This window comes from Bradysia coprophila, chromosome X (genome assembly GCF_014529535.1).
Source record: "Bradysia coprophila strain Holo2 chromosome X, BU_Bcop_v1, whole genome shotgun sequence".
NCBI classification, from domain to species: Eukaryota; Metazoa; Arthropoda; class Insecta; order Diptera; family Sciaridae; genus Bradysia; species Bradysia coprophila.
This window is the reverse complement of record NC_050737.1, coordinates 4904684-5160861: the sequence shown is the minus strand read 5'-3', so window position 1 is coordinate 5160861 and position 256178 is coordinate 4904684. Positions and strand designations below refer to the sequence as shown.

At 33.5% G+C, this 256178-nt stretch overlaps 5 protein-coding genes and 2 non-coding genes across 16 annotated transcripts; 5 read left to right on the top strand and 2 right to left on the bottom strand.

The window, feature by feature from the left end:
• Window positions 1-19295: 19295 nt before the first annotated feature.
• On the top strand, window positions 19296-39287 carry LOC119084984 (cytochrome P450 4c3). The gene is made up of 9 exons (XM_037195143.1): window positions 19296-20335; window positions 34984-35099; window positions 35164-35280; window positions 35347-35506; window positions 36453-36522; window positions 38041-38389; window positions 38447-38687; window positions 38755-38916; window positions 38978-39287. Exons 1-9 carry the CDS (start codon window positions 20095-20097, stop codon window positions 39154-39156), a joined length of 1635 nt encoding a protein of 544 aa, XP_037051038.1. The 5' UTR covers window positions 19296-20094; the 3' UTR covers window positions 39157-39287.
• A 13488-nt stretch (window positions 39288-52775) lies between these two features.
• LOC119084970 (pituitary homeobox homolog Ptx1) lies at window positions 52776-99927 on the top strand. 2 transcript variants are annotated; one of them, XM_037195130.1, is made up of 6 exons: window positions 52776-53840; window positions 66212-66635; window positions 81102-81233; window positions 83468-83715; window positions 96267-96681; window positions 96749-96878. In XM_037195130.1, exons 2-6 carry the CDS (start codon window positions 66320-66322, stop codon window positions 96751-96753), a joined length of 1116 nt encoding a protein of 371 aa, XP_037051025.1. In that variant the 5' UTR covers window positions 52776-53840; window positions 66212-66319; the 3' UTR covers window positions 96754-96878. The 2 variants fall into 2 exon arrangements, with proteins under 2 accessions (XP_037051025.1, XP_037051019.1); XM_037195124.1 differs by having other exon boundaries at window positions 52777-53840; window positions 96267-99927.
• Window positions 99928-133586: 33659 nt separating this feature from the next.
• Window positions 133587-154924, bottom strand: LOC119084939 (progestin and adipoQ receptor family member 3). 5 transcript variants are annotated; one of them, XM_037195106.1, is made up of 9 exons: window positions 149445-150025; window positions 143894-144087; window positions 137111-137281; window positions 136934-137038; window positions 136743-136874; window positions 136520-136672; window positions 135325-135513; window positions 135087-135258; window positions 133587-133767 (listed from the first exon to the last, which is right to left on the bottom strand). In XM_037195106.1, the coding sequence occupies exons 2-9, from the start codon at window positions 143978-143980 to the stop codon at window positions 133697-133699; spliced, it is 1080 nt and encodes a 359-aa protein (XP_037051001.1). In that variant the 5' UTR covers window positions 143981-144087; window positions 149445-150025; the 3' UTR covers window positions 133587-133696. The 5 variants fall into 5 exon arrangements, with proteins under 5 accessions (XP_037051001.1, XP_037050993.1, XP_037051010.1 ...); XM_037195098.1 differs by having other exon boundaries at window positions 149552-150025; XM_037195115.1 differs by having other exon boundaries at window positions 149794-150025.
• Trnat-ugu lies at window positions 150855-150926 on the top strand. The gene has a single exon. It is a non-coding gene; the product is annotated as a tRNA-Thr (tRNA).
• Trnat-ugu lies at window positions 152709-152780 on the top strand. The gene has a single exon. It is a non-coding gene; the product is annotated as a tRNA-Thr (tRNA).
• A 4898-nt stretch (window positions 154925-159822) lies between the features above and the next one.
• On the bottom strand, window positions 159823-170285 carry LOC119084917 (ubiquitin-conjugating enzyme E2-17 kDa). Its single transcript, XM_037195069.1, has 5 exons — window positions 169918-170285; window positions 169076-169139; window positions 164466-164497; window positions 164203-164386; window positions 159823-162536 (listed from the first exon to the last, which is right to left on the bottom strand). Exons 1-5 carry the CDS (start codon window positions 169939-169941, stop codon window positions 162397-162399), a joined length of 444 nt encoding a protein of 147 aa, XP_037050964.1. The 5' UTR covers window positions 169942-170285; the 3' UTR covers window positions 159823-162396.
• A 2550-nt stretch (window positions 170286-172835) lies between these two features.
• On the top strand, window positions 172836-254700 carry LOC119084883 (DEP domain-containing protein DDB_G0279099). Of its 5 annotated transcripts, none has more exons than XM_037195032.1 (9): window positions 172836-173395; window positions 211347-211352; window positions 238103-238210; window positions 241305-241444; window positions 242335-243006; window positions 243105-243525; window positions 246107-246205; window positions 246266-247117; window positions 252680-254700. In XM_037195032.1, exons 1-9 carry the CDS (start codon window positions 173273-173275, stop codon window positions 253502-253504), a joined length of 3246 nt encoding a protein of 1081 aa, XP_037050927.1. In that variant the 5' UTR covers window positions 172836-173272; the 3' UTR covers window positions 253505-254700. The 5 variants fall into 5 exon arrangements, with proteins under 5 accessions (XP_037050927.1, XP_037050935.1, XP_037050945.1 ...); XM_037195050.1 differs by lacking the exon at window positions 172836-173395 and adding an exon at window positions 195255-195958; XM_037195064.1 differs by lacking the exon at window positions 172836-173395 and adding an exon at window positions 195378-195923.
• The last annotated feature ends 1478 nt before the right edge of the window (window positions 254701-256178 follow it).

The window sequence follows — 256178 nt, the reverse complement described above, 5'->3', positions numbered from 1 at the left end:
GTCATAAACGATGAAAGTTGATTGAAATAACAACATCTCGCACACGGGGGATGGGTTGTTCGTTTAGTACAGCGAAATGTTTGCATCAATATAATATTAGTGATGAATTGTTTAATTGAAGCGATATGATGAAATTCTTTCTATTGCTAGGTTTTTTTTTGTATTGCTGGTCAAAAAAAGTCAGAATTGTAATATTTTGACACACACAAAAAATCCACACCCGCGAAACTTCTCGACCCGTGTGAACAATTTGTATCTCCTTACGAGGTACTTATTGTTGCCCTACAAGATTTTCTATTAATACAATATTCAGGGTCGGACTGACTACCAAAAGGCGCTCGTGTGAAATGTAGTAGAAGGCGCTTAAAAGTGAAGAAACGGCTCTAAAAAGCTCTATGGAAAGGCGACAATATAGCAAATTCAATAAAATTACTGATTGTGATTTTCCAAGTCGCCTCATATGGCCAGTGCAGGCCTAGCCATATTGATGATGACAAGCATTAGATAGAGTATTGAAACTGGACAGTGTTAGAACTTTCAGGATCCGTGGAAGGGATTAAGTCAGACCGAAATAATAAGACGTCTGTTTTAGAGTAATGACCAAGAGACAATGTTTATTCAAGTATAAAAGGTGGCTCTATATAATGCTATGATATTGATACCACCACTGGTAACGGATGGGCATGACGTTGTTAACGTTAAACTACGATGATAATTCACAATGACAACAGACAGTGTATCATGTCATACAAACATTTTCATGTAAAATAGAGTACTTTCTGCAGCTGACCATCATGATCACTCATGCTTGAAGTGCGTTGGAAGAACCCTAATATCAATTAATTATTTATTTATTTATTTGTTGGTTTTGAGACCGTTCTAACAGCCTTTTACAGCCAATTACAAGTTCAGTCTGGACCACCGGCTTTACGTGACTTCCGAACCACGCCTCGAAGTATGTAATTACTCTCTGAGGAAAGTTAGGTGCGAAATTGATATCTCGCCTTAATGTAGGCTAGACATATGTACACAAATTCATCGTATCCATTTAGGGAATCGAACTCGGATCATTTTGGTGGAAGGCTAGTACGTAACCACTGAGCCATCCCGTCACTTACTAATTATTACTAATTATTTACTGAAATTACTGATAAATTGACGAATTTTACCTAAATTTATCTAAATTTACCAAAAAAACCCGTATGTCAACCAAATTAATTAAATAAATGTTTAAAAAAATATTCTAGGTAGAGTTTTTGGGAGGCTTGTTCAATTGAGAAGGAAGACAGATCAAAGATCCTGTGTTCCCTGACCTCAACTGCACTAATTCTATCAGGGAAATTTCCCTGTTTTCGATAAGAGGTCGTTAAGACACTTGCCATCTAATGATGGAGTTCTTGGAGTTCATATTATCTGAAGGTGCGAAACCTGAGATTTCTGTATGGAGTGGACAGTTCCATGATCGTGAAGTCTTATAAGTAAATTCAGCAAATTTTTGGTAGATGGGCCCAGGTTTTGGGTAATCTATGACCGCTACTATGCCCGCGATGAGTCGGGTCGCAAGCTTGGCTTGACATATGTGTGTCATTTTAATCCCAAAGCAATATTTCATAGATGCAACGTAGCCATATACGATCTGATTATAACAGTGTGTTAGCCAATGCCGAAACTAGAATCCCTTATTCAACCAGCCGAGTTTCATATAAATCCTCACTCGAAAAAAACACTTTAGCTACGGTGCTGAATGAGAAAAAACGGCATGGAATGCAATTGTATATCCTTATATAACCAAGTTGACCTAGATTAAAACTTTATATACGCACCCTTGAATGTGTCTATACTATTTTAGTCTGATGTCTCTTCGCAACATTATATCTTTGTTGATGAGGAAGAGTCGCACACAGCCCTGAATCAGTAAAAATATCGAACAATTTTGAAACACGGTGGTGTTGAACAAAACTTAAATAGAGCACAACCTCTGATTTTTTTAATGTTCTTATTGAGGGACTCGAGTACTATAAGGAACCGCATTCAGTTTGCGGATCAATCCAGCCGTTTCGGAGAACCGGCACTCATGGCCGTTCGGGACCGATGAGTCTATTTGAATACGGATTATTATCGCAACGGATAGAGAGACTAATTCTAAGCTAATTCGCGTTAAAATGGCTTCTCTCGACAACCTGACAACTTAGCCACAGCCAGCTAACGTCGAAATTTCGACATTTTTAAATCGTGATATGTCCAAGATGAAGGGAGTTTTAAAACTCTTTGTTGGTAGAGGATTTAATGCTCTATTAAACGCCGAGCATGGTTTTTACAAAATTTCTCTGAATTTTTGAAATTTTTTATTTTCACCATCCGCGGCGAAACTTGGACTCATCTGTAATACACAGGTTGACCCTGTCTGCAACAAAATAATAATGCCTGATCAGCCTGCAGTCTAAGCTTTACAACGATACCACACTTGCCATACCAGCCTCACAACAAGTATCTGTTACGACATTTTGTTTGCAGCAAGACGAAATTTTCAATTTATTATCTATCTTCAAGCTCCCGTTCCTTTTGGATGAGTGGAATTGTTATCCATTCTTCATACTGCACTGGCATGTTGATTTTACTTTAATTACTCGGAGAATCGTTACGAAATGCCAGAGTATATTACTTCCGAGGTTCCAAGTTGTGTATTTGATAAGTGAAGTGTTACGCATTTGTCAAATAACAACTTGGAACCTCGTAAGTACAATGCTTTAGGTGATTAGGTAAATGTAAATGAAAATGAAACATGCCGTAACACGTAAAGGTAATTAAACCCATTTATACAATGTGAGAATCGAAATAATGTTTTTCTCTAGCGTAGTGAAAATGTCAAAGTAAAGTTCAGTAATAAAAGTTATTTATACAATTTGAGAATCGAAATGATGTTTTTCTCTAGCGCAGCGCATCCACTATAAAGTCGAATCTGTTGCATCGGCAAATTAAGCACTAAGGTTTCGCTATAGAACTGCATATAATATCCGCTACCTTCTTTATCCCAGTTCTATGATCCCTAAAAACTTTATTGTCTTGGGAAATCGACAACGAATTTTCAAAAAAAAAATCCTCTGAGAATTTTCAATGATTTTTCTGGATTTCGAAGGATTTTTAAGAATTTCTTTTGATTTTAAGAATTTTCCGCCATCATCGAAATTGTACACTCGAACAAAATACTCCACCTGACGCAATGTGAAGTCTGAGTGTGTGAGTATATTATAAAGCTACAATATTTCACATACAGCAGATCTAAGAAAATAGGGAAAAACTGATTTGAGATTATTTGTCCGGCTGCTGTATGATTTAAATATATAATGTGAAAATGAGCCTAATCAACGTTTGCTTATGTTGGCTTGATGGACACGGACACGGATAATTTTTTTTGATTGGTTTCAAGTTTTACAAGTCCTTGAAATTGCCAGCAACTGAAGCAGAAACATTTTGCTATTGTTTAATATCTCACGAATTCGTAAGTGCTTTTGAACATCATTATTCGACATAGATGCAACTATCAATCGATTATATTCACACGATTACATTTAATTACACTTCTAGTTTCTCCACTAGTAAAATGAATCGGAAACGAGCCAACGATTAGTTTTTTATTTGTTTTTGTCGTATTACATAAAAATCAATTTTACCACGATTTAATTCTCTCTCTATTCAAGTGATTGCAATAAAAAACAATTTTTTTTTTCGATCGAATATCTGAAATGTTTATTAGATGATACCAGATGAATGATTCATCTATTTGTAAAGTAAAACATTTTCAATGAAATGAATGACTTGCAGATAGCTCACCTTGTCAATGAACTTCGATCAACGATGTATTATGTTTTATATTCGCTGAATTGGATCCGTTGATTGCAGGGTATTTGATAAATTAGAGATCGTTATGATTTTGTGTGCTACGAACTAACTATACAGAAAAATTTGGGCTTTTGTTTTGAACTTTGAACTAGTACACAGATGGTGAAAAAGGTCTAAACGAAATTTGATCTAAGTAATTTCAATAGTTTGACTTTAAAGTACACATCGAAAATGTGTTTACAGTGTTGTACGTTTCGATGATACACTGTCCAGTTTTAGTACTCTATTTAGAGTACCACTCATACTTGAAGTGCGCTGAACTGTTTCATTATCAAAGCTTAACTTTGGTCAGTAATAGATGAAAATAGCGTAGAATTGCGTATTTATGGTTTTCATTTACATGTGATCGAATTTCGATATTACAAAACTTGTGCATTCTATCAGGGTGTCGCTTATGGACCTCCCCAAAGTATACAGCCTTGGTCCTTTATCGCCTTTCTTAAATTTCGTTACTCTTCAGACATTTTTTTGATTTTTTATACCCAAAGTCTAACTGGACTACCCTGTAGTAAAACATACGCTAGGTATGTGTATACACACAGTTTAGTGTACACAACAGCAAATTAGTTCGCAATTATAACTCGAATTGAATTCGGCAAAAAATTACCCAGACAATCTGTATCGATCAAATTATTGACCTTGGTAGTTTTATTATTAATTTCAAATGAAAATAATTGCCGATTTTGCTATACAAAGTAATAGTATGAATCAAATATGCCATCCTTTGGGAAACTTTGTTGTTGATGAGATAATGATTGGTTTTGAAATCAGGGCCTATTTTACGTAACACGGCAGAGTAAAATAAACCAGGCAGGAGCGGTTCATTTTCGAAACGTCAAATAAGTGACCTAATACAATGGATGAAAATGAACTCAAATGAACACTGGCATAAATTGAAAAATTTTATTCGCAAAAAATGCAGGGCTACAAGATTATTCAGGTCCCTAGTCAAATCAGCGCTACTGCCTGGTGAACTTTACTCTGTCGTGTACGTAAACTTACTATTAAATGCAAAATTTTAAGTTTTGCAATTTTTTTTTGAATTAAAGTCTAAAAAATTTAAAAATTCCTGAAATTCCCAAAATTCTTCAATGTAAAGTCGGACCATTATAATTTGATCGATTCTACTAATTTAATTTATTTTTAAATTATTGTAGTTTTCGAAGAAATCATTTCGAAAACATTACAGTATAAAAGCACGTGCATTTGAACGGATTACCCGCAGGTATACCGCGAGTACAGCTCTAATGCGCATGTGTAAGCCTTTATACTGTAATGTTTTTGAAATGATTTCTTTAAAAACTACAATTATTAAAAAATAAATAGAATCGATCAAATTATAATGCTTCGACTTTATTAATGAAAATTCTTAAAAGGTAATAAAAATTCATAAAGTTCTTCAAAATTCCCAAATTCTTTACAGTAGAGACCGTAAAATTGCAGCATGCAACGTCTTTATACGGTTTTACCGCTACCACGCGCGTGCGTAATAGCAGCTTCAAACGTATAAACTGTTTTGATTGTATGTGTGGATCAGCAGGAAAACAGCTGAAATTTCAATACCTCTGACTGTAAGAAAATATAAATTTAATTGCTAGTGCAAACTGAACCGTTGGCACCATCAGCAAAAATTATTTCACTTCAGATTTCTGTGTCTAGTATTACATTTGGATAAAATTACTTCCTTTAAAATTTAAAAAAAAAACTTTCTGTTAAGGGCCTTAAGAAAATAAGCATTGTTCGTCATACGTTACCAAAAGGTGTTGAGAGATGAAAAATGTATTTCAATTGAATAGTTTGTTAATTTGCAAAAAAAAAAAATTTCTGCCGCAAATAATCTACTTAAAATCTATGAAGCCAATGAAGGCAGAAGTACTGCAGGTTCGCAATTGTTCCATTATTCAGAGTCAATAAACAAAAAGAAATACATGAAAAAGGTGTGATCTTTATTCTTTTCCGCAGCCAAAATGAGCCCTGAGTTCTACTTATTTATTTAACAACTAGAGGTTCGTTATTCTTTTGTTGCATTTTTTTTGTATCGTTTTTTGTTTTGTTTGTTAAAACAATATGTAATTTTGCCGAAACCATTCTTATTATACCCATTTAGCACACATCTCTCTTAAAGTAGATTAAAACATTATATTTTTCCTGCATTCAAAATGCAACCAAATAGAATAAATAAAGTTACAGTCGAACAATAAAAGGGTGGACGGGTAGTTCGAATCGAAACACGTGACCTCGACAGAAAATTGTCAGAAATATTTTCCACCTAAAATGAAAATATTTAACTTTAACTTGTGGTGCACGTGTGAACCGAGGGTGTGATCAATGTGTGCACAAATATATTTTCAGTACACGTGACATAATCCAATATCGTTTTAATTAGCCTAAGCAAATAAATGACCCATTTTATATTATTTGGAATTTAGAGACGAAAATCAAAGCAAATTAAAAATGCAAACACACAAAAGGAAGAATGAAAGCAAAAAAAAAAAGAGATTTATTCACATCGAATGGTGTGTCTTGAATGTATGATATTCAAATTTCAATTTAAGAATTTTCACTTTCGCTTTTCAATTGAAATCGTTTCGTCGCATGTTGATATACTTTCGTATTAGAAATGTGATGCTCTGAATATCTTGTCCTATTTTTTCCCTATAGCTAAACTCAATTACAAATTATTTTTTTATGTGTACTATACATGTCCGCATGTTCAAATAAAATCAATCTTTGTTGTCATAATTTATCAATAAAAAAAAAAATTGAATAAAAATTCAATGACAAAATTAAAAAATAAAATAAAAATAATCTTTTTAAAAGGTTTTTAAATCCTCCGTACCCATCTACATGCATAATGATTTTTTAATCTCTTTCCTTTTAGCGCTAATACCAATTCACACTCACTCTCTTCGGTTAGTATATGATACCATCTACTTTGTACGTTCTTATTTAGACTATTTTTTTCTCTGTTTTATTTTACATTGCTCAATAAAGCGTCCGACGAAGTTGATGTTATAATAATATTACTCTGCATAGCGGTGCAACAGCTCGATCGAACAGACATATGATAATTTGCCGTAGCTTGTGGTTCGAATCGGAAATTACGTTTATGTAATTCATTTAACCTAGGTTTCTAAATAAATAGATTTTTCCGCATGGTTTTGTTAATGCGTTTAAGTAACCCAAAGGGTTCCGAAAAAAGCTGTCTAGAAAAGTGAGTTGAACTCGATCAATTTTAGTGGAAGAACAACTAAAGTAATAAACATGTTACATCTGAAATTATAGAGTCAACTGGTAACGAAAACAACCTCAAAAAGAAGCGACAAGCAGTGGCTTTTTTGTCTTATACATCGAAATGTTGAATTCACCTTTTGAAGTAAAAGATTTGTAATTAATCAGTTGAAAGTGGTTGAAAGAAGTAATAGATTCTATATTTTTGAGTGAAATACGGTAAATGTTGGTTTTTGTGTTAGTTTTAATGTCTAATTTATAGCAATGTCTTATTAGGTATTAGGTATAAAAGTATGTACAAATGCAAAGATTTTTGTCAATATATGGAAAGGTCGTGCGTAGAAAGATGGTTTTTTTATAGTAACGCTCTGTGCTAATCGGATGTCGGCCCGACATATAAACGTGAGCGAATCAACAAATGAATCGAAGCCTTAGCTCGAAATTTTATCGAACTTCGTGTACATCTGTTGTATTCGAGTGTCATTTTTTTCACTTTCATTTTTTGAAAATGATTCTTTGTTGCCTATGAAGGGTGCAATTTTAACAATTGAAAATATAGAAAATTAATCACAACAACAACAAAATATTAATTTAATTTCTATGAAAATCTTCCTACTGAATATAATAATTTGGTTTGTGTTAAACGGCCGTAATGAATTCAAAATTTTATTATTTAAATTGTATCCACAATAAATTCTGTCAACATTGAAGTCGTTAACAAAATTTCACACTAAATTGATTCCAGTTAAACATGCATATGGTAGTGGTACCTACATACTCTTTATTGCTCGGTTGTATTATGGTTTACTTTATGGTATCGAACATTAGTGTTTACTGTAAAACCGAAATTAAATGAATTGAATTCATGTTCGATTGTTCAATCAAATTAAAATTTACAGAAAAAAAAACATTTTGCATCACATCCATTTTACATGCACCACGTTTGTCGTAATGCGAAAATGGAGATTTTCGTGACTAGCATTGACATATACTTGTGTGAACGAAACATTTAACAAAAAATCTTTAAAACAAAAACAACATCACGTGTCCCCATACATAAGCGGATTTAAAATCAAAACGAACATCTAACCAGATATATGTCTTACGCAACCCTTTTTCGGTTATAACCCATCGAATGAATCGTAACTGTTTATTTAAAACCAACTACTTGCACTTGAATTTTTTTATTTTTAAATCAAACAGTCGATTTTGTTATTTTAGTTCTAAAAAATATTTGAGGAACATAAATCGAGACAATGAGAACAAAAAATTGAACGGAAGCATATTGAAAAATTTTGTGTTGTTTTTATAGTTATAGTTATATAATAGGGACAAAGATTTTCTCACAATTGTGCATTGTTTACGAAGTTCGTAATACGAACGATTCAAAAACAACCAATTGATGTGACGGTTTATATATATTATGATGTCATTCATGGTAAGGAAATGTTTGCGTTGACGTTGCAATATTTTTTTTTTTTAAATAATTTTTTATCAAACATCATCCCACATATCCTACAATTTATCTCATACGAAATTTCAAATACGCAGGAAACTCTGATCCAGGATTTTGTTGAACAGACTCAGCTAATTGCAACTTTATAAACTTGTTCACATGAATTTCTTTTCCGGAAGACGACAAAAATATTCGATTACCTCCAGGGCCTCTATTGAGAATTAAATTTACTGAAATCACAGTGGACGTCAGTGAAATTTAGACATGTAGCAGTTTTTCAGTTGGTCCACTTATACAAACAAAATTACTTTTACGTAAAAAAGACGTATGAGCAGTTTGGTTTGTATGTCTGTAGCTGAAAAACAGTTGAATAAAATAGATGTCTAAATTTAACCGACATTTACTGTAGAGACAATTGCCGAAATTTACTGAAATTTTCCGAATTTACTTTTCAATAATTATTTGCAATACATTTTGTATGGAACGTTTATTCATAATTTTCAGGTTTTACGTCGACTTATAATCTCAAGTCAAAATCGCAATCTCCCTAATAGCGATAGGCTTTCTCGTATCCGTATTATTAACTAACAATGACGATGAGCTGGTGTTGCCTCAACACAATCTCTGTTAAGATTAATGAAGAAACAGATTTGGTTTCACATACTAAAATTAGTACTAGATCAATGGTTAAAAGAACATAATCTAATGATTGATACGCCCCGTCATCTAAAAAATTCAAAATCAGCAGAAACAACATAATAAGTGGACGATGATGAACTGCTGATCTTTTAATCTTGTAATGAGTAGAATCTAAAAATAAAGTTGGGGTTGGTCAGTAAAGTTAATAACATTCTCTCCATAAAATATCACCGACAGAAAAAAATATCCATCGTTTAACCGTAAAAGGTATACTGATTAAAACTGAAAGAAAGTTACAAATCTGGTTGTAAAAAGTATCTGAAAAAAAAACCATTAAAAATTTAATTATGCTAATTTGACCTTGAAAATTACACATTTTGCGTAAAATAAAATCTCGAAAAGTTTTTTTGGTAAATAATTTTTCGGCTAAGCGGCAACAAAATAATTTTTTTTCTATGTCTTAATTATTTAATCTTTTGTCTTGAGTTATATTATATTGACCTTGTAAACATTCAATGATTATTTGAAATTAATATTCTTATATCTGGTGCAAGTTGTGTGTTGTAATTCGTTTCTCTCGAATCGGTTGAATAAGTTTATGCACTTATTGGAAATCGTGTTGGCAAAGTGCGATTTTCGAATAATTTCTGAAGAAATCGCAAGAAGTCGGCTTGTATTTACAAGGTTTCCACACCGCTGGGATCTAGACTCAATTTTTCTTTACGCTAGTTCAAATTTTACATTTTATTTCGTTGAAGCTTCGTTGAAGAACATGAAAAATTAATAGTCTGCAGATAACGTATGACGTACAGTGGGTGACCCGCAAAATCGACCCGTCCAATATCGTACACAGTGTACAATTTAGTCCCAGTCCAATTTCGTTCTGTATATTTTCGTCCAGACCAATATCGTTAACTGCTACAGTCCAATATCTTTTTGTCCAATATCGTTCTGTCCAATATCGTCAACCGTCCAATATTGTTCTATCCAATATCTTTCTTTCCAATATCTTTCTGCACAACATCGTCAACCGTCCAATTTCATTCTGTCCATTATCTTTCTTTCCAACATCTTTCTGTCCAATATCGTTCGCGGTCCAATTTCATTTTGTCCAATATCGTTCTGTCTACTATCTTACAGTTCAATATTGTCAACCGTCCAATTTCATTCAGCACAATATCGTTCTGTCCAATATCTTCCAGTCCAATATCTCTCAGTCCAATTTCATTCTGTCCAATATCTTTCTGCCCAATGTAATCGCTGTGTTCACTACAGAATGATATTGGACAGAATGCAATTGGACATTAAGATATTGGACAGATGGGCCGCACGGTAGTAAGTAATCTCAACTTAATTCGTAATTTTCTTCTCGCCATAAAGGCGTTTTGTTTGTTCCTAGGGAAATTATCCTTTTACGAAATGTAACGTAAAGTAGTTTAGCTTAATTTATTTTTTACGAAATGAATACAAATATTCATTGCACATAAAAAGCGTTTTAACACGCCGAGCGATCCGGCCCATTGCCCCGGAGCGAAGCGGAGGGCCGCAATGCGAGCCGGGCGCCGGGACGGTGTCGGTAACTTAGGAGTTAATTTTTTTTTCTCGCATCGTCTAAGCATTAGATAGATAGAATAAGTGGGTGGAATATAACCTGCACCTAAGCCTCAGATGGGCCTGTTGTGCTTCACCACAGTTACTTAAATTCTTTTGGTTTTATTATTTCGTCTAAGCATTAGTCTGTGTCATTTGTTTTATATAAAATTTAAATTTACAGACAGCAAAAATAGACAGATAAAATTACAAAGACTCATTATTAGACGATGCGAGAGAAAAAAAAAATTAACTCCTAAGTTACCGGTTCGTGTAGATGGAGAAATTTTTGTAAGAAAAGTGCAAGTTTTAGTTTTTTGATCACCTTTCACCAGCTACACAAACTTCGAAGAATTTTTTTGAAAGTGGTTTTGGCTTCTAGGGTCAAATACCTTTCTTGTCACATAACAAAAAATCCCCTATTTGCACATAAATAGCCAAAAGTATGTAAAGACTTACAAACCTTAATATCTTTCTGTCAATATCGTCAACCGTCCAATTTGAATCAGCACAATATTGTTCTGTCCAATATCTTTCAGTCCAATATCTTTTCGTTCAATATCATTCAGTCCAATATTATTCAGTCCAACAAAATGCGACTTGACGATTTTGGACTGAGAGAAATTGGACAGAATGAATTTGGACAGAAAGATATTCGACAGAACTATATTGGACTGAATGAAATTGGACCGTGAACGATATTGGACATAAATATATTGGACACAAAGACAATGGACAGAATGAAATTGGATCATGAACAATATTGGATAGAACGATGTTGGACAGAAAGATATTGGACAGAATGAAATTGGACGGTTGACGATATTGGACAGAAAGATGTTGGACATAAAGATAATGGACAGAATGAAATTAGACCGTGAACAATATTGGACAGAACGATATTGGAAAGAACGATATTGGAAGAAATGATATTGGATTGGACGATTTTGTAACAGATGAAATTGCACGGGTCGATTTTTCATAGTGCCCGTACAGTGAGAGTTTAAATACCAATGTGCTATTTATATTTCACGTAAGATACGAACGCCGCCATGATTCATCGATTAGGTTTTCATTTTTAATGCCTCGGCAAATTTTTACTGATTCCTTAAATGTTGAAGACTTTGATTGGTTAGCCATGGGTACTTTTGTGAATGTTATTATTAATGTAATGATTCCTGCTGAGCTGTTTCCTGTCAGCACGGTCTACGCAGCGCATTGTTTTTACTAGAAGTTGAATTTCAATTTCATCCACAGTACCAGTACTAATTGTAAACATTTTTCAATAGGAAAAATCTGTGTACATGAAATGTATCGTGTCGTATCTTCCGAATAACTGTCTGAATAGAAAGGTTTTGAAGCGATGCACATGCAATATACCTAACATTCTACCATGAGAAACCCAATGTCACCTCCAGTTTATCATTTTTGATTTGCAGATAAACGACACAACTTTTTGTTATATCAAAAGACATCATCGGCTATAGGCACTCTCCATACCATGTCAATATACAATGGTAATAAAAGTATAATCTCCCGAATATCCGGGTTCTGTGGCTATTATGACGAATTTATAGTTCATTAATAATCACGGAAAGGAAACAATAGCCTGTTCTGAATACACAAAACTTAGAAATTGTTACTATAGAAATTGAATGTCTGAAGGACATTGAGAAACCGCAAATGTAAATTGATTTTGATTTGATTTTTTTTTCACAAATTTTAATTAATTCACAGCAAGATCGATAATCTGTTATTTACATATATATGGAAGAGAGTGGAAAATCACACACAAAAATGGGTTTATTTGAAAAATTTAAATTTTGATGATATTTTTAGCATGCATATTTTAGGGTGTTTTGAGAATGATGAGAGCATATTCGATGAAATATGAGAAGTTTCTTGAAACTTCGAAGCATCAAAAACCTCGATTACGCATGAGATAACAACATTACCGAATATTTTATCGGTAAAAATTTAAGTAATTTTGCTCCATAAAAACACGCTTTTCGCAACAAGTGACGAAAAAGTGACTTTCTGTTGCCTTTATTGCGAAAAATGTTGTATACAACTCGATGATAATTGCCTTTTTAGGCACACGATGTGTTTTGTCACACTCGGCCTACGGCCTCGAGTGACAATCTTCACATCTAGTGCAAGTGCATAAAGAAGCATTTATCACTCGGTTGCATAAATAACTATCATACAAAAAACCTAGCATAGTAGCATATTGCTAAAGTCAAAAAGTGTAACATTTGACTAACCTTTTGAAACAGTATGAAAAGTAAAAATGACAGTGTACCATTGTCGTTTTTTATGACTTTATTTGGCTTTATTCTACTACTATTTTAGGTGATTTGCTCTTGTATACGACTTCATTATTTTACTTCAGTTCAGTCAGAGGCAGTGAAATTTCAGCATGAATGTGGATCAGCTATTTTTCAGCTGATCCACACATAAAAACACGTGCGTCATAGTGGTAAAACTGTGTGGATCAGCGAAAAACTCAATGCCCCTAACTGTAGTAAGATCGGCACAACAAAGTTTAATTAAAATTGGTTGACTTAGACTATACAAATACCAATTGATGCTTACTTGAAGTTCATTGTGTGGATTTCAATTCATTTCAATAAAGTTAACTGTTTCTATCGACTGTTGTGATAAGGCCTATAGCATTTGCCTCTGTACGATGAGATACTTTGCACCAATGATAGAGAGACATTACTGAACTAACAGGCTTTCTTATGTCCTAAGAACTGAAATGAACTGATCTAGGAATTGATGTAATCATCCAAGTTTTTAATTGAAACCAATTCGTAAACTCGTTCGTATCAGGTTGAACCTTTTTCGAAGCGAACATTCAATCGTTAAATCTTTTACTTTCTTTGTTTATTAATGTTTGAATGGAAAATTTCTTACTTCAATTGTTCAAAAACATTGACACAACGCAGTCGAGAAAATAGTCATTTTCTCACCTCAGCTGAAACTTCGGGAGCCTTTGGTTGTGAAAAAACGTTGTGTTGATCTCGGCAAAAAGGAGGAAATTTAATTTTCAAATGTGACTTGAGGCCATAGCTGCGCTCTGGCTACAAATAACACCCTCGAAATGAAATTTTCAACTTTCCTTCGGTGAACAAATAACTGTTGTATAAATAAAAAATCAACCCTTCGTCGCCGATAACAGATAACATTTTATAAACTTAAACAGTCTACATCTCTTGGAGACGTGATGACTATTGGTGTGTCTTTTTAAGTGTTAATCTGATATCACAGTATTAACCACTTATGTCATCCTTCAAATAACAGAATTAACAACTGGTTTAAAGAGTGTACCTACATCATCTACTACTAACACTTTTTCCGTTGCCTGGCTCAAAAGTCGTCTGTCTGTTTACTCTGTTTGTTAGCATGTAACGACGAAGAGTATATGAAAACGTTCAATATTTAGGAATTGCAAAACGTTGATTGTAGAAGCTATGAATTTGGTATGTAAATATCAAGCTAATATTAGTGATAAAGTAGAAAATTTTGATGTTGCCCATGTTTGCTAATTTACGGCATTTATATCTTTGCCATTTATATTATTAATAAGTCTGTGTTGACATAATTCGAAATTCAGCGATCATTATTCAGAAATCATTCATCTGATTGTTATTCTGAGAGTTCTAATTTGTACAGCTAACAAAACAGAATTTGCGATCTACAACATTACAGATATATATACGGAAACTCAATAAGAAAAAGCTTGCCGAATCAGACAAAAGTTCATTGAAGATAAATTGGATAACTGTTTAGGCCTTGTGTATGCTACGAGTCATTGATCGGGCTCGTGCATTAATGGATCCTTTCATTTAAGTATTTAAACTTTGAAACTAGGATTTGTCATAATCCATTGGTACATCTACCGAAACTTTACAATTTTTTTTTAATTGGGCACCACTTTTGATATACTGGGCTTAGATTTAGGTACGTGACCGTGATCGGAACAATATTCTTAACATGTTACAGATGGCAAGCATATGACCAGTATTATTATCGGGTATAATACTTCAATCGATCAAAGTATTTTGAATCTGTTGATTTCAAATCTTGTACTTCAAACCGTATTACCATATTACCCAGAGCTTGTCATTATTGTTAATCGAATATTTTAATTTTTTTTTCAATTTTAATTAATAAAAACTGAACAAAATCATCATTTGATAAAACTCCTATTGTGATTGTCATCCAGTTTAATGACTTCTTTGAAAATTAAACAAAATTGAGCATGGGTCACTAACTTATGATACGAAAATTGTTTTGCGAATCAATTGTTATTCAATAAAGACTCAAACAGATTCCCACATGCACAGTGCGTTGTGTGTGGTGTGTGATGACAAATATTTGATTCAGACACACAATTAAAATAGATTCGACATAATTCCTCTTTGAACATTTCAAATTTACTCTTTACGTTTTCTTATGCAAATATAATCAATGGCTTTAAAGAGAATGAATGTTTTTCGAACGTTAATACTTCTTGCCATGTGCCTCAATGCAGAAAACAATGTAAACTATATCAATAAAAAATGTGGTACGAAATACCTTCTCCTCCGAACGGCAACAGAATTTGGTTTCAAGCCACTCATAAATAACTAGAGGGGCAGGGAATTCGGCGTTCTGAATCTAGTGTAAAAAAGATTATTTTCTTTCTTTTAAGCTAGCGCTACCACAGTGTCCTACTTTCCTACTTTGTCCTACTTTTTCGAAAATTGTCCTACATGTCCTATGTAGGACACATTTTTGTTGCAAAAGTATAATTTATCCTACAAATAAATCATTTATAATCTGAAGATTTAACAGGTTTATTTTTACCAGGCAATGTGATTATAATTTCTTCCTCCTTCCCTTTCGGTGCATAGGAGAATTTTTTTTCTGGGAAAGATGTAGTATTAGAAGTAGTAACTCTGTTAGTTAATGTGGGCTGAATTCGAGATGGCAAGAATAGCTGAATTTTTAGCCCCGTACGAAGTACTGGGGGCTTATAAGATTAATATGCCGTTTGTAACACGTCGAATTGGAAGCAGACAGTAAGGGCAAAGCATTTGGTTATGTTCATAGATGACGAATCCGCAATAAAAAAAATGTCCGTCCGTCCGTCCGTCCGTGACCCCTCTAGCTTGAGTAAATCACAACCTTTTTTCAAAATTCTTTTTTTTTCCCGATTGGTATCGACAAAAGCAAGGTCAAGTTCGAAAATGGGCATGGTAGGGTCGGTCACTCCAGAGCTAGGGCCCTATAGGTGTTTTTCAGTCTTTCGACGATATCTACCGAAATGCGCACGCAATAGCTGCTTGTGATACATCAAATGAAAGGTATTGACGAGTACAACAAAGTTGCTGAACATTGTTTTTGGGTAAGATGCAACGTGGGCTTGTTGGGAGGGCTCAAAGGTCGTTACTCGGCCCTAAGTGTTTTTTGCACATAAATCGAGTAAATCTCATCCGATTTTGCTAGATTTAGTTTTTTATGGAAGGTAATTGAATACCGAAAAGAACGTGGCGAAAAAAGTTTCAAATTTGGGCCCTTGGACTAAGGCCGCTACTCGGCCCTAGGTGTTTTTTGCACATAAATCGAGTAAATCTCATCCGATTTTGCTAGATTTAGTTTTTTATGGAAGGTAATTGAATACCGAAAATAACGTGGCGAAAAAAGTTTCAAATTTGGGCCCTTGGACTAAGGCCGCTACTCGGCCCTAGGTGTTTTTTGCACATAAATCGAGTAAATCTCATCCGATTTTGCTAGATTTAGTTTTTTATGGAAGGTAATTGAATACCGAAAAGAACGTGGCGAAAAAAGTTTCAAATTTGGGCCCTTGGACTGAGGCCGCTACTCGGCCCTAAGTGTTTTTTGCACATAAATCGAGTAAATCTCATCCGATTTTGCTAGATTTAGTTTTTTATGGAAGGTAATTGAATACCGAAAATAACGTGGCGAAAAAAGTTTCAAATTTGGGCCCTTGGACTAAGGCCGCTACTCGGCCCTAGGTGTTTTTTGCACATAAATCGAGTAAATCTCATCCGATTTTGCTAGATTTAGTTTTTTATGGAAGGTAATTGAATACCGAAAAGAACGTGGCGAAAAAAGTTTCAAATTTGGGCCCTTGGACTGAGGCCGCTACTCGGCCCTAAGTGTTTTTTGCACATAAATCGAGTAAATCTCATCCGATTTTGCTAGATTTAGTTTTTTATGGAAGGTAATTGAATACCGAAAAGAACGTGGCGAAAAAAGTTTCAAATTTGGGCCCTTGGACTAAGGCCGCTACTCGGCCCTAAGTGTTTTTTGCACATAAATCGAGTAAATATCATCCGATTTTGCTAGTTTTTGTTTCATTTGAGAAGTAATTGAATACCCAATGGAAAGTTGGCAAAAAATTTTGGGTTTCTAAAGTAATGTCGTAAATTGTTGGTTTTATTTGAAAGGTACTTCGTACGGGCTTTCGTAATTGCGCTATGCGCAATTTTAAAAGTGAACAGTTTCAGTAAATTTGACAATGCCCAACTTGACTTGCATTTTGGTAACAGACGCATTAGAGGGTTGTAGACGTATTAGGGTTCCGGGCTTATTAGGGCTACGGACGTATTATGGTTGCGGACGAAATAGGATTACGGGTTGTACGGGGCTAAGTCGCAGCAAACGCTCCGACTGTTCTGATGCCTTGTTTTATTTATATTTTGTTGGTCGTACCACTAGTAAGTATAAACGGACTATCTGAAGAACTCAACCGATTTCGATTATTTTTTATTTCCCTAAGTCTAACATTATTCGTTAAACTGAAGGGCCGCCTTGGCGGTTCGAAAGACATGGTCAAAAATTGCTTAGTCACGACTACCCTGATCGCTCTCTGAAATTTTTATAGCTCTTCCACGAGTCCAGATCACCATTTTTGTAATGCTTATATTTGATGGTCCCACTTTCTTTTTGGTGTCCTCAAAATTTTATCGTGCTTTCGACCATATTGATTAGTTAACTAGACTGAGATAAAGTAAACAATGTAGAGTTGACTGTTCCAAAAATGAATTTTGAGTTGACTGTAAATTTGTATAAAGAAAAAATCAACAGGCAACCCACGATACAATAAACCGTGACATGTCCTATGATATTTGTACATATGGGACAATTCTTGATTAAATGAAGTTATATGAAATTGTGGCACGTAAGTTCTCAAGGGTCAGCTCTGAATTTTTAATAATTATTTAACTTTGTTAGACGAAATCGCCAGTAATAAAATTTATGTTAACTAAGTAAACGAAAGATAAATCTTTAAAAAAAAAGGTGATTTCTTACAATAATAGCTCGAAAATCGCGGAGAAATTTAAGATTGAAGTGGAGATTTGTCAAAATATACCTTAGCACAATTCCACCCGTAGGTGATAGAGTCGACGATACTGACATAAATTAATAAATTACAAATTCTGGGGTTGAATAATTAATAATTGTATCTTTCAAAATAAATCGGGAAAAAATAGGCAAAAAAAAGAAAAAGTCAAAAAATTTCTCAAATGCTAAATCTTTCGTCTTTCGTCAACCGATAAAATACTTCAGAAGCAATCAAATACGTTGAAAAGGTGCTCTTAAAAAACATAGAAAATCATCAGCCAAAGAAATCTTCTGCGGTTTAAACTGTTTTTTCGTTGGGATAATATTAACTGGAGGTCAATGTTGTCAAAATTTTTCTATTTGATGGGTTGTAAGCCTGCGAATACTGTCCAATTGTAATATTAAATGGTTTTAGTTTCAGAGTCGCATATAAGATCATGCAATCAGACTTTCTCAGATACGATTATCTTTAGCGATCGTGGCTATGAAATAACATAGTGAAATAGTGGGACTTTCAGTTGCCTTTATTGCGAAAAACCCTATATCCCTACGGTTTCGATTGACAATCTTCACTTCTATTGCCTAAAATAGCATTTATCACTCGGTTGTAACAATCTCATTCTTTTTGTCTATTTATTTAGCATAAGAACAATCTCTCGAAGATGATTGCAAAAATAATTCACAATTTTTGTCGATTCTTCGGGAGATTGTCTTTTTAAAATCTGATTTTTAGAGATTATTTTTTAAGAAGTTTCATAAAAACATTTATTTTTCGTTCAAATTATGGCAGAAAAGTCAAAAGTCTTTCGTTAAAATATATTTTCGGCTTCAAGGGTTATCAATTCAACCATTTTGATTTCGATTATTTTAGCGCTTGTGTACAAATTTTAATTTCATTTAAAAAAAAGTGACGATCCTCCTTACAATGACAAATCCACAACATATGTAACGTTAAATTTACCCATAATGTGCATAAACAAGATTTCCATCCAACTAGTTTCCCATAAGTACGTGTACGTGACGGAAACTGCATTAACATTTTCGAACAGTCATAATTACATATGTCTATTCCTTTATGTAATAATTAATAGAAAAATGTAACGAGTTAACATGCCGATAGCAATACCGAGTATTAATATCTGTTCGGTGCATGAAAATTCACACGATCAATATTTTTGGTCGATAACCGGTAAGCGTACGGTATTGTTACATTTCCATTGGGAATTTCTTCCGTGCTGTACAGGTTTTATATTCACGGTATTGAATCGAATCAGGCAGTCAATTATTCAATCAATTAATTGCAGCAGAAAAAGACAAAAACATTGTTAAAATACGACGAAGATATATAATTAAGTTGTCTGCTCCTGTAATAGTGCAGATTATAGTGACCAACCGCATAATAATACATCTATACATCTAGTTCACCATAAACATACAGTCACATAATAATGCAATGAAATAAATCTTAAAAATTAACAACTTTGAACTTGAAAATCGGATACACGAAAACTCGCTTTCGGTAGTATAACAATGCTGTCCAAACAGTCTCAGTTCACATACACAATAAAAGCCAACATTCAAATATTATGATGAATTTTGAGTAGAAGGAAATTTGAATGGTTAAATAATCGTTTGAATACTCACACAAACACTTACAGGTGATGGTTTAATGTTCGGTCGAAGAAAAAAAAAACTTTAATCATAACAGAAATTTGGCTTTTAAGTTTTGGTCCGCAGTCAAGTACTTTTAGTTCTTCGGCAGCTTTAGAATGATGATTATGTTGAGACAAAAGTTCGCTCTATAGTCTCTAGAATTAGATATATTTGATCTGGTGTTCAATCGGGAGTGACATAAAAAATTGAAAATTGAAAATTAAAAGAAGAAAATTTTAACAAAAAAAACAAAAACAAAAATTAAAATGCAAAATCATACCTACTTTTTTGAGGATATAATTATCCAAAGTGTTGTGTCTTCGAAATCAGTGAATTTTCTATCATACTTTTCGCCCGTCACAATTTTATTCAGTTTAATTTTCTCGGGCATGATTCTTGTATATAACGCTAAACGATCGCGGATGGTGAAATTAATAAATAAAATACCGGGGCCACCAGCCTTGCCGTTTATTGGGAATACAGTGGAATGCAATGTCGATCATGATGGTGAGCATAGATTAATATTGTTATGATTTTGAATTATTGACCGTCAAACGGAACAGTGAATAATGCAATTGATGTGATTGATTTATGAATGATATTTCAAACGGCTTTTTGACTATGTTAACCTTTGTGGATATTCAATTACGTTTGGGATTTACGCCGATCTCTTACTGGAGCTTCGGAGAGCTTCAATACACAAAATTTCTTTTGTTTTGATAATAAGTTAGTGTGTTCAGTAGACTACTATTACTGACCTGAATGCGTGTAAAAGTTCGTGATGACTAAAAAAGGTCAAACTATGTGTTTGAACAAAGCACTTCAAGCATGAGAAATACTATAAATAGGGTAGTGAGACTGGACAGTGTATCGAACAAATTTTGGCACAGAAAAAAATCTGTAAAATTGTTCCATACAAATTAGTACTCTATTTGGCAGCTGTCATTAATAGCACTTTTGCTGGAAGTGCGTTGGTTTGAAGAAAACAATTGACCGACTGATCTTTACGGGCTTACCCTTATTGTAAAACGTGGATGGTTAAAATATGTTTTTGGTCTTCTGCAGTAATTTGCATGGCGGACTCAGTGAAAGATTTAAACAAAATGAATTCGCAAAAGAAGTTTCACTAATCTTATTATGCAAATTACGGCAGTCTCGGTTTACCATAGAATACATTTTGTTGGGTATTACTTTGCAATTTGAACATTGCACACAGGACTTTGACATTGCAGTTAGCACAGCTCTGCTCCTATTATACCTTATTCGGAAATATTCGTAGGCTTATGCAATCAAAATAGACTTTCCATTTCTTTCGTAAAGATAAGAGTCATGATTTCGTGGTGCGAATAAAAACACACAACACGTACACATGATTGAAATTTCGGATGTTTTATGACGTTGAAAAAATGAGTTTGTGCTAGGAGCAGTGCTATGCCGCTAGCAAAAAATATTTGACCAAATTTGTATTTTGATGTTTCGTTAGATTTCAAGTGAATAGTCAGTCACCATATTAAGGTGCAATCGGAAGTAAAAATCAAATGCTTCAAATGGTCATCTGTCAATGTTCTCAGATAGTGCTGTCCGGAAGTACATAGTCCAACTCGTCGAAGTAAAAATTTTGTTAGAGAACCATTCGTAATTCTATGTATCGATGCAAAGTCAATCCAATTTTTCCTCAAACGAGCTAATAAAAGGAGGCATAAAAACTCTGTTACTTCCGTTATTCATCCAAATTTTCAAAATCCTTTTCTTCTTTGAGATCCAACAAACATTATGACAGAACACTCGACTGAGGTCATCGATAACGATATCGATATCGATAACAGAAATTGTTTTTTTTTTCTAAAATAGTGATATTTTTGGTTTGGAAGAATATGGGTTACATGATTTTACCTGAGTCGCTTGAAAACTCAATGCAGTAATGAAACGTTTTTGAATTTGAGGCTGCGCGTACAAGTTGTTTAAATGCAGTCTTCCAGTTCGTTATAACACATATGTGATCCGCATCCTAAACTGTTCGAAAAGTGTGCTAACTGTTCGAAATGGAACACTGTATATGAATTTAGAACAGCTTACGAACAGTTTAGACTGCGGACCTAAATTGTGTTGTAACGAACTGGAACTCTCTATAGATCAGTATCAAAACTTAAAGTCATTCCATTGACTCCATTCAAAATAATGTTCCGTTTCTTAAACAATTAAAGTTACTTGTCTGCGATAATCGAACGGTTAATTTTAAGTTTTAAGTATCCGTTTTAGTGTTTATATTGACCATTAGCAAGTCAGTCACTTTAAGTTGTTATTGTTTTTACAAAGTGTTTAATTCCCATTTTTTTTCGGTCTTCAACCGATCACAAACTAATATCGAAAATCATTTCGTTAATTATATTTACGCTTTTTTTTAAATAATATTTTCTATGCTAATTTGCTGTGCGTATTTACGAAAAAAGATAATCAATGCCATGACGTCTTTCCTCATAACAAGAGCAAGAACTTCTATAGATTTATCTATATTAGGTGTAATGCATAAAAAACCTCCTTTTTGCCGAACATCGAGTGTGAAAGAATTTGATAATAAGAGAATTTTATCAGTAAAAGATATAGAAAGCTTGAAATCATTGAGAATTTGGGGCATTATTAGCATTGAATCCTACGAATTGTTTTGTCACTTTACTCAATTCTTTTTCAATAAATTTTTAATTAGGGACAAATAAAACATAAGCGATTTTGCAGCATCTCTATTCGTATCAGGATTAGATTAACTGAGAGCTATGGTTACAAGCCTTGGATCTCAATTCTCTTTTGTTCAGACATGTCTCTGACGTTTCCTATACGTAGCACTTAATCAACTAACTTTATTTGCCATAATTTTTAAGCTTTTAGCGTCTGATATTTCATGGTTTGTGAGACCTTAGTAACTTCAAATTAACAGACAACCAGAGCTAACAACCATTTATCACTTTACAGACAAAGAAAAGAACAAACCAATTCTTGGAATACACCAATTAGACCCGAAACCTGGCCTAACTTAACAAATCTGACCTAACAGTTTTGTTGAAAGATTTGTGTAAACATTTTCAGTCTAACCGAATTCTTACTTGCCGACATTCAATAAAACCAGTTTAAGGACATGTATTAAATCTGTTACTTCTATTGTTTAAAGTGTACCCAATAACACCTTTTATTTCATTAGTTTTCATCTTTCATTATGATTTTGTTATATAAAACAGCATTGACCGGAGAACAACATTTGCAAAATTTAAAAACTTCCACAAAATTCACGGAAATGATCTGGAACTGAGACTGTTATGTAACATAATACATTTCTTCTCATTTCTCCGCGCACCGTTTATTTTTGTTGTTGTTGTCGTCGAATCACGTATAACTATAAAAAATTATACCAAAATTGACGAAACTTGCATTATCTTCGGATCCAACCTTACCTCTCGTAGATAACCAAATATTCATGCAGATGCATTAGTAATATTATTCGAGTACTAATTTCCATTTTCTAGAGCCTAAATGCTGCTCTGATTACTGAACAACAATTCAAAAATTATTTATGAAAACCAAGTGTAGGATTTGCCGTTTTACAACTACTGTCATTGCAATCTTCAAAAAAACAAGGCATCAGAACAGTCGGAGCGTTTGCTGCGACTTAGCCCCGTACGACCCGTAATCCTATTTCGTCCGTAACCATAATACGTCCGTAGCCGTAATACGCCCGGAACCCTAATACGTCTACAACCCTCTAATGCGTCTGTTACCAAAATGCAAGTCCAGTTGGGCATGGTCAAATTTACTGAAAGTGTTCATTTTTAAAATTGCGCATAGTGCAATTACGAAAGCCCGTACGAAGTACCTCTCAAATAAAACCAACAATTTACGACATTATTTTAGAAACCCAAAATGTTTTGCCAACTTTCTATTGGGTATTCAATTATCTCTCAAATGGAACAAAAACTAGCAAAATCGGATGAGATTTACTCGATTTATGTGCAAAAAACACTTAGGGCCGAGTAGCGGCCTTAGTCCAAGGGCCCAAATTTGAAACTTTTTTTGCCATTATTCTATTCGGCATTCAATTATCTCTCAAATGAAACAAAATCTAATAAAATCGAATGAGATTTACTCGATTTATGTGCAAAAAACACTTAGGGCCGAGTAGCGGCCTTAGTCGAAGGGCCCAAATTTGAAACTTTTTTCGCCACGTTATTTTCGGTATTCAATTACCTTCCATAAAAAACTAAATCTAGCAAAATCGGATGAGATTTACTCGATTTATGTGGAAAAAAACACTTAGGGCCGAGTAACGACCTTTGAGCCCTCCCAACAAGCTCGCGTTGCATCCTACACAAAAACAATGTTCAGCAACTTTGTTCTACTCGTTAATACCTTTCATTTAATATACCACAAGCAGCTATTGCGTGCGTATTTCGGTAGATATCGTCGAAAGACTGAAAAACACCTATAGGGCCCTAGCTCTGGAAGGGCCGACCCTACCATGCCCATTTTCGAACTTGACCTTACTTTTGTCGATACCAATCGGGGAAAAAAAGAATTTTGAAAAAAGGTTGTGATTTGCTCAAGCTAGAGGGGTCACAGACGGACGGACGGACGGACGGACGGACATTTTTTTTATTGCGGATTCGTCATCTATGAACATAACCAAATGCTTTGCCCTTACTGTCTGCTTCCAATTCGACGTGTTACAAACGGCATATTAATCTTATAAGCCCCCAGTACTTCGTACGGGGCTAAAAATTGTTGTAGAAGCTCCTTAGTCACCTAATTAATAAATAAATAAACGAACACTTCCAAGGTGGGTAAAACTATTTTACCAAAACAAAAATCATAAAACGACTATATAATGACCAACTGACCCAACAAGTTGCATGCATTAATTTTGGTTTTTAAATCATTCAATAGAATTTATGATCAACCAGCAAATGTCTATTTTTACCAAAAAAAACAGTTCTGGTCAATTAATTTCTGTAAAATTAAGTCTTTCACATTTAATTGTGTTTAACATATGAAATGACCTCACGCTTAAAGAGGAAACACTTCAAATGTAAATATTAATTTTGCTGAAGATATAAATCCATTTGAAAATTTTTGTTACAAAGTTTTACATTGTTTCCGAATTTATAAAAACTAGTTTCACACAAATATACCATTTCCTATACCAGCGAACACCGATTTCGTTTGTTTAAAAATCACATTAGAATTTTCTTGAATAAAACTTTTTTTTTATTATTTTTATGATTTTGTTAATCGCCTTTATAATTTCAATTGCAAATCCGGACACCTTTCAAATCATTTTTTTTTCTCGATTGAAGACATTGTGTCCACAAAGGAATTGTTCAGTAACAGCATGAAAAATGAGCTCAAAGTTTTATAGATCACAAAACTTTACAACTTTGCAAAAAGCTTCCGGTAATAACTTTGTGTATGGTCTTTTGAAGAAACAAAAACATGTAAGAGGGCAAGGTTACGGCAATGTTACTTTATTGTCTGGCATAAATATTTACAGTGAATCAATAACATCGACGAAAAAGTTCGAAAAAACCATAATTCTAATTTAGAATGTTTCGATCACGATCGACCGATCGCTCGAAAAAATATATTAATAAAATTGCATACATCAAAAAAAAAAAAGAAAGAAAAAACCAATTTGGTGAACAATAAAATTTTTATGATTTGTTTACAGTATTACTATTGTATAACATTGAAGTACTTCGCCATGAGATTTCTTATTGTAAAAATAAAACTTAAAATTTCAATTAGACATGATTTAGAATGCAAATGATTTCGTAAAATAAATAATCTTAAAATGTAATTAGTTCACCGGAAAATTCTTCTTTGTAATTTTTTTTTCTTCCAAATTATTGACCTTCTTTGGAATTATAGAAAAACATTAAAATGAAATTACAAATTTACACACATTAGACGAGCTATTACTGTAGTACTATTTTGCTGCATAGATTTATTTTTAAACTAGACCATTTTGTTTATTTCAACGTTTAAAGTTAACAATTGATAAAAGAAGATTGGGGTACCGAACGGTTTTATGTTATTTGTGTAATAATTGTGTATACGCATTATTGTTATTAAATGGTTCTATGTTGATATCAGGTGTCAAGAGTTCAGAACCTCTCATTGCTTTGTGAAAAGCTCTAAAGTAAATAATAAACTCTTTTTGAAATGCAAAAACCTGAGAGAATTGCAATCTGTTCCCTCTATTATTTAAAGGTTTGTTACCTTATAGACAAGCAACAAGATACCATGACATCAATTAAAACTGACGTTCATACACTGGACTGATCCATTATCAAGTTAATGAAATGATTGCATCCCGAATTCCGGTTGGTGGATTACGAAAAAGTTTCAATTAGCAGAAGACTGCATTTTATTCAGTTGCACCTAAAGTCAAAAATATTTTCTGTTAATGTGAGAGTAGTATGTTAATTCCCGACGTAGAACTAGTTGGTTTCCTCTTATTCTAAAACCGGGAATCGAGAGCAATCCTTGCACCAAAGATCTGTCATTACGATGTGGATATAGGATAACCCCTTCCGATTTATGATTTTGACACCAACCTATGAGTATCTCTAAAAAAAAAGTCTAGATGTCAGCAGCAGCCTGACTCCACTAGCCACTTTTTACTCAAATCTGTTGTCTAAAGTCTAAAAAGGTGTTTTCTAAAGATCAACACACTGTATTGTCATTTCTGGTTACGTATTTGATTAATGTCTGTCAACTATACCTAGGACGAATTTTGTGACTTATAATCGAAATGAACTTAATCAGAAAATATATCTGCCCATGAATAGAAAGTACGAGCAGAATTCAAATTAGTGACAAAGTGGCACATTCTTCAGATACTTGATCACATCTCCAAGCATGTTAGTGTACGCACCTTGCTACTCAATTTTATCGGATTTTTTTTTTAAATTGGCTGAGCAAAAATGTTTAGTGCGGCCAAAATACAGAATAAATTTCTTCTCACACTACTAAAGCACGACAAAAAAAAAATAATTTCATTGGATCGTCGTAATTAAGCCTGAGACGTCGAAGTAGCATAAGGTATTACTTACGTACATCGTGTATACATTATTTTTTTTTGGAAATTCCAATATCAGACATCAGCACACGTTTTTCACTTTTTATGCCGATACAATTTGTAATTATAGCGTGAATTTACAGTTGTAGACTATTTAAAATTGGTTATTTTGGCGGGTTATTTTGGACAAATTAAACCAAACCAAATCAATATCAAGGCCAAATATTATTCAACTGGAGAGTAACAATAGCACCGTCTTGTACCAAAACACTGTTTCGTTCTTAATATAATTGCGATGTTAGAAACAAATTCAAAGGTCAAGATGATACACATTATACGAACACACTAGTGGTAAATGCCAAATTTTGAAAGTACTCTGAAAACCACTGAGAATTGTGTTTTTTTTTACCAGACAACAATAGCATTTTCAATGTAATACCCAAAGGAGAGTAAATCAAAATCTAAGTTGTTTATGAAGAAGGTCGCAAAGTCGTGTAAATTTACATCCGGGAGTAGAAAAGACCGATAATTAAGACCTCCAAACGGCGACATACTCAATTGGGAGTCGCTGGGAACCGACATAATTCAGACCGAAAACACACGAGCAATTTTGCGTTGATGGGAACGACAATTATGCACCACAGGTTGTAAAATGGAAAACGCAAAAATCGTGTGTTTTCGGACTCGAAGTGTAAGACCTAAGGGTATGTACAATCACACAAAGTGTCTCCGACGCACATCAATATGAATTGTTCATCTCTAGTCCTATAGTCCTCTAGCTACTTCTTGATTTTCGTACACCAACGAACAAAATCATATGCGGAACACATCGATATGTGTACGTACCTGCTTGATGGATTTAATTTAAAATTTAATTTAAACAAAGTGAATTAACTTAGCACATGTAACATTTCATTGATGAAACCTTCACTGGCTAGTTAATAACAAAATAAATATTGAGATTCACACGTCCACAGAAAATGTTTTTTTTTTGTCGAAAATAAATTTGGTAAATTTGGACATTAAATTGCGATAGATTTTCACAAGTCGACTGCTAAAATTTACTCACACATGCCTTCCACAGAATTCTTGTGTTCACCAGTAAAATGTTGAATATCGCACCCAAAAAAATATCCATCGAACGCAAACAAATGGTATGAATCGTTGTAAATTCAAATTGTCGAAAATATTGCCGCATATTAATACACTCTGCATTTTTGTTAATCATTTCCATATAATGGATTATCTATCCACTATCAGTCGTTTATTTCTTAATTTGCAATTTTTCGATTCATTCATAAATCTATCAGCCGAGACAAACATCTAACCAATTACAGTTATATAACCATCGTATGATGAATCACTATATTTATTTATTTTTATTTCAAACCGCAACAATTCACTTTCAACTTTTTATTGGCAGACTTTGCGGCAACGTTTGAAGTTCGGCAATTTCTGTGCAATGAATAACTCAATTCGATGACACTTATATGGCTGATACTGATAAAGATTACCATTTTATGGCGTTGATATGACCATTTTTAGCTACCGATTCACACGTAAAATGTTTAATAATATTTAGCACCCGTAGATAGTTTTAACGTGTCAACATTGAGAGTGAGAGCATCTCAATCATTTTGATTTAGAGTGTTCATGGATGTAATGTGGAACAGGAAAGCGAAATCGGTTCTCTTGAACATTAAACATTGATTAATTCACATAATTCACTAGGCAACACAGGTAATGTACACGGATAGTGGCATAGTGCGTTAGATAGGTCTCGGTGCCCTGAATATGAAATAGAAAAATTTTTGCCCACACAGTAAAAAAAATCTGGTCTGTACTACAGATAGGTGATCGAAACCAATGGAGTTGTTATTTGAACTCAGGAGGTCCGAACACGTTACCACACCAACCGCAATCTGGATTGGTGCACTTTCACTTTCGTATATTCAAGTGGGTTACCTTTCTACACAGACATACGTGACTAGGTATGGCGGAGGTGTGTTCCATGTTTACGGCGCCTAGATATATCCAATGCACTATGTCACCATCCATGTACATTACCTGTGTTGCCTAGTAATAGAATATCATCGGTGTTAACCAAGATCAATAAATTCAGGAACGAAAGGTAAGGAACGAAAATCATGCGTTTTATCACTTCAAAGGCGTGTAAAAAATGTACCGGTCATATCCAAAAGTGCATAGTAACAAATGGTCGCAGTTCCATGTAGTCAAACTTTCTTAAACACCTCGTTCTTAACGTTTTATTAAAGCATAGAAAACAATCTCCCACCTAGCGTAAATGGCAAAAAAGGAGATAAAGGAGATCTGCTAAAAACACCGGATCTGGGCCGCAACTTAAGAAGGACTAGAGTTGACCAAATTCCGTATGATGATAAAATTTTCACACGAAAGTCTATCATTTCCTGAATGATTACGCTGCCCATTGTGTTTTACAGACGAACATAAAAAACAAATTCTTAAATTGTACTATAATTGCATCCGTCTGGCTCTGTATTGTAATAGAATTTTGCTTCTCAAAAAATTGTACAAAGTTATTGGAACAGTGAACTTACAGTTTGCAAGTCAGTAACGTACACACGTCGAAAGATCAACAAATTATCAAATTAGTGGTCTACCCACACATCAGGTTAATGAATGGTGTATACATTCAAATTTAATATAATACCACCGGGCAAACAATTTTTAGCAACTTCATTGATTGACAGATTTTGTGGTCACCACACACCTTTCAACAATAATAAGTATGGTCTGAGTCGTTTAGAAAAAAAGCGCTATCAACTACAGACACTGCATTGATTGAAAGATTAATATTTTTTGTGTTTGTATCATCTCCGACTCCAATACAATAGGTGTCAAGTCTGAGTCTAGCCGAATAAAGAAGAAAAAAATCGGTTCAACGTTCACACGATTAATAAGCTCTTGAGCGTGCTGAAGGTGTTAAAAAAAGACAGCAACCGTAATTGTAACCCGTAGGGTAGCGTAGATCAAACATTTGATATTATTGATCATAAATAAATTACGTTCGAACCATTTAAACGGTTATACGCTTATCTGACATTTCAATTCACCTAAGAAACTGTTCGAAATGATTTATTTGTTAATTATACAAATAAATTGGTTCATGTACTGTTTCCGCTGTTGAAAGTCGATAGTTTGGGTGCAAAAACAACTCACAACACAATTATACCATTTAATCGTTCAACGAAATCGCTCTTGAAGGTAGTGGTCAGAAATTCGGAACGAGAACGATCCGCGAGATACATCTGAATTTGAGTTGTATACCTCCGAAAATTAGATCAGTTTTTTTTTTGCTTTGCTTTAGGATTAGCATAGTTACCAATATTGGAGGTGAAACACTGTATCACGAGTATGACACTTTAAAATGTATAAAATAGTTATTTACATAACAAGGGATAAAAAGTTAAAAAGTAAATTTTTCGTGTGAATTTTGTTGATCCGAGGCGAGGCTGAGGTCAATCAACACACGAACACGCGACTTTTCATTTTTATCCCGAGTTATGTTATGGATTTTACATGCTGATGGCATCGAAAGAAGTGCTTGAAACATGAAAAGTACGGTTTTCGACGCATGTAGCATGTAAAATACTATTACATGCTTTTGAAACCTAAACAAATTTTCTTGTTTTCCCTAGGTGTGTAATAAGTGACTTTAGACCCTAGGGAAAACAAAATCATGTAAATGAATACTATTCACCATTGATGAATTCTATGCAAACGATGCCGAAGTTTGGCGAAGACATATAACAGAAAGCGTTGTTGCCGAAAACTATAACATTCAGAAAATTAAAAAACGGTTCCTATAAAAGTGAAAAATTTGGGATGAACTAAAAAATCGTAAAAAATTGGTAGATTCTATGAAAACATTTTATAGGAAGTGTCACAACCGTGCACTGTATCTGTGACTGAATAGAAATTACTCATGAAAACGGACTCATCGAGTATTTTTAACATCGAATCTAACCGAAAGAGTCGTAAACTTACTCGAAAACTCAATCATAAACGTTATGCATCGTACGCTAAACAACATCTTGTATATTCACAGCAGCCTTGACCGTCAAATCATTCCGACCATTTATATATACGTGTATACCTATATTGGAACTCCAATTTATTTATAATATTTTTATTCATTATGAATGTATAGCCCAGCGAATGCATAAACATGAATTTAATTTAAATAAAAATAAAATAAAAGAGTTTTGAGTGACCTCAAATTATATGGGGAAAATGAGGAAGTTTTTTTTCTGCACTAAATGTTTGGTCATTTTTGGTGTATTCTATTTTGTTGTGGCAGGTTATTTCGGATTAATTTTTGATGTGATTGACGTGAATGTGCTTATGTAACGTTGTCGTCTATATTTTGAATAATATTATTAATTGAATATAATAGATATTTTAGTCCGTATAGGAACTGGTTTTTGTGGTATCATCATTTCATTAGCTATGTATACCCAGAAAAAGCGATACATTTGTAAAGTGGTATAAATTGTGAATGACTGAATGACGAAGAGATTTGTTAGCGCTTGCATATAGTAATAGTTTTGCTTTTCCCATAAATTGATACCAATACGAGTATAATTTAACGAATAGGTATGGGTCACCGCTTTATTCAGAAAACTATTGATCTGTGCAACACTAGCCACATGTGTTCTTATAATTATTAAAAAATTGTTTTGGTCCGACGTTGATCAATCATGTATTAAGGAGGCATATGTGAGACAGTAATTTTTCGGCATTTTGTTAATTCTGTAAACATTTTTACTCTGCAATATTTTACCATCAATAGAGATGTCTATGTAAATCCGCATTTGACTTTTTCGTTAGTTAATCAACAATTAGGGTAAATCTTTCTCCTAAAATCTAGGGCTTGATTATGAGCAGTGTTCATTGAACAGAAGCACCTTGGCGAAACTAACAAACCGATTTCACTATAATTTAAGGAATGAAAAAAAAAATGGATGTTGCTGCTATGTTAATGAAAAAGGTCAATATTTTAGTCTGTCATTGTGTCGAAATAGTATGTTGTGTTACAAGTATTGTAATGTTGATTTTTTCAGCATTAGAGAAAGTTTACGAGCGGAGCGAGTAAGTAAAATTGGGTCGTGTGCTGAAAAAATGTCATTGCAATCCGTATAACATATCATGCTTTGTGCCAACTGAGAATTGAAATAGACAAAAGCGCAAAAAATCGTAATTTTCGTTGTAAACAATCTCTCTTCAAATTTGACCAATCATATTGCATTGCATTTTCTAAAACGAACGCTGTAATAACTCATACAAATTCCATGTCCACACTGTTTTGAGTGTTGAAATATCCCATTAAACTGGAAATTTTGGACATTTCAATCTAGTTGACGATATGGAAATCCGTCGTATTTCAATTCTCGATGGCACAAAAGACCTAGCCCGCCTATGTAACGATTATATCATCTGTTAACGACAACGACGACAAAAATATGCAATGAGCCAACGGAAAATGTGGTATTTTATAGCAAAATAAATGTTGATAGAAGTGAAGTAAAAGATTTTGAATTAGGTCTGTTAAAAATGTTTTGACCAATTGAAGTAATAGACTCGAAATTGATATTTATTACACTTGGTGAATATGCTCGAAATGCTCGGAAATGTCATTTTTATCTGTTTAATCAACCTCGTAAAGATATTCAAGAGACCTTCATTTTATCGTGATCTGAGAGTGTTATCTTTAACTATGTAGAACAAGGATCCGTAACTTTCATACCTCTCAAGTATTTGTAATTCTCAAGAGTTCAAATTTCCCGAAAATGAATAGTTAGCGAGAGGGTTGGCTTTGCTCTGAAGAATTTGTTACTGTCAAGTTCTCGAAAAGTGGTAGCTCGTGGGATTGCAACAGCTGAAGAAATTGTTGTAAGAGAAAAAGTTTCCCATGGAAAATGACAACCATGTACAGATAGGCAAGCAGGCCCCACATAAAGCAGTTAACGCTATTTAACATCTGAGTTTGTTAAAACAAGAAAAATAAATTCTATAAACGAGTAATGTCAAAGAACCGTCGTTATTGAACAAACGAATAATTAACTTTTTGCATATATACAAGAACAAAACAACAACAAACAACGACTTTTACTTTCAGAACTTGCAACTTTTTACCAACTTGATTTTTTGTTTAAAAAAAAGTGTGAACAATATTATGGTGTAATGTGCTCATCGTTTCAAGTGAGACATATGACATTCGTGTCATATTTACATTTTTCAATAAAAAAAGTGTAATAACACATTAATCACATCTTGCGTATCTCCTCCAAAAACACGCACCTCTCGTCGGAGAGTGTATGAAATAGTCTTCGTTATACGAAATTATCATCCAAAAAATTAGGTCGGAAATCACCAAATTCGGTGAATATATTTTTCCTTGAGTCGAAATTAAATTCACACATTTTAATGTTTAACAAATTGCAAGATCTCTGTGACTCGCTCGTATTAATACGTACAATAAACAGATTAGGTAAGAGAGGGCATGAGTATATTTACATTTCTGCAAATTAACTTAATTAAATTCCAATGAGGTATGAAAAAAGGTTGAATTGTGCAATGTGATATTTTGTACATTTCCATTTTATTTACACTCTTTTTTTCGGTAAAAATATGTTAAAATTATGTTTCTATGACCTTTAATTTGTGTAGCTTATTATACCATTTCATGTGACAATAATTAGTTTGTAATAGACACAGCGTTGTTAGAAGTAAGTCTATTTATTTTGATTTGAATATACCATTAAAACTTACTGCACGGTGAGTAGAAATGTGGTGGGTTATTTCTCTGTCGTTACAAGTTTTTAATTAGATTAGACGAACATTCAAACCCAGATTGAACGACCACCAAGGTGAAGTTGTAACACAAAAAATTTGTGAGTCAATCCACATTCGAACTTCTGCTGCTGGAGAAGCACTTATAAGAAAGCGCTTGCAGTGTATCGAACTTTTACGATTTAGATCAATTACAATCACATACATTGAGATTGATTCCATGTCTTGGTGATCTGAAAATTTTGTTCCTATCATTATAGCTTAATTTTGTCAATTTGAAGTCCAAACCGAGATCAAAACCAACCTGATCAAGCTATGGAGCACGTTTGAAAACTATTGATCCATAGTTATCACAAGATTATTGGTTTGCTTGATTTCCAAGGTAAATTTTGTTGATTTTTTCTGGGCACGCAGACTACCTGATCAACTAAAGTCAAACACTCTGGAGGGTTCTTGTTCGAACAGTTTGCACAGTTTTCAAACAGTTGAGACTTCGGGTACAAATTCTGTTATAACGACGTTAAACACGCTTCATTTTATTTGTCGCACCATGTATGTATGTACAGATGGATACGCTAGCAAAAATCATTTTGTTTATTGTTGTCGTCGTTGTCGATAACAGATGATGCTGGCTTTGCCATCCTACATGATGAATTAGCGTATGGTAATGCTGAATAAATTAATCTTCCCAGTTAAGCATTATGTTGGGATTTTTCCTCGATTTTTTATTGGTCTTGACGAACATAAACAAATTTTATGCGAGACGTTTCGCAGCTTAGTGCTGCATCATCAGTCTTTATTATCTAAAAGCTTACAAAGCATCCATACAAGGCTCAGTCTTCAAATTATCAGTCAAAAACTTACAAAAATGTGTATTTAACCGGTCCACCGACTGTTTTTATATATCTCTGACACCTATAAACAAAAGCTAGTTGCCTGATCAAAACAAAAACGACTTGCAAAATTTTTAACTGAAAGCTTTCTAATGAAGTGAGAGAAGCCTTTGAAAAACATCGATTTAAATTTTTTCAAAATGTCGGTAGTTTCAGGGGTAACACTGTAACTGAATCTTGTCTGTTGGTCTTATTCTTTCCTTTTGAGTTCGATGATAAAATCAAGACAAAAACGGAACAGTAAACTTCGGCAGCAAGTTTTGAAAAATTGACCTATCTTAGGAATTACTTACCAAATTTGGAGTTTCTGTTTTTGACGTCGTACACCATGGCAATTATAAATTTTTTGTTAATTTTTTTTCCAGAAATTTTTGCCCGAATCATGGGAATTCGTTATCTTTGGGGAAGACGATCGGGAGTATGTAAAGCTTGGTTCGGTACCCTTCCGTACGTCTTTGTGTCGGAGGCTTCTAAAGTTGAGGTAACACTTCGGGAAATAATGTCTTACGTACATCGAGGTACAGTTAAGTTTGATTAATTTGTAGACAATAATGGGCAGTCCAAAACACATCGACAAGAGCAGAGATTACGATTTTTTGCATCCATGGCTGGGAACAGGTTTACTTACTAGTCACGGACAAAAATGGCACAGCCGTCGGAAGGTAATTGGTCTCAAAGCAGTTGTAAGAAAATATTGTTCTTTGTGTTTTTCAATTTGTTTCCCCTAGATTTTAACTCCAGCATTTCATTTCAAAATTTTGGAAGATTTCATCGACGTGTTTCGCGAACAAAGTGTTATGATGGTATCGAAATTGGAGACTGAAGTCAACAAAGATTCGTTTAACATATTTCCATACGTTACGTTGTGCACCTTGGATATTATTTGTGGTATTGATTGAAGTTTTGTTCTTTTATTTATGTCGTCGCGGTTTAGGTCACTAATCAATGTGATAATCACATCAGGACTAACTAAAATTCACACCTGGGTTCCTAGGCTGGTATATTTGTGGATGTTAACATGACGAAGGAAAACTCTTGTACATAAAGTTCGTACACGTCCATTAAACTCAGTCACTTCTTCAAGAATTTTAGTGTCTGATTTGTATTTTTGCTATTGATTAAAGTACTTCTGGACACACTTCTACAACGGTTCTACGATAATAGTCAGACAATCCACAGACCGAGTTCAATCGGTCTTCTACTTTATTGCCACTAGTGCTTTGGAATAACCGAATTTTAGCTATCTATAAAATTGATTTTTGGGAACAGTGTAGTGCGACGTGCGAGTAATCGGACACCCTAATTTTGGGTAATTTTGACAGAATCCCAGCATAAAATATGTCAAATTTCAATTACAGTTTTTAGAAATGGCTTATCATCTGTTATCGACAACAACTACAAATTACTCCATGAGGCGGGTGTTCCATTTTATAGCAATGTGCATGTCAAAACGAACGAAGTAGTAGATTTGTTCAAATGTTCAAAGATAGTTTCAGCAAAGGATGTAACAGATTTAGCGAATATTCGTCATTTTGCCTGTTGTTTTTAAAACGTTTTTTTTTCATAGTAATTTTAAATTGCGAATCCAACGACTTTTTGACCTATCTAATTAAAAAAGAATTCCTCAAAAAATTGGAATCATTCCAATTTATTCCCAAAAGTAATTAACCTCTTGTGTGAATGGAGTCATAGAAAGGCAGATTCAGTGAAGACAATTAAAACGAGAAAAAAAAAACGGTTGGCTGATCCGCTAATCTATTCTGGTTTTCTTTCGATCATTCATTTGTTAATATTGCGTCAGTTAAAATCTCTATTTTATTATCCTCTCATACAGAAACAGCGATGGGCAGAAGTATAAACGCACAAGAGAACAGTGATTCAGATTACGTCAAGGCGGTGTATCAGTAAGTATTTCTAACGATAATTTTCTTTTGTTTAATAATTCACTAATATTCGATTCGCTAAGAATATCCGAAAGGTTGCAGCAATGGAATATTATTAAAAAGAATCAAGAAAAAAAAAATCCAAAATATCTACGAAACCAATTTATTATCGACCTTATCATGCGTAACTTTGCAACACTTGAATTTTGATTGTCACAATTTTTTGGTACATTAACTATCGTACCCTTCGGTTAATATATATAAATTTTCCAATAAACGTTTCCTACATTACATGTGCATGTCAACGTTTGTTGACAGGCAATATCAAAATTCCGCTCAGGCGGAAAATAGACTTGACGCCTTTAATGATACACTCGCTGGTTCAGTCTTCTGTTCATTATTCTTTTGTTGTATTTCCTTCCATATATTTTTTTTTTGGTGGCAATTGATAAGATGGTCTGATAACTAAGCTCCAATAAAGATATTGTCGAGTAAAATTTACACTTTTCGCACATGAAGTAAAAGCCATTTTACCGTAGAATAAATAAATGTAATTGAAGTGGTGTAATATTTTCCCTTTTGATTTTATTTTAATTGACCGCGCCGTATACACAGACACAATGTCGAGAAAAGAAAAATTGGTGAAATTCAAAACCTACCCTTGATAAGCTTGAGAATTTACGGTGAAAATGGGAAATTCGACAAATTTGAAGATTTTAAAACAATTGGAATTTTCTCAGTTGATTTGATATTCTAATGCAGGCATTAATTTTACATAACCCAAGTAGCGGTTCCATTCAATGCAAGTTTAAATGGAATAAATTAAAAGCAAAACAAATGTATTAAAAGCAAGATGACAATGTTATCATTATGGATTTTATAGGGAAGAAAATTTCTTTGTCGCGATTCTAAACGTAAATCTCTATATAAAAATCAGGCTTTAAGATATAGGAACGTTCTCTTAGTCAACACGACGAGTGTTATATTTCGCTCTCTTCAAATTTCAATTTATTTCATTCAGTAGAAATTAAGAAATTTCATGTGAGGTTTTGTAAGCACAGCCGTCACTGCAGTCTTATTCACGACTGAAACTTTGTAAGAGGTTGAGACTGAGGTGGTGTTTTTTTTAAAACTCCATTGAGAACACTAGGTTTACATTTCTGTAGAAATACTATTTAGAACCCCCGCTGATTATGCAGTAAAGGTCAAGTCACAAATAAAACATTCGAAAAGAAATATTTTGAAAATATCAATAAAAAGAGAATAGAATAAGAAGTGGGAAGCCTGAACACAATAACAGACAACTTACTGCTATTTTGATTGCCAATTGTAACAGACAACTTACTGCTATTTTGATTGCCAATTGTATAAGGAACACACATGGTGTAGAATTATTATTTTGAATTTAGTCCTGGCCCGATACCTTTATATAAAACCGCCTTCGGGAAGATAGTGCTTATTTTTAGCTGGTCGAACTTCAACAAAATCCCTCGCAGTATTCCATTCAAAATAATTGTCTTCATTTCCACTTATTTATAGAATTGGCGAAATTGTTCAGTCACGACAGTCCAAGATTTGGCTTCAACCCGATTTCATATTTAAACACACTGAACTCTACAAATCACATCAACGATGTATTGAAATTCTGCATGGTTTCTCGTACCGTGTAATACGCGAACGGAAAGAAGAGATTACGAAGGCGAAATTAAACAATAATAATTTAACCGACCACAACGATAATGCGACACCGGAGACACGGGACGATGATGTGGTATTTGGTAAAAAGAAACGTTTAGCATTTTTGGATTTATTGATCGAGGCATCACAAAACGGAACCGTCCTGTCCAACGATGATATTCGTGAGGAAGTGGACACATTCATGTTTGAGGTACTGATTCACTATTCGCTATCCTTGTCGAGAAATAAATCAAATTATTTACATCAGGGCCATGACACTACTTCCGCTGCTATATCGTGGACGTTATTCCTACTAGGATCCAGTCCTGAAATTCAGGATAGAGTTATCCAGGAAATCGATTATATTATGGATGGTGATAGAACGCGAGCACCCACCATGAAGGAATTAATGGACATGAAGTACTTGGAATGTGTGATCAAGGAAGCACTACGATTATATCCGAGTGTACCATTGATAGCACGACGAATAAAGGAAGACATTTTACTGGGTAATAACAAGATTTTATAATATCCGATCTTGTTTCATTTTCGATTAATTTTTTTTTTTTAATCCAGGCGAGTACACAATTCCAGCTGGTACCACTGCTATCATTGTTACATATCTTCTCCAGCGCGACGCCAATGTATTCCCCAATCCAGAACAATTCAATCCCGACAATTTCTTACCGGAAAATTGTTATGGTCGTCACCCCTATGCATACATTCCGTTTAGTGCAGGTAATTGTACTTAAAAAATCGAAATAAATGATGTCATTCTCATCAACACATTCTTCAACAGGGCCACGCAATTGCATCGGTCAGAAATTTGCAATTTTAGAAGAAAAATCTGTGATATCTGCAGTGTTGCGAAAGTATAAAGTTGAAGCGATCGACCGAAGGGAGGATTTAACGTTGTTAGGTGAACTAATTTTGCGACCCAAAGATGGACTTAGAGTAAAAATTACAAATAGAGACTAGTACGTAGAATATGAGTTGAATATTTAAAACAAAAAAATATTTTTAATGTTAGCTTTAAGTGACCATGGATTTTATTCGTTTGTAAGCCATTTTTTTATGAATACAAGTGCAGTCGTTGCATATTATTATTACATTATCTTCTATTAGCAACCCCTCATCGACTTCAATCACTGCATTGGTATGCACTGTCGAAAAAATTATCACCAGATAAGGTTTAACATTTAGAAACGACTTGATAACTGTCAAATCTGTTATTTCTTTTGTTCAGAATCGTCTTTTGTTTGATAGAGAATCCTTTAATAAAGGACCTTCATTTAAAATACATTTCACTATAAGACCGTATTAACTGAAGGACAATGCGTATTTTTGTCGTTCCTGTCGATAACAGCTGTTTAGTTGAACATCCTTTTTTTACAAGTTGGTGGACAACCAAGAAGAAAACGTTTATTCGAGCATAAAAAAATACAAAAATAAAGGTGCTGCCCTGATATCCAAGGTTGCTATGTCACACAGCGTACCGATCTATCCTAAGACAATCATACTACTAACATCACGTTGTTTTTACTAACTAATTTTATGTCAAAATTTATGACTAGGTCAATTATATATATGATTATTGATGATGAAAATCGTCTTAATTAGCACCATTTCAGAAATGTCTTTAATTTTATCAAAGTTGAGTTTAAATTCTTTGAAGAAATTTATCACACTTTTTCCAATTCCACCTCTGCTACCAAACCATAGACCGCGCACTGTCCAATTTCTATCACCAAATGAGTCTCTGTAACGTTCTGCATAGAACGGAATACATTTTTCGTATATCTCTCGCTTTTCGTTGCTAATTATTTCATCTTGATTGATATCGTTGGTTTCGTAACGTATGGTAGGATCAATGATGAAGGCGTTTTTCGATTTCGAGTCAAAAGCGATGATGTCGCTGAAGCGAGTTTTTCCGTCGGTTACAGTGACCTCATTTAGTTAAATGGGATGTTCTAGTTTAGTTCGGATGAATCAAATGTCCCGCGATAAGTTCCGACAGCCATGGCTACACACAGCAAGGAGAAAATTGTCGGTATCATTTGCGGCAAAAGTACGGCAAAAGTGGTCATTACCAAAACCATATATGAACGACCACGAAATGACTGTACGTATTGTAATAATCAAATCATTATCATTATACGGAGTCAAGATCGACGTCATAGTGCCAATCAAGTTCAATATGTTGGGGAGGATGACGATGATGTCGATTTATACAAACAAACTGCCTATCAGTTTTAGTATTACCATAGATGTGTGTGTAACTATTTAACTCTTATGAGAATTTAAAAAAGAAAAAACAGAAGATGATTTACATCTAAATATCGATGATGTCCACCGTAAATTTTTACAACGACGTTCAGCGAGAATCGGATATGCGCGCAACATTCTCAAGTATACAGCCTTTGGCCTGCAGGCATTAGGCTTCACAAGTTAAGATCATGAGATTTGAATGAGGGGTAAATCACTACATAATCCAAGAGTGATTTATCCCTCAAATTTGAATAAAAGCTACAATCAATGGACAATCATCTGCATGTGTGATGAGCTCAACGTCGAGCTCATCGTATTGATCTTATAACAAAGTAAATGATAAAACTGATGAAGTAATAGATTTTATATAAATCACATATCGATTCTATTCTATAATAGTAATTTATGCAATTAGTTGCATCACGATGTGGTTATCAAACTCGCTTCGCTCGTTTATAAACATCACATCTAGTGACAAAAACTACCGCTTTCGCAACGTGTTGCATGCAACGTTTTCTGCAACAAGCTGCGAAAAATGAATTTTTGAAATACAAAACATAACTATATCAACACATTGAAATTAATTGCGGCTTGCCAACTTTCGGCACCCTGCACTATACTTAAATAGTCGAGGAATGTCTCCAAATAAATTTCTAAAAATCCAAAGCTAAATTCTAGATTTTTAGAAATTTATTTGGAGGCATTCCACGACTATTTAAGTAAAGTCCAGGGTGCCGAAAGTTGACAAGCCACAATTATTTTGAACGTAACACTCATGTATCAACGAAATACAGGTTTGTTTAAAGGCCATATGAATTGTCAAATTTCATCCACAGAACCATAACCTCAATAATATTTCTGTGTAAATCGCGTAGGCGACGTTGCTCGATTTGTGTGAAATATCACGTAAGAGACGTTGCTGTGGATGAAATTGTCGTTGTTCGGGTTGTCAAAGTTCGTGTTTACACTTACTTGGAACAAACCTATTGTATGAACGATCAAGTAAGACTGCATTTATGTACGCTTCAAAAAATTGGTTCACTGCGATTATATTTATCAATAGCCGAATGGTTAGAGGTGTTGCTCAATAAGCATTGGGTTTTGGTGTCGGTGGTTCGAAATTTGGTCAGGGCAGAATTTTTATTTACGTTTAATGGTTCAGATGTTCAGAAGGAGTCGTGAAAAGTAAATCCGTTTCACCACTAGTGACGAAAAGCATATATGAAAATCCATTTCACAACTAGTGGTGAAAAGTAAAACATAGAAAACCAAAGAAAAAAAGAACCTTCGATCGCCACCCAAATCACGCATGAAAAAGTTCAGTTTTCGCAGTTGCAGAAACAACATAAGTAGTAGATTTAAGTATTAAATAGAGGATCATCAGCGTTTGTAAAAGATTAATTGACTCACATTTAACGAGTCCGACCAACAGACTTGTTCAGATACATATTATGATGAGTCGTTTATGGCCTCGAAGTAAAAACGAACACCGACAGCAATTAAAACAAAATACTTTCTTCATCAATTAACATAATCATACTAACACAAGCCTGGTGTTAGTCCTTACCATGCAGCAGAATAAAAACGTATGAAATTTGTTTGGAAACCCAACACATCTGGTTGAATTTTAATGATTTTATTATTAGAGATGCTAAATGTTTCGTGCTGTATAGACATATCGTTTTGAAAGATGATGACGATGATGTGAAATTAAATTGCGAATAAAAAAAAAGTAGCAAACCTTTTGTGCCAAAGAAATGGAAAAAGCAACATAATATTTTGGCAACAAATTTTCGCAACGTAATTAATCAAAATAAAAATATTTTTCCATATATCTTGGTATAGACAGGGCATATAGCAAACATTTTTATTTAGATTTTTTTTGAGTTTTTATTTTCCTCATTCACGCCCTGTGTGCAACGTTTGAAAAGCATTTTCATTGTCTATTTTTTATATTTTTTTTTTATTTTGTTGCGTATATTCTGTGTAAACATCGATTCATTCATCTTTTTCAATAAAAAAACACAACTGCCAAAAACCTAGTATACTCTCCTGCCCTCCTGCGGTTATGAATTCATCATTACGTCAATTTTGTTATTTTGGGGTTAACGCCGCACTCTTTTATACTGGATTCCTTTTTTTTTCTTCCTGCCTCCTCTCTTTCTCTATATCGGGTTATATTCATGATATGATGCTGGCCTGGCTTGTATACAGACTCTGCTTTTGTGAATTTAAATTTCTTTTATTATTAACGATTCGTGGATGTGAGTTATTTGATGGTGCTTTTAAAAATTTCACCCTCTGAATTTGTTAAATTAATGTACCGTATAATATTGGATAAATTATGGAAGGAAGAAAAAAAAAAAGTTTCACTTGTTTATTATTCCAATTTGATACAATGAATGGATGAATATAACATCTACCTCACACATGTAAAATAGGAGGCATAATTAATAAAAAAAATCTTAACTTATGTCACTTTTTGTGGAGCATATTTTTTGTGCCTAATTTCATGGTGGTGTTAAGCGTTTCCAGCATTTTTGTACGGCAAAAAGCATGGTTACTCATTGTAACCTCGGTAGCAACAAGATTTTGTTGCCATTTATATGTTCAATCAATCCTTTGTTTCAGTGATGTGAGTTCGCCGATGACAACAATTTTTTAATAATTATAAATAATTTTCAGACGCGAAGGGAAACTTCGTTAATGCACCACGAAGGGATCGAATGATAAATGAAATTAAAAGGTTCGCTACGGCTATAAAAATTCTAGAAGCGACTTCTACAGAGGAATGCCTCATCCGTTATATACAAATATTACAAACTAAACAATAAGCTATGACTCGAATAATCATTTATAGCATTTGTACAACAAATCTAAGGAAGTAAAAGATTTCGATCAATGTCAATTCAAAGTACTTTAATCAAAAGAAGTAGTAGACTACTAGTAGATATGGCTGCCGACGCTGACAGTGAAAGGTTAAAAGTCTGGTAACATTATCGTATGTAGTCGTTCAATTCCATTCTGAGATTTTTAAGACATGCACCTTCATTTTGTTGTATAACTTTGTCAGGTAACACCTAAATGAAAACGGGAGATATATAAAAGTTGTGAAACAAAATCCGAATCTCTAAATTAAACCTATGCACCAAAATCATTTCATTTGGACAAATTAATTGTTTTACCAGCATGTCATTAAAATTACCACTTTTGGTTATGTTTACTTACAGGAGTTATACAAGGGCAATTATATGTCAGCCTAAGTTTGCTTCAGCTGATTTTCATCCGTATAAACGAGCATATCCATTTTTTTTTGTATAAGTGAATCAGCTGAAGCAATTTTCCCCTAAAATTTGATTGTCCTTTCCGGCAATAACTTTCAACAAGTAGTTCGATTTCAGACTTGTGCTACACCATTAACCTTTCACAAACTGCAAGCGCTTAGCCCATTGCCGTTTATAACTATTAAATCTGTTACTTCTTTTGCTTTTTGCGAGCATCGCTTAGTTATTTATAGTAATGCATGCTGTTAAATCAATCAAAGAGTTTTTTCTTCGTTAAGCTTCAATTTTGTGTCGATTTAACCTGTTACAGACGGCTGTCATCTGTTATCGACAACGACAGCAATAATAAACGACAATCTCTTACTAATTAGGTCTTATATAGTAAAAAAAAAAAACATGTTCAAAACGGATGAAGTAAAAGATTCCTGAAATCAATTTCTGAAAATCTTCGATCAAATGAAGTAATAGTTTGAACAATAAAACTGGTAATATGCTTGCTGTCTGTGACAGGCTAACATTTGGTTCAAGGTGAAATACTGGAGTGTTTATTAAGATCTTCCTTGTAATTTTCGACCTTGCATGCTAAGGAGTACACTACCGTATTACATATATTTGGCTTCTTAATTAATTTAGTTGCAAAAGAATTCTGTTGGCTTAATATTTATTGATTTATTAAGTCAGTTAAAAGTTTAAAGATAATAATACAAATTACCACTGACCATATTTTGGAAACGAATTTGAAAATAATAAAAAAAAAAATCACTTCTAAGTCAATGAATGAAGAAGTTAATTGTAATTTGCGTTCCATCAATTTTTCAAAATATCAATCCTTATTGCCATTGTTATTCATATACGTAATCGTATATAGACATCGATAGGAACTGATAAAGAATTTTGAAAGTGTATCACTTATCATCTATCAAAGAATACCGAAATGATATCGACGACGCCACATTTATCTTTGGGCCACAATTGGTAATCCTCAAAGCTTTTTCTAATAATCAAAAAAATGTCACTTTTAAGACTCCGCTATGTGGTATATTTATCATTATTTTCACATTAAATTGTGGCACGTAATTGATTTTTTTTTCGGGGAGACTATAAGCAATATGCAAACACTGCTATTGGCGTCGATTTGGTGCTTGGTTTTTTATTTAACTTTTTTTTCGCTGCAATTATCTACGGGTGGGATTAGATATTTGGCAGATATTTTCCCAAAATGTGTGATTTTAATCAAATTACAATTTTATGTTGGTTAATTAAATATTTAAACATTTTAATGCATCATCGAACGTAATGTTGGTTTTTTTTTGGTCTGTATATCGTCATGATTCAGCCTTGATGATTCAAATGATTCGGTAGATTTACACACATCTTCACTCACTTGCGATTTATACTTTCTGGTCTATTTCTTAATTAATCTTATAGAGAAACTAAAAAAAATGAAGTACTGCACAAAGGCCACCGGCTAAGAACTGTGGAAATTTTCCTAATAGATGGTGGTTTTGACAGGACTAAAATTGGCAATTGTTGTGTGACACAGCCTGTGTCATTAGAGAACTTTAGCAAATCACACAATAATGACAAAACCAATAATTTCCAACAATAACGAAAACGATATTGACACGGAAAAATTTTATCATTGTGAATGAGGCCAGTTGTTCACAAATCATGGTGTGTTACGTAGTGGTAGAATTCCAACTTTCTTGTGAAAGTACTTTAACAAAAATTAAATTCAAATAGAAAAATATAATCTTTCGGGTTGAACTTTTCTATACACTGCCGTATGGGATACCGGTAACTCTGATACGAAAATGCGTGTATCTTGGTTGGGATACCGGCATCAGTGATAAAAAATGCGTGTATCTCAGTTGGGATACCGGTCTCCCGGTATAACTAAAAGGAAAATCCACATTTTCTAGGTCGGGATACCGGTATCTCTGATACGAAAATGCGTGTATCTCAGTTGGGATACCGGCATCAGTGATACAAAATGCGTGTATCTCAATTGGGATACCGGCATCTGTGATACAAAATGCGTGTATCTCAATTGGGATACCGGTATCCCGGTATAAGTCAAAGGAAAATCCACATTTTCTAGGTCGGGATATCGGTATCTCCGATACAAAGTGCGTGTATCTCAGTTGGGATACCGGCATCTGTGATACAAAATGCGTGTATCTCAATTGGGATACCGGTATAAATAAAAGGAAAATCCACACTTTCTAGTTCGGGATACCGGTATCACTGATACAAAGTGCGTGTATCTCAGTTGGGATACCGGCATCTGTGATACAAAATGCGTGTATCTCAATTGGGATACCGGTATCCCGGTATAAGTCAAAGGAAAATCCACATTTTCTAGGTCGGGATATCGGTATCTCCGATACAAAATACGTGTATCTCAGTTGGGATACCGGCATCCGTGATACAAAATGTGTGTAACTCAATTGGGATACCGGTAATAAAAGGAAAATCGACATTTTCCAGTTCGGGATACCGGTATCACTGATACAAAATGCGTGTATCTCAGTTGGGAGACCGGCATCTGTGATATACGAAATGCGTGTATCTTAGTTGGGATACCAGCATTTGTGATACAAAAATTACTAGCTATCGCATTGACACAGTTTATATAGACACCCAAAAAAATATTTTTTCTTTTTGAATTTAATTTTTGTTAAAGTCTGAATTCTACCACCACATAACACACCATGATTTGTGAACATATTTATCCATCCCGCCTCATTCACAATGATAAAATTTTTCCGTGTCAATATCGTTTTCGTTATTGTTGGAAATTATTGGTTTTGTCATTATTGTGTGATTTGCTAAAGTTCTCTATTACTCAAATTAATAAAACTTTATCGCGGATCACAGAAAGATTTTACGAAAAAATCAAAACAAACTTTATAAAAGAATAATTTTAAGTTCGAAATTTGAGTTTAAAAGATAGTGTCCCATAAATTGATACGAAATCTGCCACAGCTTGTCTGTTGACCGTGGGTATTAATCTTTCTAATTTTGCTTCTTCAATAAATTTTTTTATAAAAACCGAGGAATAACTGAGAGTAAATCGAAATTCTGTTTCAAAGTTTCTAGTCATAAATCCGATAGACCTTACCTCAGTAGCTAGCGACCCTGATCTCCAATCTTAGAAGTTCGCTCACAATTTAGGATCATCTCTGAAGAAATTAAAATCAAAGATTTTCTAGAACTTCCTTATGTCGCCTGTCATTCAACTGCTAGTAAAACCAATGTAAGTGTTATTCAAAATTATATCTAAAATTTACGAATACCGATCGTAACATAGCGATAATCTTAGTAAAGTCCATGGAACATGACAACACACGATTTCACAAATGCCCTCCAAAAAATAGAATTTCCGCAACATCAACGAGAAAACTATGCGATGATTTGGCATCATCCGTTAGGAAGTAAGAGGCTTTAAACAAAAGAAGTGTGAAATTTAATGAATAAAGGTGGGATTTTTTTCTCTCGTTTGAACGGAGCTTCAAATGCACTGAGACACTTCAGGCCAGGTTGAATTGATACATTTCAGGTTGCAGATTCGTTCAAGTATTGCATGAAAACTTCATTTTTGTAATATTCAAATTTGTTATTTCGTTTCTTTGAAATGGTTGCATTTTGCTATTAACAGCGACAATAGGTGACCTTTAATTGACAATCGTTTCTGCGTCAATTGTTGTTTTATATTTATACCGAATTCTGCATCGTTTCTGAGTTTTAATTTTGAAATTCTGGTCTGAACATTTTAATTAAATCTTTGTTCTTTCTGTGATGTTTTGTTTTCTTCACTTAACTAGGTGACTTAGCCCCATCGATATTGCGGAAGATTTTTTGGTTACAGTTGGGAAAATTATTTAATTTACCACCAAACAGGACTTCCAAAGTCATACTCTGGACTCCAGAGTCTGGAGCTCTCATTGGATATATATACTTAAAGTCTACATAAAATGGAATAAATGGAAAAATGGAAGTGGTTATGATTCTATTATCATTAAAAATTTTCTCTTGTTGTTCTTAGAATATTATATAAAAATTATTATAAATCAGTAGAGTCTGGAGCCGTAGTACATTTTTACAGGCCTCTCACTCTAATTTAGGACTCCTTATTAAGTAATTAAGGAGGTTTTAGCACAAAAATAAGGAGAAATAAGGAAATCGTCTTTTGAAATTAAGGAAAAATAAGGAGTAAAGTTCAAATTTTTCAACTTAAAACTTTCGAAATTTTACAAATTTAACGATTGTTCATGAACTGAAAGTGTCTGTTCGAAAAGTACAAAAGTACAAAAAAAAAATTTCATGTATTTTGGAGTTGGCCGAGTTTACTCGACTTCGAGCAACGAAAATTGATATTTACCGAACCGAATAGGGTGCTTTATCCTTCAAAAGTTGGGCAGTCTATAGACTATAGACTAAAGATTGCAAATAGTAATTTGACTAGCAGAGGTTTTAGGCTCGAACTGTTTCACGGGGGTGCATAAAATTCATATTATTTTTCCCTATTTTTTCCGACACCTTCTGATGGAATCAATCAGTCATCTTTACAGAAAACTCTCAGCGGATTTTTTTCTAAGGAATCCTGGTGAAAGCTTTCTTGAGTCATTTATTGTAATTTAAAATTATAGTGCCTACTGAATTTTGAAATAGAACAGTCATGGGGTTTTATTTTCATAGGATGTTATTGTCCACTTTTGTCATGGGTAAGTTTCGCAGAGCTCTTTTATTGCAAGCCTCCAATTCCGATTGAAAATCGACCTTATTTTCGAATATAACTTCCTAAGATCAATCGGAACTACCCGGTGACCATAACCAAAATTTGTGTCTATTCATGCCCCACTTTCTAACCTAATAACAACTTAATTCATTGCCTCTTGCTTCAGTTATATCGAAAAAACCGTTTTGCGGGAATACCATTCACTTTGACCTCTATAAGTCCGAAAATAAGCAATTTAAAAAAATGTGAAATATACGTGTCTTTTAGAATTGAAAGGCAAATAAAATGAGCCATAAGTCATTCCATTAAAAAAAAAACCTTTGTCTTCCAACGTGCTAATTTTTTCGCGATATCGCTCTTAAAGGTGATGTTAATGGTAAATAAAATAGTTCTACTCGAGAGGTGCCACCTCTTAGGTGGTGCTAACTATCGAGGGAAACCACAAAAATATATGGTAAGACCAGTAAATCAATCATATTGGAACGACAATGCGCCCACTTCACTTTTCTATTAGAGTTCTTTGTGTTGCATAATAAAAGTAATTTGGAAACGCCGCGCAACGAATTTTTTTAAAATGAATTTTTAAGTTTTTTGTCGGTGAAATTTTCGAAAAATAAGGAAAATAGGGCGTTTTTAAGAAAATAAGGAGTAGTAAGAAGGCTTTCATAAAAATGAGGAAAAATAAGGAAATCAGGTGTGAGATGCCTGATTTTTACCAAATTTTTTACAGTCATCTACGGTCAAGTGTTTATAGTGTAACGCCAAAGATGCGATAGTAAAATGAATGATGCAAACAATAGAAAATAGTAAAATTGGAAAATAATTGTGTACAAACTGTAATCACTGCTTGAGTGTTCAAAAAACTAACTTGAGTGGCAAAAACAACAAAATAAAAATTGTACAGAATAGTCCGTTGGCATTGGATGATTATGATTATGCCCATATTGCGGTTCGCAGATAGAAGGTGGAAAACTAAGATTAACAAGATGAACTTTCGATGAGTTAGTTACATTGTTGTTCGTTATTCTAATGATCTTATATCGCTCCATATGAAATATGCATTTATATTGGACTAATCACGTAAAGAAGGAACGCAATGCATCGACAAAAATAAAAATAAACAATTAGCCGTTTATTATGGTTTCACATAGAAAAATGTAAGTTTAAAGAAATGAAGTACAAGATTCTGCTTTAATCTGTGTTAAATATTTGGATGTAAAAAAGTAATAGACTCGATGCCTACATTAGTTCACAGACGGCAAATGAAATACTGAACCAATTAAAAAGAATTTTGAAAGTTTAATTGATGTAGAATGATCGCAATGGATAAAGACGAAACGTAACGCTTGATTCAAGAACTGTAAAAATTTAAACTTTCATTGTCAATAAACCAAAACTATCAAATGATTCCCTTCCAATCGTCCAAATTCTAATCGATAACTACTTCGGAAATAAACGAAAACGTCCTGCTAATGTTGTCTTATAAAGCAAAAATTAGTGTGCAGAAAATGAAGTACAAGATTTGAAATTAATATCTTTAAGACTCAGATCAATGAAGTAATTAATTTAAGTAATTAATTTAGTGCTCTCATTTGTTAGTTCTCTCATTTAATAGTCAGCGTAAACATTTTAGTGTCACTTAACTCTAATTCATTTAAATAAAGAATCAAAGAAGCTACTACTTCGAAAGAGCGAAAAATTCAGTAGAAAATTCGAACTGAATCGAACCAGCTAAAAAAAATCACAACAAAAAGCCAAGCACGGCCGGAACAAATAAACTTCAAAGTGAAAACACATAAAATTAAATCCTCGCACAAAATAACAAAACAACAAGGTGAAAGGAACAAAGATGGAAAAGGAAAATAATATTCGAAAAAGAAAAACTTCATAGGAGAAACACTCTCTCAGATAGAACAAACTGGTTGTTGCAGTAATTTTAGACTCAAAAACTAAAAATTAGCAATAGGCCCGATAGTAAAACTACTGATATCCATGCCGTCTTTGGGAGGTTGAAATGGAATTGTAAATTTGGTATTTCTAGTCATTGCGAGTGATGCAAACGAATTTATTACTCAGTATTTTGTATAGGCTCAAAATACAAAAGACAAATAAGTTTCCAGGGTGAATGGCGAATGAGAATCTTTTCAGTTCTTATGAGTTACAAAGCTAAACGTTAACGGTTTACCTCACCAATTTCGACTTCACAGATTCATCGAAATTGATATCGTCACTATATTAAAGAATTGTCGTAAAGGATACGATGCATCCCGTGATCTGAAAATGTTCTCCAAAACAGACTGAAAATTCTTTACTCCAGAACATAAGCAAGACTTAAATCAAAAGGAAAAAAAATTGTTACAGACGCACTCACATACACATTCACACACATCCACATACACAATGTACCCACTCACGCATTCGTAGCTAGGTAACTATAGGAACGTGAATATGAAATAAATGATAACATAATAGACCGCCTCCCCGCACAGTGTTTGTGTGTTAATGCATGTGTATGGGTTAGAATCCGATTGAATGTATGTAACAATTTAGGGCGGAGAATGAATTATGGTGAAAATGATTATGCTCCTATTTATAGGATTTGAAAAATTTGTCCTTTGATGGTACATGGGATTTTCGAGGTAAGTTTCATGATTATTTTCTTCTTTTATTTTTTTTTTCTTCCTTATGCTCGGCGTCGTAACTGGTTTGTGTTAATAAATAATAGATGAATGTGGATTTTGATTTTTTGATTCCAGAAGACGAAGAAGTTAAAATTGAATATATTTCGTTTGATTTTTGTGTTGTTGTACATTTTTGTATTGTCGGGAGTTCTTTTAAAGATGTGGAAAATGACTGACAGAATCTGATGCACGTAATATGTTGATGTGCCGACTGGGGATACGTTTGATAAGTAAAAAAATTTGAATTTTACTCGTATACTGACGTAATACATGCCTGTATATGTAAGCAGTATTACAATCTATGTACGACAGTATAACTAATTTTCCCGAGGATATATCCATAATAATCCAAATTCATAATCTCAACCATCATCATCATCATCCAAAAATTAACTTCTAATTGTTTTAAAACGCTAAGAATTGACAAATCACATCAAACCACATAGTAAAATTAAATAAATCAAATCGAGTAAAGAGGCAGAGATTTAGTTAATTTAGATAAAATAGACTACAGGCTTTACATCCAGTAAAAGTGAATTTCTAAATATTGTGAGTTATATTTTTCCTTCTAAATAACCACCCATATTATGCCCGCCCATATCAACAAACAGGATGGGAAATGTATAGCTGCCTTTTTCTTTATATTGCATATTTTGAGTATAAATTAAATGTTACAGTGTGAGTGTGAGTGCGTGGAAAATATATATAAAAAAAAAAATTTAAGAGAAGAAAAAAAAACCACCAACTTTCGGAAGAACAAAGTGGCTTTCTAGTTTCAAAGACTGGAAAACAAAATGGTAGTATGGACTTCTTTTCGAACGACAAACCGACGACACGGGACTCCGATTTAACATAATTTATAATTAAACACCGCACTCATGTGTTCCAAGCGTATAGGACTTTAAACTGAAATAAATACGAAACAAAAACCACTAATCGTCAACTGATCGATAAATATAAAATTTATCATCAACAAAAATCTCAAATCTACCGAAAAAATGGTTGCAATATTTTATGACATCTTCATTAAAAATAAATTATTTGATAAAAAAAAATTATTCTGTTTTTCTTTGATTTTTTTCTCTTATCAGCACACTCTTATCAACGTTTCAGTGAGATAACGGAGCCTCTGATGAAGTATATGAACTGAATAACTGAATACCTTTACCGAATTATTATAGCGCTTGTCTTCGGATTTCTGTATATGTTTCGAAAAATGCGTGCTACAATAAAAATTGTCTGTTTTTTTTTCTTCTTTCGACACGCACACACCATCTCAAAAATTACAGCAGGAACGATAGCGCACACAATTGTCTCTATTTCACATTTGCGTAAAATTTCCCATTCACCGGCACTCTTTACTCGAACCGAATTTTCCACCGAATCGAAATTGATTCTGTCCCCCTCCAACCGAACACCAGCAGAACGGCATTGTGTGCGGAAAATTTCAATAGGGTCGATTGACTTTTTCTCATGCATTTCTCGTATACGGATCTCACACACATTCAAATGGAACATTATACCGTATGCACACAAATACATTGACATTCCAACCTGTGGGTATACACACAGCATGGCCCTCGTAGTATAACCGAAAATTTCACTAACTTGACATTACGACGATATTACACACAGTAGCTGATGGTTGTTTTTTTTTCGTTCGAAATAGTGAACAGTTTGAATTCGTCGGAATAGTATCATCGGTTCGCAGTGTTCTTACACTTCATAATTGTACCATCACATATACAGTCACACACTATCAAAAAGCTCTTCGGAAAATCTTGGTTAAAACCAACCAGATGATAAATAGAGCCCCGAGGTTTAAATTGAATTTGTATTTTGTACCATCAAGTACTTGTTCCTTGTAACAGTCGATCGAACGAAGGAAGAAAAAAAAATACGGAATCGAATAACAAGAATTTTGTTTTTTTTTGTGTATTCTGCCGTTTCGGTGTTATTAATTCGTTTGTCGTGGCTATCGGTATTAAGGGTAATCTTTGTGGGTCAACTAAGATTTTTTTTTTGCTTGACCAAACTGTGCGTCGCGTGAAGTTATAATATTCGGATACTTTGCAGAGACTATAATCAAAACTCGACTATGCAATTCATACGTACGTGAATTCGTAGTATTTGTAACACTTCTAGTGTTAAGTCGTGGTAGTTTTTCGTACACGAAATTGATGTGCGGTGTGTAAACAAAAAATTTACTCAAAAGATTAATTAATATTAAAAAAGAAAAGAAAATTAAAAGAACGCTGAGCAAACTACAAACGATTATTAGCTTGAACTTTGATGATGTCAAACTGTGTTAATCCTTAAAATAAAAAAACAAGAGAAAATAAATTGCTTGGTTTCAGCGACTAAACAGCAGATTACACTGTTGAGTGGTCAAGAGGGATTTACGAAAATATTTTATATTTTTTTTGAAATATTTTAAGTTTCAAATAAATTAGTTTTCACGTGCCGGGCTGTGATTGACACAATAAATATAATTTAACGACAACAACAACAACATCCAAATGCTATCTAGTGAGTCTGGTTAAAGATGCGTACATAATAATCAGGCGAACGAAATATTATCAAGTTTCTTGATGAATGGTTACAACGGAACATAAAGTGAATACACACAATTTTCGGAATTTAAAATTTTTCTGTTGGATTGAAACCAAAAATAGGAGATTTTTTTTGGTAAGTTAAACAAGCACTTATTCTGTGTGCAACTCGAACACATTATATTGTTGGTCGTTTTTATTACCTTCCTGATAATGCTTACGCAGTGATAATATTTATTATTACAATAATTTTTACTGTAAAACCGCTTCGCTTTAGAGTCGACGAAAAAAACGTGTCATAAAATTTGAATATTTACCAACTCTTTTTTGTGTAAACGAAAATGTTTTGGTGGTTCAATTTGTCTGTTACATTTTGTGATTGTAAAGAGTATACTATCGCGTATCAGCCGGTGTGTGGCAAAGTACTCCGTTTTGGAGGAAACGGTAAATTCAACTGAAAAGAATTGCGAACCTTGCGAAGCTGGCAACTTCGCCGTCGGCTATTTCATTTGCGATTCCATTCACATTTGCATATTTTATCAGAGTTTGCCAATCGAACTGTTCATTTAGGTGGAACATTGTTGAATGAATTCTTCTAGGAATCGGTCTTGGTATTCTTCTCGCTTCTTGTAATCTTGTTATCAACAACAATTACATTCCAATCGACGTTTTTCATTCCACATGCGATATACATTCGTAAATGTCGAAACGTTGGTAATGCATGTGGAGTTGTTACTTCTTAAATTACGAGACTGCAGTAAAATTAATGACAAATAGAATGGGGTTACATTTTTTGCATCGAAACCATCAAAACCCTACCGTTTGCAAAGGGTTATACCGACAAAATAGAAACAAGGGGGGAGGCTGTCTTTATCCACAGATAGACAATATTTCCTATTAAAGATATTTCACTTTTTCACAATTTTGTTACAAAATTTGCAAACGAGGAACACATACTTTGCTATCAGTTTTGCAATTTAAATTGCCGTCGGCTTCGAATTAAATAGCTTTACGATTCTGATAATTATGTTGCATAGCCAATATTCAGTTATATACCTTTGTACAGTTAGTAGTAAAGGGATTGATTTTTAATATAATTTTATAATTGTCATACGTTTCATAAATTGAAACCTGCCTTAAATAACTTAGAACAATTGAAAGGGTATGTTTCTGGTGTTTCTTGACTCGGTTTCGCCTCTCTGATAGCACTGTCAGTACGTTGCCTTTGTTCAATAACATTCACACCGAAACAGATATTTCAAACTTTTTATCCCTAGTTACTCTCTCGTTTCAAGGTTTAGTGGTTTTTTGTGAATTTTGCATGAAAGTGTGTCGGTTTTCAAAATTCCGTGTGTGTATGCAATAGTCATTCATATAATTCGTATAGCTCTTTTAATTGATTTCATCAAACTAGAGATACGCAGATGTTTTTTGTAATAACTTTTTAAAAACTTCCCAAACTTCTACATCTATATATCTGATCTGAGGCAAGGATGATTTATGTTAAGGTGTCATACAAGCTGATATGAGTGTATTGGAAATGTGCTTAAATTATGTAAAGTCGTCGTATGTATTCCATGTAAATGACAATTTATTTTTGAAAACATTTCGTTGTTGAATGCAATTGTTGCTTTTAATCCTCAATACAGTTTTCGACCAATATTTGTTTCCTTAAAGTTTTTGAAATTTCCGACCATTTGCAAATACTGCAGGGACTATTCTTGCCAATATAAAATTCTCAAATTTGCTTCATGAGAAATTAATAACTCCTAAAGGGTGTGTGTGTATAACAGACTTTCTAGCAGAAGTACAATAAATCAACGGGATACTGGTGCTACTATCTCCATCTTCAGGAAATAATTGCCGAGGTAATGGGTATTGATCCTAAAATTCCCGGTGTTTTGTAAACATATTAGGCAGATATTGAGCTGAAAAGCATTGTCAGTGTGACATTCATCTTTCCAAATAACAATAAGAAGAGAGCGGGGTCTTTCTATAAGAGCACAAAGTCTTTAAAAACACGTTAGTTTTGATAAATTTTTGCTACCAGTCACCATTATTTGCGTAGCAGCAGCCGAAGCGCGAATCATTTGATATCGAAAACGAAAACATGTGTGTCTGACAAAGTCAAAAATTTGGTTGTAATCTGTTTGAAATATACAGATCAACGAAGTAGTAGATTTTCCGATTATAGGTTTTCCGTTTATAAGAAGCTATAGCAACATTCAATTTGCGATGAGTTTTCTCATTTTACAAATTGTCACTACACATTTAGCATAGCGGATTTGTTTTCACTTCAAATCATCAAATTAACAGAAGGTGATCGATAACAAATCCTCGACCTATTTACCTCCTATTTGATCGAATGGATGGAAATTGATTGTGTAAATCCATTTCTTCAGTTTTTAAAGTAGAGACATTAACACAAAGAAGCAAATTCCGTAGGAGATTCGTTAGTATTCCGGTTGCAGTATGTTGGTTTATGTTGTCATTATGATTGTCCTTTGTTCTAGTTACTTTTGACTGATAATTGTAACGCTCGGATAGTTCGTTGGCACTTGTCTTTTTAGCAAGATTTCATTCGTTTGCTTTCTTCTTTAGATTCAGATTTATCGGGAAACTTGAGTTCAATATTTTAGAAACATCGGCATCAATTGGTAAAAGTAATCGTTGGCATCCAGTTAATGTGGTATCATATATTGAAATGTATGTTAAAGCGAATGAAGTAGAACATTTTGTAGCAAACACAGTGAAACACAACTGAAGTAACAGATACGCGAACAATTTCTGAATGGGTGAGAAACGTTGCCCCGTAGAAATAAGAGTAATTTTCCTAAAGTCAAATTCGATTAACATTACTGACGATTCGGTCAAACAATTCTTTAATTTGATGACATACTCGACATATTCGAATAAATGAAAATAGATTTATGTCCAACCATATGACCTAGTTGCTAGCCCCTTACTTTCTCAAGTAGAATTGTTCCATTTCGAATTGCAAGTGTGGCATTACCATAATATAGTATATGTATATGCCACACTGCTCTTCAAACTATTTTTTTCCTTTTTTTTGTGATACGACATAAAACAAATAAGATTTTCTTTTATGACTGTTGCTCTTCTCAGTGCGTTGATGATATATACGAAAAGGTAAAAAGATTAAAGTTGTGGTGTAAATTCTAATAAAAAGCAATAATAATTACAATTAAAGTCGCAGTCAGTAAACAAAAACGTAATTTACTGCTGCACAAATAGAATGTTCGCACAGAGATTGAGAATGAATGATAACTTAAGGTAAATTCTGACTAATTAGTGATGATAATGATGACAATCGTGATAAAAAAAAAGTTATCATGATAACGGGTGGTGTGTAGTTGATTGCCTCAATAAAATCAAATAAATAGTTTTGAGACGGTTGAGGTTTGTATATAGAAAAAAAGGTTCTTTAGAGTTCTTAACAACTTGCAATTGTACCATGGCTCCGTCATTGGAACAAAACTTTTTTTTTGATAAATAATTACCTTCACTTATAGCCGTTCATACGCAGTACAAAAACCCATAACAGAAACGAATACAGGGACCAAAAATAAAATAATATTTTGTTGTAGCACAATTATGTTTACATAAATTTGTAATCTTTATGATTCGAATATGCAATGCATACATAATAACGTAACGATAGTAACACAAAAAATGTAGTCCGTATAAAACTACACATTGATTTTACCAACTGCTTAAATTAAGTATTGACTTATCAAATCGGTCTAATTTTACTATGTCAATATTAATAATGAAAAGCGAGTGCTGTTAACATTCATAATTAAGTAAGCACTTCAGACTAGTCACTACAATATTCAACAACTTCTACATTATAATCAACAATTACAGATATTGAACGAACAAAGTGATAAAAATATTCAACTTTTGGATTTAGGAACTTGCAAATCAATGATTGATTTGGATTTAGACAAGGAAAGTTATTTTCTTTTTCTTGTTAGCCTGCAGACATTAGACGTTTCTATTATTTTGATAAAAGAGAATTTAAGACGTTAAAGTGCGTTAACAAAGAAAATTTACGTTTGGTTTCTCAGATCGCACTTTACAATATAGAACCGATTGAGTATCTTTCCGAAAGCACGGTCAATCACATTTCCAATTGGAGTCAATTATTTCCCCAAAGAAATTGAATGATGAAGGACTGGGGCATTCATAAAGAATAAAAGTCTGCATAAAAGGGGAAAGGATGTATTCAAATGTCATTTCGCCTAACAAACAAACAAACAAAATATTTCAAATCCATCCGCGAGTATCCTCAACAACAAATATGTCAGTAATTTGTATATGCCAAAGATGCTCACAAAATCAATAATGAACAGTTACCCTATGTCTACTGTAAACAACAGTGTTGTATTTATTTTGTTAGCTCTAGTGTTGTGCACAGTTGTTTATTTAAAACAACACGGGAGCATAGGTTTTTTCACAAAGAAAGTGTTTAATCTGTTAGAAAAATAAAACAACACTTTCCAAAAGTAATGGCGGTATGGAATTCCCCTATAAGAAAGTAGAGACCACCTTAGCCTCAAGTGTTTTTCTTTATAACTAAATTGGATCGTTGTGAAGATAATAAAAAATAGAAATAAGCTCGCAATCACTCAGTTGAATTATTATTTGCTGCGGGTCAGGTCAAAACAAAGAAGTAAAACTTTCAACTATTACAATCCAATTCATTCTCCATGCGATATCCACGTCCACGTAATAATACATAGACGGACGTACATGTCGTAACATTGGTAATACATGTGGATGTGGAATGAAGAAAGAGAATTGGATTGTAATAGTGACTTCTTATTTTCCTCCGTATGTATTGCCAGATGAATATATCGACGTAAAGTTGAGCTGCACTGTAGAGTTTCTATGAAAAAAATATCTATTTTTCTGTGAACTAACTTCACTGTAATTACATTTCATGGAAATTTACCAGAGTGAAGTTATTTCACCTGAAAATAGAGCGCAAAGGATGAGGTACTGAAAAAAATTGTGGCGCCTCTACAGGCCAACCTCCTTTATCTCTCATTTTACATATATTTTTGACGTACCGTGTTGCCAGCTACTAAATGGTGTTGCCAGCTTGTACCTTAAGTGCCAATTTCGTGTTAATATTGTCAATTTCAATGCAATGTAATGTATCCAGGCAGCTTAAAATAAGCGGTTGGTGTAATAAATAAAACATAAAAAATTTAAAAAATTTAAAAAACTTACCTTTAAAGTTCTTTCCAATCTCGAATTCTCACTCTGCAGTTTCATTTTGTTGATTTATTTTAGATGTAAGAAGTCAGTAGATAATCTTGTCATACTTCCCTTTGTATATATTTCGTCTAGAATTTGATGCAATGCTTTTTGCTCCACAAAACACTTATTTTACTACATACGACTATAAAAATATTACGCAGAATCAAAGCTGCTCTCAAGACACCTATTGTAACAAAATTAGGAGGCACCAAATGGGACAGTATCCGCTTGCAAATTTCATAACACTTCCAATAAAACGAATGCTTGGCAGAACGCATCGCTTACTTCAATTACTCGGCAGCGCAACGATAAAAATACCGAAAAATTCTAATTGTACCTCTGGCGACCGTTTCAGTATGTTGGAGTTGCTTCTGAAGAGTAAATAAGCGGATACTAAGGCATTGATCAAAATATGACCGATGAATGTTCCTCAGTTACTCATTTATATGAAAATATAAATTTAAAAGAAAAACTAAGAATTCAAAGATGGATGCAACAGTCACACACTGTAATCCAGTATTTCTTTTTCAAATTCTAAGGGTATACTAAAATAGCACAAAACGGTGCACAAGAGAAAGTCCAAAATACACTCTTCTGTGCTATTCATTACTCTTTTATTTATACCAAATAGAATTCAACCCAAGCTTCCTGAGGACATCTTTATTCACACTGTTGAAAATTTATTCGCTGCCTTCTGCTTGATTTGGTTAAAAACACAGAAAATTTATATTTTTAACTTAATTAATCAATATTTTCCACCTCAAAGAAAATAAAACAAGTCAACCGCTTGTTGTAGTAAATTCATTAAGTTGGACTTAATTAATCGACTTAAGTCTGCCATTTTATTTATATTCGAAAAACCAAATAATACGAAAACAAACACAGATTTCCACCAAAAGGAAAAGACCGTAACAACAAAAACAGCAAAAAAACAAACATAAAATGAAACAAAAAGAAAAACACGAACAAAATTTCACATTCAAAACAACAATTCAAAAATCTAAAAAATAAAATTTTATTGTTGCTGTTTTCAGTGTGACACCTTTTCTTAAATAAATTTAAATACGAAATTCTAATTGTCAGATTTAAAAGATTTTCGCATAATCTCGACTAATGACACAGAGCTTATTAAATGATTATCATTAATAATAATTTCGAGAACCATTTAACCGCAATTTAAAGTGCAATGTATATAAAACGTATATACGTTTTCGTATATATAGAATAATATGGCAATACCAATACGAACGGAAAACCAACGCTTATACCAAAGTGAATCCTTGTTTATCCTCAGTTGATCTCTAGGATATTATATTTTAATCACTTAGCTTAGTCAGATTGGCTGATGAACAAAAATGTTGACCAATGTTTTGATGTGTATAAATATAAAATGTTTAAAATTTTTGCGTAATTTATAAATCATTTATAATAAATTATTGTTTTGTTTAGAAAATATCTGAGATAATTAATTTGCAAATGATTTATAGTTTCGCTAGTTTTTTTTTTAAATCCAAAAGTCGTTTTATGGGTACGAATTTTGACAGGTTTTTGGTTATCTTTCGTTAAACATTTTGTCAATGGGATTGTTGTAAGTTATGCAAGTGCACTTATCATAACTGCATTCGCTTATAAAAATTAAAAAGAAAATAATAATCTTAGGATTACATCAAATCAAATATGCTGTTTCGACAATAATGGTCGTTCCTTTTTTTCCACTGCAACAGTTACTAGTGTCTAATTCAAGCCGTAAGTGTGTCTAAAATTTGAATTTCAAGTAAACGATTCAATGAAAAAGTGAACCGAAAATGAAGCTGCGTCAGAAAGTATTACGCACTTTCCATTTTGAATTTCAACCGTACTTACAGCCTCAATTGTTATGCTCTATTCAATAGAGTCTATTTGGCTTATACTCGCGTCAAATCGCAAAGGTCAACTTTGCAGTTTTATTGTAAAAGAGTTTTTCATTGTGCAGTAGCAATGGCTTTTCTAATTATTTTGGGCTTTCTCTCTGAGTAAGATGAATTGTACATTTTGTCCGTGATAAAAAGAAGAATGTTTGAGAAGCCTGTCCTAATTTGCGACCATTTACACATAAAAGTATCGGGAAATTTATCAAAGATGTCAACAAAATTTGGCATATACCTTCTTCATCGGGTTGTATTTGTTATGTACACAAAATCAGCTTTATAAAAATTCTAAAAATTATGGTTTAGAACTCATTTAAACGGTTACTTCATTTGTTATTGACTGCAACGACAAAAAAAGCAGTGAACTATTAGCCAAATCAACCATATAGCAAAATAAGTGGTAGACTAATGAAGTACAAGATTTGCTATTATTCCGTTGAGAATATAAAACCAAGTGAAGTAAAAGATTCAAGAATTTAAAGATCAATGAAATTTTTCTCAAATTTTAAATAAATTGAAGAATTTATACCGAACATCCATGAATTTTATGAAATTTATAGGAATAAAGCTCAAAAAACGACCCAGCAAATATCTAGTCTGATATAATGCGATGGCTGTTGAGTTGAGGATGGTTTTCTAATAACTTCGGTTTTTCAAAGCTTATAGATCTTATGTGTAAAAGTCTGACCTATCAATAAGAGGAACTAATAAAATTAGTGGTTGGGTTTCCCTTGTAGACAGTCATCACATCTTTTTCTCGATGTTTATTCAATAATTTCTTTGTTCTATTCTTCGACCGAGTGTCGCAAGTGTTAATTGACAACGGAAGCGGCTTCCGAACCTAACCGACTCAAACCAGAAATCACCTACTTGCAAAATCCCTTTCTTGCTGACGAACTGAAATATGAATACAAATTACATTTCGTTTGAAGTTACCCTTGAGCATCGAATCGAATAATTGAAAAGTAATTTCGGACTTAATAGCTACCTACACACAGGGCATTTTGAAAACCGACACATTTTTTGTTTCTGTGTTTTACTTGAGTTTCGGATTCCTCCATTACACAAAATTCAATAAAAACCCCGGTGAACCCATCCACGAAACAGAAAATGTTCTGGTTTTTAAAATTCTGCGAGTTTAATTGCAATTTAGTAGTTTTAAAAACTGAAAATACAATTGTTCTAATAATTCACGTTGAATATTTGAAATCATGTCTAATATTCGATTTATGACACAGTGACACTCTCAACGTGAGAGATTTTTTTTTTTATGATCGATGAAAGTTTCAAGTGCTTTTTTGATTCATAAAATATCAAAATTTCGTTTGTATAATCAAGAAAGCAGAGATTAGTTTTTTTCGTTAGTCATGGCATATTTGTGCTGAATGACAGAACCATGACTAATGATTACTTTCGCATTTTTTTTCGGTTTGAAATTGATAATAAATTGTATTCTCGTCACCATCCTGACGTATTAATACACATACCGTGAGCGTTTATCTCATCACGTACACTTCCACTTTCATCATATCGACTGATGTAAACCACCTCTGACGATACCGATTACACAATATATCTATACATTTATTGAAATGATTCAACTAGGCATCATTTAGACATTTTCGATTTTTGTAAAATTATGCACAAAAAATTCAAACGTTATTCACAACTGCATCTTTTATATTCAACAATTTTAACATATTTTTTACCATAAGAGCGACACAATCCAGAGATTATTTCTCACTTTGATCGCTGTTGTCAATAACAGATGATTAGCCATTTCTAAATAAAGTCAATCGGTTGTAAGTTCCATGCAATGGTGAATGGTCCAATGAAACATTCTCTTCATTTTGTGATGCAGATAAAATTTGACGAAACTGTAGCTACCTTGAAGGTACTCTCCTTAAAGTTACCACCCAAATCAGTTTGGTCTTACTTGAGACACATCAAACTACATTGCAATTGTTGTAATTTTTCGTCAAACAATTTGCGTTGTTTTTCTAAGAGACTGAGTTATGATAACGAATACTTAAACAAGCACTTCAGTTCTTTACACTCACAGCATTACAACCAACACATTGTTTCGAGTTTGGGCTTAGTTTAATAAACATTTTTCAAATTTATTGGAGCTTTATGACGGGATTTGTTGATTGTATTGAATTAGGAGAGAAAGCCGTCTTAAATGTGACAAAATTTTATCTGCAATTTTATACAAGAATATTAAACCCACATTCTCTATTGCATTACTCCGATGATCTCTATAGAACCAAGTAAACGTACAATGATCGAAAGAAAACTAACTGAATGTTTTCTCAACCACAAACAAATTGATCTCCTCGCCATACCAATACCAACCAGTTAATGAAAAACCACGGCATTTTTAGCGTTCCTAACGTTTAAAATTATGTATCCTGGACTCAATGAAAATTTACTTTATTACACTACGACATCATCATTCATTATGTGAAATAAGTACCCGAAAGTCGCTGTAAAACACCTCATTAATAAATTTTCATTCTGCGCTATAGCTAGAATGTCGTTGCACTTAATTATAAATAATAGTCCACCGGAGTACTATAAATCTGCTACATAGATTACGCAAAACAACGGCTTTTCGGAGGAGACTTTACATCATCCTAAAGCCCGTCGGGTTAAGTATATAAATAAACACACCTCTTGCATGTCCTATATAATATAGAGAGAAAATAATACATCTCCACTCTTATACGTTGTACATTACCTAAGTAAAATGTATCCCTACACTCATATATCCACTTTTGGTACACATATTTTATTCTCCACTTTACAATGGCCGTTTGGTGTTCACATTTTCACAGCGACCCAACATATTATATCCCCAAATGTACTCTACATAAAATAAAGCTTCAGACGTATAACACTCATATATTAAACTCACTTCTTTTACTTTTCAGTTACGTAGATATATACCAATACCTACTTAAATGTGTACGAAAATGGTTTCGTACATTTATTTTAAATGAGAGGAAGAAAAAGAATCAACAGAAGAACAGAGTAGAAAACCCTTTAGTGACCAGTTGTTTTTAAATCTGCGAAGATGGCCATATATAGAGTCAGGTCCCCAAACAAAGTCAACAAAGTCCATGCCAAGCAACAGATCAATCGATTTAAGGAGCTTAACTGAGCTTGAGAGTAACTTTGTTCTCTCCAAAATGAACATTTATGTAACCGTTGAAGATAACCCCAGAAAATGTTTGCTGAAGTTTTTTTTTTGTGTGTGAGTGTGTGTGTCTGTCTACGTTTTTATTTAAAGATTTTTCACTTTCGGAAGCTTTTGTGCGATGAAACTTTTTGACTTTCTGGGTCAATAAAATTGGAATATACTAATTACACATTTCTGCGAATATATCCGCCCTATGATTTCGTCACGTGCTATCGACACGATTCAATGGACGATAATGTTGTCCACTATAATACCCGGAATCGGAATTCCATGGAATGAATTTGAAATAAGTCAACGTAAAAATATATAATTCACTAAATGAAACAGCTTTAAGCTTCACGTTGCAACAAAATGTTTTATTGCTGAGAATATGGTAGGCAATCAATTTATTTCGCAAATCGGATTATTTCATCGGTGCCTTCGGCTGTTTGCCATAAATGTATTGAATCCAAGTGGATTTGTGTATTTTGTGTTTTGTTTGTTGTGAACAACCATCTTGTCTATAATTTCGGATAACATGCAGTGGGAACATGTAAATTTATGCCATTTTGTGTGTGATAACGTACACACTTCGGACATTTTCGAAAATATTTTATTGGAATTTGTGAGTTTGACTAGATGGCTAAAGACATTTTTTTTATCAGGCTTAGCGTAAATGATGTAATTTTATTTGCATTTAAGCTTAAAGTCAGTGAATGATTAGCTTTGAGTGATGAAAAAAACTGAAGAAGTAAACGTAAATATACGTTCAATAGATGCACTTATTATTTAAAAAATAATTCTTTTGATAACTTATCGCTGATTTCAATTATTAAGCTACTAAGAAGAGCTTTAAAATCTAGTTCAAGGCAATCTATTTCCCACATTTCCTGAAAAGGTAACATGCTATGTCTCAAAACATTCATGAATATTCTGTACATTGGACCTCTTTTACAGACAACAATGACCAAATAAATGGATGATTTCTAAATAGCAAAATGTTTGTTAAAACAAATGAAGTAAAAGATTCAAATCGTTTGTTTGCAAAAAGGAATTTGAGGAGTTTGACAATTCTTCAGATTCCACCCTTGCTAGTCTGACGATTTTTTTTGGAGACAACAGAAATTAGCGACTTAAAGTCGTTTTGTTAATTTGTTTTATGTCTGCAATTCATTTCCGAAAATCTGCAATGGATATACTGCTCAGCTTGACGATCGAATTATATATCGATTTGTAACATCCAATTTATAAGTCGACATTTAAGCTACAATGTACCTAACATTAATGACCAGTACATGATTACAATTATGTCTGACAAACTTCAACCAGCATTAATATATACAGTTCGTCGAGCCTCGAAACTTATTTTATGAGTCTTGCTGCGTTAGTCGATGACTCGTAATTCTCGAACGAGAGTACTACAAAATAAAATGTTTTCATTCAGCTGTAGTTAATTACATCCCGCAAGCTTTATTTACATACCAATTACAGTTGTCGCTGCGTACACTTATATGCACTTGCAATTTCTTGTTCGTGTATATTTGTTCATTAAAATTTATTAAAACGACAACCCAGCTACCACTGTGTACACGTATGGAATGTACATATACAGACTGTCGTCATTTGTGCAATTTCTGTTATACAGCACATTATTGTACATTGTTGAAAATATGAGTATATTATTAGTATGCGAGGGCGGAGCATAATCAACCCCAACATGAGGTAGACATAAAATAAAATAAAGCATGTAATGCTCCGTCGTACACATATATATATCCAATGTGTACTTTCTACTCAGAGAATTTGTGTAATTTCGAAAATCTTTTGGATTCCTCAAATTAGCTCGAGTGAATAAATGGGTTATTTATCTATGGGATACCTCGTAAGAAAGGCGTTTCATTTCAGATTTTATTTTCTTTATTAACTTCATTAATCTGAAGGATTTTATTGATAATAAAATAAAAACCATTGTTGGTGGTAAGAAATTTATTATGACGACATTTGAGAGTGGTGGACAACGTGTAGTATGTTCTGCTTGCATGTTTATATCAAAATACATAAATGTGAATAGCTCAACCCTCATGACATTATTCTAATAGATTTTCCATTTTTCTTTTTTCTACTTTCCAGAGAACGTGAGAAATAAAAAAAGGCAAAACGATTCATTTACGGGCATATAAGGACGCCCTCACTTACGGAGGCCACAATCAATTTTCCACCATATTTCCATCATCAATCATGGAACGTGGTGGACTGGAAAATATGTCCGACTCGGCCGGACTCTGCCTGCAGGACCTGGTCGGTGGCAGTAATAACGGCAGTGGTTCCGGATCGAATAACAACAATCCAGATCACTTGCACAATCATCACAGTTTGCATGATTCGGTTGCGGCTGCGGTTAGTGTGTCATCTGCCATAACCGGATTAATGTCGTCGGGTGGTAGTGGACTTAGTCACTTACATCACAATTCACATGATGTGTCGAATCATCATCATCATCACAGCGTAGTGCCTCATACACCTGCGTTACATGAACCATTAGAGAAACTAAAATGTAAGTGATTGTATTGATGTTTTGTTAGAGAAAATTGTTTTTCTAAGCATAAAAATCTTATGTCGATTACGACTCTGATAAGCGTTTAGTCCTAATTTAGTCTGTTTAGGCTAATTTGTTCTTATATAGAAAAAAGTTCGCTATGAAACAAATGAAGTAATAGATTACGATTTTTGTGTAACTTTTTATTTTGCCAAGTATGTGGGAGTGTCGAAGGGCTTTAATTACACGAAGTAAAATACAAATGTCCAAACAAATACGAATCATGTATTACGTCCTTGGTTGTAAGTTTGCTGTTTTGACAAGTGTGAGCTTGTCACAAGCCAAAACAATAAGCAATTACGTAAGATATAATACACACATGTGTACGTCACAAACAATGACCGTAAGTGCACTTTACCGTGCATAAGCCATCAAGTGAACTTAGTTTACTCACTAACCACCGGGAAATAAGTTTTAGCACCCAAGTCGAAGAAATAATGACTCATTTTCCGGGGATGCAGTGAGTAAAAGATTCTCTTTTGGTAAGTTGAAAATATTCATATCTTATGAATATGAATAAATGATACTTGAGAGATGCTGGCTGTCCGGCCTATATTCTAGTTATTCTAGACAAGCTTGAGGAAGAAGGATCTCTTACAGTTTATAGCCTCTAACATTTTTTTGGCCTACAAATACCTTGTGAACCGATCAAATATCGCTGTCAGTCGCATTGATGAGTGCCATAACCTGATCTTTTAGAACGTTGATTGTGGAGTGCGGTGTAGGGAGATGATATGTCGATTGGAAAAAGTTATGGGGGCGACAGTCTTAATAAAAAGTCTAAAACTATCCATTACATCCGACCAGCAAATTTGTTTTGCGTCACTTGTCTGGCGCAATTCAAAAGGCTACCAGATTAAAAGTTGTAACTTTTCCCTATTTTTTTTTCTAACGCAATAATAATCGAAAAATCCGTCATCATGACACCACACGAAACTACACACGGACAGAAAGGGAATCTAATTTATCTTATTTTTCCATATCAAAAAACATTATTGAATGTAATTTGATCTAATTCATCAGTTTACACATAATAGCATCATAATTATTAAAGGAAATATTTGAATTGAATTGTCAACCCTCGTGTAACATTGATGCCATATTATACAAAGTATCCTGTGTGCAAAACTCCCAAAGGGTGTTTAATTAGCCGTAACCATTTTCTCTTTCTATCTACATAATTTGTTATTTATTGTGGATGCGGAAACGAGTGTTGAATATGATATGCATATCACAGAAATGTACTAAACTGTGTATAGGTTGAGTGATGTTTGCATAAACGATGAAATTTTTTTTTTACTGTGTGTTGTGTGTACCCTCATCGCGCTTCGCTTGAATTGAAAAGGATTTAGTTGTTCTGTGTGAAAATGTGCACATAAAGGACACACTTGCTACTGTATGTTATTGTACACATAATGTTAGGTAAAGTGTTGTTTGGTGGATGTAGAGAGACGTATATTAAAAACGCTTGCATAAATATCATCATGTTGTGTTTCATGTGTGTTCGAATTACGATTTTGTTTAGTGTGTAGAGAAATGACTTGATGGGAATAACGTACACTTGTACACTTGTTGCCATATAGAATCAATGAAATTGGAAATTTTAATGTTCTTTTTTATGATTTTTGGACTTGTCGTAAGCAGTAGCACATTTATTATAGCATTTCTGCATATTGTAGCATCAATATAAACTCTGAACGTTTCACAGTCTACAAGAATATCATTAGTTAGTGAGTCTACTGCTTCATTTCGTCTAAGTATTTTTTACATGTTGAAACAAAATCTTTTACTTCATTTGTTTAACATGATCTATAGGATCCAAAATCTCCACAAGATGCTAAGATGTATTGAAGGTCTAGCTATAAATCCACTTCTACCTTCCATGTTTTACGGCATCCATATAAACCGTAAAAACTTCACAGTCTACAAGCATATCACAAAATTAGTTGGCGAGTCTGCTACTTCATTTGGTCTAAGTATTTTTAACAGATTTAAACAACTTCATTTGCTTTATTATGCTCTTTTGGTATAAAAAATCGAGTAGGCTCTTGGCTTATTTTCAAATTACATTTTTTTGTCGCCGCTGTCGATAACAGATGTCTGTAAACTAGACATATTTATGCCAGACTTACTATATACCCTCTTTTCATTGACGATTGCATTCCTATTTGGAATAAATATTGCGACCTAAATTTCGTACCGATAGTACTATGTAGATCTACATTCAATTTGATTCTGGCATGTCTTAAACACTTGATTTAATCAAAATGTGCTGTCACTGGTCAATTTCAATAATATTTTAAGCAACAACAATCCGTTTTGATAGAATCGACTTTCTTTAATCTCTGTGCTAGTAGTCATGCCTCTGAACAGGAATTTGTATTATCCATGGAAATCCACCAGGTACGCTGGATACTTTTTTGTTTTTAGAAGCACCACTAAAATTTAATCCTTCAAGAGACTAGATAAATCCCACAACATTTTTTTCATTGAATCAGCACGCCGAGTAATCTTTCTTTCGTTACAGTCAGTACCATAGCAGAATGTGAGTTTAAAAAGAAGAAAGAGACAAAAGAATAGGTTTTTCCTCTCTTCAACTCACACAGTCGATTGTGCAAAAAGTAAAATTGCCGCCGTACACCAATATAATGACCGACTTAACGTGTCGGATTTTTCGCCATGCATTAAAAGCATCGTAAAGATTAGAAGTCGACCTATCTCTCAGACATTGCGCCATCATTACCGCTAATGAAAAATTAATTATAAACAGTGAATCAAGTCAATTCGCCTTTTTCTTACTGAATTGACGAGACTCCATTATTCATTCATTGAATTAAAAAAATATTTAAATTATGATGAAAACAACCGCATATCCCGTGTAGTATACATATAACATTCCGTACATCCATATAATACACTGTAAACGTTTATATGCGCATACAAGATATTAGAATGTGTGTAACGTACATCATAAACAAATAAGTCGTCACGACACCGTAATTAATTATTTTATTAACTTCATCTTAATTATGTTCCATATATTTTATTACTATTATAGAAACATAAACACTTAATTGCATGCTCCATTTACACACAAACTACAAAATATAAAGAAGATTTCTTCGTCTATTTTTTTTTAACATTGGGTAAATTAATTTGAGACTGAAGAATAATGTCGTCGACAGCTGTATGGAAAATTATCGTATATTTGATGGAAAAAAGTCGAAATAAAAACTTATAGCTAAGTCAATGCGATATTCTGAAAATAGTTGGTCCTAAATGTCACGGTATTCTTGAAGTGGGATTTATTGTTTTATAAGTTGTTCGTTCACATGTATTTCTTCTTTCTTCATCGCTGCTCATGGAAATGGAGAGCATAGCAGAATAACATGCAGAACAACAAAAAAAAACATTTTTTTTTGTATTTTTTATCGTCAATTCCATGTTTCTGGTATGTTTTTCTTTGAACGAAAATAATCGTCGACTCATTGGAAATGATCGCTTAAAAAAATAACGGGAGGAGAGGATAGCATATTAAAAAATAACATCACACCAAGAACACCAAGAACTGTTCAAATCATTCCTCCCAAAACTGAAATGAGAAACTGTTTTCTTTCCGACGATGATTAAAATGAATCAGAAAATGATTAAATGGAAATTATGAGTTTTGATAATATCCGGATATAAATGTTAAGTCGACCGGATTTGCGTCTAGCTTCTGTTTAGTGTAATAAAACTTCCAGTATTTGATTTCAAAAATTCGGAATTAACATATTATATTACCAACCGCACTTGAGTGGTTAACATTGGACTAATTTTCAAACCGGGTAGCGCCGTTCATACAAATATATTTTCTCGTCTTGATATTATTCTTCTGTTCTATTTAGATGAATGTGAAATTTTGCTGTTTAGTTTGCCGAACGAAAATATAACATTCCATACACCAACGAGGAGAGTGCTTCATTTGCTGTTATCTTTTTTTATATATATACAATTTTGCCATCTTTTTCTCGCACTCGGTGTGCTATGCTGTCGATGTCAAATAATCTGCGCGTGTACATATTCACACACACCGCAGACAGACTGAGAGCGAGAGTTTTCTATATTTTCTATATGAAATATCTATATATTTATCTTGAAAAAGCTTCTGTGATTCATTAAGTCCTTTGGCTTATAGTTAAGACCGGTTGAGCCTGGAATGTTATTGGATCAGTTTTATGCGGTTAAGAGTTAACCACCTTATTTATATCACCTTATATCGTATATGTCGCTGAGTATATTTTATTACATAATTTTATTATTTACTGTGTATTACCTGAGATTTAAAATAACAAATGATGGAAAATGTGTTTTTCTTTCGGATTCGCTCGTTTCCACGTAGATTCATTTTGTCAACAAGTAAATATTTTGTCAGCCTTTAACCACAGCTCGAAAAACCTAACAATGTTATTCAAATAAATTTGTTTACATTTTTAGAATAATATATTCCGTTACAACCAGTACACCATCGGTGTGATCTTGTAGTATGCACAACACAACAAAATACGTAACTGCATTTGAAGAGAAATTTTCATTACACAAAAGATATGCAGAGCTAGTGCAGATGAAAGGAAACGATCCCATTAATAACATGGATTTAAAGATTAACATCAAGAATTCATAATTTATTTACGGAATGGTCTCGTCAATTCGCGTCTTCTGTTTCCGCTCAAGTTCAAGTTCGGCTAGTTTATTTTTCCGACGAAATTGTTCCGAGCGTCAGTTTGTGATATAACTTCTTTTCCATTGAATAAAAACGCTGCTGTGTCACAGAAACCTTCAATTTATAAAAAAATGTCGTTGTGTTGACCGTATACGATTCGTGTGACTGAACCTAAACACTCTTCCGTCATACTATCCTACTATCATTTGAGTTGAGAGCAACGATTTATGATAGCCACAGATAATGTTTCCGGTGTCGTGACATCGTTATTTGGTATAGATTACTTATAAGTGATGATACATAAGGCTGCTCAACAATTACAAAATTTGAGACGAATGGCCGATGCTTGAAACAAAAGAAGTACCAGATTTAATGATACTTTCCGTTTATGAAAATTTAAAAATAAGGGCTACACAATAGTTGTTTGTGGTATTATCGATGTTTCTACTAAATGTAATTTGTGTGACTTTTAAATTTTCATGTAAGACCAAATACGCTCCGCATGGTGTTTCGTGAAAGTAAGAAATTAAAGAATAGAAAAATTCAAGATTTCATTATCTAAACATTTTTACTGTGCCAAACATAATAAATTATCAGTAAATTCATCAAATCTGTTACTTCTTTTGATCTAAGACATTTTGAAGAGATTATCGCAAAATCTTCTACTTCATTATTTTCAACATTCAGTCTGCTATAAAGCCTCGCATTTGTCAGAGCTTAAAGTTTATTTTTGTTGTCGGTACCCTGCTATAAATTTTAAAAAGGGTGGCGGATTTTGAATTTAAAATTTTATTGGTACTGAATGATCTTTTTAGAGGGATGCCCAAATGACCATTTTTTCAAATTATCAAAAAGTTAAATTTGCGTCACATAGGTGCCTAATGTTGAAAATACACACTAGTCAGTTGTAGTCTTTAGTTTTTAAGTTAAGTATTAGAAAAGGTTTTTGTCTAGTTTTCTTTTCGCCCTCTCGCTCGTCAGTCGCCATTTAAATAAATAACGAACACACTAACGCAGAATTAAGTTGAAAAGCCGTCCTTAGGCTAAACACTTGCTGCAAGTGAATTATTATTATTATATTCGTAATTTGTATTTTTTTGAATAATAAAGTTCGATAAGTTAAGTTGAAAATACACAATGTAAGATCCTTAGATCATCTTTATGTGAGAAGAGAAAATGCATAGAATTTACAACTAAGTGCAAAAATGATCTCATAAAATTTAACCAGCGCCGAAAAATCAAATTGAAAAGTACAGTATCTACGATAGTCTACCTCTATGGTATCTACCAATTCGTTATACAATGAACGTACACAAACCATAACAAAGACAAAAACAAACCCCTTCATTCCACTTTTACTCAATAATAATCAGTGTAACCCAGAGCGCAAAAAAGGTTTCTTATTTCTTGGCCACAAAAAGATTATTAAATCGGTATTACACGACAATACGAAAAAGCCAAACAAACATTGAATAATATGCACATATGCTACATGAAATCTGAAGTCATAACCAGTAATACACAATCATACAATATGGAGAAGATTCGAGCATGAAAATAGATAATTTTTTTTTCTGCCAGCCCTTCTTCGTTTTTCTTATAATACACATTTCCACTCGACATATATTATACTATTGTAGCTCCATTTGGCCAGAAAATTGGTCCCATATGGCTTATATGTACATTATACTATAATATGTACGACTATGAACGAAGAGAGTTAAATTCGTATATGATACCCCCGCAACATATTCCAATTTTGGTTTGTATATATTATTATTATTATCTGATGGTCTTGTTATACGAGGGAGGATATCTTTTCATCAGACAAAACTACCCTCTTATTGTATTATAGTTTGTATACCATTTCACTTACATAAACAAGTCCTTCTTGTTCTCGTTGTGTACGAAAGCAATTTAGAAATGCACACACAACAACACAACACCACCAACAACAACAACAAAAAGTAAACGATTAGAGAACAAATTGACATTGGGTGACAAAATCTTTATTTGATTATAATTGATAAGTTTCTGGTTGTTAATCCATTGTGATAAATTAAAAATGAAAAATAAAACAAGTTTCGGTAATGGGATGAGATTGTTTGAAGCGGAACGCATTAGGTTATACGTTCTGCTTTGATTGGAAAGTGTGTACAATTTTTGTAGAAAAAAATAATTTTGAGAGTTGATTTTCAGGAGCACACATTACACATGTGAACAAATAAAATAGGATGCTGTGAGCCTGTGTCATACAGCAATTCCCTTTAATTTTTTCGTATCGTTTTCTTGAAACTTTAGATATGTGTAACATAAATTACAATTTTATGATAATAGGTTTAACACGCCTTTTACAAAAATAAATATTACACAACCGCAACCTTCCCATAAGCGACATTCCTCCCTTAAAATTTGTTTTTCATTTTTTTTGTACATTTCGTTCACACCGATTTTAAGTCTTCCTTGAATTCCGTGTGCAAAATATTTTCGTTAATTTATGAGATATTTTAGAAGCGTAGAAATATAAAAGAAAAATTTGTCATTTGAGGTTTAATATCGGGTATTATGAACAGATGTTTGCACCCAACATATAAATCATTTTGGTAGAGAAATCTATAATATTCAAACACAACACTCGATGTGTACAAACGGTCAACACAAATAAAATATTACAAATTTTTGAATTTTTATGGAAAATGGATATATGTTTGGTTGTCGATAAATCTTTATGGAAAAGGGAGACGTTTCGATTAACTGACTCAGCGCTTTTAGTTATTATCTATTTGGTCGATGTCAATTTGTCAATTAATTGGTAGATTGTATGAAAAATCATGTTCACCAAAGAACTAAAAGTATAAAACGAAATTTACAATATTAAATCGGTCTACCCTTGCAACGTCGATTACATCCTCTACTCTATTAATTTTACAAATCCAACTGTTCATCCTTAGTAACCGACGTACTTTATCTTTACCACTTTAGAAACGGCAACGTATTGCCATAAGTCAACGCACTGCTCCTAGCATGAACATAAGAAATATTTGGAGGCTGATGAAGTCACAGTAGGCACAGCCTTTCTTTCGTAAAGATAGATGACTTGTTTTCGTTGTATGAGTTAAAACACACAATACAATCAATCTTAAGCGGTAGCTCTCATCACAAAAGCCTCCAAATTGGACATTTGTCAAAGGAGTGTTCATGCTAGGAGCAGTGCGTTGCATAAGTTGAATCTGTTCAAAATATTGTATGGTGTTTGATACAAAATCTATTACTTCAATCGTTGTTACATACATTTCATTATATAATACCACGTTAATCGGTGGTGATTTTTTATTGCTGTCGACAGCAGATGATGAACCGTTTATGAATGAAAATATTTCTGTGATTCTTCTTGTTCAAGTTAAAAAGGTTTTCTCGGATCACAGAATTTCAATTTCTGCAGTGAATTCAAATCTACAAGGAGCAAATTGATAATGAATTCATTTTGGATTCCAAACTTTTGCCCAATTATTATGTTGTTGGTACAAGTTGTAAAAATAATAAAGAAAAAAATGGTTCGAGTTCGATTGAACGATTTTCATTGAAACCGTTGAAAGACTAGGATTCACGTTTAGTTTGTCTTTTCTGCGTCTGTGGCAAGAGGAGTAATCTCTTAACGTTGTTAAGGAGTGGATTGAGGAACGTAGACTAAATGAAACACGTTCGTTGGGCTTTTTATACAAATACCAGTTACTGGATCTAGAAGTTACTGAAATTTTTGTGACGCTAAATTAATTTGTGTGTACAAGGAGGTATGTACGTACATTATATCACTTTATACTTCTACCACACATATTCAGCAGAAGAGTCTCGACAAGATCTATGTATATTCATAGGATAATCCTGTCTTATCATGCTTGTAAAAAAAATATTTATTTAAAAATAAATCCGACTAAAGTAACTTTTTTTCGTTGTTGCTCTTATTTTTATTACATATATGTGTTTTGTTACATTTCAATTCAATTCCATAGTACAGTGTTTCAGTGTTCATATTACCCTTAGTTACAGAGAAGAAAAAAAAACCGAAATGTATATATCCGAAAAATAAACTACACTCCATGTGCTTCTGTTCGTATTTTTCCCATTTTTCCCGGTCTGCCTTAAGTCAACAAAATCCTACTTTAATCCAGTCTCCATTTGACAGTTTACTGCACCTGACTTTTAAAAAGTCTTTACAAAGACTAGAAAGCACGTTCTAATAATTTTTATATTGAAATTGTGTTTGTTGGAATACTCTTGTTACGCTGTAAATGTACAGCAAACATTTTGTATTTACTTTTTTTTATGTGAAATATACAGAGATGTTGTTGTCATTTTTTTTTCTCTTTTTTGTTAGATGGATATAATCTAAGTATATACCTTGTTGTATATACCAATCACAAAAAAAAAAAAGTTTTATTTTCAATATGAAGTGCAAAGACAAAAATTTCATAATTTTTAAAATACAAACACAATGAACTGTACCACGAATTCAAATTGACCTTTTTTGGTGTCCTGTTTTATGAATATATTAAGTTTGAACTAGAATATCAATTTCAGACACATTCAAAGTAGCGTACGATTAGTCCAAGGTTGACTACTCACGACCTACCGTAAGTTTCGACTTACTTCAGTAATTTGTTGGTATATAGTGCGTGGTACGCTACGAGAAATCTTAAAAATTAAACTCATTTGGATAACTAGTCGTTCTGTTAGCCTTATACCGGTCTAACTTATACTGTAAATATTTTTTTTTCATTTTTATGTTGATGATACCTTGATTTTGGTCAGATATCTATTTTCTTAAAATTTCAAACTTTCTAGAAATTATTGCGAAATAATTGAGAAGAAATTGTACCCGTACACAGACAAACATTAGTTGAAGTTTCATACGAAGATTTAATAGTTAAAAAGTGCATGCAAAATTTGTATTAACTACAGCTCGGGTGGATTTATTTTTTGTGTCTTCAGTGAAGACTCTTCACACAAGTTTCTATTACCACAAGTCGCCCCAACAAAAATCAAAATAATCGTAGAGCAAAATTAGGTTTTCTTGGCTTCGAATTCACTCCGTAAGTGTGCCTAAAATTTGAATTTTAAGTGAACGATTCAATGAAAAAGTGAACCGAAAAATACATTTTAACGCTTCATTGTATGAAAATGACGCTACGTTAGAAAGACCAGCGCACTTTCCATTTTGAATTTCGACCGCACTTACGGCGTAAATTGTCTTATAAAATGGTTGAAACCTTAATGGGAGATAGACGTAGGTACTTAGTGATTGATTAAAGTTTAACCTTTCACAGACGGCTTTCTATGTAACACCTACTCGTATATTTTTCCAATTCACAACGTTAAAAATATCGAATGTCGTATTTTTATAAATCTAAAAACTAATTAGAATACACTTAACAAAATTAACGAATTATCACATTTTCGTTTTCAACAGATTCTACATAATTTACACAAATTTGACTATCTTGATATTGAATGGTTTTTTGGTTTTTATCCCAGTAAACTGGTCGTTATAGGTCTCTTCCAAGGCCGTTCAAAATGTCAATCGTCATCCACAGAGAAGCCAACACAACCTCACTTTGAATTTTTAACGAACAAATTTGTTTAAGTTGCGGTTATGTTTCCTTCTGTGGATGACGGTCGGTTGTTTTCGGCCTGTCAAAATTCGTTTTTACCGTACGATGGAAGAAACCTATACATGTGCGACAAAAATTTCGACTGGGAAAAAATTCAGAAATTGCATTCAATATAACAGCTGTCAGAATCTGTGGGACTAGTAATATCAGGTCCCACATAAAACAAAAATGTGATAATTCGTAATTTTTCATAATTGTAATTTCATTGTAAAAAATGTTTTTAATAAAAAATGGTTTCAAAGACGGCCAACATTATGACCAATGTAATTATTGAATCTGTTACTTCATTTGATCGAAAATATCGATTTTCTTCGGCGTTTAACTGAAAATTCCCGTTGAAGTTACGTGATGCGGAGGTAGATATCATAAATTGATAAGGAAACACGCGGTACGCGATTTCCTAATAGAGTAAATCATATAAAAATCGGAAATTGTTTGAATTATTTTGGACAACATTTTTTCCTCAAGCAATAAAATACGACACGATGGCCTCGTCACCAACAAATAGACAAATAGACAGAAGAAGAAGAAGAAGAAGAAGAATAAAAAAGGATCAAATCGAAAATGTTTATCTTCCAAAAGAGAAGTCATTTATTTTTCAATTTACCTCATTATAATTGCACTGTCATTATATTTTATACAGACAGATGTCCGAAATATTCATTTAATTGAGAAAAAGGGTTGTTTTTATATCATTTTCGCATTCGCTACCCGAAATTGCTATAAAAGACCATTTCATATCTCGTCAATCGTGCACATTTATAGCTGTACGGAAAAAATTGTTTTTGTTTATGTTTACAAATGAAAATCCACAAATAATTTTACACCCCGTTTAGCACAGATTCTTCATCAGGCTAAATCATATAAAAATTACATTTCTGTCGAAACAAATGTGTGCTTTTATTGCTCTCTTGATTGTAATAAGGGTTGTGAGGTGATGGTGTTTTTGTGGTTGTGTTGTTGTGCGGTTTTTTTTTGCATTTTTTTAGATTTCATTTTGCTGTTGTGCCATTTGTTTTTATTGGTTTATCTGATGATATTGTGTGCGGATATGTATGTAAGTCGTATATGGTCGTATGGCTAATATAGTTTCAGCGTTATAGCTTTCGGATCATTGAAAAATTATTTTAATTGATTTCGAACATGTTGTTACTGCTTATTTCAATTTTAAAATTGAATTCACTCGATTCAATGTTATGAATTTGAACCATTGATGCCTTTGTGTGTTGAACGAAGATAGAAAAGTGTCATAATAAAGTGCTGGATAAGAAATATTGGAAACATTATTACATTTTATTCAAGAAGTCATCGGTGTAAATAGACAAGTCATTCATCAATTGTTTACGTAGGAGGGACTTTCCCAGGAACGAAAATGATTACAATTTTTCGTCCATTCCTTTTTAATTCAGAAATATCACAAACTATCTTCACATTCTATCTCTAGTTGAAAAACCCTTTTCGGTTAATCCTGGGTTAGTCCTGGGTTCGAAATATTCAGGACGAATAAGCAAACATGAAAAATTTGAATTCTTCTTGAACAGTATATAACGATACACTTTTACTATTAGAAAGGATAAGTGGATCGACTCCTACGCACACACAACCAGCTGTAGGCAGTGTAGGCTGTCTCATGTCTCAATGTGAACAGAGCCTAACGTGAATGGTTGATTATAACTATAGGGCTCATTTTTAGGAATTTAATTCCATAAAAATCTAAAAACATCCTAAAAATTCTTCCATTTGTAAATCCAGAAATTTAAGAATTTTAAGAAATTTTTTAAACATTTTTATGGAATAATTAAGAATTAAATTCTAAAAAATAGGACCTGAAAGGAGGATGACCTTACTTTCCACTAAGACGCCGATCTCATGATGTAAAGGACATGTCTAATGTCCAACCTAACCTATTTCAGTCAGAGCAACAACGTGAAATATTCATTCTAAAAAAAACCTGTGTCTTCAATAATAGGTAACGCAGTTCTCGTGATTTAGTCAGCTTAAAGACACATTGAGGCAAACACTTGCGTCGCCGCTCGGTCTGTGACCTCTGCGACGATAATTGAATGAAAGCTGTAATGTAATGTAAGTACAGTCGGTACAGTTGCATTTACACTCTAAAACTTTAAATCGACTGAAAAGTTTTTTTTCCCTCGAAAGAAAGTAAACTTTATCGTACGTGATCGACCTTTTTCTTCCATCCGAGCTGCAACGATCATTGGTCGATTTTAATTTTTAATAAATAAAATTGTCTAAATTGTACGAAAGATATCGAATTTTAATAAAGCTCTTTGTAAGCTCTTGAAAAACCTGAATTACATTTTCTTATTAAGTTTTCCATCAACTTTAGATTTTTTTTTTTCATCGAAATAGTTTTACATTGAAATTTTCTCCATTTGTTCGATATCCGACAGCATACACATACACAAACAATCTTACCGTAAAGAAAATAATAATAAAAAAAACGCACGAACAAAACGAAGATTTATTACGCGCCGTTTAAAAAGTTACTTTTATTGCTATAAAGAAAGTAAACTTTAAAGCAGCAAAACTTTCACAATTTATTAAAGTAATGGCCAAATGTGCTTAATGGATGGATTTTTTTTTTCTTCGTTCACTCCATACTTGGTTCGTTGGGAAATTTTTTCTATTTAATGGTATATTAAAAGGGTGCTTACGTGTGTTTTACAAGCCAACTCGACTTTATGGGTTGCATACATTGGTATATAGTTATGATATAAAAAAGAAGATTTTCAATGTTCTTAAGAATGCATCGATGAATGCAATACTAATCTTTCTTTATATAGTTTTAATAGGATAGCAGTTTTTTTCTCTTCGAAATTATAGCCCGAAGAAGAGGGAACAAGAGGAAAAAAATAAAATAATACGAAGAAGAGCTATAAATAAAGTTTTGAAGAAGAAAATTATTATATCAGACAGATGATGGGATTAAGATCATTCAGACAGTGAGATATATGATAAATATATGAATTCATTTACGTACTCTGTGTATAGTCAGTATAAGTGAACCGCAGATGCATAATACGAGTAAAGATATAATTTTTTATGTGAGTATATATGCCGAGACAAACACACATCGGTTTCTAAAAAGGAAATGATATATGGGATTTTGTGTGTTGTTTGGAATTAATTGTTAATTCGTTTACGAATTTATTAACGAAAACAGAAAATAGATTAACAAAATTACGACACATCGAAAATTATTAATTGTGATTAACTAGGAGTCGTTAAAATGGATATGGCCCTATATAATGGGAGGAAAAATTAGAATAACTTTTATGCTTTACAAAAAAAAATCGAATGCTCCCCGTTTTCCTATCACACAATGTACAATGGTACGACTACTTGAACGACTAACATATGCTCACACAACATTTTCTTCCATTCCCAAACAACGATTTACTAAATATACAGAAAAAAAAATTGACGAAAAGGCGCACCGAAAAAGATATAAATTCTAGTGACAGAATTGTTAGTAAAACGTGTAATCGATGCCTGTTAAAAATTTTGTTTTAAGTCGTTTAACACTTGTCAAGTGTGTGGAATTTCTAAAAGATTTATTAGTTTGTTGCCCGAAAATGAGAGCAATATATTTACTTTTAGGTTAATTTTGGTTGAACTAATTTGTTACACGCATTTCATGTTAAATGAATGGGAGAACAACAAGAAGATGACGACAAAAAAAAAAACCAATAGAAAATAATAAAATACGAAAAAAACGTTCAGTTTTCCTTTTATTAATAAATGGTTCATTCATGAATGACTGGATGGAATTCGAAAGCAATTCGATTTTCTGTCTGCACGAATGTAACACGTTAACATATTTAATTGGATCGTTTACACAATTCTTACACGTTGACGGGAAAATAATTCGTCTTTAATGGGCTAATTTTGAAATTTATTGTAAATTTGTTTTGATGTTAGAATAGAAACACCACTTGGTGTGATACGGCTAGTAGAAACTGATTTTGATTTTAAGAAAATATTGCAAAACGACTCGAAACGAAAATTTATTTTTCATTTTTTTATTTTCAGTATGGGCAGAAACAGGTGATTTTCGAGAAAGTAGTCATTCATCAATGACCGCCGTTGCCAGCAGTATTGATCATACACAATTAAATTTTCAAACGACATCCAGAAATCGGAATCGGGATCGAAAGAATGATGGTAAGTAACATTTTCGATGTAGAAGAGTTTTCAGCACAATAATTGACTGAGTTCGCTTGTGTTGCTGCAATGAATAAAGTAAAGAGAAAAATTAAAAACGTAGAAAATTTGAGAAGACAAACTCAAACCGGACTTCACAAAGTTATCCCATCTTCAACTAGGCATTTTTACCTTCTATGTGTAATGCGTCTAATGACTCGTGTACACATTATGCTAAACTAATCTAGCATCTAGCTACGTTATGGGTATTCGTAGCTGTACGATGGATATTTGTATTCGTAGCAGACTTTTAAATGGTTGTTTCTTCTCGTGAAAAACACCTGAATTTGTCTCATTCTCCAAAGTTTTGCAAAAATTCAATTCGATATGGATGACTGCGATAAATGTGTCGAATTCAGGACCCATGAAATACGCTTTCAACCATGCATAGGTTCCGCTTTTCGGTTCTGTATAGAACTTTTTCTTTTGAATTTTTTAATCCAATCCCCATTGTAAGACAAGCACATTAGAGAACGTTAGACGTTAGAACGCGTCTTGCACTGTTCCATAAACTATCTGTTGACGCGTTAGGGTTTGCCGAATTAATAGAAAAAAAATCTTCTATTGAAAACATATGATTTCACACAATGACTTTCCCATTTTAGTCGCTGATTTATTCGAAAAGGAAATGATTTATTATCAATAAATTGCTTCCTCTGTATAATACAAACAGAGACATAATAAAAGTCTCCCTGCATTTTATTTACTTCCGAAGAACGTTTGTGTCTCTATTGATATTGTCTAGACTTTTGTATATACGAAGAAGAGTCTCCAGGAATTTTTCATTTTATTTTTTTCTTCAAACAACCATGCTTTGCGACTCTTATCAAAATTAATAACTGTGTATCATATATCAATCTACGGTATTGATTGATCACATTGACCTATTGCGCTGGAATGCATTTTATTTATTCACTAACTGGGGAAGTATAAAATATATTCCACACGAAGTATATATGGTTCGTCAGATCCATAACTGCATGTTATTGTTTAATGTGCAAGAGAAGATGTGTCATTAAGAAAACTCGGAGGAAAAAATGAAAAAGATATTTTTGGTAATTTATAATATCTTGAAAATCTTAAACACTCTCTTAACGACAAGATAATTTCATGTAAACTGTCAAAGAATAAACAATATCATGTGTGAATGGGTGTAGGTAGAACACTCTTTTTTTTCGTTATCCGCATTTTATTTATAATTTCTTGTCAGGGAAGAGTATGTGTTGTTTGTACTATTGTTTGCATAACATATGTTTATTTGTTTTTGAGTTTCTGAAGTGTGATAAGGAATCTTGTATTTACATAAGTGTAGATAGGCCGAGATAGGCGCATACGACAATATAGAATTACGTTTTTTCCCTCTTGTACAAGAATGAAATTCTGTATTTTTACAAAAAGCATCACAGTGCCTAATGTATAATGGGTGAAATGTTTGTAATGTTTGCGAATTGAAACACTTTATCCTGAATCACTTATCGAACGATTTAAGAATTTTGCGTTAACATGACATTTCCATCATCTATTTCAACGAGAAGATACTTTGTAATGTTACTGGGGTTCATATGGATTCACTAGGTTTTTTGTTGAAAGAAGAAGGAAATCGACTAACGTGAATCGAATTTATTTTAATATTTCATAAACAACAATACCAAATTGTTAAATCTTGTACTTCTCTTGGTAAATGTATCGGGCAGCGCCAGCTGAAAGCGAGGTCTTGAATCGATTTCGCTGAAAAACATTTAAGCATTCAAGTTAGGAACAAAGTTTTTCATAAGCGACGTCGAAAATACGTCGCGATATTTTCTCACTAGTTAAGAAGAATCTTTTACTTCAATAACTTTTACATGCAATTAAGATAGCAGCATCTATTTTGATCATAGGTGTCAATAACAGATGATTATTCTTGAATAATTGCAATCGGGCCTATTTTAAGGGATAAAATTTCCAAAAATTGCTTAGTTTTGGTTAAACACCATCCGAATGTAATTGAAGGCACCTTTATCTGTTGTTATTTGAGTGAAACAGATAAAACGTGATTTCTGAGGGCAAATTTTGTAAGTGACCCCGTCCCGTTACATAAATTACTTTTTATTAACAGTGTCACCCAAAATAGGCGCTTGCATTAGAAATTCTTTTCGCCATGAACAGTTCAATTAAACACATTAATAAACCGAAAATTTTTCAAACTTTTCCAGTAAATCGATCCATAAACGAAACAGCCGTAAAAACAGAAAATACCTCTGGGATACACGACGATCCCATTGTAACAACTGAAGAAACTAAAAACGACAAGAAAAACAAACGACAACGACGGCAACGGACACATTTCACATCGCAACAATTACAAGAATTGGAGCATACGTTCAGCAGAAATCGATATCCGGATATGTCAACCCGAGAAGAAATTGCAATGTGGACAAATTTAACGGAGGCAAGAGTTCGGGTAAGTGATTTTCTTTTATCGATTTGTAAATTCAGTTAAATTTAGATTCGTCGCGTCTCGAATGAAGAACGCTATCAATAAATTTGGAATTTTATATAAATTTCATCATCCGACTTCGTCACGTTCATTGAAATATTTTCGTTTTTCTATCACTGCCGGAAAAATGGGGTATCACTCTGTACACTATGCACACGGGGTGGCATAATACACTCACACATAAAATTTCCCAAAATCTATTTAACATATAAATCCAATTTCATCGCAGTAATAAACTGCAAAACAAACATTGAAATTGCAATGATCCTTTGTGCACACTAATCTATTTTAATGCAACCTCGTTTGTGTATTGTGTTTTGTGTGTTTAATGTTAATTACGATAAACATCATGATATAATGGTTTTAATTTACAATTTAATTCATTTAGAAAATAAAATAAATGAGTTACAGCTACCAGGCTACTGATGATGATCCATTAGGTGGTTGGCTTTTTATTTTAATTTGGCGTACACTGATCAAATGTTTAATCAGCATAATTTATCCGTTGTGTGTAGATTCATTTTAATTTAGAACTTAAAAGAAAAATGTCGTCTTGACATAGATAAAATTCTCTCACTTTCCATTGGAAATCATTTTATTTTCCATCCTTCTTTCTTATCATTTTACTCGAGCTAAACAAATTCTGAAAAATATCACAAACTACCTAACTCATTGAATTGAAAAAAAGAAAAAAAAAAATTCTTCGATATTGAAGTCATATTTATGTAATAGGTTTTTTATCAGTCAGACTATGATGAGTAATTATGCGATCAATCAGTCGGTTTCGTACATTTTGGTTATGTGATTTGGCGCCAACGGCATAATTAAACGATTTTTTCCCCGGTTAAATCAATAATGAAATAAACGGTTTTGTGGACATTAGAATGCGTATAGATATCTGTCTATGCATTTTAACACAAAAATAGATTTGTAATGCCATGACTAGCTATTTATCAAGTTGTTGTTGTTTTTTCATTGTACGATGTTCCGTTATTTGACTTTCTTTATTAGCAATTTGAAATGATCGCTTAATTTTACGATCTTCTGTCTTCATATCTAAAACTTAGTTTTGGGCCTACAAACAGAAAGAATCGATTTACGATTTTCTACAAAAAAAGGCCACCTCCACGAACCGTTTACTTCACTCGGTCTTGACTCGACTTGATTCGACTCGATTCGATTCGATTAAAGGTTCATCCATATTTCAATTTTCCATAAAATACTTGACCAAAACCGAATCCAGCCATTGAGAATCCTATGGAAAGGTTCGATGCACACTAGAAACAGGGAGGGACCATAATCACATCTGCTGAACAATGCCCAGATGCGGTTATCGAGAAAATCTGCGGAAAGGTTCAATGTTTCATCGGGAGGAACGGGAGGTCCTCTACAAATGTTCGAAAATTCACAGTTGATGTTGTAGTTGATGTTGTCGTGTCCCAAAATGTCATGATCGATCTTTTCGATGCGTCCACTGGGAGATCCATGAATGGATAGGTTCGATGACTTGGTGATGGCTTAGTTATATTTTCTAGAAAGAAAATTCGTGGTTATATCATGACTTTGCACAATGCACGCACATGTAAACCGTATAAATTGGAAATTCATCTGTTATCAATAACAATGTCAAAAGTAATGAATTCACTATGTATAATCTTATCCTATAGGAAAGTAAGTGCGACAACTGTTGAAGTAATAGATTTTATATTAAACACTCCTTCCAGACATTGCGACATAAAATATATGTGAATTGCATGAAAAGTGTCACACCCGTGATTAAACACTAGACTATACTTCAGACAAGAGAAGTAATAGATTTTAAGATGTTAATGTCTAACCAACATTCTCCACATCTAAAACATCTAAAGTGAAGCTTTATCATTCGTTGGAAAAGATTGATCTTTAAGTATCCTTCGGCAGCAATAAAGTAGATTTATGGCAAGATCAATGAAACACATAAAGAATCGAACACACGTTTTTCTGCAATATATTATTCTTTGCAACATTTTTTTTTAAATAGCGCAACGGCTATAGAAACCTACATATTACACAATTTAAACCAGCTCCAACAAAAAAAAAAAAGTAAATCAATTCGCAACAAGAACAACAACAACGAAAGTGCACTCTGGAACCAGCTAGATGAGATATTCACAAACATCGCAAAACACATTCCCAAATACGAGCTAAAGAGAAAAATTATTGTTCAAAATGTGTAGAGCCATAACATATACGCCTAATACATTTTGCATTTAATCCCTTTTCGACGTATTTATGGTCAGCACTGCCCGATTGTAAATAAAATAGTGAAATGAATTATGGGCAATTCCTACTTTATCCACCAAAATGTCTGGTCGTTTTCGACTTTCAAACACGTTCGTATTGTGGTAATGTAAATTATTAGACCGACATGTAAATTTCGGTCGGAGATAATTTAAATAATGCTTTTGCCATGCAGGAAAAACCTTGAACTGATAGTGTGAATATTTTTGTTTAAGATGTTTTTTAACAATAAATTAATCATCTGATTTGGCTGCCTTTAGGAAGCTAAAGCTTGAAACTGATAGTGTGAATATTTTTGTTTTATAAATTTTCATCAGATTTCCACTCGCAGAATGTTGTTGTTGCAAGAAATATTCCAGCGTAACACGAACGTATATATGCTGCACCCATAAATGATGCATTGTTGATTTTCATTAAAATGAAATGAACAGAAAAAAAAATTATTTCACTTAAAATTTCCCTTTAGTTCAGGTGGCCATATTTAATGTTTGAACACGGCTGAAAATGCACATGCGTATGATTGTAATATTAAATTTTCGTTGACAAGAATAACCCCCATTTGGAAAATTAATGTTAGCAGCACAAAGCGTAATCCTTTTGAAAGCGAACATCTCACTGAATATTGCATTTTCTATGTGTGTTAAACAACACAATGTTTTACTCCTTGTTACAGACCTCACAGTTTACCGAAAGGTAAATCATACAACTAAATGCATAAAAGGTGTATCTGATGCATATATGAGTATAATGGGGGGATATATATGTATGTTAAACGTCCAAATATAATGTTATGTCTGGTGTGATAGCATAAGACCAATGTCTCTCTCATCTAATTCATATTTACATTTTGTAATATCTATATACGTACCTACGTTGGTGCATTAATTAATAATATTGTAATTTCACTTTGGCGTTTATGTCTTAAATGTTTTGATAAACTGCTTGCTTTAGGCTTAATTACAAGCAATAACTAAGCGTCAGGTAATAATAAGGTGTTATTAACAATGTCATCTGTACCATATGCTCAGTGTATATGTATATAGGTGTACACGTACTTACCGTTGTGTCTAATCAGTAATTCAAAATTAACATGACGTTACGATGGATCAAAATACTTAGGAAAATGGGAAAATAAAGTGCAGCAGCTATAGTTGACACATTTGGCGACAAATCTTGGCTAGAATTTAGATGGTTGCGTTGGAAATGGAATCCAACGATATGTAAACCATTCAACATTTCTGAAATACAAATCCATGCTTATGTTGATTAGTATTCGAAAAGTCAAACTAATAGGTGTGAGATTGGTTTGCAAGGGGTACAACAACAACTGAAATAATAGAAATCAATTTGAGTCATTCTTCAGAATCTTAATACGAATCAACGAGACATATTTTTAGAAAATTGATTTTCCATAATATAATTTGCTAAAATTTCTCAGATGTTGCTTAGACTTGTCAAAATAGGGCCTGACTTATAACAAGTAGGGTTTGTTGTTTCGAGGCGAAATCCGAGGTTCATTCACACACAACAATGCGAATTTCCTTTTTTATTCCTGAGTTCTGTAAAGGATTTGCCATGCATCGTGAAGACGTCGAAAGAAGTCTCTAACTTTTACAAGTTCCGAAGTCTCATTAATTAACCTTTCAAAAAAGGCAAGTGCATCGCCACATTACACTTAAATCTGCTACTTCTTTGTTTGATACAAAATCTTTTACTTCTTTAATTTTACTATATGTCTTGTTATGTAGGAGAACACTAGCCAGAGCTCACTTTTATTGTTGTTGCCGTTGTCGATAACAGATGACTAGTTTCTGGAAGACTACTAGGGATTGTGTAGATGGATCGAATTCATTGTAGCCTTCTGACGGAATAACATGTTCCACCATCTCAGACATCAGATAAACGAAATAAAAACGTTGACAAATGTAAACTCTGTTGTCAATATTCCAAGTTATCGAACTCTCTCAATTTGGCCATGATCCCATGATTCAGAGCAGTAAGAAACGTTTTACTGTCTTTGTGAACCTCTACACGTATTCAATTTGCGGTCTCGTGAAATAAATCGCATTATACAAATAGGTATTTGCTCTTTGATTTGAAATATATAAGATCATTGTAAGGCATAATGAAATCGATGTTTAATTTGTGTCACCTTGAACACCAATAGTTGGACCACCAAATACACGGCTATAAGAATAACCATTCATCAAGACCACTTTTGTTTGTTTATTCAACAAACACCAAGCATTGATTTAATGTATCCTCTCTATTTCCTGCCCATTGTCGTTGCACTCCTCCGGTTTGTACATTGAATTGAAAAATTAAAATGGGCAAAATGTTGATCAAATATTCAATAAAAGTAAAGCGTCATACAGTGTGTAAATGACAATAACCTCAACCAGCTACAACTAGCATTTATTAGAACAACAAAACGAGAACAGAGGAGAAAAACCCATTTAATGTTGGCACGTGCCTTTTTTGTGGGTTGTATGTTGTCAGAATGGAAAGTTTTTTTTTGATTTATGACCATTGCAACACATATTTTACTCTATGTATTCCGCATTCATTATTTTGAATGATGATGTTGATGGTTTTTATTTGCCGTAATATATATGTGAGTATTAGCCCGGGCATGTGTATACCAAACGTCTAGATGATACATATTTGCAATCAAGAAGTTAATAAAAATCTCACGAACCGACCATAAATCTATTTGACTTTTAATTAAAATCTCATTTATTATTATTATTATTTTCGGGAAATTGAAGTAACGTTACGCAGGTCAACCGTATTAAATGAACGAAAACCGCCACCGCACAACGAATAAATAAGACGTAGACATTTTGAACAATCGCTTCATTATGAACAATTTGTTGATGCATTGCCCATAAAATTCAATTTTCAAGCAATAAAAATGTAACGAATTGCTGTCGTGAAATTTTTCTTATTTTAATTAATGTCTCCATTCTGACGCTGTTTAAGAGCATAAAACATTTTGTACCGTTTATTATGTTCGCCGCTTCATCATAATAAAAATCACATTCTCAAGGAAAGCACACACTGACTTCGCAAAAACGAATATACGCTTACACACATACACTCGTTACTTTTTACACTAAAATATGGTTAAACTTCCATAATAATATAGACCACTTCATTAAAATAAATTCCATTTAAGTCACTGCACTTCCTTTTACCCATATATTTGAGCCCATGGATTTCGCAAGCCTTGAGCATATAACTGTATTATATCCGAAAGGTAGTTACCAAAATCCTTCATATCTTTTACAACAATCTTGAGTCGCACGAGTGAGATCATTTGTAGCGATATGAAAAGAGATATGTGTGGTGAGTGGTGTAGAGTGTAGACATGTTGTATGGTATGTTTCGTACGAATGGTGAGTCTTACATTTTTCGTGTTATATAAAACGATTTGTAAATGTACACGGCTATCAACACACATAATGGTAGTTATATACGTAACGTGTCTATGGGCGAAAATTACACATTTCGTATTTCGAAAACATTTTTTTTTGGTTTGGTTTCTAAATAAAAATTGATTTTCTTTCCACGAAAAGATTGAGTCCAAACCGGGAATTTTTCGTAGTTTTCACTATCGTAATGGAGTGGGAGTACCAGATTTTTTCAATTTTAATTAGTTATCGTTTAGCAGGGATGATTACCGATCAAATGGTACCAAATTCGCCGAGGGCTGGGCCATAGAACTACATCCGCATCAAACTTCTTACTCTAACAAACCGTCACATTGAAGAGAATACTAGCAAATCTTTGGCGCAAATACTCAATGAAACATTTGAACTTGCTGCAAACGATCAGGGCATAGCAACCAAAGAAGCATAGAGAGACCATTTAGTTCGTGCAATACCTGCCGCTATGTTGATTTAAGCATTTGATCGTAAATCTGACGGTAGATTGAAGAAAATTCCGATAACAATTGTTACATTAAATGCCTGCGTAGTTTATTCGGTCGATAACTCGTTGATATCGAAAGGGAACTTGTGCTCGCCGAAATCGTTAGGTGTAGAGAGGAATCGATGATTAATACTATCCTTACTCTATGGAGAATTGATACTAAGACGTGTTTGCCTCCAACGAAAAGGCATCCAAACGAAAGAGTGCCACGTGTGCCGATTTGAATTTTTTTTCTGTTTACCTTAGTCTTATGATAAGGTTGACCCTCATTACAAATTCATGGTATAACTAAGTTGCTGAGAAAAACACTTCATTCAAACCGTTGATACTCTATAATGGCAATCAGGGTCTGTTTCGAGAAAAGATTTCATTATGGCGTCTACAGATGTTCCCACAAGTATTTTCAATTTTTGAATTTTAATTCGAAAGCTTTTTTAGAGCTTTTTAACAACTATACGTTCTACTCCTTCGGATGGTAGCAAAGGATGGGTGAGACAAAGAACTCAAGCCAGAAAAAAAATCTTGTTGAAAAGCCGTAGAGCATCAAATTTTACAAATTACAATTTCTTACGAAGAAGTCGTAATCGTGACACCATATACTTTTCGAGAAAGGGCTATGTACTGCTAACGTTGGAATAGTTTTTTACGTCGCACCATGATCATATTATTTCGAGATTATGTTAGTATAATGGTTATTACAAATGTGGAACCAGACCAACCAACCAACTCACTACGGTCTGTAACTGCTCACTATACCGATGACAAACATAATGTACTTATACCAAATATGTGAAGCTATCATTCTACAGTCTCAAAATGTCTCTCTCACAACTAAATTCCAACCCTGCGTCATATTTTCGTAATTCCAAGCAATCTAATTTTCTTTTCAGACATTTTTCTTATAAGAGAAAATTTCAAGAAATTTCACAAGCCCCCCTCTTATATAAAAACATTTTCTTTTGCATTAGATGTTACATTATGTATCTACGGATATATATACCCATTTATGTGTACCGTTTATATGTATCCCTCGACATCAAAATAAGCATATACAATGTTATTTTTGCTTAAGTCGAAACGTATTGCAACCCTCGTTTATCTTCATTGCCCCTTACAATTAAATGGATGGTTGCTTCTAAACGGAAACATTTATATAACTTTATATGTTGTACAGTATTGTATCCGTGAGATTGGTGGTTTCCTTTTTCCTTATACTTTTACTGGAGGACGTGTGATGTGGGAGAGCAGAGCACAAGATGGCTATAGATACGATACATAAAATACATTCCAAGATGCACTACATCAGTTTCGTTTCGTTTAAATATTGAATTGGAATCGGAATATTTGATAATCATCTCGTGGTCGTCAAGTTTGAAATAAAGTTGGTTATGTAGGCGTATTTGTGGGGGCGATCGGATGAAATCAATGACAATGGAACTGACTGAGAACGGTTCGAAAATTTGTGAATATTAAATTGTTTCTGTCTTATGGGTGGCTTAAAATTATAATCTTCTGTGAGAATATTGCAGGCTTCTCAAATGACGAATGGAAATTGGTGCAAAAATTTAGTGAACATCGTTCTTCATCTCCAAAACTGATTTCGTATTTGCAATCATCGTCTTGACTAGTCTTCGTATAATTCTTATTCCTTATTCGTATTCTCCAGATTGTTGGGTTTTGGGTTTTCTTTCACACGAATTTAACGAAGGTAATGAATCTCTCGTATTGTCTATTGCGCAGTCCTTGGCCGTCATAGCGATTCAGTCATTTTTGCGGTATGGCGGTACTCATTTCTTAAGACAGTCTTCTTGGGGCAGTGCAGTTATTTCTGATTATCGTCTGTTGCGTACCCTTCCCCTCTAAGGCCGATCTATTAATTCACATCACAGCACATTTCTGTACTCACTCATCCTGAGTTAAACTTTTTCACAAAAATTGTTGAAAATCGGCATTCACATCTCACATTCATTTTATTGACTTATTTATCTCAACTTACCGTCCAAGCTGCGATACTCCCACGAACACTGATAAACGCTTTTTCTTAAATGAAATGCATTTTGATCCACAAATTCATATTGTACACCAGACGAAACAGCAAAAAGCAACGTCCCATGCCCATAAAAATGTTAGATTCGCTTAATTATATAAACATTACACCATCGACGTGTGTATCTTTTGTGTACAAATGTTCATTCAACAAAACTATGCCACTAGTTCGCTCGTTTTGTGTATTGAACTAATAACAAACACCCATCATGCCATAAACATGGGAATCAACGCGTAACATTGAATGCGCGTGCAGGTAATTATTGAAATTGGTGTAAATCGAGGATTAAGTTTATAATCCGTAACATTGCATGCCCGTGTCCTTAAATCAGCATATCGAAACGATTGAAATTTATGTTTATGATTTTCTGTTTATTAAAATGTGAAATTGGTGAACTAGCGTTTCGCCTGATTTTTTTTTTGTTTGTTCATGTTTTGCGATGCAATGGCACTGTATTATACGGCATAATGTCGTAGAGAAAAATACGTCTCTGCGGCAGACGCATCGAATTATTTTGATTTTATGCCAACAACCCAACAACTACATTACGTACACAGAGCCAGCAAATTACATTTTTCATATTACAACTAATGCCATCACATAATAATAAGAGCTTAGATCGTCAATTACTCCATTTCCTTCGGTCTACATTTTCCGATATTGTGCCATTTTTCCAATAACAATCTTCCATACGGATATCACTCACAATATATTTTTCATGCTAGCGATGCGAAAATCCTTATTTTGTCCACTATGAAGCGTTCTGAAAATGACGTATTGTTGTCGTTGGGCGCCATTTTAGGTCAGAAAATAATAATTTACTCGCCTAAAATAGCGGATTCAGCCATGTTGGATGAGAAAATGATTCCAAAGTGGAAAATTTTTTTCGCAAAACGCAAGCATGAAAAACGTTGTGCTCACCTCGGGGAGAAAGAAGAAATTGCACCTTGTGCGAACTTTCGCTCTTGACGAAATTTCCTATTTTGTCCCCTTGGTTAACAAATAACTATACCTTCTTACGTGCGATAATATGCATTCTATATCTATATACACGACACCACTTCCTATTCATAGTTATTATTCCAGTAATTTACTACGGTTTTATTAGACGTTTTCCATCTTTCTTTCAACTAAACATTTTTCTTCACAGCAGATAACTCATTTTCCGATCCAAAACACGTATCAAGGAGTTTTACTTTTATATTGACAGAAGAACAGAAAATTGGAAAAAATATAACTTTATCGAATGCAATACAAGAAATTGTATTCAATTCATGTTCGAAATGATATATGAAGGGAATGTGATTTTAATGTAAATATGGTAAAAGCGTACACACGTGGTGGAGTGGAGAGAGATAGAGTTTATTATGTTCGAAATTGATGTGAAATTTCTTTTCTTTTTCTTTTTTTTGATTCGATGTAATATTTTTTTAATTTGCTCGACAGAGGTATCGTGTTTGTGATCATGATCCTTTTACCAACGCTAGTGATCTGTTGTCGAAAGCAATGATAAAACTAAGCAATTAGCTCTTGTTGGTGTTCTATTATATAGAGAGAAGTAATGGTTGAACGAAAGAAGTAAACATTTGACATAAAACATTATGTGTTACAAACAAAAGAAGTAGCAGATTTAAGCGTTCTGTGGTGATACGTTTGCCTTTTATAAATGGTTATTTACAATGTGAAGTCTCTTATGTAGAAAATAAATTGTTCTTTGAAATTAATTTCAATCATTTGAGAATTTAACTGTCTTGGTTCTTGGTGGATCAAATATATTGCCATTACAACTTCCTTAACTTATTATTTCTCAAAATGTTTAAAGTTTTTGATTGGCGTCAAACATCCAAAATAGTTGTCGTTTCTTGTTTTTCATTTAAATATTTTAACCAAATTGTTACAAATTTTTCTTTTTTTTGTAATCGCTGTCAATAGCGCATTAGAAGAAAGTGATTCACATAAACTACGACTTTTGAAGTAACTGAGCGCTCCCAAACTGAAGACTTCATCGTTCCACAGATTCATTTGTATATAAGTATTACTGCACCGCCCTTGGTGAACAGCATGTTGTGGCGGAACTTTCGCTCTCAACAATTCAAAATACATTTTCAAAAGAAAACGAGTTTGATTAAAAAAAAAACTTTTAGAAACGGCAAGCGCATCACCGATTAAATCTGTTACTTCTTCTTTTGTTGAAAGTTTAGTATTTGATGCAAAATCTATTACTTTAATAGTTTTAACATATATACTACTACCATTAACATTCATGGCTTATTTTTGCTGTTCCTGTCGAGAACAGTAGATTATCTAAATGATGTTGTTCCTTCGACGAACAGACTGACGACATAAGAAATCGGAAATTTTTTAAGCCCTCAGGCAGAACATGCTAATAATAAAAATATTGACCTTAAACTAGTGCATATTGTCTTGTAACGTTCGTTTCTGTTCTGTAACAACTGAAAGGCAGGCCCATTTTTCTATTAAATTACTAATTTACCACTCAAAAATAATGAAATTAAACCACTCAGATTTCCTTTTTGAGACAGTGTTTATAGACAATAAACGTAAAGCGCCTTTAAGTCACAAGACCGCCAGGGATTAAAATGTCATTCAAACCGCCGACGACATTTTCCGTCTTGGTATAATATTTGCCTCAATTTGTCGAGTCAGCGGTGTTGACAAAACTTGTCACTTCATTTACGATTATGTCGGGAAATAACTCACCCAACTTCCCTAAAACTATAATTTTTCTTTTCCTTTCAATACAATCAATACATAATAACACTTCTCGTAAAAACTAACATTGAAATCGGACACAATGGAACAACATAAACTGTTTGCATCATAAACCAATGTCATCCAATTTTATTCAACGATTTTCTAAACATTTTGATCGAATTTATGTAGTACGGATACCGGGGAAAGGGGGACGAATGAAAGCAGAGGCAAAAAAAAACTCATAAAAAAGGGTGCCAAAACATATCCTACTGTTCTTTTACAGCCGAATGATTCTGTAATGATTATATTAGTCCTTACGCAGATTGACTTTTCAAAGGGGTGATTTCGGTATACCATAAGAATTTATGTGAGTCATTAAAGTGTTTGTAATTTGTTTGTGTGCTCTTTTTTATTCCGTTTCTTCCTGATGCTTTGTCTCCTCTATGGTCGGTCGAGATATATATATATGTGTAATGCTATATTGCGACAAAATATAGGGGGTAGAAAACAATAATGTGGGTTTAGTGAAAAGTGTAGATTAAAATGTATGACCCGACATTATCCGTTTTATATTGTTAATTTTAATCAGAATTTACTTTTCTGTAACGCGAACAGTTTATTATCCGTTGAAATTGAACTAACCGGAAAAATAACTCATTTCTGATGTACACACACACACATCGTGCAATGTTTCACCCACCTCATTCCCATATAAATCACAGAATTCGAATTATCCATATCGATACAGTGAATGTTACCCAACAAAAAAAAATTGTAACAAAACCGGGGAAAAAAGTGCAAACATTGAAAGTGTCAATACGCTTAGCGTTTGTAGTCAACGGTCTACAAATTTGAAATTGATTTTTTTTTCCATTTTGTCTAATATGTAGATGGTAATTTCGAGTGATATGTTCAACCAAATGAATACGTTGCTGCATCCGCATCGATGTTTCAGTTCACCTTTTACAAACATTAATTTGAAATGACCACTGATTTTCAATTAAAAAACCATTTTGATGGCTCTGGCAAATCGATTTCCGTTGCAAAGTCTATATTGGCGTGCTAAATTCAATATCATTCTGTAAATGCTGCTACTTTTTGTCGGATAGGTATACAGGTGCATGAACGACGGTGATTTGTACATAGGAAAATTTGATATAGATTACAATATTTTGTAGATTAAGTAAGCATTGGACCGATTATACGAATCTTTGAATTGCTTGAGCGTTTGAGCATTTAAGAAATTTTCGATATTTTATCTAGGGAGACAGTTGATAAACAGACCATTAACACTTTGAATGGAACGTTTAACTAATCCACTCAAGCTACCAATAAATATGTTACTTCAATTTTTGATACAAAATCTGGTACTTCATTGGGTTTATCTTTTATCATGCATTTTGATTATAAAAGAGAAACCGACCTGAATTTTGATGAATTGACGCTGTCGATAACATATGCCAAACGTGAAATCTCTTGCTTTTTACTTTGTTAAAGATGAAATTTCTCATCTAAATTTTCCTTATTTTGTTCATTACAGGTTTGGTTCAAAAACCGCCGAGCCAAGTGGCGGAAACGAGAACGCAACGCAATGAATGCAGCGGCAGTTGCTGCAGCTGATTTCAAGAATGGCTTTGGCACCCAATTCATGCAACCGTTTGCCGATACCGATTCGTTATACTCATCGTATTCCCCATACAATAATTGGACGACCAAAGTTCCATCGCCGCTAGGAACAAAATCATTCCCGTGGCCAGTGAATCCACTCGGTTCCGTTGTATCCACCAATCACCACCAGAATTCGGTAAATTGCTTTAACTCGACTGGTTCGTCGGTTACCGTAAGTATGAACTCGGGCAGTATGCTACCGGGCGGTATGGGCTCATCATTGTCGGGCGGTGGGCCAGGAGTTGCGGCTCCGCCATGCCCATACACCACACCAACAAACCCGTATAGTATGTATCATCATCGAGCATCGGATGTACCATGCACAGCAATGACATCAAGTATTGCAACTCTTAGGCTAAAGGCGAAACAACATTCATCCGGTTTTGCCAGTCCATATTCGGCACCATCACCAGTGTCCCGTTCCAATTCGGCTGGTTTGTCCGCCTGTCAATATGCCGGCGTCGATTCGGTGTGAGAAAACGCCCTCGGTGTACTGTTAAACAATCAACTTCAGCAAATGAATCAAATCAAAATGAATCATGAGGATGATGGCTTTAATGGACCCGGAAGTGATGATAATGATGAAGTTGACGATATTCGTGATTAATTTCAAAAACAAAATAAAAAGAAGAAGAAGAAGAAGAAAGGAGAATTTGAAGTAAAAAAAAACAAAATTGCTAAATTTTCTATGTAAGTACCCCCCGAGTAGTAGATAATATGTTTGTAGAGGTTTGTGTAATATAAAAGAAAATCAGAGGTGTAAATCATATTTGCAGAGTTTAAATATTTTTCCAGTTTCTAATAAACAACACAACCAAAAATATAAATCGAAATTTAAATTTTGCATTGCATTTCAAAGAGTAGACCCGTTTAAATCGTGCATCAAGTAATTAACTTCCTTAATGTTAAATTGGCTTCAATCAAATCTACAGTTTTTAAGGCTTTGGCGCCTATAAAATTCGCAGGATCAGCATAAAATTGTCGAGTAGCGACAGATTAAATACACTTTTTATGGCTCAATCTACGAATTTTATAGAATTCTGATGCTGAATATTATCTCGGCTTTCACATTAGCCAATTTAACGTTCAGAAAGTTGTTATCCGAAACATTACTGTAATTTTCTTCGTATTTAAGACTGTTTCTAAGTGAAGTAATTTTATCTTTTATTCGATTTCGATTTTCATATTTTGGAATAAGTCAGTAAAACTATTGGTTATTATTAGTCAAACAATATGAGTGAAAAATATGGTTCAGGCAGTTGAAAGTAAAAAAATTTCCAAGAACTTTTAGGCCTTTATGTCGCTCAATTTTTGGTTAAAGCTTCACCGTAATCAATATCGAGAGAAATTGGTATTTAAAGCCGTTCATTGGGAAACAACAGTCTGGGATCCAGAAGTTCGGTCAGTCGTTATACAATATCTAGTGTCTCGCCCATACCTGAAAGAAATCACTGCACCAAATCTTTTTTTAAAGAACGAGTTCAATCTAGTTCACGTCTTAATTTTGTTCCTCAATATCGATAACAGATGACATAGCAGCAAGAACCTTGTTTGCAGAATGTACAGCAAATTTTCCCAATTTTAATGCAAGACAGTTTACGTGTAAAAGGCGAATCGGTTAAGTCGTTTTTTTATATTTCGAATTCTAGATAACTTTACCAATATCAGTAAACAAGAAATTCGCCATTGTGTTGGTAGATAACACATGAACTACACGGCACGTATGCCACACTGGTTCGAACCAAAAAAATATAATAATTTGGCCATATTTTTGTGCTCCATGAATTTTCGAACAAAATTTTTTAATAATCAGTAAAATTGATTGATTGATAATAATAACCAGTAGCGAAAGAGAGGTTGGCAATAAAAATCCCCATTTCGAGTATTTTTATTTCCATTATCTGTGGATATGAGATTTCAGAAATTCATTTATTGTCCATTAAAAAACAACTCTACTTTAATTGAGCGGTAATCTTTGATCAAAATGCATTTCACAATTGAGTTAGAATTTTAACATTTTGTGTTCGACAATTGAATTTGGTATTTTTAAATTATGAAACTTTACCGAAATAAACGAGCGATTTATTTACAGAAATGATCTGCCAGATTCTGAGTGTTTTTTTTTTGTTTAACTTCTATTTTATCCTTTCTTGTGTCTGGGTGGATTAGTATAGCACATAGGCTGACTTGGAATTAAATACTTAAAAATACCAAAAAATTCTTTAAATTATGATTTTTTTGGATTTTTAAGAATTTAACTTTAAAATAGGCTCACATTTCTAAATACCATGCCTTAGACATGGTATGTTGTGATTGAATAATGAAACATCTCTTCAACATTAGAACTGATTCCATGATTTTTCCTTATCCCCTGTTATACTTGGAACAAATCAAATTTCGAGTAAGATTTGGTGTCAACCGCATGTTCGGCTGTTCGTTTCAGCATTGGTGTACTACATTGGACAAGTTGACATGTCCAGAGGTTATCCCAGGAATATGTTTATTACTTCAGTCACCGATAATTTGCAATGGAAATCTAGTTCGCTTCAGGGTCGGATTTGCTATTAAAAGACACGGGGCGATACATGCAAAATTTCAATTTTCATACAGAAATTGAGAATCCCAGAATAGCCAGCCGGGCCCGGTTCGGTTGAGTACAAATTATACTAAATTCGATAAACTCGATCTATTTGCTATACGTCTCTGTAAGGAGATTGAGTTAACCTATCACCGATGGCAAACATATCAACAGTTTTACTATTGGATCTATTACTTCATTTTACCTACTTTCAAAAGATTGATTTCAAATCTTTTATGACGCTCTGTTAAAGGCACTGTTAGATGATTTTGAGAAAATATCAAATCTTCCCATTCATCCCGCTCATTTCCTGGCAGGACATTCTGTTACAGATAAATATCATTATTTCCATATTCTTTAAAATTCGAGTCGTATTCTTTTGTATAAGTGCATTACGATGCAATTTACCAAAAATCTTGTTCGTAATTTATTCAAGAAATGTAAATAATTTTAACGTGAATCTTTCTATTTGATATATCATAAAAAAGAAAGCAAAATAAATACAAAAAAAATATGTAAAAGACAAAATTTAAATTATAAAGAAATAATTGTAAGTAATTAATTCTTTCAATGACTAATAAATCCAAGTAAAATTTATATAAAAGAAGAAAAACTTAATTGAAATTTAGTATTTAGGTCATTAGTTTAAAAAAGAGAAGAAAGAAAAAAATAATAATAAAATTAAACATTGTAAAAAATGTGATGTGAGCATTTTACTTTTCGTTAAAACAAATATTAATAAAAATAAAAATCTAACAAAAAAAAGATAGAAAATAGAAACAGACCTTTTTTTATAATGTGTACTTATTCATCATTGTAACATTTGAATATAAGAAAACAAAAACAAAAAAATCATAAAAAAAATTAAATTAATCAATCGCCTCCATCAACCAAAATCTTTAAATAAAATTGCCCCCTCCCCCAAACAAATGTTTTCAATTTATGAAAAAATTAAAAATTAAAATTGTTTATAAAAAATGAAAATATTTTTTCAAAGACAAAACCAAAAAGAAAATAATTCACATCTACCGTCAATCAAGCCAATATAAACTATACGCGAAATCATTTAAAAAATAAATTTATAAATAAAAAAATTATAAAAAAAATAAATTGTAAAAACATCAATTTTCTAGTAGACAAAAATCAAATATGTATGTAACAATTTAAAGAAAAAAGCATTTGTAAAAATAAATATAAAAAAATAAAACAAAGTGTAACGAAATAAACTTCTACCAGAGATGTCTCTAGTCAAAGAAATAAAAATTATTATTTAAAATATCAGCGTGTCTGTTTTCTTTAAGCGCAGCCCCCTTTCTAGGCCACACTTTGAAGCCTCGATGTGAAACGCCTTTTTATATGCTTCTGCACCGATCGCCGTTCTTATCATAAATAAATGAAGCATTTTGTGGTGCGCTTAGCTTGTAAAAAATGTTACTTGACGCGAAAACTCGATTTTTTAACTATCCACTCCTTGTAAGGTAATAGTATGTTGTGTTACAAGTATTGTAATGTTGATTTTTTCAGCACTAGACCCAAGTTTTCCTTACGAGCGGAGTGAGCCAACCGAGAATTGAAATAGACAAATGTCCAAAAAATCATAATTTTCATTGTATACAATCACTCTTCAAATTCGATCGATCACATTGCTTTACAATAGTATGTTGTGTTACAAGTATTGTAATGTTGATTTTTTCAGCACTAGACCCAAGTTTTCCTTACGAGCGGAGCGAGTAAGGAAAATTGGGTCGTGTGCTGAAAAAATCTCATTACAATACGTGTAACACATCATGCTTTGTGCCAACCGAGAATTGAAATAGACAAATGCACAAAAATTCAGAATTTTCATTGTAAACAATCACTCTTCGAATTTGATCGATCACGTTGCTTTGCATTTTTTAAAACGAATGCTGTAATAACTCATACGAATTTCATTTCAACCCTGGTTTGAGTGTTGTAATAAGCCATGAAAACGGGTGTTGTAATTTTAGACATTTCAATCTAGTTATCGATATTGAAATCCGTCGTATTTCAATTCTCGGTGGCACAAATTCCATAACAACACTGCTTTGAGTGCTTAAATATCCCGTCAAAGTTTTACGGTCAAACTGGTGTTGAAATTGTCTCGGTGGCTCAAATATCGATTTCTGTGACTATATTCTTTGACGCTCGGAGGACACTGACGTCACAGGTACAGATCGCAAAAAAAATGAATTGCTCCCGAATGACGAATGAAATTTGAAGTAAGATTCTAATTGAAAAGCTTGATATGCTGAGAATTCAAAAGTTTGACCTGTCCGGCACAACCGACCTTTCTTAACGAATTGTGTATTCAAATAACGGCATAGATGGTTCCACTTTGACATCAGTTTAAATTTTCTACGATTTAGTGTTTAACACTTCGACCGATCGAACTTCTTTTAGTATCTAGAGAGTAAACAGCTGTAGCGTCTTTAAAGACGTTAACGGATTCGTAAAGGTCAAAAGTTCTGCTCAGGTAGTCAGTTCAGTTAGATGCACAAAATCATGGCAGAGTAAAATAAACCAGGCAGCAGCGGTTAATTTTTGAAACGACAAATAAATGACCTAATACACCGTCGGACGATGAACTCAAATGAACACTCCACCCTGACATAAATTCAATTAATTTTATTCTTAATATATAAAGTATATTATAATAATTCAGGTCCCGAGTCAAATCAAGCGTTTATGTCCAGTCTATTTTACTCTTTCGTAAGGCACTGACTGCGACAAAATTCAATTCCACTCATTTTATTCACGTAAAGTAGGATCACGTTATGGATGTCACGATACAGACATTACTTCGAGTTTAAAATATATTGTGGTGACGCAGAATCGTCGTAATATTTTTTAATTTATATTGGCTAACGCATAAAATTTGCAGAAGTACAAAGTAAATGACGTGGAAATTGATTAGAGTTTGACCACTGTATGGATAACAATTGGAAAATAAAATTATTAATCTTCAAAGCTTTAGATATATTGCTAGTCACGTAATCGAAAACACTAAACTGACAAACCATATTACCTGTCGCCACTGATAAACAACGTAAAAAAAGAATCTGAGAGCTGAAAATTTTGAAAATACATAATGAAAATGTTAAGTATGAAATTTTGGATTGCCTTAAGTTCCAACTGGAGTAGGTTGCCTTTCCATACATTAAAGGAGACACGTTCAAGTGCCTCATATACCGTGGTAACTCAACACATTTTTTCATTACTGATACAACAATTCGGGAAATGGTGAACATGGCTTTTTTTCACACTCTAAGAAATAAAAGTTAGACATTTTCGTCGCTGTGGTAAGTTTCAATTTAACTTTGACCGACCAAACAATACCTAAGTTTATTTGCCTTTGCTTCACTATGACTTCTGCTATTTCTTTTGTTAAAAGGATCCACATCCTTCGTTTAGCAAACATTTTGCTGCTTAAGACAATAAGTATAACACATCGATCGTCTGATCATTGTAGATAACCTATGAGTAGTAGCAGTCTCTGGCCACAGTCATTAGACAAATGAGTGGAAGACTGAAAAAAATCCATTACATTAAGACGAATCGACACAACGATAAATTGTAGCCTGAATTTGTACGAAAAAAAAAAGATTTTTCAACGAATTTGAATTTTGTCGTCTTACAGTCCTCGACATTTCAAATGTCTCACTGTCATTTTTTTCAAAGAATGTCATTGTGAATTCGCAATGACACAATGAAATTCTCAGAAAAATTTGACAGTGAGACATTTGAAATGTCGAAGACTGTAGTCAGGACCTGACTAATTTTGAAAAAACATTTTCCAAAATTTTCTTTGATTTTTCAAATCTACAAGCTTACCTTGTGCAATCCCGTAGAATCAGATCGTTTCACATGGAATTCCGAAAATTCAAACATTTTATTTGCCGATTTTGTTACTCGACTCATAATACGAAGTTCATTGAGTGCCGTTTTGAGTGTTTGACGAACGTAATGTCACGGAGGTAAAGTTTAGAATCCTCTTAAATATACAATTACGCTATACGATACCAACTAAAGGTCAGTTTTCACTATCAAATACACGTTAAGCGTAAATAACAGTTTACAAATCGAACGTGGGGGTACTCTCTGACGTTTCTTATATCCTTGAAGCCACAGTTCAATGAAACATCTTGTATGTTAACACTTGATGTAATGCACCGCAGGCGAAATTTTTTAGTATTATCACATTGATATTTCGTGAATCTGCGGGACTGCGAAAGTGGGCAGTAAGCACTCTTTACTGCTTTTTTGACGATGAAAATTTAAAAAAAAAAACAAAAAAAAAAGTTGAATGACGGATAACATAATTTATTTAATTTTTTATTTTTATTTTAAACAGAACGAATCATCCGCACAAAATACTATTTTATGGTACACCAGTTTCATGAAAAAAAAAACAATATAAATGACACCATTAACGTAAATTGAATAAAAACAATTGCTAAAATGTTATTGCCATAAAATTATATGGACCTTTTATATTTTAAATAAAATAAAGTGATTTTAATGGTCCTTGAAATGGTGGGGAGCTATACACTCACTCACAGCAGCCGCGAATGAATTATTGTAATGAGAGTGGAATATATTTTTTCCTTCTCTCGATTTCGTGATGTTTTATCGTTTAACATTCGTATAGGCATGGGGGCGCTTCTTAAAGATATTATACTAACTTTCTTCAAATGTCTAATAATGCAAATGGATCGAGTTTCAACAACCCATGGCACATACGCGAGGATTTGTTATTCAAATTTTTTGTAAGATCGAACCATGTGTGAAATATACATCCTGGTGATGTACCACTGATGTGGTAAGGAATTTCTCTTGAAAATAATACTGTTCGGTTTTGATCGCATTGATGAGTCTTTATAAAAATTGATGACTTGATTGTTCTTGAAATACCCAAGAAAACAGAGATTATCTACTACTGACAATCGTGGCACACCATTTGTCCATTTCTATGACATTTTATTGAATTTTCTCTAGACATTTACTCTATTGTGTGACATTTTATTTGATTTACTTCTAGTCCTATGCCACCATTTAACAAGGACTATTTTTAAGAATTTTTTTCCCGATATTTCTTCATATTGTTCCACTTTTTTCAACAATAAAATTTGGAAAACTTCGGAAAACGTGAAAAATTATAGGAAAATGCTCTACTAAAAATATTTAATGCACCGAATCTTAAGGCCCGTCCTTGGGAAATGACAGGACAGTTTCCCGAAAATGTATGGAAAATTTTATCACAAAAATTCACCGAAAAAATTCAAAGAAACTCACCTCTTATGCTTTCCATTGTATTCGGGCATAGTCTCTTTAGGTCGCCAAGGCATATTTGAACGCTAAACACTTTTTACTCGATGCAAAAACAAAAAGTTTTTTTTTGTTTTGTCGCGACAAAAACACAGAAAATATTTCGACACAACTGTGACACTCCGTTACTATAAGTACTAGAATGAATGTTTGCTGTGTTCACTTCGGCGGTAAAATATTTTCATTGAGGTGAGTTTCTTTGAATTTTTTCGGTCAATTTTTGTGATAAAATTTTCCATTTTTCGGGAAACTGTCCTGTCATTTCCCAATGACGGGCCTTAATGTAGTTTTAAAAAAGCTCACCTCTGGTATTCAGTTCAAATAAATCGTCAATAATTCCAAAAATTTAGATAGCCCAGTAGTTATATAGAAGGCTGCAAAAGAGGTCCCGTATCTTTTTTAAGATTTTTTAAAAAAATAAAATGGATTCGAAGCATTTATTCATCTATACGAACACGTTGTTGATTAGAGTAGTTCAGATTTAGCGCTACACCTGTTTTTCTCGCTCTAATCAATATGTTCATATAGATAAATAAATGCTTCGCATCGGGTATCCAAATTATTTTCAAGAATCTAAAAAAAAATTCGGGCTCTCTTTTGAAGTCTTCTCTATAATTTCAGCAACTTTCAAGTATTTTTTTCCAAACTCCGATTGAAATGAATATGGCTAAAGCTCAGGATAAATAATGCATTATTGAGTACTCGCTCTGGTACTCGCCCTCAAAATGATTATTTTTTCGCTTTAACAATCGGATAAAGGAAGGAGTATAACACACAACTTGACCTATTTTTTCTTTAAATTGTATGATAATGACTATTCGCACTCAGGGGGTTAAACAATATACATATAATTGAACAAATATACCTTCACACTGTTAGCATTTTCTTTGAGACGACTTCCATTCAGTACAATCTGTACAGTGAGTGAAATTTATAACAAAATTTGAAGATTTGCAGAACAAATTTTGCATGACACTAAAACAGGACACGGTGAGGTTGAACTAGACCTAATTTATAGTTCGAAGGAACCCAGATTTTTTGCTTGATTACTGTTCTTGGTGTTAACTGGAATATTTCTAGCGAAACGAAAGTGTATGTTAGGTGGTGAGTTTTTCAAGATTTGAAAGACTTGAAAAACTCACCGCCTAACACACACTTTTCTTTTGCTTGAAATATTCTATTTAACACGATTAACATTAATCAAGAAAACAATCTGAATTATATAACACTTTTAAGCCTATTTTTAGTGATTTCTTAAATATTACAATTGTTTTTCGTTATATTCACTCCTAAGATCACTTATCGAAATACCTATGTCGGTTTTATGACTTTCGCAATCTGTTGTGATGTCCCCGAGGCATCCAACTGACTTCGTATCATTTTTTTCTTCATATTATCAAGAAGTAAAGTTAAGGAATTTTTGAATAATTTTTAGGAATTATAAGAATATGTCCTGCCCTAAAAAGGTTTTTTTTAATGCTCGATACAGTTTACTATAAAGTACAGTGATATAAAATTCCGACATATAATGTGTCACTACAGTCTCTGCCGCTATATACTTTCATGATAACTCCATCAAACTGACAGCAATTCCATGAATGATTTTTTTTTTTGTCAAAAGTTTAGTCTCTGTATTCGCACACTATACATGTATTAAAATCAAAACTAATTAATTAACAAAATGAATTCAAATTCATTTGCATTTGACGATCCGGCTTAGGTCACCATACAATTTCAGACATATGAATCTAATTTGGAATATTATAACATTCGCATATGTCAGTATATTTCAAAAATACGGCATCCCTTTTTATTGTCGTGTCGAAACAATGCCACATTCAAATGCGAATCCAATTGTAATAAACATTTCTTCCGCCCTCCCCTGAACCAAATGTATATGAGTATGGAAATAGCTATAAATTATGAGCAACGTTGACGATATCGACCATATGTGAATATATGTATGTGGTTTGTCAATTTATTAAAATGCCGTAACTTATTATCCCATCTCGTATGTATGTACATACCCCATTACATGTGAAATCATTGCAACTTTATAAACATTGAAATGAATGAAATGTTTACCGATTTTTCTTTCTGCCATTTATTACGGTCTTTATGATCGATGAAAATATAACTTTTTGTTTCCATTTCTTTTCTTTTTAAGTAAGACACAGTAAAAAAAACCCGAAGAACTCTGGTGCTCGGGAAAGCACACAACGGAATTTCATTATTAAAATAAATTCATAGCATAAATATGCCGCAATTATAAATATGGTATAACATAAGCTCGCACTATACATCAACATTAAATCCTTAATTAGTGAATCGGCCATGTCATAAATATTCAAATCAAAACTTTGAAAGCCAATTATGAATTCTGAATGTAAAATTGCTACAACAATTATATATTCCAAACGATGGAGTTGTACGTTTTGAATACTTTATTTATTTATGTATGAGAACATAATGTCTCGCACCAAACCACCACTAAAATTCATCCCTTTTTCGTCTATTTTCTCGATGATTTTCAGTATGAATGGTGTGCTGAATGTAGAATATGATTATTATATTATGTAGAGAGAGAGCGATGTGCATGATTTTTTGAATTATACATATAAATATATACTTATATATATACCCCCGTTTCCCCCAACCAATCCTCCCCCTGCAGCGGCATCTATAACAATATTTTTTGATTCTTCTAAATTTATACATAGCACAAAAGTATATTATGTTTTTGATGAATATATAAAGTACAATACACCGAAAAAAAAGAAGAAGAAAAGAAAAGGAAAAAAAAATAAAGAAAACGGAAAATTTATGAGCAATGAAGACAGTAGATACAAAATTTAATAAATTCATGAAAAGGGGTAGAAGTTTCGGTGTTTGTGTATTCACTCGCTTATTTTTCTTCCACTTCGTCTTCTTCCACTCTTGTTTCTTCTCTGCGTCTTTTGTAATATGGAAGAAACATCCCTTTTGTTTGGCGATTTTGAACGTTTTACATTTTGTAATTAAGTTTGATGATAAGAAAAGGGAAAGTCAAGTCAAATGTAAAATTGTTTGGAAAATATCTAACAATTTTTTGATGAATATCATATTTATTTATATTTCGGTGAATTTTAATAAAAGCCTATTTTTATGTTAAAGACGCTTTTGTCATGCATAATAAAAGGATTTTCGGAAAGAAATTATGTTATTTTAAAGGCAATGGCAATACCATTATACATTGTGCGGTTGGCTTTTCATTGTAGTTAAAATACATTTGATTTTTTCTTTCTTCGAATTAACTTAATGAAAGCAGCTGAATTCGTATCAATTCGAAAAATGGCCTTACCAAAATCATAAAACTTAAATCTACGCACTGGGTTTGTATTTTGTTTTCTTGTATGAAATGGTTTTTACAGTGTTTTACAGTGTTGTGTGAGACACTGTAGAGTTTCAGTACCCTGTTTAGTGTACGAATCATGCTTGAAGTGCTTTGATTCAACCCAATTTTATAGTGTATTCAAAGCAAGTTTAGAGAGTATTCAACTCAATTTTAGAGTGTATTGCTCACATTCCTTCGAGGAATATAACACCCTCAATGATTCTAATAGTCTAGTCGATAAGGGCAAACGTTTACCAAAATCAGTTGCTCAAACAGCACGTACAATACTTCTAAACTTTTTCTAACAATTTTAAGTGCTGTTTGAGCAACTGATTTTGGTAAACGTTTGCCCTTATCGACTAGACTATTAGAATCATTGAGGGTGTTATATTCCTCGAAGGAATGTGAGCAATACACTCTAAAATTGAGTCGAATACTCTCTAAACTTGCTTTGAATACACTATAAAATTTGGTTGAATCAAAGCACTTCATGCATGATTCGTACACTAAACAGGGTGCTGAAACTCTACAGTGTCTCACACAACACTGTAAAAACCATTTCATACAAAATTTGACTATTCGGCATCTGTCGACTATGATCACTTTTGATTGAAGTGCGTTGCTCGAATATGCTCTAATATTAGGTTGAATACACAGCAAAATGAACAATAGTCGGAAAGGTAAAGTGTTCGATACGTGTGTTCTTCCCGTGCTAACATATGGAGCAGAAGCGTTAACGGTAACAAAAGCTTCCGAAATTAAATTGAGAGTGGCACAAAGAGCCTGGAATGTAGTATGCTTGGAATTACGCTCAAAGATAGAATAACAAGTCAATTAATCCGACAGCAAACGAAAGTCGTAGTAGGACGGACGAACGTTGGATCAAAAAGATCATGAACTGGAGACGACCTAAAACACAACCTAGAGGTAGATCACCAGAGAGATGGAATGAATGAATAATAGTTTTATTAGTCTACTATTTCCTAGCCGACTATAACAGTAAAAAGTGATCAACTTGTCAACTTAAAATCAAAATGAAAAACGTATAACCAAAATCACAGATAGACAATACAAAAAATAAATAACAAAATAATAAATAATAAAACAACAACAAAATTCAAACATAGGTAGGTAAGCACAAAAACCCAGACTAGACTGCCGTAAAATCAACTATTAGCCGGTTGGCTTCGTCAAAGCAAAATAGATAACGAGATCATTGTAACGGAAAATCTATGCGCCATAAGAACGAGGTTTAAAGTGTGAACCTCAAGGGATGCCAAAACAACCAAAAACAGAACCATCGAGCTCCTGGACGCTGCGTCTAAATTTCTGAGATGGCAGGGTGTCCACGTGAGCGACCGCCATGTTAAAAAGTTGGCAAGCAAAATTGAACTGCGAATATCGGTTGTAAGTGGCCCTGCATGTATTCAAACGAATCATTGGCGGATTACGAAGAGCTCTCGAACCATCATACAATGAAATTCTGTCACGTAACAACAATAATGGTATAAAGAGAATTGCAACGGATCGTTTCGAATGGAAGAGAATTGGGGAGGTCCTACGTTCAGCAGTGGATAGAAACGGACTGAAAAAGAAGACACTTGTACAAATGGATGTACAAATGCGCCAGGCCTCTATTTCTTTAAATATTTTAAGTATTAATAATAAGGCTGATAAAGATATAATCTCTTTATTTATAAGAAGTTAGAAGCACCAAAATAATAAAACTTTTGGAGCCACAGTATGTAATTGTTCCCACCACACAAATTTCGTTGAATTTTATTATCTGCCTTTTTGCTAGATACCCCACGTGACTTGCAAGGATATACTAAAACACTAAAACTAGAGTTTCGTTGTCAGATCAAATTTATGTGGGAGTAATTACAATCCCCAACAACTCTTAAATCAGAAAATTTGGCGGATTCTCAGCGAGTATAAAGAAACGAAAACTTAAAGTTGTAACGACACTTCTCATACTGTTAAAACAAATGAAGTAGGAGATTTAGTACCTTCTATAAAGATTGAACGAACTGACCACCATATACGATTGTTGTTTGCAACACGATCAGCTATACAAATACAGATCAGTTGATATCGTAAGGCTGAAATACGATACAGAGCAGCAAAACATGTTTTGTTATAAAAAATAATTGAAATAAGAGTTTTAATGCTCAAACGAGCTTTTATGAGAAATTTTGGCACCTGATTTAGCCAGTGATTCATTCTGGAACTGTTAAGATCATCTCTGCTATGGCTCCTATATTGCATAGGTCCATAAGGTTCCATTGACAAATTGCTTTTTGTTTTATAAAATCCGATCCGATTTCGATTCAGATTTAAGATAGAAAGTTTAGCGCTCACTATCCGACATATTATACACAAAGTATGGCAAGAGAAACGAAGAAGGTAAAAAATCATCGCATCAAGTATATTTATATGTATCAAACTCGAAGCGTCTCAAAACGTTGTATGGCGGTGTGTGGTATATATATACGTATATTTCTCGTTGTGCTGAAAATATTTTTCTCAGTTAAAAAGTAAATCTTCGAAACAAATAACTACAATATATTTTATGCATTGTATATTACAATGAAACGCTGACTGAACATGGTGGATTTTCTTTAAAGTGGAAAACATAAAGAAAACTACAACAATACATCAAATAAAGTTGATCCACTTTCATACATGTTCTTTCTCCTCTTCGACCCGAAAACATAACAACCAGAGGAAAAGTAAAAACATAACAACCGAGCAAAAGCAGAAGGAACAAAAAATATGATAACTTTGTATATAAATATATTCGAAATATATTTTATGGTGTTCTTATATGTGATACCGTACCGTTAATAAAAAGAAAAAAAAATGTTTTTTCTGTTTCTTTTCATTTTCATCATTCCATTGTTGCTCAACTGTTTTCGTTGTTTGGTGTGTGGATTATAATCTTGAATCACTTTGAAGTTTATTCGTGTCATTTTAAAATGAAATTGAAAATTTGATGGATCTCAAGTTTACGGTTTGATCAGATCCGGTGTGATGCACACACTAACTCACACACTTTGGCACAGAACAAACATTTTGATATATTTATAATAATCTCAGTGGTGCGGTTTTGGTTCAAATTAAAATTTCAGATGTACGTACGTACGTAGACACACAGTCTTGCAGCAAAAAGGATCAACAACAACACCTTTTATTTTTTTCGGATTAACCGAAGTACATTTTATATGTTCTCTTTTATGATCATATATCAGTTGGCGTTATAAAGCACAAAGAGAAAAATCCATGACACAAATTTTCCTTGCATATAAAAACCAAATCCCAATTTACTTATTTTATAGTCTTTTATAAAAAAGAACACGAGATTTAACGACCAAATCGAGAAAATTGACCCTTATTTTACGATGTTAATAAAACAAAATTAGATTCTGATGTTTCCCCAACCAACGGGAGACAAAAGAGTGACAAGAAGCGCGCAAGATACGATCTCTCTGTGATGTTTCAAAATGGATTTTAACATAAATTCCATTGAAACTCACATATAATATATAAGACGTACACACAAAACAATTTCTTCATTCGATGGGCGAAACAAAAAGAAAAATTATCATTTCATTTTGACGAATTGTACTGTATGGAAGATTAACACCGACGATGCATCGCGTTGATAAAAGAAGATTAAAATGTTTTATAATTGATGTTTTGCATTTTTCTAATTAAACATGTGACAAAGATCAGGAAGCTCGAGTGAATAGACCAGTATAAAATTTGGACGGCTCCTAAGAACACTAACTTTCCTGTTCTTTTATGCCCAGTGGATCATATCAAAAAGTCATCCTGATATGACTGGAAAATCCACTAGAGCATTGCGATAACATTGTTATTTTCAACGCACTAGAGTAGCAGCCATTTCATTGCTCCTTCCTCGTATTTTGATTAACTCAAAAGTCCACATAGCCATTTTTGCCATTTTTTTTAAAGAGGGATTCTTTTGAATTTATGCTGACCAAAATCGGCGGTATTTTTGCCTGGACTTATTTATATATGCCTAGTTAGGCCTTGGTGCCTGGACCCCAAAACCAGTCTCAGATATTTTTGATCAAAAGTCGAAAAATGGGGCTTCGTAGTCCGGATTTCATTTCCGTAAGGTGGAGATGACACGGGCGTGTATGGGTTCGTTGGAAAGCTGTTGTCGAGTTCTCCCGGGGAGAAATATGGCTATTTTTTCAATATTTGTAAAATTTCATCTCAGGTTATAATTTCGAACGACTTACGACAACTTCTATTTCCGAGATTCGAGTGGACATTTTTTCGAGGATTTCGGCGAAACTTTTTCAATTTTGATGATTTAAAAAATACATCATGGTCAATTTCTAGCGAAGCTATTCTAAATCTATGCATTTATTGCAACCGAAACAATGCCAAATTATATGTGGAATCCAGATTCCATCAAACAGTCATTTCATAATTTTACAACCCATCACCACCCACGCCCAAAATACATTATATATGAAGCGTGATTTCGTTATTTTTACACCATACCCTCAGTACTCTTGATTTTATGCATTTAAATATGAGTTTTATATTCAGGAGGCTTTTGTTTGCTTTCGGGGTGCATTACATTATAAATGGAATGCGATTAATGTTGTATGATGAATAAATTGATGAGTGGTGTCAGTCGCGTTTTTTTTTAAATATTTTTTTTGTGTAAAAAAGGCAGTGAATTTTGTTGGTGGGAGATGGATTTTGGGTTAATTAAATTGAAATGACCCGAAATTAAAAATTCATTTCGATTTGCGTATTCAAAACTATGCACAACAGGGTGGATAACGCATGATAATTGAGGAGAGATATGCATGAACCGAATTTTTTTAAATTGGATAATGTCTTTTTGTAACGGTTAGTGCATAAATCTCCTCAATTATAATCGTGTTCACAGTGTGATGCCTCAACAAGTTTAAATAATACTAAGAAAAAAGAAGTATTCCAAGTTCTTACATTATGCTATGCAGTGGTCAGAGGGCATCGAAAAATCACTTGATAAAAAACTGAAGCGCGAGACACATTTACATGTATACACAAAGAGAAACAGCCGACTGCACCGTCTTTAAAGTTATGCAATTTTAAAATTGAGGTTCATACTCAGGATCAATCAGGATCCCTTGAGTGTATTTATCATGTCACGTTCTTTGAATATGTTTTATCGTGTCACGTTTCAGCGTTATTAACGTAAGACGACCGTTTTTTACTTATGGAACATGTTGCGAAAACTTTGTAACATTATACATATGGTCGGATGGAATCTGTTACTTTATTAGTTAAAGTATTGCCTACTGTTTAGCAACTAACTCTTTTGTCAACGCTGGCGCTGGTTTCGAAAGTGCTTAAGAAAAGCATTGAAACAGTTTGCAGTCAATTGCAATTTCACTGAGATTTATCATCATCGGGAAATGAGAAATTTCAAATTTAACCAAATGTCACTTTTCTCAAGGTTTCCCGTCATAGGGTTATGATTAGAAGCAGATAGTTCTTTTATTTTTTTTCTCCGATATTTTCACATTTTTTACCTTTTTCTCAGTGTGTATGAATCCGAAATCCAACACCATATTGGACTATCTCTGTCTCTCTTCGATCACTTACCATGGAACATGGAAGACAATATAACAATATGACAACGCCTCTTAGAAACGGTAAGCGTACAACGATTAAATCTGTTAGTTCATTTGCGTAACATATTTCTAAATCAAAATCTATTACTTCAATATTTTCCTCACCCATCGCAAGAATAAGAGAACACTTAATCAGACCCCATGTCTTATTCTTGTTATTCTATCTATATTCGTTGTTATACATATACAACTATTAGATAAATTTGTTATTTGGTTAGAGCCCGGCAAGTTGAAGGTTGTGAGTTCGTGTCTCACCTGTGCACATCAAAATTTTTATTTCAAATTCAATTCGATTCTAGTATATTTCTAAGCTGAAAATATAGCGTTTCTCTAGAAAAAAATAACAGATCTTTATTGGATAAGCATGTCGTTTGTGAAAAATTGAAAAAAGGTTATTCCCGAAAAGTTGATATTTACACAGATGTATTTCTCACAACCACCTCTCCGTATTTTGTTTTTAACTCAAGATCCGAAAATAATGCTTTTTGATGTATCAGTTTATCTATTTATTTAATTTTATTTCCTCATGAAGTCATACGTAAGTAGAAATGCTCAATATTTTGATATGAACAAAGAATTACCTTGGATATTTGAGTGGAATCTTTTTTTCCCTATATATCCAAACACCATATTACATTACCATCTTCACTTATCTCACCAAGTCATAATTTACATGGATTCAAACTGGATACCTGAAGAATTGAATAAGAATCCATAGAAAGCTACCGCTAATGTATTCTAGATTATCTCAAATCTTTTTATCCCAACAAGAACTTCTTTCTATTTTCCATTCTTATATTATTTTTGGTTACAATCCATCTACCGAAAATCTTTTTACTCACTTAAACGATGTTACCGGATAAATAATACCACAGGCATTTAGATATATTACGTTGAACATATTTAAGTTGGATGTAATTCATTGAACAATTCGAGAAATGATTTTATTAATTGATTCGGATCGGAATACGAAAAACATTATATTGTGAAACTGAAACAAATTCAGTGTTGTTGATATTCGTTTGGTCTTTAACTGGTATTAGATCATGCCCGCACGTTATTAAGCGGGCGTGACGCAAGTCCACTACCAAAAATGTTCTAACAAATTTTTTTTGAGGACGGCGGAGCATATTTACAGCAACTTTTTGAATTCTTCCCCTTAACTTCAACGACTCCTAACTCTAGGAATCCATACGAGTTCAAAGAGCTATCACACGATACTGCAGCTTCAAAATTGGCCGAAATATTGAACTTCGAAATATTAATTTTTTTATGAAAATAAGCAAAATTTCGTTTTTTCAGATAACTGAAATCGCCTACGTTAGTTCGTTAGTTAGTTAGTTCCTATGGAAAAGTGGATCCAGCAACTCCTAAACGTTTCTATAGATTTTCCTGAAATTTTGGTTATAGGCTAATATTGGCCCAAGAATAAGAATGGAATTTTTGAAAGTTGGAAAAAACTCGTATCTTCGGAGCTGGAGCTCCCCAAAGTCTCCATACAAATGCCATATAAAAGCCAATTTGTATGTGTGTGTGTGAGTTGTATATTTTGTTGCATGATATGGATGGTAATGTGGTGAATGGTGTGTGTTGTTTTGGGATGTATTTCTTGTTGGGAATTGTTGCGATCATTAAGTATTAACTTCCACTAGGTCGGTTCCTAAATTTTGGGATGATAGGTGATTCCTCTGGCACTACCTAACTTCCATTGGATTTTTTGACGGATTTGGGTTATTTTCGACATGAGTGAGGCGTTCCAAGGTTGGTTCCTAAATTTTGGAATGACAGATGATTCCTCTGGCACTTCCTAACATCCACCGGATTTTTCGATGGATTTGGGTTATTTTCGACATTAGGTAGGTGTTCCAGAGTTGTTTCCTAAATTTTGGGATGACAGATGATTCCTCTGGCACTTCCTAACTTCCATCGGATTTTTCGATGGATTTGGGTTATTTTCGACATTAGGTAGGTGTTCCAGAGTTGGTTCCTAAATTTTGGGATGACAGATGATTCCTCTGGCACTTCCTAACTTCCATCGGATTTTTTGATAGATTTGAGTTTTTTTCGACATGAGTGAGATTCTCCAAGGTTGGTTCCTAAATTTTGGGATGATAGATGATTCCTCTGGCACTTCCTAACTTCCATCGGATTTTTTGATGGATTTGGGTTATTTTCGACATTAGGTAGGTGTTCCAGAGTTGGTTCCTAAATTTTGGGATGACAGATGATTCCTCTCGAACTTCCTAACTTCCATCGGATTTTTTGATAGATTTGGGTTTTTTTCGACATGAGTGAGATTCTCCAAGGTTGGTTCCTAAATTTTGGGATGATAGATGATTCCTCTGGCACTTCCTAACTTCCATCAGATTTTTCGATGGATTTGGGTTATTTTCAATATAAATGAGGTGCACCAAGATTGGTTTCTAGATTTTGGGATTCAGACTGATTTCTCTAGCATTTTTTAATTTCCATAAGTTTTTTTGATGTTGTCGAAATAACATACTTACAAAAGTGGTGATATCAGTCAAAAAACCCTTAAAGGGTAAATGTGACGCAAGTCTTACTTACAAAATAACTGATATCGCTGAGGGTGACGCATTGTGCGTCGTACGCAAAAGTGAAAGAAAATTTAACAACAAGAATTTTGCGTTACAAGTGGCAGATGTTGAGGAACGTATTGTTAGGAAAGAACTTAACAATGTAGAATATGAAATATGGCTTCCGAGAGGTGATGACGTCACGTGACGACATCATTGTTTTAACATAAATTAAAAGAACTTAACAATGTGGAATATGAAATATGGCTTCCGATAGGTCATGACGTCACGTGACGACATCATAGTTTTAACATAAATTTAAAAAAACTTAACAATGTGGAATGTAAAAAGTGATAAAATGAATGAAGATGAAAATCGATTTTTGAAGCAACGTATAGTTCTACCATAACGTCTAATAGAATTCTATTTCTTGTTACGGATCACAACGAGTTCCTAATTCAGAGTCAGAATGGAGAACATAATTAGATAGACATGCTTATTTAAAAGAATTCTAACGAATAAACGAGTAAGAAAATAATAAAAACGAAAAAACGGCAAAAGAAATTATCACTCGGTTGGATCTGCTATACGAGTTCATCTACATGCGGTTATAAGTTTACCCAACTCTCAGACGTGTTTTTCTTATTTTTTCCCTTTTTGGACCTCTTTCAGTTATTATCCTTCAGAATGTCAAAATGATGGCCACATAAACATTAACAAGACATCTAAGGCGAATAGAAAAAAATAAGAAAATTCTATTATTATCCGACATAAGAAGAAAAAGCGAATACATTCACGACACTACATTATTTGTTCACCCATTTTGTCTGGAACATTACATAAATCTTGGGTTGGTGGGTGGAAAAGTGTATACACGTTTCGTTGGCCTCATATGTTTTGAAGAAGAAATATTTTATCTCTGCCACACACAGCAGTTACAAAAAAAAATCGGTTTTTTTTCTTATAGAGGTGTGTGTATATATAGACAATGTTATACAAGCTGTATGCATGGGTAGAAAATGAAACGAGAAAAGGACTCAGAGCTCTCCTAGTGGGGTCGTAAAAGGTGCCTTAAAAGGTAAGCTCGAACACATAAAATGGATCTTACCTAAGTAACAAACGAAAGTAACTATAGACAACAGGGGTACTATTTATTTTATATACCAAAATTTGTTGCGAATTTTTTTCCCTATTCACTTTGTTGGGGTAAATATTCTCATATTGAGTGTATGAAATAAGTGTAATAACACATACAACATGTAAATGTGTTATTTTGATTAAATTATTTCTATTTTATGTTTGTGTCGGATGTGATTGTATTTTTTTCTGTTGCTCGTCTTGAACAATAAATTGAAAGAGACCCTGTGTACAACCCCATCACAAACTCGCAAACTGGACTCTCGATGAGCAAATACAGAAAGGGAATGGAACGAAGAAGAAGAAGAAGAAAAAAAATCTCTGTACGAACTTCAACCAATTTTCCATATCTTTTTCTTTTTCAATAAACTTTTATGATAACTATTCGATTTAGATGTAAATTTTATTTGTACACACAATGTGCCCACGCCAAAGGGTTTTCCAACTGGACACAATGGATTTTCTAGATTGTTTTCTAAACATTCAAGTTCTTTTGAGATTTAGTATGTGGAAAAAAAGGACAACATGGACAAAAGGCGGATGTATTTGCATATGAATAAGTTGTATGTGCTCCCGAGCATAGATAACCGAAAGTTTTGATGAAATTTCTTATGGGGTTACATTGAATTAGATGGTTAAAATAAGCTTCTTTTGTTATTTTATTTCCGAGATTTTAGTTACCTAAATGCCAAGTAGTCAAATTTTTTTTTTGTTTCCTGTGTAAATCTATGCGAAAGCAATCTACGAGGAAGAGAGGAGATGTTTCAGACATTAGGAACATTCCATTCAAATATCTAAGCAAAATACTCCCGTTTTAATTGAACTTTATCTGCCTAGAATAATAATCACACATTTATGTTTATCTCTATATATCTGTCCTCTGCAGATAAAATAGCGTATGCTCTGCACTTAACTTCTAAATCGTCAACATAAACATTTTAGACAGAGGTCCATAATCTACTATTATTTTTCAGTTACATAACACACATAGTACCCAATACGAGGGGTAATATACTCGACCCAATATTTCTCAAAATTTTTAATTCTAATAGTAAGTGGAAGCGACACATATAAATTTATTCGATGTCGCAGGCCGAGTTCGATTTAACACATCATGTGTCTAAAAAAAAAACATACATCACTGAGTTGTACACAACATTGCAATTGCATCCCAGTTGAGAGAAATAGAATTTTCCCAACGCATTCATGAAAAATCTTTAGTTCGATAGGATAAAAAGAAAATAGAATTTTTGTGTAAATTTTATTGATTCGAGTCGAAGCCGAGGTCAAATAACACACAAAGCTAGACTTTTCATTTTATCCCGAGCTATGTAATAGAATTTACAAGCTTTTGAGCTAGGGTTGTAATCAGTCATTTTCGATCCTAGGGAAAGGGAAAGTATGTAAAATCAGTTTGCATGCATTTAACATTATTAAAATTACAGAAAACTTCTTCCTAGAAAAAGGAACGTAAAATATTCGAGTCGTTATTTCAATGGACACGAAAATAAGTCAGCAGGACAAAGAAAATTGAACACTAGCGCTCTTGTATCCTACTATATCGACGCATCGTACTGAACGTTTACCTCGAAGAAACCTCTCTGCTGCCTGAAATATATTGTTCATAAATCATTTAAATGATTAATTTTGACATTGATTTTAGGAGTAAAGCAAATAAAATTTGACACCAGTGCTACGTAAATAAGTGCTGTGTTTCCACCTGGGTTAAAAACGCACCGTTTTGTGCCTAGTAACATAATACACTATTCTAGCCGGAAGAATCTCGAAATACTTTTTTCGAAAAGAAAAGAAAACAAGCCGTCTCTATGGTCTTAGAAAACTTCGATCGGAAAAAGTTTTAAATTGTCGTCAGAAGTGAAAGTTGATTTTAAATAAAAGTAAAACGGTTCAAGAATCTCCAACCTATAAAGTGTTCCTAAAAAGGTGTTTACCAAGAACAACTGTTTTCGAACTTTTAGAATTTTTTCGAGCATATTCGATTTTTGAAGTAAAAGCTCAGTTCCAGCAAAGGTTTCGATTTTGCATTATCTAATAAGTATACATAAATTAGGACCCCACATCCCACAACACTATCACATTTGTCATTCTCCTTGAAAAAATACATCTAAGTAAAAGACACAATTTAATTAAATTCACGAAACAATGAATATGTCAGAATGCTTTTTCTGCTAATAAAACATAATCCTTCGAAAAAAGGGAATAAAAAGGAAAATGAATCCACACAATCACCGCATTATTCTTATATTATGCCAATGTGTAACGCAGGCGAAAAAAAGGAAGAAGGAAAAAAATTGTGTTTGTACAAAGAATAAAAAAAAACCGCGCGCTATACATATATAGGTATGTACACTATACAATACACAAAGAGCATTGCGGAAATAATGATAAAATAATTTTTTTCGTTGGCTAATAAAATATGCGAATGTCTTTAAATATATACAAATGAAATGGAAAAGTCTTGTTTATGTGGCTGTTGTTTTATTTTATAATAGAATGCAAATTGTCTTTTTCTTTGGCTGTTTCTGCGCTTGAGAAGGATATTGAAATCAATAAAATGTTCATTTATGTGTGTATATACCCCAGTGGTGTAAAAGTATAAATGAACCGATCTTTTTCCGTCCAAATTGGAATTGATCGGTTCACAGCACATTTTCATTTTCTCTTTGGATTATTTGTTTCATATTGTTAGTGAAAGGGAAATGTAAGAGAATGTCTGTGCTTTTTTAGTATACAATTATGTCACCAAGATAAACGATGAACAATTTTCACCAGGGTGGCGCGAACGAATCGTTACGTGAATCAGACTGATCATCTGAATCTCTAAAGATATTTGTCGTTATTGAATTAAATACAAAAATTGCATATCAGGTGCCAGAATAAAGTCTTTATTAACAATAAGAGTGCTACCTTACTAAAGGTAAGTTGCTAAAAAAAACCATCAGTCATCCATGACAATTATTTTTATACTAATTATACGTTGGATAAGGGTGATACATACACATGATACGGAGGAAAAGTTCTCTGGACCATCGTGCGACTCGGGTGTCACTTTATTAACAGATTTGTTAAGATTAGGTCAGTCAAATTTAGACATGAATTTGCTTCAGCTGATTTACTCGTACAAAAATAAAACTGTTCACATCTTTTTATGTGGCTGTACTTCACTAGTATAAATTTGACTGACGTCTCTTTTTTTCAATACAATCTGGAGAATTTTGAGAAGATTTGAATTTAGATCAAAAAATCTGAAAAATTGGAAGAATTTATTTGAAATAAATAACTTTTAAAAAGCTGGAAGTCCGGTAGCACTAAACATTGCGCTGATATAGTTGATGTGGTGAGCTCGTTGATAATGTGTAATAACTGTCGGTAGTAACATCCGTAATACGTGCTTTTAGAATTTTAATATAGGTCGACAAATCCGAAAATTTCACTACATCAATCGATTACCTACTAGAAAATAATTGTCTTCCACCAGTGACTGAGTCAGCTTACTTCAAATCTTTTATAGTCGAAATTCAAAAAACCAAACCCTCTCGACATGATATGATAACAAGATGTATATTTTATTTAAGATTACATAGACCATTTCAGGTAAATCTCTTTATTCGCACACTTCCTGACAACTTCCATTATTGTCGGCCATGACTCTGGGCTCATCAATTCTTTAGCAATGATGAAAACGAGGATAGGAATATCAGTCTTTGGAATATCACAGATGGATGGTTTCGTATTGGTATAGCAGTCCGCATGTGACGACATAGCAAAATTTTTGATTGCAATGCACGTTTGCGTGATATCTCCATTGACGATGGGAAGTAGAACATTTTGTAGACAAAAACATGTAGCTGAAACCCACTGTTTACCCACATCCGAAAACGACGAATAATGTTTCATGAATGCGTTACAGTATTTGAATCCATAGCCGACAGCGTATCCTTTGGGTCCGCAAGGAATTTTAGCTTCTAAACAATCACGGTAAAAGTTGCATTTATTAGATTGTGGTATACATGCGTCTTGCGAATGTCCTATCGGAATAAAAAATGCGATGAGAATTGTGCCAAAGACGCCCCACGTACCAAACATTTTCTCAAGTCAAGCCTTCACTTTAAACACAATAACAAATTGACCCACAATTTACACAAAAATAATTTGCTTTTGGACAGCCTAGACACACTGAATCTTCTCGATTGTAATTTGATTGAAATTATGACAACAGTATTTCAGTATTTTTATCTAATCAACATTGATATTTTCAAGAAGAAGCGATACACAATATCGAACAACGTTTTGCACAAAGTATCAGAGCTGTGCTAGGATTTCTTCAAACCCGCTTCAACATGACATAATCTTTAAGCAATGGTTCTAGAACTCAACAGAATCCGACATAAACTAATCTCGAAATCCGATAGAAATGTTTTGTATAGAGATAATTGCAAAAAAGTCGTGTCCAACTCAAAATAGCCCAACCTCAAAGAATCCAAATCAATATTTATGACATTCAAACCCAACCCGGATCTGAGCGGTACTTCGATAGGTCTGCATACCTCTATAATATTAATTATAACAGTGTGCAACGAAATTTTCGCTTTTAATTTCGGCTCATTCCTACACTATTTAAAAACGATAATGCGAGTGAAACAAATTCTGACGTAGTCTACTTTATAACGAAATGTGTAGATGACTTTCTCATTACGAATGCTTTATCTATGAATAATCACAGTCTTCGAACTTTGTGCCACAAAGTTTGTGGTAATATTTTTTTAGAGTTTACCCCGCTAGAAGTAAGAAGATTTATACCTGGAGATTAGTAGATGTGGGTGAAGTTAGCATAACTCAAGAGAACGTGTGTTGTCAGCACAAGTATTTTAATCGGCTAGTTCACAATTTTTTGAAGAATGTTTTGCCAATTCAAGATTTTTCTTGTGCCAGCTCAAGATCCTTTCCATAGTTTTGTCACTCAAGATTAGCATGCTGGCATGATTCTTTAATTCGGAAACAATTTTGAGATACTCACAAACTGACTCGTGTGTTGTTGAGCAACTTGCTTCGGTAGCTGTTAGTTTCGACAAGTGTAGTTACATACCTCGCCTTCGGCTCGTATATGTAAACTCTACCCTTGTCTCAACGACTCAACTACACTTGTGCGGTTGCTATTATCTCAAAATTGTTCACTAATGAAACAAATCATTTTCGCAGCATGCACTGTAACCTACTATTTTTGTCTACCACGCGAAAGTTGACCAATACATAGTAGTTTGCTCACTGCGATAATGATCTATTACATGAAGAAAATTTTCAGTTAGGTATGGACTCTATGTAAGGGCTTATTTTGGAGAATTTTATTTCTGAAAAATTCTGAAAATTCCTAAAAAAATCGGAACTTTTTCAGAATTTTCGGAATCAAAATTAAAATTATCTAAAAAAAAGTACTGCTCTGGGTTCAGACATTTTTAAAGTAATAGTCAAACACGATTTTTTCCCTTTATAGTTCAAAGTTCACCTTTCTCCATGCATATAAGGACGAAAACACACTTGCAATTTCGCGTTGTTAAGACAATGCGTAATGCAGCGTAATTGTCAATCTCATCAACGCAGGATTGCTCGTGAGTTTTCGGCTTAAAATCCCATAAATGCCGAAATTGTTTTTTTATAATTACTTTTATCTAAAATGAACAGCGTAGAATTGAGAACCCATAGAGAGTGGAAACATGAGAATCCAGATGCAGTCAGTAAAATGCTCTAATTTGTATTAACGTAAATCTCGAATAATTTTTTTTTTTTAATGTTCATCTAGCATTTAAATGATTTTTCAACAATGCATGCCCGGAGACCCCGAATGTCTGAATGCTAACGAACGTTAAAAAGAACCAATCTCAATCTATATCTGAAAGAAATAAAAATGAAACATTTCTTGAAGTCATCATCATAAAAGCGAGATGGTAAAGGATTTTATGATTTCGCCATTGAGATCCGGATGATGCTGTACGTACGTACATATGGATTGTTTGTTACGTGTGTGTATAATACACATAGCTAGAGCACACATCCAACGGAATAATAAGTATATTAAACTTTTACAACTTTCTACTAAATGGCTTCAACTTATACATAAATTCACTCCCATATATTCTCCTATGTTATACACAAAATTATATTCTCCTCCACACTCATCGCTTCGGGGATATATATTCTATTTTGTGTGCGTCTGTCACAATTAGATAGATGACGTTGCTACGGGCAACACATGCATTCAATGTCCCCATCATATTGCTGGCTGGATGGAGTTTGAAGACTTTTATACACACATATCCAACAAAACGATCCAAACATAATATTATATTATACGTTTATCCTTTTTCCACCGACTGGTTTAAATGGTGGAAAACTCTTACAAAACCGTACTCCATTTTCTCCCATTTAAAGCACATTGAGGAGAATAATGGATTCACTATGAAAATATGTAAAATTCGCATAACATGTACAAAAGGGTAAACGAAAGGTTTTCTCCGAAGAAAATGCTGGCTTGGTTTTCGTTATAACAAGAGTCGAGTGTATGAAAGAAAATGTTATTTTTTTCTTCTTACACACAACTCCATGTTACTTATATTATAATCGTTTGATATGCTTTTTATAGTTAAATTGTGTGTGGCGTTCGCTATATAAATACGCGCCTGAATATTACGGACTTCATTTTGGAAAGCGACGTAGGCAATTGAATAAGAAAATTAATCGAAAATAAGAAAACGTACAATTCCCTTCCGTTTTCTTTTTTCTTGCATTATATATACGCCACGACAAATTATGTACAAATCAAAACAGCAAAGCGTCGTTTTCGTTGCATGCTCTTGTGTCCATAATACCTTTTAAATATTGTGTCACCTCACCTCGCTTTGTGTAGTGTTTTTTTTTCTTCCTTCTCCTCTCTCTTCTGGAAAATAAAACCATTTCGAACAACCAACCATCCTGTCATTGACAATCCCAGGGCTCAAAGTTATAGGTCGTTCCTGGGGATTTTCTTAGATTTACTAAGATTCAAGTGAATTAGTGCTGTATGCGATTGATTTTTTGACCTTTTTACGTTTTATAGAGAACTTTCACTCTCTCCCTCTCGCTCTGAATGTAACACACTTTCAGAGGACGAAAGTTTTTAAAGTTTATATGTGTGGTTTGTAAAGCGGCTGGTTGGTAGAGGAATTAGACATGTTTTATTTTCGTATAGAGTTTCATCGTTCCCGTTCCGATGAACGGTAGATGTTCATAATTTTCGGTGTAATTTGAATACGAATTATTTGTTGGGTAAATTTTCCTGTTTTTTTTTTTTTTGTTGAAGGTCCAAAATGCTAAATTAGACTAAAATTATTTTCAATTGAAATTGTAAAATTCTTTAATCAATTCGGGGCGAAAATATATTTACTTTGCTCTTACTTACACCCAATGTACAATAGTGAAATTAGTTGTACTGTTGTTCGTGCTCCATAATCAGGGCTCGGATTGGTTTATTCGCTGGTTGAGTCCTTCTTTTCTGTATTTCTCGGGCGTTGCACTGTTAACGGCAGTTGTTCGTTTGAGATGTTGGCCCTTGATAAGAATATTCCGTCCGGCCGACACATTACGATTCCACACACGCTTCAACGGTTCTTTTTGTGGATTTGTGGCTGTTTGATATTCATTCAGATTAGAGCGACTTATCGATTGTGTGTCCGTAACACTTTTCACGTGCTCAGCCACATCTTCCAATGTTACATTTCACGTGGATTTTACGTGGATTCTTTGAGTTCATCGAACAATTGCGATGTCGATTGCCTTTCCACTCCCACAGGTTTTGAAGTTTTGTTTCGAGTTCTGAGGATTGGAAGCGCAATGCCATCGTCCAGTTGTCACAGTCTAGAGTCGGGGAATGTCAACGACCATGAACTGAGGACGGTATTCGTTCTTCGGAAGTAGTCTTCTCGTTCGATTCGGCACATCTCCTCAAAATCTTTCGTCCAATTCTTGCCTTTCCTTGTAAAAACAGCAACAACAGAAAAATAGCCAAATAAACTTACCTCACTCGGCTGCCCCATCCCGAACCGTAACTACCTGCATTCCGTTTGGTTCCGCTTGGTGCTATTGATGATGTGAAACATCTGCAAACGATAAAGTCGTTGTTATAAATTGATTGATATGGTAGACAGATGAGATACGAATATGCTACAGCGAAAAATTATGTGGAAATTGCGGAGAGACGCTTTCTTACAAAAAGGGACACCGTGTCTCTATATTTTAATTATAATTTTCTTTTCTGTTGTTTTACATGAATTATTGCATCATTTGCTTACAAATAATTTATACCTTCATAAACATAGACACAATAATTTATGTTAAGTTAATACCCTGTGCCGTACTTAATCCATATTTACAAAAAGCCTAAAAAAGGTTCTGCTTGGGCTGATGTAAAAACAAATCACGATTTTAAAAGAGGATATGAACAAAAAAAAATCTTTCTTTCCTCTCTTCATTTGCGCCCATACGCATGAAAATAGCTCGTTGTAGAAAAACGGTAAAGATAAATATGTCAAAAAATATCAAAAATTGATAGACTCAATTCACATTTAGGAAATTTATCTTTATATGAAAAGTGTGAATGGCACTACGGTTGGATGAGTTTTGGTAAAATAGAAAATAGATTTTTTTTTCTCGTCTTCGAAAATGTTGATTTATTTTTTGTCATTGATATTTTCACTTCTCACGAGATAAAAGAGTGAGAAAACGGGCTGAGAATTTGTGTCGAGTAAAGTGAAATTGAATATTTAGTTGCAAACACTAGCAATGTCAATGGATTAGAACAGTTGTTTTCAATTTAAAATATGTTTTACTGTACTGCTCCAATTTTGCAGATGGCTATCATTTGTTAAAGAGATACTCACGTTGTTAGCTAACCAAGCCATCGCTAGCCACTGCAACATTTGGCTACCAAAAACTTAAAACAGACGTGCCATCTCACTATTATCTTATTGAACACACCACATGCCATGGTAATGGCAAATAAGCGGCAGTGATCTGTTATTAACTGCGACAACAAATGCCGTTTTAAATAAATGAATGTTAAGTCAAGGCAAGTACGAAACTATTGGTTCAATCACTTGACAAAAAAAACTTTGATCAAAAGAAGTACAATGATTAAACAATTTCGGTGTGCCGATCCAGCAACAGCTGGTGAACATTGTAACGATTGTTTGCATTGTGTTTATCTTGCTGTTCTCTTTATATGCGTGTGCGGGTGACGGGCAACAAACGATATATGCAGATCGTACTAACAATGAAATAGACACCAGCTGATACAAACTTGTCTAATATTTATCATTTCATCAAAGTCGATAAAGTGTTTTACGTGCTATATGCGTCGAAAACCATACTTTTCATGTTCCAATCACTTCTTTCGATGCCTTTTTAGCATGTTAAATCCATTACATAACTCGCGATAAAAAATGAAAAGTCTCGTTTTCGTGTGTTTATTGACCTCGGTTTCGCCTCGGATCAACACAAACTCACACGAAAACTCTACTTTTCATCTGTAAAATACTATTATTTTAAGAAAAACTATTACGATGCAAATATGCTACGATGTACTACTGCAAAAGATAGACTAAGCCGTTACTTGATGCAGGTGTTTCGATTTTAATTGTAGCGTTTATTATCTCTGGCAACTATTATCAAAATTTAACGTTTATTTATGATAACAGTAGATTGGAATGTTAAATAAATATTTCTGAAAGAAAAAGAAGTGCATACTGAAACCAATTTGCCAAATGATGGAAATAGTTCTTCTTGCGAGATGCTGAGCTCGGTGTGTAAAGTGATCTCTACTTCACAGTGACTGAATTTTACGCCAAGTGCCATGCTACCTGGCAATGAGACGAATGATGCAAATAACTTTTTGTGTGTTTACCAACCTCGTCTTCGCCTCGGATCTGTAAACTTCACACATGAACTATTTTTTCCACTTTACTTCCAGCCTCACTTTACTTCACCGTTTTGAGTAATAATAATGAATTGTATGAGTCACGTCAAATTTCATATCAATTCAACAAGCGAATTTATTCACTAGAAGTCTTAACATTGTGACAAATCATGATTTTCACATGGCAAGCAGATTTAACTCTTGCCATACAACATTTGTCTCATTTTGCAGCTGAATTGATCAAAGGGTAATATATAGAAACAGAGGGAAAAAAATGGATGAAGTGCAAGCCAATGAAACACTAAACAGTACAGAAACAGAGTAGCAGACTTACTGATAGTACCGAGATGCTGAGAATAATTACGCACACCTCAAGGCTTGGTTAATTAGTCACGTTAATCCGGTGATTGGCCGTGATACGTTTGATAATTACAAACGTGTAGCCTTAATCTATGTGCTCATTTGACATTCAGATGACTGGTAAGTTTGTTGTTCTATCTATGTCATATTAGATCTAATGACATCGTTTTTGAGATAATCAAATTAAAATTAAAGAAAGATCGTAACCATTTTATGAATTCATTGTTCTGACGAATAGGATTGCGTACACCAATTCTTTCATTTCGGCATAGACCTACTCTATAAATATCGAGAAAAAAAATAGTTAATAATACACATTATCTAACAAAGAAAATGTGCTACAACATAAACGAAGACATATTACCCTTGTATAGAATGATACTCATTGCGCGACTTTAGAAGGATGGCTTCACTTGGGAAAATACATTTCCTTTCGTACATTGTATGTACGGCGTACATATAAATACATATATTGCATAAGGTATCTAATAACACAACATGTACACCAAAAAATAACATATATCAAAGCGAAGCTGATGTATGTAAGGGGATGGAACATGAAAGTCAGTTTCAGAATAAAATAAGAAAATGAAAAAGATTTATGTTCAAACTGTAAGCTAAGGGAAAGACAACCAATAATGACATGTTATTAGATAGATCGCAACTTTATTTTCTATGAACGAAATAGAGACACGATAGACATGAAGTATTTATGGTTTTTGTGTGTAAAACTTTTTCGGGTACATTTAGATTGATTTTTGAAAACGATTCTATCGATCTGCGAAAATTGTGAAAATAGAAAATTTTCCTGCATTTATTTTGTATATCGACAGACAAAAGTAATATAGCACATTACGTCCGAGGTCTCCTATTCGGGTCGAGCCATAACGTCACCACTCGTCAGAATACCCATTTACTTTGCCGTATCAGTAACATGGCTGAACGTTACAAAATTTAGTTGGAAAGTGTTGTGTGAAATCAGTACCGAACTGGCTACGCAAAGACAATCGTTCGGTGTATGCATTGCATTCTATACAAAAATTTACTTTTGTCATCACTCGATCGTTTCGATAACGAATTTCGCGGCCTTTTTGGACACCGATTTTCTTGGAGCACTACCGCCGGAAAAAAAAGATTTCAATTTCTCAAGGGGAATTGACAACCCATTTAAGAGCACTTATTACACAATTTTACTGCATCAAATTTGAATTTTAATAACAACCACAGTAGGGTGAGCGGACAAAAATGAGTTCTCGGACACCTATTGTTCTCTCATTCATAAAAAATAATAGGTGTCCGAGATTGGTACGCTCCATCTACTCTGCTCCTAGCTTTAACATAGACAATATTTGGAGGCATATTCTATAAGTATATTAGAATATGCTCGGCATTTCTTTCGTTAAGATAGGAGCTCTTATTTCTTGAAGTGAGGTTGAAACACACAACAAATGCAACTGTCCACGCATTCATGTATTAAAAGAAACTTTTTGACGTCTGACATACGAATGTCAGTGCTTGGAGCAGTTATAGAATATTCTATACACAAATTTGTGGCAAAAATGATTATCGCACTAAATTTGGTAATTTCGATTGGTAATTTGGTAATTCATACCGTAAGTGCGCCTTCCATTTCAAAACATAAATACATTTTGAAGCACAGCTTTTGGCATTTGTTACATGAAGTCGGCGGTATTTTGCCCAACTGTCGATTGAATTTTTTTAAATTTTTTTCAGACTTATTGTTAGCAGCGTTAATAAATAAACAAGGAACTCTAGTTGACATGGTTTTATATTGCAAACTGTATGTCAAAACTATTGAAGTACAAGATGATATATCAGTCTATTAAAAACACATTTTGATCTATGGCTGAAAAGGTTTAAAAAGGTGGAGAGATTACAATACGCCAGAAAGCTTCCTTAATTAAAGTTCTCAATTGTTGATTGAACTCAAAGTAGAGTAAAAAATACATTTCGTTCTTCGTGATCTGATCTCATCCCACAAAGTAACTTATCTTTTTGCTATTACCGAATTTACAGAAATTACCGTCCACTGATTGATGTCGATGTGAATATTGACACAATATTGCATGTCTGGCCCGATCTAGAACAAAAACCACATCAAATTTTAAACTTTTTAACTTTAAAAGTCACCCAAGATTTGTTAGGAACGGTGTCATCATATGCAATTTGTTTTAAATGCTTCGGATGCACAATATATCAACCCTCGTTGGCACATTGGTAAGCATTTTCTCGTCTTCTCGTATTCTTGACGTCTATGTCTCTGGCATTTTTATCCAAGCAACGAACATTTCAGCTCTCCCGGCACAATCAAATTATAAAACTTAATGTTACATACAGCTGTAGTATACACTAAACTGTTATATAGTACATTGACACCCATTTTCTACGATTCTTCATCTTCATATTCATTTTATTAGAATTCATTTTAATGTAAATTTCACATCGTATGTCTATACCACCCATATAAAGTAGATCATTTTATAAATTACCCAGCTCACAAAACACTCGTATAATGCCAATGTTCTCTGGGGTATGAGTAAATAAATAAATAAACATGAAAGTGTATAATGTTTAATCTTCCAGCAATAATATTTGATTTTCTTCGCAAAAACTTATCAAATCTGTGCATATACATACAACATTTGTGTGTCGTTGTTTGTATTTATCTCTCGTTCCCCACATTCCAATTTTCCAATATAGCAAACTTACAATATACACAAACTCACAAACTGATATGGCATACAGAAAACTTACTCCGAAAAGTGTATACGTCTATACATTTACGTTTTAACGTACGTGTTTAGTTTTATTTACAAACCATAATACAGAGAACAACGAGAACCCCCTTTTATATTCAAAACATTTACCCTTGATTGGTCCTTTCTACTATAATCCTAAGGGCTTAAGAACCAACCTCCCTGTACAGAGAGATATACATATATGCAGTGACTACAACACTACTATACTTTTAAGAAAACGAGATAGAAAGTTCGTTTTGATGTGATTACATTCGAAATAATAGTTATGGTAGAGACGTTATATAGATGCCTCCAAGAATAGCTAACTGTTTGTATACATACTGCTTGGGTTAAGGATAACATATGAATGTGGAAACTGAATTAATGTATACGTTTGCTGTAAAGCATTGCACAGTTTGGAGGTTGAGTTGGAAGTTTCTAAATAATAAGAACAGTGTGGAGCAACGGAGGACAAGATATGGTGGGTTCTTATTATCTTTAGTTAGATTTTGGTGTAATATAAAATAGATTGAATCGAATGAATTGTATTAAAACGAAAGCAGAATATACACTACATAAAGCTTCTCCGGCAATATGCGATAAATAAATCGAAAGCATTGTGTGATACTTGAACTTTATCTCGAATTAAATGGACTTGATTCAAATATTTCAAATTAATTGGTTGCGGCACACTGAAATATAGTTATATAACGCCATACCCGAGGCACCAACTATTCGTATTGTGTTGAACCATTATTCCTAATCCGAGTTTCCGTTCACTCGATAACAGCGAAAATTGTAAATTATTATGTAGAAAACATTACATTACACCGTTCGGTGGGTTTGGAATAAAGTTTTGAAGCTGCTCATGCATACTTATATAATACAATGTATTAAACATATAAATGTATACAACACCGCTTCACCTATATTCTAATTAATTGTCGCTGATTATTTCTGAGCTACTGAATCAAAAAAAATGGAAAAATAAAATCCAATAAAATACAAGGACTTTCATTGCCGAGTGTAGCTGTGCAAAATTTCCACGTACTTACTACTTCTATAGGGAAATACTGTCTGGAAACTATACCCTTAAATCCTTAAATGTAATAGATTACATGATTACATGTATGATGATTGCAATCAAATTGAAATTTGAAAACAAAAATTTTGTTGCACGCGCCCAAACGAGATTTGAACCCCAGACCTCTTGTTCATACACCAGCGTTCTACGATATAAACTACCAGCAAGACACTTGAATCTTCATGTGTAAAAATTATCTCAATGATCGGAACACCACCGAAGCAATACAACATTCAGCCAACATTCAGTCGATATTTGCCAGATTGAAAATATTATTTCACCAGAAAATAGAGCACAACAAATGAAGTACTGGAAACATGTGATGCCTCTACAGGCGGTATTGTATAAAAATAAAAGAAATGATTGCAAACTCTTACTTCAAAATCAATTCTTTTACAATTCAATTATTGCTCTGTTAGCCTCTTAGAACGCATAACAGATTTTTTTAAACAGTTACGATATTAGGTTTTTCATATAAGAATCGCGTCACTAGTACGAAGCAAAATAGGCAGACAGAATTTCTAGGGTCCTTACCTTTCTTTTTGCAGGGAAGAAAATACTACATAATGAATTGTGATATTGTATAGTCAACGCATAATTTTCTTGTCCATGCTAAACTGTTATAATTCATTGAATTATCTTGTGAGCTTTCACAGTTAGTACGTTTAGGTTTGATGTTTCGGTAGTTTGAAAGCAAAGCACATACAATAGATGACGCTATAGTGAAGCGTGCCGGTGTCGGACGTAATACGTATGGCGCGTCTTTTAAATTGTTACAGAAAGTATATCAGAACGATAGGTCGATGTTGAAGAAAAATGAGATGTAGACGATGTACGTACGTTACATACCCACTTTTAAAATAAATTATTTGTTTATCAAGGGGATAAAATAGGACTTTCTACCGAGAGCGTTGCGAGCAGAGCGAAGCGAGGTGCAAAGTGAGGAAATTTTCTTATTTCATCGAAAATAGACATAAAAAACCAGACACACAATTTAGGCGAGACATTTTTTTTCTTACCTGAATGGGAAGAGTCAAAAAACATCATTTCTCAACACAATTGAGGGGTGAAAAAGAGAATTGTCTCACTGCTGTTTTTCTGTTTTTACATTGCCGAACTCGTTTTATATCACATAGCTGACACATACTGAAAAGTCTTGCAATTTTGAGACTTGACTTGTTGAACAGATTGTAAGGTACAAATATCATTAATAGTAGATTACATACTTGTGCGGAAAATCGTTGTTCTGAAGAGTGTGGAGATTTCCGCACAATTATGTAGTTTATGTTACCTCTTAAGTGAGGCAAAAGAAAATTTTTCTTTTGCGGTCCCCCGCGAAAAATGAATTTTCGCAGCACATAGGAGGTAAAAACGTTTTCATGTGTCGGGGCCGAAAATGAGGGAGTTTCGATATTTTTCTCAGGTTTTCGACCCCTTACATGAAGATACACAAATAACTATTACGTCCTAGAATCCTGTAAGAATCCTAAGCAAAATGACTGGAAAAATATCACAGTATTAGAAAACTTGCACTTGTTTAACAGTCAATCCATCAATCTTTACTGACTCTGTTACTTATTTTGTTCAAATGTGCCGTTAGTGTTTCATACATAGTCGTTTACTTGATTTTTTTTAAACATACAATTCACTTTATCAGAGCATATAACATAGGAGGGTTCCCATTCGTCCTCTTTTTAGAGGACATGTCTTCTTTTTTCATCTCGTTCTTCTTTTTTACAAAAATTCTAAGAACATGACTTTTTGAAGAAGACTTCGTCTTTGTCCTATTTTTTTCAGCTCTTCGTCTTATTTAAGTAAATTTGATGCAGCAGATCACGCCCTTGCGTGATAAGGTAAAACGAAGCCTGTATTCAGGTAATATGGAGTGGATGTTATCACTGAGAAGGAATCCAAAAGAATATCAGGAAGATTTCAATGCATATTGTACACAGAATTTTTTGTTTTTAGCATGAACTGGTGTAAATTACACAATAGTTGCACAAAGAGCATGCACAGTTGCTGTAATTCCATGTCAGAAATTCACTTTTCGTCCTCTTTTTTGAATGTCAAGGCATCCTCTTTTTGTCCTCTTTTTTGATGCCGAAATGTCCTCTTTTTCAAAATTGAAAAATGGGAACCCTATATAACAGGAGGGTATAGTTTAATTTTGGCATTCCTGTCAATACAATATGATTTGGACTATCTAAGTACTTCTGTCATCTGTGTCAATCGATGGAGAAATATTATTTTGTTTGTCACCGGGATTCGATTATGGGCCGACTGCTCAACTGTTCTTATGGCAAAATCAGGAATTATATTTTTCTCCTAAACAAATTTAACTTAGCTTGAGTATACCAATCGGAATTTGTTGCACAAATGAAACCACTCTAATGTCTAAATTTGTCATTTTTGATATTTTATTGCATCAATTATACAGCTAAATACGTATTAATTATAGATAGATTAAATTAGATTAAATTATCGATCCCACAGCTGTGTTAAACGGTATATGAATTATCCACATCATAGAAACACTCGTTGGATTTCCTAAATTCCACATAAATCAAACCTGGTAGAGAGAAAAAAAAATCGAAACAAATCATTCACACTGTAGCACTTAATGAATGCCAATAAACTTTCTAATAAAACAGTTAAACGTTCCAATCAAAGTTAATAAATTGAAAATCGTCCAATCAAATTATCAAATGTGAATTGTATTCCACGCACCAATGGTTAGGAAATGATAATAAAAATAAATGATTTGTTAAAGAGAAGAAAAAATTATCCGACTGATGCCTGATTTTGTTTCAATGGAACCTTCAAGGCGAAATTTTTCACTACCGGACCATACCCAACCCGAACTATTTCTGAAACTTCACGTAAGGAAGCCCAAGAAATCCTTAGCAATCCTAACGGATCCAACCCAAGATAAACTCTTTTTTTAAACCGCTCTTATCCTAATAACAATAATAACAATTCTACAATCGCATCAAATTTGCTATACTGCTACCAACCATGGGCGGGTCAACCCGGAAAATCGGGCAATCCACTCATCTCTAGCATAAACAATAATCTATCTCATTATAATGTGAATGATATTTTTGGGTTAGCATGTATGTTGTGACATAACATCACTATCGCAAAAAATTAAATTCCGAAAAGGGAATTTCTAAGACTAAATATTTTCTCATTAGCCTAAGTTCTTGATCAATATGCAGTTTTTTGGCGACAATTTTTAAAATAAGCACCAATGTTCGTTCTGTGCACCAAATGTACATGCGACAGATGAATCATTTTGTAAACTCTAGCGCTGATAGGGAAATGGGCCGTTTGCGCTTATGAAAAAGAAGGGTCTGAGAATATGATATTGTTACACACAAAAAAACTGGTGTATGTTATGACTATATTCGTGAACGTGTAATGTCCTCCGATGGAGATGAAGACTCATAATTTTCAGTTTGGAAGTTTGTGAAATAGAAAAGGGACATTTGACACATTTATGGAATTTCCATGGTATTGGAAGATTATTTCATTTATTGAAACGTTTATCTCTTAAACTTAATGTGCATTACTTGATATACGTGATATAATAGCTTCAATATTTAACATCGAATTACAGCCTACCTTAACAATAAAAAACAAATTAAAAATGTGAACTAAACAAAAACAAAATTGAAAATGTTGTCCTAAACCTGCGATTGTAAATGTGTGCTTTGGCATTAAATTAAAATAAAATTATGCGTAACACTTTGCTCTGTCCTCAACACATCCATGTTCAATTACATAAACAGCAAAAGTCATTCCTAAACAAAGAGTTTGGTGCAAATTATAAAAGTTGTATTGATAAAAGTTCCCACTACGTAATTATCACTTAGGTGCGTTACCCACCTGTGTCATGCCAATAGTACAGTGCAGCCAACACGAAGAAATGCCACCAGTTGTGCGAATGGCCAAAGAAGTCTACCCGTCCTGCCATCCATCGTTCCGGTATTTTCGCAATGTATATTAGAAATGCAATACCGCTCAGCATATACATTCCAATGACACGACGAATTAACAGCTGCATTGCGATATAGAAAATAAGTAAATCGGTACGAGAATTGTCGGTCGAGACAATTGTACTTACCGATACCATTTTATTGTGAAATCCACCCATTTTAATGGCCCAATGGGTTGTGGGTAAAATACCGAAAAGTGCCCATCCAACGAATATTATGATTTTTAAGTGGGATGAAACGTTCAGATGTGGTATTTGGATAACCATTGCCGTAACAAATATGACTCCCACGGCAATTATGTAGATGAGACGAATATCCTAGAATTGGCGACAGTTTCATTTTTTCCTTTCGATGTATGAAAATTCAGTCGTCCCATAGTATAAATATTTGAATAAATTCAGACTTTTAGATTGTACAGGTTATGGACTCAGAAACAAAGAAACCCGAAAGTGTTTATGTAAATGCTTATACGGCACCTGGCTGAGCTAGAATTGATATTTAAACTCTGTTACTTCTATTATTTAACTATTTTTTCGTGTTTAATTAATAATCTTGTACTTCGTAAATTTTATCATAAGATTTGGAATTACTTGTCGGAAAGATTATTTTTGTCGTCGTTGTCAATAATAAATTTTCTCTGAATGTCAGGGGATATTCTTGGTTGAGTTTTAGGGATTTTGTACAGCTTTTTTTAAGTTTTCCTGACTCTCTTAGGTAGGGAGATTCAGTGGAACTCAGAATTAAAAAAAAAAAATCCTCAAAAATTTCCAACGGAGTTTTTTTTGAGTGTCAATGGATTTTCTACGTTCATGCGCCCTTCGTATCAAACGACGCCATTTATAAATTACGCTGCTACTGTTTAATAAAATTGCACAGTTGAACGAAAAAATTCATTTCTTTACAATTGTACAATGCAACTGCACAACAATTTACTCTTGAAGGATTTTTTGAAGGTGGACCAGGCTCCGTCACCGTCGTAGCTATTTTTTTTAGCGCCTTTGGTCCCATTCCTTTATTATTAACTGGCTATAAACATACATGAGTGGGGTTCATTGGATAGGTATTGTCCAGTAGATACGGGGCATACGGGGCAAGCACAAATATCTTCCATGTCTTGTACCATTGTTCAAAAATAAAAAATAAAACAATGTTTCAGTCAAAGACAGGCAATTTTGATGAACCCAAAAAAAGTATCCTAAACCTGTCACTACTATGGCAAGAGGGGTATCATTGTAAAGCTTGGTTAAGCCTCTATCACGGCATCCACTGATTTTAACAAAAGCATTCTCATCTTGCATTTTTGAAGATATTCCAAATACTCACATCATGACACCAAAACGCATAGTAAATTCCACTAATGTAAATTGCCAGCAATGATAGTGCGATGCCCAGCAAGTCAATGGATAGGAAACGGTCATAATGCTTTTCTGACTTACAGGAGAATGTGTGGTATATTGTTGAAAAAATCATACAAGTCTGTAGCAGAATTTATAATTTATCCGTTAACGGTTAACCATGTTTGTGATGTACAATGAAAACTACTCACTTGAAAACAGATCAGCAATGTTCCAACCATAATTTTATCTATGAAACTAGCATGAGTGCTTAAGAAGTTTATGTCGTTAATCGTCAATCCGACGAATAAAAGCCAACCGAATACGTGACTCCATATGTTTACCTGAATTACATTGGGAAAAATTGGCTCAAAGTTCAAAATTATCTACGATTCACACTCACAGTCTCATTAGTCCACCAGAACATACTCTCGACGCACATTTTGGTCGATAAATAGGTCCGGTATCCATTCCTAATAAATGGGTTAAATTGTAAATGTTTTGGTGCCTGAAATTTCGATATACAAAATGGTTTCGTCATCAAAGAAACTAAGTTTTTTGGCGGAAGGATATTACTAACATCATCGAACGATAAAAGCTGTCTCGACTTTTCATTTTCCACATCTTTTTCCGCTTGTGTTTTGCTCCGTTTCTCTGGTTTGGAAAATGTTGCTCGTGTGACTTCTAATGTGTTCAGCAATTTCACGGTTGAGTTCTCAATATCACAGCTGTTGGTTTTATTCGGTATGGTCTGAAATATTAATGTATGATAGAATCGAGAGGCAAATTTTTCAATTCGATAAAAACTAAAGAAAAAATCGTAAGACTACAAAGATGTGATTTGACTCAAATCATAGCTCCACTAACCTCTGTTCTGATTTTAAAAATAATTGAAAACTTTGACTTGATTAACAATTTTTCTTTGCAAAAATATTTGTTTGGGAAAGCGAAGTTTGTTTTGTTGATGTGGAAAACACCGTCGATCAGCATAATCAAAGTGGGCAATTGAAATGAAAGGAACAAAGCATACCGAATCATTGTAACATAGAAAAACTTGTAAAATAAAATCATTCTTCGTTCAGCATTAATAGAAACGAGATGTTTTATTCAAATCTCAACCAACATTAATGGTCCTTCGAGTCAACTAACGAATCACTATGGATAATAAAGGCGTTCAACGTAAGAGCGAACGCTCAAACAAAGGAGTACCTCCATCACGTTTTGGATTTCCGGATATTCGAATTGAAAATATCGGATCTGAAGATGGTGCAATTGGAGGCAACAGTACCGTGGAAAACCAACCTAATGAAGGTGCAATTGGGATCGGGGATCAAACAACCATTGAAAAGACTGTGATCCAGTCAAAGAAATATGCTAAGTCTGTCTTGTCGAAAAGCGGTTCAAAGATGAGCAGACGTAGTACAAGAGAGATTCAACATATAAAAGAAACCATGGAAATTGAAGCGGAGCTCCATGAACTCGAAATGATGGAGATAAAAAGGAAGAAAGATTTCCTTTTACGAAACAAGCAGTTGAAAATGGATCTGAAGCAAGAAGAAGACGCGATGTCCAGTATCGACGATGAACTTGAAGAAGCGGATGATCCGATTATGCAGCCACTGGGATATGACCAGCGTAAAAGAAACGTAAGGGAATGGATAAACAATATGGAAGATCCGATTCATTTCGGCAACTGCCGTCATCAACAAAATCTGGAGAGCACACGCCAGAACCAATTCGAAACTTCTGTTCACAACGATGTGTTGATCGCAGCTTTCAAGGCACTGGAAATGAAGGAAGCCAAAGACCTTCCAATATTCAGCGGAGATGTTGTTTTGGAGTGGCCTAACTTTATTAGCGAATTTCGACGATCAACCGAAGAATTCAAAATCACACCGAACCGAAATTTGCGTCGCTTGAATAAGGCACTTACGGGAGCAGCACGAACAAGTGTGCAAACACTGTTAACGTCGCCTGACAACATTGAGCAAATCATTTCGCATTTGGAAACGAGTTTTGGTCGCCGCGAGTGGATCTTGGAACACTTGGTGCTAGAATTACGCAGCTTACCAGTCATGAAAGAAGAAAACATCCATCAATTCAAGCTCTTCTACAGTAAGCTATTTGGTGCTGTAACAACGATTAACAACATGAGAGCTCATAACTATCTGGATAATCCCGAATTGCTAGTAAATCTAGAAGACAAATTGCCACCTACCACGAAGAATTTCTGGATCCATTTCAAGGCCGAATTATTGCGACGACGGACAAAGGTAAATATCGAAGCTTTAGGCGATTGGTTCAAGTACGAATTAGATGCACAATTTGCTGGGTTGTCGGTAAAGGACGTTATGAAGAAATCAAGCAAAGCTACAGTCCTGGCTATTGATTCGCTACCAACAAAAAGAGAAAAATGGTGCCATAAATGCAAAGGAGCAGTTGGACACTATTTACAAGATTGCAACGACTTCAAAAAGCTAACAATCGACAAGCGCAGAGATTTCGTCAGGCAAAATAGTATTTGCTTCATGTGCTTCAGAAAAGGACACCAAGCTAGCGTTTGTCGGAAAAAGGATTCATTGCCGAAATGCTCCAAGTGTAACAAAGATCATGCTGATATATTGCATGCCGACAACGCCCAAGTCAACATCGTTCAAAATACCGAAAATAACGTCAAAGAAGTCCGCTGCATCCAAACAAGTGATGTTCTGCTGAAGATAGCGATGGTCGTTTTGAAAGGTCCATTGAAAACCATGATCGTTCCAGCATTCTTCGACGAAGGTTCAACAGCAACAATGATGGACGAGGATTTAGCAAACGATTTGGGTTTGGAAGGAGCGACTAGTCCTATTACATACCGTTGGACAAATGATATCGTCCGGACAGATAACGAGTCACGAATCGTAAGTGTAACTGTGTCTCCGGCAAATCAAATTGGAAAGTTCTACGATCTAACGAACATACGAACGGGTAAGAATTTGGCGCTACCATCTCAAAAATTCGACGTCAATCAGATTTTGAAACTGCATCCATATCTGCGTGGAGAAGAACTACAAGCTATTTCAAACGTTCAACCGTTACTGTTGATCGGATCGAATAATGGACAATTGACTGTATCATTGAAAACAGTTCAACACCGGATCAATGGACTAATCAAATGCAAGTCTCGTCTAGGATGGACGATCCATGGACCTATCTATGAACACGAAGTAACGGAATCGACATTAGCCGTTCATGTATGTGCACACAACATTTGGGAAACAGAAAAAGAAGAGAACTTGAGCGATCTGATCAGAAAGTCATATGAAATTGAGGATTTCGGTATAAAGACGGAGACCGAAAAATTGTCAGAAGCGGACGAAGCTGCATTGAATATCATGCGAAGTACAATGAAGAAAGTTGGAGACAAATTCGAAATTGGACTTCTGTACAAGAATCCGGACCAGAAATTTCCAACGGAAGAAAGCAAACAAATGGCGATGAAACGTTTACACTTGATTGAGAAGAAAATGGATCGCAACGAAAAGTTCGCCGACGAATACATTCAACGAGTGCAAGATTACGTGAGAAAGGGGTACGCAGAAAAGCTGACTGGAGATGATATGAAAGAAACTGCAAACACTTATTATCTACCTCACTTCGATGCATACCACCCAAACAAACCAGGGAAATTTCGTTGGGTCATGGACGCAAAGGCTAAAGCGGGTGAGTATTCGCTAAACGATTTACTGCTTCAAGGTCCAGACTTGGTGCCATCAATGCTGGCAGTTATCTGGCGAGCACGCTTGAAACCGATTGGGATGAATTCCGACATCACCGAAATGTTCCATCAAGTTGAGATTCGTATTCAAGATCGAAACAGTCAACGATTTCTATTCCGAGGGAAGGATAGAAATAGAGCACCTGACGTATTTAGAATGAAGGCAATGATATTTGGAGCTAATTCATCACCGTCATGTGCGCAGTACGTAAAAAACGAAAATGCAAAGACCTACGAAAAGGAATTTCCCGGCGTTGAACGTGCAATTGTGAAACAGCATTACGTCGACGATTATGTTGATTCTACTGATACAGTCGAAGAAGCAGTCACGCTTGCATCAAACGTTACGACAGTGCACGAAAAGGGCGGATTCAAACTGGTAAAATGGATTTCGAACTCAGATGAATTCATGCGACGTATCCCGGAAGAAATGAGATTGCTTAATCATGATAAAGTCGATGACGTTCGAATGTTGGGACTCAAATGGGACTTCAGAAACGACGAATTAGTATTCGATCTGGACTTCAAGAAATTCAACCAAGATCTTTTGAACGGCAAAACTGTCCCAACAAAGCGACTTATGCTGAAATTCTTGATGAGTATCTTCGATCCGCTCGGTGTGATGGCACCATTAGTAATCAAGCTGAGAATAATTTACCAGGAGCTATGGCGGCTAGGAATTGGATGGGACGATCAAGCACCAAAGGAAGTATTCGAACAATGGGTCGTATGGCTAAACGAAACCAAATCAATACAACAAGTACGCATTCCCCGTTGCTACTTTCCAGAAGTTTGTGTTTTTACGAACATTCAGCTGCACTCATTTTCCGATGCTGGCGAGAACGCATACTGCACAATGACATTCATCCGTGTCGAAATGGTCGACAAAATATATGTTGCACTTATTCAAGCGAAAAGCAGAGTCGCACCACTGAAACCATTGACGGTTCCACGCCTTGAAATGCAAGCAGCAGTTTCTGGTAGTCAGCTGACTGACACAATCGAAAAGGAATTGGGAATTCCAATCAAAAAGCGATTCTTCTGGGTCGACTCAACCCTCGTACTTGGATGGATTAATACGAACCAAAAATTAGGTCCATTTATCGGCAGTCGTGTATCAAAAATTCTTGACTGCTCCGAAAGAGAGGAATGGTATTGGATTCCTACAGACATTAATACAGCGGATCTGGCAACGAAAACCTCAAATGAAGTTAATTTGTCTAAAACTGCAACATGGTTCAATGGACCCGAATTTTTACACTGGCCGGAATCCGATTGGCCAAATTTCACTCCACCTCAGCCAAAAAAAGCCGAAATTGTAATGTTCCATCAAGAATTGCTGCCACCAGAGGAAGTAATTGCATCGATCAGTTTGGAACATCCAGGGCACTCTATGCCAGACGTCAATCGATTCTCGAAATACAATCGATTGGTACGTGCTACCGCATACGTCCTAAAAATGGTCAACACACTTAAATTGACGAAGAAGAATCGACCTGGAAATTTATCGATTGAGGTACACGATATACGACGCGCCGAAACTCTTTGGTACAAAAAAGCTCAGTTCGATTGTTACTCACGAGAGATCCACGATTTGAAAACGAAAAGCGTCGTAAAGAAGTCGAGCTGCCTTTATCCACTCAGTCCGTACATCAACAGTGAAGGCGTAATCTGCATGCGTGGTCGTATTCCAGGAACGAACCCAATTATATTGCCTCAAAACCACCGATTCACAAAGATGCTCATACAGTGGTATCACGAAATCAATTTACATCAAGGAGTCGACACAGTCATTAACCATCTACGAGAACAATTTTGGATTCCTCGATGTCGAACAACAGTACGAGAATCATTCAAGTCGTGCATGATGTGCAGAGTAAAGAAACCGAAAGTCAAACTGGTGGAAATGGGTGACATCCCTAAGGAACGCTCCGAGCAATGTGAATTTCCATTTACGTTCACTGGTGTGGACTACTTCGGCCCAATGATGGTAAAGTATGGACGGCGATATGAAAAAGTTTGGGGTTCACTCTTTACCTGCCTAACCACAAGAGGAATTCACGTCGAATTGGCATCGTCACTCAACACCAATTCAGCAATAATGGCAATTACACGATTCATGAATATTCGGGGTGTCCCGAGGAAGGTATTTTCCGATCATGGTTCCAATTTCGTAGGAACGGATAACGAGTTGACTGAATTCGTCAAAAAATTTGGACCATGAAACAATACTTAACAAATTGTCAGTCAGAGGAGTGGAATGGAAATTCAACTGTCCAGCAGCACCAAATCGAGGTGGGGCCTGGGAACGTATGGTTCGATCAGTTAAGGAAGGACTGAATGCATTGATAGAAACGAAATTTCCAAGTTTTGAAGTCCTATCGACAGCCATCTCCGAAGTGGTGAACACCGTGAACAATCGACCGTTGACTTACATATCATCTGACGTTGATGACTTCAACATAAAGGCAATTACACCGAACGACATTATACTACTTCGAACCAACCACTCTCAATACGATGTCAAAATGGAATACAATTTTCGGCCGACACAAACTTGGAAACTGGCACACAAAATCGCGGACGAATTTTGGTATCGATGGGTGAAGGAATATCGACTATCGCTTATCAAACGAGCAATATGGCCGGATAGTCGCGACAACCCTCATCTGAAAGTGGGCGATTTGGTCCGAATCGTTGACGAAAATGAAATCCGTGGACGTTTTCCCAAAGGAATCATAACGAAAGTTTTTCCAGACAAAAGGGGCATCGTACGAACGGTCAAAGTGGACACTATCATCGGCAACGACAGGCGAAGCTATACTCGGCCGATTTCGAAAATCGCTAAAATCAATCTGTCCGAAGGGTTGGAGGATGTTGATGTGGAAAACACCGTCGATCAGCATAATCAAAGTGGGCAATTGAAATGAAAGGAACAAAGCATACCGAATCATTGTAACATAGAAAAACTTGTAAAATAAAATCATTCTTCGTTCAGCATTAATAGAAACGAGATGTTTTATTCAAATCTCAACCAACATGTTTACAAAATCAGAGCAAGATTCGGTTATTAAAAGCTAATTTCATTATAAATACACAACAAGAAAATGTCTTTTTCACTATTTTCGTCGCAGGGACTATACTTTGTTCACGCAAAAAACCTTTACAGTCGACCATATATAGACAGAGTTCTTAGCATATATAATAGTTCAACTCTGACTAATGTGTGAGGAATTTTATACTGAAATGAATGGTAAAACAAATGAAGTAATAGAATTTGTCTGAATCTAATCCTACTGACGATACTTAGATAAAATTAAGTAGCAGATTCGATAACTAAAAGTCATTGCATTACATTATTTATAACATCAGAAGTCTGAGTCCTTGTTCGCCCTCTGAATCTCCCATACGGCAAAACGAAACAGGATGGTGCTTTGTGTTGGATGGTGTTTGGAAATGTTCATGAAATCGTTAATTCGTGAAGGTGAAGGGTTTAAAATTTTAGGTCTAGGTTAGATTTTCGATCAAGATAGAATTACTCAACATTAACTCTGGCAATAATGTCTCCACTTTACACATTGTTGTCACAAAATAATAACCTACATTTTGATTATCATCGGCTTTACGTTGTTCAGCTTTAGGCAGCAGTCCTTCCGACGGTTGTGAGCCAGATGTGATTAACGAAACCATATCTCTTCTCTAACTTATTTACAACCACTTATTACACTATTCTAATTTCATCAATTCGTTTAAAATTTAATTTCCGGTTATTTACAATTGCATTACTCTTCGTCCGCCTGTGCATCCGATTTATTAAATATTTCTTTTGATTTGCTTCAGTGATAGAATTGATGTCGTGGTATACAGATTTATGCCATCACATAACAGCTCAACTTTTTGATGAACTTTTTTTTATCATGATCGCAAAATGAACGTAAAAAAAGCGAACTTCGATGGAAGGATTTCGTGTATTTAATTATTGGTATCATTTCGTCGTCAGATGTATTGAAATCTGCACATTTATCTTGGCACACGTCTGTACCAACAAGGTTGGAAAGTGTCGTTCGTATAAAATTTCGTTATCTTATCTCAGTCAGTTACACAAGGTTTGGCAAGGAATATTTTTGTGCAGATTTTGCAAAGATGAAATCTACATACAATGTAGAAGAGATCGAAGATTTACCTTGAATGTATGAATGAATGTTGACAGCTGATAAAGTAATAATAAAAAATATGAAACAAACAAACAAAATTATCTAAATTTTTCTAATTATAACCCGGTTTTATTACGCTGTCGATATGCAAACACAATAACCTGATATAGATATGAGAATTTCATTCATCAATAAAAAAAACATGATACAATGGTGGTAGTAGTAGTAGAAACCTAACTATGTAATATTAATGACCTACGGCGGGTTTAGTCAAGTATAATAGGGAGATTGAGATTTTCGCTTGTGATTAACACTTGATGTAAAACTTGAAAATTATAAGTCCATACAATTTGTAAGGATAATTTACTGATAATTGTCAAGCTATACGTCAACTTATAAATATAAGTGAAAGTCTAAATCTGCCTAGACTTAGTATAATGGATCCGCTCGAAATCTCTATCCAAAAGACCACGGCCTCAAATTGTATAATGTCAAAATTTGTACTAACTTGTTAACCTGTTACCTTGTGTCATCTGCTATCGACACGACAGCAATAATAAACGACGAGCTTCAACTAATGAGGTGATATAAAACAAAAAGCGTGTTCAAAACAAATGAAGTAAAAGATTTCTGAAATCAATCTTTGAAAAAATGATCGTAATGAAGTAATATATCAGATAGTAAAACTGTTAATATACTTGCCGTCTGTGACAGGTTGTTTTAGACCATTCGTTGGTAACACTTTCATTGGGTAGGTCATATCATCGCAATTCTAACATGAGTGATAATCTAACTAGAGTACTGATACTGAGCAATGCGTTGGTCATTCACATTTTTTTTCACTTACATCAACGCACTGCAAACCAAACACCGGATCAAAAAAATTTGAAAAAGAGTCTAATTGACCGGAAAAAAATCTGTTCCGGTTCATGGCTTAGAGTATACTACTGCAACCGCTTGGTTCAGTGTTATGATGCATGCCCACTCCTTTCACTTATTGTCGTGCTAATTAGAAAAGAATCTCTGCTGTATAAATTTGGTCCACCCTATTTGCAAGAGGTAACGTGTTATAGACATATCAATGAAAAATAAATAATTGTGGCATTGATTGATGTTAGAGGTTAGAGAAATGCAAAAAGTCTTTGCTAATGTTATTAATATATTCTGTTGCATTTAATATTTCAATCTATGAATATAAGATTAGTTTTGTGGAGTCAAGTTCTTTGAAATGAAAACCTGCTTGATTTACGTACACAATCTTAATTTGTACGAAGAACTTTTGATTCCGTAAGGGACTGTTCACAAATGACTGCGGTTAGCGGGAGGGGTGTTCGAGAAAAGGTGAAGGTATTAATAAATTTGGATTCATTTTGACTGTTTTCGAGTAACGAGCGGGAAGGGTGGTGTCGAAAAATATATAAAACAGCGTGATGCCATTTTCGAACGGCCCCTAACGGAACTTCGGAGTTCGACCTTCTTTACTGATTTTGTTAGTTATTACGAAATTAAAAACTGCTACCAAAACATGACTTTTTCATCCTATTACACATGTATCCGGATATAATACAGTGACACATTTCACTTGTGGTTTTTTGTTTAACTTAATTCATTTAGATATATTCACCTAGGACCTACATTTATATACACATTCATGTAGTCTTTCGTCCTTAAGCGATCGAGAATGAATTACACGAATGAACCATAACTTGGAATTCTTTCGAATTAAAGATTGGTAAATCGGACTTGCTCAAGTTTGTTTAATGGTCACCAAATATTTCGACTGTAATTCACAGACATTATCAATGGTTGTTGACTGGAATTAACAAAAGTTACAAAAGTGGTCCTAAACTTACATAAACATCATCATCATACCCTATGTGTTAAACAATTACATTGTCTTCGTCATAGTACGTTCTCATTCTGATTCTGATTTTTTCCTTCGAATTAATTGAGTTAACCGATTTTTTTAAATCATGGGGACAGTACAAAGTGTACATCGGAATAGTTTACAATTAGCTTTGACAGAGCTGAACAATTTACAAGCTAGCATGTTTGAGGCATGGCGAACGGTCTTTATTACAGATTGGTACTATGTATATGATTGAAACTTTCTTGGTTTTTCCTTGATGTGTAGAATGTAAAGAAGCAAGAAAAGCGAATACAACTATTTGTAGACAAAATCTTTTTCCAAGGCTGTACACTGTACAGTGTACAGAGCAAGAATATAAGAATGTACCATTTCAATCCAATTTATTCGTTCCACATCGCTATGTATATGAAATAACAAAACGTTATCGCGTGTGGAACAAGTTGGATAAATAGCTTTGACAATGTAACGTATCCATTTTCTCGCACTGTACAATAAACAACTTACAAATTGAATACAAATTGAATAAAATTTGAATAAATAATCAGATGAATCTTTTCTATTAAATAACACTTATCGTCACGAATAACCAGAGTTTAAAAACAACACATCTAAAATTCTGAAACGATTTTCCTTTCTAATAATAACCTTAATATTATATTGTATATGTTTTATGCCAGTAAGTGCAAAGCACAAATGATTTCTGGCGTTTAAAAGTGACCATAACTTTATTTAAACCGCTCAATCGATAGGATAAGTACTTTACATAATCGAATCAATAGGTATGGAGGGATTATTGAAACTAAATATAGACATCTAAGAACTACATTGATGTATCCATGATCGATATGGAATATTTTATTACTTGGCAATAATTTATGTGTGACTCAAACACGTTGCAAGGAAACGAGACGAAGGCTCTTAAGCTTAAGAAATGAATATTAAATTTTTGACACCGAACCTGTAGGGTAGAATCTCTGATGTAAAATTACATGTTGTAACGTTGTGAAAAATTTGAATCAATGAAAAGATATATAAAGCACGACTCTGAATTTTGTTTTTGTTTGGAATTTTTACTATACAAAAAGGATATGCTGGTGAGTTCAGCTGGTGGAATAGACTGCAGATTTAAAAATGGAAACAGAATTTACAATAATTTACCTCTTCTCTTTCAACTCATTCATCCTTCGATGAACTGAACACAACATCACCTAATAGCTGTACTTCATTTGTGAATACGACCCATATATAATAAAATTGTTCCAGGAAACCCACAATTCAATCTTTACCTCAAGATCAAAAAAATGATTTCTCGCTCGGCTCAAACTTTGCAGATTAAGAGTTACTGTGGGATATGTTTCATCTTTTTGGGCAGAAGTCGTCACAATGTATTCAATGCAATCAATTGGAATTCAAGGTTTGTTTTTGTTAAACTATTTAAAGTCCTTGTTAAATCTCCTCACAGTATTCTTATTCCTGATTTATTCTACTTGTAGTTTATTCATACACAATGGACAATAGTTGTTGTTGTCTGGCCTTCGTATAAAGAATGAATGACTGAATTTAATAAGGTGAAAATTTACATATCTGTTTCATTGCTACTGGACGTCAGCAACCGAAAAACACAGCCGATTATTTTGGCAATTTGTCAAAACATGATTGAAAAGAGGTGCGTGATAATAGTACATTTCGTACCTAGGACTAAAAGTCTTTTTTAGCGTGTAAGAAGTTTTCAGACAGAGCCGTAGGCGAGGTCTGGAATCGAATATGATAAATAAGACTTTTAGTCCGTGGTACGATAAGTATTGTTCATATTGGACGGAGAAAAAGTGCGATCCTGGTCAAGTAGTCATTACCTTTTTAGCAAAGGCCAGAACTCCAGAACTCCTGTTTCGGATGCATCGGTCGATGTTATCGATAACAATTTCAAAAATAGACAGCAAGCTATGAGTAATACGGTCTTTACAGCAAAACGCATAATCAAAAAATGAAGTAAAAGATTTGAAATCAATATCTTTAAAATAGGAAGATTAAATGAAGAAAAAGATTCTAATTGTAAGACTACTGCCGTCAGTGAAAGACTATCTCTTTTGTATAATGGTAAATAATGTCGTCAAAAAACGGAGATCCGCCATTCCAGCCATTTTCCACTGTTTCGATTGTTAGAAAGAAAATGTGAAAAAACAACACAAAATACCCCGAGGACCTATAGACGAATAGTCGGAAAATATCGGTGGCCAAAAATCTAATAAAAATAACGTTACGATCAATATTGGGACATTTTGTATTGGTAATACTATCACCGATTGGTAAACAGTAATACAAAAATCCACAAAAAAAACTTTAATCAAGGTACACATAATACGTAAATAAGTACCGCAGACAAGCGTCGTTTAATTGTTATGTCTTGTAGCGCTTTATATTAAAAGAAAGCCAAAACAACTAATTTGAATTTTAAAATATAATACATGTCAAGTTCATTTCAACCGTATGATGATATGTATACAGTGTTCGTAATAGTATGTCGTATGTACAAAATACGAAGTTTTTGGTAAATATTAGCGTTTATGCAACGGACAAAAAGTTTTGTTGAATTTTTACGTAATTTCTTTTTTGGCACAACCGACAAATGGTAACATATTATGCATAACGAGTATGGCACAATTAAGTGCAGAAAAAAATATTTAAAAACAAAGAAACTCTTCAACAGACAATTTATCCATTCTTTAATGAGACTTTACAACTTGAAATAGATATATACTCCATTGATAACCAGTTGGTTTAAACGAGTCTCAAATTTAAATGGGAATTCACACATTTTTAAAAATGTGCCAATCATTAGGACAAGAGACGATTTGTAAAATTAACGTTAATTGCCCATTGACCAATGTTTTCATTATCGACTTCGTGAGTAAGATTCCTGAAAAACTGACTGAAAATGCTACCAGTGAAATGTTTGACCAAACAATATTGTTCTTCATAAGGAAAAAATTTAGACGATTGTCAGGAAAGACAATATCATATCTTGTTGATTCAGTAAATCCATCAAACTTTCATTAAATTTCACCGAATTGTTCATATTCTAAATCTTCGGAATTTTTTTTCGTCTATAAATAAACGTGGAGGCTTCCACCTGTTGCGCTGACCTAATATCACGACATCAAAATAACATCCCTGAAGCACTCATCAAAGGATATACACACATCATATATATGCATCGAGCTGCACTAAGTATACTACCTTTCAATCGCAATTTCAATGTTCGATCTATAATCACTTTAAATTAACACTCAATCAACTCTAAACTAATTCTTTTCGGTGTTAAATTTTTTAGAAGGAATAGAGAAGAAAAAATCATTAAAATTTGACCGAGTAATATTTCAATTCTATTTTTATATCCTTTTTTCCAATAATAGTTAAATCGTCCAGGTGAAAGGTCGCACGATTCTAAGAAATTTTAATTAAATTGAAGCGATACACACTTTCTATTCGATTTCAATTCATTCAAATACAATTCAATCACTGCAGTCTTGCTTTAACAATATTATCACAATTACAATAGCAACGCGTGCATGCTCTTTTACGTAATTAACCGACAACAGAACGCACTATTTTATTTCCAATAACGTCTTTTCCGTACAAAAGCACCGCACGGCAAGTGTTTTTGCTTGTAAAAGTCTTACGACTAACGATTCAAGAAACGGACTGATAGACATATTCCTCAAATCATATATATGTTGCATATCGTTTTACAAATTTAAAACTATATACCTACCTACAACCACAGTTTCATTTACATTTTTATTATCGAAATGGTCGGGTATATATATACCTACACACAACACAATGTATATCATATCATACAAACAAAGTCTATAACACTTATCAACACATATGAATCAACACATTGTTACGAAATTATTGATTATGCATTTTTTATCGGTGGTGATTATGTTTGTTTGATTCTTCCTTTACGTGATGAAACGTGAAAAATGCTGAAATATGTCCTCATTTATATGTCATTATGCGGTGTAGAATTTTCGGGATTTTTTCTTTTTTTTTTTGATGTTTTAACGTATAACTGAATGAGTACTGACTATCTGTGTCCTTTATTCGACAGTGTTGACATATCTTAAAAATACACAAATCACCTGATTTCTAAATTCAGTTAATGCAATCACGTGCAAACACCCTCTTGTTGTCCATAGCTTATTTAACTTAAATGCTATCCAACTTTTGCATCGAATCATTTTTCTTTTAAGGAAAGGTCAGCGTTATGAAACCATACATGTTTTACCGCATCGATTCATTTACTCTTTTTTAATTGTTAATCCAACGTGCCAAACCACCAAAGATCACACAGCATACGGAAATGAAACACAATTTTCTACCCATCCAAGCAAAAATATATACATTTTGTTCAATGTACGTAAATGCGAGAAAGAGAATTGCAGATGTGACTATGCGTGCGATAGAATGAATGTGGTGTCGTATCGTTGAGTGGTAGAATACTATAGCATTTATAAGCACTTTCAAAGCACGTGCCTCTTTAGCTCAGTGGCAGAGCACTGGTCTTGTAAACCAGGGGTCGTGAGTTCAATCCTCACAGGAGGCAAAAATAACTTCCTTTTTTTAAACGAATGTTAATTCATAATTTAGTAATTAGTTTGAATAAAAAACAAAACCCTCAGTAGTTAATATGACTTACATCTAAGAACGTTCGATATGTTTGCCAAGGTATATTGTGCGTGTGTACGATAATGTTCGTACTTTAGTGGAATTCGTTACATTAAAATATTAAGAGTTCACACCTTCAACACTGATTATTTACGAGTAAAAATATCCAAATGGTTTGTGACTAGGACTATTTTCACCAGTGACACAAATTAACTTTGTCAATTTTTCATATTACGTTCGATTGAGTTCTTTTGAGTACGGAATCTTTTCGTCTTAATATAATGGAGAATGGAATTCGGTCTGTTCTCATTTATAGCATAATATCGTGTGTATGGTTACATAGATAGAGGTCTTGATTTTATGAGTCTAACACGTTGCCGTTTATTGTGACTTGTCAACTTTAGGCACACCGGAAAGTGGTAAGGGAGTCGAGGAATACCTCCTACTAAATTTCTAAAAATCAAAAATTTGACTTTTGATTTTCAGCTATTTATTTAGAGGTATTCCTCGACCAACTTAGTATTTTCCGGCGTGCCTAAAGTGCCTGCTCGAGCATTATCCCCTACGTGTTACAACTGATAAGTTTCTAGTTATGAGATAGACAGAGAACTACAATTAAGTTTCCAACCCTTATATCGACGGGAAAAAGGTAACTTTGAGGAGTGCAATTTTTCTCGTCTTAACTCTTCAAAATTTTTTATCTGCTGAAGGTGGTAAAATTCACCAACTCCAAATTAGTGTTTTGACAACGCTTGTTTTCAGCCCACAATTCCAACAGGTCAAGACAAAAGTTTTAGCAGGTAGTTTGAAACTGTAGGTAGAGGAAACCTGAATCTGTGCTAGTTATAATATGAGTTTCCAGAGCCGTCGTTGAATACGAAAAGCTTAATGCTGTCTTCAGGAGAATCGGAGTTATTATCGTGAAAAAGAGGCTTTATGCATTTGCTAGATTCAACGGCAACGTAGAAGCTCCCCACTCAAAAAAAAATTAGCAAACAATTATCTTTACATCGAATCTACTCTGGAGATTGGACATTATGGAGATTGCTGACCAACAATGGCCGGACATATTTTCCGAAAAGTCTCCCAGTTAGACACGCATAGCATATTCTCATCTCGTCTAATCTGGCATTTATTGCATCAACAATCGTCGATCGAATGGATTTTTCAATCGGTGTATTTCAGCCGAACACTTCCCCCTCTTCTGTATTGATTTCCACGAGCAATGGTCATCTAATGTCCTATGCTGACGTCTGAACATTTCTATTAAAAGAATATTCCAGTCTAAAAAACCATCAATTTGTCGAGCGTACCAACAGAATTTTTGTTTTTGCTGATAAGAAATGACGAGTTGCTGTGTAGTTTTCTACCAAAATTGTTTGTGTTTTTGTGTTTTTAATTTCTTCAATTGGAATAAAAAACGGGAAAGGGAAGAAGAGGATATATTCTCTATGAAGTTGCTGTCTTGTCGGTATAAATAATTGTTTGATACATTGCCAAAATGAAACATTAGAAAATTTAACAAAGTTTCATTGATTATTTCAATGCAGACTGTTTTTGAATTAATCTACACCAAGCCTTCCATAGCGAGAATTAATTTCTGACTTACCAATACTGTGTGTCTTATGAATCCTTTCCAATAATATAAAAAAATATCACAGATTGATCTATGGACAAAATCTTATTTGATAAATGGTAAAATGCGACTTTCAAAGCATGTGCCTCTTTAGCTCAGTGGCAGAGCACTGGTCTTGTAAACCAGGGGTCGTGAGTTCAATCCTCACAGGAGGCAGAAGGCTTCATTTTTTTTTAAATTAAATTAATTCATAAATTGACGATGATTATTCGTATGAAGAAAAGATTCTTATCTTAGGTAAGAACACTTGATTTGTTTAGTGACTACCATAGTATTGTACGAACATATCTCTGTTTTAGTGCTGGTGCTGGAAATAATTCAGTATAAAGTCAGTCAATGTATAATATTGTCTAGAATTTCCTTAAGAAACCTGTTTGAAATCTATCACTTCAATATTTTTATCATATGTTTCGCTATGTAACAAATATTGGCTAAAGTCAGTCCTTGTCGTCGTTCTCGATAGAAGATGACAACCCGTCCGTATTAGGTTGTACAATTATGAGTGATCTTAAAACTTTGTTATCTGTATTCACAACAAAATGTACACGTCACGCCACGAACTTTTTTATCAAATGAATCAGTACCTACGTAGAACAGTCGGCACACTATTAAAAGATTTCTCTGGCTGTAATAGTACAATACCCGTCTGTGTGAAAATCTGGCTATCTACGAGGGGAAGGGCTGTATTCTGATTCTGCTAATAATTTTATTATCCACTTGGACTACGGCTCGAGATACAAGCTGCCCTCCTCATAGAAAAACCGAATCTCTCACAGATGGGGAATATACTAACTAGATTTAAAGTTCGCTAAAGATGTTTTAGGAAGTTAACGAAAAATGTGATATTTGGGGAAATAATTTCATGTTGGCAATCGCTGGCACTACAAATCTTGATAATAATTTACAATTCGAAGCATTTTATAAATAAGTCAGAAAAAAATGCTCCATGCCATTTCTGTAGTAAACATATCCAACACAATCGGATATTACCTTGTCATGAAAATCAGTTCTGAAGATGTTGCATGTAAACCTAACACAAAACAATTTTTTGTTGTATACACAATTTTTACACCTTGCCAGAAAGTAATCGTCATCGTTTTATAAATAAATTGATGAGAACGTTGGTTTTGGTTATATCGGCAACAGTGAAATTTTTTTGCGAAATTTCTACATAAAAATGACTACCCAAATATTTTAAACTTAGCTTGTTGAAAATTTTCAAGCGTAGAAAGTTTACGTATTGATTGGATGAAACATTAAGTGCTGTGGAATATGCTACCTTGTCAATTATGCTGAAATTTATTATTCTTTACGTGTTACGGCATGTTTCATTTTCATTTACATTGCCCAATCACGTAAAGCATTGTACTTACGAGGTTCCAAGTTGTTATTTGACAAGTGGGGAATACCCCACTTATCAAATACACAACTTGGAACCTCGGAAGTAATATACTATTAATTTACTTATTTCCAACGTGTTATGACAGTCATAGCCACCAGACCAATTATCGAGTCTGTTACTTCTTTTGCCTTGATGGCTTTATCGGTAGATTAATGTAAAATCTAGTACTTCAATAGTTTTACCACATATTTTGGTGTATATAATAACATAGCTTAACGTTCAGTTTTGTCATCACTGTCGATAACAGATGACACAAAGACAGTGCCTCGTAATTTCAAGTAATTTTCGATGGTCTACGGGGAAAAATGAACGATGCGCAGAATGTAAAGTAAAATGCATCTGATGGACTCAAAAAGGCGAGAGCACTTTAGCAATTATTTTCGTATGAATATTGATCTCGGCGTATTAAATAAACCAACTTTACATTTGAATCACAATTTTAACTTTTGGAAAGTTTGAACATAAAATAATCAATAAATTGCTTCCACGAACGTTTTACATAGTTTTTTATAGTTTATATAGGATGGGTTCCATATAAAACTACCGAAATTTGGTGTGAAATTAGTTTCGGTCAACCAGATTTTTACAATTTTTATTACAAAGAAAACTGCACTAGCTTTGAATTACCTTTGCATTTCTATGAACACACTGGCCATCAGCATACAGCATGGTTAAATGGGCCGATACCAAACTATTTTGTACGTAATCACAATCTTCCATTTACACGATCTTTTAGTCAATATTTATGAATTAGTTTTGGTCGTTTTGGGCCATCACACTGTTTTTAAATTTTATACGCTAGTGGAAAGAGAAACTGTCGGTTAGATCTGTTAATATTAGTGAACACTTCAACGCTACGTTTACACTAAAATTCTGATTTTGCACATAACCCCCCGGGGCCGCGATAGTTATTACACTTATAAAATTGAGAGCATAATAAATGAAAATTCAATGTTGAATAAATATTGTGTTACGAAAAAGAGATGCACATAGAATGTAGAAATAGTTATTTATGTAACAAGAATCGAATGAAGGTATATTACCGCACTAGACGTCGTGTGCGATAATATACCAGCATAGGATTCGTGTTGCAGTTGCATACAACGTTTTATGCAATGAAGAAAGTCGAATAGATATCGACGATATTCGTTGTGTGACGTCAGCAACGCGTGGCTTTTTTGCACTAGTGCCATAAAGTCCATTGCAAATTCCTTTATCGCACTAGTGCGATAAAATAGGTTCATATAACATTGCACACAGGCTGCGTAAGTTGCAAATATCATCACTGAATTGCAGAAAATAATGAAAAGACATAAATATGGATTTTCGGCTATATACATACGAGTGTAGGCTTTTGGCGCGTTATTCTGTTGGCACATGTTTTCAAACTTTGTTCTAACACACGCTACCGCCGCAGCATAATAATATTATAATGGCTTTGACATTCAAAAATGTTTTAATATAAAAGAAATAGAAAATAAATCTAATTCTGATTGGTGCGGTATGAAATTGAATGAAGAAAATAATTAATTATTTACTTTCAATTAATTAGCTATTTCGAGTTAAAAAATACTGCTAACAGTAGATGACGTACATGTCCGAAAGTGTTACGTTTATTCGCGTTTATTAGTAGGTTCAATTAAAAAAAATACTCAACACTCAACATTGTTGATGGTGATACGCGCTAACAATTCAATTGATTTTAATAAAATAGAAATTACGGAATATAAATGCAGACGATTGAAAGTAAAAAAAAGAATTCATTTGTCGGCAAGAAAAGAAATGAAAGTGAAAGGAATGGCCACCTGTTTCAATTCAGGTGTACCCGTACCGGATATGAATTTGAACTTGACTTTTTATTGAACACGGCCTGACATAGCCTCAAGCCTGAACGTCGGTAGTTAGAACCTGACCGAAACAATCTTTTCACGGTCTGGTTTACGTTTGCAAAAAAAAACTGAATCCGACCTCAAAAATTCAGGCATGATCTGTTCCTGCAGATAGAAGAAAATGTGACTGTATGCGACACGATTTAACGGAATACAAATAGCAAGTTGTCCCAACTTTTTAGGTCCGTTTCTGAAACAACTTATTAGGAAATCGTATTTCTCCTACCTACCTAATATGGTTATTTGTCTAGCTGGTCTCAGAATTCTCCGGTTCAATCATAGAATAAGATGTGGATGAGACTACGAGGAAATGGGGTGTTGTTTCAAAATGCATGCTGTTTCCAAGATGTGTTGGACGTCCAAAAATGAGATGACGGCGTAGAACCCGACCGGAGAACGCTAAGGATTCTAGGGACTGGTAAAACTTAGCTCAAAACAGGCAACGTTGCATAGAAGGTCTCAAACGGTATTTTCTACAGTTTCTATTAGAACGAAAGTCTGAGAAGATGCTTTACAATATCTCACTCTTTAAATAATTGTGCAACCCAGGCCAGCAGGTCGTCGCGACTCCTCGAGTTATTAAATTTTTTGTTTTTTGTACCTTTAACTTGTCACAGACGGCAACACACATTAACAGTTTTACTATCTGATCAATTACTTCATTTGATTTAAGATTTTCAGAAATTGATTTCAGAAATCTTTTACTTCATATGATTGGAACATGCCTTTTGCTATATAAGACCTCGTTAGTCAGAACTTGTCGTTTATTATTGCTGTCGCTGTCGATAACAGATGACATCGTCTGTAACAAGTTAATGTGCAGTCTTAAAAAACGGATTTTGGCGGGACAATGAACTATCACCTCTAAAACTGCCAAATGGCCGGAAACAGTATCATGTGTAGTACTCTCAAAAATCTTGACTAACTTTATTTCAAAAGAGTTGTTAGTAATGGCGTGATAACTGATGTTTAGAACGAAACTTGGCGACTCGTTAAATGGCACAGTCTACAAATATATGGAAAAAAAAGAAAATATTTCGATCGAATTTATTTTACATTTTGAGCGGTTAGGGTGGTGGAAGGAATGGCAATAAAATTACTTATTGTCTGACCTATGGCCTCGATAATACATTGCAGCAAAGTTGGCCTCCCTCCAAAAATTTGCATGCATTAGAAATACATTGACTATCACTGCACAATGTATAGATGAGCGAGGCTATAATTTTATTTTTGTTGGAATTATCGAGTTTACATGATCTGGTTCACATCAGCTGACACTTGGATGGAAGTATGGAGAACGGATGTAAATTCAACATAGAATACATGAGTTCCTGTATAGTAATTTCATATAAGTATAAAGGATGTTGTGGCTCACAAAGACTGCTATAACATAAGAACGCAAAAGGTGCTAAAGACATGGATATTTTACTATAATTACCTATATCGTTAATATTTTGCTGAGTATTTTACCGTAGACTAAGAAATCTTAATTATTATTGTTTATTCCTCTAACATAGTCGCTGCCGACCTACGTTCAGAACTTAGATTCACCTTTTATACCGGCTTAACGGAATAACATTAACAGAAATTATGCAAATTTGTTTACCTTTCTAGATCAACATTACCTTGAATTAAATATACGGGAAATTATCACTTTCAGCCATTTGATTTGGTATCTGCACGATATACGCCTCTTGTATGTGTATATGAATAAACTTATATTCTGTCTAGAGAAACTGCATGTCGTACCATTGATTGTACAGTGTTTATGGTAACGATATAATGTGGCCACAGTTTCCTAATTTCATTGAACAGTAGAATAGAAATAGAATTTAGATTTTTCTACTTTCGTTTTTCAAATCATTTTGTTGTTTGTATGAAAACTTTTTCACTGGTTTCCTAGGTTTTCTTTCGATTTGTGTATATGCAAATAACTTTTAGATAAAATTGTGGCGAAGGTCTTTCCCAGTATTGTGGCTTGGAAGTAAGTCTAGGAGAATATCAAGTTTGTTGTTGTTTTATTGTTGGTCAGTAAAAAATGTTGCTCTAAAACCAGCTATCAATCTTTCATCAATGGCTAATCATTTGTTATCGACAGCAACGATCAAATCTTCAACTACGGTTATAATTTGGTCTTACATAGTACAACAATTGTTAAAACAAATGAAGAGAGATAATCTGTGGAGTTTCCTAATTTTACGCGCTGTCCTGGTCGACAAGTTGATCTCCGGTCGGATTAACATTTCCTACTGTGTAGTGTATCCTAGAATACTTTTATTTTAAATTTCAATGTTGTATTCCGAACGATTTATCGCTATCTTGCCTCACGGAAATTTGCAGTATTTGAGTCGTAGTTAAAGTGCCTTAAAAAAGGTCCCTGTCAAAGTTCCATATCAGCGCCATATCGATTCATAATTATTGCATAGAAGTTCGAAGCACTATACTACAGACTTTCGATGTATAGGATCAGCGAAGGCAGATAATATGAAAAGAGATGAAGAAATAGAAGAAGGCAACGAACGCCTTTTTTATGATTGGATTTCTGCAACAGATTGAGAAATGTTCTATACCGGAAATGCCTGCCTAGGTGTAGTTCCTGGCACATATAACACGATATTTCTTATTATCCGAAGTCTACTACATCGCATGATGGTCCAAGAAACTATGCATCGAAAAGTGTGGGACGTCTTTCGAAAAATCATTTTTAGTTGTAACCTGGTAAGGAATGTAAACGGAAATGTGTCTTTTTTGGTCGCTTTAACTGAGGAAGCCGTAACAGCTGCAGCAGCTGGCAGAACCCTCAACCGAATCAATGTTCATTCATGGTGTAATATTTGTGTTGTTTCTGTTGCAGTGTCAAGAAATCATATGGATCAGTATCTCATATGGTATTCATCGGCTACTATTTTACCATTTTAGAAATGACTATCCCCATCTTCTGTTATCGTCATCTACGGTAACAATAAATGTAGAACTTCACCTCACATGTTCTCGTATGTATAGCAAAGTTATAATGCTAAAACAAATGAAGTAAAAGCATTTGAACCGAACATTATACATTAATATAAACAATAGAAGTAACAGTTTTAATGGGTATGAAAATCTCGAAACGTTCTTTGCCAGAGGTTAATTTTGTTAATATTTAAATAAACTCAATACCTACCAACAAACCGTATCAGTTACGACCTTTCTTCTTGTTTAATCAATAAACACAAATGAGTTACGGCTGTATCAGTGTCTCACTCAAGTAGAGACATTTTTTTGGAGATATTCAATTCAGTTATTTTTTGACATTGAGGGCCACACCGAAACAGCTTCAGATCTTGTTTGGCCACCTTTTATCGGTGGATAATAGTGACTTTTCTTTGTAGGTCACTAACTTTTCAACCATTTAATATTCCCATAAAACTTTGGGCCACCCTACGGTAACTCGAGAAATTTTATTACGTTAAGTGAAACCCCACCTCAAACCAAAGACGGAAAATATTGAAATTCTTAAGACATTCAACAAAAAAAAATCTATTTCAAATCAGAGATTAAATCGCACCCATCAAAAAACATCCAAATATTTCTAATTTAAAATGTTTAAAGAGATTACTGGTTTTTTGTTTTACTGAAAATTAATCAACAATTTGCCAAGTTGTTCAAACATTTCAATTTTTTTGTTTTTGTTCTTAGTTAATTGTTCAGTATTAATATCTCGCATTCTCGAATTCTAAATGTAACTGATATGAAATAAGTAAGTATTGTGTGTGTTTGTGTGTGTGAATGTGTCTGTGGTGTGTGTTTAAGTGAAACGTAAATTTCACTTGAAACGATTCCTCATGTTTCGGTTACATTTTCTCTTCATTTTGTTTTCTTTTGTTAGGCAAAAAAAATTCTTCGATTTTCATCATTTTTTTGTTTGTTTTTTGCTAATTAGATCGGTTGGATCCCCAGTTGTCACACGGCTGCATTAATTGATTCTTCTAATGGTTTCTTTTTTGTCTGTTTTTTTCTTGCTCTTTTTCGGATTATACAATTACATAGCTTCATTTCATTTTTATTTCGAAAAACACATTTATTACCTTTTCTTTTATAATTTCAACTAAAAATATAAAATTTTGCAAAATACTTTTTTTTGTTGTTTTCTTGTTTTCAATAATGACGACGATGGTAAAATTTGGTTTTGTCGGAAAATTATTTTTTAATTTTATTTTTTTTTTAAATTTCATATTTTGATTGAAAAATTTGTGAATTTATATCTTATCGGTTTTTGTTTGTTTGATGAATTTCTACAACAAAAAAACACAAAATTGTTTCTAAATTTTAATAAGTTTAAGAAAGAAAGACAAAACGAAAACACAAAGTCAAACGAAAATTTCTTCGGAAAAAACGTATTTTCGTTGAATCAAACCAACCAAAATAAAGGCGCACGAAATCAAATTTGTTTTTCCCATTCCCGCAAACATAATTTTCGGTTTCTTTGTATTAATTTAAAGGAGAAAAAAAAAACAACATAAAAATGAGATGAGAATAAAATTGGTTGTCTCTAAAAAACTAAAATATTTCTTCTAAATTCCGTCTCTGGTTTTCTATTTTACAACAAAAAAGGAAAAAGAAAAAAAAACTTTCCGTTGAAAAATCCGAAAGTCTTTCTTCAGCGGACGCATTTTTCTTTCTGTTCAATTTTTTTTCTTTAATTTTATTGTTAAGTGTTGAGGAGATGATAAATAAAAATTAGAACTAAAGGTCGAAGAATTAAATAAAAATTTATCCTAATTGAATCAATGAACCAAAAAAATAAAATAAATAGCGTCGTGTTGGTGAGTCGCTATTCATTTCCTAATTCATTTTCTTTGTTTTATTGAAATTATTATTCTTTGATGAAATGTAGTCTATCATTTTTCCACCCCATAAATTTGAATTATTATTATTTATTGTTAAGAGTTTACTCACATTTTCTCGAATTAAAAAAAAATCTTTTCTTTGCTTTTCGATGTGAGAGAGAAGAGAAGAGAAAAAAAAACAAACAAACAAAAAACAAAGAAAATGTGAGAGATGAATCTCGAATTTTTCGATTTCTGATGACATAAAACATAAAAAGATGAACCGAAAAATCTCTTCTTCAACTGCACAAAAAAACAAACCGAAAACGTAGAAATACAAAATGTGTGTAGCGTCATCCAGTCAAATATTTTGTTTTTGTTTTAAATTAGCGGATTTTATGCGGTTCACAACAACAACAACAACGAAAAGAAAATAAAATAAAGAAATTTTGAAATTGAAATTTTTCATTTATTTAAATTAAGTTTTTTTTTGTTGTTTTTATTTTAAATCTTTTTTTTTGTTTAAATTAAAAATTCAATTAGAAAAACACAATCTAAGAGCTTGCATAGATGTTCTCTGTTTATTTTACTTATCCTTAACTTTTCATTTTCCTTTTTAATTTTTTTTTTAATTATTTAGAAAAACAAAAAACGAGTCGGTGTGTGTAATTCATTTGTTTTTAATCGATTTTCTATTTTGAATTTATTTTAGCGCAAGATTTTTTTTTTATTAATTTTTTTTCGACAGAGAATAGAAACACTTAATAATTTTTTTTTTAATTCTGGACAAAAGTTACTTTTTTTCTATAATTTTTTCATCAATTTTTTTGTTTGTTTAATTATTTTTGTGTTGTTTGTTTCGTAAAAACTAGAACAAATGTGTGTGTGTCTATGTCTTCTCGACTAAATCGAAATTGATATAAAAAATTGGTTTGAGAACAATCTCTTCTATTTGAAAAAAAATAAAATAAAATAAAAAGAAAACAAAACAATAAACAAAACTGTTTTCCGTAAAAAAAAATGAAGGAATAAAACAAAAAACTTAGAAATAATAATGAAAAAAAGCAAAACGGCGTAACGTATTTGTTCATGAAAATTTCCAGCTAACAAAGAAAAGAAAAGGAAATTTGAAATTATGTTCACCAAAATAATGAAATTGAATTTCCAGCGGGTGTGTGTTTTTTCTTCATCAATTGTCCGTTGTATTGATTTCAAAATGTTTGCGAAGTTTTTCTGGTTTTTGCGTGTGTGGTAAATTGATAAAGATGGGCAAGGACATTCACATAATATTTGTGGGTTAAGTTTTTCGTTAAAATTTTTTTTTTCTCAATTTTTTTCCATTTTTTGTTAAATATTGTAATTTTTCAAATAATTTTTTTTAAATTCCTTTTTCCTTTTTCCATTAGAATTTCTCTCTTATTGTTTTGGGTTTTGCATTTTTCAAATTTTGTATTTCACGAATTCAATTAAACTTTCATTTAAAGTGTTTTATGTATAATTGCTGGTTGTTTTGTGTTTTTGATGGTTTCCTTTTTTTTCAAATTTTTATTTTATTTTTCTGTTTAATTCTTTTGTTTCTGTTTTTCTCTTTATTTCATGTTTGTTGTTTTTATGTAGTTATAATGTTTAATGCAGTAGTGATTACTTGACGGATCGATTATATCTGGAACGCATCACATAGCATATTTTCTTGTCCATTCACGGGCAAGCTCGTTATATTTTTCCCGATCGGTTTTATATATTCTCGCAATCTCTGGCACCAGTGGATCGTCTGGATTGGGATCACATAGCAGAGAGCAAATTGATAACAGAACTGAAATATTAGAAAGAAAATTTAGAATTTTTTTTCACGATTTTTCATTAGAAATCGACAAAATAATGCGCATCGAACGACAACAAATCATTGAACAATATTCTTGCATATTCTTGCACTGTAACATTTGTTGTTGCTACAATGTACTAATGAGGGTGCAATCTAATCGCAACTTATTGCCCAGTGAGGACAAGAATAAATTTGATCAATTTCAATGCAATTTTGGCATTGTAACCTAGATACAATCCTGATTTAATACGCAGTTTCGATTGAGAGATCACAAACTGATCATCAGTCGAAAAACATCAAACAAAACGACGTTACTCTTCAAGGTGAAATTGAAATTGACGTGTCTTGGGGGAACAAGGATAGCTCAAAATACAGGGTGTCTTTAAGCTGTGAATCTGCCATTGAAAGTGTGTGAATAGAGCAAATAAATCATCTGGTTCTTATTTGCGGTCAGCGCGTTGCGTTGTATATGCTACTCTCCTAACGTGAATCACGTCAAATTCACCTTTAACCTGATATTTTCAGTTGTAGCAAACGCAGTGGAAAGCTACAAGTACATCCACTGGCAACCACGTTATTTCGCAACTTTCCCCAATTTAGTTTAAAAGATGAAAGTCGATCTAACTTTCTTCATAAGGCAAGACATTCTCATATTTGAGAAAAATTCTTCCGTCAGCAGACTTAATGTGGAAGAAGTTTCGAGCAATTCAGATAAAGGAATTCATTTGTTGCATTTAATTTTAAGTGGCAAAAAAGCGCATTCCTCTCGTTAATCCAACATTTTGAAGCGCTGCACATAAACTCGGTATCGATCGGATGCTATTTTGTTCTTCACAGGAACTTAAATTTCATTCAAAAGTACTGATTTGAGTCTGATCGTAACTTTAAATTCTTGGTAACTCCTTTAAAGTGTTAATTACAACGGTCACGATACGATAAATTTTGGCGCTACACCAGCTCACATGTAACACGTAATAGTTCGTGCGAAATGTGATTGAAGGCGTTCCACAATCGCGCGAGCGGTTTTTTATGGATAAATTATACGAAATATAGATCAGTTATCAGACTCTTTAATGACGGGACATGACACAATAAATTGTGTACAAAATGTGTAATTTTGTTTGACGTGATTCAAATCTCGTTTAGAATTTCTTCCAATTTTAATGTGGCTTGGAATGAGATTTGCTTCTTCCATCACAATCGATATATGTACGATCCGAGTGTGGTGTGTTTTCGTACGAAGCGATTACAAGCGGTATTGAATGTTCTTCTATTTTGATGCTGTTTCTCATTTTGCATCTCCTAGTACGAGAACCTAAGATTTACAAAAAAATTTATTTGACTTCCGAGTGAATTTTCGGTGAAACTATTTCAGAATCCGACGACTTCTTTTTTAACAACTTTCTGTGTTGTACGCCCGCCGGCACTACCTTGAGCATGACATGATTATAAAGGTAATGTGGGCTCTGTGGAACTCGTTTCGTTAACCATTAGTCTGTATGTCCAATTTAAATTCATTCTTTTAACCGATTTAAAATAATCGCCGAACATAGGTTATAATAATTAGCCATTGTGCGACAAAATTGAGCAATTTGCTCATAAACAATAAAAAATAAAAAAAATAAAAAAATCTGTCGATATAATACGTGCAATTTACCTTTTGAAATAGTTAATGCGGGCGACCACTGAGATCTTAATATGTCGAGACAAATCGATCCGTTACTGTTTATATTAGGGTGATATATACGAGTTGTAAAAGCCACTTTAGGCGGTTTGAATGGATAATCTGTTGGAAAATGAATTGTTAGGAAAAACACTCCACCCTGGTACGGACTATCAGGCTGCAAAAAAAAAGTGTTGAAGAAGAGAAAGCAATTAGTATACGACTTTTCGGTTGTTCGCTATGTTTTTGTCACTTACCGGTCCCATAATGGTGGCTTGCCAGTGAAACACTGTAAAGATGGAAAAACAAAAATTTAAAAAAAAAAATTGGAAAAAAATTTGGAAAAAAATTTGGAAAATAAAAAAAAAAAAAATTTGTTGCTACATCGAACATGCATAGACTCAGTGAATGAGGTCTACACTTCTCAAGGACTAGCAATTTCATTTGTTCTTGCATTTTTTGGTTAGCACCAATCTGTACATGAATGATACAAACCGTTGCTACGAGTTAAAATGCGTGAGTGTTTTAAGATTTCAATTTTTTTTTTCTCAAGTTAAATTTACTACTTGAAATCATATATACCAACCATTTATCATTTTCATTCAATTCCGACGAGCCAGCACACACATCGTACAACATAACATATTTTTCCCAACCGTTTAGCTCGCTCGGCCATTCAGTGCAGGTATAAATATACATTTTTGCTACTACGAGTAAATATAATATCGCACACTTGAACATTCTATCATTTCCATTTCATTCAGTAGGGAGAAGAAAAAAAATAATACAAGAAATTGGTTTTGGTATTTCGGTTCGGGTTTTTTTTTATTTTTTTAAATCAAACACGTGGTGTGGGAGAGAGATGCTCGTATGTTCGAGTATTGAATTTTGTTCGAGAAAATTGGTTTTTTTGTTGATAATTATGACGTCGATAGACTATGCCATATACAGTTTTTCGTTTCGAATTTTATTTATTTTCATTTTCATTTTCATATTATAAATAGACAATGTGAATGTCGCCGATTAGACATATCGACCTATCGATTGTGTGATGTATTATTGTATCGATTTAATTCATGTCGTATGCTGTGTTGTTGTCATTGCTATATAGTTTTGTTTTTTTCGTATAATTGTTTTTTTATACTTGTCATTGATATTGATTCGACGAAAGGAACAACAAACCTCACATAAATTATAATGCTACAGAACATTCGTCCGGCCCGCTAAATCAAATATTAACAACATCTATCAATATCGGGCCATACCCGACAGCCAACATTGTTGTTCATTTTTCGCGTTTGAGAGCAGTTAAGGTCGACGTGTAAATGGGTCACATAAAAATACATTAAAAAAAAAAAAATGATAATTAGTCGGTTCAGCTAACTTGTGAGCTATTTTTTTTTCTTTCTTTCAAAATGACTGTGTTTGTTACCGGTGTGTGATTGTTATTTTAACTTTCTCCGAAATATTATACCCAATGTAATCCGAAATTACGATATTCTCGCACAATTTCAGTTAATAATCACACTGCATTTGGAGCGAATCGGAATTGGAAATGTTAGGCTTTTGTGTTCCTTGTACAAGTGTACACAACACACCCATAGACAACACAGACGGATTTTGCTTAGGAAGAGATTTTACTTTAAATTCTACTTTCCGGCATTATATATGCAACCACAATGACAAAATGAATGCGTATCCACAACCCATTCGAAACTGACTATCATTTTCAAACCCGACTATGACGACATTCCAAGGATAATACTAAAAATCGGCTGTCAAGAAACGCAGACTGAAAAATAAAATCGATTCTGAAATGGACGTTTTCTATAAGAAAATATATTTAATGAGGTCGGTCACGTTTCTTTCCATTCGAATTTTCATTTGATTTGTCTAAATTACCCGGTATATTGCAATGTGAGAAAAATCGTTCGAGTTTATTGGAACGCATCTCAAGCGAATGGAGTGGGACGGAGTCTTTTCCAGGAAATTCGGGGAATTCGACAGGTTCGCGCTTATTATAGAATAAGTTCAGTGATTCAATTACTCAACACACTGACAAAATATTCCATCAAGAAGCCACATAAAGAATGCCAAAGCTATAAGGAGTAATGATCAAGGTCCCATCAGTCGCTTAGAGTAACAGTACCGGTCATTTAGAAAGTCTTCTGGTATAAGTTCGCTGTATAAGTAATATTGGAGGTCATTGAGTAATTAACTAATTAACGTTGCTATGGAAAATACAGTTTCAGAGCATACAGACAAATCACATTGACGCCTCTACCGTTCACCGTGGAATGTGGTTTGTCTCGAGGTTGTTGGAAAAGATGACTTAGATGATAGACATTTTGATGTATGTCAGTCGAAAAATGAAGGTAGCTCGAATCCACTCTGTTGTTAAATCACGTTAGGCATACCGAAATAAGTCAGTCGGAAGACACGGTTGCTCAGACTCGAGTCGAAAATGGAATTAGTCAATCTGTTTCAATGTCCAACGCCTCAAATTCTAATTTCTTTTGGAGGAGCTACTCAGGGTCCCAAGATTTTAAACATAATTTACAGAATCTGCAACAAAATCCTGTTGGTTCTAAATGCGATTGAATCAAATTATCAATGCTGTTAGCGTCGTGTACAACAGTATTTAATCAGCATCATCTGTCTGCTGTATAAGAGAGATTTACATCCGTTCTCCTTTTCTTTACCAAAATTTTATGATTGTAAATTGTAGCAGCGTAATAAATAGTTTCCCAACATTTTTACACACAACAGTCTTCGTTTGTGCTGTTGTCATCAATTAAATCATTAATTAATAGAGATAAGCCCTTATCTCATCTTATCTTATCAGACGTTGAATCCTAACGAATTTTAATTGCTGGGAACAAAAATGAAGTCGAACGAAGTCGAAATTGTGAACGAAGCAACGAAAGAGTTGAAGAATATTGAAAAAAAAAGTTCGGTCAGCAGCCGAGGTCTTTTCGTTTGAAATCAGATTTTAAATTCCAGTCACATTACCGTCAAGGCAATGTTTAAGGTTACAAAACGGCCGGATTTAATCGATCGGTTCATTTTTGATAGTCGACAAAAACTCTAATTAGATGCTGTGTAGAAACAAGATCACCGATTGCACAGTATAGTCGATCTATAATTAGACACAAACTAATCGGGGGAATGCAAACAGCTGTATGTTCTTTCAGTTTCTCAAGAAGCCGATGATCATCCTTGAAATATCATCGATAGCGATTCGAACTCCGTTCGATAAGCGAAACATGATTGGAGAGTTTTAACGAATTTGAACAAACCAAGCACGTCTAACAATACTAACAGACTTACATCATCCGACATGATCTTTATGGATAGAAATGAATTCCCTACGAAGTCTCCATGGATCAGAGCAAGCTTCAATTGAACTGGCTCTCTGTCTAGATACAATCACTACTGCCCTTTATTGATGCTTTACGTTGACTTTAGGATTTAACACGTTGCCGGTTATTGCGACTTGTCAAGTTTAGGCACACCGGAAAGTGCTAAGGGAGTCGAGGAATACCTCCAAATAAATTTCTAAAAATCAAAAATTTGACTTTTGATTTTTAGAAATTTATTTTGAGGTATTCCTCGACTCCCATAGCACTTTCCGGTGTGCCTAAAGTGCCTGCTCGAGCATTATCCCCTACGTGTTAAACAAATTTAGAATGACCGATCCACTCTAGAGGAAACATGCCGACGTAAAATGTCAAATGACAGCTGACCTTCGTAGAAACGTTACCACTGATCAGTTCACGTTTTACACATAAGTGAGCTATAAAGATGAAGTTTATTGAACTAAAAAAATGGTTCGGCTACCATACTTTGTGCCGTGTTTGTTGGTAGTGCAGCTGTTTTAAGCTGATCGAATGACATTAGCCGTAGCCAATTAGAGCCAGAGTTGCAAGAGAATCAATGATAAGAAGGCTTGCGGAAAGCATGCCAATCGACAAGCACGCATGTAAAATTGAGGATCCAATATGTATTTCGAAGATCACGCCGCTAACGTAAAAGAAACGTTCAGCAATAAATGCACAGATTTAAGGTCATCGGAAACGTTCAACCGGTCTGCACGTGTGTGCACAGACTGAGAGTCGAAGAAAATATTTTCGTTTCAAAAACTGATTGCATTTTCGTCCTCGACGTATTGCACAAGTATAAAACACATTGTGACCGCGGTCGGGTGTTACAGCAATTTTATAAAATTGAATCATCGTCGCTATCGTTACTGTGTGACAATGTAAAAACTGTATCACCACAACAGCAACAAATACGAAGACAAAAGCACAAAGAAAATGTAATTTCACTTAAACTACGCTGCTACCGTGTGTAATTCCGTTGAGAAAATTTAAAAAAAATTCTATGCCGGTGATCATAAAACGCACAAACATTATTGCAGCACACGTCGATCATCTCTTGACGGTAAAGAGTATTCGAATTTAAGAAATGAATTTGTTCAGCCAAACATGGGCCATTTTTAATTTAAAATATGAAAACTGTGCCACCACGATAAAATGTGGAAGTTTTTCCCCGAATAAGAAGTCAAGCGAGCAGAGAGATATCGTCGTATTTATTCAAATATAAAATTCATGCGGAATTCGTTTCGAAAACAACAATGTCGTGGAATGAAAAGCGTAATTGAATTTTGTTGCTCGTAATTTTTGTGACTCAGTAAAATTATGCACATTTTGAGCGGGTACATAATGTTTTGGGGTGACTTACATACAATAATAATTGACTCTATTTCTGGCCGGTACAAAATGTTTGAATTGCGATTTTAGCGAAATGTTTGAAAATTATAAAGCTACAATGTTGTTGCATAAAAATAGAAGAAAAAAACACTTACGGTCATCTCCGACAGGACCTGCTGAGCATTGAGCTGGTGGATCCCTCCCGAGGTCTTGCAATTCCTGAAAAATCGTACAATAAAATTAATTTCATTACCAATTTCAAACTGAAAAACCGAAACATATTGGAATGGTTGAAATGCAATTACATGGGGGGTAAAATCGGATGCGAAAAATCAATGTGTGGAATTTTTTATAGCTCTTTTTGTGATATTTTAATGACTTAACGTAATTTTCGCCCATACATGGAGCCATTCCACTTACAACACACGACGACGACAGTGAATGACTTCCATTTTAAACATCGAAAATCAATAACACCGAGACCAGTAATCAAAACAAAAACCAAAATATAATTTCACGACCCATCCCCAAGCGCGTTAATCTTGTCCAGTTTAGGATCGAAATTGTACAAATGACCAAAAACGTTCGTTCCATTTTACAAAAAAGTTTCATAGAGAAAAAAAAACTCCCGTTATAAGCAAACGAACGTGAAAATCAGAGACACCTTGAAGGTCTCTCTTAGTATAATGGAATGGGTGACTCAGAATCAGTTTTTTTTCCACGAATCATTAATAATCCAGATATTCCAGTTGAAAAATTTCATCATTTTTTTCCTAATTCATCGAAATATTCTGAATAATTTTTTTTCCTTCAATTCGGCACACTAATACATCATTTTTGCCTTTTGTCGAGTACGATGACTGAAGAAAATCAAATATAATTTCACACACACAGGCGGATGGCGGATGGCAATTTTTATATTCGATTTTACAGCGTTTCCAAGCACAAAAAACCATGATAATTTTTACGTTTCCAACACTAGACACTATTAACGTACCTTATTAATTCTTTTTAACGCCATTTAGACTATTTAATATTTGTGATTTTCTGGTTTTTCGACCAGACAATGAAATTCAGTGCCGAATAGGTCTAAAAAAATTTTTAAAGATGGCGTCCAAATTTTCTGCTACCGATATCTATCCGCTACTGCTACGATCTGTCACGTTGTGCGACGAATAAAATTTTTTGATTTAAACCGCTTCGATTTTCAGTTTACTTGCACTGAAAACTATTTGATTTATTTAATTAAATTATTCGACTCAGATAACGTATTTCACATGGGGCAAAATTATATATTTTCTAATCGCAATGGGAATTGTAATGAAAAAAACTACTCAACGCCATTCGAAGTCGTTTAAAGTAGATATAGTATATAGTGTTCGTTTATTGATGTAGAGGCGTCGTTTCATGCTCCTTAAACGTCGTTTCATTCAAACGTTTAATAATAAAATGCGGGTAAAAATAGCAAGATCTTTTATACTATAAGATTGCGTAATTTTGCTTTTTAATTTGTATTCTTCCGCAAATGATTTAAATCGTGATATTTGCCTATTAAGTCACTAGACATCAAAATTTCACTGAATCATTTCACTACTATGACTTTACACATTTTATTTGTAATTACGCAACATAGTAAATGAAAGCCGGCCTATACAGAACTAGGTAAGAAATAGTGTTTAAGGCACACAAGCGAAATTCTGAAAGAACAGGTTAGGACAACCATGAAGGCGGATGACACCAAATTTTATAAACAGATAGTGTGAGAAATCAACTTGAAAAAAATATTTTTCTCGAAAATTTAGAATTTTGTTTTTGTTAAGTTCCATTTTACATATAAACTTCGCAGCCGTTGACGCAACTGTGTGTCACCGCCTTCGTGATCATCTCAGAGTTGTCTTAACATGGTCTTTCAGAACCTTGCACACAAGTACTTCACATAACCTCACATCACATCATTGACTAAGAAAACATTTCTTATTGCTGAACAAAAAAAGAATATTTTTCCACTAATCGAAACAGGATCTCAATGTCAGGACCCTACATTTAACCGTTTTGTTGTGGAAATACAAAATAAGGTATATCCAATGCTGGCTAAAAGCTAAGTTTGACGCCATGCCAAATATAAGGGAAAATCAAATTCGCTAATGCCTGATTTCCTCTTACGCCGTTTACTCTCCGTTTACGTTTTAAACAATAAATCTCTCTCTCTCTCTCTCTCTCTCTCTCAGGTGAATCACAATATGTTTTTCCATAAGTGAGTTAGGGAAGGGAAGTGCTGTTCAAGTAAACAAGTTTTAGCAAAATCCCCTGAGCTGTTTCTGAGAACCAGCACCAGCGTCAGCTTATGAAACAGTGAGGACTTAAGACTTACATTGACATTAGTGAGGGACAAATGCTAAAAGTTACAGTGTAAAAATTATTGCTCTCGATATTTTCTTCATCATTGTCAAATATTTCTACATTAACTCCGTTTACATGATGTTTACAGTTTACGTGACAACTGGAAACTAAACAGTACAAATTCAAACGAAACAATAGGTGACATTTCAAAACGGAGTGAAAATCGTGAAAATAGACCTCTTAATTTCGAAAAAAAGACTAGATGGTCTGGAGGGATGAATTGACAGCTGACAGTTGTAATCGGTTTGTTTTTTATAATAAAAAGTAAAAAGTGAACGAAAGTGATCAAAAGAGAACCTATTACAGATGTTAGGTGTCAATCCATTCCTCCAGATCATCTTGGTCTTTTATCGAACTTAAAAGGTCTATGGAGTGAAAACGGAGATCTGTGAGGACACCTTAAATTACTTTCAGTAAGAAGCGCGCCTTTTCGAATCTACTCTACACTCTACCGCTACCATTGTGACATTTATTTTGATGTTTGGAATGAAGACGTTCAATGTTATTGGTGTAGTTAAACGTTTCGCAAATAAAATTTGTGCAATTCGTGTTTTTGTCAATGTGTGTCGCTCAGTTCGATAAAAATCGTAATTATAGGCGCGATGCTTTATTTTCGTATTTTCTTTAATTCGATCATCAAGATCGAGAAAAGAGTCTGAAAAATACAAATATTAATTTTTGATGCAAGATAAATCAGCTAAGTCTGCTGCAGCCAATGACATTTTCAAAATACAAAAACTCGGTCTATGAAGATTGAAAAAGCGAGGTTCAAAAACCTTTCATGCAATATTTTGTATGGCCTATTCACGCCGTCGTAAGTGCGGTCGAAATTCAAAATCTGTCTCACGCAAGTCTTTCTAACGCAGCGTCATTTTTATACAATGAAGCGTTGAAATGTATTTTTCGGTTCACTTTTTAATCGACTCGTTCACTTGAAATTCAAATTTTATTCGCCAGGACTAAACTCTATAGAGCGTGTAGCTGTCATCTGCTGGAAAGTTTTGTATTTTTATAAAAGAAAATTAAACGTGAAGAGAGGTTTGCACCAGTTCTTAGAAGATGACAGCTAAGAAAAGTGCTCTATACTTTCGGATTTTGACATAAGTACATCTCGTACATCATCTGTACGATTTTCACTTTCATACATACAGTCATTACCTGACCTCAGAAAAATTTATAGAGTTCAGTGGACAATTTCTATGTGCACAACTTAATGTTTTTAATAAACAGAAAGTTCTCGTCTTAGTGGGTGGAAGAGCCACTAGTAGATTTTAGTGCCACCGACTCACCGTACTCAACTCAGTGGTGCCTTAGCCTGTGTTTTCAGAACCTTGATTTCTGCGTACCTGATATACACACCTTGGTTACGCCTAAATACAGACATCTACTGAATGATTGGATGGAGGATTACATGCATTGCATGCATGCCGCTCGGATAATAGCGATTAATTCCCATGCATTACACAAACATCAAACAACCTCGTCACTTTTCACAAAGTCGGCAAAATAGATTTTTGATGTTAAAATCTGTTGTAACATATCGAAATGTCTACTTCTGTCGAAAAATATGTGTAATTATTTTGTGATTTATCCTGTTAAAATTAAGAACATTCTTTATTCCCAAAATAGACAATAGTTTGAAGTAGAATACGCGGCTGTTTTTTTTCGCAACATTTGTTTTTCGTAAAATTCCGATTGCGCGAGTGTTGTTTATGAAAAAGTGGTTAAAGCGAGAACATTTACTTTTTTTTTGGGACGGATTGATTTTGGCGACAAAAAAGTGATCCCAAACAACGAATAAAAATGTGCAAATAGATTGATTAAGCAAAGTGTCGATACATCCATTCGATTGATTTAACGTTTGATGGTAGCATATTTAATGAATATGGTGATTTCATCTACATAATAAAACCGCATTGCTATTAATTGTGTAAGTGTGTACTATAACGAATATGGATGGAGACCACAAAACCCTTACTCTTGTGTCTGGAAATAAACTTTTGTCTGGAAACGAAGGGGATGGTGGCAATGACACCAAACAACATTGTAAATCGCTACCATTGTATTATGATATGGTGAGTTGCTTTAAATTTGCTTCCCTTTTTTTTGTTGCTTAATTAAGGCTTTTAACGTCGGTGTCGTACACCACTTTACAAATTTAGTCATTCTTTTTTGTTGTCTGGCTGTAAATCTAGGTGACCGTTTACCTCGCTCGTCTTTCGAAGCGAAATGCATAAAATGTTTCCTCACCACCGAGTCGCAAGTACTGATAACAATCCGAATCATAAATTTATGGTTTTTATATTTTATCATCGCCACCATCATCGGTCCGATGAGGTAGATAACGACATTATAATATATAAACACTACTCATCGTCTGGGATCGTTTCAAAGTTGGGCGATTAATATTTCATTTGGCTCTCGCTTTACATATACTCGTTTTGAATATACATTTCGTTGATCAAGATAGCCTCGTATAGTCGCTCTTACTTTCCATTCAGATGTCTTTATGGTGATTAGGTTTAATCTCCTCATATATAGCAAAAGGTTTTCAACTCTAAAATACGCAATGAATCATCTGGAACATTTGTTTCGGAAATTTTTCAGCATTAGTGAAGAACAATAACACTGAATTCTAATCGAACATCCGTACAACAACACACATCATAATATAATAACGATACATTTTCACCTGAATCAATACAAATATTCACGCTTGGCAAATAAAAACTAGTTCGTTTCGTGATTCGTGATCGGAGCATTTTCCATGTATATTGAATTAATAAATTGCATTGATTGCTTATCGTGATTGAGTTGGTGACCCGGCAACCGTATCACTTCTGAAACACGGACGATATCAATTTTTTTTTAAATTCCTTATGTTGAACATATGCCGTTAGAAAAGCCTTTGTACTCTATTGACTCTATAATTATTTTTTTTTGTAGAGTCGGAAAGTATATTTTGGATATAAGGGAAGTGTCAACTGTCCTGTAAAATCTAAAAAATTTCGATTTCGCTGCAACGTCGATAACTGGCCCCGCTTATCCCATATAATGCCATTCGAAACTTTGTCGTTGGCAGTCCAGCATCCTCAGTGCTTCCAAAATTATTTGTTTCCGGCATACACACAGTAATCAGTTGAATTAGAACTATTTCACAACGCTGAACAAATCAGGGCGGGGCACCTGTTTCATATAATTTCCCTCAAGTGGCAAAAGTGCCCATTTACTAATGCAGCAATTGTTCGTTGGACACCCGAGGAGTTTGACTTTTTCATAACGGATTTCTACGAAGCCTTCCATCTCGCCTTCAGTCATTTTGTGACCATTCACTTTATACTGAGACATGCCATCCCGACACCAGTTGAGTAGGCCTCATTTCAATTTTTCATTTCTACATTTTGTACCATTCGCTACCCGTGACTACTTGTTCTACATTTTCCCCGTCATGTACTTAATCCCCCTGCCTAATATGCTGAAAGAACCATAAATGTCTGCAAAATCTATTAACCAATGCATCAAACCATTGATTGATACGAAACCAATTCCGTCTAGAAGATTGCGAAATACGTTTTGCGTGTGCCACGAAATCGTTTGATATACAATTCAGTACGTGTCTCTGCTTAGCCTCAAGGCTATCTGATTTGCATTCTGTTTTAATAATAGTCCAATACCCAGGGATGGTTTTTTTTTATGTGTTGTGCAACCATGCTTCGTGTACTTATCTCAGGTTATAAACATTATGAACGAAAGAAAAATGCAAATATCCACGGTTGTTTTTATGGATGGTAATGATTACAAGGCCTTCATCATGTTATATGCATCTTACTTGTAAATCATAATCATCTTTTACTACACACACACTGATTATATTAATCATAATTATGTAACTATTACAATTTTGTTAAATGAACTTGAATATTGATCACATGCATGGAACATACAGCTATAGTGGAATCATTAGCATATAGATTTTCTATTTTTATTGTGAAGAAAAACCGTTAAATTCTTTTCAATATTGTTCAGTTCAGCGTACACACACGTAGCGTACACGCTGCACACATAGTTTTTATTTTTTTATTTTAAACAACACAATATGTTGGTTGTTGATCCGTCCGTTTTGGTTTCATGTTATTTTTTTCATCAGTTTATAAAAAGCATAATTTACAACCATAACCTTCGATCCATAAATACACACACTTCTGAAGACACAAATTTTGCACGTCCTGGGTATTTATACTGTTTTTCATTCATTTTCATTCATTGCGGAAAATTTATGTTGAACGGACATGCAAATTAAAATTAATGGATAAATACACTATAACCGGACACTCCACTTCTACTATATGGTGGCAGCACAGCTGTAGAAAAATAAAAAATCGAGAAACGTTTAAAAAAAAATTTGGAATATGTTTGCCTGGGTTTAGTTATCCAACATGAGAGTCCACTACACTGAGCGGAAACGCGTTGTCATCATATCTCATGCGAATGGAAACGAGAATGGAGAGCATGTTCAGACAATTGTTTCGGGTTTTCTTTTACTTTCCTGGGAACAAATGGTGATTTTGTGCAGATGTGTCAGACTCGTTAGATTTTATTTCCATAAAGACGATATGCTGGAAACGAGATTATCTGATGCTTTCACTACCACTTATCATACTTCTATCGACGAAAATCATGCTAAAATAGATATCTTACGATGCTGCCATTTGCACGGAACTACGATTACCCTGATGAAAAAAAGTCAACTCAGGTTTATGTTGTTTTCGATTCCGGCACATAATTGATTGCTTATATGTCAGAGTCAATGGCTTGGCTCATATCAGTGTCGGATCAGGTTCGGGTTGACTCGTTTCAATTCAGTATGACCAGAACCGAATTTCGACTCGAACCCGAGCTAAGACTTCGAGTTTCGACTCGAACCACGAACTTAACCTCATTCCGAAACTGTACTTTTTATACCAGAAATTTCCGCTTATCCTTTTGTATGGCTCTGCTGATGACTAAGGATATGAATGACGTTGACCGTACAAAAATAAAGGAGGAGTGGGAAACGTTCATGCGTTTCCGATTGTACAATTTAACAGGCGAATTTCACACATCACACGCAGGATTAGCGTCTAAAAGACAAAATTCTAGACTCAAACTATAAGTTTGTTATCGCGGCAATTAGTTTATTTTCAAGAGAAAAATAGCTAGCAATCAAAGCTTTTCATTGGCGATGACAGACTCTAGGTAGCGAGTCTGAAAAATCTATCAATAAGATGCAACGGTCCATCTCAATATTTTTGTGACTAAAACAAAACTGGAATGGTCGTGAGACCCTTCAGTATATGAATAGATGAGGAAAATGAATTGCTATTAACACACACCCCGAGTTCAATCACGTGCATTTTATGGACGACTCTTAATTTATCACGTGTTTCAGCGGAAATTGTGTCGTACCACCCTACAATAAAAATAAAATTGATTTTAAAGATATTACGTACTAAAGTACTTATTCTGACGTATGAACAACATGTGATGAACTTTTATATTCAAAGAAAAAAATTGGTATTCGAAGAAAGAAACAGCAGTAGTTGGTAGTTGGACGTTCCGCTGTTGAGTACCTCATACGTATAGGCAATTAATTAAGTTTTAATGCTACACTGTTACACTGTTATTGTTATGTAGCAAGTTATTATGCTTAATAGCTACTTCGGTTGCGTCTTAACAGAACGAAGATGCTAGAAACAAATAAAAAATAACTCTCAATGTCGACAACATAATAATTTACTAAATCAATTATACCAAGGCTAACCAATTGACAATACGCGAGCATAAAACCATTTAAAACTCAACATATACGTAACACGTTTCCATGTTAAAAATTTATTTTTTACAATTTTCGCTTTAATATTATCTTCATGCACATGCACATCTCATTACGTTGTAGTACCACCATACAATTTTATCGATAAATTTTTATTTTTGTAGAAATCATTTGTTGGAGTGCTCATTAAAATATGGATTCTGTTAATTTAAAAAGTTTTTTTTTTTGTAATTACAAACATTTATTTTTTGGATTTTGTTAAACGTTCTCACGACGTCGGAAATTCCCAGAACAACTCAACGAGAGAAGTGATCTATTACTCATTAGATTTGCCTCATTATTACCAGAGTGGAAGGTAAATTTCGACATTGTTACCGTTTATAGGAGGAAAGGGTATCAAAAGTGTTGTGTCGGAAGTAAACTCATTCTTTGACCTAACAGTTATCAGGTTGACCTCTTGACCCGTAATTTTTGTTAATGTGATACTCAACCCATTTCTCAACATCAAATGATTTCCGATTTGTTTTCATCCTACCCGAACCCTTACAAGAACTGCTCGGGATACCGATAGAAATATTCTGTTTTACAGAGCTTTACGGAAGCGAATTAGTAGCACAACTCTTCACAACAAAAAAGAAGTTTTTCTGAAAGGCCTGAAATGCAAGAAAGCAAATCGATTGCGAAATCAGAGCAACATTCCATGATACCTAGTAGAGATGAAATTTCGAACAAAATTACATAAAATATGTGGTTGCAACATGAAATACGAAATGTTTATTGGTATATGTTGGTCCTCTTAAATAAGGGCAAATTGAACTATCAAAAACGTCAACGCTACATGTATGCTGTTGCTGTATTGGTGTAAAATTATACGAAATGTGTATCTTCTACAAACTGATCTTGGGACCACATTTCGTTGTACAAATTTCCTCTCTAGGTATAATTACTCTTAGCCATGAAATCGCAAGTTTTTTGTCACAAAATTTCAGGGCGTAGGTTCTCATGCCGTTCGTAACTTGACAGTTCTTATGCGATTTTGTTCACGCAACGGTCAAGTTACGAAAATTCGAGAATCGTCGCCCAGTGAGATCACATATTTCGCTCGAAATTATAGTTTATGTCAGACATCATACTTTTCTAACGATACCAAACCACACTCAAAATCTGAGAAAAATCAGGTTGTTGGCGTGCAAATTATCACGAAATCGACCCTGATGTCAACAGATGTGTTTTTTTGCAGTTTGGTAGACTATAGTAAGTCTATGCGAAACGGAACTAAGTGAAAGAAAATTCATCTTTTTTCTTATAATTCACTAATGTAACATGTCCCGTTTCTGCATTGAGCTATTAAAATATACTTTTCACGCTCAAAAAACAAAGTTAATCTAAAGACATTAAAAAAATTTCTTGTTTAAATTCTATTAATAGAGAGTTCTCAATCAATCCTAAGAGGATTTGGAGTAAATTTTATTGAAACCATTCCACCGATCAGGATCATCTAACTGTAAATTACATTTTGTCGGACTTTACGCTGTATTTACGCATTACATTTTATTGACAAGAAATAAAGCTCTTTCATATATATACCCGTGTATACAAGGGATACGCTTTTCTAATCCCTACTTATCGTAATTTATTTAGTTACTGAACGAAAGTGAACAACTAAAAACACGACACCCATATAATAAACCATCAGATATATTCTCACTCTCCTATATATGATTTCCATTGATGAGTAAGCAACAAGTTCGACACAAAACCCAATGTGTATACGCGCAATATGGCTTCATCCGTTAATAGTTCAGATAATTAAATAAATATAATTTTATTTTCAATGCATTTTATTTTATAAAAGAAATGCTGGCTGGGCTAAACCCCGTATATTATGCACGGTACAAGCTGGTTGTGCCTAGTGTATTTTATTGTTGTATGAACGTTGTTCAACGCTCCGAGTACACTTTTTTTTTGTTTATAAATAAATGCACAAGGTCTTGTTGAATTGAAATTTATTTTGTATTTTAAATGTGTTTATTTGACTTAATTTGATGGTTTTGGATTACTTGACATGATACTTAACAAATTGTATTTTATGTATGAATGAGCAATGGACGTCAACGTCGTTATACGTTTTTCGAGTCTAGGATAAGATGTTTGATGTTGACGCTTCGCTCTGATGAATTTAATTACCTCAGTCAATTTTTAATATTATTTATATAGTTTGTGCTGATCTGAACGCAACATCGAACGAAACACACAAACTATACTCAGAAATAGAATTTATATTATTGTTACACATGCCGGTCATACCAGTGACTTTCATTTATTTATTCGACAGGTAGCTATTATGTTAAAGTTAAAGGTAAGCTACACTACGTTCTAGACAGCTTGACTTCTTAGTGCTCTTGGCAATGAACACAAATTCAAGCTAAATTCATGCTAATTGCTTTGCATTATTCCTATCGGGCGAACCACAATTTTCGAAACATTTCGTAATGAGATTGATTGATTGTGTATTATGGCTTTGTTAATTGCTTACGTGAAATTTAGTTGAAACCACGAACTATAACGTTAGACTAAGTTCGAATATCCTTGTCGAAATGGCATATTGTTATCAGGGTGGATCGATTTTTAAAAATTTTGATTTTCGTGACCGTGACCGTGACCGTGACATATCAAGAGCTGGTGCCTGTGCACATACCCAGTAGAGTTTGAACGTTGAACCACTGACAGTGGGAGTTATCCACTTGGATCCCCCTTTTTACTCTCCGGTTCATAGTAAGCGTGCATTGTATTTTAACAAATCACGTTTACAGTGAACAGCGCTGGATCGCCACTCGAGGTATGTTGTAACTTAACCTAACAACAATCACCGTCGCTCGACAAAGTGATCGGACTAGCTACAAATTTTGTTGTAATTATCAATTTCATCGTCCAATTACCTGGGTACTCGTCACAATTATTTACCTGTACGTTCAGTTATCTGACCATTTACCTGTAGGTGCTGCGATATATATACCAATCATGTATTACACCTTTACTACCTGTACATTCAGACTCGTCGGTATTTCATCATAGGACAATTTTCATGTGTTGGTGGTAATCATTCTTTTGACTTTCGTATTCTTCAAAAAAGCTTCCTCCAATAAACCATTAGGGCGTGAAAGAAGAGAGATAACATTAAAGTCAGACATACTTACGCCCTTTTACGCAACATTCGCACTTATTGGCGAGTCAAGCGAAGATTCACACCGTCAGACCACGTTCACTCAAAGCCCTCTGTTCAACTGATCCGGGTCATGGAATAATTCAGAAGCATAGAGGCAACAACGAAGCAAAGTTAGATTTGCCCTTTCACGTACCAGTCACACTCATTCATCCCGCGAGACGAAAGCTGATTCACTACTTTACGTAAAGATCGACGTCAAACCAGATTCGCCCTTTCACGTACCAGTTACACTCATTTCGCGAGACAGGAGCAGATTCACGCTCTCAGAAGGTTCGAAGTCAAACCTGATTCGCCCTTTCACGTACCAGTTACACTTATTTCGCGAGACAAAATTAGATTCACCCTTTTACGTAACGTTCACACTCTGCGGCCCCTTTACAGCCCCATTCCGTGTCTAATATACTCAAAACATATTTGTACTCACATTTGTCCAACGTACATCAATTTCAGGCCAGTCTATACTTACAAATGTTTCTCAAGGATTTCTTACATTTTCATTTTCAAGGGCTCAATTACATTGTGGGCAGTGGCATTCTTCAGTTTCTTAGGGTTTTCTTTGGACTCCTTATTTCACGAGCAGGGTGGGAGAGGCGCTTTTGCATCTCTGTTTTTCACCAATTTTGTACGATCTTTTCTGCGAAAATTTTCATTCATATGCACCGCTACGTTCTTCGTTGGCTTTTTATTCACCCTCAGGCATTTGTTTTCGAACAAAATACTTTATTTTTCACAATTTTTCCCACCAGCTCACACATGTAACGTTAGACTAAGTTCGAATATCCTTGTCGAAATGGCATATTGTTATCAGGGTGGATCGATTTTTAAAAATTTTGATTTTCATCCAAAAAGCACATGCCCGTCATACTTCAAATTATGACTTACAACAACCCAAACATGATAATTTTCAGTTTTAAAACGAATCGGATTTTTTTTGCGAGTAAAATGAGTCTGGGCAGCACTTACCATGAAAAATCATTTAAAGTGTCACGGCAATGGTGTGCGAGGTATCGATGAAAAATTGAGTTCAACCTCATTCAGGACCATCTATTTATTTGGGAACCAAAAATATTTACCTAGTGCGAAAGGTAACTTTTCTTTCAAAGATCATAAAGATTTTCTGATTTGCGTTGTCCTAAAATTAATATGCAAATTTTCTTGACATTTCCACCCAATTTGCGAAACCTCTTTTGTTGTGAATTCCTCATGAAATGAAATTCTGTCCGAGATTTTACTTCAAAGTTGAGCAACTTTTCGTTGGGAGCAAAATTTCTACTTTGAAGTGCCGAAAAGTATACAGAACTGTTTTTTCTCAGATTCGACGAAATAGTACATGAAATAAACTTTAGAACATTTTGTGGTTAATGTCATTGTACCCATCGGAAAATGGTTCCACACTATAAATGTGAAACACAAAGGATGGGGGATAGCCATTATAGGTAGCTTAATGGTACTGCTTAAAAAGATTTAGATAAATCCGGTCCATTGAATAAAGGATTTTCACGAATATTTCTTTCATTTGTTGCAACTGCATTACAACTATGTTGCCATTATGCTAATTACTACGGTCTGTAAAGCTTAATGGACCTCATACTGATACAAACATAAATCCAAAAATTCTAATAGCAGCCACAACTCTGAGTATCTTTCGATAATTGGTTTAAATAGCTTTCCGGATCCAGCGTCAATTTGACCTGTTCCGAGCTTTATGTGTTACTAAGCTTTTTGCTTAACTTTTACGATTTTCCACAGATGTACAGAAAATCTGAAATTGCTCAGAGCGTTTACCTGTCGTCGCTGGCAAGAAACAACTCGTCATCGTTCTTATAATCTCTATCACGACGTACCTTTTCCAATTAATAATTTTTCCGTCCCGTCAACCTAATCATTTTTCGACTAAGAAAACATGTTGTAACAGGTGGATGAATAACAACATTGAACTTTTGTCATTGTTGTTCTGCACTAAACAATTTACCTCCAACAAAAATTGCCAATGTTTCAATTACCTTCAAAGAATATAAAATCATTTTACGAATTCATATTAAATCGTAATCATGTAATAACATCACCGAGCCCAACAAGTTGATTTTCGTAGCAATTACTATAAGTTTCAGCGAATATAACCGAAAAATGTGTTTGCTATCCTTGATATTGATATGGTCCACATAAAATGAACAATAAAAATTCAGATTTTTTTTTTTGTTTGTTGCTGAAAGCCTACCAACTAAAACCATTTTATATATATCGAATTGAATACTCGCTGAGTGAATACACCTTGTGCCACCGTGTTATAATAGAAACCTTATTCAATATATCAATAACACATAACACACACCAAATAAAACGAATGCTCCATGCTCGTAATTACCTAGGTTTTTATTTCTTCAAATTATTTGTTGAAAATACCATAAAGTTACGAAAAAAAATAACATTTTTGTTGTCACGCAATGTGCCATGCTATAGTTTTGATACGAAAAAAAAAAATGCAGAAAAAAGTGAGGCAAAAACGTGGTTTACTTAACACTGCATTACCCAGATTAAAAATTGGAAAAAATAATGAAAATTCCGATGCGAATTGTTTAATTTTACTAAAAATGATATTGTATATGCAATGTGATCTTCTTCCTATTGAATTGTATTCAATGAAATGTAGTGCAGCAATACTTTGCACAAAACTAATTTAACGTAACTTTGAATGTAGATTTTGACACACTTCTCAAATGAGTTTCATAAATTTTAGATGAATCGATTGCCACTCAGTCAATTATTGTTACGATTATGTTTAACGTGTTGTTGTTATCTTTGCAAATGGTACGAGAACATTTATTCCAACCACAATTTCACCCTTCGTTGACCTTAACAATTATGCTTTCGTCGTTCGCTTAACTTTTCTTAAATTTTAAATCCAAATATGGCAACATTTCTAATGTGCCATATTGTTGAACGGGTTAATTGAATGGGAGGCTAAAACAGTTGGATAATTAACTCGGATCATCAATCGTGTGTTCCTCAAAATGTTAATGTCTTCAGCTTTAATTGAGTGCTATATGTATTCGTACTTACACAATGTAATACATGCAAGTTGCAATCATGTGATTACATCACGACATTTCGGGCACGTCTCACATTTCAAGCCACAAAACATCACCACAAGTGCTGTGTTTTTGCTGGGGAACTCATGAACACAGTTGAATGCTCGAATGCTCATTCTAAAAAAGAAAAGAAACTTGAAATGCTTGGTTCTCATTCAATTTGTACGTTACAGCTTCAAATGGAGTCTAAGCATTATTTTGTTCTGTGATAAACAGGACGAGATTAATTTGTCGATAATGTATAGCTAGTTGGGCTGAAATATTATGGATTGTTGGAGTGGTATCGTTGTCCTTTCGGTCTACCATTTTTTTTACATCTATCGTGTAGTTTTCTGTTTAATTCGATAGTCATCTGGTCTGTTTTAGTATAGAATATTGAAATTGAAATTACGGATAAGTTCGTTATGGTTATTTTCACAAATTTCAAGACGTTTTACTCGTAAGACAAAGAAAAACAAACGATAACCAGGATACGAACTGTTGTCTGGTGCAGATTCGATTTAATTAATAATTTCATACTCGAAAAATGTGTTAAAAGTTATCCCCAAAACTTTCCCCCTTTTTCTTTCATTTCAAAATAAATCAGCGAGCTAAGCATCCAATTTCAATTTGGTTTCTACGTAGCCTTACCGACTTAATAGATTGACCACATAACGAAAAACACATAATTTCCAAAGTAATTTTTGTGTTTAAAAGCGTACCATAATCCACGTACATCATAACCACCAGCTTTCTACGGTATACATCGAAAAAAATGCAATCAAAAATCTATTTCACTAGGAAATGTAATTCAGGTAAACAATGTTCAGGTAAACAATGGCCAAGTAAACAACACGATCAATTTGAAAAGTAATCATCAAATCAAATATTATTAACAAAAAAAACAGACAATCTGTTTAAGGAAAATTACCTCATAAACGCGTGTTAGAAAAATTATTGTATATTCATTGCACCAGTGTATAATATGTTATGCTATACGTAATGCAACAGCTTACGGAGACCGTATAGCATGTATTGGATGGTATATTATAGATGTTATGGTTTTTACCTAATACAGAAATTATAATAATAATAACAATCATCACACAGCAACGTTTTGAAATAATTTACACTACACACAAAAATCCCCTGTGCATGCACAATAGAGTCAACGTTTTCTCAGGAAATTGAAATTAAAAGTAAACAAAATTAAATTGCTGTCCTCACATTAGATTAACTTTTGCCGTGCATTTCATTTCACTTCACGGACCATAAGAAGGTCTCAGCTGAAACTGTTTGCGCGCTGTGACTGAAACTGAATACAACCGTCGACGATGGAGGTCATCCGTTTTTATCTTCTGCAATTAGACGTAATGTCTGGCAGTTAGTTTGGTCTTGAGGATTTTTAGTATAAAGAGAAAAAGTGTGTGATCTGCATCAATGAAATTGAAGCCAATACGTTACGTCAGTTCCTTAATAAGTTAATGCGTAATTTATGCATTGTAACGAGTAATGTCATGACGGTTTTATGGGTTCCGTACAAAGAAGGATTTCTGTTTAATGAAAAAGTAACTTTCTATTGGAAGGCTTTCATTATTCATGATCACAATGTTCACTTCACGCAATGGGCATGTGAGTCGATGAACTCATGAATCCCGATGCTCTTTTTCGCTCTTTTTTCGTGAACATGTGAGAGTATGTTTTCAACACAATCTTGAACAAGTTAAAGAGTGGTCAGAACTGTCTTTTTCAGATAAACTCATCTTCTGTGACCATCCTCTAAGGATATTTCAATCCCAGAACACAATTTTCACAAGCAAAATCTCTCAAGTCTTGTCGGTCAACAACTTTTTTTTTTAATTTACATTCTGTATTTCAAAAATATCTCTTTTGTCGTGGAATAATTTAAAATGCACGCAGTTCCTACCTTAATCGGAACAAAACAATAAAAAGTTGGGAGAAAAAACATTCAATGTTTACGCCTCATTGTAAAAAACTGTGGAAGCTTTTTGATAGAATTGTTTTTAAGATTTCAAAATGGTTAAATAAAATTATGTTCTCGCCCTCGCAATGCCTTTCGTTTCGTGTCAAACGTACCATCAATGTATTGAATAAGTGAACAGTTAAACCGTGTCTTTTGAGATGGGTGGAAAGCGAATGTGATGATGTGAAAAATTGAAACTTTAATTAGTGAACGTAATCAAAGCTTTGCTAATCTATTCAAACGAATCATAATTGTGAATATTACACTTTTAGAAAAATTCAAATGGCCACATTCGTTGTGTATATCCGTCGTCTCATTACCGTTAATTTGGCGTAACACACACTCAGAAAAAAAAAAACGAAAACGAAAATAAATAATGTAATTTAAGCTCAGCTACAATTAAAGGTCTACCTACCTAATTGATTGAATCTGATTGCCTCTTATGAAATATGCGTGCATTTTGATTTGCGTTATGGAACCTAAAAGTGAGAAAAGATAAAAATTTTCTATCGAAATTTCGTTTCAAATGGTAATCATGTGGCTTAATTTAGTTGAATAGACCTTTTTCTCCTTATAATAATATTAATATTCGTATTTATACGTGTAATTCAAGGGCCCTAATGATGTTTGTGCACACTGAATTTATCTTTGTTATGTGATAAAAAAAAGTTTCAAAATGTTTGCGTTAATGTCGACAAAATATCATGTAATAACGAAATAAATTTTGGTTGGGATTATGCTCACAGATAAAATATTACATCGGAATTTTGTAGCGTTATGTATGCGTCCAGTGTTTTTGATACAATTTCATTAATCACTGGTTTCATGGGTATCTGAACTTTTGTTTTTGTTTTTAATTTATCGACAAGTTGTCAATTATTGCTGTGACACTGTATATCGTCAGGTAACTTTAAATCACTTACAGCTTACAGTGCCTAAAGGCGACATTAAATTCATCCACATACCTTTAATCTTTTACGTCTTTTGTTTTAACTGTTGAATTTCTAATATACACAAAATCTTTTACTTCATTTTTTTTAAACTAACATTTTACTCGTAATTTTCATCGTCACCCCAGTAAAAATAAAAGTCTCAAAAGTTCGAAATACGTAGTCTCATGGTCTCAAAATACATGGGACTTGAGACCGTGAGACTACGTATTTCGAACTTTTGAGACTTTTATTTTTACCAGGGCATTGTTGAGAACAGCCGCTACATTACTTGTTTCTGATCTACTTATGAGCTTTACAAAAAATTCAACGAAATCGTACTACATTCAACGATTTTATATCCTATAATGGCAAGGAATTGGAAATAATATTTTCAAATAACAAAATTTTCCGAGCGGTAGTATTCCTATTGATGATAAAATGCGTAGATTCTAACCACTGGCAATTATTTAGTTTACCCTCAGATTGAATTAATGATTAGTAATTACATCTACACGCTATAACCCAAGAATCACCACAATTTCTTTTACTACTGACCAACAATCAACAACCATAGTAATAATTACGCTCTGCATTTTCATCTATTTCCAACTTAAGTGAATTTGTTTTGCGTTTAATGGGCCCATAACCTGTGAAATTGTGAGACCAACCATTTTTTTTTACTGTGATAATGGAACAAGTTATGCGAAACGTTCAATCGACTGCAAGACAGAAACTATCTTTAATTATTGCTAATGGACAATTAGAGGAAAAAAATCCGATAAAATAGGTAATTATTCCATCAAATCACTTAAGTCGTTATTTATTTAGCTGAAGAATAAAAGGTAAATCTCTCATCATTTGACTACCTACATTTCAACAAAGAACAAACCGTCGAGGGTGTACTAAACTGATTATCAATATTATGACATTTTGTGTTGGCAAAAATATATATAAAGTAAAGTGATTGTGAGGTGTGTCTTAGTAAACGAAAACTAAAACAGGCCTTATAAACGTTTTAATTCCAAACGTAGAACCATAATTATATTAAATCGTCTATGCGAGGCCTACGTACGCAATTAAAAGTACTTTCGTAACAGAAAGAATAAAAACAATGTTCGTGTTACTCATCGCATATTAGCGTCATTAAAAAGAAAGATCATCTTTGCGCCTTCTAGTATACACAAATTAATTGTAAACTTTTTTTTTATAGAGAGGCGTAAAATGAAACAAAATCTTGAAAAAGTGAATAGCATTGAGCATTCAGAGCGTTTGTATTGACTTATATTACATGTTGCATCGAGCCAGAGAAAAAAAAAAAGGTTTTTTTTATTACCATAGATCGGTTCCAATGCGACTATTCCTATAGCTTGGAAATTATAAGAATAATAAAAAAAAACAACAACACACAACTGATGTGGGCATCACAACAGAATAAATTATTTATTTAAAATGAAAATTTATTTTCTCATACAGAAAGGTATTTGCAATATAAATTTATCGAATGAATTATAGAGGCTGCAGCGGTAATATATTAGTTTTCATAACCAAATTTGGTAAATTAAAGCTACTTCAAAACAACAGAATTCATTTGATTTCTTTATATGTTAGACGTATTGCTTGGGGAAATCATTAAAAATTGAACTATTTACGTAGTTAGTCTGACTGTTTGATATAATGATAGACTAATTGATTACAAATGACGAAATAATGTCGAGAAGAGCTATTCAGATATTGTTAATTATTGTACAATGAGAATTCGTAATCATATCCCTTGTTACATGTCTCGGCTTAAAGGAAGAATATTGTTACCGCATACCGCAAATATGTTGATAAGAATAACCACTCTTTGATACTGAACCCGCAAACGTCACTAAGCTAGTCAATTTATGACCAATTAAGAATAGTCCTAGATTTTTAAGAGAAATTTAAATTTAGCCTTTCACAGCACAACAGCTGTGTAATTATCAGGCTATATAAGCTTACTTTAGTCACAGCATACCTTTTATTTCTATCGTCGCCATCGATAACACATGTTGCGGATTATTTGCTTTAACTATTAAAATGAGTGTAAAGTAGATTTGCCTCAACTCTATTCCCATGTGGTGCGTAAGAATTACTAGAATAATCACTAAAACTAATTGATCAATGCAAAAATAGAACTTAACTTGAAGCAAAATTGGGTATTTGAAAAATACTATTTTTGACAACTGTCAAAAATATGGAATGTAATGTGGATTGGATTTATTTAAAATTCTCAACAGTGGCTGGGCTTTAAGAGTTAGCCGCTGTACCCAGGCGTGCAATTTTACAAAAAAAAAAAATTGTGTTTCATAGAGTTTTCCGTGTTTGCGGTGTGAATAAGCTTACTTGCTCCACTGAAAATGCATTGGCACAATGACGCTTTGTTGACTTTCTCAACTTTTGTGTTCAATTCAGAGGAAACTCGTAAATTCCAAATAACTATTGCCATTCCAAAGGAATCTTAAAGGGATAATCTCTATTGATTTTCCACTTTGTGCTCCAAGTTCCAATACTCCAACAACGCCCGACCACCGAAAATTGAAAATTATGAAATAATTTAATCTGCTACAATGATTGGTAAATATAACGACAGGCTAGCCTCTAAAACTATCAACTTCTCGGTGATTTGCAAGACTTTTACTGATGTATAATAAGCATCTGAACAATTAAATATTTATTTACCTTCAGCAACATTCAATTTATTTCGAAGCTTTAGGGTGAGAAAGCATAAATAAAACGGAAACTGATAATACCGAAAACTAACCGTGTGAAGCAGCAGAATATTATTCGTTTCACTGCTAAAAAAGATAGGCATAAAACGTTGATTTACTACGTTTTACTGATATCTTATCAGCATTTAATTTTGTTTTCTATTGTTTTAGTCGAACCAAAATGTTATAGTCATAATAAAATCAATGCGCTCGCTGGAGTGAAAGTCAAAAAATTTGTCTGAACACAAAGGCATCATAAAATATTGGCTTGTGTCTTAAATTGAAATATTAAACAATTCATCACCTTGTTGTACAACTTCTTCTTTCTTAAAACTTGTGTCTCAATTAACAATTACATTTATGGATGTATTTACAGATTCATAAGCCTGATGGCTATAAATGTACAAAATGATCAATAACATCAAATTATGATATGAGTAACGTGCAATCAACCTCATAATCAACGGAGCACAGATGAAACTTTCGTAAATTACAGTTATTAAATAATTAAATTAGTTTTAATTAAAATGATAGACAGAAAAACAGTCCAAAGACGTACGTACATAAATGGAAGAGTATTCTGTTTTTTGTCTTCGTTTTATCTGTGAAATCGAAAAACTATCGATTTAGTTATTGTATTCAATTCTACTTAGTTGCCGGTGTTGCACATGTTTTGATGTTATGAACTAATGATGATTTGCAATGGCGTATAATTAATTCGAAAATGTTGTAGGTCGCCTAATTGCACATTTAATAATTAGCTTCGTTTTACTGATCCAATAATTTCGGTAAAATGTACAAATAGTGACGGAATGTATGTGTACACAGTTGTTATTCGGAAGATGCTCTTTGTATGGAAGAAGAACACGCGTTTCTTTTATTGAACCAATCGATATTAATTACAGAAACGAAATTCGAAGCGATGCGTCTGTAATGCTTAATTAAAGTTAATTGAATTATGATCTCGATTATTGAGAGTTGAATCAACCAATGTGACTGTAGAAATTTGCCATACGAAAACACATTTCACAAGAATAATAGAAATGAAATTGATTTAATAGTTTTAGATAGAGAGAGAAGGTCAATACTGTCTAGAACACAATAATCGGACCCTCGAAATTTTTCATGGCTCTCAAGAAGATCAACATGTTGAAAATTACAGGTGTCTTAAATGAGGGGAAAATTGTTTTGAGTTATCAATATTCTAACTTTACGATCTACAACTTTTCAACCGGTTGGAACAAAATCTTTTACTTCATTTGCTTTAACATACATTCTGCTATATTGGGCCACATTAACCATAACTCATCGCTTATTTTGGTTTTCTTTCATACATTGTCTTTGTCGAAAAAAATTATATCGGAAACGACAGTCCCTTTCGCTGAATCGTAATAGAATTTGAACTTATAGAACGAGATCCAGTTAAGACTGCGATGGCACATACTCTTCGGCCATATTTTTTACACTCACACCGCTACTCTGGCTGTCAACGCTCATCAGAGGATCACGTTCACGTTATGAAGGACTGATATTTTTCAGTTTTCTTTAAGATGCAGTGTATCCCTTCATTTATTGAAACAATAAATTGTAATCATGAAAATAGCATCGAGCAGTATTGCATTCCTTCAAGTTCTAAAAATTTCTGCATTGCTTTCCACACTTACCATTAGGAGACGAACAATTTTCATATTCGATTCGTTGAAATTGACTCTCAAATTGGATTCATTTCTCATAAAGAACTCAATTGGCGGTTCGGTAATTTATATCTTGGACCTTGGCTTAATGAACTCCGTATGAGTAAAAAGTTTTCACAAGGTTCTAAGCCGAGTGAACAGACAAACACGTTATGATATGCAATTTCATGCATATTAAAATGGAAAGGGCCATCAGTATAAAGCGGAAACAATTTTTGTCTAATTTAGAGAACACAAAATCAATATGTGCATTGTTCAATGTAGCCAGCAAGAATCACGCGACGAAAATCGTTCTTGTTTGAAATTTGTCGTGTAGGCTATACGGAGAATTGAAACGTTTTTTGTTTGTTATTTGTATGTATTCTAAAAAGACGGGTTTTTTGTTTCTTTTTCTTAATTTATATCAGCGAACCACACAATGGTTTGTGTGTTTCGATTTCTTATAATTAAGATATTAACGATATTAACCCATGCCCAATATATCATGGATAAATTAACATTTAACTCCATAAATTGAGAAGTAAATGCGGCCGAACAAAACACAATTGACTAATCAGCATTCAGCATTTTTTTCTCTTCAAACAGCCGTGTAATTTCTATCTATCCAATATTTCAGTTATCCTTGAAATCGTTCAACCAATTTGTTTGAAAACCCACAGTGAATTAATTTTTAATTATTTTATTGGCATATTGCCTGTGTATCATTTCTCATTCAATATAGAATTGAATGCCGAAAGACATGGGAAATAATATTCGATTTGATGCATATAAATATGTCCATGTAATGCGGTAATGTGTACAGTAATTTACTTTAAAAAAAAGTAATGCAGTGACGTTGGTATGTTATTCTAATAAAAATACCTCATTACATTCCGTAAAGCCATTACGTTTCCAGCAACAAACCATTTAAGACGAATATATAAGACAATCGTTTAATCTTTTTTTTCGTTCGTGTTAATTTGACTCAAAATTGCATTAACATGGAAAAATGATGGTGTGTTGTGTGTTGGTTTTTGTTTTTCTGTTTAATTGAAAGCACCAACCAAAACGTCTTTTAACATTGACATATTTTTTGGGTAAAAATCTTTTTGGTTTGACAGTGACATACGACACTGACACGCGTTTCGTGAACATATAACCTTTTTTTTAGAGTTACTCTCTTAACATGACATTGGTTTGGTGAATTACGTGTAATTGTTGTGGCGTCAATGATGCATTATTCTCGTTAAGGATGATGATAGTGACTCTTGTTTTAGGCTTATTAGGACCGTCAGAATTTTAGCGGTAAGAATGGATTTTTCGTTGATCGTCTTAACTCGACCAAAGGAAAATTATCAAACTAAATTGAAGTCACGGATGAGGATGAATCTTCTTAATATCACCTTTGATTAACGGCAAGTGCGTCATGTCATCGTATTAATATTTTTTTACCAAAGCTCCACAACATCATGTCACACATAACCAAATAATAATAACGTTCAAGAGGGGAATGGAGCCACTTCACTCTACTACAATTCTTTGATTCCACTTCTTCTATCAATCAAAATGTCGATTAGCTGCTAATTCGTTCTTACAGTTTAAGAACTTCGTAGGTGGTAGTTCCTTATATTAAAATAGACTACATTCACAAAAAGCCTTACCCTTCACCAAAAAACAATAGTAGTTCGCCCCTAATCAGGGTTTGCTTAAGATTTGTAGCGTCACTGGGCTATTTCGTTTCCAGCGCTAAGAGCTTAAACACATCGTTTAAGTTTCCAGCGCCAACATTCGAAATTTTGGTTTAGCGCTACTGGGCTAAGCCCATATAGCCCATCATTTTAATCCGACTCTGCCCCTAATTTCGATCCTATATTTTCAACAAATTCAAAACTAATGCAAAAGAATGTACATGCTGATTACAATCGTGTGACATTGCAAATATTTTTTGTTTAAAAAGATTGGCCGATGTTAAGAATTTGTGTTATCAAATTAAAGCAACAAATATAGCGAACGACTAAGTCTGTAATCAAAAATGATTAATCTCTTTATTTCTGCAAAACGCTTGTGACAACATGCAGCGATATCACTTTCTCGATAAGATCGTTTACAAGCATTGCCTCGTCGTCGTCGTTTAGCCATTATTTTGATACCCCAGTAAGTGTATACTGTGTATGTGTGCGTATATAACGTTTTATTTATTCTAATTAGCAAAGTTCGTTGTCATTAATTTGTAGAAACCAATTGAGCCTCGTTTATAATATCTTATCAGTGAGCATATCAAAAAAATTGTTTTTTTTTGTACAATGTTCGTCAACCAAATAGAATACAAAACGATAACGAGAAAACGTTGTTCTTACACTTTTAGAATTTTTTATTTTAATAAATAGTGAAGTTTACGAAATTGTTTTGTTTACATAATTACGATACTTCGATACTTTTTCTTGTTCCTTTCTCTCTTTTCTTCATGCTTAACAGTAATCGTAGTTTCAATACATCATTTTCGAGAAAGAAAGAAAGAAAAAAAAAACTCACTAAATTTGTTGACTTTTGAAAATAGAATTTATCGATCAAACAAACATGTTTCCTCATTTTCAATTTTGATGGATATGCCGCATTATAAACTTTTTTTCTTCTTTTCGGTTGGTTTTACAAAGTATAGACTTTCTATCTGGTCTCATTACATTTAAGAATTGGAGTTTCTTACTATAATTTAATTCTGGAAATTGTTTTTTTATTGAAAATTAATTATATACTCCGCAAGTCTAGTCTAAATATTTAGACGATAATTTTTCGTTTTTACTGACACACAGATCAGAGCTAATAAATTACCTGAAAAATAATATGCTTTCCTTGTAAAACGAAAATTTATGCTGTAGATTCATTTAAAAACCCATCAACATTTGATGTATTGCTATGACTATGGCTTCGCTATATAAATGCAATTTGTAACTTATTTTTGTTATATGCAAATATGCATCCGAAATATGTAGCAAGACTGTTTCGTTTGCATTTTTCTTTTTCTTTTTCAACAACCCTATGTTTTCATTTGCCGATGTTATTTTAATCAGAAATTCTTCGGAAATTTAAACATTTAATGGACGTTTTCCCATTAACTCAATGCTAGACTAGGTAAAAATAGTGACAGGAAAACCGTATAATTCCTGTTAAAAATTTCGTTTCACTCTGCGTTTTATCCAGCATCAAATCACAGATTTAATCTGAGAATTTATCGTAAATATTTCAATCTATTCGAGTCTTCTATAACACTCACGGGACGTATACAATCCTGTCGTTTGATCCAGTTGAATACGATTTTCGATTACCTTTAACACCAGCAAAGGTCGATTCCCCTAAGTCAATCAAATAGTCATTACCTGCCGTTAGACGGAAAATCCAGTTGTGGTTTAATATAAAATAAGTTAAAGTTGCACCCCCAACACGTAGTTAAAAGTTGTGAAATCAGCAGTAGAAATTACAGACAAAAAGCTAACGCAAAAGTTTGTCCTGATCTTAATTTGTCCTTTTAAACTCGACAGCTTTCTAAGTTCCAATTTATTGGAAATCGAATTCGAATCGAAGAAAAAAGGCAGAATTCTCGCTTGTACTCCCGAACCATTTTTTTTTCTTCTACTGCTGACCGACCGATTCCCTGCATAAGAGAACGGAATACGAAAAAATATTCAATAAATTCAGCAATGCATCGGTGTACCTCTATATAGTCAACGTAAACACATAAAAAGATTCTCTGTATTTGGGTGTATTGAAAGTCTCGCAGAGCCCGTGTGGAGCTGAAACGAACATTTTTTTTCTTCTGTGTTTTGTTTCGGAATAATATTTTATTTAGCGGCGATATCGCGACATGAGTTCAAATTTTATGTATGAGAGAGAGAATTACATCAACGAAAAACAAATTATGCTGTACATACATGAAACATTAGCATTAGCATTTTTGTATGTAGGTATATTACAATGTTGTAAACGAGATTATGAGACCTATACACATAGACAATGGTTTGAATGCAACGTTAAGTTTTAAAATATTTCGTTTTTTAAACATCACGCAATTATCGGTTATTTATATGTTGTATGTTGTATCTTTTTCGGTTTCCGAACGACTGCAGGATAACCTAAATTGATTTTCAAGAAATTCGGTTATTACCCTCTGAAACACGCGGCTAACGATCCCGAACATTTTTTTTAATTGAAAGTGCACCTGAAAGGTGAATGGTAATTTTCTATCTTTTGAACAAACGTTCGGGCAGAATTTTTTGTATGGTAAAATTTAACCCAAAATAGATCCCACTTAATAGGCAACAATTCATCAATTAAAACCAAAATTTAATAAACGTTTGCGTCAACCAATTTTTTCGTCAATATGTTCCATCGAATTGATGTTTCTTCCGAATTGTAAATAATAATACTACACTACACCAACCGAACGTTATTTTATTTCTTGTGTGCATGCACACATCCACACAATTCAACTCTCTCATACCACGCCAGTCGCATTCAACCATCATAAAATTAGTGACGTGGGGAGACGAACGTTCTGGTTGGCGTGCTTCAACAATAATCGCGATATACAAAAATTATACGAAAACGGTTTGAATGAAATAAACTTCATGTGAGTCAGACGCCGATTACCAATCAGCATGTACGCGCGTCATACTCTCTCGTGAAATGGTTATAAAGTTTTTTTTTATTTCTTATTGTTCTGTTGTTTTCATTACAAAACGTTTTTGTTGAATAAGGAAGTCCTTTATTGTTGGTTAATGGTTTAAATAAAAAAAATTGTTTGTTTGAATAGCCAAAAGGAAATTTGTTTCTTGTGATTAAGTTGAGGACTGGTTTGATAAAAATTGTCTGAATTTCTGAAGCGCTACGAAATTAGTTTGGTGTCAAGACAGTTTAGAAGAATTATCATGATGTGAGAGAATTTGTGTGCGGAAAAAAGTGCCTTGAATAAATAGAAGAAAAAAAAAATTGTTAAAAATATTTCACTCATTGAAATGCATATCTTTGTTATATTAGTTCACAAGTGATGTTAACATTTTGTTCCAAAAAGAAGAATTTTATTACTGAAGAAGTGAATCATCTAATTGAATGAATATAATGATTGTACAAATCATTGGAACTGGATATACGTTAATAAACATCAGCTAATTCAGCAGAAATTGTACGTGGAATAATTAACATCAATAACGTTGCATGGTAATGTTAATTTTTCAAAACTTTAATTTTGTTTCGTATACAAAAATTGTTTTTTTTTTTAACTTTTCGTTCTCATAAAAATTGCACATCGAGTAGATATTTGTTTTCTTCTTACTTTATATTATTCCTCTGTTTATGCATATAAGGAACGTTACAAGTGAACAGATTTCTTTTTACAGTAAATCTTTTCCATTTATTTAAATATTTTATTTATATTGCTTGAGAGAGCTTTCGGTCGTATATACATATGAATATAATTTGGATACCATCCGCGTGTGTTCAAAACATTTCAATTACACTTTCAGCATGACTTTTCGAAAATTTTTGCTTTATCGGCTGTGGTGACTTTTTTTAGCACAACATATTTGCCTGAATCTCTTTTTCTCTCGATTGAAGCAAACTCGATACAATCATTTATTCCTTGTCATCGAGTAAAGCTTATCTTGGGTTATATTCCTCTTGCTTGACTTACCATATTTTTGTTCGAGAACGTGATCTACTACCCCAAATTTCATACACATTTCTTGCAACTTACGCACAAAAAAATCAGTTTGATTTAACGATATAATTAAAATTGAATTTCCAATGAATTACTGTCATCATAATAAAATACCTTGCCACGACATGTGACAAATATTTGATCAGTTGGTGTCTTTTATTTTTAAGTATACCTAGAGACTTATGCAAACGAAAATGGATGAGAAATTTACAAAAAAAAACTTTTGCTACTATATCAATCATATAGCACCCCATTTTCACCCACATGTCGAAGAGTCTTCTATTTTTTTGATGTTTTCAGACAAACTTTAGTTTTGAAAGTTTTGAAAGTCATGCGAAGGCAGCATATCTGTCTTAAAATTGCTTTTGTTCGCGAAAAGTTTATTGAAGTCAAAACTGTAATTTGGAAGATAATGATAATAAATCGCTTTATCGAGTTCTGTAATTTCCTTAAAATTGTCGAAATTATCTTTACAGAAAATTTCTGGGATATGTTCGATTAAAAAAAAACTGCCAGTTCACGAAGTCAAAGTGCATTAGTAGATAAAGTAGTTTCAGATAAATCTGAGACTGCATTATGAACAGACGATTTAAAAGGGTCAGTAGTTTGTATGAACATAAATTTTCGACTATTATGTTATCTTCTAATTGATTTTTTAGATAACAATTCAAGTAAATCAAATTAAAATGTTTACTCCTGCCGTATAGAACTAAAATTATTATCGCAAAATGTACATGTGGGCTTTCTATCTGAACATAAATGGACATATTAAAAATTCCATACAGTTGTACATTGATGCAATTATAAGATTCGATTCATGTAATTCATGTCACAAACATTACCACATGAGCAGAAGGGTACGATGAATATGCTTGTATGATAATGTCAATATCATGTAGAAGAAACGTATAATATCTAAATTCGCAAGCCCTACATCTTTTTGAAAGCGACAAAAGTTAAAATTGCAGTAGAATGAGTCATTGATCGGACATTTTTATTTTGACGAGTAGGAAGCTTGTAGCTCATGCCGAAACCAGAGCTGCTAACTCACTAATCAAAAGAACGACTTTCACACAAATACGTAACATAATTTACGTGTTTCAGCAATATAAAAGATCTTTACATTAGGTCCGTGGATCCGAACCTTCCCACCTGTCAAAATTAGAATGTCCTGTCCAACCTTCGAAAGACAGCAAGCATATCAGCATTTTTACTTTCACAATATTTTACATGCTTTTGTTTTCACTAGGGTCGAAAGTGGCTTATTACAGTTTGTTCATGTCATTTTTACACAGTTTTAGATATGTCAGAGTTTTAAATGTACCCAGTCAATTAAGTTCTTCCCATTATGAACTTTTGGCGCAAAATTTAAAAATTTCTATCGCGAATTCAAATATTGCGCAATTTGGAAAGAACTTAATTGACTGGGTACATTAAAAACTCTGACATATCGACAATCTTTAGAAACTGTGTAAAAATGAAATGAACAAACTGTACACACCCAGAAAAGTATAGTTTTTGTGTGAAAACGAGACTTTTCATCTTTTTATCCCGATTAGGACATTCGATATTTTTAACGTTTCGAATTGGCAACGAACCATTATAATATCATATGAGTGAGTGTTGCATAGAAAGTAATGGATTTTACATGCTCAGGGCGTTGTAAGTAGTGCTTGAAACATGAAAAGTATGGTTTTCGACGCATGTAGCATGTAAAATCTTTTACTTCATCTTTTTGATCATCCGGTTTGATAATTAGGACCGCTTTAATCAGAGCTTGTCGTTCATTTCTGAAATTGTTATCGATAACAGATGATAACCGTGTAGGTCCGTCCGTCGAAACAGATTCCTTGAATATTTTCGCCTAACATTTCCCAACGAAATTATTCAATCGTTCGAAATTAGTTCAATTTACTCTTTAACAAAAACTCTAATGCAACAATTAATAATCGCTTGAAAACTGTTGAATGTTTTAATGTAAATGTACACAGTAGTCAGCGCTCAGGCAGCAACGATATGCTAAAACTTTATTACAACCAACCGTAAATTTCCGGACTTCGAACGCATAACAAGTATTGAAATAAAACGCACGAAATGGTGCTCAAACGGAAAAACAAAAAAAAAAGCTGCAAAGAGATACCTCATCACTAAAGAACTGAGAAACTAGGAAAAATTAAAAATAATTCTAAAATTTCAAAGTAATTACCCATTTAACATCTTAATAAAGTTCATTTGGACCTATGCATCATATAATTACTTGCTATAAGCCCAATTAAAAAAAAATGTTATAATTAAACTTATGCATGGATGTTGAATTATTATATATCTGTTGACTGGTTGTACACACATGTACATACGGTACATATTCCATTTCCACATACAGCACATTAATTCTAATAAGAGTCTTTTACATTTACAATTCATCACTTCGTCATGTTTGAATCAAACAAAAACTGAATTTAATACTCGAAAGAGAATACAATAAAAACAATTAGAGCATTCTAAATGCTGATCTAGGCGCAGTTATATAAAAAAAAATTAAGTATTTCTTTTCGAACAGAATAAATGCAACCAATAACACAGACCGCAGAGCGCTAGATACCCACATTTTTTCTTTCTTTCTTCAGTTAGTTCAAAAACGAAATTCATTCAGGCCGGAAAATTAAGCATAATAGATTATGGTTCGGTGTGTTGTGAAAAAAAATAGAGAAAAATATGTTTATAAAAGTATTTTATAATTAATTTAAAATTTTACAGTTACAACAATTGAATGTAGGTAAAATGTAATAAACGTATAATAACTGGGTGTTTTTGCATTCTTATAAATTCTCTTATTTTTTGTGTTGCTTGCTTACTTGCCATTGCTCTGTGCTTTGATAGCTATAAATTGGCATTTGGTAATTGAAATTTTCTGTGATATAAATCGTCTCAAGTGTTTGTTATGTTTGCTTAGTTACATACAACACAAAAAAAAACATTTTTTTTCTGTTCTATTAACACATTTATTTATACTTTATCATGCGGATCTAATAATATAATACATTCTGCATGTACGAACATACCACAACCAACCAAAACAAAATTTAGCATATTAATTCAATTTAAATTATAATTGCCAAAAAAATGTTTGATCTCAAATCGAAGATATATTTGGAGATTTTTTTTCCGGTTTCCATTTCTTCAACCATAGACTCTCTGACTGTACTGTCCTCATTGGATCGTGGCTGTATTACATAAAATTGTTTGTAATGACTTTTTGCGTAAAAAAAATGAAAATTTCTCAATTGATTTTATTGAATTAAGTAAATTATTCTCTCGACCGATTTGTTTACATTCTTCGTAAAACATTTTCGCTCATGCCCAGCGAAGGGTCAACGACTCTGAAAAATCATGTCACAGAGAGATTCATCTGTAAGAGATTCTTTCGGGAACGAGGATGTCGGAACTAATTAATTGTACTCAAATCCATCAAAGATCTTCAGGGCTTATTATTGGGAAATCCATTTTCCACAATTTGCAATAATTTGCCAACATATGCAAAGATTTTCCAAAATTTTCCGAAATTTGCCGAATTTTCTAATGGCAAAATCTAGCAAATATTGGAAAATTTTGGCAAATTTTAGTAAATTTAGGAAATCAATTTTTCAAAAATAGGCCCTGGATCTATTAGTCGTGGCATATCCGTTTTGGAAGTCGTCCTCCCTTCGTTATCCTTATCTTTTCGTAAGAAATTTAAGGAAAGTGTCGAAGGATTTTAGAACAAAGTGAACAAAGACAATCTTTCTGTACGATTGTATGATGATTTACGATTTATTCATTCTTTTAATTTCATTTAAAGTCGACTTAATACAAGTAGACGTATCACATATTATTACAGGTAGAATAATAATAATCATACTTTATGTATAGGCCACCATTGACCATTGTCGACCAGCTACAAACTTGTGTTAACAGTTTAATGCTCATAGTAGAATTGGATTTGTTTAGGTTCTTTTATTGTGTATAGAAGACTATTCTGATGTAGGTCCTTGATTTTGTGAACAAATCAATTAAAGTTTAATTTAAACAGAAATGTTAAATTTTACTGTTCTTTGTGGACACGCCAACAATTGATGGAAAATCGAAAAGTTGTCATCTTTTCAGCTTAGAAATACTAGAATCGAATTGGATTTGAAATAAAAATGTTGATGTTGGTACAACACATGATGTGTATGTTCTTTCTTCTATATGTGTATTTCAATCTCCATTAGATGTGTCTGTGTTAGTTAGTATCATCTTTTTGTTACACAGAAAAGAAAAAGCTTTCCTCAACATACGATGTCCTGAAAAACTTGAAATTTTTTCCTCCTTTGATCCATATTTTTTCTCGAAACAATTCCATCGTCCCAATTTATTTCGTATTTCTCACCAGCTTTAGATGTAAACACACACACAAGAGATTAAAATCGGTTACATTTCTATGTTATTTATGTCACAAAATATTTTCGGGAATAACATCGACAGAAACGCATGAAATACTGTAACTAAATAATCTAAACAAACCGTTCGACGCGTAAAGTTAGAACATTTTGTAACATGGAATTAGAACGGTTGAAATAATTTTTCGTTTAGCATTTTAAATATACATTCATATACATGCACACATAACCATCTGATGCATTAAAAGAAAATAACCAGACGCATTTTACTCAAAATTTTACTACAATTTACTTTATTGCTTTCAATTACTCGATTGTTGAATTTTTAAAATAACTTGACTTGAATCTAAATGTTATATACAAGCGTAAGCAGACAGACTATTTTGTAATGCAGTGCACACGATATGATCTTTTAGTTATTATTTATACTAAGTAAAATGAAACAATTTATTTTCAAATGTAAAGAGGATGGAATTTCAACTGATGTAAACGAGGGTAAACGAAAAATATTTTCGATAAATAGCAAGTGTTGGAATGGTTGAACTAGTGTATGCACAACTGAAGCGAAAATTGTGAATTATTTAGAAAAGTTGATAAGAAACCATGTAAAACCTTTAACAACCTTTTCGGTTGTATGTACTTTTTTTCGTTTATTGGTTATAAAACACAACACAACACAAAATAAATTTTTATTTTGAAAAACTTATTTCGCTTTCAATAAAACCAATCCGAAATTAATTTAATTTAAATTCACCATAACAAAATTAACTTTTTTTTTCGTAATTAAACAAGTGCATTTCATAGAAAAATGTAATCATTTCTTTAATTGAACTTTCTACAAACATTGAATTCAAGTCGAAAAGTAAATATGAAAAAGTGTTCGAATGCAATGCAGATTGATTGTACATTTTACCATGAGAAATTTGTTTTTGTACGTAACCATCTTTTTTGAAGACACATTTTAATGCAGTTTCTGTTCCAAAAGAGCAGCTTGTTTGATTATATGGTTTTACTGGAAATGCGTACGAATTATACGATTGTTTGTGTGCATTAAATGACAGCTAAACTTAACCAGAAATGGTGTCATCCGATGTTAAGCATATCGCACATATGGTGACTGTGTATTTTTGCTGCGAGAGCAATGGCGTTCCATTGAAAGTAATAATGAACTGAATTAACGTTGCGAATTACACGATCAATTGACCAATGTATTTTAATGTATAATTTGATTCATAATTCGAATACATTTATTCAGTTGGCTTTCAGAGACATTGTAAGAGTTGGAGTGGTCCGTGTAGTATGAGACATAATTATTTTACGCTTTGCTGTGTGTTGGGCTGCGTCAATAATATATATTACGTAATTGCTTCAACAATTTGTTTTTCTTGAGCAAAACGAGCAAGTGACTTTTACCCAATAACGTGAGGACACTAACATGGCGACGAAGTTTTACCTCAAATTGTGGAGTAAAATACTACATTTGTCCCTTGGACATATGATAGAAAAGGCTTCTTATGTGGTTACCATTTACTACATTAATTGACCGATGTTTGTTTCTAACAGATTGATTTGTTCCATTAATATTGTACTTATACAAACGGCAATATAATCATTTACTCTATTACTTCGTTTTTTTAATCTATTTCTTACACTGCAGAATCTTTTACTTCATTGATTTTCACATACGTTCTGCTATATAAGTACATTACCCAGACTGCTCTTGCAGATAACAGACAACTAGCGGATGTTTTTATATTACCACTTTCGAAGGAGAGTTTTCAATTTTTAAAAAATTGCCGCTGTTCGTTTATCAAAGACATCGATCTTTAGGGACGAAGGGGATGCAATAAAATATGTGACTCTTATTAAAACAATTTAACTATGATATGAACATCAATTCGAATCTGAGATCACAGTTGTTAATTACAGATTTGATCTTTTGTTATTCCGTATATTCCCGTTTGTATGCTATCACATGCGTATAACGTATAAAATACAATCCAGTAAAATTTATTGATAATAATTATAGTAAATAAATAAACGAACAATAAATGCAGATAAATAATCATGTCAATCATGTCAGTTTATGAGTGTATACAACACTAGTCACAACAATGTTTTGTAACTTAAATCCATTCTTATTTTTGATTTACTTGAATAAATTAATTGAATGAATGTATCTACTATAAATAAATCTCGGTTCTAAAACAATTTTCTAGCATTCTAATGACTGAGTATGAGTTTGTCAAAAGAAGAAAAAGTAGCGATTTCTAGTTAATCGAGGTCAAATGTTTATTTAATAAAAGGGAGTTGAGTAGGAAAAAAATGACAATACATTCTATGGAGGCTGGGTGGAGTGGATTGTAGGTATCTGATGTATTATTTGCGCGATTTTACGGTCTCACAGCATAGATTTATCGAGAAAAATATCTGGGATCGTTCATATGCGTAACCTAGTATAATGAAAAAAAAAAACAATTTAACGATGAAGAGGACAAAGCTAAGATTTAGCTCTGGTTGTACATAAAAAAAAAAAAATCGAAAACATTTAGATAATTTGAACTAGCCATAGCCAACCCACTAATTTAGTATTTTTCTTGCCATTAAAATTCACTGTTCGGCAGTAAGATTTATGTGAACATAAAACTATCGGGAACAACAACGATATTTGGAACCATTCCTATAAGTGGATTTAGATTTATAGTTAGCAACAATTAAATACTGGATGACTATAAGAGGACATAGAGGTACAATTAAACAAACAGTGCTAACAGCGCTCCTTCGTGAGTTCTTTGCACTCAAAAGGGATTGTGATTAACAGTAGGATTCCCATTAGAGTTCTAATGTTCGCCAAGCATCCTCTTATCGATCTCCCTTATCTCTTTTTAAAGGCCTAATAGCTGGTACATGTTGGAGTTATGTGAAAGTTAGGGAATAGCAAAACCTTCTCTTCGCCATTATAATTTGAAAATGTCTTTTCTTTCATTTTAGTCAGTGATCAAAACTGTCAGTAGAATATCATGTAACAGCAAAATGCATTAAAAAATTATACTTTTCCTATCAATAAAACCAAATGGAAAGAAACGAAAGCACATTACCTCATAATTTAGAATGTAATTTTAAATAACAGGTAATAAAACACAATCCGTGGTTAATTTTACACCAACAACGTAATCCATAATTTTCACTAATGTTTTTTAGTTGACCTCTTTCATTTTTACATACACACACCGTTGTTGTCTTGTATTTCTTTTCTTTTTTCTCTCTCACTTTATCTCCAGTTTATTTTTATTTTCCATATGATTAGTCCAGCTACCAATTTTGATAGACAATAACATTATGTTCAATTTGACCTTTTGCACAGACCTATGGTTTGATGATTTATAATAGGAGATCAGGGACCCGAGAAAAGTGTACGATTAACTCGGTTATTAGATAACAACAATGTAATTTATAACAGCAATAAGAAAGTAATTTCATGTTAATCATGTAAAGCATAATCTAATTGTAGTTAGTGTTTCAAAAAAAAAACGTATTTTTTATTTATTTTTTTATTCTTTTGCATATTATAAAGACTCTCTGGTGTGCAGCTGTGTGTAGTGCATGTTTAGTGCAGACAAGATAATTTTACATTTGATGAAAGTTATAATTTCGTAAATTAGCAACAATAAATCTGTAATTATCTCATACATACCTGTGTGTATATGGAGTAGTTTTCCATAATTTAATAATTACTTTCGATTCAATACTGATGCATATTATAATATCTACCTCGATGGTATACAAACACCATCCAGTTTCAGGTTTATAATACACACATTTTTATCAATAACAAATCAACAGCCTCATATCATCACACATGGCGTCTAATTAATTATTCATAAGAGATGTTTCTCTTAATTATTTACATTTTATATTTTCAGAAACTTTATTCTTGTATTTTCTTCTACTAATCAATTTAATTACGGGATAGAGAAAGAAACACCACAACGATAGCACACATCGCTTTTTTTTTTAAACAATTAAAATCATCTTCTTTTTTGTAAGACATGTTCATCGTGTAAACTAAGTCACTGTACACCGTACCAGTTTTTTCTGCCTTTTTTTTAAATCAGCATGGTTTTTTCTACATGATATTCACTCTTACTGCTGATTTGTTTTTTTTTTTTCGTTGATCTGCATTGCAACTCATATAAAACATAAAAAAACCTGTAATAACCAGAGAGAAAAAACGTGTGAATATGTGAAAATTAAAATTACTTTTTCCTAAGTAAAGATAATGCTAATTTTATGTAAATTTGAAATTAAAATAGAAATTAAAAATTAGGTTGATTTTTTCCATTCGCATTACAAAATTTCTTCGTCTTCTTTTTTCTCTTCTTATTGTATCAAAATTTAAGTCAATGTCTGTTATATGTATTACAGGCCATCTCTTGCTGCGGTTTTTTTTCCTTGTACAATGTGTTCGGATTTCTTTATTATTATTCTTGGAAGTAATGAGAATGATGTTTTATGAGCTCATGAGTTAAAATATGTTTTTTTTTTTTGTTAAATGAACTTCCTTAACAAAAATCTTCACGCACGACAATATTTTAAATGGCAATTCAATTCGTTACTTTTTAATCAATATCTTTTAATAAAATTTGCATGAACACTTTTTTAAGGTGATGAAAATTTTTTTTTTGCCGGTTGTGTCTTGTTTAACGTAACGTTACATTAATTTTCGGGGAAAAAATCGATCTACAGTTTCTAGAGTGTTGTTTCATCGCTATGTAGAGCTTATAAGTTGAGATCATTTTTTTTTGTTAATTTTATAAATTACACATCATATTGTTAAGCCGATGTGTAGCACTTAAGCAAATTTTTGATCGTTATTTTAAAAATAATGATTTTTTGTTGGAAATTTCAATAAATTAACTTCCGCATTACGATGAATTCGAATTTACGTAACATATTTCAGTTTTATTTTTAAAAAAATTCAAAGAAAATCACACCGTCGAAGCTATTATCTAATTTTTTAATGATGATGGGTGGAACTATACGCTAAAATATATGAAATTTAATAACAACTGTCGGTACATCGAGTTTTTTTTAAAAACTTATTTACATGAACATTTATAAATTGGTTATTGTCCGGATATAATGCTTACTGTCTCCGTTCAAAGAAAATAGCTTCAACACTTAAAGAAGAGACTAACAGACTCTGTAAGGAACATCAGATGAGAGGAATGTACCGTTTTTTTAATGAGCTAAAACTATTTTAAAAGTGGGAGAGCATACTTAAAAAATCGTTTAGTTAGAAAACTCACGTTTTGGCATGTTGATTGACCTCGGCTTCGCCTCGTATTAACGAAATTTACACGAAAACTCTTCTTTTCATATTTTTATCCATAGTTGGACTAAGTAATAAAATCATTGAGCTCTATGGTCAAAATTTGCAACATTTTAAAATTGAAAATTGCTCTAAAATCATCTTCCTGTTTTATCAGGACCAAAACCTCGTAATTCCCACAAAGCATTCACATGCAACCAAACGAAACAGACTCCAAACTGGGGGACAGAAATCTTGCAAGTGTTCTCCAAACAATTCCCTTACGAATTAACCTAAAATTGTTCTCCCAAAATTTAAAAATCCAAAATATTCTTCTAGCATTGCTAGGCTACTACGAAAGATTTCTAACCTAGACAGTTAGCATTAGTAATTTCCTTACCAACTTGTCGGTTAACGTCTAACACAGAATGCATTTGAAAAAGTAACTTTTGCATAAAAGACCTATATTTTGTCACACACAACTTTGAGCTTAACCTTTATCTTCAATGTATTACAAATCCAACCCAAAACTATCAGTTTGTTTCTTGTCAAAACATCATTCGTTTATTTCGTTTTATTGCTGATTGAATTAAAATTCGTCAATTTATCTGAAACATAAAACTTATACAGAAAAATTGTCAACACAAAAACTTTCGGTATCGCCCAGTACTTAAAGTTAAATATTTGAACGATTTTCTATTATTTGAGGAAAACCTAATACGACAAATATTTTTTTGTTGTATTTGATGTTTGCATCTAATATAAATATTTGATTAGGTTAATTATGTCATGTTGCTGATGTGAGGTATGTAAATAGCTATTTGAATAAAAAAAATAAAATAAAATTGTCTTCCAAACAACGAAAACGACACTCTCAATTGGAAAATTGGTCCCCGCATATAAGACGGTTTATTTTTAGAATTGCTTTCTCGATGATTTTTTTTTTTAAATATTTTTTATGTTATGTTAGCTGTTGACACCATTTCAATGTGAGACTAGTTTTTTTTTCGGTTGTTCTTTAGGTTGGTTTTTTTCTATAGTTTAGGCAAAAACATGTTATAATATATGTCTTTGGCGCTTGTGATTTTTTTTTCTCTTCGCAGTTTCTGATTGAATTGATCAAAATATTTTATGTCTGAATAATATACATTTTTTTTTGATGGATTGTTTCTGTTTTGTTTGCTTGCTGATTATTCCAGTCAGGTATGCGATACATGCCATTCTATAAAAGTAATTAGTTTAATTACAGTATTACCGCAAATAGTTTTTTTTTTGTTATGTGTGTCTATCTCTCTTTCTCGTTGGCTGAGTCATCGATGGATATAATGACAAAATTACGTAATACGATGTAAACAATAGCATTTATATACCTGAAATGATATACCCGAACTAAGCCGCAATAAAACCACTGTTTCATAGGGTTTCGTGATATTGACATACTTATCTACCGTGTACGTTTCGCAATTTACGTATCAACTTATTGCAAAATATATGGTATACAATAAATGGGCTGCGATCTAACGTACGGCGATAATATCTTAAATGCATTTTGTGATGATAGTTTAGAGTTCGAACGGTATTATCGATGTCGTCAAAAACGTATAAAAATATACGAAAGAAAAAAAAATGTTTCAAAAATCAATAAAGAAATCCATTAGTGGAACTTAGTGAAATTTTTATAATTAACCCCGATATTCAGTCAGTTTATTTATGTTATGTATAAAATCATACGCCAACGATATTATTCATGATCAATGTCCGCTAACATACTAACCTTAAATTAAAGACCTTCCATTTTAAAACCATCAATTTTACCAATGCAATTTTGCACAATATGAAACAGAAAAAAAATTGTTTTCAGCTATAGAGTCAATATTATTTCGCTAGCTATATAATGTGGTGCCTCAATGTTTTATTCGGATTCTGTTTTTTTTTATTATTATTGTATTTCATAGAAACATATTTTACACTTCACTGACGAATATAAAAGTCATTTTTATATATATGCTGTGCGGGTATAATTAAAAAAAAATGAATAAAATTGTAATTAAATGTGTAATATTCTTTTAAGTTAATGGGTTGCATTGTCAGTTTTTTTTTCTTTCATTTTAATATTTTTGAGCAATCATTTTCAATTCGTCATTAAGTCTTTTTTTAATGATATTTGCAATATAACGCTAATTTTCATCATCCATACACAGTTTTATGTTGAAGAAAGTTTGTATATAACTCAAGTTATGTTTTTAGCTCTATGCGATATTGTGAAACTATTTTTTTTATGGATACTTGAATGCATACAGACATATACTAATTTTAGAACATTATCTCAAAATCTAATTTACAATTATTATATTAAAACCACACATTTCACCAAACCAGTTTTATTGCGAAAATCGGATGGTAATTGGAAATTAGATTTGAATAAAGTAAAAGTTGAAGAAATAATACCGAAAACAATAAATGCAACAACCACAGACGAAAAAAAAAACTTTATTTTCTATTTCTAAAACGTTCCAACTGAAACTTTGATTGAAGTCATTGGATGAAATTGAATGTTCCATTACACATATCGATGAGTTTCAAAAGTGACTAGTTGAGTATCATATATGCAAATCGTATGAAGGATTTTGTTTTCCAGTTCAATATTGATGATCACTTTATTAGCGTTCTATTTTATGTCAATTTTACTTGATTGCGTTGAAGGCCCTGACAGCAACATAAAATGATTTCAGATAGTGGATTGATGATACTATGACACTATGCGTTGTCTAAGTATTAATTTTTTTGAGGAAGAAAATGGTTTACTGCAACCCAGCCGGGTTTTAATCAACGACATTTTTGTTAGACTATTATCCTGTCAGTCTTAGACTTAAAGTTAGATTTATTAGTTATTATTTATTAGTATAACTAGACCAAATGCAGATCTAAACCATACCAATCTCCTCCAAACTGTCTCCAGTGGCAGATCATAGTTTAGGTCTAACGGCATGCCCTCACAAAGTTTTTAAGCAAAGCTTTTCTATTTTTTTCTTGAAATATTCTTGAGTTTCTTGTTCATAGGTTTATAGGTTTCTAAGAAAACTCACGAAAACTAATCAAACTGCCACTATATTTAGCTGAACTCTTTCCTATTTCGTTTAACAAAATCTTATATGTTTTCGAGCTGTACGTTTATGGCAACTTTTTTATTTTATTTTACTTCGAAGCGAAGTTAATTGTTATTCACAGAATATTGGTGTATTCCTCTGAAGCACTACAATACAATCTTGTGACAGACGTTTAAATATCCCAATCACTCGAACCAGTCAAATTCTAAGCCATTTACTTGTTAAAGTATGAAGTGTTGTATTTGTCAAAAATACTTTTTGTTGTTCATATTATAGGGGTTCTTAGCCTTTTTCAAGCTTTTTTTTTGTTCATTTTAGATTGCGATGACTTGTTTTCGTCGATTACCTTTTTACGCAAATCATTGGGGTTCATAATCTAACTGAAACCTGCAATCAATAATTGACTTCGGTATATTGTACAGATTTTTCAATCGCTGTGTGGTTCAAAACTCTGAAAATTGAATAATTGGTGGGTGGTAGGACCACCATAGAGAAATTCTGACTAGGATTGTAACTTTCCCTACCGTATACAGTATTTTAGTTTTATTCTCATTTAAAGAACCAAAACTTTATATAGACAAACGTTCAATACTCGAATGCCTCAATAATTCATTTCTATTGTGATTTTACTGTCTTCATAAAATCAATTTCTGAACGAAAATGACCACGACGACGACCGTTTAACAAGTAAAAAAAACATGCTGGTTCCATAAATTGTGAATAAAATCGCTTAAAAAGAACCGTTCAAATTTAAATATAAAATAATTTAAATTTCTGTTTTTACGTAATGTCCATAGGCGTTGTTTATCAACACAGACAGTTTATAAGATCTGAAAATTGGGGTCGGTTTGAATACATAATTTATATAATATGTATTAAATATATACAGAACAATGCAGCTGCTCTTTCGGTACCACACTTATCCAGTTAAACGAAAACAATTTCGTCATGAATTCGACACATTGTTTAATACACTTATTCGCTTTTATGATTTGAAATTAAAGTTTTTTTTTTGTCTTTTATTTAAATCACCGAAATTTTTATTTCAACAATAGAATTGACATGTTTTTCTTTAATGCCAGTAATTTTATTAAATTTAAAGTTAATATACCAAGGTTAATGGATGCAAAGTGTGTTAGACAAAGCTTCTCATTTTATTTATGTCCAGTTGTCACAATTCCATTTCGTACGTCTCTGTTTCGAAGATGTTTAATTAATAAGTAAATCTAATCTCAATTCAACTGTCGTTTGCTTCGCAAGAACTTCTAAGCGCCGCACTTTTTACAATAATTTTTTTTATGGTATATCTGCACGTATCAATTTCATCTCCGTTTCGACTCACTATTCGGATGTTATGTTAGACGAACGGCTTGTCAAAACGACAATCGTACTTTTTGAAATTAAACGCGAGAAAAAAGAGTTATGGAATTATTTATGGCGTGTTTGTCAATTTTTTTTCCTCTTCATCTCTAAATAGTTGTTAGGTACTAAAGTGACAAATGAAGTGAAATGTAAATGGTAATTTTAACGATCCATCTCTGTGATTGATGCATGGATATTTTTCGTTTCGTGATTTGTGTATATCAAATTGCACTTAAGCTAACTACTGGAAATTTTTATGATATCCGATATTTAAATGACACTTTGACAATCTTATTTCACACGCTCACGAATAAACAGAACGAAGACGAAGAATAAAAAAAAGCATTTAATGATTTATCTGTTGCATTCGAACACTCTTATGATCAACAACAACAAAAACAATAATTGATTATGGCACGATGGCTTTACTACACACGAAAAAAAAGTCTGCCAATCATTTGTCTAAAATTTTCTTGAATTTATTCCCATTTGCTATGACTACGTTACTGTAATAATAGCAAACGTTATTTAAAATGAAAGTTTTATTTACTTTGCTAATGTCTAATTCTCCATTCTCATTTTTTAGATTTTTGTCTAATGTTCCATTTGTAGAGGTTTTGTTATACAAAAATTTCATTTAAATTGGCACCGTGATTTTACTAATTTCTTTTTCAATTTCTTTTCTTTGCAGATTAGGGTACGTACCACCAATACATTTTGTCACCAATTGTGTGTAAGTTTTCGATTTAAGTAACCCTTCAGATGTATAATGACCTTTATTGATCAAAATCAAGAACAAAGTTTACTAAACTTATCATACGTTAAATGTAGCCACTAGTAGCTCAATGTTGTATTAAATATAACCTTTTGATAAGGTTGTGAACGAGGTCCAAGGTATTCTGAGAATACTATTCTCACAACTTGAGGATCTTTTGAAGTCTGGAAAATTAAAAACTTCAATAACGTTCAGTTTTGATTGATGAGAGAATTTGTTCATTATAATGTATAAAGGTTCTAAGATCTTAGCTTTGGGCTTCAAGCCACTGACCAGGACCTATTTTCGGTAACGTTTTCTGGAAATGTTTTCAAAACATGTTAAAATTTGGTAGAAAAATGGAATTTTTGAGCACTAGTCGTGAGAATTTACGAGAATTATAAGCTGTGAACTCTGGTGTAAAACCAAAAAAATTTTATTTTTATTTAGTGAGACATACTAGACATCAAAATCTGAAGTTAAAACATTTTTGTTCATAATGTCCACAGCTGGGCTTGAACTAGCCACCTCTGGTTTATAAATCCAGCGCCTATCCAACTCGACCAACGAGACGAGCAAACATGAAGTCATTTCAGATGTTTATGTGCCACATTTAACGTTAACCACTAATGCCAACAATATTCATGTCTTTTACTAGCTCACAGGCTCGCATGAATACTGTTTGCCACACATCAGTAACTAGGCTGATCTATCCAATACATTTCGTTCTCCATTCGTATTTACACGTGTTTAGTCGGCATCAGTTCGATGTCATCGTATAGTGCGACTAGTCGTGAGCTTGTCCTAACGAGGCGAGTCATCCCAATGAATCAGTTAGCCAAAGTGTTGAATAATCCAAAAATATTACATTTATATCAAACATCAGGGACTAAAATAGAATGAGTTTTACAGGATCAACGAAATTTCAATGTCTTTTTGTTAGAACCAGACATCTCACCTGCACTAGTGTGCGGAAATGAAGATCTCATGTTTCATTTTGTTCTTGCACAACACTAGTACTTGGTAAGTTTCAACTAAAACACGAAAGAGAGAATTTGTTCATTACAATGTACAGCCTGGGACAGTCAAAAAAGTGCATTTTTATTCTATACGTGTTTCATCGATTTCAGCTGTTTTGCCATGGTAATTTATATTGTTAAAACAGCTGAAATCGATAAACACGAAAATCATAAAAATGCACTTTTTTGACTGTCCTTGGCTGTATTATAGATTCCAATATCTTAGCTTTGGGCTTCAAGCCTCGGACCAGGGCCTTTTTTTGGTAACGTTTTCTGGAAATGTTTTCCGACATTTAAAAAAAAAATTGGTAAAATTTGGTAGATACATCCCCTGACATTATTTTGTAAGAGGATTACGGTTTGGGAAAGTGATTTCCCATAACTTGCCGAAATATGTTTTAATTCTCTAGATTTGTTAATTTTGAAGTGCAGAAAATTCTAGTAAATTTCGGGATATCAATTTTCTAACAATTTGCCTTGATTCTTGATTTGTAGCTTAAATGCCCGATCACCTGTTTCACATAACAGAAACATTATTCAGAAACATTATTCGCTACATGCCGGTCCATGTGTAAATTCAATGTAGTCAACAGAATTAACATTTCTAATAGAACGTCAGTTTCACACATTTTCGGATTTCTCTCATTTCCAAATTATAATCGAATTTTTTTTCCGGAAGTACATTACGCTTACAGCAAAAAAAAAGCCAAATGAAAAAAATCACATTTATGATGAACGTAAATTAAGAGAATTTCTCTCCCAAAAAAAAGTCTCATTCATAAACTGATGTTCCCATTCTATCCGTTCGTACAGCATTTTATTTTGTATACAGCAATCACACACATAATTTGTATCTTACTTTAATTCATAACAATTCAAAATAGATTTTGACCAAATGAACCGAAACTGTTTGTCGATGCGTTTCCTTTTCCTGTTTCAGTGTTTGAATAAAAATGAGTAAATTTTTACTACAGCATTGTTTGCTCGCATAGACATACTTGTTTATGTGCAATCAAACCAAGTAACAATATGCAATAAATACGTGTGTATGGGACATGGAGAATAGATTTAAATTACGTATTCTATGGATAGTGGATCAAATTAGTCATGTGGGAAATGGACTGTATTCTATTCATGTACACAGGTATCAATTCATTTCTTTCTCGTTTTATGCGATAAAGTGTTTTTTGCCGGCGGCGGCAAAGCAAAATGTTGTGCTAAATCAATCAATTTTACAGATAATCTCGATTTCCTAATATACTTTGTTCAGTTGCGGAAACATAGACTATACATTAACAAAACAAAAAATTGAATGGTCTACATCATCACTCGCTGGCGTCATCAATGCTTCGATGACGTATCTCATTCATCCATTAAATCTCTGATAATTTACAGATTCCCAAGTTCAGAACTACGCTCTCATGCACACAACATAAATTTTGTTTCATATTTGATAAAACGAATTTTTGCAATCGTTTGGTCATTAAGTAAGCACGAAAAAAACACAACGAATTTCTATAGTCCGTGAAGGTCACTTTAATTTAATATTCGCGATAAAATTGATGTAGGCAAGGCATGAATAAAAAACTTAGTTACTGTTTGCAATGTTATAGAGAGGAAAAAAAATCGCTTTGTCATAATACCATTACACTTGGAAGCGAACGAAAGAATGGAAGGTATAACTTTTTAGTCGGAGTGATGGTATTGCTGTGTCAGTCTGAATAAAAGATTATTGTTCGACTATTATTATTTCTTCCAACTGTTTCCTCGATTCCAATCATTTACATATTTTCATTTAACATCAATTTATTTTTGTTTTCCGAGTTAGATGATTAATTTTACTAATTTGTATTGGAAGTTGTAAGACACAAGTGATATAGCAATGAACTGGCGAAGATCATCAATTTATTTACGCTGTATGGGTGTTACATGTGCTAGTTGAAGTTCATTTCTGATATTATTACATATTGTGTTAGCTGAGGAGAAATGCCTGTACAATGTTGACCTTTAAAGGTTAACATTATTACGTTCATCCTTTGTGTATGCATTGTCAAAACGATAAATTCGAAATATATGTTTGTTTGATGGTCTAAACGATATTATGTTTGGAGGGGCGATCGGTGCAATATAACAGTTAGATGCATAATGTCATTGTAGAGCAGGGCCTATTTTTGGAAAATTGGTTTGCTAAATTTGCTAAGATTTTCCGAAATTTGCTAAGATTTTCAAAATTCAAAAATTTGACAAACTTTGCTCTAGCAAATTTAGCAAACCAATTCTCCAAAAATAGGCCCTGTTTCAGATAAGGAAATTCCTGCATTAATCATTAATCCCATCGAATTTTCTGAATAACACAACGTACATTTTTGGTCTGACCATTGCTTATGTTTGTTTCATGTGAAACTCATTAATTGTACAATTCACACAGTGTACGCAATGAAGCATGACGTTTTCGCGCATTCAATGTCACATTAGTCATGTTGTCATCTGTTAAATTTCGAGAGAACAAAAAAAAACCAATCGATCAATTTGCTGGAAACAAATTAAATTTTTACCTACATGAAAATTGTGTACACAAAGCGTGAGGTACAAAGTCGAAAACTGTCGTTGATGGCGGTTTTGTTTCGAGATCTCCTCGTTTATTATAGCCGAGGCAATTTGTCACAGCTTAATAAATTCAACCTAAAGACCCAATTACAAGGCATAGAAACCTTGTGCATTTTTTTATTCGCTGTAAGCTGAATTTTTAATAATTTTCTTTTTTCATTCGTCCAATCACAATGGTCCATGCAAATTTTAATTTTTTTTTTGTTCAATGTTCCTGTTTTCAATTTCAATATTTACCAACCTTTGGTGGTAACGCATTCCACATATTTTTAATTCGAAAAAAGAAATTCGTTCGAAACTCTGGTGGAGCAAAATGATTAACTTCACCGTAGGAATACCTGTAACCGTATTAGAACCTTTACATTACAAAATCATCAAGTAATTTATTGGCTGGCTATTTATAAATCAGATTTTTTTTTTCTTCACCATTTCGGCTCGATTGCACACCGAGAGTTGTCTAAAATTCGAACATTTTCATAAAGGCGGAAATTATCATAACCTGACAACATTTATCACCGGGGACAAGTAATTTAGAAATGTGGAATTTATATGTTGTAATTGGAGTGGTCAGTGGACCGGTTAAATGGATCGGTCGTTGTTGTTGTTGTTGCTTTTCTTTCTTTCTTTTGTGCAAACGAAAAACGAGTTCAGTTTTATACTTTTAATAGAAAATCATCTTGAATCTTGAATAAAATGTTTCCAATCAACTTGAAAGGTTGAAAATTTAATTTTAACAGTAAAATATGTAAATTTAAAAGGTCCGATTGCATTGCATTTTCATTCTATTCTTTTTATTAATATTTTTTTTGCAACGCACTTAGTGCATGTTATTGATATGTACTGGAATATCAAAATGCCCGATGCAATAAATAATTTTTTTTTTCACATTAGACTAACAGTGTAAATTGATTGAAAATGGGTTGATTCTTTTAAGTATGAAATAATATTGAAATTCTTCAGCTAATGTACATACAATAAACTGATTTAGCATATATATGCACACATGAATGATAAAGCCATTTAACGGCTTGAAACAAAAGCATAATACACTATGCTCGTGCCTACACGTTTTTCAGACAGAAAATTGTTTGTAATTTAATTATAAATAGTGTGTAGAAAGCGCATAAAACAAATTTTTACAATGTTACCAAACCGAACAGCGTACAATTATTCTAATTACTTTTTATGCCACTTTTATTGTTGCTTTATGTAAGATAGAAAGAAGAGAAAAAAATAATACCTTCAGTGTAAACACAAACGCATGTACATTATGTACACTTGTGTGTTATCTTAAATTTCCGGTTGAGCATTTAAATAATTGATTCTAATTGTTGGTTTAATTGAACGGTATTGAGGAATTGAAAGGATTATGATTTGATAGTGGGCACAACAAAACCACAACCATATCGCATTACACGTTTGTAAATTTGCCTAAGTAGTTTTCGGAGTTTTTCCTGTGGAATGTTGAATGCAGCAAAAGTATGTTCGACTAAGTTTTGAACTCATTGCAAACGAACACTTTTAACGTGAACGTATAAATTGAATAGCGCCATAAACGAAACCAATTCTTCCAAACATAAAAGGTTTTGCCAATCATCGGTGCAACGTTATTTATAAAATAATAAGAAAGCTAACACGTGTTTGCCAGCAAAATATAACGGTTGCGTTAAGAAGAGTGAACGGATAACCATAACCACATTTGTGATTTAGTTTTGATTTATTATTTTCAATGTTCACATTATACTGAACATTGTCTCGCTGAATGATCTTTCCATTTTACATTACGATGCGATGAATTTGTTGTAACCATTTGAATGGGAGTCGTTTAGTCGATTTAGGTAGTCCGAATGACTCTATTCGCAATGTGAGAGTTGATTGATTTAGGGTGGATAGTATTGGGATTCATTTTAGTTTAAAAATCTATTTTACACGTTTAGGAAATTGACTGATGGAGCGGCTTATTCATCAATGTAACACAGGAGACACCACTGTAGACAGGTCAGGGCATATCATTGGTAAATTCATTCATCAAACCTACTGAAATTTACCAAAAGTTAACGAAAATTTACTGAATTACCTTATCAAAATTCGGTAGATTTCAGCAAATTCTCTAACGTAACTTACCTTAGAAGATGTTACGAATCATTTGGTCATATATGATCATCCATTCCATATTAGAGTTTCAGCCGTTTACGTTTTCGGAAAGAAGAAAAATTCAGAAGATGCATCTAATCATCTCACAGATTAAAGCTGTGGCAGATATCATTCGCTGATGACTTACCATTATGACACGTATGTTTGATAGTTGAAGGTGTACTGAGCACCTCTCTGTTATCTGAAAATATATTTGGAATATACAACACTTTGGCTAACTGATATTCATTGGAATAATTGGATAACGTGGTCTTTTATTGAAAATTATTTTATTTTTCCGAACTTTCGGGAACTATAGTTTTGGTTACGAGATATGAAAATTGGAATTTAGTTGTGAGAATTTACGAGAATTATGAGTTCCTGTGGAGTTCCTGTGAACTCTGGTGTAAAATCAACAAATTTTTATTTTTATTTAGTGAGACATACTAGACATCAAAATCTAAAGTGAAAGCATTTTTGCTCATAATGTCCCCAGCTGGGCTTGAACTAGCCACCTCTGGTTTATAAATCCAGCGCCTATCCAACTCGACCAACGAGACGAGCAAACATGAAGTCATTTCAGATGTTTATGTGCCACATTTAACGTTAACCACTAATGCCAACAATATTCACGTCTTTTACTAGCTCACAGGCTCGCATGAATACTGTTTGCCACACATCAGTAACTAGGCTGATCTATCCAATACATTTCGTTCTCCATTCGTATTTACACGTGTTTAGTCGGCATCAGTTCGATGTCATCGTATAGTGCGACTAGTCGTGAGCTTGTCCTAACGAGGCGAGTCATTCCAATGAATCAGTTAGCCAAAGTGTTGAATAATCCAAAAATATTACAATAATATCAAACATCAGGGACTAAAATAGAATGAGTTTTCTGATGCTTACAGAATCAACGAAATTTCAATGTCTTTTTGTTAGAACCAGACATCTCACCTGCACTAGTGTGAGGAAATGAAGATCTCATGTTTCATTTTGTTCTTGCACAACACTAGTATTTGGTAAGGTTCAACTGAAACACGAAACTTTTCCAAGAATTCTATTTTAAATCTAATAGAATGTTCGACCGATAATGGAAAGTTATTATCAATAAAAGCAGACGCATTCAACTAAATGAATCATCAACGGATGATCCACCCTAATGTTGAAAATGATTTTGTAAGTATTTGCAATAGCTAGGATATTACCATGATTAACCACACAAACTAATTTCATATGTAATTATTAACAAAATAGCTGTAAACTGAGTAATCGATTGCAATCGACCGCAAAAGTTTTCATTCCGTCAATATCACTATATGAATCAATTCAATATATTATTGTGGACAAATCGTGATAATTGATCTTGGCTGCAGTAATATCCTGTGAATGTCTAACACATTTAATTGAGAAATCAGAAAATATGATCTACCGTTTCTGATAGAAAACTAAGCTGAAATTTAATTAGATTCTACAATTCAAAAATGCAGAAGCACATAAAAAAGAAAAATTATAGTTTTTGTCAGCGAAACACGTCGACTTTATACAAACATAACAAACAAAAAAAAGTTGAATACAAAAACGAGTACGAAAATCAGAAAGCATTTCTCATGTCTATTTATCGCACTGCCGGCTGTTTATATATATTGCAAGCTAACGTGAGAAACACATTTTACTCGTAGAAAATCATGAAACCAATTTTGATGATGTTTATAGCGACTGTGATGGTTTTGAATCGTAAACTATATATCCAGAACAGGATCGTTTATTATTTTCTGATTACAAATTTATGTTAGTCCGAAGACACGAATTGAAGATATATGTATTTGGAGAACAGACTGGCTACCAAAAAAAAAACCAAGCTAGAGAGAACTTTGTTTCACTGTATTCATCTGTTAGTCTATTGCGAACGAAAAAAATTGATTGAAAATTTTAAAGAATACGTGAACAGGGAAATCACAGTGCAACACGGTAATAAGTCATTTCTTATTACCTGTAAATGTAAATGGTCAAATACATTATTGATCTATCTCACACCCAAAGTACATCATTCAGCATTCAATATATCGTGAAAACTTTCAAATTATACGAAATCATTAACCCCCTGCAGTCTGTATGAATATATATATGAATTTCTCAAAGGCATATTAAAACGTTTCGCCTTACATCCAAACATAAGGTTCACGATGTCATGTTGATCTGACATTACTTTTAATTACAATTATTTCAACACATCTACAGAGAGATAATTTAATTAATAATAATGTAAAACGTGTAATATCGTTCATCGTTCATAATAATAATATTACCAATATTATACGGTGGAGATAGGAGTGTTTTTTGTGCAATAAAAGATTAATATTTATCGTACAGTTTTCACAATTTATGCTGGACAGTTTAGTAATAACGAGGCATAATATTTGCATAATTACAGACTTTTGGGAGACGATCTCATACGCTAAAATCATTATCAGAATATACAGGTAAAACTTAATTGATTAATTGTAGTGCGTGGTTTGTGTTTTCTGCGAAAGTAAATCATTTGATGCGCATGACAATAAATATGACAGTGGGAGCATATTCTAGATTAAACTGGTTGATGCCAATGGGATGGGTAATAGCCCCAATGTTTCAATTAGCTCATAGAGCGTTGAACTCATACGTCAGTAGTCCCGGGTTTTGATCTCCGATGAAAGCAATTCACTCTGTTTTTTCTTCTAATCATTACGCCTATTTGTGTCTTCTAAATATTCGCCATTAGACCTCTGATAGTTGTCGAAATACTCTTCTATTAGTTATTTCTAACCACACACACCATTACATCACAATCATGACTAGTGGCATCATTGCAAAGGAATTATAAGTTTACTGGGTACGCATAACAAGCCATTTAGAGGCCAAATCGCAGATTCTGTACCACTCCGACTACCCTAATGCTAATAGCCACAACTATACGTGTACATAAGCTCATCGTTCCGAAAATTCGATTGGTGAATGACCAGAGCAAATTTGCACAGGTAAAATAGCAAGATCGTTCATACTCGGTATGTGGATGACTTGATGCGTTTGATATTAAATAGGATGCACAAAAGTTTGCACATCTTCTCAATCATTCCTTATTCCTTCATTCCTTATTAATACAAGACGGGTGTGAATTGTACGCAGTCCTACATAGTGGAGGGATTCACTCATGAGACATTAACATTTACGTACAATTTACGCTGACAATATGGAATGAACTCATTGAAAGGTATAAATCTTGATTTGTGACCACTGTAATTTGGTCTATGTTAAAAAAATAAATTGGCACTCGTTTGTCACATTTCAAATAAATTCCACACCTAGCTGGAAACATACACGACTGAGCTGCGATAAACCGTATCTTAATCTTCAAAAATTCTATGACAAAAAACATATGTCCCATAATTGTCACAATTCTATTTCCATGCATCTATGTTTCGCATGTACTTACTGGCATACTGGAATCTTTGAATCATCTTTGAGTCAAACATGGAACAAAAATATTAATTTTCTATGGAAAGTTAACACCTTTTTTACCCAGAAGAGAGCGAAAAAAAACGATTACTTTTACTACAAAACCATAATTTACTTCATGAAATGTTCAAGTCGATGCTCGACTCATAACTGTGAAATATCCATTTTATCATCTCATCTTCGTGTCGCAAAATATTTTTTCCATAAAATAATGCAACTCATGTATGTCAAACGTGTTTCAGAGTTTCAGATTATATGTGTTTTATATCTGTGCTACTGTCAAGTAGGTGTTTTTATTAGCCATCACTTGGATATATATGCTGCATGTTTCATAGAAATTTATTGATGCAAACATACCAACATTTATGCACGATGAACATCTGAACATAATTCCATATTGATACAAGACGGGTCTGAATTGTACGCGATTGAGTTATGCGGTCCTACATAGTGGAGCGATTCTTGTAACTGACCTAGTCTAATAACGATAATGTTGGACAATTTGGAATTTTTTTTCTTCATTATTATGCATAAATTGTGAGCTGCAATCTTTTTTTTTGTGTTCTTTTTCGAAAAACTGAATGCTATTTGTATATGAACGGCCGTTATGTTGTTCTTACACGCAAGACCAATGCTAAAACGCTAAATCAGTTTAAAAAAAAAAAACAGAAACCAAACACGAGTGATCCATTTTCAAATTTTAGTCAGGATATATTACACGGTTGTGCCTATTCGATTCGGTCGCTTTTCTGTAATAAATTGGAGATAAGACTAAATTTTCGGTGGTAAATAATTTTTTTATCGTCAGGCTATTTTTCATGCATAGGGAATAAATATTGTCGTTACACTGGAAGTAAAGTGTCGTCGATGGTATAAAACTTCGAAAAGTAAAAACTCGCATGAAATGAAATTTATTCTCACGAGGTTTCAACATTCAACAACCAATATTTCGTTGTTTGTATTGTATTGCCGATTTTAACTGCGCTTTACCAGGGCTCCTCTTCTCGATTTTTTGTAGAAGTTTCTCGAAAGAAATTTTCAAGGAAACCAAGAAAATTTGCAAGAATTCAGGATAGTCTGATTGTCCATCAAAGATAGAGAATATTTATGGGTAAATGTTTTCCCACATTTTCCAAAATTTTCCCAAACTTTTCTATCTTTTCCTAAATTTTTCCAAAAATACTTACGCATCTTCCAAACACGTCTGTTGTTGTAAAAAGCTAGCTCCCTTTTAAATAATTCTCATATAATTTCTGTCGTCAATTTATTTACGTGACACTGATTTACGTTTAACCCTTAAGAAACGGCAAGCTTATCGCATTGGACTATTTTTTGTACTCCTCCTACTTCATTAGTCTGTTAAATTTCCTCTGGCTTTTCAACACAAGTTTAAAAAAGAAGCACCTAACGAGCACGAGCTTAAAATAATTAGTATCAAACAAAACACACAGGATATCGCGGATATTAATTATATGCGGAAATAATAAAGACCTTATCTAACATGCTCATTTTTTAACAGCCAATTTGCACTCATCTTCTTTATAAAAAAAAAATATTTCCACAACTGAATATTGGAATAAATTACCATTTTTATTGCTTGTTTATTAGCAATAATAAAACAAATACTTGTTATGACTTAATGTCTTACTATAAATGGTCGTAGCAATATAAACAATTCTATCGACAGATTTTTTTCTTCTCTTCTCTATCTCTATCTCTATCTCTCTATCGTAATTAATTTAAATGGCCTCAACACACACAATATTCGTTATTCGTATATCTAATTCTGTGAGACAGGCCCAACCAATATTATCGAAAGCTTCCATGCAGTGACTAATATTTCTAAATCCACGGCGAATGAAAAGCTATATCCTGCATGCATGGCATATATGAAATGCATTTCAAGAAAAGGTCGTAATCAATAATTACTTCAAACGAGTATGTGGATTTGGGTTAAACAACTTTATGGTCTACGTAGTTGATCGTTTTTAAAAGTTTGGTTTTCCGATTAAACATTTGCTTCTCGAAAATGTTCGTATGTTGGCTTTTTCTAAATGAAATAAAATGAAACTTTACTGCCTATTCCAGTTTTTTTTTCTGTTTCGGTAATAATCTGAGAAAGTGACTCTCGATGACAATGCTATCGCTTTTTTTTTCTCTGTGTCCGATGTCAAGTAATATTTATTCATAGAAACAACATAAATTCAATTTGCGTACTTGCGCGACTAAACGTATTTTATGACCAGCACTTTCATTGTGCTGACATTAACATAATACCATTAACCGACCTTGGAGACGGTGAAACCTTTTGCAGTACGAAACAATGAAACAGACGGTCGTTTAACAATTTTTTTTTCCTACTTCACATTTGTGTTTTACATATATGAAAATTGTCTGCTCGATGCGTGGTAGAATTTCGATTATTGTGATGGTATGTAATAACACAACGGGGTCTGCATTTCCATTTGAACTTTGCATTAAATTACATCCCATGTTCGAAAACATCAACAAAACATCAATATTCAAGAAAATTAATCTAATCCGATGTGTCATTTATGATCTGTAACACTTCCTGGATTCAATCTGATTTATTTTCGTTAACCAAACCAAAACAGACATTCGATATAACATGTAAATTGAACGGATTATATGTAAACATTGATTTTATGTTTTGAGCTATAAGCTGGTGTGTATTATGTGCTGTATTCGCCTGTAGACATGTGTTTTTTTCGAAGGTGTTGAAGCAATAAATTCAATTTTATATGGCTCATTCTATCGCCATCACATCGTTATTGGTTTAAGAAACCTTATTGCGTGTTCACGAAAACTTAATGGTTCTGTTTTCCTTCGCAGAGTTTTAATTTTATCGACATGTTACGTTTGTTGCAATGGAATAAGTCACTTATATCATTGCATAGCGGTACCGTTATAATTCATTTAATAGTTTCAAGTGATATTTGTTTACGTACAATGAGTTCTGTTGGTTTTGTTTTGTTTCATTGAAAGCTTTGTTTGTCGAAGTAAAATTAAAAATTAAGAAAGAAAGAAAAAAAAACTTAAGACAATATGACGAAAATACGAAACAGATTTTTAATGGAATAATAACAACGCGTTGTCTCGCCTGAACATCTGAACATATTGACAAGACAAATATAGATTGATGTAAGTTGGAAGCAAACATTCTTTTAACGTTGTATGTATAATAGCAAAGACAAAAGGTTAAATGCAACAGCCACTCTTCAGCACAAATTTATCTAAATTGCTCTATTAGGTCGACAAGTTCGGCTCGAACTTGCAGATGGATGGTGTTTAATAGTATTTTATATAACTAGGGATAAAAAGATGAAAAGTAGAGTTTTCGTGTGAATTTAGTTGAGCCGAGGCGAATCTGAGGATTATTGACTTATTATTTTCATTTTTATACCGAGTTATGTAATGGATTTCACATCCCGATGGCGTCCAAAGATGTGCTTGAAACATGAAAAGTTTGGTTTTTAAAAGTACTTATATTTATTCCAAAGTCTACTGTAGTACTTCATGACTATATCCGTTGATTTTCATACTAACATTTAACAGTTAAATCTATTACTTCTTTTGTTTAAAGTACCGTTTAGTGTTTGATTTTCTTTAGTTTAACCACACATTTTGGTATATAACCATGTCTAGAGGTATATATGGTTATTTTTATCATTGTTGTCGATGTCAGATGAGGTCGAAAAGAAAAGATCAAATTTCTCTTCAGAATTGGCAAAGTACCTGGAAAATATTGTACGATGTGTGAATTTAACAATTGCTGAGGTCTGTACGAAGTGGTGTACGTAGTTTAAAAGCCATTGTGTTTTGGAGAAATTTGCAGTTAAAAGTTGTTTTTTCGAGTCATAACACACTTGCAGCTATTATCTGGTTGCAGTTGTGTCAACGAGTTGTCAAAATTCAAAAAACATTCGAGTCTAAAAGTTATATTTCAAACAGGATAGGTCTTTTCCAATATAATACTTATGGCAACACGGCTGACCAGGGCCTAATATTTGTCAAAAGTTTCACAAAGTTTCACAAATTTTGACAAATGTTTCACAAATGTTTTTGTGAAACATTTGTGATACTTTTGACAAATATTAGGCCCTGCGGCTGACTTAAGCTTTGAAAAGAAGAAGTATAAAAAGTTACTCTTCATTGTCAATTACCAATGATTCCTTTACATGCGCCTTGTAAGAAGCTATTTTGGCAGACTACCCATTGCAGACTACCCATTACAGACATTACAGACCCTCTCCGAAATATACCGTATTTAAAGAAAATTTAGAAAACGTATGATGCGTACGCTTTTTAGACCTCATACACCCTGTAGATAGCGCTTAATTAGTGAATTGAACCCTAAGATTAAATTGGTGTGTCTCAAGAGATAGTCTACAAAATGTTTTGCCGTGTTAATTAATGTGGCTTTCATTTTGCGTGATTTTTAATTCCAAACTATAATGAAATAGAAAATTCATTCTCCAAGCCCGAAATGAAAACCAGTTACACTAAAGAAATTACTTTTCTCATTTTCCTTTTTTTTTGCCATTAAATTGTTTATTAAAAGTTTTATTATAACAATTTGCATAAAATTGTACAACCAAACATATAATATTGCCGGCGTACGCGGATTACATTATCAAAATATCTTTTCAGTTCAACTAACTGCGAATATAAATGTTTCCAAATACTTTTAGTTAAATTAAAGAAAGAAAAAAAAATGTTTTAATAATAACGATCATTTAACACGAATATATTGCTGATAACATAGACGAAATATAATGGAATGAATATGTGTATCCATCATGTTGTGTATAACTGCCGGTGTGTAGTCTTCAAAGAGTTTTCAAGCATTAGCCTGTGTTATTTAGCGATAATTTATTTTATATTCCATGCGTAATGACAATGAACCTTATTGTTAATAAGGAAATAAATGTGGTTCGCATTATATACAACACACATATGCAAAAATAAAAATTAATTAAAATGAAAAAAAGCATTACCAAGCAACAACCGAATAACAAAATCCAAGCATACCTATACTGCCTACTGTATATATCTATGTATGCCTACCCAATGCTACTTGCTTATAATATATTGGCAACATTTGAAATGACTTATCGTTAGTTATATTCGAAAATTATTCCGCAATAGAGAACCATACAATATAACAGATAAAGCGTATTGTAGTAATGATCGCGTCGTTACTGCTGCGGTGTCATTACGGTCGATGATGACTTTATAATGTTTTCGAATCCGAACGTTAACAATATACGGCCCGGTGAGGAGAGTCGATAGTGTGGTATGCGATGTGTGGTTCTTATGTTTAGAAAATTGTGATGCAATTAACTAGTCATTTCAACACATCACATAATTTCTGCATCTCTTGACATCGAATTTGAGTTTTATGTGTATTAATGTCAAAAAATAAATAAATTATTTTGATGTTTGTTGCCTTACGTAATGTTGGAAAAATGAAATTTATTCGTTATTAATTTGTGACGTTTATGTTTGTGTTTATAAATCATTTCAAAATTATTGTTATTTTAAGAAGACGAACAAAAAACAAAACACCGATGAAAACACTGCGGGATAAGGTTTCGGTTGATTGAACATATGTTATGTTGCAGTGCATCAAAAATCGTGCTTTTTAATGGTTGTTTGCAAATCATCAATGTTTTAATGTGGACTCATAATTATTATTTTAATTTTTGTTTATACAACAATTAAGAGGAAAAAAACGACTGTCCGTAAATTTACTGTAAGTACCATTAAATAAATCGGTCTTCAGAAGGTTGTAACTTGAGCGATGTTTCCAAATTCATAAGGCAAATACTTTTAGTTCACAATCGTGTGAAGACAACCATAATTATCAAATCATGCTAAAGTAGTAGTTGCTTCACTCTTTTGAAAAGCTCTTGTACCATCTCGCAACCATATAGGCACACGACAGTACACAAAATGCTTACCTGTCTAGTTGAAGCAACTAGAAGTCTTCAGGTTCATAGACTTGCAACGACGCTTCGTTAATTCTCATACATGGTATGGATAACAGGGATTTATTGAGATTTTAGATTTTTACAGATCTATGTAGTTCACTGGTCGCTGAAGTAAAATGTTCTTAAGTTGGATTCATAGTCGTCCATTTTCGTTCCGTTTTGCCTTCGTTTACGAAGACGCCGCTTCTGTTCTATTGTTTAAACTCATCTCACAAGAGCGACAAAACGGAGTGACTATGAGTTTCATAGTATGACATATGAAGGCACCTTCATCTTTTTCTTATAAATTTTTTTTATGCCAAGAAAAGGTGGTCAGGTTATGCCGTCATTCCGGTCTGTAAAAACTTGGATTTTTCCAGATTACAAACCTCTAACTTAGAAAACAAACGATCAAGCAAATATATTTTCTGTTCGTCTTATGAAGGATATTACCGCCTTAAGGGGATCTACATCTAAGTGATAATGGTCAGAAAACATTATTGTTGAAAAATAGATAAAGCCTGAACTGAATCAGTTTCTTGCTAGGCTAGATTCTCGCTAGACTATACGCTTAATTTTCAATTTGTATTTAACACTATACCGTTTAAAATGATTTCTTCTTACACTTATTACGCTATGGAATGCGATCAGTACTTTTCCAACGAACTAAACGTTGACACCGAAACTTTTAGCCTATGCCTATATGTTGTTTTAAGCACATTTCCATCGACATATATGAGGTGAATAGACATTGGTATGACAACAATAGATTCTTGATAAAAAGGTTCTCATTTAAAGCAAAATGAAGTAAAAGATTATGTGTGAAACAATATTATTGACCGACTTAATGGTTAAATTGCCATTATCTTATATTTTCTAACTTCCTGCTCAAAAATTCCGGTCAGCAGTCGAAGTGGAATGTAATATAACTTTTTTAACCTACCATCACACAATTTATGTTCGTAAAAAAAATTACGAAAAATCACAGAAAATATTCAGACGGGTATCGTTCAACGTAAATTTGGTTAGGCAATGAAAAATCTAATTTTATAATTTACGAAATTCTGTGAAAGATTAATTGCTGCTTGAATTGCTACAGAATTTTTTATTCAAATCTCTCTCTTTCTCTCTTAATGTTTTATTTCTAATATCTAATCCACTCAAAATAAAATTATTTTTGTCTGTATTTCCGGAGGAGAAACAATAAGTTTTTCGTTCTATCAGTTAATATAAATCCGATTATACACAGACTAGACACCCACAACTAATGCCTTAAATTAAGTGGAAAAAAAGTTTAACAATTTTTAAGTACACTTCATGAAGCATCGATTTGATTTCATTGCAAATCTAAGTTCCTACTTAAATATTCTCGCAGATAAGATTGTTAATCGCCTCTGCTAATGTTTATATCAAGAATTTATCTGCACAAGATGAAACATACTTTCATCATGTTAAACTTGTATAATGGAAAACAGGTTTCACGTTATAGAACGTTGAGGTTGAGATGAACATTGTATTAAAATTAATTATTTATTGCTCAGAACTCGACTTATGATAATTGCAAAAATATATAAAATAGATAAAAGCCCCGTCCTCATGCCTTTAATAGTTCATCTATAACATTTATATGCTCAGCTCATGGGATGCATTTCTCACTATAAGTATATTAAAATGCCTTTCTACTTAAAAACCATTTATATACCCGTGTCTACTAAATATGTAGTAAATTCGCCACGAATATAATTTATTGTAAATACGACACGTCCAAGTATTATTATTATTATTGCACCGCCAATGTTTAAATATTCTGCATACGAACTCATGATGCAATTTATCGTAGAGTTCAGGTAACAAACCAATTTCATTTATACCTGAACCAAAATGTGATACGAACACTTTCTTAATTATGATGGAACGACATCAAAATGTTTGCGCTTATTTAACGGAGATTTTGTTTTTATGTGGTGGAACATTTTGAACACATTTTTTTTCTGCACACGATTTAAACACTCCATGGCAAAGTGGAATGGCAATATAATGACAATTTTGTGCAATGTGTTTCGTTTCGAATAATGTACACCTTTTATAATAACTGGTTTTAATTCATGTGTTCCATATTTAGTGTCATGTATGCCTTGACCTTCAGAGTGTGATTTAAAATCGATTAAAATTAAAGCAGGACGAAGCATCAGGTTTTTTTCACATTTTATTTTCTTAGTGTTGTAAGTGTTTCGGCTACTGTTCATAATGCAATTTTATGCAGAAAATCGAGATGTCTTTTTGTTTTATAACATGAGGACTGAATGAATCTCATCGGAAACCAACGAAGAGGTGATTCGCATTCAAAATATGGCGAAACTATAAAGTGACACGTGTATCAAATGTAAAGGGACGTTTTGTTATTTGAAGAAGACATAGTCCAGCTATTTATGTTAAGGGTTTAATCTGTTACGAGTTTTAATGTCTCGATAGTTTCCAATTCTCAAGATTCTACTTCTCAACTTCTCGAGGGTTTTGACTTCTCGAAGGATTTCATTTCTCTATAAGTTTAACATTCGTAGAACAAATCCAACAAATTCAATCCAATTCATTCTGTTTATTGCACATTGGATAATGTATATAGAGGAGCGTATAGAAAGGTTTTACTCAAAGTTATTTGTATTTGTACGATAAAAAAAATCGATTTTTAGCTACTTGAGTGATTCAATTCATTTTACATTTTATTAAACCTCGATACAGTCAGAGACAATGAAATTTCATCATGCTGAGATTCCACTGCCTCTAACTGTAAGTTTTACTCAACGATACTCGTTACTATTACTACTTGTACTTTAGGCCACACTTCTATTGTCTAAAGAGAAATCGTGGATCTATGTCGTTTTAAATGTGTCGGTAAATTCACTTATTTTTATCATAATTGTCGTGTTACTCATTGAATCAGTACTGTGGCCCAGTTTAATTTACGGGAAGTGAGTTTTTATTGCAGGAATTTTCCTTCCTCCCCTACCTTTTGCTGCAGAAGTAATAAAAAGTTATGATGCACAACGACCATTGGAATGTAGTTGATTGGCCCGGCCACTGTATTCTCGTGCTATTAAAATGCTGAACCATGTAATTATCTCAATTAAATTTAATTTTACTCGTGCTACACACCACTAACTTTAAAGGTTGCTGGTTTCCGTAACTTTGGAGATTATGTAAAGATTAACTTTGTTGCTATTGCCATAAAATTTTATTCTGATTCTAAAAAATGACGTTAATAATATTCTCGTATCATCAATCTCGTTCTATTGAAGATGGAGCTACTCAATTTGGACAGATGTCGAACATTTTCCAACATGCATTAGAATACTTTTTGTGTGCGACCATAAATCAAGCACCTATATAAATTACGTTTTATTTTATGTTGTTGTGTGCTGTAGAAAAGCCATAGATAAGTATCTATAAGATCATAAACTTTCTTACAGGTCTGTACACAACTTGCATTTGGTTGAATCGTTTAATTCAACAATAATAAATTTTAAGCAAACTATAATATACGTTTCACTTATAACCCGTAACATGAGTCTAATCTACTGCAATATTTCATTCCGTTTAATTTAGATAAACTAGCTGCAAATAGTCGAATGAAATTGTGCGAAATATAATTTTTGTTTTTGTTTCAATTGAGCTTTCAAGTCGTAAACAGAATAATTTTTTCAAATGTACGCTCATAAAATGGTAACGATTGGACACAGTACATATAATGTGCCTTTTGTTCCAAGCGCACAATGTTCGAGCATAATAAAACGGCTGAAGAAAGAGAAAAATCATCCGAACCCAAAGTTTAGAAAATAAAATTCAATTAAGTTTACTTTTGAACAATTGTTATATGTACAATAACGTAAATGGCTTGTCTATTGTGTGATTGTTGCTTGATGTTGAATGAATTTTTTTTTCTCGTTTTTCTTCTTTCTTAGATTAAGCAATTTTACACTTTCATCAATTTATTTATTTAATTCAGTCAATGGGATTTGACATAAATAATATTTCCAGCCTAAAAATCGCACACGTTTTTCGCTCTTCAGTCATTCCATTACGTAATGGAAATTTAAGAAAAAAAAAAATTATATCGACCATACCTCTCTACTACTCGATCGCCATACCAGCTTCTTTCTTCGGTTAATGTTTGTTAATTGCTTGATACCAAGTATCTCCAATAAATGCTTACAAATGAGAAATGGAATTTTTCAATTAAAATTTACTTCAGCTTCGTGTCCAATGGTAATTTAAGCTATGTTTAGATTGAAAATAAAATTTTACGACAATTTGACTGATAGAGCCATGTCCTTGATTGTATTCCTATCCATACTAAAAACTCGGTAAAAATATGAGGAAAAAGTTTTTAATCAAAACTTGAATTTTGTTTCGTAATTTTGAGACAGTTTACATGTTATACCCTCGGCTATTACCATAACTTTCGAGCTGTAATGAAGTTTATTTAATCAATAACAGATTTTCAGCATGTTCTTGTTTTTGACATATATTTTTCATAATATCAATGCATGAAGGATTTACTTATGCTTATACAATTTGTATAGACCCCTTTGAAGGTGACTTATTATTAAAATAGTAACTTTCAAAGAACATTGTACAGATATTTGGAACCGTACACCCATAATGTCATGAAAGTTTTCATGTGGTGAATGAAAAATGCAAAAATTTAAATTTTATGTATGATGACACCGAATCACCGCCATCGCAAGATGTTGGGGATGCAAATTTAGTACAGAGTAGAGAAAAATAGTTATAGTTTTTGTGACTGGTGTAGGAAAAGAGTAATTTACTCAGTTCTACGAGGTCTTCCTAGAAAATATCGCTTGAAAATGTTCCACAAAGTAGGACGTTGAGCATGAATGCTATCTGCTGTTTTTTAGAATGGGGTGTTGGAACCCGAAATGAATGGCATTCAATGTGAATTAATTTTATGCGATATTTTGGTTAGGTCACTGTTAGCCCACATGTCTGTTGTATCCGTTATAATCATCAACATCTCGCGTTCTCGCGTTGGTTAAGAGCCTGAAAGAGATCAACATATGGTTTTGTACTATTTTATATGAACGACCCAGTATAAGAATATGCAGGGCTCCTATTTCTCATTGACGGTAACAGATGGATGTCCGTTTTTAAAAGTATAAAAGCAGATATCTACCAGTCTGTTGGATGATTTATTGTGTCATAAAAAATGACTTATTGTAAAAAGTATTCACTCATCCTGAAAACTGTTGATATCAATGTGAATGAAAAATATCATTTTCTCAGTATTCGTATGACCAATATATTTATTGGGATTGCATCAGACTTGTGCAACAATTTCTTTCTTTTTTTTGTTAAATTTGAACTTGATGACCCTGTCGCTAGATGTATCGTTTGTTTTTATTTTTTTAATGCAACCACAGTCACTAATATTAAATCATTTCTTGCAAAATTCCATGTCACAATTGTAGTGATATTTTATTTTGATAGAAAAACTCGACGGTTGTGTTATTCAATTCGGTGCCAATTATATTGATGTAACAATGATTGGGCTAGCCTACAGAGAGCTTACAGTTTTACTTATTATTTTTCTTTTAAATAAGAATACCGTAGCCGTATCAATTGTAAGTTGAATCATTGGATTGTAATTTTTTTTCTTCAATTTTATCAATATGTGTTCACACAATGCATCGTAATTACGATTCCATTTAGCTCCCCTTCATTATACAAATTCGTACTATATTCGAAGTACCCGTCAAAAAAGTGTTGTGCTGAATTGAATTCAGTGAATTCTTTTCGAAGAGAAATTTTCACTAGAAATTAATTTCTGCGGACGTTTTAATAAGTTTACTGCTGCGCTTTTTTTTTAATATTTTTCATTTTCACCATTATATGGATGACTGTGCATTTTATTTGAACAACGAATGACAAGTAATCATTTTCTTTTCGATCTTTTCCGATTGAAAAACCAAACCCACATTTTTATCGAAGTGTCGCTTTATCAGTTATACTGGCTTTCATTTTCTAAACAATTAAAATTGTTTACAGAAAAGAGAGGAGCGATAGAAAAAAAAAATCGAATTAAATATTTCTGCGATATATTTTCTGTGAAATACTTAACAAACCATAACGATTCGTTGAAATCGAATGAAAGTGAAACAAGAAACACCGGGATGCTTCAATAATTACACTGTTTCGAATGAAATAAAAAAAAATTATTGAAAAAAATCAACAAATAAATTAATATTTGAATCACACGAACATTTTCACGCCTCGAATTTTATTATTGCATTTGTGATTCAATTATTATAAAATAAAAATAATAAAAATTGAAATTGCAGCAAGTAAGACGATTTATACGTTTTGTTAGCTGTAATAAAAAAAAACTCGAGTGTTCGAGTGTATACAAAAATTTGTAATTTTTATTTCTTTGAAATGAGCATGAACCATAATATCAAAAGAAAGTGCGTTAATTTGTATAATGCAATATAATATACAACACTGCTCAAACGATTATTATTGCATAATCGGACAAAACATGAAACATAAACAAAGTGAAAACGACAGATTTGTTATACGTTTTCTGTCTGTTCCTTATGCTAGAAAGACATTACAATTTACATACCACTGGGCCAAAGGTTTTTTGTTTTCTCATTTTTCAAGTTTTTTAATTCGTAGCAGCAATGTTGTGGTGCAGCACCTTTGATAGTTTAATTTCAATTTTGGTGTGAACAGCTTTTGATTTCGAATCGCTTTTTTTTTTGCTTGACTCAAGAATTGTTTTACTTGACCTTTAAGAAATTAAGAAAACGTGTCAAAAACGTAATTGCTAGCTCCACTTCTGTTAGTCACTTATATTTCTCTCGTGACGAAGGTGTAGTAGCAATTGATCGAAATTGTTTTTAGCGATCAACTTAATCAGTAATTAGAATTCTGTAGTGTCTCGTAGCTATGCATTGAAGAAAGTCATTGAAATACTTCTTTTTTGTCAGAATACATTCGGATTTTATCGTCTAACAAAGTACAAACTCTGTTTTCCAAGGTTATCTTTGTACATGGGACAGTACTCCACTGAACAAAGAATATGCAAAATCTACGACCAAAATGAATTTACTTCAATGGTGAACTTACAGCGAAACATTCTGTTTTAAGAAATGCCAGTACTTATGTCAACTTTGTCGTTTTTGAAAGATTGTATATTACAAATCTTAGATCTATTTTAACATCATGCTGGTCGTACTTGTCGTGATGGAAAATATTTTATTACCAAAAGACATATAAATTTGAACAACCACGCATGAAGTACAACGGTTGTATGTACTATTTCCCCTCGATATTCGACATAGAAAAAAAGACCGTGTTGTAGAATCACATCCATCACAAACCAAATATGGGCTATAAATTACATGCAATATGAACATATGCGAGGAGATTGAAAGTGATATGCCACATAAGATACACACACACTTTTCGGTTTATAAGTTTTGCTTTTTTAGACAAATTTACGACAATTTTCTTATTCTTTGACAAATATAAAAAAAAAATATATTTTTTTTTGATTTTCTATTTTTGGTGTTCGATATAAATTCATATTTAATGTTTTGCATACGGCTAGGCACTAGGCACCTTCATTTCGTTTACTTCGATAATAATTTTTATTTTATTTTTTATTTGATTTTGTTATGAGCATTGCGTGTATCTTCAAATAGCACCACGTTAATATCGAATTCAACATTGGCAAACGTTACTTTTATTTTGAGTTGATCCATTTATTATGGAAACTAAATTATTTTCGTTCGAATTTGTACTCAACATTGAATAGAGATTTCCTATAAAAGTTTTATGTAATTTTCCTAATCACAATTTGAGGTGGATATGTCGTGATCATTGTAGTATAGTTGGGTTTGTTCTAAGTATAATAGCAACCTAATCAATTCTTAATAAAAACTTTGACATTCGATTTAATGTTTATACTAACGCTATCCATACATGACGTATTTGTGTAGATGGGGTGTCAATGATTTCGTATGCAATATTTCGTCGATATTACGACAAACAGCCACGTCCGATAAAAACACAATGGAATTTCATTGTGTTTTGAATTCTATGCTTGTCAAAGATTTCTTCGATTTTTATGGAAAAATCTTTACGATAGAACAGTTAAGAGTCTAAAACACCTGAAAAGACATTATGAATAGTCCCCTTTACAGTTGTCAGGTCAGGTTTCTGGTAGAATGACAGAATTAGAAGACTGAAAATTAAAAAGAATCAAAGATTAAACGGTCTACTAAAGTGTATTCCTAGAATTAAAATATCAACATCCCATGAAAACTGACACTTGACCATCTATTGTTATAATCAATTTGATTGGTGGAGGTTACTACTCCGATCGTTGATACTTTCAAAATTGATGGTTCACCCATGTTAACAAGGAATTAACGTTTCGTTTGATACTTATTTCCGAACAAACTCTCCAAAGTCATCCATTCCAATAATTTAACTCGAATGTGACTTGACGGAAATGTAGGGATGAATGAATGTCACAACCTGAAACAATTAGTGCCGCTTTTCATTTCCTTTGGCTTACTTTTCCAAAATGAAATTGATTAATCTCAATACAAACAAAAAATATGAAAACGCCTTTGACACAGCAGCTGATGGTTTATTTTTAAAAATTGTAATGCCTACCAGTGTTAAGAATACGATATCGCCATTCATTCTAGGCTTTCCACTACGGTGGAAATTGTTTTCATTTTTTTTTATGATATTACACAAATCGTAATATAGCGAAACCGTCTCGAGTGACAAACAAGCATTCTTGAAGATATCATCTCCTATTCATTCATAACGACTGGTATAGGCGTAATTTATACACTGAATAAATGCTCACAATTTACACAATTCGTTTTTACAGATAACTTTAAAAACCAACCTCCCAGCCGCAGGCAATATTTGCATAATAATCCATGACTAAACATAATAATCATAAATGCACTTGCACATTTTACATATGCATTTGGATGTGAGGTACTACAATCTCATGTGATGCCACAGATAATAAACAATAGACAAACCTATGTTTAACTTATTCGCTACAAATGTATACCAATGGCTTTAAAAATGAAAGTATGTTTCGTATCTGGATATCGAACTAATGATGCGTTTCAGTGATTTTTTTTTTCATGTTCGTTTGAAATAAGAAAAAAAAAAGTTTACCATCAACTGATACTTCTGAGTTATTTGTGTAAACAGTAAATTCAAACGCTTTCATTATGAACCAAAATGTCTATGTACCTAAGCGTATACCACAGAGTTAGCCGATTGAATAAATGTTATTTATGTTTATATAATTTAACAGATATTTTATGTAGGTTACAATGTAACAAAAAAGAGAGATTTTTAACCATTTTTTTCTTCTTCTTCTGTGAGTGAAGTATTTTACATTGTCTTCGGTAATTATTGGTTTGATACATCGATAGTTCGGTTAATTACTCATCAAGAATATTGAGCCAGCGTCATGCCGGACTTTTTAAACTGAATTTCATTGCTCGAACACAGGTCGGTAATTGTTGTAAGTACATGTTCTATTTAAATGTTTTTCCACCAACCGAATGTGAATTGTATATCTGGTATATATGGCAATTATAAAATCCGATGTTTACTATAATTACCTGTGAGCGCTTACCTCTTTTTTTTCTCGCTGTTTTATTACGTTTGTTGTCAATTTTGGATCATTTTTATTCGTCTAAAATAAAAATTGTGCTGAGTAATTTTCGTTTCTAGTTTTGATAGTTTTAGCGTGACTAGGAAGTCAGAACAATTACCACAATTTTTTTTTCTGCTCGTTTAATTGTGCAGATCATTTCAAGGACATTTAATTGTAATACGGTTCGTTCAAACTTAATTTCTTTTTTGGACAAGCTTAAAAGATCATTTTACATATACGTACTGGTGTGTCTGGCATTGTTTGCAATTGCAGACCAATTTTGTTTATTTTTGCTGAAATCTGTGTACTTAGACGAACGATATACATTTGATCGCCTTCGCTTTTCACCTCGGTTTTTATGGTTTTGTCACAGAAACACAAGTACAAAGTTTCAAGTGTTGATAAATTGTAGCACGGTAACATTAAGGTTAGACGTTTTCCTTTCGACTTCAGCTGGTTGTTTGCTTTGTTTTCATGCATCAGTCGTACGTTTACAACGAGATAGATGCATATGAAAACGATGGAACAACCAGGTGAAACAAAAGCATAAAAGTGTGACCTTAATGTTGACGCTCGCTGTAGTCATTCATTACTTTCAAAAGGCCAGTGTCAGTGATCATTTCTACTGCCATAAAAAGTCAATATTTTTCTCAATTAAAAGTGACAGCTAAATAATCCTTTTACCCGAGAAATGATATTCGTCCGAATAAGATTGATTGAAGATGAAATTAGATGGTGAAGGAACGTCGAAAAATCCATCAAGCATATTGCGATCTTATTTACTGAATCTTTTACTTCTTTTGTTTAAATAATCGTCGAGTGTTTAATATACAAAAACGTGATGAGGCAAAGCTGCATCCTGTATTCTGACCTGTTAGGTCTTCTTGATATAAAATTTCAGAAAACTTTTTTCGATGGAGGAGTTTCCAAAAATTGATGCAACTTAAGACTTAGAATTTAAAATTGAATAACAATGACGAGTTTTTTCCCGACAGAATAATAATAGATCACATCATAGACCATGTAAATGGCCGATTACATTAAGCGCAAAAGTTTGCGGGCGGAGCGCAGCGAAGACAGAATAAAGTCTCTCTAATGATCAAATGCTAAGCAATATCGTTAAAACCGAACTGCAACTCTTTCTACCTGGTTTTATTTAACTGGTTTATACAATTATTCATATTGAAAACCATTATTTTCCAGGTATTCATAAAGGTTATTACAAGTTACGAGTTTCCGCGATATCGCACATTGTTAGTGTTTAACCAACTTATTTATGTTTTTTATTCGTTTTTCGGTTTTTTTTATTGTCTTTATGGCACAATTCAACCGAATGAAGTGATGTCATTATAATTACAAATTTATAAATCTGAGTTCGGTTAACACTTCACGTCCAACCAAAAAAAAATATTTTGTTTTTCTTGCAGTTTCAAATATTGTGTTTACCCAGTTCTATAAAAACGGGCAAACTTCACTTTTTTTTGTTAATTTATTATACTTTCGATCCGATTATTTTTAAATAAAAATTTAATAAAAAAAATTCCTTTGTTTAATTGAAAAAGAAATACGTACGTGACCTGTGAAACGTTTGCAAAATCAATAAATGAAATATGTTCTATTTTGCAATAGCAAAAAAAAAAATTATCAATTAAACATTTCGGTTTGTATAAACCGTTTTCATTTGTTTGCAGCTAGAAATTTTACCTTTGCTTTTTTGTCTATTTACAGAACGAATTGTGCACTTTGGGATCTAGACCAGGAATGGAGTGTATGCCTCTACGATCACCACCAGGACCATATCATTATCACGTGACTGACCAAACCAAATCATTACAGGTTAGCTGTCCTTTTTGACTTTTGATGACGCACAATTTAATAGTCGAAAACTATTTTCGAGGTGTTACCATATTAATATCTTTCAAACGGCGCCCTCTAAACTTGATATTCGAAAAATTTATTTTCGGTAACGGGTTTAGTGAGGTTCTTTACGCTACTTGGTCATAGAATGAGAAGAAAAAATCTTGGAAAATTAATTTTTGTTTGTTGCTGCTAATTTCCTGGTAGATAAATTTTGAAATGACAAGAGTATCGCCTTATAATGGCTAAAGTTACTTCTTTTATTCAAAACACATCTTTCGATTGAAAAAAAATCTATTACTTCATTTGTTTTAGCTTAAACTTAAACTACGTTAACCGGAGGTCATCGCTTATTTTTGCGTTAATTTAGATAGCAGATGCATTAGCCATTCCTGGAAGGTTAATTCTTCGGGGTTCTTTTTAATTATTTGCCAAACAGCAATGTCTCTTTCCTGCGATCTAACCAAAGTTAAAAAAAAAACTTTTGCGAAATACAACACAATTGCGTGCGTAACAATAAGGTTCGTTTTTGAAAAAAAAAAACATCTGGAAAAAATAGGTTTCAAACGGTGTTCTAATGGAAGACTGGGTACAGTAGATTTTTAAAATTTTAAAAACTTTTTTAACTTAAGTTCTAAAAATACAAAAAAAAATGAAATTACACTGACAGAACTTAATTGCACACATTATGTTCAGTGACCCAAGGTTTTGAAAGAACAGGTTGAGACATTTCTGAGTTGATCACGATGCCGGGTGAAACACAAATTTTGACAATTTAGACAGGTTTTGTTAAACACACTCATTACAGATTGTGTGAAATTGAAATGTCAACTTGATAAAAATATTTTTTTTTTTCAAGTTTTCTTTTCATACAAACTATAATGAATGTGTTTAACAAAACATGTCTAAATTGTCAAAATTTGTGTTTCACCCGCCATTGTGGGTGTCTTAACCTGTTCTCTCAGAACCTTGGTTTTACCTCGTTTCACTGGCTTGTTTGTATATTTCTATGAATGCATTGATACTTTATTCTTACCAGGGTGCACTCGTCATTTGCGTATGCACGCCTTACAAGTACATACGTGTCAGCGTAAATCAATGCAAGCAATAGCTGGTGAGAAAACAGCTAAATGTTTTAATTGATTTTTTGTCTCGCTGTAAATTCACTGAAAATGCATTTGCACCGACATTTATTGTGAATTCGATGCGTAAATCATTCACGGTAATATTTTACCAAATTTTGCAATTGAATGACTTTGCGTTGGTTGGAAATAATCTTTTTAGTCATACACTTCTTGCACAGGTAACCAGTTAAATTTTATAATGTAGAATTCCATTCAGCATAAAAGGTAATTGACTCTCACTGGAGGAAATGTGATTTATTACCGGAAAAAGTTTTTTTCTTTTCTTGTTTCCTATTTGTTGTTACAGCTGACAATCAAGATTGATTTTATAAAAATAAGGTCACTTCGAATGCAGGTCAAGCAATAAAAAAAATCTTTAATTTCTAATTCTAAAAAAACCGTATGGGCTTGGTTCCAATACGCGTGATCGTCATTTATCCAGCTAATTGCGAGGCTAATTGTCAGATTAATTCGGTTAATCACTCGATGTTAGTGCTGTTAATTGATCTGCAACTGCACTACGCTCTGTATTTTATCTACAGTAATGCAATTTTATTAAAACATTACTTATTTGGCCGCAGTGGGTAAACAATTCGAGACTATTTACCTTGGTAGTCAATATAAGACTGAATCTGAACAGGGATGGAAATGATCTAAAATATTTTCGTTAATTAATCAATACTTCAAAAAAAAAGCTCTTCATCGAAATCTGTAGCTAATTGACCTTCTCCCTGCTTTAGTTTAACCCACTTTACAATATCAACTGAATTCAGAGTTAAGTAGGCAATTCACATGTCCATTATACACTTCACAAACACACACGCACGAAAATACCCAGATTTTTTCTAATTAAAATTTAACACTTGAAATGAAGCTACATTAGCGTCCCAATCACATAATCACTGTTCATTAGAAAGTAATTAACTTCAAGAGGCAGTCGGATTATTTATTTATTAATTTTTTGTTATCAAAAACACTTACGACGCTCTAGAATCTCAGAAATGTGTGTACTGTATGGTTTTCCATACTGAAATGAAATCAACGTCCGATTTGATTTGTATTCAATTTTAATCGAATATTATATTGGAGTCAAAGTCTTATTCGAATTTTTATTACCTTAAAAAAGAGTACACAAAATGTATAATTTCTAATCGGGGCTCCCTTCTTTCAACATTCCAATGTATCGTATACGCGAATTTCATAATTTTCGTACAAAAAACACCACATTGAATAATTATTATACTTGCGCGCCCAAATGCTTGATCCATTTGTTGCGTAATATTTTATGTGAACATAAAAAAAATCTATGTAACCTTAACAACTATATGCTTGGCTACCCGATGAACTTTCCATTTATTTAATCCAAGGTTTTGCAAATTGCAATCATTACAAGTTATAGTCATACAAACTGAATCGTTCTCGTTAGTCAGTCGTATAAAATTTTGTTTTTACACAAAAAATTAAAAAAAAGAAAAAAAAATTAATCGAAAATCGCCAAAAAATCCAAAACATTATTTTGTCAATGTGTTGCCGGTCGGAATTAACAGAATTATCTTGGCAATTATGTTAATTTCAAACGGACAATTATAATGACGCATATATGGTCCGTCCGCCGCATTCATTAATTAAACTGTGTAGAGCCACTTCAAATGTTATTAATTGGAATTCATTTTTTCACCGACGAATTCGATAGATTGCTCATGAAATTGTTGTTACTACTTCTTATTCTTCTATGGATTATTTATCGTCGATTTTTTTACCCAATTGAACCGGTACATAGTTAAAACAAAAATTATTTTTTAATTTGATAAATTATTGTTCGTTCCAACGAGAGAAGAGATCGAAAACCCATGTACCATTAGAATGAACTTTGATGATACCATTTAGTTTTGTGTGTTGTTGAGAAAAATTATTAATCTTTTTTTCTTCTCCATTTTTGATATGTTTAGGAACTACAGAATGAAGTCGGCGCCTTATTGGAGTTTCGAGATTTGGTCATCGAAACGTTTCCGGATCTTAAACATAAAATGGCATCAATTTCAGCATCAAACACAATCACTGGAATTCCGTCATCATCACTGGCATCAAGGTACGCTTGCTTTCGTTGAAAAGTTTATTGAACCAATTTCCAATCGAAAAGTGATGTTTTTTAGTAGCGATCATTCAAATGTAGCGTCTGTAAAACGACAAATCACTAGTTGCATTAACATGCTTGACGAAATATTCATTAAAATATGTAGACAAATTAGATTCTCATAAAGTCATTGTTTCACTCCCGAACTAATCGAACTAATTAAAAAAAAAATTAAGTTGAAGTAATCCCAGTGTCTTCAATCGGTGTATTGAATTAAAAGTTTGTCAATTCGGTTTTCGGATTCTAATTAAGTTTTGCTGAGATATCACGGACATGTAAATAAGTCAAAACGCCATATACCAGAACCGATTTAGTGAGTGATTGTTGTTCGTAAGAACGATTTAAGGACGCATTAGCGTGACATGCGCGATAATAGGAGTTTATCGTTTATGCAGACTAAATACCGTGCAAATTATTTTACACATGAACGGAATTCGATGTTAATGCGTCAGCGTTTTGCAATGAGTTGTAGGTTTTCAGGACGAGTGCAAGGCGAGTGGAATAATCACACAAGCCTAAACAAAAATCAATTGTGAGTATTCGACTTACTGCTAGCATATTAATTATTATTCGCGTCCGTGTGATCTGCAAATAAATATCTTGTACGTTGTAGGATAAAAGGTTCAACAGATTAGGATTAGCTGTCGAACTATAAAGTCAATTTCAGCGACTGTGTCTATTGAGTTTTATCTTGGGTTCAATTCCTAAATCAATCTCAAACAACAATATTCTTACCAGGGATCAGAAGTAGGCACTCACTCTTACAGATTGGACATCACCTACAGATTTTGTTGTACAATCTGACGTTTATTTAATTTATTTTAACTTATTGTTCCATTTAACAGACGAGATTGGGAGCCAGGAATACGAGTTCGACGTAAACTAACACAAAAAGAAAACGGTGAAATATCCTCGTCATTGACTAGAAGTAGAAGCAATTCACATAGTGGTAAAAAGGAACCAAAGAGTGGTGAAGGTAATGGCAGCGTTGTACAAGATTCCGGATTTTCCACCGAAACTAGTTCGTCCAAAGACACATCATCAACGACTGGCGCGATGACTGGACCCATTGGAATTATTCAACATCCAGCTCATCGGGCACCGATTGAGGCCGAAGATGAACTATGGAATCTATTAGATGTAATACATAGAAAAAGTACGAGACTTAGAGAGGAGGTGGATCATTTACAGAAGTTGGAACGGGAGAAATTTAGAAATAGTGGAAATAGTACCGGTATGTCGGCAATGTTTCACAGTCAATTGGATAGGCTAAGTAAAGACGATGTACATGTGTTGCGTTCGGAACGTGATCGTCTTTTGAACAAATTGTCCGAAATGGAAGCTGAAACGCGTGCAGGACGTTTAAAGGTCGATATGATGCACGACGAATTGGAGGCATTACATTCAGTCAAACGCGATTTAGAAGAACAATTAAAATTAGCTTTAAGTCAAAAGATAGACATCAATTCTAGAATACATGACATGCATCAGCAATTTGTCAGCAAGAGCATACCAAGGTGAGTTTAATTGAGAAATTCTTTTTTTTTTGGTTCAGATGCGAAAAAAAACCATTGAAATCAAAACGCAATTAAAATCATCCAATTTACTTATACAGTTCACCAGAGTCGACAAAACCTCGCCTTCTTATGCCCTCCAGCGTACGTAAATTATCGACGGATTCAACCACACCTACACCAATATTAACAACAACAGCAACAACAACAACATCGACTGCTACTACTCATCATCCGAACAATGTACAAGGTACTTCAACACACCAGCTAATTTCAAGTCGTTTATCCAGTGCAACAACATTCACACCAATTAAATTAACGTCGGACAACTATGATATGTTTGCCGATGCGAAACATTTAAAAAATGAATTGAATTTGGGTCGATTGGATGGATTGGTTAGTTCGCCGAATCGAAGTTGTAGGGTACGAATGACCGACTCGAAGAAAATTGCTGCCATATTATTAGAAACAAATACGGTTGAACTGCAACGGCATTTGTTGACATTGACGGTGCAAAATCAGGTGAGTTCCATTTTGATTAAAAAAAAATTATTTCCTTTAAATTTTTGATCCCATATGAACGAAGTATCCCAGCTAATGCCCGATGCACTTGTGATCTGAGCTAAGAATTTTTCAATATCTTTTAGTGGTATAGCATTTCTGTGCAAGTAATCCACTGAGCCAATATTTCTAACTTTTCCAATTTAAGCGACAACTTCGAAGTACGAAATTAGGTAGCCTGGTTTTTGAAAAGTTGAGATCCGGAATATACTTCAGTCGTAGAAGAATTTAAAAATAGGAAATTCCGAAAGATATTTTGTCGCATCAAACCACTATACTATACTACTATACTATACTATACTATACTATACTATACTACTCACTGACTAGTTGATGGAATTACAAATATTTTCTTTCCTACCATGTCAAACCATTCGGATCTGCGTCAGTTCTATATGTTTAATAAAAGTAATGACAACCACGAAAAAAAAACTATAAATTTGTGTGTTCAATTAGTTGTTGCCTGTTTATCATGCATAATCTTTTACGAATACATTTATTGTTAACGGTGAATTACCGATCCGAACACATACACGCATTACAATTCATTGAATGAGTTGAGTGCATTCAGCATTTTTGTTCATTCATTAAATGCGATCAGTACAGTGCAACGAATAAATTGAATACAGAAAAAAAAAAATAGTAGGCAGAACAATCTCGCAGGTTTCTATGGAAAACTGTTTGTTTGACTGGAGAAACAACACAAAAATTACCGACAATATTCAGAATCAGACAAGAAGCATAATGTGTGGAACGAACGATCATAATTTAGCAATATATACATAATGTACGTAATATAGTTAGTATAGTTTATAATTGACGTTACACTGTATGAGTACGCAGCTGTGTGTAACATACATTTTTTTCCAGAATTATATTTTCCATGTGAATATCGTTGCGCTATAAGGTGCTTATTGAAATAATAATAGCAAGGAAAATAATTCCTGCTTGGAAATGTGATTAAATCAATTTATATACCACATTTCTGGGGTATACACTTCTTACACTTTGGTCAACTTACGACTCGATGACATAGATTTTGTTGGTGTTTTGAAAAAAACAGATCGTTTAAACGCCCATAAAAACGCGTTTTAAAATGATTTGGATGATTGACATAGACCACCTGACTCTGTCATACGAAAACTTACTTTGGCCCTCTTAAGAATTACCTGCCATTCAATTTTTTCACTCCACAATTCTTTCAGATTGGTCAAATTGAACTGGAAATTGTCATTAGACTGATTGATGATCGAAACCAGAAACGTTTCGTTTCTACCATCAATGATAATCGGTTGCCAGTCCGTTTTTATTGCAATAACTTCCTTGCAACTTCCTCTTACAGCGGTTGACAGTCCGTTGTTGGAGAAGTACACTCCTTTGTGAAGTTCTTCTTCACCGCCGCTTCCATCCGTTTGTGTGCTATTGTGTGTATGTATGAGATAATAAAAAATAATTAATTTTGGACTCGACCAACGCACTTCAAGCAAAAGTTCTATTAATGACAGCTGCCAAATAGAGTGCCTTGACTCGACGGATTCCAGCCAAACAAAGTGTAATTCTTTCTTTTTCTCCATGTCAAACTGACCGCAACGAAATTTTTCCACCAATTGGACCCGTATTGACCAAAATGTCATCGTATGAAATTTGAAGAATTTTGCGACGATTTTCGAACATCGATATCTTTCATAATAATCATTCAATCAGGGAAAAAATTATCTTGTGTTCAGTTTCACTCGGGCAAAAAAGGAATTTCATTTTGTTTGACTTCGATCCATCGATTCAAAAATTAATTATTTTGCGTGTTGCTATTTTTGTGAGCCACCAATGTCCATATAAACGCAAAGCACGGCAGAGTAAATTACACCAGGCAGGAGCGGTTCATTTTTGAAGCGTCAAAATTTAATAAATTTTATTCACAAAACATAAGGCTACTAGATAGTTTAGGTCCTTATTAAAATCAAGCCTGGTTTACTTTACCCTGCCGTGCGCAAAGTAAATTCGACATTTCACCCGTTGTATGAAAAGTTCAGTCATACTCATTCTATCCGGCTGGGCCGTTATCATTTCTCTGTTTTTAGTATACTTCTGCAGAAAGTTCTCTCTTTTACTTCAGCTGGTTGGCAGATTTCTAGCAACAAAACCTCGACTCAAAAAACAATCAGAATCTTTCGTAACACAGAAACCACTTTTTTCTTAATTCGCATCTTTTAGTGTTCGTCTCATTTCTAAGACACGCATAGAAAAATGTGGTTCAGATCAACCAGATCTAAAGTTTTCTGACCCAACCGGAACTTTCAGGCACTCCACATTATACCACTGTCGGCCAGGGTCGACCACTTTCGATCTTTACTAACAAGCAACGAAAATTCGCTCGATGAATTATTGAAGGTACAGGATTGTGTTGTTGAGTTTTGATCTTCTCTTCTTTGATCTACTCTTCAAACATCTAAAACCTAATTGTGCGGATACTTCGAGCCATATCATCTAGAACATAGAATGTAAACATTGAAAAAGTACTCACCCAAATTTTTCCTTTTCGTAGGTACTAACTCAGCGCTTAGAACAAGCTACAAAGTCCAAAATTTACTTAATCAAAAAATTGGATAAAGCGAAAGAAGACATAGACGATTTACGGTTTCAGGTAAGTGAAGTCACAACACACATTTCAAACCGAAAATCTGTAACAATTTTCTCGATTCAGCTTGAAGAACGTAACATTGAATTGGAAGGAACAAAAGCCCAAATGCGGGTACTAGAATCGAAACATCAACACAAGTCTGACTATTGTTCGTCCTCGCGTGACTCTACTCAATTAATTCAGTCCCAAGTGTCAACGCCCAGTATGAAAGCAATGATTCCACTCATCATGGATGAACAACACCACTATCATAACAGCAGTAGCACCGAATCGGCGCAAGATCAAACCGAATGTGAACATCGGAATCCTGAAACGCCGCGTAAAAGGCCTCCCAGCAAGATACCATTGCCCGGAACAAAAGGCTATTTAGCACCGAAACCGCCAACCGGTCGAAATTCCATAACGACCCGGAATAGTCCGTCGGGTCCACCGTCAAATAGAAGTTTAAGCAAAAGCACTGGTAGTTTAGTCGGCCGTACTGGTCCAAGTTCTGTAACGAAAAAAGACGACTTTACAAGCATCACCAATCGACCGGAGTCAGCTCAAAGCATACGAAAAGATTCGTCCCTAAGCAATAGCGGTCGCAGTTCATCCATTCCAATTTCATCAAAAACGGCCACACCGATTCGATCAAACAATTCGCCCATACCAAAGCCGAAACGTGATTCGTTGTCGCAGCGAACGAAAAACATGGACTCATTGTCGCGCATCCAAATATCGGCCACATCGACGCCAACCAATTCGTCAAGTAATTTATACAAAACAAATTCCAAAAAAGATTTGAGTTCCAGTTTTAGTACCGGACAAAGTCGTGATAAAAAGTCAGTGACTACGCCGACCAGACGATTGAGTAGCACATCGGTGGGCCGGGGTGTTGTCGAAACGGCGACTATCGTCGAACAGGACACAGGAAAGGTATCGAATTTAAGAACCCGACTGTGGAATTTTATAAAAATTTAAGTTTTGCTGGTTGAAATTTTGGATTTTTTTTTTTCGTTTTTTTTTTTGTTTTGTGACATTTTCATTAATCTCATCAACAAAATTATTATTTTTAAAATTCTTGTCCGTCGTATTAATTACATTTTTACATATCAAAACAATTACAAAACAAAAAACCACATAAAACTTATGATTCTAGACGTTTATTGGATGACACCAGGGCCACATTATTTAGACGAATTCATTTCGGAGATTTGTGATACAGTCGAATGGACAAATGCAAACACCGTGGGTACTAGCACCGATCTTAGCGGATCTTCCAAATGTTTTACCCACGTTTGTTGCTATCAAAATTTATAAGAAAATTCAAAACGATTTTACGAAGTGGAATGACGAAACTTAAAGCCGAAAACATAACGAGCAAATCTGAATTGCTGTGATTGACAATAATGCCGCGTTTTCCATTTTTTAGCGTATGCTGCAAATTGCGACGAAAAAAGGCAGCATAATTGTCGGTCTCAGCAACTCGATATTGTTCGTGTGCTTTCAGCGTTTAACATGGATGATTGGTCATTTATGTTCGATGTATTGTCGATGAAAATTCATTTTTGTTTTCGTAAATAGAAAAGGAAATTCCGTTGTGACTCACTGTCATTGTGAGCAAGAACAACTGTGTCTCCATGGACAATCTAGAATTTAATTTTTATGTTAAAACGAAACCGAAAAAACAGTCAAATTAAATTAATCAAAAGAAAATGAAAGTTAAACAAATTAAGGTAATTTTACAACACTGAACTTATAATAATATACGTCGATTGTGAGGGGTATGTGAATATAAAATAATTATTTAAAAAAAACAATGAAGAAAAAACAAGAACAGAAAAGAAAGAAATTTCCTGTAAAATGCAAAAACAAATGTGATTTTCTCCTTCCAATTACTTCTACATAAGAATTTTTGTTTGTATCTAAGTTGTAATAACCAAATGGCGCAATTCTATCATTTTTCCGTGTTCTGTTGTTTTTTGTGTGACAACTCTAAAAGTAAAATTTCATGGCAACACAAATATTCTGTTTTAACAACAATGTTTTCATCGAAGTTTATACCATCAAGCGACATTTTGAACAAGTTACAATTTGATCACGGGGTCAGTATACGGGGTTGCACTCACTGTTGATGTTGATTTTTCTAATTTTAAACTTTAACAACCGAAAATCAGCAAAGCAGAAATCGATGTATTTGGAGGCAATAGATTCCTTCGGCTTATTGCACCCATGAACAGTGTAGTGTAAGGAATCATCTATTAGGTTCAATAGCGAACAGTTTCTACCACTGTTTCGACCTGTGAGATGATAATAGCTTCTTTTGATTACTGACATCATGCCATGGCGACCGTGGCAAATTCTTGCCTTCCCCAGATGTCACAAATCTATTTTTTTGTGAAATTTAATTCAACTCAAAGTCAATAATTAAGCGAGTAGATCTGAACGAATCACTAAGAAATTTGTTTCAATCTTTTACAAAACGACCAAATTGACAACATTAGAAGATTCAATCTGCTACTTCCGTTGTTTTAAGTATCATGTAATGTTCGATATACCAGTCACCAGTCTAGTACTTCTATCGTTTTACCGTACATTTTGTTACGTAAGATTTGTCGTAGATGAATACTATTAACTTTCCTAGTTAGTACTCTGTTCAAAGCTAATGGCTCCGTTGTATTCAGTTCAGTTCATATTCATTTTGCATCAACATTTTTGCGAGCCGGTTTTGTTTACTCAGTCGTGCGTTCATCGAAAATCGGTCCTGGCCTGATTTGTGACTTGTTCAAATGTACTCGTTTATCACGACACAAACCGTCTATGGTTTCTTTCTTCAATTGTTTGTATTTATGTTTTGAGTAAACTAATATTTGCACGAAACTTGAATGTTTTACTAAACAAATATCAACATCAAAACCAACCAAAATGTAAATTATAATTCAATAGACGAGATCGAACATACAAAATGAAACGTTAAAGCAGACATATTAGGCTTAGTTAAAGATTAAGAATTCCTGTTTAATGCAAAAACTTGTATCAAACCAATCAACTTTATGCAAATAAACCGGGCAACGACACAATTACAATGATACCGTGTTCAAGCGATAAATGACTTGGACCATCCACATAACGAATATAACGATGGACCATCCGGCGTGAAAAGCGTATTTTTAGCAAACGCAATAAGCTTTTATTGAACCGTGCTTGTGCCTGTCATGCTGTGTGCTGCGAGAGAGAGAAAGCTATACATTCGTCGGGATTCCGATTTTATTTTTCGGGTCACCAATCATCTTCCGAATTATGTGGATATGAGGTCTACCATCTGCCTACTACTACTACTACTACCACTACTACTACCGCCTACTAGTACTTTGTCCTGTTTCGTAAGTCCCAATCCCATCTTTTGTTAAATGTTTTTTTAAATTATTTTTTTTTGCGAAGATTGCTTTTAGTGATGATTTTTTATTGGTTGTTTGTTGGCTTGTAGATCGTAGAAGTAGATTGAGATTTTGTAGTAGTTTTAGTTTAAACTGTAAACGTTTTTGTTGTTGTATTGGTGGTACGTGTTTTACTGATTTAGAGGACGTTTACAGGGACATTTCGCGATGAAAAATATTTGCCTATTGCGAACTTAACATTTTGGCTCTGAATTTCTTTCATGAGATCAACCACAGTAAATCTACAAGATTTCCCGCAAGTTGAACATTAATCTTGAAAATAAATTCCACCGGTAAACAGGTTTTGATTCCAATTAAGACCAGTTCCTCAGTTTCTCAATCATTGGCGATGGCATCGCTCAATAAAAATGCTAACTGGGACTGACACGACATTCTTGACATTTCATACACTCACGACATTTCGTTTTTTTTTAGTTTCCTTGCTCAAAGGCTCAGTGCTCAAATCAATTTAAATTCCAGTACGATACGAATCGAATGAATCTGAATCAGTGAAAAGCTCTGAAAAGCCAGAGAAAACAATTGTTGTGGCTGGTATGATTACTTTACATTTATGTTTCGAACACATTATTACATCATTGCAAGTTGCACACAACTAAAGTCTATTTGGACATTTCGTACTGTCCCACTATATAAGCTCGCTACAAGAAATATTTCTCTCATAAACGAGACACTTTTACGAAGGATTCCAATTAAGAATTCATGTGCAATTGCCATAAGATATCTAAGTCGCTAAAATAAAGTGGACGTCAGTAAAATTTAGACATGGACCTGTTTCAGCTGTTTTCCAGGTGGTTCTTTCAAATTCTTTTTATTATCATCTCAAAAAACTATATGTTCAGTGAACATTGTTCACCCGTTGAAACAAGTACAGGACATGCATGTCTAAATTTCACTGACGGGCCAGGGCCTTAGGGAATTAAAATAATTCCCGAAAATTCACAGATTTTATTGATTCGTGAATCTTGGTCGAAAACAGCTAAAACATCCAGAAGTTGTTCAATATGTGGCCTTGGAAGTGAATAAGTAAAAAGAAGACTGAAAAATTGAAGAATTTTAGACAATTAATTCTCTTAAAATATGCCCTGCAGACGGCCCCTGTAATACGAATCTGTCCTGAAATTAATTCAGTTTCATTTTCATTGAACATTATTTTTAACCGTGGACATTTATTGGAATAGAACAATTGTAATGCTATATTGTTACTGTCCTCCTCAACATCTTGACTTTAATTATTCTACTTTTTACATCTGTATCCGAACGTTTACAAATTCATAGCTCTCATCTATCTATCCAAATGAGTTTGTGTGTAGAAATCGGAAAATATTTGGACAAGCAAGAACGGAAAAGATCGACGAATCGAAGACACCGATGGTTGATCATCTTCAGAAAGGAAACTTTTTTTTTTTAAATAATTGTTGTTCAATGTTGTGCTTCTAAGTTACATTTAAAATTTAGTTTGCGAAGCGAATTAGCTATTTTATTGTACATAGAAAGAAACGAACGTAAAACCGTGCATACGTTTCTATACTAACCAAATTTGTTGTGGTAAAAGGATGTCAGCGTCACCAATGTCAGAGTGACGAGTCTGGGGTATGTATATTTTGTATAAAAGAAACAATTGACCTTGCACGCTTTTAACGCATTACATATGTGTCACTAAAACGCATGTTGTATCTGTATAATGCTTTCTTTGTTGTAAATTCCCACCATCCGATAAAAATCCTTTGATTGATTTTTTTTGTTGGTTTTATTGATTTGAATTCCTCGAATGTAAGCTAATCTCATCAAAGCCAAGCAAGATTATACTAATCGTAAATTATAATTCGCTGACGTAAAAAAAACATTGAAAAACCAAGTAATTTTTTACTAATCAAGATTTTGTTACCCAGCAACTTTTTAACAGCATTGATATCCATAATATAACTAATAGTAAACTGCAACCGATTTATATACTTTTAATCATTAACAAATAAATTGCGAACGCTAATTTAATACTATGGTTGGTTAGATAACGCTCTCGCGTATTTAATATGCGAACTAATCATTTTTCCATTTGCATTTTAATGAAAAATATTCGATATCGATTTTGTCACCTTCAATTCGTAATGCAGATAAAACGGACGAAATGAACGGAAAAACATTATTTTTTTTTGTAATAATCTAAAAATGGTGAAAGGTTGATGAATTTATGTGAAAAACATTGTTGCACTGAAACATTGCTCCACGCAGGACGAAAATTCGTATTATCAGTTTTTTACCACCGAATCACATTCCTTCTTACAAATAGCAGACAGATCGAAACGGTCCTTTTTCCCAAATTTGGACTCCAAAGCGATTCATCGAAAATTGAATTGAATTTATCAATTGTCGGTTTTGGGACAATAAAATACCAGAACCTCTTTTGGATCTATCAGTTTTACCGAATCCATAAAAAAAAAACAATTTTCGATTAATGTTCTCTTTTCCAGCCTAATGATATGGTGTGTGTTGAGAATAGAAGGCTCGGAGCAGTACAATTTTCAGATGTTGCAAATAAATTAAATTTTCGTTTTAACCGATACTATGGATTTGAATGACATACGACAATATATCAAGACCGGTATCAGTGGCTATCTGTTGCATTTGTGTGTGCAACACTGACTGTTTGTGTAGCTAGTGGAACATTACGACTCGATTGACGGAACTATCAGTTCAATCTGAAGCTAACCTGTTTACAGTTCTAGCGCCTCACAGATAGATACCGTCGAGCAGAACCTATGTCACGCCCTTCTCACAAGATGATTGAATTTATTTTCGAAATTATTTAACTAATCAGTTCAAATCATTCTTCCAGAAAGTAGCTGAAAGTGGTTAGCGTCAACGTCCTAACAAAAACTTGCTTAACACAACTCTAAACTCTTTTTGTAAATAAAATTTTGCCTTTGTTTTTCACATAAATTTCTAATTTTCATTTACTTTTTCACCGATCAAAACCCTCCTATGCCTTACACAGCCACAGCAAAAGTGACAGAGTCCTAACCAAACTTTTCATCCTTTCCAGACACCATTCGCCACTAACGACATCCCAACAAAATTATCACCTTTGCTGCCGCAGCAATCAACAAACGAAAATCGAAATCTAATCCGTGAATACTTTACCCGGACTCGACTGCCGCCAGCAATATTCAAGCCTTCCTATACTCCATTCACTCCACCGCCACAATTAGACATTGCCTACACACATCCTGCTCGTTTGTTAACCAATTCAACCGTTGCTCAACCAGAAAGTATTTACATAGAAACGAATCGTGAAATCGAAATTAAATACGTGGATGACAATTCCATTGAACTGTTGGATGCTGGCTGTGAAAAATCGTGTCAACGAAAAGCATCACCGCATGCGAACAATGATAGTCCTAGTAGTAGTAGTAGTAATAATGGCAAAGAGAAGCCAATTGCCTTTCAATCGTTTGTCGTTGATGCGCCAACAGGTGCAGTGAATTTGTGTAAATTAATCGGCAAGGTCAGTCCGAATCTGGTGAAGACCTGGGAACAATTGAATGATGTGACCGGGAACGCCAAACCGAATTATCTTCGTTCGACATCGAATGAAAGCGAGAAAATCCTCTATCCGGAGCCCACCGACGTGGCGGCGGGCAAGCAATATCAGGTCAATCATGTCGTCCACTCCGGTTCGTCGGAAGATTTTTTCGACAGCATTGATGGCAAAATGAATTCGGACATAGAATGTTTAGTTTCGTTGTGTTGTGATAATATCGACGATGGTTATGCGGCCGGCGAAGTAATGGCCGAATTCGAGTCATTGGACCGGCGAAAAATTTGTTGGTCAATCGAAAGTAGTCGGGTTGTTAGCGGTAAAAATTGAGAGGGGATCTTAGCTCGACAAGCAGATGTCTTAGCTCCGTTCGTAAATGAGGCACACGATAGCCACCGTAAGGTTTAATCTGTCTCGTCGAAGGTGTGCAATTCAAAACTCTCTAAGATTTTTAGAGCTCTTGAATTTTGAGCAACAGATGATCAAAACGAAAGAATAAGTTGTTGAACATCAGATCTATTGCCAAAAAACATATTCCCAAACGAATTAGTGAAATTATAATCGTTGAGTTTTAGTATGATGAAAATCGGTTCAGCCAAACCAAAAATATCAATTGTCTTACCATTTCAAGGCTGCTCAGCTGTCTTTCAGACATTACTTTTTTATCATTGCAAATTCTAGCATCCTTATTCTCTGTTGTACAGTAGCAACAAAATCCAAAATATCGATGCTCTACAAATGTCTGTTCAATGGACAGTTGAAATAAATCGTTAGAAATTGCATGATCAATGTAAACGAAGTGAAACCGACCCTTACCGTTCATTTGGTGATATCATTTGTTTGTGTCTATAAAATCATTTTATATCTTTCGGATCCTTCAATTAGATACAATTGCAGTTGACCGAGATAAAAGTTTGTCTTAAGAAATCTCAATAAAAATCAGAAAAATTGACTCCATCGAACAGCAACATGTACCAAAATAGCAAACAACAATGGGAAGACTGTATATTCTCCCTTGTTGACACTTTTGTCAACAATTATAACGTTGATTGCATCGATACTTTTGCTGATTTAAACATTGGGAGCAGAATGAAGAAATCAAAGCCACATCTACTGCACAAGGAAATATTATAGCTGCAGCTACAGAGACTTTGATTGAGATGGGATCAGTTGCTTCCTTTTCGTTCGGAAATGAATCCCTGAGGAGGTCTACGGTTAATCGAAAAAAGAATTCTCTTATGATCGAGTGAGAAGTTATTTTTTTAAATTTGCGTTGCTATACCAAGGACTTTAATCACTTTTGCTCATTTTATTAATTCAATTAAAAGACTCAAACGATATGGTTGCTTAAATGTTTCGAAAGAAAATGTTATCCGACGACTCTAATGATCCATTTTTGATTCATGTTTCTCGTCCAATTCATTTTTAAAAGTAAAAAATTCCAAAAATTATCACATTTGAATTTGTATATTTAAACAAAACAATCTACTAAGCAAAATAAAAATATTTCCAATTTAAAAGAAAAAGATGTCACAGCACTATGAAAGTCACGTTATTTATAATATTTAAAGAAAGATTTAAAATTAAAATTAAAAATGAAAAACTGATTAACCTGCACAAGAGATAAACATTTTGTGTTTGGTGCTTTCAATATTTATAAATTCAAATTAAAAATTTAACCCACAAGATGGAAAGGATAAACAAAAATTTTTGTTTTTTTTTATTATTATTTTTTGTTTGTGATATTTAATAGGTTCATTTAGTGCTCTATGAAAAGCTATACATGGACTTGATATATATATATAAAGTAAAGAGATGAAGAAGAATAGTTAAATTATTTAACCGTTAATAATTTTAAGCGAAGAAGAAACCAATATCAAATTCGATTGTGCAACCAGAAACTAATGTGTAAGCATTTTGTAATGGAATTGATTTTCGGTCATTTTTAGATATCTATGACGTAAATTATTTTGGGATCGAGACCTGTTTTAGGGAATTTGATTTTTTTACCGTTGTACTAAAGTTGGGATGTGTGAGCATACCCCGAGATCTAGGCCCTGTCCGAACTAGAGAATCTGTCTCTCCAATGGCAGTTTCTGCCTACAATTTTATTTTAAATGAGCTCTTAACAGTCAATGAAAAAAATGAACGGGGAAAATATATTCAAGCAAGGATTTATCGATGACATTTTTTCCTTTACCAATATCTGGATAATCTAATGGTAATTCCATTAAATATTTTGGTCAATCCGTATAAAATATCACTCGAATATTACCCATCGAAATGTTGCCCACAAAAATGCCAGCGTTTTAAAAACTATACGTTTTCGCTGTTTTATATGGTGTTATCAGGAAATTTACAGATGCACACATTCTCTGAAAATTCCAATTCGATGACCAAATTATGTACAAAATACCCCTTTAATACCCAATTCGTCACAAATGAAGTACGGGAGGTGGTTAGCCCACTTTTTCGGGCGGCCCACTTATCTTTAAGCTAAATGGCCTTTGCATTACACTCACTTTTAATCGCGAAGTTTCGCTTTCGTGCTATTGCCACTAAGATACATTTTGTCAGAATGGGAGTCAAATTGTGGCTAAACTGAGGTTGAGTGGAGTGGTATAACAGGTTAACTGTTTAGATAGCAGTGCAAAAGTGAGTGACTGATGCAATTTTATTCATAATTTTCGTTGTGGAAATGAAAGTTGGAGTTAGGGTCTGTTACATTTATATTGCAGTAACAGTACAACGTTGTACTCTGAGAGTACTCTGAGGATTTAGACACATGCACGACCTCTACCTTGGATTATACCTGGAAATCTTTCGTAATACGCATGCCGACATAGTCTGTTAATCTGCTACTTCTCTTGTTGGAAGTATCTACATATGTCCTTATAGGTAATTCTTTTACCTCGTCGGTTTTAGTATTATAATTGTGTTGTACAAGAGAAAATTGGCTGAAATTCTTTTCGTCATCGACAACACATGGATAGTACCGATAGTA

Excerpts from the sequence above, each read along its gene's own strand:
- LOC119084984 (XM_037195143.1), top strand. The coding sequence starts at position 20,095 with ATGCAAAATCATACCTACTTTTTTGAGGATATAATTATCCAAAGTGTT. Across the intron at positions 35,281-35,346 it reads AATGGCACAGCCGTCGGAAG|ATTTTAACTCCAGCATTTCA; the intron begins GTAATTGGTCTC and ends TGTTTCCCCTAG. Across the intron at positions 38,390-38,446 it reads TGGACACATTCATGTTTGAG|GGCCATGACACTACTTCCGC; the intron begins GTACTGATTCAC and ends TATTTACATCAG.
- LOC119084970 (XM_037195124.1), top strand. The coding sequence starts at position 66,320 with ATGGAACGTGGTGGACTGGAAAATATGTCCGACTCGGCCGGACTCTGC. Across the intron at positions 66,636-81,101 it reads ACCATTAGAGAAACTAAAAT|TATGGGCAGAAACAGGTGAT; the intron begins GTAAGTGATTGT and ends TTTTATTTTCAG. Across the intron at positions 81,234-83,467 it reads TCGGGATCGAAAGAATGATG|TAAATCGATCCATAAACGAA; the intron begins GTAAGTAACATT and ends AAACTTTTCCAG.
- LOC119084939 (XM_037195084.1), bottom strand. The coding sequence starts at position 154,746 with ATGGAAGATTGTGATTACGTACAAAATAGTTTGGTATCGGCCCATTTA. Across the intron at positions 136,673-136,742 it reads CATTGCTGATCTGTTTTCAA|ACTTGTATGATTTTTTCAAC; the intron begins GTGAGTAGTTTT and ends ATTCTGCTACAG. Across the intron at positions 135,514-136,519 it reads ATGCGTTTTGGTGTCATGAT|GATATTCGTCTCATCTACAT; the intron begins GTGAGTATTTGG and ends CGCCAATTCTAG.
- LOC119084917 (XM_037195069.1), bottom strand. The coding sequence starts at position 169,941 with ATGGCGTTAAAAAGAATTAATAAG. Across the intron at positions 169,140-169,917 it reads CGTTAAAAAGAATTAATAAG|GAATTGCAAGACCTCGGGAG; the intron begins GTACGTTAATAG and ends ACGATTTTTCAG. Across the intron at positions 164,498-169,075 it reads AGGTCCTGTCGGAGATGACC|TGTTTCACTGGCAAGCCACC; the intron begins GTAAGTGTTTTT and ends CCATCTTTACAG.
- LOC119084883 (XM_037195032.1), top strand. The coding sequence starts at position 173,273 with ATGGATGGAGACCACAAAACCCTTACTCTTGTGTCTGGAAATAAACTT. Across the intron at positions 243,007-243,104 it reads GTCAGCAAGAGCATACCAAG|TTCACCAGAGTCGACAAAAC; the intron begins GTGAGTTTAATT and ends TTACTTATACAG. Across the intron at positions 243,526-246,106 it reads CATTGACGGTGCAAAATCAG|GTACTAACTCAGCGCTTAGA; the intron begins GTGAGTTCCATT and ends TCCTTTTCGTAG.